At 37.8% G+C, this 270,466-nt stretch overlaps 9 protein-coding genes and 1 long non-coding RNA gene across 13 annotated transcripts; 4 read left to right on the top strand and 6 right to left on the bottom strand.

Moving 5' to 3' along the window:
- Positions 1-14,851: 14,851 nt before the first annotated feature.
- On the bottom strand, positions 14,852-34,379 carry LOC133533892 (zinc finger protein 433-like). The gene is made up of 13 exons (XM_061872972.1): positions 33,959-34,379; positions 32,800-32,934; positions 30,379-30,732; positions 29,359-29,580; positions 28,589-28,726; positions 27,996-28,123; positions 25,386-25,460; positions 23,829-23,961; positions 22,869-23,002; positions 20,065-20,203; positions 16,994-17,113; positions 15,785-15,982; positions 14,852-15,022 (listed from the first exon to the last, which is right to left on the bottom strand). The coding sequence occupies exons 1-13, from the start codon at positions 34,064-34,066 to the stop codon at positions 14,867-14,869; spliced, it is 2,040 nt and encodes a 679-aa protein (XP_061728956.1). The 5' UTR covers positions 34,067-34,379; the 3' UTR covers positions 14,852-14,866.
- A 346-nt stretch (positions 34,380-34,725) lies between these two features.
- LOC133533898 (survival motor neuron protein-like) lies at positions 34,726-45,787 on the top strand. Its single transcript, XM_061872982.1, has 7 exons — positions 34,726-34,886; positions 34,977-35,127; positions 36,144-36,323; positions 37,223-37,462; positions 38,601-38,731; positions 42,901-43,046; positions 45,617-45,787. Exons 1-7 carry the CDS (start codon positions 34,842-34,844, stop codon positions 45,642-45,644), a joined length of 921 nt encoding a protein of 306 aa, XP_061728966.1. The 5' UTR covers positions 34,726-34,841; the 3' UTR covers positions 45,645-45,787.
- Positions 45,788-51,131: 5,344 nt separating this feature from the next.
- LOC133533897 (uncharacterized) lies at positions 51,132-124,951 on the bottom strand. Its single transcript, XM_061872981.1, has 5 exons — positions 124,296-124,951; positions 56,586-56,671; positions 54,641-54,786; positions 53,487-53,647; positions 51,132-52,899 (listed from the first exon to the last, which is right to left on the bottom strand). Exons 1-5 carry the CDS (start codon positions 124,835-124,837, stop codon positions 52,794-52,796), a joined length of 1,041 nt encoding a protein of 346 aa, XP_061728965.1. The 5' UTR covers positions 124,838-124,951; the 3' UTR covers positions 51,132-52,793.
- LOC133533896 (spermine oxidase-like) lies at positions 108,625-150,745 on the top strand. 3 transcript variants are annotated; one of them, XM_061872980.1, is made up of 7 exons: positions 108,625-108,722; positions 139,585-139,755; positions 141,162-141,374; positions 142,069-142,276; positions 143,097-143,287; positions 144,041-144,412; positions 150,493-150,745. In XM_061872980.1, the coding sequence occupies exons 2-7, from the start codon at positions 139,592-139,594 to the stop codon at positions 150,728-150,730; spliced, it is 1,386 nt and encodes a 461-aa protein (XP_061728964.1). In that variant the 5' UTR covers positions 108,625-108,722; positions 139,585-139,591; the 3' UTR covers positions 150,731-150,745. The 3 variants fall into 3 exon arrangements, with proteins under 3 accessions (XP_061728964.1, XP_061728962.1, XP_061728963.1); XM_061872978.1 differs by lacking the exon at positions 108,625-108,722 and adding an exon at positions 136,809-136,873; XM_061872979.1 differs by lacking the exon at positions 108,625-108,722 and adding an exon at positions 138,074-138,221.
- Positions 150,736-168,882, bottom strand: LOC133533895 (histone H4 transcription factor-like). Of its 2 annotated transcripts, XM_061872976.1 has the most exons (9): positions 168,443-168,882; positions 167,195-167,339; positions 164,634-164,875; positions 162,767-162,890; positions 160,896-160,975; positions 159,543-159,760; positions 156,036-156,225; positions 155,592-155,632; positions 150,736-154,000 (listed from the first exon to the last, which is right to left on the bottom strand). In XM_061872976.1, exons 1-9 carry the CDS (start codon positions 168,692-168,694, stop codon positions 153,673-153,675), a joined length of 1,620 nt encoding a protein of 539 aa, XP_061728960.1. In that variant the 5' UTR covers positions 168,695-168,882; the 3' UTR covers positions 150,736-153,672. The 2 variants fall into 2 exon arrangements, with proteins under 2 accessions (XP_061728960.1, XP_061728959.1); XM_061872975.1 differs by lacking the exon at positions 155,592-155,632 and having other exon boundaries at positions 155,995-156,225.
- A 611-nt stretch (positions 168,883-169,493) lies between these two features.
- LOC133533890 (ribose-phosphate pyrophosphokinase 2) lies at positions 169,494-171,733 on the top strand. Its single transcript, XM_061872970.1, has one exon. The coding sequence runs from the start codon at positions 169,699-169,701 to the stop codon at positions 170,725-170,727; it is 1,029 nt and encodes a 342-aa protein (XP_061728954.1). The 5' UTR covers positions 169,494-169,698; the 3' UTR covers positions 170,728-171,733.
- A 6,826-nt stretch (positions 171,734-178,559) lies between these two features.
- Positions 178,560-188,946, bottom strand: LOC133533899 (mitochondrial DNA helicase-like). The gene is made up of 9 exons (XM_061872983.1): positions 188,562-188,946; positions 187,933-188,433; positions 187,531-187,678; positions 186,352-186,508; positions 185,762-185,911; positions 185,493-185,681; positions 181,733-181,924; positions 180,627-180,713; positions 178,560-179,318 (listed from the first exon to the last, which is right to left on the bottom strand). Exons 1-9 carry the CDS (start codon positions 188,821-188,823, stop codon positions 179,073-179,075), a joined length of 1,932 nt encoding a protein of 643 aa, XP_061728967.1. The 5' UTR covers positions 188,824-188,946; the 3' UTR covers positions 178,560-179,072.
- A 1,318-nt stretch (positions 188,947-190,264) lies between these two features.
- On the bottom strand, positions 190,265-194,787 carry LOC133533894 (large ribosomal subunit protein eL36-like). Its single transcript, XM_061872974.1, has 4 exons — positions 194,665-194,787; positions 194,384-194,507; positions 193,461-193,553; positions 190,265-190,426 (listed from the first exon to the last, which is right to left on the bottom strand). The coding sequence occupies exons 2-4, from the start codon at positions 194,504-194,506 to the stop codon at positions 190,286-190,288; spliced, it is 357 nt and encodes a 118-aa protein (XP_061728958.1). The 5' UTR covers position 194,507; positions 194,665-194,787; the 3' UTR covers positions 190,265-190,285.
- An 8,571-nt stretch (positions 194,788-203,358) lies between these two features.
- Positions 203,359-204,503, bottom strand: LOC133533902 (uncharacterized). The gene is made up of 2 exons (XR_009801939.1): positions 204,013-204,503; positions 203,359-203,618 (listed from the first exon to the last, which is right to left on the bottom strand). It is a non-coding gene; the product is annotated as an uncharacterized LOC133533902 (long non-coding RNA).
- Positions 204,504-204,511: 8 nt separating this feature from the next.
- Positions 204,512-209,584, top strand: LOC133533900 (serum response factor-binding protein 1-like). Its single transcript, XM_061872984.1, has 4 exons — positions 204,512-204,802; positions 205,066-205,227; positions 206,911-207,160; positions 208,448-209,584. The coding sequence occupies exons 1-4, from the start codon at positions 204,764-204,766 to the stop codon at positions 209,554-209,556; spliced, it is 1,560 nt and encodes a 519-aa protein (XP_061728968.1). The 5' UTR covers positions 204,512-204,763; the 3' UTR covers positions 209,557-209,584.
- Positions 209,585-270,466: the final 60,882 nt, after the last annotated feature.

The following is a 270,466-nucleotide window of genomic DNA, read 5'->3' as shown; positions in this document are numbered from 1 at the left end:
AAATCTTTCATAATGTCTGACGATGTCTCTTAAAGGTGTTCCGTTTTTAGCCAAGCCCGGTCCGAGGCTGTTGAGGCCTTTTGGTAAGATGCCAGTGCAACTAGTTTTTATTATTCGGACTATTAGAGGGACACCGTGGAATTTTTGGCCATTTAACATGGACACAGCCTGAAACCAAAAATATAATCTGTTGAAATATAGTAAATATTGTTATTTAAGAGTAGGACAGTGAAACATATAATATAAAACTTTTTAACAAAAAATAAAACCGACTTCAAATATTACCAAAAGCGCCATACATGTACCTATAACATTTGAAGAGTTCCCTCGATTTCTCCAAGATCCCATCATCAGACCCCGACTTGGTGCCAACGGGACCATCTCGGGGTTATACACGTTCAATTAAAAAAAAAATTGAAAATCGGTTCACGATTCTCGGAGATATCGAGTAACATACATACAAAAAAAAAATTCAGTCGAATTGAGAACCTCGTCCTTTTTGAAGTCGGTTAAAAATACACATGAACTGTTAGAGAATGCCATTTGGCATTAAATCTGCCATTTGTGTATTGTTCTATATATTTTGTGCAATTAACTTGAACTAAATATTATGTCCACATCTTTGCATCCAAAGCAGATATTATGTTCTAATTCAGCACCCCTGAAAACTTCGAACCTTAACTGAACCTTAACGAAGAAGAAGAACCTTAACGAATTACAAAAAAAGCGCACGAAAACCTCAAAGTCGACAACCTTGCACTTTCCTGTCTTTCCTAGCTAAGTGCATGTCCGCCATCTTGAATTATCAAGATTTATGGTGAGATTAATTTCGAACGATTCCAAGGTCTGTTAATTTTCGTCACTCAATTTATGCTAACACTTATTTCATGGCCGTATGCTTGTTTGATACCTTAGTAAGTAATAATAAAAAATACCTGTAAGGCTTCGAGCGGATGCCTGTACATGACTCGAGCGTAAGAATTGGGGCTAGCGAAAGTAACCACACACACTACTACTTCGCCCGCCAGGGTCAATACCTCCTTCAGGTCTTCTTTGGAGCACCGGAACTGAAGCAAAGGAAATTTATACACATTAATATGAAAACAAAATTTCTTTGCCAAACACTTACTCACTTACTTATATGAGTCTTGTCCTCCAACACAAGAGCACGCCATTTTATCCGGTCCTGTGCGGATTCACGCCAGTTTTCACTGACGCCGAGCTCACAGAAATCTACCTCCATTCTATCCGCCCACCGATACTTAAATAAATAAATATTATAAGACATTATTATACAAATTGACTAAGTCCCACAGTTAGCTCAATAAGGCTTGTGTTGAGGGTACTTATACAACGATATATATAATATATAAATATTAATAAATACTTAAATTCATAGAAAACACCCATGACTCAGGAACAAATATCCATGCTCATCACACGAACAAATGCCCTTTTCCAGGATTTGAACCCGGGACCATCAGCTTCGTAGGCAGGGTCACTACCCACTAGGCCAAACCGGTCGACCTTAGGATGACCTTCAGGACGGCGTCCAGTCGGTCGACCCAAATATGCCATCTTTACAGCACGATCTTCTACCATTCTTTCGAGGTGGCGACGAGCGGTAAAACAAGGCAGTTGATGCATTTGGCTTGTGTCCAGCGGCGGCTTGTTTTAAAAAATATTGTGGAAATGGGTAGATACATTTTTTTGGTGTTGTTATTCTGGCCCGTGGTTAAAAGGAGAATTATTGTCTGAATTATAATCCAGCACATAACTACCACACAAATGCAAAATAAAAAACACACAATGTATATTGACATGCGGATAATGCCCAAAATAACTAACCATGGTACTTACGTTTTTTACCAAGACCCAATTTTGAAGCGAGCCTTCGATACCTAAAGAAACTAAGTACTGGGGTCTGACCCCATAATAGCCTTTGGGGTCCGGCCTCCACACATCCATATCAAGACCCCATGGTTTTTCGTCTCCTTCCTTTTTCCTGTACATTTAATTTATTTATACATATTGAAAAATTACAATCAAAATATCAGACTCCAGAATGGAACACGTAATATATGGTTTAAGAAATTTATTCTCAAAAATATAAGAAAATTTATAAATGTAAAACTGTGGAAACAATGATTGAGAATATTTTAAACTTTTACCTCTATGCTTAGAAATACCAGGTGTCTGTCATTAGCAGATTGAGATCAGTGCCTAACCCAAAATTAATTCTAGGTCAATGCGGCTAATTTAACCGAGTGCTTGTTTTCAAACAATAATAGAAGATTGTGAAGTGAAGCAGGAACTGCTTTGTTGATGACGTTTCAACAGTCAAAAGTAAGTATGCTCTATTAGCTACAGTAAAAAAAAAATGCTTTGCCTTTTTTTATGCTACACTGACCTTAGTTTTAGCTAAGGAGAGGCATCTGTTATTAATCATAGAGGTAAAAGTTCCCTCTTTTTGAAAGCTGGTAAAAAAAACTAACCTTTTAGCTTGTGGTTCCTCATTTTCTTCCAGGTCTGATTCATACTCTAAATTATAAATAAAAATTATTAGCACATCAATATAAATGAGAATATGTGAACTTGTAAAAAAAATCCAAGTTGGCTAAAACAATAGAGAACTAGATTATGCAAGTATGAATTAAAAAATCAAAGTGTTCTGCATTGAATTTTAAAAATCACTCATATCTAATAAACCTGAAGTACTTTATATTTTGGCAACACTTAGTATATTATATATAAATAAATAAATAAATAATAAATAAATAAATATTATAGGACATTATTACACAAATTGACTATGTCCCACAGTAAATAAAAAATAAAAATAAATAAATTGATTTTATTTCAGGCAAAGCACCCATATAAAATAACGTGATACTCAGAATTTACAATTTAAAATGGCACAAAAGTGTAAAAAGTAAAGTAACCGTATAACAATTTCTTTTTTTTTAATTACTATTTAGAATAAAATAAAATAAAATAACTACTTTCGGTTCGCATCTTGATGCAGAGACAGCCAAAACCTACAGATTGGACTGTGCAAATCCTAACTAATCGTGGCTAGGATACAGTTCTCAGAGCTGCGCAGCCTACTCCAAAAGGACGCCGCTCTAGACCGAATTACGGCAAAGAAATCGGGGACACGAGCCTCCGCAAACATACTCGACGCACTACACCACCTTGGCAACTTCATCAGGATTCTGAAGGCGTCGTTATATTGAACCCTTAGGGTGTTAATTGCTTTCCTGGTGAAGTTGGTCCAAAGTTGCCCTGTGTAGAAGCTTTGACAGTATGCTCTAAAAAGCGTCACTTTGACCTCGTCAGAGCATCTGCCAAACCTGCGCGCGAGCATGTTGCACCTTACTGATAAGGCTCTTCTCTCTCGCTCGATGTCTTTGTCGTCCTTCAGTAAGCTCAATAAGGCTTGTATTGAGGGTACTTAGACAACGATATATATAATATATAAACATGTATAAATACTTAAATACATAGAAAACACCCATGACTCAGGAACAAATATCAATGCTCATCACACGAATAAATGCCCTTACCAGGATTTGAACCCGCGACCATCAGCTTCGTAGGCAGGGACCCACTAGGCCAAACCAGTCATCAAAATACTTAAATATATGGAAAACATCCATGACTCAAGAACAAATATCTGTGCCCATCACACAATGCCCTTACTGAGAATCGAACTCAGGACCATAGGCTTGATAGGCAGGATCACTACCCACTAGGCCAGACCGGTTGTTGTTTACTTATGCTACTTGTGGACTTATGCTATTGAAAGTACTGCAAAACTTACCAAAGTATCTTGCTCAATGTTGCTATACCAGAAAATGCTTCTAGTCGAGAAGATATTTTTTATTTTAAAAATGATCCCATTACAAAGTTATCCCTATTCCTTTTATAATATGAATATTTTTAGCAAATCACGACCTTACCTTGTGCTACTGGTGATTCCACCCTTATTAGGACTTTATCAATAGACTGTGAACCCAGGATTTTCTTAGCTTTCTCTCTTAGAGCTGTGCTTCCAAAAATAGCCTCAACTACCTTCTTGTCTCCATTCTCGGATAAGCTGACTTCACATGGCCCGCACTGTTCAAGAAGTTACAAAAAAATACATTCTTACAACAATTGGTTAAAGAGATTGTAAGGTCAATATGGATAAGTCTGGCTGCAGGGTATGTATGGCTGGCTTTAGCTTTTGGCCTATTTACATATTGACTAGTGTTTATTGTGAGTTGATTCATAGCTACATCTATTTAGTAGCTGTGACGTCTTGGCTCCGTTGTATGACAAGGTGGTAAATAAAACACAAATTATGATTGTATGCTTTGTGACCCAGCTGCTCGTTCGGCATTTGACAACGGAGTGTTGACTTGAAGGTAGTTTTGCAAAAACCTTTATTGTGTAAACGCCACAATAGCAGCAGCAGCAGCTTTAGCAGTAACTTTTTCAAGTGTTTCTCAGTAAAAAGACATGTTTAAATCGCTTACTAATGCTAAAACACGAACTACACACTTTCCCGTGATAACCTTACCAAAGATGTGTCAGTAAATATTAACGTAGTAAGCAATGGCTCTGACAATTTGGATGAACATATAGAACAGGAGTCATCAATTAGTTTCTTCAGGGGTCCAGTAAAATAAAATGACCACAGCTGTTCATTTCTACTATGAAATAAGTAAAAAAATATACAGATTTTCGGTTAAGATCCAAACCATGGTCCGCCATTTGTGACCCCTAGTATAGAAGTTTGATATAAAACAATATTTACAGGTGTATATGTCGAAATTATGTTCTAAAGGCGAATTTAGGTTACATATTTTTGTCAACCCTATTTTCAATGAACTGTAACAATGATAATGGAATTTGATTGTAACTAAAATTACCTTTTTCACCAAGAAATCTGTCATCTTTACCAAACCATAGTTTTCTGGGAAGTTTGATACTAACAGAGGAAGAATCTCGAGCTTTCTCTTTCCCGAATTTAATTTTTCCACCTCTTGATCTTCTGAATCTAAATTGGAGCCATCTGAAGAGTTAATATTCTGTTTTTTCTCGGTTTTAACCTTTTTATCACCTTTGGTACTGGCATTTTGACCATTGTTTTTACTCATGTTTCACAAGTTAATTCTTAGTAAACAGACTTAAGCTTTATAGATTATCAAGAAAGTAAGATGTAGATTTACAAAAAAATAGGATTTCACGGATTTCACTAATTAAAATTGATTAAATTCTTAATTCAACGCCGGCATTATTCTATCCTTTACACGCTACGCCGCCGTTTGACGTTGAAGTTTTTTTTTTTAAATTTTAACAATGCTTGAAGTTTCTGATTCAGAGGAGTATTTTATCGCACAACGGGACATATATTATACGGGACAATGAAATTTCCAACTATAAATTAAGTTAGTTTGGAAGCATACTGGGATAGACGATCCAATCCTTGTTTTTTTAATGGCCTAGCAGATTTCAATGTCTGAGAATTATTTTCCAAAAAACACAATAAAATTGTCAATTTATAATAATCAGATTAAGCGAAATACTTTTCCTGTCTGGATTGGCCTTTAACTTTCATACGGTTTCCAGTTGTGGTGCCAGTGTGGCACTTGTGTAATGGCTCCGCTACACGATGGCCCAGCGTAGGCCAGTCCTAGGGACGCATTTATGCGTTAGAGGGAGCAAGTAATATTTTACTTTTGTTTTGATTTTATATTTGTAGAGCCTAGCAAAGCACAGAAATTTGTTAACCTGCGACCGACCGATCTCAAGGGTCCAGTCTGAAAACCAGCGCTAGGCCCTCTGCTTGGCATATGCTGAGATTGGAGCCCATTGCCCAATCATCAGGTATTAAATGTCGAAGTACCTATCTTTCTAATTAATTTGTATTTAGTATTTAAGGTTATTATATTGTACTTTGTTGATAAGGTTTTTTTTTTTGTGGCAATAAATATTTTCTTCTTCTTCTTCTTCTCATAATTTCACAGACGTTTAAATTAACACTTGCACTGGCGGGGTTTAGGCTGGGCTATCAAAATCGCTGCCAACTTATCTTGGTCCGACCCTAACTCCAACCTCAATAATGCAAAGTCTTAGTTAACACGAAATATAAATACTAGATTCAGACCAAGATAAGTTGGTAGAGATTTTGATAGCCCCAGTCGGTGCAAGTGTTAAGTAAACGTCATAATTTCATAGAATTTTGACGTTTAAAATAACTGCCTACAAATCGCGTGCGTCTGGGCTAACAAAATCGCTGCCAAAGAGTAAAGTAAGAGATGCACTTTCCAATGAAACCTTACAGCATTTAACAAATTGGACACGCCTTGTCTGTTATTTTCTGTACACAAAACATTTTTTTTTATACAGGAGGCAAACGAGCAGACGGATCGCCTGATGGTAAGCGATTACCGCAGCCCATGGACAACTGCAACACCAGAGGGGTTGTAAGTGCGTTGCCGGTTTAAGATGGGAGTACGCTCTACTCATGCCGATTTTTCACAGGTTATAGAACAAATGCCGCAGATTCTTAAGATGAAATTCTATGGGATTAATGAGATAAGTCTGCAGCGCTTCACACACCTTTACTTAATTCAGTCGTCCTTAACTGCTGGCATCCTTACTAGGCTCCTAAAACATTGTTCCTAGTTAGTGCAGTCACTCTTACTAAGCGCGGTTGCACCTTTACGATTTAAGTTTAAAAATTCTGAATTAAATAAGTGCTTAAACTTATGAAGTGCTTAAGACAAAAAGTCAACAATGTTAACTTTTTGGCATTTCCCTTATGATTCGTGTTATCGAGGTTTCACTTTGTCTTATTTTTCTTGCAAATCACTTAAGCACTTTGTTACACGAAAAATTTGACATAAATCGTTACTCAATTTATCTCGATCGTGATGAGGAGGGAATTGGAGAATTAATTGTCTGTTTCGGTATTCAACTACAAATAAGTTTCTACTGTGGTTTCGAACATCGTCTACAGCTATAGTAGAACCTCGATTATCCGAATTACATACCCAACCGAGACTCAAGACCGAGGTTCAAGTTATGATTTCGATGTTTGTTTTTATCAATGTAATACGTGTGTGGTGAAAAATCGCTGGTTCAAGCCTCAACCTCTAATTACGTAGAAAAAAAATAGCCTCGAAAAATATATAAAAACATGACTCCAAATTTGGTCAGGCCTTGCATACGTTTGGCATACGCCGCATACGTATAGACCACAGACTACAAAGAGATGTATAGACAAGAACTTTGGAACAAACTAGATTTTCGAATTAGTTTTATTAACTTCTTCTTCTTTGGCGAATCCTCATCATGGCCGAGGGACGTGAGGACTGTGGACACTCTTCACCAGTGCTCTCCAAGCTATTTTGGGCCCGGTGTATGCTAGCCTTTAATGTGGCTTTTGTCTCTGACGTTAATCTGTCCGCCTAACGCGGGACCATGCATATGTCTATCCCTGCGCTTCCTTGCCGTGCCGCCAGTGACCCTTCTCCAGACTATCTGGGCCTGTCCTGCTCAGATGGCCGAAGAAACCAAGTACATGTTGGGTGCAAACAGTGGAGAGCCTCGTTTTAATGTTGAGTTCGTCGACAATAGATGCATTTGTACGGCGTTCAGACCATGAGATCCGGGGCAGTCTTCACAAGCACCACATCTCAAACGCATCTATCCTAAGGCTTTCGTTTCTAAGAATAAGAATAATAAGAATAATAATTATTTATTGTCACAAACATACAAGAATACAAAGACGTTAAAAGAAAAACAAACAAGTAGAATCTAATGGTCCAGGTTTCGGATGCGAATAAAAAGATCGAGAAAACAATGGTTCAAGGGTTTTTTACTATCGCAAGTTATATTACAAAACTTTTGTATCTTTACTATTAAATAAATAAATAAATATTATAGGACATTATTACACAAATTGACTAAGTCCCACAGTAAGCTCAATAAGGCTTGTGTTGAGGGTACTTAGACAACGATATATAAAATACATAAATATTTATAAATACTTAAATATGTACATAGAAAACATCCATGACTCAGGAACAAATATCCATGCTCATCACACGAATAAATGCCCTTACCAAGATTTGATCCCAGGACCATCAGCTTCGTAGGCAGGGTCACTACCCACTAGGCCAAACCGGTCGTCAAAACCCTGGTAACTATTACCCTGTGACCCGCTATAAAAACTCTATTCAGCCAAAATGCAATATCGAACCATTTCAAGTCGATAAAACAGTTAGCAAACAACAGAATAAGGCTTACTTTTATGAGCTAACATTATTACTTTATTTTTTCCGTCGAACATTTAGCAAGCCATCTTGGAAACATATTCAGGGCATCAGTTAATGGTCTCAGAGGCAGTAAAACGTAATGAGATCTTTATTACGAACGTGTGGTAGCACATTCATACTGGATAACACAGGGTTGTGCACAGTTTATTTTATATAACCCATTATAACCGGTAACAGACTAATGGAAAAAACCGACAAGTGCGAGTCGGACTCGCCCACCGAGGGTTCCGTACTTTTTAATATTTGTTGTTATAGCGGTAACAGAAATAAATCATCTGTGAAAATTTCAACTGTCTAGCTATCACGGTTCATGAGAGACAGACGGACCGACAGAGGAGTCTTAGTAATAGGGTCCCGTTTTACCCTTTGGGTGCGGAACCCTAAAAATAGCCTTTTGTGACCGTACACTGAGCATGGCTCCATATGCTCTTAGCTGTTTTTTAATTCAAAAAATATAATTGCCTAGGTGCGATGTTACGATGATGGTTGAAACTTAAATTTTATTACGATAGAACCACTGCCTTACTAGTCTTCTAGTCCATTAAATACGGACGGATATGCTCAATAAATAATTAGCAGTCCTGCAGTTAATGTTAGGGTCAGACAGGCAGTTAGATAGGCTCCATTAGAAATCTGGGTAGTCATTAGGCTCATTGCTTAGATCTAATGATTGGGATCTAAGTGAAACCACTTTGGACCGGACTGTGAATAATTGTAAGCGATCATCGAAGATAATATGCTTATCTCAGACGGCTAATAAAAAATATTGATGGTTGTATGATGTGGTGGAAAGTTTGTTCCAGAAAACGAAGAACGGCGGAACGGTGTCATCGAAGATAATATGCTTATCTCAGACGGCTGATAAAAAAATATTTATGGTTGACTGATGTGGTGGCAAGATTGTTCCAGAAAATTTAAAACGATTTTACGATAGGTAAGTCACATCACATCGCATTTCGTCGGATCGCAGTTGACGACTAGTCATTTTTGAGCTGTTCCGTGTGAGAAAGGCATATAAATACGTCCTTACACGCCTGGAAATAAAGTTCGTATTTTTATACTTTTATTTATAGCCCTGACTGCATTGCATTGTACCGACCCACACTTAGGGTATGTACGCACTGTGCGGCTGCCCGCACTGCGGATGACCGCTCGGCTAACCGGAACCTCAAAATTGTATGTAAACCGTATTACCTATACGCACTGCAATCCAGCTGCCGCCCATCCGCTCCGGTCGCTCGGAGCGCTGCGGCCCGACTGGCGGACAGCCGGACGGTAGCTGTGCGCACTACGCGGATCCACTGCGGTTGCCAGTTTGCGGCTGCTCGCGCGCACGTGTACATAAATTTTGGAAATGGCTCAACCGCGCGGTCGCTGTACGCATTATGCGGCTGGCCGCGCTACGGCTGGCCGTCCGGTTGGCCGCAACTGCATCCGCAACCCGCGGTCAGCAGGACGGCCAGCCGCATTACGGCCAACCGCTAAGTGCGTATGTAGCCTTACCGTCGCCATCAGATTATATTGGAGCTTGGAGCGGCCGAGTTGCTCGTCGGCTTAACAATTAGGCTAGGTACGCACTTAGCGGCTGGCCGTCTGGCTGGCCGCGGGTTGCGGTTGCACTTGCGGCCAACCGAACGGCCAGCCGCAGCACGGCCTGCCGGATAGTGCGTACAGCGACCGCGCGGTCGAGTCTAGTTGATCATTTCCAAGGTGAACGTCGAAGAGGCTGTCGGTGTTTATTATATTTACGCGCGTTACATAAAGAAAAAGAAACGAAGACACAGATTCTGGGTGCATCCATTTCTTTTTACACGAGATGAATCCAAACATTTCGAAATTTTCTTCGAAGAGCTCAAAAAGTACGACGATAAGTTCTTCAAATTCACAAGGATGAGTCAAAAATCTTTTGAAGAACTTTTAAGCATTTTGAAAACTAGTATCCAGTTTGAAAACAACAGCGTGAACGCCGTGGACGCGTGTGCTTTCAATGCCGACCGCGTAGTGCGTACAGCGACCGTCCGGCTACCCGCCCAAGGGGCCGCAGCGCTGCGAGCGACCGGAGCGGTTGGACGGCAGCCGCAATTTAGCCCAAATTTTAGGCTTCCGGCTAGCGGTGCGGGCAGCCGCTTAGTGCGTGCATAGCCTTAGAGGTGTCCAGATATTTATGGGCGACTGTACCTTAGTCCCATTTTTGTTCCCGTTGCGTTACCATTACCAGCCGGCCTAGCCAAGGTGACAATCGCTATCGCTACAACAACGAAACTCTTTGTCACACTCTTCTATATTAGTGCGACAGTAACAGTTGAATTTCGATTGCTACGGAGCGTAAGTGATTTGGAACCTCGTAATTTTATTTCCTTGAAAACAACGCAAAACGCACTTTTAATATGCACCCTACCCCACCATCTTAACGAGCTTTTCCGTTAAGTACTAATAATAAGTTATTAAACGAAACTCTGAACTCAAAATTCATTAATTAAAAAGTTCAATCTAAAGATTTAACTCATTATTAGGATTTTAGAAGTTACTTTACCAATTTCAGAATTATTTTGAAGTTAAGAAGTGTAATTTATAATTAATTCCGCGTTGCTCGTATAAAAAGATCGTATAAGTCATTTGACTACCTATATCGTTGCAAAAAAAATCTTATTACACAGATTGCCCTAGAACTAAACTAAGCAAAGCTTGTACTATGAGTACTAGGCGACAAAATGCATACTTACAAAGGTAAATACATACTATTATACATAGAAAACAGGAAAACACCCATGACTCATGAACAATCTGTGTTCATCACATAAATAAATGCCCTTACTGGAATTCGAACCCGGGACCATCGGCTTCATAAGCAGGGTCACTACTCACTACCCACTAGGCCAGACCGATCGTCACTAACTCTTAATAAAACAGAAAAAGTTCATTTTTAATAACTTTATAATTTTCTTTTCAGGATACTTACCGAAAAGGACAGACATGACAACATAATGTCGGCTGTACACATTCGTAGTGACATCATGAGTCCCTCCATCGAAGATGCGCGATACGAAATGGGAAGGTCTCTCAACAAGTATTCACAGCTGACATAATGATACCAATATCAATCTTATAATAGTATTTTATACAATCGTGATATAATATAGAGCTTTTCAGTCGAGTACCGTGTTTAGGCAACGAAGCTTGCTGAGTTGCCTAAGTGAGGTACGAGATTGAAAAGCTTGATTATATCACTATTACAATACTTTTTCTACGAGTCGAGAGTAAAAATACCGTCAGCCGTTTGTATCGCGGTGGAAAGACCGTCAGCTGTAAAATGAACATGTAAAAAATGCGCGCCTTACCACTTTATGTCCGCAAAGTATGCGTAATGTGTAAATTGCGTAATCCGTTCAAGGCGTTTCACCTAATGAAATGCTACATGAAAAGTTCCATATATTATTTGTTATTGCTATAATAAAAAGGTAAAGAGCTTATTTTTTTACATGTTCATGCGACCTGCTGACGTTCTTACCACCGCGATATAACCGTCTGACGATTTTTTAAAGTAACTATAGCATCTGAACTATCATCTGACAAAGTATCAAACAGGAGTCGTTGACAAAATATTTTTTTCCTTACGTGTTTCGGTGACTGCCATTCCTCAACCCACCAACGGAGCGGCAGCTAACGTCCACGAGGGTTCATGATACATAGCCGTTAACCACTATACGAGTTTTCGCCCAGGAGGCGATTGGTCATGGAAATCTGTTCCTGGCTCGCGGTCTATAACTTTTTTCCGACGTGATTACGCGTCCGCAATTTTCTAGGGGTTAATACAATTTACAAGGAGTGGAACTCTCTGTGATATAATAAAATACATTATATCAAATGTATTTTTTTATTTAAATACCTAAATTATTGCTATATTTACAGATATTGTCTTATTTCATAAAATATGTGGTGTAAATAAATAAATCTAAAGAATAATACTACCTTGTAGATCTACTAAAATACTGATCAGCATTATTATTTTTTTATTATTTATTTAAATATGAAATTATGATTGTGATACTTTCCCTATCACAGATATTTATTATGTTTCAGAAAAAAATATCATGCAGTTCAATACAATATATTATTCTTAATTTATTTAAGAGTGATTTATATGAAAAATAATACTAATTCAAACATGATTTTGCGTCTCCCAGAAGGTTCTATAGGGACCGTGCGCGTTGGAGGGTCTGCCATCTTGTGGCCTGAATCGGAACCATAAACATGCACATGTACACGTCACGTGTTTTCTTGTGCATAGTAGGTTCTGCCATCTTGTGGGCTACATCGGAACAATAAACATCACATTTACGCCTCGCGCCAAAAATCTGACGGCTCCTGTGCTGCCTCCTACAGTTCATGCACGCTCCCTATTATATTTCTTGAAAAATAATAAATAATAATAATAATAATTCGGCCTATATACGTCCCACTGCTGGGCACAGGCCTCCTCTCATGTGTGAAAGAATATAGTAGTAATTATGACATAAGATTCAGAGATCGTTCAGATTCCAATCGGCTTATAGATAATTTTCCTTATGGTCCCAACATTCATAATGCTAGTTATAAGGTGGGCACCGGCATAGTTTTTTTTTTTTTTTTTTTTTTTTTTTTTTCATTTATTTACGAATAAAGAGGAGAGGTATTCACGAGCACCGGCATAGTTTGACAATATTTATTTAAGCCCCCTTTTATCTTTGAAATACCAGGCCACATTTCGGCTACTCTGCGAAAATGCTTTAGATGTTTCAGTTAGATTTATGTTCGTAACAGTTATGTCTTATTATAAAATTTTCATTTCACTGTATAGTACCTATGTTCGAAATATATTTATAACACGACAGACAACGTAATCATGCACATTTCACACGAGTATAGTTGTCACGTGAGTTTCATCAAAAAGAATTTGAAATAGAGGCGTATTGTCAAAGAAAACTTTGTACAGTCAGCGTCAAATACTTTGTAGCAACCAAAGTAGCCAAATAGTTCGGTACACCATATATTTAGTATGGTGTACCGAACTATTTGACCACTTTGACTGCTACGAAGTATTTGACGCTGACTGTAGTTACATAAATGTAAAGCCATCTTTCGACACATGATAAAAAATTTCAAAACGCTATTTGACTTTGGTCCTTATTCTTTGACTGATATGTGTTAAATTTGATAAATATCAAAAAGCGGCGCCATCTAATAGATCGAACGCCAAAGTTATGACAGCATCGTTTCGAGCGATGGCGCCATAACCTTTAAGTTGTGCCCGGTAAAATGGCGCCACTTTTTGATATTTAACAAATTGAACACATTTCAGTGAAAGAGTAAGGATCAAAGTCAAATGGCGTTCTAAAAGTTTTAATCATGTGTCGAAAGATGGCAGTAAATTTATGTGACTACAAAATTTTCTTTGACAATACACCTCTATTTCTAATTCTCTTTGATTGCATAGAGTGGGTGTCTCGAGCGTTTCCTCCCTCGGCTCACGTCCAGCGCGTAAGTGCAGCTTATACACCGTGTGTTTTTTTGATTTGCGTTAATTTCGAGGGTGCATTCCTGAGCTTAAATTAAGTAACTTTCTCAAAGACACCGATATTCTAATTAACTCCATTTCGGTGATAATCAATCATATTTTTTTATATTACAAGACGAGCGTGTACACTTGCCTTAGGGCCTGTTTACTTATTGATTAGTGTTTAGTGTGAGTTCATACATTTGCTACTAACGTACGTACTATCTCGGACGATCGATGTTAGAAATGACATTGATATATCACAGTTTTCAATTGTTTGGTTGAGTTAAATGTAATGCCCGTGTTACAACAACGCTATATGCAACATTTAGTTACTTTTTATAAAAATAAAAATAGCAAAAAAATTTTTTTTTGAAAATTAACTATGCCATTTAGTTTCCTTAAACGTACTTACCGAGACCGGAGTTAACGAAATTCAATAAAGACACGGTGTATATTGGACTGCCCGAACGCATTTCGCACGAGAAAGGTTTTCATATTCCTAGACGCAAAACGCGGGTGTGGCACAATCCCCAACACATATCGCACCCGTATGGTTGTCACGTTAGTCGGCGGGCGGCGGCGCGCGGCGCCGGGCGCGGCTGACGTAGGGCGCGGGCTGGCGCAGGTGCACGGTGCGCACGTGCAGCTTGCGGCTGTTGGACTGCCCGAACGCCTTGCCGCATACTTCGCACGAGTATGGTTGCCACGTTAGTCGGCGGGCGGCGGCGCGCGGCGCCGGGCGCGGCTGACGTAGGGCGCGGGCTGGCGCAGGTGCACGGTGCGCACGTGCAGCTTGCGGCTGTTGGACTGCCCGAACGCCTTGCCGCATACTTCGCACGAGTATGGTTGCCACGTTAGTCGGCGGGCGGCGGCGCGCGGCGCCGGGCGCGGCTGACGTAGGGCGCGGGCTGGCGCAGGTGCACGGTGCGCACGTGCAGCTTGCGGCTGTTGGACTGCCCGAACGCCTTGCCGCATACTTCGCACGAGTATGGTTGCCACGTTAGTCGGCGGGCGGCGGCGCGCGGCGCCGGGCGCGGCTGACGTAGGGCGCGGGCTGGCGCAGGTGCACGGTGCGCACGTGCAGCTTGCGGCTGTTGGACTGCCCGAACGCCTTGCCGCATACTTCGCACGAGTATGGTTTTACGCCAGTGTGGCTCTGAAATTTTTTTTTTTAAATTGGAAACCACATACCGAGCTTTACATCTCAAAGTACTTTGAAATGGCAGAAACCTTTCCGACGTTTTTTTAAATGTATTATATGTATTTTTCTATGTATTTAAGTATTTATAAATATTTATATATAATATATATCGTTGACTAAGTACCCTGAACACGAGCCTTATTGAGCTTACTGTGGGACTTAGTCAATTTGTGTAATAAATGTCCTATAATAATATTTATTTATTTATTTAATATCTAGTATGGAAGGTGGAGGTAAGGAATGGAATCTCCATGTACCGAAAAGTGTCATAAAAAACCTTAAATAGGTGGCGCTACAATACCTAGAATACTTGAACAAAAAATCAAATCATAGACAGCGCACTTCACTCCATCAATAACACCCAGGTTCTAAGCTACTCCAGGCTACTTTGGAGAGATTTGAAACGATTGTTTATAGCTGATAGCTGGACACTTTTGTAACAGTTCTACCATAAAAGATTTCACTCCTTTAAATTCCACACTCCATAATATCTAGGCTAGAAGTCTACAAAAAAAACCATACTCTGAAATGTCTGTCGAGTGCCCCCTTACACTTGAAAGCCTTTAAGCAGACAGAGCACGGGTAGGGCGCGTCTGCAGGTTGGTTCGATTGTGGAACGCTTTGGGGCAGATGGCACACTTGTACGCTCGCTCTTCACCTACAACTTTCTTCAAACTCTGTCCAATATACATATAAATAAATACAGATTAGACATACCCTAAAGTGTCTGTCGAGTGCCCCCTTACACTTGAATGCCTTAAAGCAGACAGAGCACGGGTAGGGCCGCGCGTCTGAGTGAGTCTTCTCGTGCATCTGCAGGTTGGTTCGGTTGTGGAACGCTTTGGGGCAGACGGCACATTTGTAGGCGCGCTCTTCGAAATGGGTCCGTTTGTGGTAGACCAGGAAGGCGTTGCCCTGTGTAATGATACATGAGTCAAACCGTGACACTAACGTGAACGTGAGTTAAACCGCAAAATTGGTTAAATGTTAACCTTTTGAACGCTACGCCTATCGTACGCGGCGTGAACCTTGTCGGTATGCATAAAGGTTGATATTGGGCTGTCGCCGCGCGCGTCATATGACGTCTTTGGCGGTCAAAAGTTTAAAATGATTCAGGCTTAGTCGCGATGTCGGGAACTTACTTTTAAAAACAATAAAACTACACGATGGTTACGCACGACGCACATTTTCGCGTACGCACTTTTTTGTGTACCTAAGTATAAGTACAATTTAATTTAATAAGCTTTAATATTGCTAGTAGAAAGTATATTTTCATATAGTTTTCAATTTTGTGGACATGAAAACAGGACGTCTTTTAACATATTTCGAGACTATTCACGAGCTCTTGACCACAGTTTTATTTAAATAATTGAACTCAATTCAAATTTCGTCATATTAAGTCTCCCATGTGATTCCATCCCGTCAAAATATTACGGAATGAGCTGTTAAGAATCCGGGTGATTAATTAAAAACACCTCTGAAAACAGTAACAGATCAGTTGGAAAAAAAATAGACATTAAGATACATTAACAGCTCGATCCCAGCGCACCCTCGCTAACGCCAATAGGGTGAATCGCCGGAGTGGGTTTAGTGGGTAGGGTAGTGGCAAGATAGGGTAGTGGGCAAGGTAGGGTTAGTGGGCAAGGTAGGGTTAGTGGGCAAGGTAGGGTAGTGGGCTAGGTATTAGGGTAGTGGGCAAAGTAGGGTAATGGGCAAGGTAGGGTAGTGGGCAAGGTAGGGTAGCGGCAAGCTCTCTCAAGCTCCCCAGGAGAAGGGCGAGCGGCGAGTCCCCGTCCCCCCCCCCCCCCCATGAAAGGCCTCGCGGCCGGGGGGACGGTGCGTAAGGGCATTCCCACTTTGTAAAAAAAAACACATTAAAGGACATCATCGTGTACATAAACTGTTGACCGGTTGTGTACCACTCACCCTAAAACTTTTGCCACAAATATCGCAGATGTAGTTCTTCTGTATGGGGTACGGTTTGTCCGGGTGCGCGCGACGGAAGTGAGTCCAGTATTCACGGGCGTTCGGGATCTCTTCCGAACACTGAGGAAATGATAAATAAATTAAGACAAGGCCGAATAATTAAGGCCGAGCATATCAAGGGTCAATAATGTACACTTAATGATATCTAATGTACCATATGTTCTTGGGAATAAACTTTCATTCATTCAAGATGCGAGTACGGGAGAATTAACTACTATTTACGAGTCAATGATTGAAATTTAAAAACTTTGGTCATTTTAAATGAATTATTAATTGTCACATGTTTTTCCTATGTATATAAAGTAAGACAAACCGACAATCACAATATAAATTCCTAAGAATTTACCACGCGTAGTTTTAAGTGAAATTGTATATTGTGAGATAAATAAATCATATATCATATCATATCAATGATATAAGTAAAATTAGCAAGCTAGTGCTTGTCCATGCATAGGTGTTAGTACTAATACATGCGGATTTTCATCGAATTTATATTGAATTTTATAAAATTTAGGTTTGAGTAATAGAGAAGTCTGCGTAAGAAAGAGTAATAGAGAAGTCTGCGTAAGAAAGAGTAATAGAGAAGTCTGCTTAAGAAGAAAACTCTGCGTAGAGAGCGCCACGAGCACAATTTGAGGGCCTACCGCGAAACACGAAAATCCTTTATCTATCGATTATGAGAGCTCTGTAAACAAACCGCCTTGTTGCGTCAATGTCAACTAGTTTGTGGTGCAGGCGCAGCTCCTCGGCCGTCGCGAACACCTGGCGCACCTGTTCCTGCACATACTAACATGCTCGCAGCGCGCGGGCCAGGCCTGCTCCCGCTTCTTGCCGTAGTTCTTGGGGCGGCGGCTCCTCGGCCGTCGCGAACACCTGGCGCACCTGTTCCTGCACATACTAACATGCTCGCAGCGCGCGGGCCAGGCCTGCTCCCGCTTCTTGCCGTAGTTCTTGGGGCGGCGGCTCCTCGGCCGTCGCGAACACCTGGCGCACCTGTTCCTGCACATACTAACATGCTCGCAGCGCGCGGGCCAGGCCTGCTCCCGCTTCTTGCCGTAGTTCTTGGGGCTGCGGCTCCTCGGCCGTCGCGAACACCTGGCGCACCTGTTCCTGCACATACTAACATGCTCGCAGCGCGCGGGCCAGGCCTGCTCCCGCTTCTTGCCGTAGTTCTTGGGGCTGCGGCTCCTCGGCCGTCGCGAACACCTGGCGCACCTGTTCCTGCACATACTAACATGCTCGCAGCGCGCGGGCCAGGCCTGCTCCCGCTTCTTGCCGTAGTTCTTGGGGCTGCGGCTCCTCGGCCGTCGCGAACACCTGGCGCACCTGTTCCTGCACATACTAACATGCTCGCAGCGCGCGGGCCAGGCCTGCTCCCGCTTCTTGCCGTAGTTCTTGGGGCTGCGGCTCCTCGGCCGTCGCGAACACCTGGCGCACCTGTTCCTGCACATACTAACATGCTCGCAGCGCGCGGGCCAGGCCTGCTCCCGCTTCTTGCCGTAGTTCTTGGGGCTGCGGCTCCTCGGCCGTCGCGAACACCTGGCGCACCTGTTCCTGCACATACTAACATGCTCGCAGCGCGCGGGCCAGGCCTGCTCCCGCTTCTTGCCGTAGTTCTTGGGGCTGCGGCTCCTCGGCCGTCGCGAACACCTGGCGCACCTGTTCCTGCACATACTAACATGCTCGCAGCGCGCGGGCCAGGCCTGCTCCCGCTTCTTGCCGTAGTTCTTGGGGCTGCGGCTCCTCGGCCGTCGCGAACACCTGGCGCACCTGTTCCTGCACATACTAACATGCTCGCAGCGCGCGGGCCAGGCCTGCTCCCGCTTCTTGCCGTAGTTCTTGGGGCTGCGGCTCCTCGGCCGTCGCGAACACCTGGCGCACCTGTTCCTGCACATACTAACATGCTCGCAGCGCGCGGGCCAGGCCTGCTCCCGCTTCTTGCCGTAGTTCTTGGGGCTGCGGCTCCTCGGCCGTCGCGAACACCTGGCGCACCTGTTCCTGCACATACTAACATGCTCGCAGCGCGCGGGCCAGGCCTGCTCCCGCTTCTTGCCGTAGTTCTTGGGGCTGCGGCTCCTCGGCCGTCGCGAACACCTGGCGCACCTGTTCCTGCACATACTAACATGCTCGCAGCGCGCGGGCCAGGCCTGCTCCCGCTTCTTGCCGTAGTTCTTGGGGCTGCGGCTCCTCGGCCGTCGCGAAGACCTGGCGCACCTGTTCCTGCACATACTAACATGCTCGCAGCGCGCGGGCCAGGCCTGCTCCCGCTTCTTGCCGTAGTTCTTGGGGCTGCGGCTCCTCGGCCGTCGCGAACACCTGGCGCACCTGTTCCTGCACATACTAACATGCTCGCAGCGCGCGGGCCAGGCCTGCTCCCGCTTCTTGCCGTAGTTCTTGGGGCTGCGGCTCCTCGGCCGTCGCGAACACCTGGCGCACCTGTTCCTGCACATACTAACATGCTCGCAGCGCGCGGGCCAGGCCTGCTCCCGCTTCTTGCCGTAGTTCTTGGGGCTGCGGCTCCTCGGCCGTCGCGAACACCTGGCGCACCTGTTCCTGCACATACTAACATGCTCGCAGCGCGCGGGCCAGGCCTGCTCCCGCTTCTTGCCGTAGTTCTTGGGGCTGCGGCTCCTCGGCCGTCGCGAACACCTGGCGCACCTGTTCCTGCACATACTAACATGCTCGCAGCGCGCGGGCCAGGCCTGCTCCCGCTTCTTGCCGTAGTTCTTGGGGCTGCGGCTCCTCGGCCGTCGCGAACACCTGGCGCACCTGTTCCTGCACATACTAACATGCTCGCAGCGCGCGGGCCAGGCCTGCTCCCGGTTCTTGCCGTAGTTCTTGGGGCTGCGGCTCCTCGGCCGTCGCGAACACCTGGCGCACCTGTTCCTGCACATACTAACATGCTCGCAGCGCGCGGGCCAGGCCTGCTCCCGCTTCTTGCCGTAGTTCTTGGGGCTGCGGCTCCTCGGCCGTCGCGAACACCTGGCGCACCTGTTCCTGCACATACTAACATGCTCGCAGCGCGCGGGCCAGGCCTGCTCCCGCTTCTTGCCGTAGTTCTTGGGGCGGCGGCGCGCGTGCGCGGCGCGGTGGTGCAGGCGCAGCTCCTCGCCCGTCGCGAACACGCTGCCGCACGCGCGGCACCCGTTCCTGCACATACAGGATATTTATAATATAGGGGAGAGCGGGGGCATTGGGAACGGCGGGTAATTAGAAATAGTGATATACATAGTACTTCTAATTGCACAAAAAAGCATGAGTATGTTTTACACAAACATAAAATGGCCTCCATGTGCCTAGTGACTGTAAGATTGGGAAGCTACGCACATGTGGTCACAATTAATTGAACAAAATATTCTTTACTTTTGTTATAATTTTTGTCATACATCATGATGTATGACAAAAATTGCAATGAATGATGACTACTTTTAATCGTCGTATAATTTTCATCATTCCATATAAGCATGGAATTTGTGTAGTTGAAGATCCCAAATTTTGTTATTATCTTGTATTTGGTATCTGCTTTCAAACCCCTGGTGGTTTCAAGTTCACCAAAAATACTATCATAAGTGATGCTCATTTTGATTGATAATTCATTACTTGGGGTAATTAGGAACTAAGGAATTAAGAACGTTCCCAATTATTCCCTGTATTATTAATTATTCCTACTACATATTAATTGAAAGTCCAATATTTTCTTATCTGCAAATTGTTATAATAAGAAACTCGAAAAGTGATACTACATTAAAAATCTTCATTGTTTCAATTTCCTTCGCGGACTGTTTCCAATTACCCCATACACTTTTGGGTAAATAGGAACGGCAATGATTTTGATTTCTTCCAAATTTATTATGATAACGTTTATTTAAAATTATTATTTTATTAAAATCACATAGACAGATAACCAAACTAATGGTTAGTGTAAAAACAGATTCGGTTTCTGACATTTTAATATCCTTTTAAAGCATTTGAAGTTAAGTGTTCCCAATTCCCCCACTCTCCCCTACGCATTATTTCAGCACTTAACCCTTACTTGCATAAAGTATCAATACTCATACTTCCGAACTCACTTTAAATTAAGATTTAACGAGGAGAGGTAAATTAAGTGATTCTATTGATTCTAAACCCTTTATAAGACAAGGGTGTCAGGGATTATGCAAAATTGAACCCTATCTAGTTTCAAATAACGTTCAAGATCAGATGGGAAATATTATATTCCCTCAGCCTTATAAAGGCTTAACAAACACATCCCTCGTTACGCATCCCCGCTCATCTCTGATGGAACCGCAGCCTAATAAAGTGATTTTATAGTTACCTCGATTATCGATCACAAAGATAAATAAGTTTTTGGCAACAATTTCATTTTTGGTACAAGCTTTTATCGCCGACTGTACTTTTCTTTCCACAGGCAACTATATTCATCGAGCCAATTCTAAAAACCCCAAACACAATTAGTTTGCGTTGTTTTATCACAGAGTTCCTATGTCCACCTCTTGTCTCCATCATCAGATCAGCTCGATGATTAATATTGCATGTCACCCGACTTACATATGTATGCAAATTTTCAGCTCAATCGGAAACCGGGAAGTGGATCAAATTTAACTTGCAAGATTTGATTACAGACAACGGGACAGGTGAAACTAAATAAAAGCTTGTAAAAATACGTCTCAGCGTCTCACTTTCACCATACAACCGCACCTGTCCATCTTATATATACCGCTGGCACGAAATCTCCCTATCATTGTAAGTACCACACTAAGCAAGCGGTGTCCTTATCATCAGTTTTTTTTTTTATTAAAAAACTGATCGGCGATTGGCTCTAGTCACACCTGATGGAAAGTGAAGACAGGGCCTAAGATGGAGTTCACCGGTTCAGTAGTAGCCTATTCACTCTTGCTTTAAAGAGACCGAGGTCATATTTATCAGGGAATACAGATGGCGGGAGCGCATTCCATGCTTTAGCCGTCCGTACCAAAAAAGAGGAGGCAAACCGCTTCGTGCGAACAAATGGAACGTTTACTACGAACGGGTGCATTCGCTCCCCACGCTTGGATGTCCGATGGTGGAAAGGGGAAGGTGGGATCAGGTCGTGCAGTTCCTGTGCGGACTCCCCGAAATGTATCAATGTGCTCGTTGACTTCTGTAATGCCTTTGACTATGTAGACATAAATCTATTGCTGCCTAACTTAAGTATAGTTTCTCCCACAAAGCACGAAAATGGTTTGATAGTTACCTCTATTATTATACATATTTTACAATTGAATCGATCGATAAAACACAATCATTGTTCTCAGTGTTACAAGAAAAGGTTGAGCTAACTACAGGGATACCACAAGGATTCATTTTTGGTCCGAACATTTTACCTGACATAAAATCCCATATCACTACTTTTAAATACTTGTTTCAAGTATTTTTGTCTGCTTCCTGTTCAGTCTTCAGCTGCAGTTTAAGTGCTTGGTAACACTATCCTTATTAACAATGTGCTCCTTGACTTCTCTCGGGCTTTTGAATATCTAAACAAAGTCTATTACTGTCTAAATTAAGTATGGTTTTGACCACAAAGCAAAAAATGGTTTGACAGTTATCTCTATTAAACGAAATCAAATCGAAAAGACACAAGCCTAGTTGTTAGTCTTTTCGAAATTACCTTAAGTAAAAGTTAAGATAACTAAAGGAGTTCCACAAGGATCTGTTTTTGGTCCACTCCTGTTCAGCCTACATTCCGCTAACATAAAATTTCATATCATTTTAATCATCACATCTACGCAAAGCATTATGTATCTTAAGTCTTTGTAATAAGGTGTACTATACTAACTTGAAGTCGTTGGACGGCGCGTGCTTGGCGGAGGTGACCATGTGCCGCTTCCACGCCTCCTCCGTCACGAACTGTACGTCGCACTCCTGGCAATACGGACCTGGTTCCGCGTCTGCGTCCGGTTCAGTCTTTTCCTGTGATAAAAAACAACAAACAAAAACTTTCTTAGTAAACATTCTGTAAAGATAATGATGATGATGTACGGATCTATATGATCTCAGATTAAACTGAAAAGAGCACACGTTGTTCCACTACCAGAATGTACTTTACCCAAAATGTATATTTTCTAAGTGGTTCTGACATTGTACGGTTTCAACTGTTCTTACTCAGAGAGTACGTCTGAACATCTGTCAAGTTAAACCAGTTTGATAGCACTGGCTTCCCTCGAACGCAACGACCCGTCTACGTCTTACTTTTATGTTGTGAAATCCAGAAATCAGTCATTTTAATTGTTATATACACCTTGGGCTCATATAACCCAACAGATTTTAAAGGTGTATTCTTGACCGCATTTAGAGACTAAAATGCCATACAAAGTTTTCTGAAATCGGTCTTGTTTTAGAGATAATGACAATTTTTGTTTTGGTGATCTCAAGAATGCGTGGTTAAACTGGACCCACTGTATATATATATATAGTAGTTATCATGGTGTATTATCTAGGCCTTATAAAGTTTTATCTACCATTTCCAACATGCCTTCTATTCGATTACTGATATTTATCATTACAAAATATTTTAATTGAAGCAAATTGTAAATAGATTTTTAATATTATTAAGCGTATTTACTTCGTATAGTAAATTCATAGTGTATAATATTGTGAAGTACTGACTTACCATGTAATGATCATGTTACATTATGGTTAATAAATATACAGGTAGCTAAAATAATACGGAGTTCCCCGCAGACGGATTAGGCCACATTGACCAAAGTTAGTTTAGTTATCTAAATAAAGTACTTACAACATAATCCTTATGCATCATGGTCTTATGCATGGCCAGCCCGAGTTTGCTGACGTAAGAGTATCCACACACTCCGCATATGAATTCCGAGGGGTGCTTGATTCGCACGTGGCTTAGGTATGACGTCCATTTACTGGAAATAAACATAACTTTAATATCAAAAGACTTCTGCCTATATGCATTGCTTCTACCTTTATTTTATTAAATAACTTGATGCCAATAATGATCGTTTAATTTACCTCAACTTTTGTTTATTCTTTATAAATAAAAATAAATAAAATCGTTTATTGCAAGCTTTCGCTCATATCACACTTAAATATTTACAGTATAAATTTGGACATAATGATTTAAAATTATTAATAGAATTAAATTAAAAAGAATTATAAGATTAAGAGACAATTAAAATAGACATTAAAAAAAAACAGGTCTCATTAAATGTCATTTATCATAACTTACTAATGAAGCATGCGACTTTGCCCAGTGGCCAACTATGGGGCTGGCATTAGCCTCCACTATCGTCCTTATATTATACTCACTCGATACTAGTCAAAAGTATTATGTTGCATGATATTCTATGTTCTGAATGCTGCAAGGGTTATCGCTTTACTATTGTTATATAGTCTGTCAAGCAAAGTATGTCAGTAGCAATGTACAGCAAAGTGAAGTAGTGCAACACTCAAAAAGCAGTATTGCGTTGGTATTGCGCTAAGAAAAGCAGCAATGTACATTGAATCATAACATTTAATTAACATAACCTCAAATTTTACAAATGTTTACGATCAACGAGCGTCATTGTATATTGTAGGCACCATGATTTTGTTTAAGTTTATGCACAAGTTTATTTAATATACTGGTATTTAATGGTGACAGCAGACATTTCTCTTGAAATAGCAACGATTCAGAATGTAAACAAACATGATGGCTGTCATTCACTATCCACATCCCACAGATAAAACACAGATGACATACGATTTTGGAATTATTCGAAAACAGTAAGTAAGTAAATATTCTTTATTGCACGACAAAGAAAACAAATTTACAATGTAAAGAAAGGTAGCAACATGCGATCTTATCGCTGTAAGCGATCTCTTCCAGACAACCTTAGAGTGCAGGATATAAAGAACACTAAGTTTTTAGAGCAGGTAGTGCACGAATTAATTAGAGGAATAGGAAAATTACACATACATTAAGCAGACAGGACATTTACAATTTAAATAAACATATAAATATAACAATACATACATATATTAAAATAAATAAATATTAGATACATATCTAAGTATACATACATACATAATATAACATAGCGGCACATTACACAGTGTTGCTAACCCGCGATTTTTCAAATTTGCCGCCTTTCGCTACTGACAAGATTTGCTTGACCAAGTATAGTTACAAATTATTTCTGTTAAACTCAAACTCAACCCACTATACCACCATATAAATGACATGTTATACCTTTGTACACAGTTTTTGACATTAAAATTATCTCTATCTTTGGAAACGCGCATGTAACACCCTTGGTGTTGCCAGCAACCTCAGGCTACATAGACTTACGTTGATATCTCGTCGCAGTACTGGCATTTGTATGTAACCCCTTTATGCCATCTTTGATGTTGCTTCGCTTGCGTTCTGTAACACACAAACTTGGTATAAAGCTTATAAAGCTTTGTGACATCGAAAATTATGACTAAATAATAAACAAGTTCTTGTAAACTGTAGGTACTTGTTTTTAGACAGTCAATCAGTTACCTATAGCTGACTGTCCTCGACTGTGTGTACGAGTATATTTGAAGAATCACGTTTTAGAAGTAAAATGCAAAAACTCATGGAAATTGTATTGTATAACATCAAACGATTGGACCTGGTCGCGCTCACGACCTGCGGCCCTCTGATCAAAATATATAAAATTTATGAAATTATAGAAAAGGTATACATTTCTTTGATATTAGTATGACTTGCCCGCATCCAATCTTTGATGTGAATCTTAAATTAAGTGTTCAGTCAGCTGAACCCATCCCATGAATCTCAACCCCGCAACGGAGCTGGCAAAACCGTGGCATTATGGCAATGACAGGTTTATGTCAGGGTTGGCGTTTACGATGTAACATTTTGCTTAAACTTAATTATACGTGAGATAAATAAAATTAAATGAGAACACAATTGACCCTCTTCACATATAACCCGGTTTTAGTTTGCTATCAAAGATAAAACTTTTTAACAAAAAATAAATCCGACTTCAAATATTATCAAAAGCGCCATACATGTACCTATAACATTTGAAGAGTTCCCTCGATTTCTCCAAGATCCCATCATCAGACCCCGACTTGGTACCAACGGGACCATCGCAGGGATATACCCGTTCGATTAAAAAAAAAATGAAAATAAGTTCACGATTCTCGGAGATATCGAGTAACATACATACAAAAAAAAATCAGTCGAATTGAGAACCTCCTCCTTTTTTGAAGTCAGTTAAAAATAAGGTTGCCAGAGCTCAACGAGGGTGTGGAGTGTTAGGGTCGGCAACGCGCATGTTATTCCTCCGGAGATGCAGGCGTCTATGGAGGTCGTCGTAGTCGTCGGCTACGGAGACTGTTTACCATCAGGCGGGCCGTATGCTTGTTTGCCACCGACGTAGTATTTAAAAAAACAGGCAATACGGTCGCACGCACGGCGGTCAGCATCTGCATTACAAGGACGTGTTCAAACGACACCTGAATGCTTGCAACATCAACCCTGCGCGCTGGGAGGAGCTTACTGCAGACCGATCATCTTGCCGGTCCACCATTTTTAAACATCAAATCGTTTGAGGAAAACCGCCTCAATGCCTTAGATACCAAACGCCAACAACGTAAAGAGAGACCGAAGCCCTCTTACACGTATACAAACAACGCGTCTGGTCAACTATATTGTAACACCTGCAAAAGAGTCTCTAAGACCAAATTCGGCCTGGCCAGCCACATCAGGAGCGACAGGCGTATTTATTCTCATGGTTGGCGGCGTGCATCTGCCGCTTCACCTGGCTCTGTATATGATAAGATACGCACGTAGTCTTCGAGACGTAAGGACAGGAGCGACAGGCGTATTTCTTCTCGCTTCTCGTGGTTGACGGTGTGCTTCTGCAGCTTTACCTGACTCCGTATAAGATAAGATACGCACGTAGTCTTCGAGACGTAAGGACAGGAGCGACAGGCGTATTTCTTCTCGCTTCTCGTGGTTGACGGTGTGCTTCTGCAGCTTCACCTGGCTCTGTATATGATAAGATACGCACGTAGTCTTCGAGACGTAAGGACAGGAGCGACAGGCGTATTTCTTCTCGCTTCTCGTGGTTGACGGTGTGCTTCTGCAGCTTCACCTAGCCCTGTATAAGATAAAATACGCACGGAGTCTTCGAGACGTTAGGGCAGGAGCGACAGGCGTATTTGTTCTCGCTTCTCGTGGTTGACGGTGTGCTTCTGCAGCTTCATCTGGCTCTGTATAAGATAAGATACGCACGTAGTCTTCGAGACGTAAGGACAGGAGCGACAGGCGTATTTCTTCTCGCTTCTCGTGGTTGACGGTGTGCTGCTGCAGCTTCACCTGGCTCTGTATAAGATAAGATACGCACGTAGTCTTCGAGACGTAAGGACAGGAGCGACAGGCGTATTTCTTCTCGCTTCTCGTGGTTGACGGTGTGCTTCTGCAGCTTCATCTGGCTCTGTATAAGATAAGATACGCACGTAGTCTTCGAGACGTAAGGACAGGAGCGACAGGCGTATTTCTTCTCGCTTCTCGTGGTTGACGGTGTGCTTCTGCAGCTTCATCTGGCTCTGTATAAGATAAGATACGCACGTAGTCTTCGAGACGTAAGGACAGGAGCGACAGGCGTATTTCTTCTCGCTTCTCGTGGTTGACGGTGTGCTGCTGCAGCTTCACCTGGCTCTGTATAAGATAAGATACGCACGTAGTCTTCGAGACGTAAGGACAGGAGCGACAGGCGTATTTCTTCTCGCTTCTCGTGGTTGACGGTGTGCTTCTGCAGCTTTACCTGACTCCGTATAAGATAAGATACGCACGTAGTCTTCGAGACGTAAGGACAGGAGCGACAGGCGTATTTCTTCTCGCTTCTCGTGGTTGACGGTGTGCTTCTGCAGCTTCACCTGGCTCTGTATAAGATAAGATACGCACGTAGTCTTCGAGACGTAAGGACAGGAGCGACAGGCGTATTTCTTCTCGTGGTTGGCGGCATGCTTTTGCAGTGCGCGCCTGGAGCGGAAGCGGAACTTGCAGATGTTGCACTCCACTTCGCCTGCGCTCTGTAAGGGAAACACAAGTTCTTTTAACGAACTGCAAGTTATTGATTGTAGAGGTGACGGTGACCTGTCTGGCATGGCAGAAGCAACTTTCTTACGTACATATTTTCCTAGGAAAAAGTAAAAACAACTGAAAGGAATTGCTATGCCGCCTATTTCTTGTATTAAAAATAAAATGAAGTGTGTTTTTCTGCCGAAAATACGCCAACCTATTTGAGAGCGGTAGTCGCGCGGTACCAAATATAATAATAAGTACTGATCATCTGTTTGACTGTTTAATAGACCTCAATGAAGGCATTCATTTGATAGGGCCATTTCAACTTTTTTTTTTAAGTTTGGAACTCGACAAATAATGTACAGTCCTGAAATCGAGACTACAATATTTTAACCTGACTTCACGACCTATTTTTTAACCGGCAAAGCTTTGCATTCCATTTTTGAGAATTATTTTTAGTTTATAAGACTTACCGGATCATGTTTGCCAACATGATGTTTCCAAGCTAGCGCGTCTATGAAGCCTTTATAGCAAAGATTGCACTGGAACGGAGCGTTCAGGTAGTTTGAGGACTGCTGGCGTTTGGTTATCTCGGCTAGCTGCTCTTCGGGCTGACAACAAAGTAAATGTCAATGAAACAAGGGCTGAAAAGACAACCCTGTTTGAAAATGCCATGATTCATGTTCAAAGACCATAGTTTGAATGAAGACTGTAGTCTAAGACTAAACTATAATCGCATTTCTCTATGGAGCTCTCGACTCAACTGTAATGAGTTAATTATACAACATTTTAATGGATTATTATGAATTTGACCAGTAATGTGTCGCCGCAGGCATACCACAAAACCAATCAATAGAACAAAAGACATCAACAAGCGTTTAGTTCAATAGGCCTGCACTTCGTATGTATATATGTATATAGGTAGGTATATACTTAATTGTACAAAGAAATAAAAAATAAAAAACACAGTTACAAAGTGAATTAAATACAACAGAACGGACCTTATCCCTGTATGGGATCTCCTCCAGTTAACCTTTGAGGAAATCAGTAGAACAGAAGTAACGATTAATGAATGACAAACAAAAACAAAAGTGTACAACCACTGAAATTAATACAATGCAAATTTTGAATACACATTGATACACAATATACATAAATATACACTTCGTTTCGGCGGAACGTAGATTTTGTATAGCCTTGTTATATTATTTAAATAAACAAATGGAAATAACAAAATACTTACAGTCAACTTAACAACCGTAACATACTCCTCAAGATCTATATCATCCACGCCCACGCCCCCAGTATTGCGAGTCCGTCGGGACTTAGGCTTCGCTTCTTTCTTGGCCTCCGACAGCCGCGGCCGGCCTCGCTTCTTTTTCGGGGCCTCTGGGAGCTCTGAGACCTCTTGGGCTTCTGAGGCTTCTAGGGCTTCGGATTCCAGAGCCATCGGTATGTCGGTGGCCTGTAATAGATATTATTTTTATAATGGCATATTATTTCTGGTTTCTTATACAACTAACAGTATGGATCAAAACTTGAAATCTGTAAAATCAATATATTGTTATTATGAGTGATTTTTTTCTATGTTTCTTAAACAATACGGTCAGGAGCAAAGATTCATTGATTGTTTAAGATGTGTAAAGTCTAACGTTGCGCTTTAGGTACAGCTCTGTACATTATGGAGTAACTCGGGTAGTCCAAATTTCACGTTTAACAAATTAGTTACCACAAAACAAAGTCCGCGATACAGCGCTATTTTCTTCAGCAATCAAATTTAGGGGACGATTTTTTCTTAACCTTTTGAACGCCAAGAACACCTTAAGGCGTCGTTACTAGTCGTGCCCACAGCGCCAAGGACACTTATAAGTGTTATGGCGGACGCTGTCAAAGTAACCGTCACACTTTCAAGTAAAGTTTACATTAGCTCCCTTGGCAGATAGATAGGTAGATTAATTTATTTCTCATTGAAAATTACATGATATTTAACAATGTCACAATGTTTCTAAATAACATGCAATCGAATGAAAAAAAAAAAAAGAAACGAAAACAATAATCATACCTAAATACAAAATATAAACAATGTCAAAAAATCACACCCGGGAGCTTGGTGTTTGAGTGATATTTGTGTTTATGATATAAAGCGTTCAAAGGCTTAAACTTTACACATTTTACACGGTAACACGATGAATCTTTACTACCCAGTTTGAGATATCCTGTATACAAAAAATATTTACAAATAATAAGAACTAAACAGTATTACCTCAATACCCCGTAACTCTCCATTACATTCTAAACCAACTTCTTTTTCTTTTTTCTTCCGTCCCCTCTTTTCTTTTTTCTTAACAGACTTCTTCTTTTCTTTTATACTCTTTTGTAATGAAAGAGGCTCGTCATCACTTGACATATTAGTCATTATGAAGTCATCGTAGTCTTCTTGCTTAATAGTATCAATTTCAATGAGAAAATCAGCGTTGGCGGGTTTAGGGGACTCTATTTTAACTTCAACATTATCGTCATATTCATAGGATATTATATTATTGTCATGGCTTATGGATAAATTAGAGATTAATTTGAGTTGCCGGCGGTCTATACTGTTTAACGCATCCGCTGTAATCTGAAAGCAAAATAATTTATTTATAAAATAATCATTTTACACGTCAACAATTACAATTATTATTTACATACAAAACAATAGTTAATAATTAGCCGGGTCCACACAGAGCGAGCATACGCGCGAGGCAATTCCTCACGCACAATACGGCCAGTGTAGACGTGCCTCGGCCGAGCTCAGGCGAGGAAAACACGAAAATTGCCTCACGCGTATGCTCGCTTTGTGTGGACCCGGCTATTAGTATTCATAGGTATACCATATGCATATTTTTGTTGAATTTGAGTCCGAGTATGAATCCCCGCGTTTTCCATCGATATTTATAACAATTTTTAAGTCGTTACTCCCTACATTTGCACTACAGATATAAATTATAAGACAAACGGCTATCGTTTCTTCAATCTTTTATCTACATTCTGGTCTGCTGGATTTTGAAAGAAATGAATAAGTACTTCGTTTTTATGATTTTCTTTAAACATTGTCTAAAAAACCATTTTTTTCCGTTACTCAATTGCTGTGAAGGATCTTACATATACGAAATCTACATATTTGGGTTCCTCTTTGACGTCTCTTAAAACTGGTCATAGATTTTAATTTTAAACTAACACAAAAGTTATGGCCAGTCAATTATAAATTTGTTCAACTTTGATGCCAAATATCCCGAAGAAAATGAACTTTGAAGTAAATATAGGATAGTATATTGCTTAAAACAGTTGCTGTTAATATGATAAGCTACAAAAAACATTAGAAAACTAAGGGATTCAAATCGAAGGTCATTGGCGCTAGGGAGTCCCTTACCTACATATCTTTTACTTAATAAATCATGCAACAAATAGTAGGCAGCAGAGCCTAAGTAAGATTTCAGTTTTGATACGAAAAAGTTATTATTTCTAGCAGTCTTTATGCCATCGGGTACTTGATTGTAAATTTTAGGAATTTTAGTTGAGACACTGCCTTTGCCAACCGCGTTCGAGGAGCATGGAGCTCCTGACCGCGCCTGAGGTGATACTTGGGTTCACCAGCGTTTGAATGGAACTGTTCTGTTACACCTCACCTGCTTAGCCACCTCCAGGATGTAAAGGGCAGGTAGAGTTAAGACAAAAGTATACAAGATATTTTTGCATGTTGTGAATGTGTCTAATTAACACCACCGTTGCGGCAATTAGTGTCTGTCCACCCCCTATCGCAATGAATGTGTTAAAGGAACAAGGGAGAGGTCTTAGTGGAATTGTCACAAAATACCTCTTTATGAAGGGTATTTATTAAAGTTAAGGCCTTCACAAACCGGTAGAGCGCAGTTCAGATTATCAAAGAGGATTTCTTACGCTCAGTGCACATTTCCGAGGAAAAATCCCCCGCGATATCGCGAGCACAGCGCCGGCAGTCGGCGTACGACGGAGCACTCCGTCACATTCCGCGGTGTGAACCTACCGCCGCGGTATCCTCTGTCAAAATGATTTAGTAGCTAGTGTGCGCGCGAGTTGCGTCAAGCCTTGCCCTCCCGCGTCCTCACTTCCGCGGCGCACTCGGAGACCCCGGCGCATACCGGCGCCTACCGCCTCGGTATCATCTAACGTGCTCCTCAATGCAACTAAAAATCCTCCGAGGCTGGTCTCAAAGCATTCAAATTTATACCTTATTGTAATTGAAATAGAAAAGAATATACAGTGAAAAAATTTATGTGACCCTGTGCTCTGCTGGTGTGCGCCGGCATATATACTTATATATACAATGAAAATTTAAAATTTCATTATCTGCCCTATTGCGCTTGTAAATAAGAATCATACACAAGAAGATTAAAATAATAATTCATGTACAGTCAGCATCAATAGTAACGGATGAAACAACGCGCCAAAAGTATCTGATATTCCGGATAACTTTTCTAAATATAGATAAATCATTAAAATTCACGTTCCTAAGTATATCTTTTACAGGCTTAATTGTTCTACATATAGAATCATCACTTTTTGTTAAGCTGTTACAGAATGGTAGATACTTTTGACACCTTGTTTGATCCGTTACTTTTGATGCTGACTGTACTAGACACTTGAAAGGATTTTTAAGGCGAAATACCTTTCCGGTTGCCTGCAACACAGCATACAGCTCTGCCTGGCCAAGGAGACAACGCTCCTTAAAGTTATAGAGCTTCTTCATCAGCGCAGTGCATTCATAACATCCATATGGAGGGAGCTCCATCATGCTTAGTGGCTGGAAAAGTATTTAGAAATATTTTTATTAGTAAACACAAACAACTCAAGCCGTGGCTCCGGGAGTCCTGTACACTCTTGGCAACGGTCCGTCCTAAGAGAGCTATGAGCGGTCGGCTTGTGCTGGAGCGAGGCCAGAAGACGAGCTGAAGATAGGAAGGCGTGGCGCGAGCTTGTGAAGGCCCTTTGCACCTCTGGGGAGCTTTAAGACAACAACAACAAATATATAAATTCGTACTCGCTCATACGGGCCTCATCAGATAAAAATAAATTATTGATTATGTATGAAATGGAGTTAATAAGAATACCATTGTCTTTGAGGAAGTAACTTAATTGAATGCACCTTTTATATCAACGGAAATGAAAAAAACATGAGCATAAGAAAAACCTAAAAAGAATAAAGTGCCACAATATGGTCTCATCTCAGCAAGTTGGTGGCGACTTAAAGATCTGAATTTCCGAGGAGACCATGTTTTATTATCTAATTTGACACAACTTAGGCTACAAGGCAGGTAGCTGGTAGCCCTAGGCAGGTAGCCCAGTGGAGAAGACAGGCTCTAGACAGAGATATGTGGAGGAATATGGGAGAGGCCTATACCAGACAAAATGTCTGCGGAGAAAGGCTAGCAGTAAGTAAGCTACAATGTGCTTGCTTTCTTTTTCGCTGTATTAGAGTCATAATCTAGCAAAGTAATTACGTTAATATCTTTGTACTCATCACTCAAATTTAGTCAAGTTCATTTCATTATTTAATCCATTCATAATAACTTTTAAATTGTATAATATTAAAAAAAATACAGATCTGGAATATTAAACCTACAGTTGATTTATTTGATTTACTTAATACAAAAAAAATTATAAAAAAAACATATAAATACTTTAAAAAATTATATTAAATAAAATTAAATGTGTTGAGTCATAATTAGAAATTATTGTTAAATATAGATTTTGATCTAAGATATCAATTGAGATTCCTAAATCAATTTTATGATAATAATATTTTACTGTGTAAAACTTGTACTTACATTGATCCCAATAAGTGATTCAAAGTAACCATACAATGGGTATGTATGCAAGTTGTACATCTTTACTCCCATAACAAGGCATATTCGGCAAACTTTCACGTCTTCCATCGCGGTGGATAAAATATTTTATTCATAAAATAATCAAAACATCATTTACAAATACTTTGTAGTTCGCGGTCCGATAGAGTTATAAAATATTAGAACTCTCTCAAGACAAAACATGATTGAGAACTAAAATACTAGAGTAGAGTTCTTTGTCATGATGAAAACTTGATACATTATTACAATGTAATGTGTAATAAAGGTAAATAAAGCTACAAATATGGATTTTGTCTTATTATCAATAGAAATAACAGAATGGAAGAATGTCTAATTTTACACAAGACGCCAAGTCGCTGCCATTTTCGTTGTTGACAATGTTGACGTATGTTGTGTGCGTTTCGTTCTTTGACGAATAAAATATGAAAATAACATGAAAATAAATATGAATAAGTTTAAAATTGCAAAAAAGTAATAATTAACCAAATAAGAGTGTCGCTACATTTATTTACACAGTCAGTCGAATTTAAATAAAGACTGCACAACATGCTTGGCCTTATTTGTCTAAATTGAGTCTAAACATTTATCTTGCATCTCGTTCTTAATATTACGAAAGAATGAAACACAGTATTTATTTCCCAAATACAAGAGCGGAATCTGAATAGCATAGCCAAATTTAACTTGAACAGATTTGAACGTCTAGAAACGCCTTAACCCAGCTGTCATGCTGTCAGTCAAAACAAAAAAAAATAACCGCTTCTTATTGAGCGTGTTGAAAATATTATAAAAAAAAAAACATATTTTAATAAAACTGTAGAAATAATTCTTTTTAAATCGTAGTGATATGTCTGCAAACAAAATTCTATTTGAGAGAAGTACACGTAATGCTGTGAGTCTCTAAACCATTTCTCTTAAAATGTCCATTTGATCGCTTTTCTTAAGTTACTTACCTTACTTTTCACTTAAATTTACTTTTCAGTCGCAATCCCAACAATATGAAGGGGTGGAAGCGAACGACTGGGACGACACCTCACTTAATACCGCGTACGACACAGCGATGAAAATAGCTAAGGCTGAGGTCGCGAAACGAGTGGCTATGTCTACAAACACGCAACCAGAGAACCGTGATGGTAAGATTTAACGTCAGATCATTTCACTACTAGCTAAACCAAAGTTAACTTAAAGTTACCACACATTGGCGATCCCATAATATTCTTTTTATAGCACAAATGTGAATCTTTTGCATACTTATACAGAATCGACTCATACAATTATACTGACAAATATTCCAGGGCTTCCTAATTTTGTTTAGTACACTGTGCACTTGCAAGTTTAATATTTTATCTCAGCACCCTAACCTAGCGAGCTATATTTGAAATAGATTGGTAACATGATGAGGAGGACTGCCTCACGGCCTCTTTACTGTCTACGCTCCAGGGCGTTGTGGGGCACACTTGGAACCCCTGTGCTAGGGGTAACAATGCTTTAAGACATCTTTCATTGACATTAGGCCTGCAAATTTATGTAAAGTTCGAAACTGTGTAATGATAATTATTTATTTAAATTCTTAACAACTTTGATTTGAGTTGCATGAAAGATAAGCTACCCACTTCTTTCTAATTTACTAGTGTGCAAATAAGATGGAAGATGGTTTCTCACACAATGCACAACTGGCAAATTGACACACAGTACAGCTCAGTAAGTCATAGTTATGGTTAAATAACTTCTGTTCTGATACTTTTCGTACCATATGTCTGGTCAATGTTAGTAATTCACAATAAGTATAATATTTCTGTTACATTTTCACATAAATTAACACATTCACTGCCAGGAACCCACCTGGTGGGCGCTCGTGAACTTTATTCAGATGCCGGACATCCCGCAGGGCGGGTTGTTTTGTACGCAGCTATAGACCACCGGTTTCTGTAGTGCGCCGTTTTTTGTCTGGCATTGAATGTGTTAAATAATTTACATGTTGCTGTTGCGCTTCTGCCAAATTTTGTGAAAAGAAAACCTTATGAGTCACATCTCAAGCACATCTCAAAATTTACAAACACAGGGACAATTTATGTGTGTTGTGTTTTGTGTCATTGTTGTTCAAATTATTATAAAATATATATTTTATATATTTCCTGCTTTGTTTTAGACCAAAAACAATCCAAAAAGGCTACAAAACCTAAACAACCAGTGGCCAGCTCATCAAAGATGAAGAAGGAATGGAAAGCAGGCATGGCATGCAGAGCAGTGTACGAAGATGACGGGCTTGAGTATGAGGCGTTTGTGCTTCGAATTGTTGATGATCAGCATTGTGTAGTTAGATTCTTAGGTAAGAAATATATTACGAGTATTTTTTTCTAGAATTTAAAGCTTTGGAAATTATAAATAGGGTATTTCGTAATCTGTTCTATAAAAACACCTTTTTCGTACATTACCCACATTTTATCAACCTTTTAATTATTTTATTGAGTATTGTGTCACATAAATTGTAACAGAAAAATAAACTCTTGTGCCTCCCAATATTCAGAATTCGCGTTTGTACGGTAAACAGTTTCTTGGAATGCTTCTAATGGATTCCTCAAATGATTAGCCCTTTTAATTTAACCTAATTTGAAGGCTGTAAACACGCCCATGACAGTTTTAAAGGTCAATAAATAGTAAAATTTATTTTTAAAACTAAAAGGAATCTTGAAAACTAGAATGAATCCAGTGAACTTGATGTGATTCCATGGGGCGTGAGGGACCGCAATTAACCTATAATTCGATTAACCTGCACCCACCCAGGCCTACGTTTGTATACCTATGCCACTAAAATTATACTGTTAAAAGCCTTTGGGTTCCTCGACACCAGGTATCCATGTTTTGTTTACAACATTATGTTAGTAACAATGAGATATAAATGTATACCTATGTACCTTAGAACCCTGTAGAAGGGAGAATCAACTTTTTAGTGTCACTCGTTGCCATGGTTACGATTAGTTGTCCAGGGGACAAAAGTTCATTGAAATACTGATTGTATGGTACTTAAATGTATTAAACTTGCGTTTTTGTGGTCGTTATAACCAATGTCCATAATGGGCCCCCTACTAAGCATGTTAATAGAATGGCATACAACGTCTCTTCATACAAACTGTGCTACTGTTGTCCCTTGGACAACGGGACAGGATAACAAACCAAAAAAAGTTGATTCACCCAGAAATATCAGTATAGAAATCTCGTACATTACAGGATATGAAAACTGCGAAATGGTGCCAATAGAGAGCCTAACGCCTAGCCTTGGCAAGAACGAGCGTCAAAAGCAAATAGAACAGGCGGCGCTTGAGATGGAAGATTATCCCAATGTAGAATGGAGGGAGTGCGAAAGTGACAGAGCAATGGGCAAGAAGCAAAAGGAACAGGCATCTGATCAGACAAACTTGGAGTGGAGGGAATGTGAGAGTGATAGAGGGATGAGCCCTGGAAGTACAGGTAATGTAATAGTACATTACGATACAAGTGCGAAAAATAGGAAATTCGAAAAGAGTGGCCATAAATTAAAACACGAGTTGTGTTTTAATTCTATTCGCACGTGTATCGTACGTTTTATTTCAATTAGGTAATGTTCTAAAGAAGTATGTAAGTTAAAGGAAAACATTTTTCATCACACTTGCTCGAAAAAGACCTTATTTCATGTAGGTGTGCTGAAGGACAAAGACCTATTTTGTTCCCGCGGGAGTTATAGATTGTAAAAAAACGCTATAACTCCCTAGGGAGCTGTAGCTTTTTTTTGATTACTGTGTTTTTATGTTTTCTTGGATATTTGTGCCACCTAATTCTAGTTTTAGTTCTAGTTTTAATTTTAGTTTTACCTGGCTTCACTGAAAATCACTTCAAAATTCAATTCAAAATTCAAAAATTTATTCTGCAAGTAGGCCTCAAAGGCTCTTTTACAAGTCAATACAACATTTATAGTAACATCATATAGTGACATGAAAAATACATAACAACATTTATAAATACTACGACAATACAATAGAGATGTATAGTCTCTATGGTTAAAAACATGTCAGAGTACTAATACTAATAAAATTTGGAGGTGTAAAGTCTCTCCAAGTGTCTCCAGTTGTCTTGCTTGGTGGCATCAAGCTGAGTGTAGACCTTTTAGCACAATTTTCTGTTCGTTTGTATATTAGTGTTAGTTAGTTAGTGCTTCTGGGCATTTTCCGCAAATCGACAACCATTGTGCAGTCAGCGTCAAATACTTTGTAGCAGTCAAAGTGGCCAAATAGTTCGGTACACCACACTAAATATATGGTGTACCGAACTATTTGGTCACTTTGGTTGCTACAAAGTATTTGACGCTGACTGTGCCTATTTTTCGTGAAACGAGGTAGCGCTACTCTAACCACCCCAGCTCCTCCACGAAGCCTAGCAAAGTTTTCAGGTTGCTAATTGCCTCTCCTAGTGTGCACGGAGTCCCTAGGTATTTGTTCCTGTATACTTCTACCTGTTTGCAGTCTAGGAGAATATGTCTTGTTGTTTCTTATTATATTTATGTTTTTTTTGTGCTAATACATTCTTCTTATCTTATCTTATAATGTTTAAAAGTATTTTTTTTTTGTTTCAGAATATTCATATGGAAGAAAACAGAAGTCGCCCAAAAAGAAGAAGAATCAGAAAGCAAATTTCGAGCTGCCTGACATGCCGTTCTCAATGCCCAGTATGCCGAGTATGCAGATGCGAAACATGATGGCAAATGTGAGTTAATAAATTATGAGTTAATATATATATATATATAAAAGCCATATATTTCTTTAAAAAAAATACACATATTTAACTAAACTTATTTCTACAAAACAATCCTAAATTCTAACATTGCTTTAAAATTATATATCTACAATGTGTTTGTCTATGTATAGTGGAGCCGTTAACCACGTATAGTACGATGAAAAGTACAGTACTAAAAAAAGTATGCAAAAAAAAATAGGGTCATAAAAGTGCCATTTTGATCCCTCCTAGTAGAGAAGAAAAGTGAAATTTTTACCCCTACTAGCAGGGAAGAAAAAACCCCTTTGTGAATAGGTGATCTGAAAATAACTATTGATGCAAAATAAACATGTTTTTATTGCCTGTTTTTACTTAGTTCTATTTTCATTTAAAAGGGTCTAGCCGCAATCCTATAGTGAAACTGCCCCTGGCTGAAATGTATACCTTTCTTAGAAGCGTTAATGGGTCTTATTATAAGATATCATTTTACAATATTTCAAGCCTGGAATCCCCTTGGTTTGGATAAAAAAAATATATACATAAAATCTTTTTTAATTTTTCTAAGCTAAACTAATGGTTAGATTTCTTTGAAATTCGGATTATACATAGCACTAACAGCAATCAACAGTCAGTTAAAATTTAAGGAACGTAAGGATATTGTATCCATGTCTGTTGAACGGACTATAGAACTAAGTGCAGTAGAATTGGAGCAATTTATTGTTGTCTGTGTGTATAGGCCGCCATTAAGTAATTTTGAAATATTTGAAAGTGTAATGGATTCTGTGCTACTTAAAATATCATCTTCTAGTAAGAAATTATTTATATGCGGCGACTTTAATGTAAATATTTTGGAAAATTCAACAATGTCTTGTAGATTGTTGAATCTATTCAAATCTGGTAATCTCAACCACATGTTTATGGAGCCTACTAGAGTGACTGCTACTAGTGCAACCTGTATAGATAATATTTTCACTGATATTGTTCCTATTACTAAAAAAGTTATCAGTAATTTAGAATCAGACCACTTAGGTCAATTAATGGTATTTGAGACATTAAGGAAAAATACTTTGAGAAAACAAATAACTTTTGTACCAGTAACCTCGGACCCTTTTTGTCTTCCGATATGGGTCCAAATAGTATGTATAATTCATTCTTTCACACTTTTATGGATCATTATAATGCGATATTTACTTCAAAATCGGTCGTAGTTAGTGGTGCATCAGTTTTTAGTGAGTGGGCTACTGCGGACTTACATCAACGAAGACGTGCACTGTATGCCTTGTATGAGGAACGGCGGTTTAACACGAGTGATGAATTTAAAGAACATGTCAAGCAATATTCGAAAAAGTTTAAAATAGATTGTCATATAGCTAAGCGAAATTATCTAAGTCAGAGAATAAAAAATAGTCCCAACATTATTAAAGCAACCTGGAAAGTAATCAATGTGGAGACTGGTCGCTCGAAACACAGAGTGAATGATTTTAAACTAAATATTGATAACAAAATTATAGATTCCAATTTAGAAGTAGCTACAGAATTTGAAATTTTTTTCACTGATGTACCAGTTTTCACAACTAAGGATTTAAATTCATCACCCTCATCCGCTGTTACTCTATTAAAAGATAACGCTCCAGAGTGTTGTGGAGATTTTCATTTTGAACGTGTTTGTACCTCCGATGTAGTAAAGGCGTTTAATTCGGTTAATGTCAAAAAAACGAATGACCTCTGGGGAGTCTCTGTCCATGCTGTCAAATCCTTAGTAGAAATTATAGCGCCTGACTTAGTAATTATATTTAACAACAGTGTTGATTGCGGCGAGTTTCCTGATTTAATGAAACATAGTAAAATAACTCATTTATTTAAATCGGGTAGCAACTCTGACCCCACTAACTTTAGACCGATATCTGTGCTACCAACGTTCAGTAAGATTTTTGAAAAATTAATTCTTTCTCAATTAGTACGACATTTTAACGTCAATAATTTAATGCATAATAAGCAGTTTGGTTTTACACGGGGTCGCTCGACAACCGATGCTGGTGTTGAGCTAATTAAGCATATCTTCGATGCCTGGGAGGAGTCACGAGATGCTATAGGTATCTTCTGTGATTTGTCTAAGGCCTTCGACTGCGTTTGTCATGAAACATTAATCAGGAAACTACACTATTATGGAGTTAGAGGAGCGGCACTGGATTTACTTAAGTCCTACTTAAATGGTAGAATACAAAGGGTCGATGTGAATGGACAGCGATCACCGGGGTCATTGGTCTCTATGGGTGTACCACAGGGGTCAATATTGGGACCTTTCCTGTTCCTTATCTACATAAATGACATGCCATTCCTTGTAAAGACCCACCATGATATAGTATTGTTTGCAGACGACACTTCACTTATTTTCAAAGTCAAACGACAGCAACAAGCTTACAATGATGTAAACGATGCTATTTCAAAAGTAGTAAATTGGTTCAATGTTAATAATTTATTGTTAAATGAGAATAAGACTAAATGTATTAAGTTTGTCACTAGTAATGTAAGGCATGTAAAAACAAGTGTCATTGTGAAGGATGAGGAATTGGAATTAGTTGATAGTACAGTTTTTCTTGGTATAACTTTAGATTCTAAACTCCAGTGGGGTCCCCATATTGCTACTCTTTCGAATAGACTGAGTTCTGCAGCTTTTGCAGTAAGCAAAATCCGTCAGTTAACTGATGTAAAAACAGCTCGATTAGTATATTTTAGTTACTTCCATAGCATTATGTCATATGGTATTTTACTGTGGGGTGGTGCTTCAGATATAAATACCATTTTTGTTCTGCAGAAGAGGGCTATTCGAGCAATATATAAAATGAACCATAGAGACTCACTGAGAGATAAATTTAAGGAAATTGACATCATGACACTGCACTGTCAATACATTTATGAGAATATTCTGTATGTGCATAAAAATATTGCCGATTTTAAGAAAAATTGTGACATTCATAATATTAATACTAGAAATAAACATAAGTTCGCCGTGCCCTTCACTCGGCTCCATAAAATTAAAAAATCATTCATGGGTAATTGTGTGAGATTTTATAATAAACTTCCAAACCATATTACTGAGTTACCAATTAATAAATTTAAGAATCATGTAAAGCGTAAACTTATTTCTAAAGCTTATTATACCACACAAGACTACATGAATGATAAAACAACGTGGGATTAATTGTGATTCGAAATGATTAATTATTTATTATATTTGAATAATGATGATGAAATGGATATTCCAATGCATGTATTTCCTTTGTTGTTTTTATTATATTTGTTTGACATTTAGAATTTATTCTAGAAACAATCTAGACTAGTATTTTTTATACATTTTTTTTTGTTGACTATATTTTGTGAAAGTTTTAGTATTAAATTTGATCTATGAATTATATTCATTAGTATTATATATGGAATAATATTTACAACATCAATAAATTGCTCTGATAATTAGATTAAGATAATTATATGTAATACTGTCTTACTATTCATAAGTGCTTGTTGCTAGGCCTACATGAATAAAGTATTTTTGAATTGAATTGAATTGCAATACATTTAAAAAAAAATCAAGGTTGTAACTTATTTACAAAGGCCTAAAAAAATATTTTTTTTTGTTTAAATTTTTTTATTATTATTTACAAGAGGGCGACAACCTCAATTTTTAGGTATTTAATGCACAATACAATATTGTATGAAATATATTTTTTTTATAAAAATCCATTTGTGGCAACAAGGTAAAAATGTCTTACTAATGCAGGCTGAATACATCTAGGTACTTACCAAGTTTGAACGGTATAGCTCTTATAGTTTCGGAAAAAAGTGGCTGTGACGTAATCGGACAGACAGACGGACATGACGAATCTATAAAGGTTCCGTTTTTTGCCATTTGGCTACGGAACCCTAAAAATGTGGACATAAACGCGCGACTATTGCCCCGCGACTGTTTAAGTCTTTTCTGTGGGAGCGCGGCGGCACGTGATTGGGCAATTTTTGTTTATAGTTTACTACAGCGTATCGAAATGAATCTTATAGTTGACTGGGACTCCATACATGAAAAGTACGCAATTATAATTAGGTATACGAAATCTTAATTCAACCATTACAGTCGACAAGTAGAATATTTGGTTACTTCCTCGCAGCTCGGTTCCCTGGACATGCCGCTGCCGCCGCCGCCCGCCGCGCTCCCGGCCGAGCGCGCCGACCCGGAGGAGCAGGCCGTGTCCTCCATGCTGATGAGCTGGTACATGAGCGGCTACTACACGGGGCTGTACCAGGGCATGAAACGGTAAGGTGTAGCTGCCAGCCTTATTACCTACGCAATAGAGTCCTACTTTTACAGCTCGCTTCTGTAGGTCTCGAGTCCGACGGAGCGCGCCGACCCCGAAGAACAGACGATATTATTCAAGACTGGGTCATCTCTTGAATCTTCTTGGGTCAGAGGTGTAAGGTTAGAGCTGGCGTAGCCCTTATTTGAGGTTCATAAGCGCCTTGTAATATGCCTACTTGGAAAGTAAACCAGGGAATGAAACGGTAAGCTCTCTGTCACTGTTTGTGCTCGTCTGTCTGTATGTCTCTCTCTCCCTGGATGCACCGCCGTTGGTTGGTCGGTTGGATCCAGATCTAACCGGAGTGCCCCGACCCTGAAGAGCAAGTCAGATCCTCCATGCTGATGAGCTGGTACATGAGCGGGTATTATACGTAAATAAAATGGTAAGCTTGAAAAAGAGGCAAATATGGCCGCTAGGACAACACCCCGATTTCCTAGTTTCGACATGGCATTCCCAGCCGCCATTAGATATATCGGAGCGGCCGAGTGCTCAAAAATATCTGAACACCCACTCTAACACCTTGACAATAGAGTCCACTCCGATATATCTGATGACGACTGTACAACTCGTGTGTCTGTCTATAAGTGTGTGCGTGCGAAAAGAGCTTGGAAGTAACTCACATTTTGTCTAAAGCGACCTTACCTCCTTCGAATTACGTACCTAAATAAAATGTTGCCTCCAGAATCAAGCGAAGTCAATGTTCACAAATGATACCACAGTTTGGCCAGTGCTGTCCATTTATTTATTTTCAAAAAAGTTTGAATTAGAAAATATCGCGAGAATTAACCGCTACAAACAATGTTTAGTTTTACAATTGGGTCAGTATTTAAATATGCATCAATATCATTTACCGGTCACATGTATAAAATTAAATCACCAATTTTACATTTATGGCGAGCTCTCGATATAAACAACCCAGAGCCCAACTGGGGAAGTACCTCCACCTTACAGAAAATCGCAGCCAAATAACACTAGACCCTACTCATAGTGTTGTGTTCCTGCCGGTGAGTAATGTTGCCAGAGCTCAACGAGGGACGGCAGGGGGTAAGGGTCGGCAACGCGCATGATGTAACTCCTCTGGAGTTGCAGGCGTACATAGGCTACGAATACAGCTTACCATCAGGCGGGCCGTATGCTTTTTTGCCACCGACGTAGTATAAAAAAAACAACCTGTAATGATAGATTTAAGTTTTATTAAAAAAAAAAAAAAACTTGTATACTAACATCAAAATTTGGCATTTTCGCGTTCGCACCCCCTGATTTGACCAGGAACATCACAATATTACAGTAAAATCAACCACTTTTCTCGTGCCATTCATGAATCGAAATCGTTTGTAACCCCTTCATAACACTAGTTTACAAAGTTTTTGTCCTTTGAATGAAACGTTTTTTTTCTTAACAATCGAGGTGCACCGAGTATCAGAAAAATTATAAAAAAAATCTAACACGTCATGTTTCCAAGATATTTATTATTTTTGATATTTTTTTACAAAAAAGAATGCTTACAAAAATATCAAACAAAAAATTTAAAGTGAATTATCTTAGCTTTTTTCTTATATTTATTCGTGTCTGTATCTCTAATAACAGACAAGCAATAATCAGCTAACATGGCCTGGTCCCAGTATCCTTGATAATTTTGCTCAAAAAATTTCAAATCCTGATGAAAACGCTCTCCATGTTCATCGCTGACTTGTCCGAGGTTTGCAGGGAAGAAATCGAGGTGCGAGTGAAGGAAATGAATTTTTAGAGACATGCTGACACCGATTTATTGAAAATTATGTAATAAATCAGCAACTAACTGTTGGTAATTTTCATTTTTTTTATTGCCTAAAAATTCTTGAATAACAAGTCGTAGTGATTTCCAAGCAGATCTCTCAATATCAGAAAGGCTGTTTTCAAATACCCCATCTTTTAAGAGTTTGTTGATTTGCGGTCCGATAAAAACACCTTCTTTCAGTTTAGCCTGAGAAAGATTGGGAAAAATAGAGCATAAATGCCTAAAAGCTACACTAGTTTTATCTAGTTTGATTCCGTTATGGGATATCCTTTTTTATTAGATATTATAAATTCACCACTAACATAAAAAAACGATCAGAATGTACTTTACACAACCTTTTTGACATTTTTAAAACAAGTATTTATTTAACTGAACACTGCACAGCATCAAAATTTTAAAATAAAATCGAAACCAACTTATGAGTAGTTTGAAAATAAGATGTTATAAGAACTTGATTTATAGACGTGATAGAAATAAAACAAATATATGTTTGCGTTTAGTTATTATTACTAAATACATTGATATGGAATTCATTGAAAGGACATAACTTTTATTTTAATTTGTAAACTAGTGTAATTATCACGTGGGTAATAATTGCAATATCTTACTTATCTATATCGTTTTATCGGCATATACTCGTATTTTTTTTTTCATTGCTATCTCTGGTATAATTTTATCTGTCAATCTCATTTTAATTTAGTTCGCCTGGTTCTGGAGGACAGGACCTAACTGTCATTTATTTTGTTTCAGAGCAAAGCAAGGCCGCAAGCGAGTATGATTTTCAATCAATCTAGAAGAGCGACTGAAGGAATGTTTTCAATTTTTATAAATAATGTAATTTTTGTTTCATATAATATTCATTTGAAATGAAAATTACGAATTCAGTTCATTTAAATTTAAATATTAAAGAATGCCTACAGATTCAAGGAGTTTTATGTACAAATTATACTATTTCTATAACTCAATTAATTTTGTTTACTTTAGTGTTGATACAATATTCTATAAGAATGTCCCAAAGCTTTAAAAAATTGAATTAAGTAAACGTGGCCATTTTTGAGCTTCATAATTAACGTCCACAAACGGCCGGTGAATGTACATACCAGAATGTACAATGGTGATTTCAGGAAATAATCTCCAACCAAAGCAAGTATATAATTTACGCAATCACACATTATTTTTCACCACACCAACTGGTAAAGGCTCTCTTGACTGGTCAAAAACTGATGAAAAAGTTGCATTTTATCCACACGTGGGGCAAAGTAAACTAATACAAATTTTGAGTTGTCAATCCTTATGTTGGCTGGTAGAACTTTTAAATAATGACTTTGGATGGTTAATATTTAATTCATTTGGATTTGATATGAATTGATTGTGTTCGTTCGGGTTGTCAATGTTTTCTTCGGGTTGGTATGGTGAAAAAAAATTTTTTTTTTTTTTATACTACGTCGGTGGCAAACAAGCATACGGCCCGCCTGATGGTAAGCTGCCTCCGTAGCCTATGTACGCCTGCAACTCCAGAGGAGTTACATGCGCGTTGCCGACCCTAAACCCGCCCCCCCTCATTGAGTGCAAGTGCTGGAAAGCCTATCATCCATCATCTCACAGAACCTCGGACACTCCTGGCTATCTAAATAACTATTATATACTGAATCAAGGATTGCAGTGATACTTAATATCATTCCGATTTTCGTCGCACTTTCGATATTTGACAGACAATCTGTACATTAATCAGTCGAACAAATCATTTATTTGTTAGAATACAGTCAAGTGGATGTTATCAAATACATTTCAAAGAACGGTGTTTAACATTGTAGTGTAGATCTGTGCTATTACCTGAGGGTCTGCCGCCTTGTGGCCTAAATCGAAAACCTACACTTGACATTGATACTTTACGTCAATAACAAGGTGCTGCCCTCTACAATCCACTCGCGCGCCCTTGTGCGTAGTATAGAATCTGTCATCTTGTGACCCGAATCGAAAACTTTAACCCGACATTGTCTAAAATAGCTCTTGAGCAGTCACCAGATCATGCACGTTTTCCCCCTTTTGTCTGTGTTTGATATGTCGCATTTACATTCAGACGAAGTGAGCAGGAAAATCGGCAGAACGAGTGTGTAAACACGAAAACGAAAATACGATAGTTCTCATTGCCACTCGCGCTGCCCAGCGCTCCCCAAAAGAGCGGATTTTTGTGCGGAATGCGAAGGACCGGTAGCGCGAGCAGAGTGTGTTTACATTCTTCTCCGTGGCTCAGCACTCGCCGAGCGTCTGGAGGAGAAAGACGTCTGCCATTGCCGAAACTCGACTAGTGGTGGTCGTTGATTCAACGAACTAGTTGATAAAACGTTCTTCGTTCGTCAACGAACGAAACTTTCTGTGTAACAGACTCAACTAGTTGACGACTTTAACGTACAGACGTAATCGAAATGGAACGCTAAGCTAATGGCATGGCAGTATAGTTGAGATCAACATTTCTTTCATTCATTGATTCAACTCAACCCGATTCCTTTGACGCCAGTGCGAGCGCGAAGGAACGACGCAACAGCAAAGGCTCGAAAACGAGATGGAGTTAGTCAACGTTCATTGAAAGATACTTTCGTTGATCGACAATTCAACTGACTTCATTCCGTTGACGCGAATGCCTTTTCTCTTCAGTTAAAGCAAAAACCTAGTTGACGAAATCAACTAGTTTTTCAACTAGTTGACGTTTTCTAAGTTAACGTTTCGTTTCGTTGAAGCCAAAACCGTCAACGACCCACCACTAAACTCGACAGCGAAATGAGTGGTGGAGCAGTATGTAAACCTACACTCGAGCTCGATCATGCTGCAGCCAATGATTTATTATAACTCAAGATAGATTGTACAATTTGTCACAAAGTAAGCGCTTCAAAGCCTATAAGTTTCTTTTAGTCGCATCTGGGCAAGCGACAGATGTGCACGTGCTAACGAGCTCCCGCACACCGAAAGAGAAAGAGACCAGCCTGTTTAACAACGAGTATGACAAAGATGGATGGAAAGCGAAAATTTATCAAAAATAGCAGATTTCTTCGTAGGTATAGAAATAAATATGTAATGGAAGTATTTTGTTCCGTATGTATGAGTATAACCAAAGAGAATTTGAAATAGAGGTGGAGTGAGCTACTGTTTAATATTTAACACATAGGTATAAGTGAAAGAATAAGGATCAAAGTCAAATGGCGTTCTAAAAGTTTTAATCATGTGTCGAAAGATGGCAGTAAATTTACTGTGGCTACCGTGTTGTTACCGTGACTACAAAGTTTTGCTTTGAGAATCCACCTCTATTTCAAATTCTCTTTGGTATAACCTATCTATAGTTACATAATATCATTGCCTGCAGCAGTATTTAAGGAATTATTACCGGCAGGGCGAGGGACAGCGGCAAGGGCTGAATGTAGATGTAGTAAAAAGGATTCTGACCGATTTTTTTACATTATTTTCTGCTCTAGCACAAACCAGGTTCAGGCAAATAATTTTTGACCACTACACCCATAAGAAAGGTTTTAAATCCTTTTTATCGACGAAAAAATACTGGCCGAAACATACACTACAAATAATGACAACGAAATAAAAATGCCATTATCAATCTAGCGTTTTTGAGAATCATACAGAATTTCGATAACTAACATTTTTTACGCGCAATGGAAGCTGAAATCGAGAACCAAGAAATAAACGTGACATACAGTCAATCGAATTTCGACCAGATTTCTACAGCAGACAGTGCAGACCAGCGCGAGGATAGCCAACGAGATAGCAATGCGGGATCCAGTGTACCAAAAAATACAATTAGTAAAACTAGATCACGTAAATACCTCGATTTACCTAAGCGTACTTATCTTACGAGGAAAGCTAAAAATCACGCGAAGCGAGTAATAGCCATGATTTGTGATACGAAGGTAGTGAAGATACTATATATACGTCCTAAAGGTAGGAAGATTGAGAAGGCAAAAAGGTCGAAAAGGACCAATGTTGGACGGAGGAGTAAAGTTAGAGCAAGATTACCAAGGAGTTTGGATGGTTCCAGTTGTTCGTGTAGCTGTGGAAGTCATTCTTCGTGATTTTTTTGCGAATGAGTTCTCAAAGGGAATCTTAATAACAATATGGCAGGCGCACATAGTATTTATCAATAAATCTACTGACAAATTGAACTAAAAGTAGTGTTGGTAGAAAACTAAGTCTTTTCAGTCTAAATTTGAAGAATTCGAAGTCCTTTATTGAGTTAAGCAACCGAATCCTTCGGACGGAGAACGGAGTCTAACAATTTTATAGGTTTTATCTCAATAGTCAATAATACTTCGTCTTCAACCTAGCGTTTTCCCGGACTAGCACCAGGGTCCGCTTTCCTACTTAATCTTCTCCACTTTGCCCGGTCTTCGGCATCCTCAGGTGTAAGATTGTTCTCTCCCGTGTACGCTGTCACCAGAGGCGGCATTAGGCGTAGGCGACGTGGGCCACAGCCTACGGCCTCGCGGTCCGAGGGGCCTCGCGCCTCAAATAAGGACCTATATTTCGGACACACCGTAAAAATGTTCGTTATTTCTTGCGCCACCAGAGGGCCTCGCTAAGCGTACCTTGCCCACATAAAATGTTGGTCTTGCCCCGCCACTGGCTGTCACGACGTTGATATCTTACGCAACAATTTTACACGAAGTCAATTGCATTTTTTGTACCTAAATATTAAGATTTCAAAAGGGCTCAAGTCTCTAAAAAGACACGGGTCTCTAACAAGTTAAAAAGGACTCGTCACTCGAGCTTCGACTTCATTACCTATAAGAATCTGTAAAAGTGAGTGGAGTTCTAAATGCAGAGGACTCAGGAGCCGAGGCTTAACCAACACTTAACTAAAGGGTCATTAATTTATTTTATGTTGGATTGTTTTGTGTACCTGCCACATTATCTTTGTTTTATAACGATTCAGCTTTTTAATAGATATTTAATAAAAGTAAAATTAATTGTTGTATTTGAATTACTGTCCTTGGCCACGTTATCGTAGGCAGAAACCCACTGAGACATACTTCTCACATCTCATGCAATTTAAGGCCAGAGCACACCGGCTACGACGTGTGCGTGTGCTAAAATGTTGGATCTGTATCTTACAACGCGCACCTGCACGTCTATGCACACGCATCCAGTGTGTACAGGCATTTAAATAGGAAATGTAGAAAGGATGTACCAGTAGCTTTTTTTCAAGAATGTCTTCTTTAATAGTTTGGAAGAATATAATTAACCCACGATTAACACGTTAACAGTCCCCATACTACATGTATGCAGGTTTCCTCGTACGTCCACATATATGCTCCACATATGGGTCACTAAGGAAATAACAAGCACGAACTTGAATTATAACTCACTTTCTGTATGCTGCTGTAAAACTAGCCAAAAATATTATTATATAAGACTATCGGGATACTCGGTGTCGACATTACGAACGAAGTCCAGTTTCGGGATCATTTGGAACTCAAAGCCAAACTGGCCTCTAAGAAGCTCGGGGTGCTCAATAGACCAAAAATTTACTTTACACCAGATCACCGGCTTTCGTTATACAAAGCGCAAGTTCGATCACATATGGAGTACTGTTCTCACCTATGGTCAAGAGCACCGAAATACCAACTTCCACTTGACTCCATCCAACGTCGGGCAGTTCGTATTGTTGGTGACCCCGATCTCACAGTCGGTTTTGGAACCTCTCAGTCTTCGAAGAGACGTTGGCCCTCTGTGCCTGTTCTACCGTCTGTACAATGGGGAATGTTCTGAAGAACTTCTTGAATTGGTGCCACCATCGCGTTTTTATCACAGCACCTCGCGCCAAAAGTTCATCCTCACTTTCTCGACACGTGGAAAACCAAGACCAAGCGGGCATCTCGCTCGTTTTTGCCCAGAACGTGCAAGTTGTGGAATGAGCTACCTTCTGAGGTGTTTCCCTTGCGCTATGACATGGGGTTCTTCCAGAAGCAAGGTTGGCAACGCATAAGTGGCTCCTCCGATGTTGCTTATGTCCATGGGCGGCGATGACTGCTTCCCATCAGGCGGCTCGTCTGCTCGTTTGCTGCCTATTACATAAAAAAAAGAATTATCCCTATATTATCATGCAGTACGAAGTTATACTGATCTAAGTGCGTACCTGGTCGTATCTTTGTGACCCATATGTGGAGCACGGACGTGTGAAGATAGTTCATCGTGACACATATATGGGGCACTGGACTGTGAACGTGTTAAAAATATGATGGATTGAAATAATACACAGAAATTATCTTAACATTAATTTAATATATTATTAATAATCTCAATCCTAACACACAAAATTTCAATTATCATCTCAGTCATTCAAAGCAAACAATAGTTGAAAGCTCAAAACATGGCAAATCACATAATATTGTGATGAAATATATTTACAACTACCATAAAATATACAGATTATTATTATGTTTTCTCGTCCAAATAGAACCTTGGTCGAGTAGCTAAGTAGGGGCCTATGAGTGAGGTTCATGTCTTGGTGTGGCCTGTGTAGACGCTCGAAGCGGAGCGTTCGGCGGGGCGTGCAGCGTGGCGTCGGGCTCACAAGCGACGTGAGCAGCGTGCACTGCGGCCGCTCCTATACGTCTGCATTTGTTTAACATGCACGCTGCACGCCCCACCCCGCTGCACGCCCAACTCGAGCGTCCACTCAGGCCTTACACTTTAGAGTGTAAATATATGTAAAGGTAGTAAATACTACATAGGAGCTACCGAAATAATTAGTTACTTAATTGTCAAAGAGGCTCCTTTCCTGGATTTCTATTTGGCAAGTGTATACGCTTAAGGAAGGTATTATACGCAATTCGTAGGTATTAATATTTGTTATTGCGTAAAAAATTCGCATGGCCTTGGTTCTAATTTAATCAGAGTATACATTGCACTTTCTCAAACAGGTGATACGGTTACACTTTTGCAACTTATTCCATTATAATAAGGTGAAAAGTATAAACATATTTCGAAGTAGTCTGTACAGTTAGTATAAGATTATAACACTTAAGCGTGTTCAGTAGGGCTAAGATGGTCGGCTTTTTATCATTTGTCACCATGGCTGTCACGTTCTAACAAGTATGTAAGCGCGAAAGTGACGGGTATAGTGACAAGTGATAAAAATGGAATCATGCTGCCACCGCAGATCCGATATGTGATACGTTCTTCACTTTTGACGCTGACTGTCTACTAGACTAAATAGGGTAAGACAGATCTTATTGAGTCCTTTTACCTAGTTTACAATTTGCCGTTGAGGGACATTGAACAAGGGACATAGTATTAACTTGCTCATGCGCTTGACACTATCCGCTGCTTCTGTCAAATGAGATTTGGTTAGTTCTTCTCTTATGTGGTAGAGGTCGATCATTACGGCTTAGACGTAGGGTATCGCTGCGTATTGCCTTATGATCTCAAACTACTTGAGACTTCACTAGTTCCTGTCTTGTCGGGGCAAACGCACGAAGTCTTGACGCTGTGCCTTCGCCTACGTCGTCGATAGTGAAGTCCAAACGCTGCGTCCAGAAGGTTCTCAGTCTAGATGAGTCACTAGACTGTTCGTTTCTGTCGTGTCGGGGCAAGGATTGTTCGATCTTGACGCTGTGCCTTCGTCTTACGTCGTCGGTAGTTAAGCTCAAGCGCTGAGTCCAAAAGTCTCTCAGTCGAGTCTCCACTACTGTTCATTTCTGTCGTATCAGGGGTTAGATCGCACGAGGTTTTCGTATGTCGTCGGTAAATGTCACTGATGTTAGCTTCAGCCTATATACTCTCATAAGGCTCAGATGATAGTGCTAAGTTCGTGTGAATCGTATTAGCTGGTAGGAAAACATTAACGTTTCTAAATCCTAACTCTGAACGCTCTGCCTTCGTCTTATGCCGGTCAGTACTTGTAAGCGTTATCCAGAAGGCTTCAGACAAGAGTGCTGAGTTCGTGTGCGTCATGGCTGAGGTCGATGGTGGCGGTCGGCACGCCGGGCGTCGCCGCGCCTTCGCCCGGCGGCGTGCTCGTCGGTGGTCTGTAAAAAGATGAATAGGTTGTCAAACTTTGTGATTTTAAACCATCTCTGTGTGCGTCCTGTCAACCCCAATGGCGCAGGTCTTACAGGTCGATTCACGAAAGCTGGCACGACTGAAGTTGAATGAGTGAATGAAAATATCTATGGGTATATCACATTAACCAATAAAATGGTGGCTCTGCCTGTAAACCGATATAGATGAAGGTCAGATGGCAATAGCTTTCGTAAAAGTAGTGCCTACGCCAATTTTTGGGATTAGTTGTCAAGCGGACCCCAGGCTCCCATGGGCCGTGGCAAAATGCCGGGACAACGCGAGGTGATGTCGCGATGATGATGATTTACTAAATGCAGTGCTTGAGACTGTATGGGGAATGCGTATAAAAAGGAGGCAAAAAGCTCTTGTCTTGGCCCAATTATTTGTGATAACTTACCTTATGATATACCTAAGGTCCCTGCTGCACCAGCGTGAGGGGGTGCGAATAAGGCGCCTGCCGGTGGAAGCTAAGGTTGCCAGCGCCGCTGTTGTTCAGGTGCCTCATCACGATCCCGTTGGACGTCTGTTAAGGTGTGTTCCTGTAATAACTCACCTAATAATATAAGGTCCCTGCTGCAGCAGGGTGATGGGGTGCGAATAAGGCGCCTGCCGGTGGAAGCTAAGGTTGCCAGCGCCGCTGTTGTTGAGGTGCCCGTTCATCACGATACCATTGGACGTCTGATTCTGAGACGTGTTTATGTCTGAACGAAACGCCTGAAAACAATGTTGTACTTTAATTAAAAACTGATCAATTAAACACTTAAGCGCTCGTATACCGGATCTGAGTACGCGGAAAGTATTTGAAAAAAGAATCACGGTACGAGAGGTTAGTGGAGCGTATAAGCCTAGTCGCGCTCACTACACATTGGTACTCCCGTTACTAGTAAAATTAAGATATTTACAGTTTGAACAAGAATTTGAAAGGAATCGCAGGTAAACTCCCGAAGACTTAACTTAGGCTGGATGTCCTTATACCTAAGTAACTTGTTCAGCAGTAAACCTTATTAGTAGCAACATAGCTGCTAAAAAATACAACGTTTAAGTGTTAATTTCATGAGAATCATTCTGCAGAAAAGTGGCAATGACATCAGTCAGGGTCATATTTTGTGCATCAACAAAATTACTTAGGAAGGATATCCAACCAATGTTAAGTCTTAGGGAGTATTACTGCAATGTTTTGCCGCCAGGGTGCAGCAATAGCACCTTTCGTAAACCATAAACTATCTTATACATACTGCCTTAAACTGTTTTTGACAAGTTTTCACAGATAATAAAATATGACATTGATGCATGAAGGCGGTTTGTTTAAAAAGGGCCTACCGGGAAACGCGAAAATTAGTTATCTGCCTCTTCATCGCTCGAATATGCAAGAGTGATAGGAGAGGTTAAATAACGTAATTTCCATTTTCTAGTTTCGCGGTAGACCCTCAGATTGTGATGGATTGTGGTAGTGTAGAGTAGAGGGTAGAGTTTCGCCTAATATTCCCTATAGCGTCTAAAATGCTACCCAGAATGCTGTTTCATTGTGTACGGCTAACCCTGAAGGCTCTTGGAGCAACTATTGCTAATGTAGTTGAAGAACTACACTACTTTGAGACTTACTACTACTTACTACGAAGGTATAGTATAGCCCCATTTGCCCCTGATGGGTGATCCCCACGCCTGGTATGAGGCAGCAAATCCCGGAGAGACAGAGACAGTTCATACCTTGACTAGGTTAGTCTTCTCCTTCTGCCACACGAAGACGTTGTGTACCATCGCGCAGCCGCAAAATATGATGCCGACTCCGATGAACACTGACGTTACTATTGCAGGCGTGGAGTGGAACTGGATGAATGTGTACAGGATAATCCCTGGAGGAAAATTAGGTAAGGTCAATATGAGGTAGAAATATAAATAGAAATCATTTAGCACAAACACAGAATAGAAAATGGGGTGTGTTTATACATTGATTAGTTTTTAATGCGTGTTTCATTTGCTACGTTTTGCGTATGAATCGTATGAACTTGCAATACACTAATCAATGTTTAAACAGCAAGGCTCGGAAAAACACCCATGGTTTTGAAAACTATAACCCTGTTCCGTACTACAGAGTCCGTTTTGTTCACCAGGATCCCCTATCCTGATGCCTTGGAAGATTTTGGTGAAATAGGAACTGGGGGATAAAGCTAAGGGATCCTGGTGGACTGTTTGACAGTCTTACTTATACCAATGTCAACGATAATGCCCCATAGGGAGCGTGCATGAACTATAGGAGGCAGCACAGGAGCCGTCAGATTTTTGACGCGAGGCGTAAATGTGATGTTTTTTGTTCCGATGTAGCCCACAAGATGGCAGAACCTACTATGCACAAGAAAACACTTGACGTGTAAATGTGCCCGTTTTTGGTTCCGATTCAGACCACAAGATGGCAGACCCTCCAACGCGCACGATCCCTATTGACGTCCGTATTAGACTGTGAACGAACATTTTCGACTCATTAACACTTCATCATTCATTCATTTTCATTCTTCATTCATTTGGGGACTTTTAATTCAATTATTTATTTAATTCTGATCTTGGGATATCCATATAGTGGTATTAAAGATAGAGTCTGTGCGGAAAGAGAAGAATCGTGGAATGTGGGGCCCAATACATTCCACGACTCTTCTCTTTCCTAACAGACTCTAATTTGAAATAGAGGTGGATTGTCAAAGAAAACTTTGTAGCCACAGTAAATTTACTGCCATCTTTCGACACATAATTAAAACTTTTAGAATGCCATTTGACTTTGATCCCTCTTCTTTCACTGATATGTGTTAAATTTGTTAAATATCAAAAAGTGGCGCCATTTAATATAGCATAGGCCAAAGGTGCGCTCGAAACGATGCCGCCATACCTTTGGCATATGATCTATTAGATTATAGGCCAATTAATATAGATAAAGATCAATTACAAAGTTTTCTTTGACAATACACCTATATTTCAAATTCTTTTTGATGGTATATACCTGTGGCCCTAGTGAAAAAGGGTACAAGTCTCTGGCAGCGCAGGTGTAAAGGGGTGTAAGTTCCACGTAATACTTATGCCCTTATACACCTAAACTGCCAGAGACTTGTACCCTTTTTCACTAGGGCCACAATACTTTATCGCATTATTTGTATAAACGGCCTGTAACTAAAAAGTCTAGTCTATGGCGAGATGATGATAAGGAACGTGTATGAACTTTGGGGGTCAGCACAGGAGTCCCCCGTTTAAGTTTCCATTATAGCCCACAAGATGGCAGAACCTACAATGCACATGAAAACGCACGTGAACTGTAGATGGCAGCATTTGCTTTGGCGTGAAGTGTCAATGTACAGTGTACATTTCCGATTCAGGCCGCAAGATGCCAGGCCCTCCAACGCACATGGTCCCCATAGTCTATGACAGATGCCGCTATGCGCCTCCCTTCGTAAGTAAAGGTGGCCATACACACTAGAGTATGCCTGCGCAGTGTTGCCTGTACAGTTCAACGGCACAGGTAAAGCTGTATAGGAAACTGCACTGTCGAATGCCACACACGCTCCGTTTTACCTGCAGGTGCAGTTGGCAAAACTGCGCAGGCATACCCTAGTGTGGCCAGCTTAAGTAAACTACTTAGTAAACAAAAGTAAAATAAAATTATACTAACCTGTTAAAAACACAGGTATTGATATGAAGAATCCCCCTACAGCGCATACTCTAGTTATCGCCGACTTCTGCAGATATTTGTTCGACCTGAAAAAGAAGAAAACGAAATATTAATAAAATCTGATAAAGAGCCTCTTACATATTGCAATATCAATAGGTCGTCCGCCATTTGCAAATAATGTAGATAGCGTGTAGCATACAGTCTATACTTAGTAGCTTCATGTTGCTAACTAAGAATGTTATTTCATAGAAATATATAGACCAAGATAAGTCTGCAACGATTCGGTAGCATACGCAGTGCAAGTGTTATTTTAATGTGTAAATTTCATAGAAGTTTACGGGTGCTATCAAAATCGTTGCAGAATTATTTTGGTCTAACTCTAGAAAGCAGAGATGTCGCAGCAACATGTCGTCAGCTGCTGCTGTCTGCGGTCGGGTTCCAACTTGTACCTTTAGCATTCGGCGGCAATGCCGGGATTTAGAGGTCTTGAGGCCTCGGGCAATAAAGACGTGGAGGCCCCCTGGCCCCAATTTATTTTCCAAATAAAATGGTAAATTTTCCGAAGTCTCTATTGTGGGGGCCCCTCTTTTGTGGAGGCCCCGGGGCTGTAGCCCCGGCTGCCCTCCCCTAAATCCGGCCCTGTTCGGCGGGGACCAAATTGTGGTGCACCATTAAGCCATTACAATGAAAATGGTCCTTCGAGCCGGATTTTCTAATGTAGGTATATTACTTATTGAAAAAATGAAAATTAAAAAATGAAAAATGATTTATTGGTACACAACAGGTTTTAACTAGAACCAAAACAAGAGCCTTCTTTTAAGTAAAACAAATACTCGCTCAAAGAATTAGTCTTGCAATACAGCGAGGAAATGCTGCCAGTATCTATATATTATATATATATTATTGAATTATTTAAAAAAAAAAAATATTGTGCCAGAAGGCTCCGCTCTTCCATTGATGACAAGGTATACCATAATTATCTTAAATTTTAAGCTTATACTTAATATAAGGTAAGATAGGTACATTACATTTTAAACAAAATGAATACATAGTGCAGCAAAAGTTTACTTATACCGCCGTTTACTTGTATAAGTAAACGGTTCAAAATTTAGGTATCATTCGCCAACGTGTCAACCATCATCGTCCATAATATTCGCCACATTAATACATTTTTTCCTTCCAGTTAAATTTTCAGCTGTATTCCTTTTTTTTTACCTTTCATTTTTACCCCCTCCCTATGCGGAAGGCAGACATATAGTTTAAACGATCAAAATAGTGATTTTGATGAACTTTGTAAAAATTAAATTTTATACAGGATGTGACACTAAATTATTATTTTTTTGATAAATAGGGATAAATACGGTGTCTGCAAAATATCTCGTTTTACTGCAATAGGTATTACCATGCAATTTGACAATATTCAATTTAACATGCGAGTGTGTATGTGTTGTGAAATGAAAATACAACTTATTGTAATGTTGTTACTTAATGTTTACCTACGTGTTTTAGTAAATATTTAGTTTACACAATAAGGTCCAATACAAACCCAATGTCGTCGAAGTTTGGCAACGACAGGTTGTTTACATATATAAGTGAAATCTCCTCTCAAATTAGTAAGTCTGCGATTGGCAAATAGCATAAGCAAATACAGATTTCTTTCAAACATGTCTTCGTAATAAATATTAGTGTTGCTAATAATGTTATCTTGTTTAAATTTAGAGCTAAGTGCGATACGTAAGGTAGAAGTACTAGTGCTCCACGCTGCACTAGTCACCGACATGGGCACTTTATTTCATGGAAATATAGGTTAAATTTGAACAACGAAGATTTTTCTGTATTCGAACTTCATCCTTGTCACTTTGACATAAAGTGCCCATGTCGAGTACTAGTGCAGCGTCGAGCACTAGTACTTTTACCTTATGTTGGGAAAAAAATATTTTGACAAAAAAGTAGACGAGCCCAATTCCAAATATAGCGCCTTGTTTGTTACGGTTTTGATCTTATTTTATACGGCCTTGAAGATCACTCACGCTGATTAGTGCATGCGAAATTAATACATAGCCGTGCGTGTCATGCACGCCATCACCAAGACGATCGACAAGGTCGTGTCAAAACCAGTTCGAAGCCATAACAAATTGTTAAATTAGAATTGACCTCCAGTTAGCAATGTTTTAAATGTATAATTAAATAAGTATACATTAAAAATAAAAATAAAAAATAAAATTCGTTTATTTCAGACAGAATCCATAGAGTGAGTATTAATAATAATTACATAACACTTAAGCTACGAGTATGTTAGTATTGTGTACATGCCAAAAAAAGTAATAAATAACAATAATAATAATTTAGTTTAAGTATCTGCCCCCCCTGGAACACCCGGCACTTGCGCATGCGTTCGAACCCAGTGTCCCAGAATGGGGCAGTCCGTTTTCTCACTTATGACCCTCAGGATGGTGTTGTGGCTCCCGCGCACCCTGCGCATGAGTGATGCGATACGTTTACGAATCACCGCGCCAAACCCCTCCGTGTGCGCGTACGCAAACATTGCTGAGGCGCTGCAGTAGCGTAAATATATCCATACGTCTTTATTTTTACCCTTGGAGGATTTAACAACTGAAGACGTCTTAAACTGAAATAAATGTCATATACTAAGAAAAAGTGACCAAGGCCTCCAGTGCCCCAGGCTGGAATCGAACCAGCGTCCTCTGCTATCGCGGCAGGTGCCTGAGCCACTCGGCCACCGGAGTCACGGGGGGTTTTTCTTAGTATATGACATTTATTTCCATTTATAATTTATATAGTAGTGTTTCTACTTGAAATAAAAACAAATTAAAATATTTTCTAAACATAATTTAATTTGTTCTAATACTTCTAATAGTATTGAAGACGTCTTGTCTGTAATGTTCTGTACAAAACAGTCTGCCGAGTTTTGCAGGGGAGGGGCACGCCAAATGTATGGCTATTTGTACGTAACGTACATCCATACAATACATATGACCATTGGCCGAGGTTTTCGACAGGGTAAGCTCTTCAATCAATCAATCAATCATTTATTTCTGAGAATATGGTACAATGTTGGTGAGTAGAGGGTGTTAGGTCAGCATATTCTGCCGGCATGCATCGGCGTAGAAATATTCAGGTACCTACAATAGTCTATACAAATATACAATATAATAATAAAATTTAAAAATTCAGAAACTAAATAATAAATAAATAATCTTAATGGCGTCTCCGGTTGTTAAATCCAAATTTTTACCTATCCGTGTGAGGCCAATTATTCATTCATCATTCGTTCCATTCGCTCTCAAAATTGCACCATGCACATAATTTAATAAGTCGGCAATTTCAACCGGTCATCAGCCCAATATACCCTACGTTTAGCGTGAGAAATCTAATCTCAGACTAAAACAAGCGTTTCTTACAATTTTATCTCAATTTTCTACACGCATCTGTTAGAATTAAGGGAAAATTAAACCGAAATCGTTCGCTTCTATTTTTTTAGGTATTTGTTTTCTTTACCTGCCTCTAATTATGATATGTTTGTTACTGGTACATAATGAAAGGCATTAAAATACGAGTGTGAGTTTATGGAACAAACTGAAAGCGAGTTTTACGTGTGGCCGTAATTTTCGGTTTTTGAACATATCATAGAGGGTTTATGATACGTGTGTAGATAAATATCTTTTAATTTATTGAATTACATATGTGACATATCTATGAAAAGGGACCTTATTGTCGATGGCGCTTACGCCGCACTACGTAGCGCGGCGTTGTTTATAATATGGGAGCATCGTTGATAATGGCGTAAGCCCTTTTCATAGATAATGTCACATATAAGTAGTCAATTAATGAACTTATAGACTTACTAAATGTAGTCAAAAAACTAATGCAGAGTAGGATTTTTTTTTTGTAACAAACTCTTGCGGGCTTAAAGTTGACCCCAAAACGCATACAATGTCAACTTAATAAATAAACAACTTAAAAAAAAAGACGACCAGTTTGGCCTAGTGGGTAGTGACCCCGCCTACGAAGCCGATGGTCCCGGGTTCAAATCCTGGTAAGGGCATTTATTCGTGTGATGAGCATGGATATTTGTTCCTGAGTCATGGGTGTTTTCTATGTATTTAAGTATTTATTAATATTTATATATTATATATATCGTTGTCTAAGTACCCTCAACACAAGCCTTATTGAGCTTACTGTGGGACTTAGTCAATTTGTGTAATAATGTCCTATAATAAAAGAAAATAAAAAAAAGAAAAAAAAATGAATTATAAATTATACAAATACCTAAGTAAATATTAGATTACAATGAAATTAAATTATGTCAAGTTACAGGTAAATAACAATTTAGTTAAAATAAATGTTACTTTATAATTATGTATGAGCGGGCTAGATAGTTTACAAAGGAAATAAGGGTTCCGTTTTTTGCCATTTGGCTACGGAACCCTAAAAATGTAGTAGTAGTAGCAAACTCTTTATTGTAAAAAAACACATAATAAAAGGAACTTACAATTAGGAAAAGCTAAGTACAAAGGCGAACTTATCTCTTCAAGGGATCTCTTCCAAGTTCTTCAACAACTTCCAAAAGTGTCATGTTGTCGGCAAATACGTCAGCGTTCTGGATCTAATCCATAGGTTAAGTAAAATAATAATTATAATATATTATACTTATATGTATTTAAACATAATGTTCATAAATGCCCTTTTCAGGGTGCCATGTGTTTCTATAATTTAAATGTAATAACTATGTACCATGGCTCGCAATAAATGATTTCTGATTTCTGATCTGTGATATAAACTCGTAACATATTTTTTGCAATAATCGCGGAAGATATGGTACCATTTATATTCGTATAAAAGTAGATACCGCAGATCTTTGGATTTTTGGACCCGGGTATGTCCTTAAACTACGTCCAAAAGAGAGGTATGGGCAATGTGAATGTCATCTCGCCTTGTGTGGTAGGGCACAGCACAGCAGATGTCATTCCAGATCTAGAGCAGAGCCCAACTGGGGAAGTACCTCCACCTTACAGAAAACCGCAGCCAAATAACACTTGACCCTACTCATAGTGTTGTGTTCCTGTCGGTGAGTAAGGTTGCCAGAGCTCAACGAGGGGGGTGGGGTTAGGGTCGGCAACGCGCATGTAACTCCTCTGGAGTTGCAGGTGTACATAGGCTACGGACACTGCTTACCATCAGGCAGGCCGTATGCTTGTTTGCCACCGACGTAGTATAAAAAAAAAAAAAAATCTTAAAGACGAAACGGACGCGACCATCCAACAAGATACGGCTTTATTGATAAAGTATAGATTACAAGGTATGTATACGTAATCCAGTTAGAATTACGACGGGAAGTCCGCCCGGAGAAGTAACGGTGCACGGGTGTTATTGTACGTTGGTATGTTTGCCTATTATGGAAGCTTAGTAGAGCGTTAGGAACATAACTTAGCTATGTGAAGAAAAAATAAGCTTAAAAAAATAACCGACTTCAAGAAGAATAAATAAAAAATATATTTTTTACGCTTTTATACGCGCTAGCAACTGACATCTTGATATCATGATGTGCTTACAGTCGGTACCAAGCCAAATCTTAAAAGCATCAACACACAGTCGAGCCGAATGCCAACTCTGATGCGGTTTGAGAAGAAAGAAAGCTGTCCATTACTTGCTTGGGGGTATGACCAGTATTGTAACTCGTAACTATACTTCGGCGCCGACAGATGTAGCGTAGATAGGCTACGTTTGTGATGCTACTTCTCGCTTGGTTACCCTAACTATTACTAATACAACAATGGAGGTACTTGCAGGTACCCTGATCTGACCGATCCTTCACGATGTGACTTTCGTTCTTTGACTACCTCGACTCAAGTGAACGAGTATGTCCAACTTGCTCAGTGTCCTCACTACCTACCGTGTTGCAAGTAGTAGGTATAATGTTATTTTACAGTACATATGGGGCTACTTTATAGCACTAGTGCGAGAAGTAGCATATTATGTTACTGTGTCGAACATTTAAAGGGCCATATGTACTGTAAAACGTTGTACGATACATGTGCGAATAGGTAATTCGCAACTCGTGTCGATTTAAAACACTCCCTTCGGTCGTGTTTTAATTTATCGCCACTCGTTTCGAATTTCCTATTTTTCGCACTTGTATCGTAATGTACTATTCCCAACTACCCCTGTATTAATCGGGGTAACGCAATGATGTTGCCACATTAAAATTATTTTTCTCAAACATCCAATGAAATATTGATGTTATGTTCCTTATAATAGGCCGCAAAGTATGACGTTTCAGGTGCGGCTAGGGCAAGAGGTCGTTAATGGAATATCATAAAAATCTTGCAGGCCGAGGCCGGAAAAGTCCTCTTTTATATATATATATATATATATTGTGTTTAATTATTGTTATTTCAGGGTTTTGTTCCCCTGTAGGAAACCCCAAAGTAATAATAAAAAAACTCAAAAGAAAAAAAATAAGAAAAAGCGTAATGGCTTGCGTCGTAGCGCCAAAATAATCAAATTTTTTGTTCCCCTTCAAGACCCCACGCACTGAACAACGTATCCCTTTAGGACATGAAACAATTATCAGCATCATCCTATTTTTATTATTATTTCATTGCATGTTTGAGAAAAGCACTATAGATACCTCGGCGGGAAATATGGGGTTCCCTTTCCCTTTGCCCTAATCCCTTTCGTCCCGGCCTCTGTACTAATGTACTATTTCAACTGCTATATTTAATGTAAACATAAATAAACCATAACACGTTCAAAAACCTAGATATGATAACCATTTACAAGAATATCGTCTCATTGTGTTTGTATGTCAAATAGTAAGGTTCAGTAGCACATGCCGTAGGCAGCGACGCGAGACGGGCCGTTGCAGGACCGTTGGGTCGCAGCTGGTGTGACTCAAACTGCACTTTATTATTTACGTAATTTCTTATTATACTTCGTCCGGGTGTCAACGACTTCAAAGATATCACTTTTGCACTTCATGATTTGTAAACTAACTACCTACTTAAGTATATGACGAAAATGTGAACATACATTTTCAACTCCTTAAGGGATCATTTCAAAAAATCAAAATGGTATGAGGTATTAGTTGGTTATGAGTTTACAAAGGTCTTAGGTAATGACAGGTTCATGATCGCCATATTGTGCCTTACAAAGGCGTACAATATTTGGCTATATGTATTATAACTAATTTACTATCTACTTTCTATACACAATATATGTATGTTGTATGTATGTATATACTTTAGTGTACATAGAAATAAAAACACGAAAAACACAGTTACAGAGTAACTTAAATACTACAAAGGCGAACTTATCCCTGTATGGGATCTCTTGCAGTTAACCTTTGAGGAAATTAGTAAAACAGAAGTAACGGTGAATGAATGACAAACACAAAGAAAAGTGTACAATCACTGAAATTAATGAAATGCACGTTTTGAATACACATTGATACAAATATACATAGATAGAAAAATAACCATAAAATAATGCATACATATATATATAACATAAATAAATATTCAATATATAATATAAATAGATATGAATTCGAACCAGAAAAGTAAAGGAAATTAAAAAAGTAGAAGTACTCAATGGAACTAGGAAGTCGTAACCAAAGTATCGGAAAGCCACAATTTTTTTAAGCTTCTCCTTGAGTGATGCTACAGATTGGGATTACCTCACGGACACCGGAATCTCGTTCCATAACTTAACGGCATGGACAGTGAAAGATTTCTTGTATGTGCGCGTCGTATTGGATAATAAATATTACTTACCATTATAAGTACTATCCTAGATCCTTTCCTGGGACTCAAACTACCTCCATACCAACCGCATTTCATCTAAATCGGTTCATCAGTTGTGAAGCGTGAAGAGAGTTAATTTTACATTAGCCTCTTTATAGAGCGCTTACCAATAGGCTGTGTAGCATTTTTTCGATAATAGTGATTTAATAGTACATTACGATACAAGTGCAAAAAATTAAAACACGACTGAAGGGAGTGTTTTAAATCGACATGTATCATACAACGTTTTACAGTACACATGGGCGTTTAAATTGTCGACATAGTTACGTAATGTGCTAATTATCGCACTTCACTAAAAATGATAAAGTTTAAAAGTAGTAGTCCCCCTATTGCCTATTTAACATATATCAGGAAACAGATACCTATTCATTATAAAACGATACGATTGCTTTTATTTATCTCACACATTGCGACATTTGCCATGAGAATATGCTAATCTAGTAGTTCTCTAGGTCACCACCGAATTTAGAAGCCAAACTTACATAAAACATATAGATACCTACCTAATTAGATTTTTTAGGGTTCCATACCAAAAAGCAAGGCTTGGAACCGGTTTATAAAATACCGGTTTATATCGGTTTTTTTTCAAACTTTTATAATGAACACGAACATTTTAAGAACTTTATTGAAACTTTAAAAAAACGGTTTATCCAACGAGTGATGAAACGGTCGGCCGGCCTGGTGATGTGACATGTAAACATAGACACCGACAAAGGAAGAAACCGGTTTTTATAGCTCAAACCGGTTAATTTGACGAGAACTGTTCTCATAAAAACCGATTTAAAAATAACGGTTATTCGAGCGAAACCGAAATTAAAAGGTAAAAGGTACATGATAACGGTTTGGAAATTTAACCGGTTTCCAAGCCTTGCCAAAAAGGTACAAAAGGAACCCTTATGGTGCGACTCTGTCCGTCCGTCTGTCTGTTACATTGCTCAATATCTCGAGAACTACTTGAGCTATCGATTTGAAATTTGGAATAGTTATAATATGAACAACGTTAATCCAGACACGTTGGAAGTGTATTTTTTATTAATTATGGAAAATGCCCAATATAAAGAGGGGGCAAAATTTCAAAGTCTAATTACTAGGTCAGTCAGATATCATTTGAAAGAGCTTAAATTGAACATTACAAAACTTTTTTTTCATAGCGAATAAAATTTTACTTATGAGGGAAAATGTGAAATAAATACCATTCACATTCCAAAGTATGGAATTTTTACATTAACATGATCATAAATACCATTACAGAAAAAAATTAATCACAGCTCTATCTTGACAACTATTTTTTAATCATCAAAAAACACGCGGGTGTATTTTTAAGATGTCCGGAATATAAGGAAGAGCTCTTAAGTAACATTCATTTACATTATTCATTCTTATTTCTGTTACATTATTTGCAACTCCACATTTTTTAGGGTTCCGTAGTCAACTAGGAACCCTTATAGTTTCGCCATGTCCGTCTGTCTGTCTGTCTGTCTGTCTGTCTGTCTGAGGCTTTGCTCCGTGGTCGTTATTGCTAGAAAGCTGAAATTTGGCATGGATATATAAATCAATAAAGCCGACAAAGTCGTACAATAAAATCTAAAAATTTAATTTTTTTTAGGGTACCTCCCCTACACGGAAAGTGGGGGTGAACATTTTTTTTTGCTTTAACCCTACAGTGTGGGATATCGTTGGAAAGGTCTTTCAAAACTAATAGGGGTCTTTAACAAACATTTCTTGATAAAGTGAATATATTCGGAGATAATTGCTCCGAAAGAAAAAAATGTGTCCCCCCCCCCCTCTAACTTCTGAATCATAGGTCCAAAAAATATGAAAAAAAATCTTAGAAGTAGAGCTTAAGAAAGACATTAAATGAAAACTATAGCGGATATGATCAGTTTATCTGTTTTTGAGTTATCGCAAAAAGTTTCCCCTTCATAGTAAAAAGACGTACACCCACAGTTCATCCCTTGGTTAACAATCTACCATACTTTAAGCTCCAGTTTAGCTTATTGTGACGGAAGAGTAACTACGGAACCCTACTCTGAGCATGGCCCGACATGCTCTTGGCCGGTTTTTTATTTTTATATTCGTTGATATTATAAAGAGTAGTTGATTTTACTCTTTACGAAACTTAAAACATATTAAAGGCTCACTTTAAAACAACATAGGTACCTACTTGGTGATTATATTAATTAACAAGCATTATTTTCCATTAGTTGTATTTATGTGTTACAAGGTTCAGTAATTAATCTTCAATTAAAATACGCATTAAAAACTTATTATGATATAATTATAATAATTAAAACTTTGAGTTACCTAATTATATCATAATCAAGTTAAAAGCGAAAGTATATTTATTTCCAAAGAACTTCATAAATAACTGATTTCTGAGTAAACAGGCATCAAGTAGCCAAATATAATATGTACAGTCAACTGCATAGAGAGGTGACCCCTCCCCCCTGCATACAATCAGTCTATGCAGGGTGGTCACATACATACCTATAACAACACAGCTTGGTTACCATAGGAATAAGGAACCCACCAAAAATATTTTAAGGTGGTTCGCATACCATACAAAAAACGATTGCGTTTTATGAAGTCATTACACACTATTACTACATAAATATGTGCGCATCTATCTACTTTCGACTATTAGTTTGCGCTAAATTGATAGAAAAACTATGTTTCATACAAAAACCACGCAAAAAACGTTATTTTGGTGTTACTTTGTTGGAAAAATTTAACGTTTTTTGCGTGATTTCTGTATGAAACATAGTTTTTCTATCAATTTAGCGCAAACTAATAGTCGAAAGTAGATTCTATGGAAATCGAACCTCCTTGTAAAATAACTAACTGTCTATAATTTTGTTTAATCCAAACCCAAGTTATGAAGCTTACAGGTTAACAAAACATTATATGTGCGCTTGACCAATGTCTAGAGACGTATTGGTCAAGGTTACCGCTTTAGACTTAAAAAAATGGTACCTAACTCCTAATTTTATAAAATATTCCTCTGATAATTATGTTGCTAAATAGCAACATTTTACAAGACATCTGGCAATACCGTTATAAATATCAAAGTAAATATTAAATAGTGTCTGATAAGATTACGTTATCAGTATCAACTGTCCCCAGCTGTAGTGTTAACCGGTTTTAGACAACAGGTACGTTCGTAATACTTAGTAATAACCTAAAGTGAAACTGGCCATTGTAGAATTTCACATTAAAAATGGAATTTTGTGGCCGTTTAGAAGTTACGAAACACTTAAGTAAGATAGAAGTTGCTAAGCGACAAGTCTGAATAACAAATAAGAAAACCACTCCGGGAGTGCCGGCAGAAGTGATAACTTGAATATTAACGTTGTGCATTTTTGATATTTTGGAATGGTTAGGGAATAATTTTGCACGAATTGCTTTAATTATCAGTATTAAAGTACTATCATTTATGTGGTAACATAAAATATTCATTTATTGCGCTATCGTACACAAACATGACAATTTATATTACATTAAAAATGTAACACTTCAGAACTTCAAAAAATGATGGTAACATTCGCGTCTGAAGTCTCGGTTTTCCGCTCAGCTGATAGGTAGGCTGGTACCCCGGTGTCGCGAATTCACGTCTCACCCAAGGTATATACCTATTAATTTATTTTATTTTAAACAATCGTGTTTTAGCTAAGCAAACGACTCAACGAAAAGAAAGAAATATCGAGATGACTGACAGGTGCAACAAAAAATTATGTGACTGTTTCTATACATTATTTTAAGTCTTCATTGGCGTTTTCTGTCAACAATTGTCATTTTGGCCAGGCCCCCTCATAGAAATAGGATAGTATAGAACGACTGTCAAACTTCAAAAGTGTGACCAAAAATGAAATGCAAGTGTGTGCGTAAATTGTCTATGTGCGAACAAAAATAGTGATGTCATGTTACAACATATTAATAATCTATCGATGTTTACCTGCTTTATCGACTACTTTTTCAAATGTGTTTGAAAAAGTTGAAAATGATAAAGTTGAAGTTGTTTGAAAATGTGTTCGCAAAGAGTTGACTACCCAAAAAAAATTATTTTATTTCGCGCCTTTTCCTGCTGACAAGTTGGGTTGAGTGTGTATACGCTGTCTTGTGTTTCCTTGTGTTGGCAGCAAAGCCGTGGAAAAGTGGTTAAAATGTAAATACTGTGTTGGAAAGTGAAGTTTATCGCTAAACATGTGCACCTTCAAAAAAGGTATTATAACAATCGTTATTATTTTAAGTCGGTTATAAAGGTAATATCTTAATGATGTCTTGTGAAAAACTAATTCCATACCTACTAATATACCGACAAGTTATCGATACAGTCATATGAACATTTTGTCAAGCCCTAGCATAAAGTAACAGTTTAGGTTTTTACACAAAATGTTCTAAATTATTGATTAATATGATGAAATATTTACACACAATTGAAGAAAAACTTATAATGAACTGTATAAATTGGTTTTTTACACTTTTATGCTGTTAATTTGATAAAATATCGTTACGAAAATTTCGCCAGGAATATCATAATTACCTGTGAAATGAGTATTTTCCTGGGTTTTTTGGCCCTGAAACACTACAACCCGGCACACAACATGAAACCATCGTCACTAAATTACGTTACCAATTACCATGGCAACACATTTATAATATTAGACTAATACCGTTCGAGAAATGGGCCCCTGTTGAACGGTATAGCAAAATCGAATTACTATGATAACCTATTCAAATCGCTACGAACGTTATCTGTGACCTAATATCAACGATACGATAAGAACCGCATATAAACAAATACTGCATGGCATTATGCAGCCAAGCGCAGCGAAATGAAAATTGTCCAATATCTCAGTAAGAGTTACCTATAGCTAACAGAAGAAGGCAAATGACAAAATAACGGCTTTCTATCAAACTTTGATTAGGTAAAGCATCTTACCAATAAGATTGTAAGCGACATACACTCCAATTTTTCATAAATTGACCGTGATTACCGTGGAACACGATTTTTCCCTAGTACATACGAAGCCCGGGTTAGGTACCTCTATCACTCGAATATACAAGAACAAGATCGAGAGGTAGTCGAAAAAAAACGCTCTAAGATAAACGTAATTTCGGTTTTCGCGGTAGGCCCTCAGAGTTATCGCATTATGTGCGAAGCCTGTACGGCAGTCTACATTGGCTGTCAAATTCGAAGCATGAATTAATCATAGATGTTATAATTTTACACAATATATCTTGTATCATGACATACCTAATACCTATATGTATAGGTACCTAATACCTGTATTAAAAAAAAAAGTAAGATGAACATGATGATGTTGTTTATAAAATGAACTTTTCTCTAGTAGTGCACAATAAAGAATTTTATTATTATTATTATTGTGTAGCTTCAGCAATGCACATAGTTAGTAAAACTGGAGTCAGTAGGTTACCATGTTTCACAAAAAACTTACAAAATGCCAAGTCGGGTACACGTTATTGGGTACTTAATGCCTTTTTCTTTTACACAGTTTCTTATACCTGCGTGAGTCAAGGTCGCAAGGTGCAACCATCCGTTGTTTAGTCGGCTAAGGGAAATTAGACTCTATATGTATATGAAGAAGAATGATGATAACTAGGTATGAATAATATATAATAATGAATGACAGTAGTAGTTTCGGAGGCTCAAACGAAAGTGATTGTTAAGTCACTCAAGAATTTTGTTATCAACGCGGCAGGAGGTGATTTCGACTCGTTTTAAAATAGCTTGTGACATAGGTCATACTTAAACTTTTTGGAATAGGACGAAGAAGAAGAAGGATCATGCAGTACTTAAATATAAATCTCTTTATTCTAAAATTATTAATACATTCCAAATTCAAACTGATTTTACAAAAACTGTTATGGCTCTGATGCGAGGCAAGGGTGACACATTGGAGCGCAATAAAATTATTTAAAAACCTTTGGCCCAACTTACGGCTCGATTCGAAGAATGATTAAGACACGTTTAAGATCTTTAAAAGACCGATAACTAAACGACATGTCAAAATTGACGTTTATTTCGATTCCGCTGTGATCCCAACAAAATCTATCTACGATATTTCTAACGTCAAAGTGACATTGGGTGCCCGAATCGAGCTGCTTCTGTCAATTATACGACATACAAATGATATCTAAATGAGAACTTATCTAAACCAGAAGTTATCGTTATCGTATCTCAATCTTCGAATCGGGCCGTTTATCTTGTTTTCATAATAATATCATCCGAGACACTGAAAGGACAATTCAATTAGCATTTACCCCATTTTGACGAACTGATATATGCAATTTTAGTGAAAAAAATCTACAAAAACAGGACGATCGGGCAATATCTAAGTATTTTTTATGGTATAGGAGGCAAATGAGCCGTCGAATCGCCTGATGGTAAGCGATTACTGATGCCCATTGGCCCATGGACACCCGGAATACCAGACGGGTTGTAACTGCGTTACCGGAATTTCAGATGAGAGTATAACGCTCTTTTCTTGAAGGTTTGATTTGAAGGTTGTGTCGGTCCGAAGGGACAGTTGTGGAATTGTCGAGGAATGCCAACCATGAAAATTGAAATATTGTCGCGTAGAGCGTTGGCAGAAAGTGGTGTTAGAGATTATAATCCGAATAATTCCTTATTAATTGTACGAGTACTAACTAGTACTATAGTAGCCTAAGCATGGTTCTATTTTTATCACTTGTCACTATGCCCGTCACTTTCGCACTTAGATACTCGTTAGAATGTGACAGGCATGGTGACAAATGATAAAGAGCCGACCATCTTAGCCCTACTGGTCACGAGTACGGAGTACGTCTCCGTAACAAGCTTAAGCGTAAGGCTTCCAAGGCGCGATTTATTCTGACTTCAGACAAGGTGAATGGAGAAATGTGTCGAGCTCAATGCTTCTTTGAAATTAGATTTACTTACAAACGGCTCATGTGTTCTTTTAGAAGCTTTTATTTAAATTGCAATGTTTGTATGTATGTTCAAGTTAAATCTTGCAAGATAAATTAGGTCTACTTCTCAATAAAAGGTCCCTTTTTTAGTTTTTCATAAATAACTCGTAAACGACAATAGCAAAAAAAATTCTGTAACGCAAATAATCTATATAAAATTGCCAATAAGAAAGATTCAGTACACTTTTTGAAAGGATCAATATTTATAAAAATATTTAAGAGGGAAGGGAATTCTATGGTTTCTTTGCTTTCATTTTTCGTAAATAATTGGAAAAATATGACCCGTAGCAAAAAAATGTCTTATACATAAATTATTACAATAATATTTTCTACAAGAATAACACAGAACACTTTTCACTAGGATCAACATTTAAAAAGATACTAAAATGGGAATATTAATCAATTTGAAAGTCGCTTCCTAGTTTTTTGTAAATAACTCGTAAATGGCAGCTCATAACAAAAACAGGTTCTTTTACATAAATAATTAACAGAAAATATTCTTGTGTCTATAAAAAACATTTCAAGCACTTTTCTCTAAGATCAATATTTAAAACTATATTAAAGGGGGAAATTTAAAAGTCCCTATTTTTTAGTTTTTTGTAAATAACTCTTAAATGGTGGCTCATTGTAAAAATAATGTTATACATAAATAATAAAAATTAAATTTTCTACAAAAAAGATATTAACGGGGGAATGCTAATTATAATCAATTCCCAGGCCCTTTTTTTAGTGTTTCGTAAATAATTTGTAAAGTATGAGCTATAGCAAAAAAATGTATACCTATATAAACAATAAAAATGAAATTTTCTACAAAAGACATGCGGAACACTTTTCACTAGGATAAATATTTATTAGCTTTTAAAGCGAGAAACACAAATAATGTGTAGAATTGATTAAAATTCACTTTCGCCGTTTAATATCTCAATAATATTGATCCTAACGAAAAAGTGTAAGAAATACTTTTTGGAGAAAATTTTATGTTAAGTATTTATGTATAACATTTTTTTTTTCACTGGAGCACCGTTTACGAGTTATTTACGAGCAACTAAAAAAAGTACCTATGAATTGATTGTAATTAACTTACCCACTATAATACCTTCTTAAATATTGATCGTAGAGAAAAATGTTCAGAATGTTTTGTGTAGAAAATATTATGTGCATTATTTATGTATCAGAACGTGTTTTATCACGGGTTACCGTTTACGAGTTACTTTCGAAAAACTAAAAAGGGACTTTAAAATTGATTATTATTAACATTCCCGCTTTAGTATCTTTTTAAACATTGATCATAGCTAAAAGTGTTCTATATGTTTTTTATAGAAAATTTTATGGTTATTATTTATGTACCAGACATTTTTTTGCTATGGGTCATACTTTACTAATTATTTACGAAAAACAAAGAAGAGGAGCCTTTGAATTGATTTTAATTAACTTTCCCTATTTAATATATTTTTAAATATTGATCCTAGCGAGAAAGTGTGCTGTATATTTCTTGTAAGCAATTTTATGTAGATTATTTGTGTGACAGAAGATTTTTTGCTATGGGCCATTGTTTACGAGTTATTGAAGAAAAACTAAAAAAGGGACCTTTAACTCTTCATCCATTCTCTCAAGATGGCCCAACCAACGGAGAAAGGAACGGACTGAAAGGTTTTGATATCAATAATACAAAAAAAATTGAGTATGCCAGAGAGAGTGCAGTGGAACACCTTATAGAAATAAATTAAACAGCAATCGAATTTTGTAACAAGTCAATAACCCAGCCAATGACTCAAAAACGGCCCCATTCGAACTTCAAGATACGTCAAATATTAGGTCTACATAGGTTTTTGAGAAACGTCACTTTTGACACTGAACCTACTAAGTTAGTAGTTAGTAGTAGATACTAAGTTCCGGTGAAAATTATGTGAATGTTTTTACTCTGTTAACGAATTCTTGAACATAAATGAAATTGCCCGTAGCTATAAAGTACTTATGTAAGTAATTCGTAATAGTTTAGAATAAGCTTGGGTTTGGAATGACATCCGCTGTGCTGTGCCCTACCACACTAAGCGAGATGACAATCACCATGCCCATACCTCTCTTTTGGACGTAGTTTAAGGAAGATGGCTATTTCTACAAAGCAACCTCAAAAGTGTCATAATGAATTAATCTCCATAAAGATAGCTGACTTAGTTCATTAGTTAAGGTAACCGATACTCTATAAGTTCCTTAAAGTATCATCAACTCTTTGTTAAGGAAATAAGACTCATATTTCTCTGAATCAGTCTTATTCAGCTAAATAGCTAAAGCAAGTCAAGTAAGAAATCGTATAAATGAGTTTGTCTTTGAAAATTAATAAGCGTGCTTAAATATGACGACATGTATGCGTTAAAATAAAATACCTAGTACATTTTATGGCTCGTCTACTCGATGGCCCAGCGCAGGCCAGTCGAAGGGACGCATTTATGCGTTGGAGGGAGTAAGTGATTTTGCTATCTCATTCCACCGCATAGCTGCGTCCCGTAGACTGGCCTACGCTGGGCCATCGTGTAGAGGAGCCCTTACGCTCACGTCTTTAAATATACATACCTACGGACGATAAAGTACCAAAAATATGTGTACACCTTAATATATGGGCAATAAGGTCGTGTATACATATTTTTGGGACTTTGTTCGTATCGATATTTTCAGACGTGACTACGTTAAGGTGCTAGTTATGTATATTGTAATTTTCAAACGGCGAGAGAGATTTTCTTTCAAATAGTCTGAGTAGTTTAGACGCAGGCACAAATATGCGGTGGCAGCATGGTTCATTTTTATCACTTGTCACTATGCCCATCACTTTCGCGCTTAAATATATATAACTATAATACTTGTTAGAACGTGACAGACATGGTGAACATAAAGACCCGACTATCTTAGCCCTAGGAATGATCCAGTTAAGTATCATGGTGATAAAAAAAACTCAGCAAAATATATTTCCAGAGCTTAAATTCCTAACTAAATGTTTTTTAATCTCATCAAGCAATAGAGGCTCTCAAATCTTATCGAAATAAAGTTACGTTCTAAACCCGATTTAGAAATAGTGATGTCAAATATCGATTAAACCTAATACTTAAGGCATAGTTTATTTTTTCGTCAAGTGGTACAATGACCATCAGATATATCGGAGCGGCCAAGGTGCTCACAAATATCTGAACACGCACTCTAGCGCCTTGACAATAGAGGCGTGTTCAGATATTTTTGAGCACTTCGGCCGCTCCGATATACATCCGATATAGCATGACGACTGTATAAATATAAACCGCAAACCGAAAGGCTAGCAAATTCCGATTTGCCTTTTTACAATAACATTCCATGGGGCGTTTTTTGTCCTCTTTCTGATCGAGTATTCGCTAGTCAGGTATTGGAAAAAATGTATATTCACACGCATATTCTCCATCCTGCTCTGGTATAATGTAAGGGTAAAGGACGGGATATAATCGAGCAGTTAACTTCATATTATATCCGATTCTGACGTTATAATTATGTAGTTATATAGTACCTGGGACCCTTAGTTATATAGTACAGTAGTCTTATATTATTAGTATGTTGCCATGGTAACTTGACAGTCCGTGGACTAATAATATTAGTCTAATACCGTTAGAGAAATGGGCCCCTGGTGTGAACCATTCAGGGGCCCATTTCTCGAACGGTTTTAGTCTAATATTATTAATGTGTTGCCATGGTAACCCATACGACTTGACAGTTCGGGGACTAATATTATTCTATAGTCTAATACCGTTCGAGAAATAGGCCCCAGTTAAGAGTTTTTATGGCCTCTTGAGAAAGTATGAAATGCGATGTTCAGTTAAATATTTGTTTAAAGGTTAGGCGTGTGTTAAACTTCAAATTTGGGTAATTATTTTAGCTTGAAAGTTATTTTGAAACCGAGGTGTATTCTGATAGTAATTTCTTGTTATCAAACGGTTATAAATATTATCTGTCAGCGCTAAGGATGTCACCCTAGAACGCTAGAATAAAAATAACTCTAAAGAAGTACGTAACCATTAACCCCCTTATTCATAAACGCGTACTAAAGTTACGATGCCGCAGATCATCGTTTGTCCCTTTCCGACGTATCGGTATGATGGAAAGGGACAAACGATGATTAGCGGCATTGTAACTTTAGTACGCGTTTATGAATAAGGGGGTAAGTTTTTATCTAGCTTTTCAATTGTTAATGGAATTATCTACTTAATGTAGTATGGTAAATACTCATCATTTACTTCAAAAATTTACCGCCAAAAGTACCCGATTTGGAACCTCATGCTTACTTATGTGAAGTTCTTTCTAATCCTAAAAAACGTAGTGTAAACAGTAACATTTACCTATTTTTGCGCTTTGAAACTAGGCGTATGAATTATGCTATTATATTATTATGGTATAGGTTATATCAAGTTGACGACCGGTTTGGCCTAGTGGGTAGTGACCCTGCCTACGAAGCTGATGGTACCGGGTTCAAATCCTGGTAAGGGCATTTATTCGTGTGATTAGCATGGATATTTGTTCCTGAGTCATGGGTGTTTTCTATATATTTAGTTATTTATAAATATTTATATATTGTATATAATCGTTGTCTAAGTACCCTCAACACAAGCCTTATTGAGCTTACTTTGGGACTTAGTCAATTTGTGTAATAATGTCCTAAGTATATATTTTTAAGTTATTTTAACCAAGCAACTATTGTACAATGAAAATGCTTCAAAAAACTTTATTAGTAAAATATGATTTCATCATCTATGGTCAATGAACACAGCCGTCACGTCGCCGCAGTGACATACAGGTTTGCGTGGGCGGCGGGGTCAACCGAGCCCACGCGAGCCATTTACCATACATGGTTAAACGCTAAAGCTTATTGGGTGATAACCAGCAGTGACACAGTGATTATACATCATCATCATCTCGTATAGCCGTTTTCGGCCACAGCGACTGCGTTCTACCGCCGAGAGCGTCGGTAGTGTGCTCTATGACTTTTTTTTTATACTACGTCGGTGGCAAACAAGCATACGGTCCGCCTGATGGTAAGCAGTATCCGTAGCCTATGTACGCCTGCAACTCCAGAAGAGTTACATGCGCGTTGCCGACCCTATCCCGTCCCGCCCCTCGTTGAGCTCTGGCAACCTTACTCATCGGCAGGAACACAACACTATGAGTAGGGTCTAGTGTTATTTGGCTGCGATTTTCTGTAAGGTGGAGATACTTCCCCAGTTGGGCTCTGCTCTAGATCTGGAATGACATCCGCTGTAATGTGCCCTACCACACAGAGCGAGATGTCTACCGCGAAAATTCGCCAATTGCGGTGATCTTATCTTTCTCTTTTACTCTCACTAAGACGTGACAGAGAAAAATGCCCGCAATTGACGAACTTCGATTTTCGCGGTAAGCCCCCTGATATAGCCAATTTTGCCAGCGAATGTGCGCTCACGCGCTGCGGGTCAGATCAGAACATTTCTGTGATTTTTAAGCAGGATTTTTCTAGCAGTTGTCCTTATCGCACTAATTTTAGAAGCCGTCAGTGCGACGGAGATATTTACAAAAATTCTCAAATCTAAGAAGGGGCTCAGCTGGGTGGGAGGTACTTACCTACCTACCTGAACTAAAACTAGATGTTACCTATATATTTTATAAATATAAGAGCCTCGGAAGAGCTATTTTGTACCATTTGGCGTTGAAACTCTAGGTCCATGGGGTCCCAGCGTGCACAAGTTGTTTTCAGAAATTGCGAAATCTAACTGGTGACCGAAGATCTGGCGGCCTCCTCGCACAACGTATCCGCCCGCGTAGCCAACGTGCCTATCGTTCACGCTCCGAGGCCAACGAAACTCAGTCACAGTCGCACTAATTTGGATGAGTGATAGAGAGAGATGACTACGCTACGCTACGGAGCGTTAACGTTGGCTACGCGGCCAGTATACGATACGACGAGGAATGCCGCCAGCATCCATGGTACGGTCGAGGAAATTGATTCTTTAGCAGTTTACGGTTCACTTTACATTGGACAGTTCTCAGCATAAGTACGTACAACCAAATTTACTTGAACCGCAAATTGCTAAAGAATCAATTTCCTCGACCGTACAATGCCTCAAGGGCCTATAGGGACCGTGCGCGTTGGAGGGTCTGCCATCTTGTGGTCTGAATCGGAACAATAAACAGGCACATTTACACGTCAAGTGTTTTCTTGTGCATAGTAGGTTCTGCCATCTTGTGGGCTACATCGGAACAAAAAACATCACATTTACGCCTCGCGCCAAAAATCTGACGGCTCCTGTGCTGCCTCCTATAGTTCATGCACGCTCCCTATTTTAGATTTAAGCAAGTTATTGTAATCCTCTGTATACACCGTGTTTTTTTTGATTTGCGTTAATTTCGAGGGTGCATTCCTGAGCTTAAATTAAGTAACTTTCTCAAAGACACCGATATTCTAATTAACTCCATTTCGGAGATAATCACCCAACTAGCAAAGTAGTCATATAAGATTGAGCTTATTCAGCTAATAAATCATATAAAAGTCATGTAGACGTGAATTATACAGCACATGTCGTATAAAGCCAGCTTATGCAGCTTTTTAGTTACTCAGCATATCAGTCATGTAAGCAAGTCGAGTAAACGTTTACTCGACTTGATTATATGACTAATAAGTCATATAAGAAATGCTGAATAAGTCACTTTTTTACGTGGCTTATATGACTATTTAGTCGAGTAACAGTGACTTATATATCTGACTTACGACATGTCAAGTGCAGTCGAGTAAAAGCAATGTAGTTTGCTATTATATGACATCATGTAACTTATACAACACAATAGCTATATATGTTACATGCTGTCATATAAACGCGAATTATAGAACATGTTATATATGAGTATCTTATTCAGCGATTTAGATATTGCTGAATAACTTACCTCTACCTGATGCTCATGTGACTATTTGGTCGAGTAATGACATTTTATATGCCTTTATTGGAGCAGAATTAAACGTAGTCGAGTAAATGATACAACTTTGCTATTATACCACTATTTAGTATAAATGCTACCTTTTTATGACTGTTATAGCTCTTAAACATCATTTAAAGACATCCGACACGTTGTTTGGATATAAACATTTAGTATATGAAAATGGATTGGATTAAATGGAAAAACATGAAAAAGACCGGTGGATACAAGAGGAAAATGAAAAAGAAGCGGCAATCTATTATCACCAATTTAAAAACTACTCTTACGCAAGGAATTTCGGTAAACCGAAGTGAAGTGACAAGTGCTAATTTTTCAAGTGGTTCCGTAGAAATAACAAATGTGACCGAAAAAAAAACTAGTACTGCAGAGTCGGAAAACATGCACGTTGATGTTGGTGGCGTTGTAGAAGATAGCTCCGTACAGGAAATGGAACTCCAATTCAATGCTGATGAGAGCAGTGGATCCGAAGATTTGGATGATTTGGGGATGATTGTCAGTATTGTCAGTATTCACACAAAACTCACATTCCTCTAATGGATAGTGATCATATATAGCGTACTCTGAACAGTTTGGGCACCAGAAAAAAATGGTGTCGTGTAGATTTTTTATATTATTGTCCGATATAATAAAATGTGTGGGATCAATTGTCAACGGGGACGTCGAGTATCCGCATCCAATACACATCGAAGACAAAATGAAATGAGTCTCGCTCCAAGGCCACTGTACATCAGTATCACTCCACAATTGATCTTCTTTTCTTAAAAAACAGTCCACATCAGCTACAATGACCATATTTCACGGTGCTACTTGTCTCTAGAAATAAAATACTAAAATCTGTAAAAAGGTTTTTTCAGAAACTCTAACGAACCCTAAAATATGTCCGACAAAATATGTATAATGGCGCTTTGACCGCTAAACTTGCTATATAAGATGCGATTATATAGCTTATAACTGGATAAATGCCGTATAACCGCGGCGTTCAAGAAAATCATCAATATTAATTAAATTTATATTTAATTAACTAAGAATTATAGTGGGGCATTAAATATTTACTATTAAACATAGTTTACTTCATCAATAAACTTACCTTCGCAATACATTTCTACCATACGCCGACGTTATGAGCATTCTTAATAAAAACATGTAACATCATGGCTGACTAATAAAGAAAATACTTACCGTCAAGACTTATTAAGACGAATTCCTTTTTTAATTAACAAACACTCAACTCGCGCGTGTAGTATCGAGTTATATTCTATTGTTTAGTAGCCTAGGATGCGATTACTCCACAAATATGTCATATAAATGGAAGTTACAGATCAGTTCAGTCATATTTAAGTCATGTAATTTGCTAATTTACAGCTAAATTGTCATAAGATAGTCACGTCGGTGGTTATTATAAGATCTATAAGTGGCGGTGGTTGCAGTTAAACAACTTTTATATGACTGAAATGCTGAATAAAATGGGCCCAAATCGCGTCATATAAACGTAATGATTTCGTAATGATGACTAATAGTAAGAGCTAAAAGGATACCGCAGAAACGTTGCCGCAACCATTATATGACGAAATTTTGCTAGTTGGGCAATCATTAATTTTTATCTTATAAGGCCCTTACGACCGTGTACCTACACTTGCCTTAGGGCCTGTTTACTTATTGATTAGTGTTTAGTGCGAGTTCATACATTTGCTACTTAACGTAAGTACTATCTCGGACGATCGACGTTCGAAATGACATTGATATGTCACAGGTTTCAATTTTTTGGTTGAGTTAAATGTAATGCCCGTGTTACAACAACGCTATATGCAACATTTAGTTACTTTTTATAAAAATAAAAATAGTAAAAAAAAAACAAATAAAAAAATTTTTTTTTGAACTTTAACTATGCCATTTAGTTTCTGTAAACGTACTTACCGATACTCCGAAGTTAACGAAATTCAATAACACGGTGTATATCCATTACCCATATTAGTTTACAGAAGTCACAGGGAATGAACTAACAGGTCACCTCACCTGAATATCTTATGTCCCTCTGTAGGTAATCAGACCGTAAACCCACAACATGCTAAGCTAATATGAACCTTTTCGTCTTCTACAGACATTAAATATCAGGTATTTTTGGCTTGAATGCAGAGAAATCACGGCCCTAAACGTCAAACGGGTATTTCGTATACGACTCGAGTTTTGTTTGCAATTTACAACCAATGCATAAATAGCCTAAGTTTATTAGAAAACAGGAGGATATAAGACCTTTTTGTGCGGAGAACGAATTTCACTTGTTATTATAACGGTTACGTTCGAAGTTTTTCGAATTCTTGACCCGTCAAGGTCGATTGTGTTTGTGAAGAATTCGTTTTTTTTTATGGAATTTAAATTTGTAACACTTTGGGGTATCCACCCAGTGTTATAAACAGCTGAGTAGCATATTATATAGGTACTTTATAGGTTAGAAAATGGTATGTTTGTTTTGGTAAGATTTGGTAGTTGAAATGTCTTCGACACGGATGTCATAGTGGGTCAGTCAAGAACTGAGACCTGTAGTGATATTTTCAACTTTACCTATACGCTTTTAGCTATATTGAGTGGACAAAACTTACCGGAGCGGTAGGTCAGTCTGTGCGTTCACTCCGTTGCATTTTGCGCATCCATGTCGTGTTCCTGCGTTGTGCTAGGACACAGGCACTTTGTTTTCGTTGAGGTATATCCATTTCACAATTGAAATACATTTTAAAACATAGAAATACCACGTATTAACAGTATGATTTCGATAAAACCGAGCAGTTGTTTATTTCAGCGGTAGACACTGACGGCTGTCAATGTCATTTGGTTTTTTTTTGTCCATGGTTCCGTAACAGACGGTCGGTCACACTTGTTGTACGACAATAAACATATACTTGTGGTTCTTTTATCTTTTTATAATTTCCAATTATTAATATAGTCCGTATTATTTGCTTCCTAAAATGAGTAACTCTTTTTATTGTTGATATTTCGAATTATTCCGAGAGTCAAACCGGTCAGTTGTGGTATCCATTGAATGGGAAGGTTTTCATTCATGAGTTTGTCTGTGGTTTCTCGGATTGGAATTTTGATAAATCATTGTTCGATCGATCTTCAAGATGTGAAGTATATTAGAAAATCTTTCGGCAATCAATCTTAGGGCTCGTCCCAAAATGTGCATAATTTAGCGTCTTAGAGCCTACCTAAAATGGCGGCTGCTAATCTTTTTCCTTCAATTTAACATAACTTGCAAAACCTAATGTAACGTCAACCACCTCTTCGTCTTGCCACGCGGTCTGCAGGCGCCGTCGTTGGTATAGGAAATAATGGACCCGGCATAAACCCCGGGTTTTTTCCTGGACCCTGGTTTTTTCCTGGACCCTGGTTTTTTCTGGACCCTGGTTCTCTAAGGCTGTGCCATCCGGTGGCAGCGTTCTTCTTGGCAGTGTCCGTGAAGTTAAGACTTTTATGATATACCTTTAGTTAAATATGGATCCTTTATGCTGAACAGGTAACCTGTAATCCCTGTGAGCAATTGCTTACTGCTAAACATCCCCGGAGGTTGGGGCATAACTTTTACTTTAGACAGTGTTATGTTAGGAAGACAAATTTTGATATTGTTGTCCGTAGACACAGAGATGTCTATGATGTATTTAGTGTAAATTTCAAGAAATAGTGGTGTCACTAAGAAGTATTTAGTATTACTTATTTACTAATAAATAACTCGTGTTGACCGTAGCGGGTCATATATATTTAAGGAATAAAGGTGTGTATTAAATAAATTTGGGATTTTCATTTGGATATGTCATGCGCTTGATGAGGATAGTATCCTGGCGTCCTACCTTAAATTTTTGGATACCTATTCTCACTCCATAGTGGCCTGAACCGCGACCCTATCTATGATTGTAGTTAGCCGAAGGTATTTGTGAACTTTTCAGTAGTGAAGTTTGGTGAGTTCTGGATCACTCCATAGAAACACGTTTCCTTCTATGGAAACGGTCTTTAACAATAATAGAATCGGATCTTCTCCATATCCAGAGCTCACCCACACCTATTACAGTGGTATGCCCAACGTATGGCCTATGGAGTATGACATGTCCAAGTGAAACATTTTTGCATTATTTTAGTATTAAGGTTATTTTATGTAAAAGGGATTGCAAGTTATTGTTTTAAATTGTTGCTTGAGTTGGAGGTTAAACTTATAAATTTAACCAACTTATAAATAAAACTATACTACGCTAAATAATTAGCCTTACATAAGAGAAATTTTCTCACTATTTTAAAATACTTTAAAAGGGTTAAAATCTAATAAAGTTTTAACTTACTTTAAAATATTACAATTCAAAACTTGACACTGACTTACTTCTGATATTAAATATCAATCTTAAAAAATGGATTTCCTAAATGCGGGATGTAAAATCATACATTTACATAAAGACGAAATGGCACATGAACTGGCGATTCGCAGACTTCCGGTTAATCCTGTATCGCGTCGGTCCAGCTTATGTCATGCGTTAAAACAGACTGCAGATTTAGCCAAAAAGGGTAGTTTGAAGTGCCAGGACTTGTTAATAAGTAACGAAGTTGCCGAATTGGAGCTCTGCCAACGTAAGGTAGAGGAAATAGATTTAGAAGCGAAAGGAGACTTGACGGCGTCGGCGATTGATAGACTATCCTCGCGATGCAAATATCTTTTGTGTCGTGTTTCACGGTTACCTCAGGAGACCGAAGCGGTACTTCTGTTGAAAACATTAATTACTTCTTTATTAGATCGGTTGAATGAGCAAGGCTCTTCTGCGTCGTCTGGGTCAGATGATGATTTTCAATCTCCTAACGAATCTCGTATTGTTAGGGAAATTATTTATAAATCGGACAAGACTTTCAACATAAATTCCTTGAATTTGAAATTCAAAGGTGACACCTGCGTTCGTACGTTTCTGTCTCGCCTTGAGGAGTTGCGAGATGCCAGAGGAATCTCAGAGAGTCGTATATATAGGGGATTTCCTGAAGTTCTTGAGGGTCCGGCGTTGTCGTGGTTCCGGTCGCAACGTACGAAACTTACTACATATAAGGAGGTCACCGCGGCTCTACAAGAGGAGTTTGACATACCTGATTTGGATCACCAATTGTTGCAGGAAATACGGGCTAGGACTCAAGCCAAGTCCGAAACAATTGTCTTTTTCGTTTCAACCGTGTTAGGGATGTATGAGCGTCTGACGAAGGAGGTTCCTGAGCAAGAGAAGCTGGATACTATGATGCGGAATATTCGCCCAGAGTATTCCAAGGATTTAGCCTTACACGACATAGAATCGATAGAGCAATTGAAGTCTTTGTGTAAGCGCATTGAATTGGCGCAAGTCAAGGCGAAGCAGTTTCGCGAACCGAGTCTCTCAAACAAGACTAATGATTCTTCCTCTGACCATCCGTCGAAGAATGTAGAACCTCGTAATAAGTCGTTTCAGTCTCGTTTCCCTAATTCTTCCAGAAACTTTGTTGCTTCTGTGGCACAAAGCTCTTCTCACACGAAATGTTTTCGATGTGGTAGGTCCAATCATAACACTAAAGAGTGTAAGAGCTCTCGAGAGATCGTTTGCTTTAAATGCGGAGAAAAAGGGGTGAAAACTCCAGAATGTGTTAAATGTAACTCCAAGACAAAAAACTAAATAGGGTCTTTTCTGCTAATAACAATTCTAGATCTTCTGCTCCCTGTCGTGCAGAAAAGACAATCTTCTTTAATCCTCCGAAGGGAGATGACAGGGTATATGCTCTCTTAAATATACTTAACTTGAATTTCAAGGCGTTATTAGATTGTGGAGCCAGTGTTAGTTTCCTGGGCCACAACAGCCATTTAGTATTCGCCACCGGTGGGATACCTATTCAAAAACATACTAAACCGGTTATGGTGAGTGTAGCTGACGATCATCGAATCGTAGCCACTGAATATATGATTATACCAGTAAATTATAAAGGTCAAGTTAAACTTATACATTTTAATATTCAACCGGAGATTGCTACTCCAATGGTACTTGGTTTAAACTTTTGGAGAGCCTATGGATTAGCTCCTGGCCTCATTACTGATATAGAAAAGACTGATTCTCATTATATTGCTAGTCTTGATGTTTTACCGTCAGAGACAGGACTTACTACATATGATTCTTTATCTTCTGAACAAAAATCTCAACTTGAGACTACTAAATCTCTTTATGATCAAATTGATACGGATAAGGTTGGTCTGGGAAAGACTCACTTAATTGAACATGTTATAAATACTGGGGATACTCCTCCGATAAAACAAAAATATTATCGACTCAGTCCTTTTAAACAAGCTGCTTTAGCGAAAGAAGTTGATCGTATGCTGAGGGAAGGAATTGTCGAACCTTCGCATTCTCCATGGAATTCTCCTGTCGTTATGGTGGAAAAACCTAACGGAGATTTAAGACTTTGTTTAGATAGTAGAAAAGTAAATGCAGTTTCAAAATCTGATGCGTATCCCGTACCACACGTTCAATATATACTGGACAACTTACGCGATGCGAAATTCCTTACATCTCTTGATTTAAGTGCGGCATATCATCAGATCCCTCTTAGTGAAGACTCCAAGGAGAAAACTAGTTTTACTGTACCAGGGAAGGGATTATTCCATTATAAGAGAATGTGTTTTGGTTTAGTAGGTGCCTCTGCTACTATGCAACGTCTCATGGACAATCTCTTTACTTCTCATTTTGATCACAAGGTTTTCTGTTATATTGATGACATAATTATTTGTACTTCCGATTTTGATGAACATATAAGGTTGCTCAATGCCGTTTTTGAAAAACTAAAATCGGCAAACTTAACTATTAATATGAAAAAATCATCCTTCTGTAGGAGTGAACTTAAATATCTTGGGTATTTAGTTGATCGATACGGTCTGCGAACCGATCCGTCTAAAATTGATGTAATTTTAAATTTTCCTACTCCCAAAGATGCTAAGGATATTAAACGTTTTCTGGGAATGTGCGGTTGGTACCGACGTTTCATTAATAATTTCGCAAAAATAGCTCGTCCCTTATCTCGCTTAACGAGTAAGAAAGTAAAATTTGAATGGACAGATGAAGTCAACGATTCTTTTAACATACTTAAATCTGCCTTAGTGTCTTCTCCTATTCTTAAATGTCCCGACTTTAATGAATGCTTCTATATCCATACGGATGCATCTTCCTACGCCGTAGGCGCTGTTCTGATTCAACCTTTTAATGGAGTCGATCATCCTATTGCCTACTGCAGCCGTACACTTAACCAACCAGAGACGAACTATTCAGCTACTGAGCGCGAACTCTTAGCTGTGATTTATGGTCTTGAGCAATTTCGTGCATATGTAGAAGGGAGAAAATGTTATATTGTAACAGATCATGCATCTTTAAAATGGTTTCAAAACTTAAAAAACCCTACAGGACGATTAAATAGATGGGCGTGTAGATTGAGTCAATTTAATTTTGAAATAATTCACCGGAAGGGCAAAGAACATGTCATACCTGACTGTCTTTCTCGTATTCACGTTAGTTCTTTAAATTCTGCTACTATTCAAGATCCTTGGTATCTTGATCTATATAGAAAGGTGTCTGAAAAACCTACTCTCTTTCCCAACTTTAAAATTGAAAATGATAAACTCTTCCGTTACTCTAAGAATAAGTATCGTCTGACAGCTCAATTTGACTGGAAGCTGGTACTTCCTTATGAGCATCGTAATGAAGTCCTAAATAAGTGTCATGATGATCCTACAGCAGGTCATTTTGGCGTGGGTAAAACTCATTCCAAAATAGCCGACATATATTATTGGCCTACTTTATTTCAGGACGTCAAGGAATACGTCGACTCTTGTGAAATTTGTAAAACTTATAAACCTGTTAACTTAGCTCGTCCTGGTTTGATGGGTAATCCACGACGCATATCGTCGCCAGGCGAAGTAATATCTTGTGATATTCTTGGTCCCTTTCCTCCATCTTATCTGAGAAATCAGTATCTCTTCGTATGTGCTGATTATTTCAGTAAGTATGTGACTTTGTTTCCACTACGCAACATAACTGCTAAAGCTATCGTTAAGTGTATGGAAAAAGGGATATTCCTTATACATGGGGTTCCTAAATATATATTCTGCGACAATGGTGTTCAATTTACTTCCAAAGACTTTCGAGAATTAATGTCCAAATATGATGTCCCTCATATTTTCTATAACCCTAGGTATCATCCTCAGACGAATCAAACGGAACGAGTGAACCGTGAACTAGTAAGAACCATTGCCTCATACGTGCGTTCTGATCACCGTAACTGGGATAAGAACGTATCGGAAATACAATGTGCATTGAATACAGCTCGTCACGAAGTAACTAAAAATACACCGTATTTCTTAACACATGGTCGTCAAATGATTCTAGATGGTTCCCTTTATAATAGCGAAGGTCCCATAGATCAAAACGCGCTCGAATTAGATACCAGTGGTGCTTTTTCTGAAAGACTTAAAGAGCTCAAAACTGTATTTCAAAAAGTGCGTTACTCGTTGATTGCCTCCCATGAACGTAACGCTAGGTATTATAACATGAGGAAGCGTCACGTAGAACTGGAAGAAGGACAAATCGTTTATAAAAGATGTTTCCCATTGTCAAATGCAGCAAAACATTTTTCTGCTAAATTAGCGCCCCGTTATGACAAATGTGTCATTCATAAAAAATTGAGTCCTCTTGTATACTCTTTAAAATCCTTAGAAGGAAAACTTCTAGGTAACTTCCATATAAAAGACATTGTACGTCCTGGTGAAGCCGAGCCGTCTTGTTAGCGGTACTCGTCTTAACACCAATTGGATACTTACACTTGTAAATATCCTATGTGATACTAAATATTGAACGTACCTACTAAACTGAATGCAGCCTGGCACAAGCTGGTTTTCATCAGACTGGGTATTTGTTCCATGTTTTTGTTTTTATTGGTACCGGGTGCACACGGACCAACATTAATCTTTCATGTGTCCTTATAAAGACATAAAACTTTAAATAATCTGAATAAACTGCAGAAACTTACTTTACTTATAAACCCTAAACGGGCCTATTACATGAAATATTATTAATTATTGAAAAAGGGACTACGTTCTCGCTAAACTTTGTACTGTAACTGAACTTTTGTTTGTAATTTTAGGAATTGTGTAATAGCTAGAGAATGCAGCTTGTTACATATTTCCACTACTGTCGGTGATAGGCAATTTCTTTAATAAAGGGAAGGTTGTTAACGTTGCCGTCTTTGACGTTTTCTTTTAGGTTTAGGAAAGCGCGCACTAGGAATAAGAAGGTTCGAACCAAAATTAGTCATTAGATTTCCTTGGTCGAACTGATCATTCACCAAGTCATAGGTATAACTTTGGTTGTAAGACTTGTTTTTCTTTATAGATTATCTATGGTTTCTTATTTACGTTTCGTAGGTTAAGGTGTTCACTTCCTATTGGGCGTATAGCATTAAAAAAAATTTTTTTTTTCAAAAATTTTTTTTAACCCAACTAAAGATGAACTGTAACACTTTGGGGTATCCACCCAGTGTTATAAACAGCTGAGTAGCATATTATATAGGTACTTTATAGGTTAGAAAATGGTATGTTTGTTTTGGTAAGATTTGGTAGTTGAAATGTCTTCGACACGGATGTCATAGTGGGTCAGTCAAGAACTGAGACCTGTAGTGATATTTTCAACTTTACCTATACGCTTTTAGCTATATTGAGTGGACAAAACTTACCGGAGCGGTAGGTCAGTCTGTGCGTTCACTCCGTTGCATTTTGCGCATCCATGTCGTGTTCCTGCGTTGTGCTAGGACACAGGCACTTTGTTTTCGTTGAGGTATATCCATTTCACAATTGAAATACATTTTAAAACATAGAAATACCACGTATTAACAGTATGATTTCGATAAAACCGAGCAGTTGTTTATTTCAGCGGTAGACACTGACGGCTGTCAATGTCATTTGGTTTTTTTTTGTCCATGGTTCCGTAACAGACGGTCGGTCACACTTGTTGTACGACAATAAACATATACTTGTGGTTCTTTTATCTTTTTATAATTTCCAATTATTAATATAGTCCGTATTATTTGCTTCCTAAAATGAGTAACTCTTTTTATTGTTGATATTTCGAATTATTCCGAGAGTCAAACCGGTCAGTTGTGGTATCCATTGAATGGGAAGGTTTTCATTCATGAGTTTGTCTGTGGTTTCTCGGATTGGAATTTTGATAAATCATTGTTCGATCGATCTTCAAGATGTGAAGTATATTAGAAAATCTTTCGGCAATCAATCTTAGGGCTCGTCCCAAAATGTGCATAATTTAGCGTCTTAGAGCCTACCTAAAATGGCGGCTGCTAATCTTTTTCCTTCAATTTAACATAACTTGCAAAACCTAATGTAACGTCAACCACCTCTTCGTCTTGCCACGCGGTCTGCAGGCGCCGTCGTTGGTATAGGAAATAATGGACCCGGCATAAACCCCGGGTTTTTTCCTGGACCCTGGTTTTTTCCTGGACCCTGGTTTTTTCTGGACCCTGGTTTTTTCTGGACCCTGGTTCTCTAAGGCTGTGCCATCCGGTGGCAGCGTTCTTCTTGGCAGTGTCCGTGAAGTTAAGACTTTTATGATATACCTTTAGTTAAATATGGATCCTTTATGCTGAACAGGTAACCTGTAATCCCTGTGAGCAATTGCTTACTGCTAAACATCCCCGGAGGTTGGGGCATAACTTTTACTTTAGACAGTGTTATGTTAGGAAGACAAATTTTGATATTGTTGTCCGTAGACACAGAGATGTCTATGATGTATTTAGTGTAAATTTCAAGAAATAGTGGTGTCACTAAGAAGTATTTAGTATTACTTATTTACTAATAAATAACTCGTGTTGACCGTAGCGGGTCATATATATTTAAGGAATAAAGGTGTGTATTAAATAAATTTGGGATTTTCATTTGGATATGTCATGCGCTTGATGAGGATAGTATCCTGGCGTCCTACCTTAAATTTTTGGATACCTATTCTCACTCCATAGTGGCCTGAACCGCGACCCTATCTATGATTGTAGTTAGCCGAAGGTATTTGTGAACTTTTCAGTAGTGAAGTTTGGTGAGTTCTGGATCACTCCATAGAAACACGTTTCCTTCTATGGAAACGGTCTTTAACAATAATAGAATCGGATCTTCTCCATATCCAGAGCTCACCCACACCTATTACAAATTGATGCATTTTGATTTAGATTCGGACCATGCTAACTCTACAGTGAATCCAATACGGGCAATTAATTAAACCCGATATAAAATTTATTCGTATTGTTTAAGTTAGTACACTTAATTATGCCCCATAAAGAATTTTCGAAAATTTACCGAGCAGCAATGTACCGTCACGTCTGAAAATATCGATACGATCAAAGTAGCAAAATTATGTAAACACTACCTTAATATATTGGCAATAAGGTCGTGTATACATATTTTTGGCACTGTGTTCGTATCGATTTTATTAGACGTGACTGTACCTACTGCAAACATTACGAGACAACATGACATGACGTTACGAGATACGAGCTTTTAGCAATAAGCGTTGACAGTTACCTACTTTAAAAAGCTCGTAACTTGTAACTTCTAAATCTTGTAACTTGTGTGTTGTTTTACATTGCGGGTCGAATTATTATGTATATGACATCTATTTCAGTTTATAATTTGTATCTAGTAGTGTGTCTACTTAAAAAACTAATCAAATAATATTTCATAAAATAATTTAAGTTTGATTATTATAGGTACATGTTAAAACACTATTTGAATAATTTAGAAACATCAGATTTATAAAACGTTCTCCATTCTACTGTAAAAAAAATACAGTCACGTCTGAAAACATCGACACGATCAAAGTGCCAAAAATATGTATACCTACACGACTTTATGGCATATAATAGGGTAGTGTATACAGATTTATGGCACTTTGTCCGTATCGATATTTTCAGACGTGACCGTACTCCGATTTTATGTTACCATTTTTTAAATACTTGGTAGAAAATATTTAAAACTGACGAACGCCTCAAGTCGTGTTCGCTCCAGGCGTCATTCACACCTATCCCATTCAAAATTAGACTCTACACCTCTACAATAAGACACATTATCCCATTAACACATTTTTATAGGAAAGTATCTACCGGAAATAATCGAGATTCATTCAAAGCGGCCTTGTTCAAGGATCTTCGCCTTTGTGAGAGTCCTCTCAATTTGTCATTCTAATTTGAACTTTAACGCCCTAATATAGTGTTCAAAATTATTTTAGTCTAGTCATGTGATGCAGAAAGCAGTGGTTCATATAATAGCACTGGATTTCAGTGTTGCCAACTTGGCATAATATATGCCAGATCTGGCATATTTTCAGTCGCTTTGGCATCAAAATTTTCCATTTAGCATCTGGCATATTTTTTAGCATATTTTGTCTAAGCCATGTTTGCACCCACTTTGTACCAACAATATGCGCCATCGCCTTATGTGGTTCATATTTTCCTTATCCACCATTTTTTATTCTGCCACTCTAGCAGTTCACATCGTTCTTTAGGTTTGCGTAGTGTGCAATATAACATTTCATTCATTTGTATTTTTGAATACATGTACCTATTTTTTATTTTTTTTAAGAGCCTATAAAGTGTCCCACTGCTGGGCATAGGCCTCCCCCCTAGACTTCGAATCTTCCCGATGAACTGCAGCATCCGTCCAGTTGTTGATAAATGCGTCCAGGTCATCCCGCCATCTCCTCTTAAGCCGACCAAGCCGGCGTTTACGTTGTGGCACCCACTCCATGGCTAGTTTAGCCCACCTGTGTGGGTGCATACGTCGTACATGGCCTGCCCAGTCCCACTTTAGCCTGGCAGTTTTGACCCCAACGTCGACGATGCCTGTTTTGGTGCGCAACGTAGTGTTTCCTAGAAACCTAGAAAACCTAGAAATTCATGTGATGTAATTAATGAATGACCCCACTCGTACATAATTAAAACACCAGTTTTAGATTTATGGTGACATTCGAGCGCTAGAAATTAAAAATAAATGCCCCAAAGGCACATACTGCACATTTGATTGGTCAAAATCTTAAAATCTTATCAAGTGTGACGGCGAGCCAATTTTATTTTTGCGTCCTATCATGAACGTCAGTAATCGAAAATTTCGAGCAACTACCTCTTTTACTGCACTTAAGGTGTAATTAGAGTTACAGAGGTAGTTGCTGGAATTTATCAATTTTCGATGTTCGCGGTTATACGCCTGAAACGGAGATGCTTTGCTCGCGTTTTACGCACACTTGGTCAATAATAAACCATGACATAAAATTCTATCAAATATTTTTCCATACAACAGCAAACTCGTAACAGTCGTAACAAAATAACAAACAGCGGTGCATTTTACTGCGTATTTTTAGACACCATATTATTTTTAAATGCCTTTTTTCAAGAGACATTTTAGCATTTTTTTATAGCACATTTCAAAAAACTTTAGCATATTTTTGGCATATTTTAGACATGAGTCTAGCATATTTTCAAAATCCGAGTTGGCAACACTGCTGGATTTGACTGGATGAATCAGAAATGTACCTATTTATAACGGCGTTTTAAAATTTTCAGCGGCTCTGTGGGTGGTCTAATTATTTATACAGGGTGAAATGTAAGTCGTGCCCCGAAAAATACCTGTAGTTGACTCTGTTCACCCAGCTTAGATCACCCGGGTCAAAATATTACTTAATGACTTTTAATTTATTTCCAAAACAATGTTTTCCCACATACAGTATTGGACTTTTTTTGGAATAATATGTAATATATACATATTAGTATATCAACGAATTATATTGCGTATAATGAATTTAAATACATTCCGTAATTTCGAATACTTTACAGTGTACTTTTTCAATGGGAGACTAAGAAAATTTAACTTTTTTGTAACTTTATTAGAATATTTAATTCCAATGAACCGCAAACTATAGCAATAGCACGGCATGAACTACATATACTAACAAACTATAACATGGACGATCAGCCAATAATAGGTGTTATTTTATTAACCATTAAAGTGATTTTTGCTTGTACGCTAAATCTCGTCTCGTGTCTTATTAGCGTGAGAATATGAGAACAGTACCCCTAGTGTAAATTTTATCGACATCATAACGTGACGAACGCGTTTGCGTTAAGTCTCATTTTGTATAGGATTTTGAGTTTCCAAAACGTCCCGCTTGGCGCGCTCTTTCTAAATCCAATACAAAATGAGACTAAACGCCAACGCGTACGTCACGTTTCAAATCGAATTTAGTTACACTAGGGGTACAGAAGGGCTATTCGAATTTTACAAACACAGTGCTATTCGTTTTAATATGGTGAGAGAGAGAGAGAGTAATATTACAATTAGAAAGATAGTAATGTCAGATAAATATCAAAACAAGGCCCGATTGTAAAGGGTTTAATGCAGCTCCTTTGCGCAGAGAGGCAGATGGACACAGTGTCGCGAGGCGCAGTAATTTAAGTACCCAGTCGAATACAGAGATTATAACGAAAATGAATTTTCGATTGCACTCACTTCAAACTAACAAATTCTTGGGATAAGTTGCCCAGCGGACCGCAGGTATGAGTTGTGGTAATAATCCAGGACAAATGCTAGAAAAAAGAAAAAACTCACTTGAAAGTGACATCTAATTAATAAATTACTTACTAAAGTAGAACCATTTAGGTAGTAAAATGAAATCGGACCCATTTCTTACAGAATCTTCTAATATATAATTATATTTTTTTTAATGACTACGCCATCTGAATCATAAAGAAAAATCTATGACTATGACACCTCATTTATCAAAATCGGTTTAGTTGTTTTGACACTTAACTGCGGTTAATACGAAACAAACATACCACAACCACATACATAAATAAATGCACACTTACAACAGTATTTAGTTAAATGCTAAAATCATAACTTGTCGGCTAAAAATTTAAGAATTAAAATTATATAATTTTTTTTTTAATAATTAATGAGTTTTTTGACCGCCACAAGCATCTCCCGACAATCTCGAATCTCGATAGTGTGCGTATGTTTACTGTGCCGTAGCCGTACACTAGAGAACCGGTCTGAAATATTTGCGGCGACCTCGTGCGGCCCATTCAGACACACCCGACTACGAGTTAGTATTTCTGAATACCTTTTGTTTTGATGACAGGTAGTTTAAATACTCACCGTTGGTACTCGTAATACTCCAGTCTAATACTAGAGTTTGTAGTCTTTATGTGAATCAAACAACATCGAAAACAATTAAAACTTATCGATATTGACAATCTGACGGATGGCTACGAGTACAAGTTAGTAGTTGTTATAAGAATTCCTTATGTTTCGATGATGACAGCACATTTGGCAACAAACAGTTACTTTAGGGATCAACCTTTGGTCTCTATCTGAGTCTAATACGAGATTATGTAGTATTTATTACCTATCAATCAAACAAACATCGAAATAACTGAAAAATAATCGACTATCGGATGACTATAAGTAGTATTTGTGTTTCGGAATAGCTTTTATTTTTGACAGCACATTTGACAGGTTTAGAGACTAACCTTTGGTCTCCATCTGAGTCTAATAATAGATTTTGTAGTATTTATTAACAATAAACAAACATGAAAAAAACTGAAAAATAATCGAATTTGTTGGATGACTACAAGTTAGTGTTTGTTATCTGAATACTTTTTGTTTTGATCAGTACCCCTAGTGTAAATAAATTTTACAAAAAACAGGTTACTAGTATTAACGTCGTATTGAAACTGTCGTATAATTAAAAAACCGGCCAAGAGCATGTCGGGCCACGCTCAGTGTAGGGTTCCGTAGTTACTCTTCCGTCACAATAAGCTAAACTGGAGCTTAAAGTATAGTAAATTGTTAACCAAGGGATGAAACGGTACCTATCACCCGAGTTAAACAAATAGGCAAATTTGCATAATCAGTACCTAATTAAAAAAGTCTTTTTACTATGAAGGGGAAACTTTTTGCGATAACTCAAAAACAGCTAAACTGATCATGTCCGCTATAGTTTTCATTTAATGTCTTTCTTAAGCTCTACTTCCACGATTTTTTTCATATTTTTTGGACCTATGGTTCAAAAGTTAGAGGGGGGGGGGACATTTATTTATTTTTTCTTTCGGAGCGATTATCTCCGAATATATTCACTTTATCAAAAAATGTTTCTTGAAAACCCCTATTAGTTTTGAAAGACCCTTCCAACGATACCCCACACTCTAGGGTTGAAGCGAAAAAAAAAATTCACCCCCACTTTACGTGTAGGGGAGGTACCCTAAAAAAAATTAAATTTTTAGATTTTAGTGTACGGCTTTGGCGGCTTTATTGATTTATATATCCATGCCAAATTTCAGCTTTCTAGCACTAACGACCACGGAGCAAAGCCTCGGACAGACAGACAGACAGACAGACAGACAGACAGACAGACAGACAGACAGACAGATAGACAGACAGACAGACAGACAGACGGACATGGCGAAACTATAAGGGTTCCTAGTTGACTAAAAAAGGGTGCAAGTGGTGAAAAAACTGTTGGTTGTCTTGTCTCAAGAAAACATTGACATTTGACCAGCCGAAATGTATGTAACCGTTATTTAATCCAATCGTAAAAGTTGTTAAGTTTGTGATCTTTTTTCCCGAATATGACGAGGATTTCGAAAATAACCTGTATAAGTGTGGGCCATCTGTACCCCTAGTGTAAATAAATTCGATTGCGAAACGTGACGTACGCGTTTGCGTTTAGTCTCATTTTGTATTGGATTTCGAAAGAGCGCGCCAAGCGGGACGTTTTGGAACCTCAAAATCCTATACAAAATGAGACTTAACGCAAACGCGTTCGTCACGTTATGATGTCGATCAAAGTTACACTAGGGGTACTGATCATATTTGATTTAACAGGTAGTCTAGAAAATAGAATAACTGAGCAAATGAAGTTGGAAACGATTAAAACTCTGAACAATAATTGATTTGGTAAGGCTCTCATACTGCTTTGATACCAGGAGGCCTACCGCGAAAATCGAAGTTCGTCAATTGCGGGCATTTTTCTCAGTCACTCTAATTACGTCTTAGTGAGAGTAAAAGAGAAAGATCCCCGCAATTTGCGAATTTCGATTTTCCCGGTAGGCCCCCAGTACTCGTAAAAAATTACCTATTCAGCTTAACGTCAAATAACATAACAAAATATTTCATATTAAGAAATATAAGTCTGGCCAAGGATTTTGTTTAAATACCTTTATTGAGAACATGATAGTTCTCTTAAGTGACAGTTGGCGTCATATTTGACGTTATATACCTTATTATATACGGATAAACGGGTGTCTTTTGTTATTTATTTAGTTTATTATATTTTAGTATTTTGTATTATGATACTTTGTTTTTATTTTTGGTCTTCATACTCGTACTTTTTATAAATTGTACAGTGCATAAGGATTTACTATAACGCTGTGTTATTTTTGGAACAAAAAAAAAACTGTTGTGTGTAAGTGAACGAATGAAGCTTGTTTACCGTCTTAAATGGAAGCAGCTACAAAAGTCTTATCGTGTTTAACTAACCTACATTACTTTGTGTACGAGTTCGCAGCATAATAATAATAATAATAATAAAATGCTTTATTGCACACTACAAAAAAAAAAAATGGTACAAAATATGTAAAGGTATAAATATGTAGGTAACAACAGGCGGACTTATCGCTAAACAGCGATCTCTTCCAGACAACCTTCAGATAGAGAAATGGCGAACATAATCAAGGTAACGGGTGGTGCAAAAATAAAATAAAATACATATACTACAAATATTTAATATATATAGGTATACTACATTTATTACTATATATAAACAATATATAAATAACAAATAAATATATAAATAAATGACAAAGGAAAAGCCATACAAATAACGAAGAATTTCAAAATAAACAACTACATTTATGAAAGAGACAAGTAATGTTCTTTTAATCGGTTTTTAAAAATAGAGAGCGATTTAGCACGTTTGATGTCAACGGGCAGAGCATTCCACAGCCGGACAGCGCGAAAACTGAAAGAGTTAATGTAAAATTTCGAAGAGGAAGGAGGGGGAACTAGTAACAGATTTTGAGAGCATCTGATAGAGGAAAGAAATTTAAACCGAGTTTTAAGATAACAAGGAGTATTGGGGTGAAACAGAGTGGCATACAGGAGGGAGAGAATATGTGCGTTGCGACGGAAACGAATAGGTAGCCACTTAAGCTTTGAACGAAAGCTTGAAATATGATCAAATTTGCGCAATCCAAAAATAAATCTAATGCAAACATTTTGAAGTCGATCGAGTTTGTTCAATTGCTCTTCAGTAAGGTCTAAATAGCAGATATCTGCATAATCTAAAATAGGCAGAAGGAGAGACTGAGCAAGCGCAATTTTAGTGGCGAGAGGCAAGAAGTTACGAAGGCGACGTAGGGAACCAACTGTAGCAAAGATCTTCCTGCTCACCTCGCTGATCTGCGGAGACCAAGAAAGAGTTCGATCTATTATCACGCCAAGATTTTTAACCTGGTTAGAAAAGGGAATGAGTACCCCATCGAATAAAACACCAGGTAAACTTTCGAAATCGACTCTTGCTATGCTTCTCGGGCTGCCAATGATAATAACTTGAGTTTTGGACGGATTAACATTTAAACCATAGCAAGAGCTCCATTCAGAAATGCGTTCTAAGTCGGTGTTAATGGAATGAACAACAAGGGGTAAATCGTCAAGCAGGCCTTGGGAGTAGATTTGGAGGTCGTCGGCATAGAGATGATAAGAAGAAAGGAGATTAGAAGTAATAGAATTTATGAAAATTGAAAAGAGTAAAGGGGACAGCACGCCACCCTGCGGAACGCCTGCCACCGTACTGCACCAAGATGAAAATAAAGAGTTATCAGCTTTAACCCGTTGCCGGCGACCATCCAAGTAGCTGTGAAACCACTTAACTGCTGCAGGAGAAACATTGAGAGAACGCAATACCCCCAACAAGATGTCAAAGTCAACGGTATTGAATGCGTTGCTAAAATCTAACAACGTCAATACCGTTAGCTTCCGGTTATCCATGCCAGAACGGATATCATCGGAAATCTTTACTAGTGCGGTGACCGTGCTGTGACCGGAACGAAACCCTGACTGGAAAGGATTAAACAATGAGTTTTTATTTAGAAAAGAAGTTAATTGCGACTGTACAAGCCGCTCTAAAACCTTTGAGAGGAATGGAAGAATGGATATAGGTCTAAAATCAGAGAAGGAAGAAGGGTTGGACTTTTTTGGAAGGGGAATAATGTCAGCGTCTTTCCAGGAGTTCGGAAAGCTACATAGAGAAATTGAATTATTAAAGATATTGGTGATAATGGGAAGAAGAAGGTCTAGTAAAGGGAGTATCATATCTATATAATATCATATCTATATAATAGCATATCTAATTCTGTAAGCTCTATTACTTAACCGTTATTCTTAACATAACATTCGTAACGTTAACTTCCTCACAGTTGTATTCAGATTAATTATCTGGCTGCCCATACTAAACTAAAGATATAGCACGAATAAACATAGTAAATGGAACTCACTACTACCATATAAAATTCGTAGAGCCATCTTACATTCATACATTTTGTACGCGATTTGAGCCCTCTTTGACAATCGGTTCCAGTCTTTTACATTTTGTAATTACTAAAATCCATATGTCACTAGGTAAGGTACTTACGTACTGTACCTATCTGTATACCTATTATATATGTATTTATCTTTATATTTATGAAAAACAGGCAGTTTACAATACAACGCATGTTTGTATGCCAAAAAATTTATAACCATGTACAACAGTTTATCGTAGTCAAAATTGGAAACCACTTTCAAAACAAAAAAGGTTTATACGTAACCGCATTCTTTGAAGAAATAAGTAGGTGAATTGGGCCATACACGGTAAATACATTTTTTAAACATAAAAAACATCGTAAAATCGGAACAAAATGTGATATCAGCTCTGTAGAAATTTGAACGTGCATTTTGCGGTGGACCAGAAGATATAAAAGGACGAATTTTTTTTAAATAAATAATAAGTTAATATTAATTTATTTACAATAACAATATACATTATGGATATATACAGATGAATAAAATTGTTAATTAATTAATTAATATTAATATTTGGGGACAATCTTAATCTTCTTGTACTATGGGTACTAGGCAACGGTTTAGATAGAAAACACCCATGACTGAGGAACAAAATAATATCTGTGTTCATCACACAAATAAATGACCTTACCGTGGTTCGAACCCGGAATCATTCGGCTTCATAGCACTAACCACTAGGCCAGACCAATCCTCAAAAAATAGGAGGTTCGTTTCGAAAATTAGTAATAAATATTTGAATGCGTAATCATCGCTTCGATGAGACATCTTTTGTAACCGCTAAAAACTCACCCTGTATATCACCAATAAGATCGAGACTAGAGATGCAACGAATATTCGGCCATTATTCGGTATTCGGCCTATTCGGCCACAATATTTCACTATTCGGACGAATACCGAATAGTGGCATAGTATTCGGCCGAATACCGAATAGTATCGAAAAATAATACAAAATATTTTTTTTACACACACGACGAAAACTAATCCGCAATGTCCGCAATTCAATACGCACTGCGTGCAGAATAAGCGCAATTTCTATCAAAGACTGCCTACAGCGAGAAACAAGTTGCATTGCAACTTACTATACTTATGCACACGCGCATTCGAATTTACTTCATTTTACACTGAAAAAAATAAATAGCCGAACTGGTTTTGTAACTTTACTAAATAACTAAACTACGGTTATAAGAAAATAAACTTTGCATAAATTTACAAAACTTATTTTGTAGTGTATACCCAGCCACTGAACACTGATAGCCAAACACGGTTTTGTAACATATAACACATAGTTCGCAAGTCCCAATTTTTGTGTAAACAGTAACCAAAATGTTTGTTACAGTTATGCAAACATTTCTTTCAGTGTAGGTAAAACTTCTACCCGAATATTTGGCGGCCGAATATTCGGCTATTCGGCCGATGGCTCCTCCGAATACTTGGTCTTCTTTATTCGGCCAAGCCACTATTCGTTGCATCTCTAATTGAGACCATAAAACACGAATCTTCAATCACAGAAGGCAATCCTAAGGCACCGTTTTTTTAATACTTTTTATAAATAATACAAGTAAAAACGCCTAAGAAAGACTTTCTCACGGTCAGAGAATGAAGTGAGGGACAAAAGATGAGTTATCAAAGAAGCTGGCGGGAAGTATTTACCAATTTTATTTAGATTAAGGGTGACGATAAAATAAGTGCACGTCTTTATTACGAGGAATATATTTATTGATGAAAAAGTAGAATGTTAACATTTGAAATTCGAAACTGACCCAATTATTGTAGTTTTTATTTTATTTTATTTATTTTATTGGAGAAACAACAACAAGACCTGTTAGAAGGGGTATTCTCTTTATAATTGGTTCCTTTTTTTTTGGTTTGTTTTTGTTTGAGTGGTAAGTATATTTTATAGTAGATAATTTTATTTTATTTCTAGGTTTAATTTTATATTAATATTTAATTTCCCTAAAACAGTTTCATTTGCTGTATGTGTAATGCCGTTAACTATTGGCAGTTTTAGACTGGATGAGTTAAAAATTAAAAAGTAAGAGGCAAAAAAAAAAGTACAATAATAGTATAAATGATAAGTTATGAGAGGAAAGTATACATAATAAACTCACACTCTCACTAAGAACTATACATAATAAAGATAATGAGAAGAAAGTTTACATAATAAACTCTCACTATGAACTATACATAATTATATAATAATAAATAAATAAATATTATAGGACACTATTACACAAATTGACTAAATCCCACAGTAAGCACAATAAGGCTTGTGTTGAGGGTACTTAGACAACGATATATATATAATATATAAATATTAATAAATACTTAAATACATAGAAAACACCCATGACTCAGGAACAAATATCCATGCTCATCACACGAACAAATGCCCTTACCAGAATTTGAACCCGGGACCATCAGCTTCGTAGGCAGGGTCACTACCCACTAGGCCAAACTGGACGTCAAATATATATATATATACATAATAAAGATAATGAGAAGAAAGTATACATAATAAACTCACACTCTGACTAAGAACTATACATAATAAAGATAAAAGAAGAAGGTAATGCTACAAGTTGGTTATAAAGTAAGTTGTATTTTGTTAAACACGTGACGTATTAGTACCGTAAAATGGGGTGAGTAGGGATCGCGGGGAGGGTTGGGTTATGAATGGGGAGAGGGAACGACAGGGGGGTAGGTTGGGAATTTAAAGCTACTGCTACCTAAATAATGTATTCCAATTTAAAATATATCTATAGTAATATTCATGATAAAAAAAACCGATCCAACAATCTTACAAAATCACCTTTGTGTGAAAACCCATCTCACCCCAACTACGAGGGACTACGGGGTGAGGTGGGATTTCGTGTTTATCGTTAAAGTTATGAAATGGAACTATCCAAAATGATAAAAAATCGAAAATACAAACGTCCGGAACACTTATTATACATATAAGTACATCATTCGGTTTGCATATGTAAAAATAAAATGTTATCGAGGTTTGAACTTCGATTTCGTCCCTACTGACCCCATTTTAACATTACGATACATTTGCGAAAAATAGGAACGTGTTTTGGCACTTGTATTGTATAACGTTTTACAGTACACATGCTCTTTAAATTTTCGATATACGCACATATAGTGTGAGTTACCGCACAAGGGCGGTAAAGTAGCACCATATGTACCTACTGTATAGGTATTTCATTTTGATAAAAGAGGAGACAAAGCTTACTAACAACTTTTGGATTAGCCCTCGTATAATTGAGACTAACTTACTAAAAATTATAATTGAAGGCAAGTAAACTAATTAAAAAAAAAGATTTTGGCAAAAATTTCATTTTTAGTACAAGCTTTTATCGCTGACTGTACCTTTCTTTCCACAGGCAACTAAAACTCATCGAGACAATTCTAAAAACCCCAAAAACAATTAGGCAGCGTTGTTTTATCACAGAATTCCTATGGCTACCTCCTGCCTCCATCATCAGATCAGCTCGATGGTACCATAATATTGCATTGTCACCCGACTTACATATGTATGCAAATTTTCAGCTTCATTGGAAACCGGGAAGTGGGTCAAATTTAACTTGCAAGATTTGATTACAGACAACGGGACAGGTGAAACTAAATAAAAGCTTGTAAAATAAATACAGTATTCTAATCTAATTATATCATCATCGCAGGCCTTTGCGTCTATTGCAGACGATTTAAGCATTGCTGTTTAGACAGCGGGTTTGGTGACTGTGGAGGCCGATGCGTGAGCGGCACGACCTCCCACATTTTTGGCAGAAAAAGCTCATGCCACCTGAGGTTCCAGTCCCGATTTGCTTTCTGCGACACCTTCTGCTATCTAACGAAGTAAACCAGGCTTGGTCGCATAGCTTTCTCCCCTCCACAACACGCTTGCGCCATCTAATTATATACACCTATACAATATATTTGACCACCGTGTCAGATTCGATATGTCTAATGGTGACTATACCTACTCGTACGTACCTAGTATCAGTAGTATACATAATTAATTAAACATGACTCTCTTTTATGCAAAATTAACAACTTACTATAATGATCTACATTTACATTACCTATAATTAAATACCGATCAAATAACAGACTGAAGTTCCCACGCGCATGCGGCGAGGAATTGCTCAATTTCTTTACATTTGAGATCGACTGCACACTGCAATTAAATCTGAGATATCTATTTCTTAATTAAAGTAATAACAAGGCTGAGGCATATCGGATTTTTTGAACGGATTAACATAAAAATCACCCGAACTTAAAATAACCAAAGATACTGGCGGCATTATCCGGCTGTTGGCAAAAAAAAAAAACATAAAATAATGTACTAGTTAGTTACTTATACTAGTTTTTTTTGTTTCTTGTGAATAGAAGAACTTTTGGATTTGATCTCAACAAGACGTTAATTAACAGAAAGAAATCACTTAATTCAAAAACATAGGCATTCAAAGCTTGTGGGCACTAGATAATCTAGACAAATAAAATAGGAAATTTAATGAGAAATGGGAAAGGAGTGATAACTAATTAATTATTCTATTTTCTAATAACATGTTACGAGATCTATGAAAAATATTATAAAATTGAATTGAGGGTTTCCTACCCAAAAATCATGGAATCTAGACACTCCAGATTTTTCATTTGATTGTAAAACTATTCTAAATGCAAGGTACAGTGGCGTTGATCCATTTATGGTTTACTTTACATTGGACATTTCATACCGTAGTATTGACAGCCAAATTAGCTTGAATCCTAAATGAATCAACAATGAATGTTCCTGACCGTACCTATCTATAATCTGTCAATCAATCTGTCTATTTGTTCCATTTGTAAAGTACATATAAATAACAACTAGATACCATTCTCTACTGAATGAGAATAATTGAAGCTATCGTCCAGTACTTACAGTCAAAAGATTTAATTAGTGACCCAGTTCGTACCTTGTTACGGTGACATGACAAACAACATAAAGATTGCTTGAGACCTCATACTACATATTGTCACTGTGACAACTTGACAAGGTACGAAATGGGTCACAAATAACAAATGGGGTTGGCCGGTCGAAGTATTAAACAGATGGCGCCATCATAGCTTGCCCTGTCAATCCCTATAATTGTGTCAAATTCTTGTTTTTTTTTTTGGAATTTTGTGACCTGGATTCCAGTACTTTAAGCCAAATCTCATAGAACAAAACTAGAGACAGGGGCAAGCTATGATGGCGCCATCTATGCAAACCTTTGACAGTTGCCAACCCCATTAAATCTTTTGACGTATTACGTTGCGTTTTATAAACATTCCGTTACTTTTCGAATTAAAAACGACCGGTTTATGATGCGAATATTTTTAGCAAGTATTGATTATGAGATGAGGTGAAAAAGAAATGGGAACGGACAGATGAATTTATTTTGTTAAAATTAGAATAATAACGGATAGGAGTGAACGAACGGCACCTTGCATTTAATGAGCATTTGTGGATTTATAATATTTACTTATATTAGACCAGGCTGCTCAAAACAGAGGAAGTTACTTGGAACACAATTTGGTACACGTGGGCCAGTAAAACCCGACAGATTTTAACCACGCATTCCTGAGTACATAAGGAGCAAAACATGTTATGTGTTGGTCAAATACACGAAACGTTACCTATTTTTATACCTTGGTGAAAAAAAAACATTTTATTTCTAGGTAAAAATTGCGAGTTTACTTTAAAACTTCAATGTCTCTCATTAGATATATCTAACTAAATAAACCAAGTCACTCAGTGGCAGAGTCACAGCTAAAAACACTTTTTCACTAAGTTGTAACAAAAACATCACAAACAATTTCATTATCTCTAAAATAAGACCGATTTCAGAAAACTTTGTATGTCATTTTAGTTTATTTTTGTATGTATTTTATGCAGTCATATACACCTTTATCGTCTTTCGGGTTTAATTGTCAAAAATGCCAAGAAAAGACCTCATCTCAGCATGTTGATGGCGACTTCCAGCGCTGATCTTCCGACGAACGCCTAATATCGCCTATATCTACTGATAAAAATGACGACCGGTCTGGCGTAGTGGATACTGCCTATGAGGGTAAGTAATGAAACGTATACGTACTTATGGTATATTCCATAGAACATATAAACTCTAATAGTATAATATTTAAAAGTATAACATTCACTAAGAATAACGATTATAACGAATAACAACGAAAAATATAATTTCATAATTAATAACACCCTTTAAGTATACTATCATTTATAATAAAATTCATGTAATATAATGTTGAATTAATATAACTTTAAAAATATATAACAAACATTACCAATAATAATATAAAAAAGTAACATACTAATAAACGCCAAACTTTCTCTCTTTTCTGTCTATTATTTCTCTCCATTAGGTACCCATGTTTCTCTCTATTCCCCGACAAACTTTGTCTCTAAAGTCTGTAGGGTTATGAGTAGAAACTAAAATAGTAACAGAGTTTTATACGACAATCAATTTAAAAAAAAATAAGTCAGTTCAATTAGCTCGCAGTTCACCTAACACGCTCCTCCTCGCTTCGCTCGTCGTCGCACCTATCTATACTCTGTCAAACAATATTCTTCCGTGACAGTATCTACACGCTCTGCTGCTTTATATTCAAATATTATTTAAAATGTTATTCGACATTTTGATATATATACTAAATCTAGATTATTTCAAACGGAATTATTTCTTATGCTCGTTAGGCGAAACAATGATATATTTTATGTATGTTATATCATTATGAGCTTATACTATTTTGAAAATAGATAATTCGTACATTATACTTAACGTTATTATACGTTATGCACGTTTGTAAAGTAAAATTATACCAAAAGTGCGTATACGTTTCATGACGCACCCTGCCTATGAAGCCGATGGTCCTGGGTTCGAATCCCGGTAAGGGCATTTATTTGTGTGATGAGGATGAGCACAGATATTTGTTCTTGAGTCATGGATGTTTTCTATGTAAGTATTACAATATTTGTATATTATAATATATCGTTGTCTAAGTACCCACAACACAAGCCTTCTTGAGCTTACCGTGGAACTTAGTCAAATTGTGTAAGAATGACCCTATTATGTTTAATATTTATTATAAAAATGATATGTGACTGTAAAATTTTATATAATGTAAGGTTTTATATAATTAAGATCTAAAAATACTATCTAAAACGCGAACAAAAAGTTTTAATACCTTTACAGTACATATGGGGCTACTTTATAGCACTAGTGCGAGAAGTAGCATATTACGTTACTGTGTCGAACATTTAAAGGGCCATATGTACTGTAAAACGTTGTACGATACATGTGCGAATAGGTAATTCGCAACTCGTGTCGATTTAAAACACTCCCTTCGGTCGTGTTTTAATTTATCGCCACTCGTTTCGAATTTCCTATTTTTCGCACTTGTATCGTAATGTACTATTTTATCTCGTCGTATAAAAATGGTCCTTCGATCCAGACTTTGGATTCTTGTGCTATAATTGAACATTATCTCGCTAGGCTTAGATGAAATGCCTGGAAACCTGTTCGCTAGTCCACACAAGTTATGGAAGGCGACGCCAGGTGCCCAGAAAAACTAGTCGACTTGGACACTGGTTTGTTAAAGTCTAGATTTAGTCTGGATAGCATTAGCAGATGTGTAGACACATTTTTATGTAAGAGTAAGATGCAAAGTATCTTATATTTACTTTAGGTATCTTTGTGGTGAGTTCTATTAAACAATATTATATATTATAATATTATATTAAAGTATAGTCAATAATCAGGGAGGGCTGTTTTATTACGAGTTCCTTGCCGGTCCCATGTTGGGATACCCTCCTCCAATTTCGGAGGGATTGAAATCTTCTAAGGCAGAGGTGTAGGGTTTATCGTGCATCTCACTCGTACATGTATTGGCGCACAATAACTAAATAGGTAACATCATTCTGATATCATTTTGATGTCAGTGTATATACGTTCGAATTAACCTGCGAGTCACTCGCTAGATTAAATGTTACACTGTACTGTGCATTTGTTTATATTTATATATATGAATAATGTTTTTTTCATACGTTAATACGTACATATATTAATAGCATTATGATTGAATCGCATAATAATGCTTCCGGCCAGCTTGTTAATATTTGTAGTGACTAAATGTTTTTGTGTTTGTTTTTGATCGACGCCGGCGCATGTTGGACTAAGTTATTGCATGATTATGACAAAATAATATACTTATCCATCTCCTTCTACTAAGCGTTGTCAAAAAGTAACGATTGCTTATGGTATCATGTCAAATGTACCTAACAGTGTAAATTACATAGGAATTATTTTACACACAGCCTTACATTCTTAATTGAAAAAATCCTTATAAAATAACAAACACTTATAATTATTTATCTATTTTTATACATGTTTTTTTTTAAATATTTACATTAAATTTATATACCGAACCCTAAGAGCCGGTCATCTGTGGGAAAAAACTGGCTCTGCAGAACAGTTGCATAAGGCAAGGTTACTGACACCCGTCCGGGCAAAGCATCAAATACTTTACTTCACATACAAGTACGTGATGTGCATTGAATAGTGCTCAAATTGTTTCCAAGAAATTAATGCATTGGGGAGTGTCGGAGTATTGAAAACAGAGACGCATTTTAGTACCTTGATAAAGTACTAGTATAGTATTTTCCTACTCCTCTACTGTTATCTGCCATTTATACATTCATTAACACGAATATAAGAACATCTTTATAGTCTATTCCTCATAACAGCACTTGTGCTTTAAAATCGCTATAACGTTACTGCGATTAATGGCTACCAACCTAACAAAATCAAAACTAATGCAGTTTCAAACTAAGTGCATTGCTGCCAACTTACAAAATATTCATTTGGTTGCAACAATTGCTTCATAAGTCAGAAACACGCATGTGACATCCGTAATATAGCAACACCCATAGACTACGAAGATTGCTTAGCGTTGCTTGTTAGTCTCCATAGACTACTGTGGCCAAAATCGAGAAGAAAACTGTCCAAAAATTTAATTTAGCCAAGAGCAAGTACCAGGGCCTCATGAGTTACGAGAAAGTGTTGCTGACCGGCCGGGCGCGTAACATTAAGGTATGCTCGGTTATCTTAGCTATAGACTTTCGCTTTGTTTACCTAAATTAAGATTTATTTTTGTTGACTCGTAGGAAAAGTATTGTATGCAACGTTGTATAAGTAGGACAAAAAATGCTCGTTTCGTATTCTTTTACAATGTTAGCCTACGCCTTCGGCTCCGGCTCACATTGTAACTCACGCCACTCGCCTTTTTTGACCCTTCTTATACAACTGTTGCATAAAATACTATTATACAACAGTCACATAAGGATTATTATGTGACGTTGTATACAATTCTTTTTCTACGACAACAGAATAACCTTATTTATAAAATGTTCGCCGTTTCTATGTTCCTCTTATATATATAAAAAAACACTGTAATGAGTATTCTTCTATGTGTAACATTAGAAAAAAAGTTTTACACAGAAGCGTCTTTTTTGAACACTGTTGTTAGTTATTTAGAGCGGTTTCAGTTCAGATTAGCGCATACGAGCATGTTGTAAGCATAGACTAAATCACACCAAATGTAATGAAAAGTACTGCGCGCGTATAAGGCTATAAGCTTGTAAAAACCCAATGTAGGGAAATATGACGCGCGAATAAGCTCGTATAAATCCGCCGAATCGACCGTATACGCGCGTAAAAATAAGCTAGTCTGAAACCGCCCTTAGTTGACAAATTGAAATGCTGAAGTAGATAAATATAAGATAAGGTTTGGTGGTTGAGACATTGAATGAATATGATGTCTGTTTACGGTTATTTATTTATACAAGCGTAATCCTTTTTTTTTCTCCCTAGGGATGTTAACACATTGACAATATAGGGAACTGTTTGTATTAGATATTTGACTTGTATTTATCGTGGCTGTCATCAGTATATCCGAGTTTCTTGCCGGTCCCATATTGGGATACCCTCCTACAATTTAGGAGGGTTTTAAATCTCGGGTCTGACGTAGGGTTAGAGCCGGCGTAGCTTTATTTGGCGTTTATAAGCGCATTGTAATATACCTACTTGAAAATAAACTATCTTTATCTTTTATTTCCTGTGTTTGCTTGCTTTTTACCTGTTTCTAGCATACTTAATACAAATCGTTAATACGCTTATTAAAATAACAAGTTACGACTTACATAATAATAGCAAACGGCGTGTTAAAAACGACACTGACATAACCTTTCAAATTATCTGGTTTGAAATTTGCATAAGCTCTTTATTTCAAGGTCTATTACTCACTTGTACGCGGAAGAAATTAAATCATTTAATGAATCATTAAATATAACTTATTACGTATCTTGACGATACGTTCATTCTCCTTATACTAAGGGTATGGCCGGGTAAACATGGCCAAACTGTCCTTAGCGAAAAAAATAATTTCCTTTTGTATACAAGTTATCTACAAGTTGTCTACTAAACATTACTATTTCTATATATAATAGCGATAAATGTTTAATTTGTTTATTTTCATTATTACAGGGAGAAAAGGACAGCGGCAAAATATTGCGGCTCCATATTGTTGTGCGAAAAGAGAAAGGCGGACGACACAGACATCAACAAAGACTTGAAAAAGGTAAGTTTTATAATTATTACGTTACAAGTTTTTCTATGCTATGCTAAAAAGTCAAGAATATACATAAAAAAAATCTGAAGATCCACTTAAGACTAAAATTGATGAATCCAGTGTTGATTCTATCGGATTTTGGGTTTGTCGTGTATTCTGAAATCCGTACTTAATGAGAAAATCTTAAGAAGATTACCGTACCTATCATAAAATAATGCGCTAAAGTGCGGGAAAAATGTATGAGATAGACCGAATGTACTATCCTGGATTATTAACCTATAATATATGTAGTGCTTTCACCAAAAATTAAGCCTCAAATACTTCAGGTTTAAAAAAATATGAACAAAGAAAAAATATTTTTATTTTATTACAGCCAAAGTACTAATCCGACGTCTTTGTAATTTGGATATGTTGTATATAAATTAAGGTCGTTTTCTGAAGAAAATTGAATCATCTCTTGAAAAAATAGTAAAAATTGAGTTGAAAATGTTCAGAAATTCATTCATCAAATTTACATATTTCATGTAGAATGTAATAATGTTAAGCATTTTTTTTTCAAAAATTAAAATCGAGATTAAAACTATCAAAAGTGTGAATTTTTTCGCTAAGGCCGTTAGGCCATGCTTACCCGGCTGTATCCTTTGTTTTGAAATGAAAATCACTCAGATTATGTTCAGATTCAAGGATTTTATTATGATCATGATCACATAAAAGAAATTTGAACTTATCCCCTTATTCATAAACGTCTACTAAAGTTCACAAGCCGCTAATAATCGTTTGTCCCTTTCCATCATATATTATATATTTATTTATTTATATGTAAAAAAAATGGGTATAAATAAAGGATCTTATTCTGTAGACAGTTTCACCATTTTCAGCCTATTACAGACATACAAATTAAATAACCTTACAACTATATTTACAGAACTTACTCATCTATATTATTTACATTGCTTCGTTACGAAATGGCAGTCTTCCAAGTTATTGTAATACATTTTTTCTAAACACCACCTAAATAGTTTTGCTTTAAATTGGGGTAAGTCCAATTCCTTCAGCCTTCAGTTCCTAAGGGAGATAGTTATAAATTTTTGTGCACACATAAGTACCAAAACGTCGGAAAGGGACAAACTATTATTTTATTATTCAAGTAGGCATATTATAATGCTACGTCAAATAAAGCTACACCATCCACCATTTCATCTATATTCATTAATTTTGTACTTTTTTTAATGCATGTTGGTTATAAGGTGTAATGTTTTGAAAAGGTGTGTCTCGCCGAGTTTCATGCCGGTCCCATATTGGGATACCCTCCTACAATTTAGGAGGGATTTACATCTTCTCGGGTTAGAGCCGGCGTAAGATAAATATAGTTTAAGTGTTTAAATAAAACTTTATTTGACGTTCATAAGCGCATTGTAATCTGCTTACTTGAAAAATAATAGTACATTACGATACAAGTGCGAAAAATAGGAAATTCGAAACGAGTGGCGATAAATTAAAACAAGACCGAAGGGAGTGTTTTAAATCGACACGAGTTGCGAATTACCTATTCGCACATGTATCGTACAACGTTTTACAGTACATATGGCCCTTTAAATGTTCGACACAGTAACGTAATATGCTACTTTTCGCACTAGTGCTATAAAGTAGCCCCATATGTACTGTAATAGTACATTACGATACAAGTGCGAAAAATAGGAAATTCGAAACGAGTGGCGATAAATTAAAACAAGACCGAAGGGAGTGTTTTAAATCGACACGAGTTGCGAATTACCTATTCGCACATGTATTGTACAACGTTTTACAGTACATATGGCCCTTTAAATGTTCGACACAGTAACGTAATATGCTACTTTTCGCACTAGTGCTATAAAGTAGCCCCATATGTACTGTAATAGTACATTACGATACAAGTGCGAAAAATAGGAAATTCGAAACGAGTGGCGATAAATTAAAACAAGACCGAAGGGAGTGTTTTAAATCGACACGAGTTGCGAATTACCTATTCGCACATGTATCGTACAACGTTTTACAGTACATATGGCCCTTTAAATGTTCGACACAGTAACGTAATATGCTACTGTTCGCACTAGTGCTATAAAGTAGCCCCATATGTACTGTAAACTATATTTTTCTTTGTCGTTTTCTTTAATGCACTGCACACCCCATGAATATATCTATATGGAAATAATGCATCATATCCGGTTCATACATCGCAACCCCTTTATATACAAAGGGACGTTAACATTGTCATGTTGTTTAGCAGTGGCGGATTAACCGAACAGCAGAAAAAGCATATGCTAAGGGCCCCGCGCCTAGGGGGGCCCCGCGCTCCGACTCTGACCATGCGATTTCGGCACGCGGAACCGGCCAAGTTCAAGTAGAAATCGCACTCCGCGGATCCTGTACTATCACATTTTATTTACAATGTATTTTTTTTCGTAAGTCAGTAACAATATTGATCAATTATTATTATTTTATTATCCTGTCTATTTTTCTTTATGACGATACCAAATTTAAAGAATTTTTAGGCTTACGCAAAGACCAAGAGCAGAGTTTAGCTGAAAACCGAAGGTGCAGTGTCTCAAAAAACTTTTGTGCATGGCTAAGCTGCAGGAAATAGAGCTCGGAAACGAACAAAAGAAGATACTGTGTTTAAAAACATATTAGTGAAAAGCAATGAAGGATGATTTATTTATTACTTATTATTTCAAATAACAAATTACACCTTACAGTTAATGCCTAATTATGATCAGCTTTGAGCCCGCAGTAGGCCAAAAGACGCGCTCTTCTACGGCTGGCCGGGCGCCCAAAATATGCCGAGTTGCTGCAAAGCCGTGGTACATATGATCTAATTGTCAAAATGTTATAAAAATAAAACAGCATGCAAATAAAAATGCATTCACATATGCCGGATGTAAAGCCCTACATAGGGCCCGATACCCAAAGCATACCAGCAAGTCGCACCTTCGAGCAAGAATTAAGGCCGAGCAGCAGGCGAGCCGAGATCACTTTGGTTCAATTCCAAATTCTGTTCTCCTACAGTTCAGCCTTTGCATGGTGGCACGCCGCGATAGAATGCTCCGGGCCTCCGCCCTTATACAGAGCTCGGCCTACGGCCTCGTTCATACTATGGCATTGGTTTCATTCTAGGCTCTGCTTTCCTGCAGCTTGGCCTTCAGCTTCGCACAGGAACGCTACAAAATCGGGTGGTCCGGATATTCAGCTCGTGGAGCTCAGCCTTTGGCCTTGTTTTTTGGCTCACTTAGCCATTAGTTCCCACTTCTTAGGTCCGACTCACTTTTCACCTATTTTTACAAGCTTTTGTTAAACCTAATAATATTGATGTTGTTAAACAGTATCCCTACATGCTTTTATTTAACTTGCAATACTCGTAAGTTGTTTTCAAAATCTGCAAACCATCCGCAAACTAGTTTTTTGACCGTTTGTCAAAATTTGGCAAAATCGACCTGATCTGATGATGAAAACCGAAGGTAAGGAAGAAACCTATATAGAAGAAAGGAACTGTGACAACTTCATTAAGATTCGGCTATTTTAAAATGGCTAAATAAAAAAATAAAAAAAACCGGAATTCCTTAAAATAAATTAATAAGGAAAATACTTCGGATTTTAAATGACGTCATATACCTATAGTTTGTGTCATCCACGAAGACGTGCCCCGCTCTTCTTCCTAATCGCTTATAGTACAAATCTGCAAGTTTTTGGCAATGTAGTAGTTATGTCCTTATGTCTACCGATTAATGTGTATAGACAGAACTACTATACTAGTAAAAGGTTGCAATACCACACTTGTAGGTACTATAGGCAATTGGGAGGAGGAGTGGGGCGCGGCTTTCTGGATGATACGAACTACAGACACAAAAAAAAACATTTCTTGTGTAGGGGCTCCGTTAATTTTTTTTTCTTTCGGAGCGATTATTTCCGAAAATAATAACTTAAAAAAAGTGTTTTTGGAGACCGTTATTCGTTTCGAAAGACCTTATCCATCCATACGCCACACTATCATCAAAGCAAAAAATATCAAAGTAAAAAACATTTTGTATCCCATACCCTACACCTAATTTTTTTTAATAGTTTTTATTTTACACGTTCTGTCGCAATGCATGATTTATGTATCCATGGCAAATTACAGCGATCTAGCACTAAAAATAACGGAGCAAACCCTCGGACAAAGGGACAGACGGACATGGCGAAACTACTTATATAAGAGTTTCTAGGTGACTACGAAACCCTAAAAAATACACTGCATAACATGTTAAAAACGAATCGAGAACGAGTTGAAAAAAATTAAGACATCGTAAAAACTTTGTGATGGTACTGAATCCTCGGGGTGCGAGTCCGACTCCGACTTTTTTTTTTCAAACCAGGGGGCCCCGCGATCTATTGTGCTAAGGGCCCCGCGCCTTCTTAATCCGCCCCTGTTGTTTAGTCGAAATTGCTAGTTGCCGAGTAACCGTTTTGATTTGACTCATTAATGATATGAATATGAATCGTTTGGGAGAGCAGTAGGGCTAAGAAAGTCAGCTCTTTATCATTTGTCACCATGCCTGTCACGTTCTAAGAAGTATGTAAGCGCAAAAGTGACGGGCATATTGACAAGTGACAAAAATGGAACCATGCTGCCACCGCTGGATAGATATTAGACCAAATAACCTAATTTCCCAATGAACCTAATTTCATAACTAGGTAATAAAAAAAATAATAATAAATATTGTAATAGCTCTAAACAGCTTTCCCATCGATGTAATTGAAATAATAAATAATAAAAGCTATTGTTAAAAAAAACTGATAGATATAAATGTAAAAGACTCAGTTGCATATTAAAATATTTAATTGTAACTCAATAATTTAAACATGGGATGCATCCCCATATCCTTGCCTTAGTCGCAATATTCTTAAAAATATACCGAGAGTTCGATTAACCTATACTCCTCAAACTGACCAACAATTGCTCAACAACTTTTAAAAATAACTTATGTTTTGATTTTTATTACACATTGAAGTTAATTCTAAGATGTATGAAAAAGTTAAAATCTAAAGATTTCATAATTTTTAAAAGTTGTTAATCAAAAGTTAAATCGTTTTAGGAGTACAATATATGGTTTAATTACGTGCTCGTGTTACAGGAAACACCCAGTATATATTAGTTATATTCTAATTCAGCGTAATATTTAATCGTTTTTATAATAAATAACAAGAAACAATTTAATTTTAATAAAATGCAGGTGCCGATTTGCGGACGCAACAATATCCACTTGTGACATAGTATTCGCGTTTGGGGGCATTTTTTTTATTTATAGCGCTCAAATATCACCATAAAACTAAAATTGGTTATTGACGCCAATTTATTTTCTGATCAAATCGGTCGATTTGATGATCCTGTCTCTGGACTCCACTATAACCTTTCTCTTCTGCCCAACTTCAAACTTTTAACTTATGTAGCTTCTAGTGTTTACTAAGGTTTCTAAAAATCCCTGACACTTTCCAAGTTCCATCACAATCATGACACATATGTCATTGTTCCTTACCAAAAATCCTGACATGTCAGGGGAAATAGGTACATGACTTACGGCTACCCTATCCAAAGATGCCTATTGTATTGTTATTTTGTCGTCTTTTTATTTACCCCCGATTTTGAATACAATAGCTAACAAAAGCTTTTGATTGACAGCAATGTAACAGTTTGACTAGTAAAAGTAAAGTATACTTATATATTACCTATTTATTACCTATTCATTAATATAGAAGATAAGTAGGTCAAATTATTTTCGTTGTCTTGTTTTTTTTTCAAAACATGTGACGAAGTGGAGCTTTTTGTGTGATATGAAATTTGGTTTTTAATTTTACTCATGTTAAACATAATGTAAAGCTAGAAAGACGTTTTTTATTCATTTATTTTGATAGAAAACTCGAATGCAAGCGTGACAGAGTGGTCAGAAACGAACGAGATACGAAAAGAATTTTGACCCAGATATAGGCGCCTGCATGTGCTATTGTGCACTTCTATGTGAGGATGCATATACTGAACTCAATTACTAAGTCTACATTCATGATCTTAACAACTGCGCTTTATGTATCTTCAATTATGCTTGGTCAAGCAAATCTTGTCAGTAGCAAAAGGCAAATTTTGAAAATCGAGGGTTAGCAACACTTTTCCAACTCACTGTTCCAAAATCGCGTGACATCTCTGTTTTATCTGTGGAATGTGGATACTGGATAGTGAATGACAGTCAAAGGGAAATGGCTTGCAAAAATAGTCCCGGCACCCAGCTCCAAGTCGTGGTTTGAATACCAAAGAAAATATGTAGAATATGTGTATGGATACTGGTTTGCAAGTTCTGCCAAATTCGGTACAGGGCCTTTTGAAATATCCACAATTATATCCTGTAATCTATCAATTTGTTACTCATACTATAGGCAGTTTGTAAATATCTCATGTAACTATTAGATTCGTGTCTCATTGTTATGTGTATTAGTTATAAGCAATGTACTTATTTTACTTTTGTATTTCATGTTTGAGCTGATGGCCTAGTTACCAATGCTCGTAATAAATTTAAAAAAAAATAGTGAATGACAGCCATCATGTTTGTTTACATTCTGAATCGTTGCTATTTCAAGAGAAACTGCTGCCACCATTCAATACCAATATATTAAATAAGTTTGAGCATAAACTTAAGCAAAGTTAAGGTGCCTACAACATACAATCACGCTCGTTTGATCGTAAATATTTGTAAAAATTGAGGGTATGATAATTACATGTTTTGGTTCGATATACATTGCTGCTTTTCTTAGCGCAATACCAACGCAATACATTTGCAATACATGCATTTTGAGTGTTGCCTAGTAGTTAAGTACACTTTGCTGTACATTGCTACTAACATACTTTGCTTGACAGACTATAGTAACCTAGACCTAGATGCAAAAATGTATACCCACTTAATGAACTGAATTCATTCATCAAGTGGATATGTATATGTTAAGAACATACAATCGTTCAAACATATCAACTTTATTATTATATATTTAAGTTTTAGTAAATAAATTCATACATTTCTTCTTTGTAAAAATATAATCTTTCACACCATAAGAAAATTAATTGGCATATATATCGTCAATGTCAAAAAACAGAATTCAAAATGAATACGGCGATCAGCGGCCAGCAACGCATAAAGGTAGCACCAAGGAGGCGCTAACATACTCCCCCCCCTCGAGGAGGTAGAGCCTCGAGGACGGAGAAAGCTTCTTCCAGTTTGGGTAGTGGACATAGACGATGAACTGCTCTTCGTATTATGCCACGTGCCGTGCCAACATCCGCCACTCTGGATACGTTGTCTTGTCCGGGGAACAATTTAACTATTCGGCACGTTCTCCATTTCATTGGAGGGACGTTTGTCTATCTAACGACAACCACGTCGTTAACTTGAAGTTGTTGTGTATTGACCTTCCACTTAATCCGTTCCTGTAATTCGGCCAGAAACTCCTTGTGCCAGAGATTCCAAAATTGCTGCCGCATTTGCTCGATGTGCTCATATCTGCTTAGCCGATTTGGGTTGATGACCAACAGGTTCGGAGAAGGTAAAGACATCAATGACTGTCCGATCAGAAAATGACCTGGCGTTAATGGGTCCAGGTCGTTGGGATCGGTCGATAAATAGGTCAGCGGTCGAGAATTCAACATGGCTTCAATTTGATTGAAAAGCGTGGTCAATTCTTCAAAGTCATCTGAGTATTGCCTAGGACTCGTGCCATATGGAATTTAGCTGACTTGACTCCGGCTTCCCATATCCCTCCGAAATGTGGAGAAAAAGCCGGCGAGAACACGAACTTTATACCCTCATTAGCCCCCCACGAAGCTACAGAATTATTGCTAGACTTCAGAAAGGAAGCAAGTTCGTTACTCGCACCCACAAAATTTGAACCGTTATCGCAATGAATCTCGCATGGATAACCACGACGAGATATAAACCGTCGGAGACATTGAATAAAAGCATCAGTAGAAAGACTACTGGTGAGTTCTAAATGTAAAGCCCTTGTCGAAAAACAAACGAAAAGAGCTAAGTAAGCCTTGGTTATCTTACAGCCTCGTCCTATACGATCTGTAATCAAAAGGGGTCCCGCAAAGTCAACTCCACAAACCTTAAATGGCAGACTCGGTGTGACTCTGGTTTCAGGTAAGTTCCCCATTATAGGATTTACAGTTTCTGCTTTCATAATCCAACACTTTTTACATTTATTAACCGTACTCCTAGCTAAATCTATCCCGCGTATAGGCCAAAATGGATTGCGTAGATTAATTAGTATTAGTTTAACAGGTCCATGCAAAGTTTTATTATATTCACGCTAAAAAAACAGCTTCGTAAATGTGTGTTTAGCATCTAATAATGCGGAGTGCTTTTGCGTGTAACTGCCTGAAGAATTCTGAATACGACCACCGACACGTAGTAGTCTGTCCTCATCTATAAATGGTAGAAGTTTGAGTATTCGAGACTTTAAAGGTAAAGGTTTATCTTTTTGCAGTAAGCAAAGATCATCCCTGAAAGACTCTAGTTGAGATTGCTTTATCAGATTTCTTCAATTGTATATAAATCTTTGTACATATGCAAAGACTCTTTGCAAAGTCGTACACTTCGAATATCTTTCAAAGTCTACGACACAGTAGTTTTTATCTACTGTATTATCAATAAGAGTAAACGTTTTCATTTCGGGTATGCAACTAGTATCGCTGAGGTGCTGATTCAGTTATGGCCAATTTGACATACGGTCAGTAAGAAAAGAGGGACCCTGAAACCAAATATCGGCGGTACATACATTTTGACTTGATGCCAAATCAACAGGGTTCATCTCTTCTGGCACGTGTCTCCATGAAGTATGATAAGACAATTCTTGAATCTCACCAACCCGATTTGCGACGAACGTTTTTAAACTCCGAGGTTCCGCTTGAACCTAACTTAAAATAGTATAATCTGAGGATACTACAGATTTCAAACTAGGTAACTCTTCCAGTTCCCAAAATTTTGACAACTGGTTTTTAATTTCTTGTGAAAAGTTACAGCGGATAGTATGAGAACTCGTAGAGTCCCTGGGCCTCCTCCCCGTAGGGCCAGCCACTATCCAACCTAGCTCGGTTTCTACTAAATATGGTCGTCTTATACCTAGCTTAATTTTTCTTTGCCCAATCAAGTCCCAGTATATATCAGAACCAAGCAAGAGATCGACTTCTGCCGGCGACTGGAACTTAGGATCAGCTAGGGTAATATTGTTAGGAATATCTACTTTTGTTCCTATCTTGACTGCAGGAAGCTCATCCGTAATCTTAGCTATGATATAGCACCGCACTTCAGCTATAAATGACGTGTGGAGTGAATGTAAATTAATGTCACAATATTCATTTATAAATAAAGGGATTTTGTTAAGACACGAAATGGAGCGATTTACAATAATTGTACTGCAACCAATCTTTTGTTTAGCCTTTTCAGTCATAAATGAAGACTGACTACCATTGTCTAGCAACGCGCGCAAAACAAACTTGTTTCCGTTAATAGTCACCTCAACTAGAGCTGTAGCCAACATAATATGACGGCGGTCTACCGCTGTTAACGTGACAGTCGTGTCAGTCGAGTTTGTCAGGATAGCCGAATCAGAAGTCTCATCATAGCTCGCGTCGCCGCTAGCGTCTTTATACATAAAGCGTGACTTGACCCACGAATCGGCGCGCGACAATGCTAGTCATGCTTGGGGCTTAGCTTCTTGACTTACGCTTGAAGGTGAAGAAGATACTGACATTTGAGGACGTGAAATATTATTAGGTCCGGCAGCTGCTTCCTCTTCACCTTGCTGCTGATTAATCACTTCTCTATGCAATATGGTATTGTGCCTTTTTTTGCAAACCCTACACGCAATACTGGTGCGACACTGATAAGCAGTGTGGCCAGGGTGTAAACAGTTTTTGCACAACTTCCATTGAATCACCTGTAGGAAGCGGTCATCAACCGATAAGGAATTAAATTTGGGACAATCGCTTAGCCTATGATCCTGCTTACAGTAATGACACTCATTTACCACCACGCTAGTCGGAGATCTCGGTGACAGGCCAGATGAAACAAAGCATTTAGTTCGAGTAACATTTTGACGTTTATCGTTTCTATTTAAATCCGTCTGAATTAGACGTTTGTCGTTCCTCGAGCTAGATACCGTTTCTAAAACGTCAGCTCTGTTACGAAGGAATTTATAAAACTCCTGTAATGACGGAGAAGTTATGTCACTACGAAACTCTTCCCATTTTCGCGCGGTACTGACGTCAAGTTTCGACGAGGCCATATAGATAACCAAGGTATCCCACTTATCGGTCTCCTCACCAAGAGACTTGAGTGCTTGTACATTTTTTGACAAATTGTCAATTAATTTGCGTAAACTCTCATCACTTTCCTTCGACAAAGGCTCTATGTTAACAAACCCTTTAAATGCTGATTGATTAACAAACGTTTATTATCATATCGCTCGCGTAAAAGAGACCAAGCGATAGGATAGTTCTCAGCTGAGACGGACACATAATTAATAACTAAGCTTGCGTCGCCTTGAAGGTATGACTTGAGATAGTAAAATTTACAAACGTCATCAATGTTCTCATTGTCATGTATTAAAGACAGGTAAAGGTCTCTAAATTCTAGCCACTTATCTGTCTTTCCATCAAAGGGAGGAAGTCTTAGCTGCGGGAGTTTCACATTTTTTGCTCCTTCCCGCTGACGGCTGCTCTGGCTGAAGAACTCGTCCCCTTGATGGTCCTTTTCCTTAAAGGCGGCGATTACCTCTTGGGCCTGAGCCATTACACAATAAAACTCATTTTCTGTGGCCTCTCGAGCATCCAGCTCACTCTGAGAATCATCCTGTAATTCAATATTAGTTTGAATTTCATCGAAAAGATTAAATGCCTCCTGTAGTTTAGACAACCTAAGAGTGCATTCATTCACAAGAACTTGAGTTAGATTCTTTTTATCTAACAACGGCGTGAGGAATTTTTTGAATAGGGTTAAAGCTCTTCGAACTTTTCCTCTTTGACGTTTGAGTTCCTCCATTTTGCGGGTGCGAGATTATTTTAAACTGGTAAATTATACTTGCATACGCATTAAAGCAAATTTAGGTACATAGAGGTACTTACAGTAATAATCTCGCGCTTCGTAGAATTACCCATTAATTACTTACGATAAAATAGCGATTGATAGTTGATGGGTACCAGCAATAGCCATCCGTGCTCTCACCGGCTTAAACTCACAACTCATCTGGTTATCGTTATTGGATAAACTGGGATATTCTCCGAAGGATAATCTTCATTTCAACTCAGCGCAATCTTCATACAAATATTGCGTATTTGATCAAATAACGTCACGTCGATCACGTCGGGGTCACCAAAATATGTTAAGAACATACAATCGTTCAAACATATCAACTTTATTATTATATATTTAAGTTTTAGTAAATAAATTCATACATTTCTTCTTTGTAAAAATATAATCTTTCACACCATAAGAAAATTAATTGGCATATATATCGTCAATGTCAAAAAACAGAATTCAAAATGAATACGGCGATCAGCGGCCAGCAACGCATAAAGGTAGCACCAAGGAGGCGCTAACAGTATATTTGCAGCACGTAGGTACACGGATTAAGTGCTCAAGTACGTCTATATAACTCTTAATTTCCTAAGTTTGAATACAAACAAACACATGTTGTCATCAGTCGCTACAATAGAGTGTAAATCTAAATATATCCAGCCATTTCAATAGGTATATCTATTATACCTAGTGCTCAACGCGTTCCAGTGATCTTTAGAGTATGCGGTCACAGACAAACATACATACACAATGTACATCACAGCAATGCGGAAGTCTGTCGTCTTACTCCCTTTACAAGAGAATTGTTCTTACTATAACTAACTAACTAACTGCTTTGGCTCAGCGATCCAAAAAGAATCTTGGCCTCCGAAACGAGAGAACGCCACCTTACTATAACGAGTAGATTAAATTCCGCGGGGAATTTTGCGATTTTGAAGACATTTTACAATCTTTTATTTAACATGCAATGTGTGTATATTTATGATGATCTAACTTTGTATGGAGAAAAAAACGGAATAGAACGGATAGTAATCTATGTGCTGTGATTTTGTGATTTGCAATATCCTCATACAAATAAAAAAGAAAAACCGGGTAAGTGCGAGTCGGACTCGCGCACGAAAGGTTCCGTACCATTATTTATAAAAACGGCAATAAAAATATGTTTTATGTATGGGAGCCCCCCTTAAGTATTTATTTTATTCTGTTTTTAGTATTTGTTGTTATAGTGGCAACAGAAATACATCATCTGTGACAATTTCAGCTGTCTAACTATCACGGTTCATGAGATACAGCCTGGTGACAGACGGACGGACGGACAGCGAAGTCTCAGTAATAGGGTCCCGTTTGACCCTTTGGGACGGAACCCTAAAAATGCAAAGTAATTGATAAAAACGACCGCCATATTTTTAACATACTTATTACTAATAGATAAAACGTATAAAAGCCCTTAAAGACATTTCCAAAGCAGAATGTAGATGCAATGTTATGGCAAGGTTCGAGAAAGGTGGTGGCAAAGCTCTAACGGCCACACTTTTCATGTCATTTGCAACTTGCCATACACGTGTATGTATGTATGTATGATCATATCTTGTCAGCTAAATTAGACCCTCTCCCATTATTCGGTCGAGTTGAAACTTCACATAAATAATGTAAAATCGGTGACAATGAAATAATTATGGTACCATCGATCGATGTAACGCCTCTGGAGTTGCAGGCATCCATAGGCTATGGAGACTGCTTACCATCAGGCGGGCCGTATGTTTACCACCGACGTAATATTAAAAAAATTGGAAGTGGCCATAGGAACTATTATGAAATAAAATAACACAACCTATAAATTGCATTCGAGTTTATTAGAATTGTCTCGATGAGGTATTAGTTGACTGTTGAAAAAAAAATAGTCAGCGACAAAAGCTTCTATGAAACCACTTAAATGCAAAATAGTTATTTACGATATATACAAGTGCAGAAAAATAGGAAATTCGCAACGAGTGGTGATAAATCGATACAACGTTTTACAGTTCATATGGCTCTTTAAAGTTTCGACCTGTGCACGGAAAGTGCACCATATGTACAGTCAGCATCAATAGTAGCGGACGAAACAACGCGCCAAAAGTATCAGACAGTGACATCCCGGATAACTTATCCAAATATAGATACATTTCTAAAATTCACGTTCAAAAGTACCTACCTATATCTTTTACGGTCTTAGTTGTTCTATATTAAAGACATCACTTTTTGTTAAGCCGTTACAGAATGGTAGATATTTATGAAGCGTTATTTGATCCGCTACTTTTGATGCTGACTGTACTGTAAACAAATATTCATTAGATTTTGTAATCAAATCCTTATATCTTCCATGCCCTCCCCATAAACATAGTTTTTCGAAATGGGGTCATACACATTTTTTAGCAAATTCGTTCGCGTCTTTCTTGTAGACATCGCAAATTTACGGGAATCTAAAGCAAATTTTTACGCGGCAACTTTATAGGCGGATAAAATTTTTATCAGTACTTGAGACTCAAACAAGAAAAACGGGATATCTATGTACATACCAGAGTTGTTAACTTTATTGTGTTGTCCAGGGAAGTGACCTTTTTTACAAGGTGTTCGGAGTCGTTGGCGTCTTTCCTGTAGATATCACAAATTTACGGGAATCTAAAGCTAATTTTTACGCGGCACCTTTACAGACGGGATAATTTTTTTCAGTACTTGATACTCAAATAAGAAAAATGGTATATCTATGTACAACCAGAGTCGTTAACTTTGATCGTATTGGCCAAAAAAGTGACCTTTTTCTAAAACGTATTTGACCCCATGATACATTTGTTAACGCACTTCACTAACCTATTGAGTGACATATTAAAACAGACCATTAAACTCCTGCTTACGGCGTAATTATCACATACCTACCTACTAGATTAGTTAGTTACAAATGAGTTCAGTAATGGAAAAGCTTTCAATTATTACATTCCTTAGCAATGGCGCTTAAACGAGCGGTTGTTGGCTTCAAATAGGAAGATGTTTCAACAGGTTCATAGCGTGGGACCAAGCTCACTCTACGCAGACTTTGCAATAACAAAGTGTGGAAGTCCCACCATAAACAGCGAATCTGTATGAAAATATGACGTTTATATTAGCACCACTTACACTTTGTCGCTCCAAAGATGCAGAGTTAGTTTAGACGGATTCTACCTAGTAAGACGTTTGGTTTGTTTTGTTTGTGGGTTCTTAATAGTCTAGTTGGCTTATCTGATTAGTATTTACGCCAATCTGATTCAATTGTCTGATCAAATCAGGTGGTGTGGACGCAAACGCCAATTTGGCTCGCCGATTTCGACCGCCAATTATTACCGATTAAATGGAGGTGCGGTCGCAAGAATACCAATTTGTGACGCTAGTATTCGCGTTTGGGGGGATTATTTTAATTTAGAGCACTCAAATATCACCATAAATCTAAAATTGGTGATTAACTTGGAGATTGACGCTAATTTCTTTCGGTCGGTCGGTTTGATCATCCCGTCTGGACTGTCCTTAAGCCAACTTTGCACCAATTTAAATATAACAAAGTGAGGGAGGTTCATTATAAACGTCATCTTTACATAGAAATTTGACATTAATAATGACACGGCCCCACTTTGTCACTGCAAATGCCATACAGAAGGCTTGGTCCGACATGCCAAATTAGTGATAATAGACAATAACCAAAACACACAGATAAAGATAATCAGATAAGTCTGTGAGTGTGATGATTCTTAAATACTATGTATTGATAAGGACAAACCAAATTATATAAAGCATACCAAGCTATGACTGATTTACAAATTAAGAGTTGTAATTGTTTAAGATACCTTATAAGCAGACTTAGAAAAAGTATTTATATTTTCATTAGCTTCGACTGTTATCACTAGAATCTCCGCAATTTTTGTAGTAAGTACTTATTGTTTATGTAAAACTATGAGCTGACTGCGATGTAAACATTATGATACATAATAAAGTATTTGAAGCTTGTTCTCTCGTGCGATTTACCGCGTACACGACCGTTTGATCCCGCAGTTTTTTGCGTATCCATTCAATAACCGTCATGAGCAACCGTTAAACACCTGCCCGCGACCAGCGGAGGGAAACACCGATAACCCCAAGCGTACAGATAAAATTATAACATAATATGCCAAAAAAACTGTGTAAGAATCCGACTACAGTTACGTTTAACGAACTTTAAATTAATTATACAAAATCCATAAAGCCGAAACCACGTTTATTTCGTACAGTTAGCCGTTGTGCAAGATAACCAGAATCGAGATAAGACTGTTTGCTTTTGGACGTCCCGTGGCAAGTCTGAACGTAATCTTTATACGCGTTAAAGTGCTGAACGTGAATATAACCAGTTTCGAAGCGTTCTTAACGGTTAAGGCGCCGCCGCTTGACGGATGATTGAATTTTGTGAACTCACCTTCCGTTTGGGGCCGATGGGGAATGCACCAGCTTCACTGCGAACAGGAACTGAATAGCACACACGAGAAGACAGCACAGGTTCAGAGAGAGCGTCAACGCACACAGAGCTAACGTCACTTCGTACACTACGGCGAACTCTTCAGGAGCACTTGTGGCCGGCGCAGATATCTTCAGAAGGAACAGCAGCGCCAGTAGAGCTAGCAGGAGACTGACGAGGCAGAGAAGTGCCAAGGAAGTGAGCGCTTCCTCGGTCGCCGCTCTGATGCTCCTCGATTTCCCAATTGTTGTAGTCCTTGCTCCATTCACGTTTCCATTGGCTATCTTTGGTGGAGACGCGACGGGAACGGGAGACAGGACGGGCACGCTCGGATTCGGCTGCCCGCCCGGGCTGACGCTCGCCGAGGTGCCTCCGACGGAATGCTTGGAGGAATCCAAGGTGGAGACGTTGAGGGGTAAATGATGGTGCGGCCGCCGAGGCATGTTCTGATAGCGTTGGTCGGCATCGTTCGCCGCCGGCGGCCGCTGAGCATGCTTCAACATGTCGCGGTTAGGCCGCTGGCCATACCGCGGACCTGTTCGCGGGCATAGCGACCGGCTTTAAATGGCGGCGGGCGTGCGTCTCGCCGGCAGTCGCGAGCTTACTGAGCGGAGCGCGGAGCCCCTCTTACCTGCGCGTAATTATGTCAGTTATAGTGCAGGCGCAGGGTGCATTCGGTTCCTCAGGCGCGGTTACAATGGCCAAAACAAATAACTATTCAAATTGTTTACAACAAGTAACTGTTAATTGTTTTCAATTTGAGGATTGTTTCGAGATGTTTATAATAATGGAATTCGTAAATATTGTAAAAAGACGGTTGAATATGAATGGTGTTTATATTTTTTTACATGCCAATGTCTTTAGTCTTAATGAGTATTAGCACTCTACTTATTCCTTGCCTTGATAGCGTACGAGTAGGTATATTAGCCTGTTCGATACTTGTGTCTGAAATATGTAATTGGAATTCAGTAAACTTATTATTTTCATGACTTAAAGCAACTTTCATTTACAAGGTTTCATACATGTGTCGACACTATCAACCAATACGGTTCGCAGGACCTCATTGTTGGAAATTCGTTGCTAAGTTACCAATTTTTACAATATAATTATAATATTACATGTTTCTTTAATGTGTTTTTTTCATAGGTACCTACTGCTCAAAAGATCGGGAAGCTAACCAAAAAATATACCTATTAATATAAGCTTTAAATCATAAATAACATAATAGAGTCAAAGATAGGTAACATTATAAACAAACAAAACAATATCAATGTTTTATGATTATAGGTACCTACAACTAGGCCCCCTGAAGAAAATAACAATCGTACAACGACAAACAAATAGAAAATGTAACGAGATACAGATGCCACGAAAAGTCACGAGACCATAATGAATTGTTTCAGTTTCAATTGGCATTTTCTATAAACGATTTTCATTTTGCACCTGCACCTTTTAGTAAAGCGTTTCTTTAAAAAAATGCTTCTTTCATTAATTTTGTTTTTTATTTTATTTAAATTTGTGTTTCTTTTGCTCATAATCACGAGCTCTTTCGATCCTAATGGTGTAAAAAAATGTCCCACATTTTTTTTCCTATTGTGTTACCATTTCCCCATATACTTTGTATGGCGGTAACAAAAAGGAAACTTTGAATTATGTATGGACATTTTGGGACACTATATCTCCTAAAAGAATTAAAAGTGGCCAAGTGCGAGTTGGACTCGCTCACGAAGGGTTCCGTACCATTTATGACGTATTAAAAAAAAACTAATACTTACTAGATCTCGTTCAAACCAATTTTGGGTGGAAGTTTGCAATGGTAATGCCCATTATATATTTTTTTTAGTTTTATCATTCTGTTATTTTAGAAGTTACAGGGCGGGGGGGACACAATTTACCACTTTGGAAATGTCTCTCGCGCAAACTATTCAGTTTAGAAAAAAATTATATTAGAAACCTCAATATCATTTTTGAAGATGAAAAAAAAAATTAAAATTAACAATTTAAAAACATAAATCATAGCGTCGTAAATAACTTAAAAAATTGCCCTGTTTCCTGTTAGCATGTATGTTAGTTACTGTGGGTCAAATATTGGAAGTTAAATTTGACCCACTTCCTGATCGAACTGAAATTTAAATACGTACATATATAAGTCGGAAGACAATGCAATATTATGATAACATGAAGCTTGATCTGATGGTGGAGACAGGAGGTGGCATGGCAATGGGAACTCTGTGATAAAACAAACTAGTTACGTACAGTCAGCGATAAAAGCTTGTACCAAAAATGAAATATTTGCCAAAACCTTTTTTAAATTTTTGTATTTTTTGTATTTTATTTATTTGCATAATCAGGTACATTACAATACACAGGTGTTATTTGTAAAGTAGGAGGTACAAGATACCGTGTCAGGGCATTGCAAAATTCTTAAATAATAATTAATAATAATAATAATTAAGCCATTTATTTCCAATAGATTACATTCCACGGTTCGATATATTAATTACATTATTATTATTTTGATTATTTGTATAATTATATAGTTAGCAATATAAATAGCAGTAGCATAAGACATTAATTTATATATATATTAGATGATAAATTAGTTTATATTAATTAGTAGTATTATAGTATCTAATTATTATCTATTGGGCTGTCCATTTACGGACATAGGCCTCCTCCCTCCTGTTCCACTCGTTCCTATCAGCGGCTACTCGGGTCCAGGTGATGCCCATGCAAAATTCTTAAATACTAAGTTTTAACTCGCTTATAACTATTATTATAATTTATTATTATAATATCATGCATGAAGGGATTTTTTTCTAAACAATCTTATTGTTATATAAGGCCATATCATTTTGAAAATTATGTCAAATTGATAGATGTTAGGACGCAAAATCAGAAGTAAAAAATAATTTTAACCATATTCAACCATATAGGTAAGTCATACGAAAGTTTTAACATCGACATCGAAATGTTTTAACAAGGACAACGCGCGATAAAAATTGGTTACTCCATAGACACCAGAACCACCTCCACCCATTTTCGTCGATGAGCCAAAATGTATGAAATAGCATTTTTTTAGCCGAACGCTCCGGCTGTGGAATGAGCGGCCGAGGTTCTCTCGATGGGTTACAGTATGGGGTTCTTCAAAAAAGGAATGTAAAGGTTTTTAAATCGTCAGGAACGCGCATGTATCAAAGATAAAGATTTTTAGTTTATTTTCCAAGTAGGCGTATTACAATGCGCTTATGAACGTCAAATAACGCTGCGCCGGCTCTAACCCTTCACCTCTGCCCCAAGATCTAAATCCCTCCTTAATTTTAGGAGGATATCCCAAAATGGACCGGCAAAAATTCGGCGACACATCTTTTCAAAACATTACATCTTATAACTAACATGCATTAAATAAAAAAATACAATTTAAATTTATATGGAATTTACATTTATATGGAATTTAAATTTATATATACTCTCCCGGCCGGTTTCGACCACGACGACTGTTTTAGCTCCGTCGAATACGTTCGTGTGCTCGCAAGTGGCTTAAATTTATATGGAATTTAAATTTATATGGAATTTAAATTGTATTTTTTTATTTAATGCATGTTAGTTATAATATGTAATGTGTTATCTGGAGTTATAGACGTCCAAAGGCTACGCTGACCGCTTACCATCAGGCGGTATACTTGGTTGCCATCTGGTATTTCAAAAAACCTGTAGGTATTAATAGAAACCAGGCTATAGCACCATTAGACAGGATGCTTGACACCGGCTGCCTCGGCCCGTGCCACCTGCTACAGGTGTTCTACTCGTATAAAAAATGTAACACATGGACAATGCACAATTTGTATGCTTCTTTTTTGCCTGGTGCTTATGACCGCATGTTTACTTTAGGAATGAATTGGAAGATAAATTTGATTAGCGCGAATAAGACTTTTAAACAGAGGAATGTCTTGTTAGGTGATCAAAATAATTTCTTCGATCGATATTAATATGACACATCTCATTTGAAGATATAATACATTCACCAATCTGAAATGATTATTGATGAGTACAATTTTTTTACTATTTGTTAAGTACCGTCCAGTTTTTGTAATTTTGTATTAATCGTTAAAAAGAATTTCATGAGAGACGATCAATTAAGGTTGGTTCATATTACAATTTTCGTTCGGAATTCAGACCGTGTCGTGTATTGGGTCGGTCGCCAACCAGCCAAACCCCTAAGGTAACGCTTCGGGCTTTCGGCCCTACGCGGAGCTCAGCCTTCGGCCTTCGCAAATCGCAAGCCTCACTCATTTCAGCCGGCCTTAAATATAGAGACCCCTATATCGTTATTTTAACGAAACAGTGTGAACTGTCTGAATGTGGTAACGGCACCAATGATGAGACATTTAATAGAAGAATAAGAAAATTTAGAATCGTTTTGATATTTCAAACGTCAGTCAGACGTAAGGAGCTCTATGAATGACTCTTGATTACAGTAAAATGTTGCCAGTGTAGAAACCTGATGTTAAATACTTGTTTAACAGGGTTTAAGTCTCATTATTGGCCATACATTAGACGTGCCCCTCCCCCGTCAAAATCGGTAGACTGTTTTGTACAGAAAATTAGACAAGGCGTCTATTTAGTTTGTTGTCTTTATTTCCTGATAGATGGCGCTGTTCCAGACGCAAACTAGCTAACGCTAGTTTATAATTAGTTTATTTCAAATTAAACAACGTCTCCCATTGATCATTATAGGAGTGTCTAAACGCACTATATGAGTGATAATTTCAAGGAATAGTATAAAGTTCTTGACCCACGTGTGGTCTGGATATTCAATTCAATTCAATTCAATTCAATTCGTTTATTTGCCTCATAATACGTCTTACAAGATGTTACAGTAATTTGTAGTTATTGTACCAGTATCAGTCAAATTTTCGACATGCAAATATTAAACTATACACATTTTTACATTATATTAATATTACATTACGAGTTATGTCAACATACAATATTACATCAAAAACTGAAATAATTACAATGTCATAGTCATAGAAAGAAATATAATAACAATTGATGTTTTGTTTAATAAGTTACATGTCAAACGTAGTAGAATTCAAGTATTCGTTTACAGTGTAAAAACAGTAAGTCAATAGCCATTTTTTTAAGGAAGTTTTGAATAGCCTGCCTTGGAGACTTTTCAGTCTATCAGGTAATTTGTTGTAGACTCGGATACACATATTATAAACATTCCTTTTGTAAATATCGGATTGACAACGCGGCTGATTGAGAAGATTTTTATAATAGATCCTTTGGGTTCTTAGCCAAACATCGGCACGTAATTCAAATTGCTCAGGGTGTGCTTTGACAAATAAGCAGAGCTTCAAGATGTACATACAGGCCAGCGGCAAAATGTTTAATGTTTTAAAGATCGGTTCACAGTGAGCCAGGTACCAAGAGCCTGAGATTGCACGGACACATTGTTTTTGTACTTTAAAAGCTCTTTCCACATCCACAGAATTTCCCCATAGTATAATACCATAATTTAAAATTGAAGCAACATATCCGTAATAAGCTGAAAGTGCAGCTTCGGTAGAGACAGTTTTTCTAATTTTTCTTAAGGCAAATACATAGCGGTCTAATCTGGAACATACTGAATTAACATGTTCCTTCCAATTCAAGAACTTATCTAAATGCAACCCTAAGAATTTTATGCTATCCCTTTCCTCTAATGTGATATTATGAAACCCAATATTTAACGGGGCAAGATTGGCTTTATGAGACTGAAACTGCATATAACAGGTTTTACTAAGGTTAATATGAAGGCTGTTGTTAACTGTCCAGTCACCGATATCCAATAAAGCTTTATTGATATCGGATTCGTATTCACATTTACTCTGATCATTCTTTTTTATTAACATTGTAGTATCATCTGCAAAGAGAATACATTTATGATTTGAAGCCTTGTGGAGGTCATTAACATACAGTAAGAACAATAAGGGACCCAGATTGCTACCTTGAGGCACTCCTGACACAATGTTACGAAATGTTGATCTATACGATTTTTTAACCCGAAGTGTGCCTGTTTCAACCACTTTCTTTACTTCTGTACATTGTTTCCTATCAGACAAATAATTTCGACGAGGTTGTTGGTTGTCTTTAAGCAACGGAAGGAAGCCCCGTAGTCTTTCTCAGTCAAGTTACAAGGATATCCAGCCACGTTCGATACCGCATAATTTGAGAAGGCATTTAGAATCTAAATTCGACTTTGTATTCTGGCAACTCCTGATATATAGGTACCAAAATTCAAAACTGGGCTGTACCTGCTCTATCACAACGGAGTCGTTAATCGTAAACCGACTACATCAACAATGTTTGTATGAAAATGTTAGCGACATGACAGACCTTCTGAGGTAAGGACGTTGTCCGACGTGATTGAAAAACTTGCATCTTTTGTAGTGTGACCATGTTTTCATGCAAATAGAAATACTCTGTTTTTAACAAATTAATTTTAACCATAAGTACAAAAGACTAGGCCTAAATGAATGCAAACACAGGCGATCTAATTAAAAAGCGATTTATATAATATATCTAAAAGCGATAGTTTCAAGATTATTGTTTTTGTTGTTGTCCTAAAGCACCCCAGAGGTGCAATGGGCCTTCACAAGCTCGCGCCACGCCTTCCTATCTTCAGCTCGTCTTCTGGCCTCGCTCCAGTTCAACCTAAGAAACCAACTTCAAGATTATTAGCTAAATAAATTATGCCAACGTTGAAACTTCAATTGTTATACTTGACGCGCCGAATGATGATACCTATCTATGACAGTTAATTTTTATATGAAGTAACTGACAATGTCAAATATATTTAGACTTTTTGGTACTTTAACACATTTTATTTTATTTAGAAATATATCAATTAAGTAATAAAAATACGATAAAACCTATTTCTTCAATCTGGGCACGGTTTCAATTTATTCGAAAACAATTTTCTTCAATTATTTTTAAAATTAGGTCTATCCAAGAGTTATTTGGAGCAACTGTCATACGGATCATCATTCGCCGCGTCAGGTATAATTTCTACAGTGGGCCCAAGCTAACTCTAAATGTTAAATTTCTATGAAAATGACGTTTATAAGAACAACGCATTTCGTGCAATGTTACGGCTACCGTGGCGGTGTAGTGCGTCTGGTATGTTCGCCGAGAACAGAGTAGATGACTTTTACGCTATAATGCGTAAAAGGCACTGGTCGTTTGTCGGGAGAGTGAGCGAAACGGCGAACAGTATTGTTAAAGTAGTGTATACAACCTGCTACTGTATGAGCAAGGTTTCCCCGCTGCACCTATATAATTAGCTTTAATATTAGTCTAGAGAAATTTAATTGTATATTTAATTTAATTGTATATTTGCGTTATTGTAATTTAATGGGTTGATACCTGAATAAATTTTTTTTTTTTTCTTTTTATAATGATATCAGAATAAAGTCTTTGTTCTATTCAAGTCGGTTCAGAGTTACCTTAGAATTTAGATGGATTCTAAATACTTTTATCACTCAGAAAGGCGAAAATAACGAACAAAACCGACCTGCTCAGTGTAGGGTTCCGTAGTTACCCGTCCGTCAAAATAGACATACCGAATTTCAGCTTTCTATAGCACTAACCATCACGGATTGACACACAGACAGACGGCCATGGCGAAACTAGTCTTATAGTTGACTACGGAACCCTAAAAAACAAACGGATCTGCTGTTTTATTTACAAATATAATAATGATTGTCATCAAGGTTTCTTTGTGTGGTACGTAACGTCCGTGACCAATATCCGATTGAATATATTACAATAGTAAACATAAACAACTAATGTTTAATTTCATTGCCACTGTTTAAACCAAGGCCCTCCCCGTTGTCTGTTCTCAGTACAAAATTTGATACTCAAGCCGTAGCCACTTAGATGGGCAAGCTGTGTATGTGTGCGTTTTAGGGATGTGGACTTGTCGATTTTAATCATGTTATATATCGATAATCTCTACACAGCGGAACGGAATAGTGATTTATTGAAGCTTCGATATCTTCATTAAAAATTAACATCATGGAAATGTTAATGGATAATAATTACTATATTCCCCCCCCCCCCCCCGGTCCTCTCGCCCGCCCCCTAAGATCTGAGTTACGATGGCGAGCTGCGTTTAACCGCCCGTAGTCGTACAATTAAAATTTTACGATTTTAATTTTACTTGAAAGGAATTAAACTACCTATAATGAACAGATAACCATTATAACACAACTTCAAATATTCTTATCAACCAGTTATGTTTTTGTGAGTTCGTTATTACAATAATCAACGGCGGAAATCCATGGTACACTGGTCAAAACCAAAAATATGTTTTCCGCAATAATTGAATTATTTTATTACCTATATTACAAATTATTCATTAGCATTTCTCTGATGTTTATTGTTAGTGAAGATATCGAAGTTTCAATTAATCGCTATTCCGCCCGCTGTGTAGAGAATATCCATATATAACATGATTAAATTAAAACCGACAAGTCCACATCCCTAAAAACTTGCCAAAAACCTACACGCACACTTTTTTTTTATACGCACACATGTTAGGTACACAGCTTGACAACCATCAAAATGGCTACGGCTCGTTGGGGCCTCGAATAGAAGCGTATCATTTTAAGATCTGTGGCATAAAAAATATATTGTTAGTTTCCGTATTCAAATTACGAATCTGTTCGAAATCCAGTAATATCCGGAATTTTCTTTAATGGGTCTTGTTTGTGGTCACCCCGCAGGCGGCCCGTTGTGCGCAAGAATGTTGCGAATCTAGTCGGCGGCTACACAAAGTATAGACTTGGGATGCTTTTTTGGTTCATCATCACGCAGAACAGTGAAAAGAAAGAAAGTTTTCTGAAAGCTAAGTACCCTGTAGTATGATTGTGTATAATATATACAAAAGGATTTGCTTCTTATAGTCAGTATCACAACAAATAATACGTCCAATATAGCCTACCCATGTTAAATGTGGCATTATTTATGAAAAGGGCCCTTATTGTCGATGGCGCTTACGCCGCACTGCGTCGCGCAGCGTTGTATTTATATTGGAGCACCGTTAATAACGGCGGAAGCGCCATCAAAAATAAGGTCCCTTTTCATAGATAACGTCACAGATAGGTTTAGACGCATAAATATCGCGTTATTCATATACGCGCCACAAGACTCGATTAGCTATTAATCATTCGTCTTAATCTGTCATATTGACTTATGTGTTTTGTTTATCTATTTAAATTTTATTGCACGATATAATATTGTACAAATGGCGGACTAAATGCCTTAAAGCATTCTCTATCAGTCTATATATTTCATGTCATACTGTAAAGTATAGATAAGTAGTAGTCGCCTTTATTTCTCACACTTCACACATGTATAATATTTCACACATATGGAAGCGCTGGTGGCCTAGCGGTAAGAGCGTGCGACTTGCAATACAGAGGTCGCGGGTTGAAACCCGGCTCGAACCAATGAGTTTTTCGGAACTTATGTATGAAATATCATTTAATATTTACCAGTCACTTTTCGGTGAAGGAAAACATCGTGAGGAAACCGGACTAATCCCAAACAGGTCTAGTTTACCCTCTGTGTTGGAAAATCAGATGGCAGTCGCTTTCGTAAAAACTAGTGCCTACGTCAAATCTTGGGATTTGTTGTCAAGCGGACCCCAGGCTCCCATGAGCCGTGGCAAAATGCCGGGACAACGCGAGGAAGAAGAAAGAGTGTTTTTCACATAGCTTGGATATAGTCACCTCAATAGCGTTTGTTTGCGTTTTAAGATTGAAATTAAAATTAAGGTTAAATATAAGCGGTGGTAGCCGAGTGGATATGACGTCCGACTTTCAATCCGGAGGTCGTGGGTTCAAATCCTGGCTCATACCAATGAGTTTTTCGGAACTTATGTACGAAATGTCATTTGATATTTACCACTAGCTTTTCGAAAGGTGAAGGAAAACATCGTGAGGAAACCTGCACACATCTGCGAAGAAATTCAAAGGTGTATGTGAAGTCCCCAATCCGCATTGGGCTAGCGTGGGGACTATAGCCCGAGCCCTCTTGCACATGAGAGGAGGCCTGTGCCCAGCAGTGGGACGTATATAGGCTGAATTATTATTATTAAGGTTATAATTATAACTTGTGTGGAGTTAACAACTATATGAAAAATAAATACTATAATATTTTAAAGCTCAAGTCCGCAGTTTTCGCAGTCATTTCGTAGTAGAGGTTAACCGCACGTTCTTAGTAGAGGATACTTACTTTTATTTTAAATATCGCGTAACATAACCTTTTGAGGGCAAGTTTAAGGTTTCAGCTACCACTTTTGTCTTTCTTATAGAAGACAAGTGGTTATGTCTGAGAGGGAGATAAAAGTAGAGGTCTATATTGGGAACTAGACCAGAATTCAGACCCGCACCGGTCTTGATAGATCAAGAAAATTAATAAAACCAGGAGGTTTTTGTAATCTGAATGAAATGCTTAATGTAATTAACGTATTTAAGTAATTTGATCATTATTAATACCTACTGTATGTATGTATGTGTTTGTTTTTTGTTTGACCTACCAAATATTATGAAATCTTTTTGTAGAAGATAAGAATGGATATAGTAAGTTTTCATTAAAGGTATATACTCGTACACCATCGCGGACTTTTTTGTAGACCAATAAAAGAGAGACAATTCCACCATATACCCCATACCTACAGTGCACAGTGTGGGGTTTTTCTCAAACGGATGATGATATATATATTTTTCTGATTTCATCAGCAGATATCGTCATATTTCAACCAGTTTACACAAAAACCTTAACAAATTATAAGCTTTAACCTTCCTCAAGAATCACTATATTCATAGGTATAAACCGCATTAAAATCCGTTCAGTAGTTTTCACTGAAATTATTACGATTTACTTCTCGCTTAATAGTTGTGACAAAATACGGCCTATAGTTGCAAGTTGCAACCGCTGTGTGGCGTTGTCGTCGTGCACGGTCCCAATGAATCCGGTATGGTCCCGGGTTCGAAATTCGAATCCTATTTACTACATGAATGATGAAACACCGTGGGATTAAGTGTGATTGTACTAATGAATTATTTATTGTTATGTTAATAATGATGAAATTGATAATTCAATGTATATATACCGTATTTTTTGACATTTAGATTTTATTCTAGAAAGTTTCTAGACTAGTATTTTTATACAAATTTGGTGTTTGAAGATCCTTTTGTGAAATTCTTATTATTAAGTTTACCATATCTATAATAATTCAATGTTTTTTTAGAACAATAATAACTGCATTAATAAATTGCTCTGATATTTAGATTAAGATGATATTTGTAAAATTTGACGGTTTAAAAGTGCTTGTTGCTAGGCCTATTTGAATAAAGAATATATTGACTTGACTTGACTAGGGCATTATTTTTGTGATGAACACAGATATAATGTTCCTGAGTCATGGGTGTTTTCATGTATATGAGTATGTATTTATCTATATACGTACTCGTATGTATATCGTATCGTCGTATAGTATAGTATCTTTGCTTAATTTGGGGCTAGGTCGGCCTGTGTACGAATGTCCCCATTTTATTCATGAAAGATGTTAAATTATGGTATGTATATATGCTACTATATGGTACAGTCAAGGTATTAAATATCGACACGGACGAAGTGTCAAAAATATGTATACACGACCTTACTGCCTATACTTTAAGGTAGTGTATACATATTTTTGACACTTTGTACGTGGATATATTTAATACCTTGAGTGTACCTAGGATTAAGTTTTAAATAAATTGATATTGTTTTTTGTATTCAATAAATAAATGTACTTATATGCTGGCACGCATGAATCTACAGCGTACAGTCACGTCTGAAAATATCAGTACGAAAAATGTGCCAAAAATATGTATACACTACTTTTTTTTATACTACATCGGTGGCAAACTAGCATACGGCCCGCCTGATGGTAAGCCGTCTCCGTAGCCTATGTACACCTGCAACTCCAGAGGAGTTACATGCGCGTTGCCGACCCAAACCCCCCTCCCCCTCGTTGAGCTCTGGCAACCTTACTCACCGACAGGAACACAACACTATGAGTAGGGTCTAGTGTTATTTGACTGCGGTTTTCTGTAAGGTAAGGAGGTACTTCCCCAGTTGGCCTCCGCTCTAGATCTGGAATAACATCCGCTGTGCTGTGCCCTACCACACAAAGCGAGATGTTATTCACAATGCCCATACCTCTCTTTTGGACGTAATTTAAGGACGTACCCGGTCCAAACTACCTTAATATATGGGCAATAAAGTCGTGTATACATATTTCAGCACGTTTTTCGTACCTATCGATATTTTCAGACGTGACCGTACTACATAAGAATTCATATCTACACGATATCACATTATTCTCCAATTGTGATAACTTTCGATCACTTTAGGTATTGACCCCGGGTCAATCGAGATAAACCTTGAGTCAGTTGTGTTGTGTCGTCGCTATAAGTGCACGGTTCGAGAATTATGTCGTAAGTTTTTTTAATAATAAGTTTAGTAGTCTCGACCAACACCTTGAGAGACTCTCGCTAGGAGTTGGATCAAGGGTCAGATGCAGAAGGCGGTGATCTTGGACACGGCGCGGATAGTCCGGCGGTTACTCTCTCTGCGGCCCTGACCACCGGCAGCTTGGGCCTTGCCCCGCTGCTGGCGGCACCCTAGGTTAGGTTTTTTATAATGTGTTTATATCTTTTGTATTGTTTTGTAAGTGTTTTTATATTTTACTTTTATATACATATTGTAAAAATCCTAACGTAAGAGAAAAAATTAAATAAAGGGGAGTTTAGTAGGTGCATAATTATTCCTTACTTATATTTTTCTTATTGACCCGAGCGCAGCTGGTCGCGGTCTCCGCTTTATGTTGAGTAAAAATGATTTCTTCTCACAGCTCTTATTACTCGATTTTCGTGAAACTTTGTGAGCAGGTTCGATTTTTTTTAATTCAATATTTTTTTTTTCTAAAATGGCAGACCCGGGGGTTTTAGCTAGGTCACGGAGCCACTAGTAATCAGGGACCGTTACCGGTATACCTAAAAATAAAAATATCACATAGCATTCGCATTATTACCGATTAATTCGTGCACTACCTGTTATAAAAACTTACTGTTCTTTATATCCTGCTTTCTCCTGTTGTCTGGAAGAGATCGCTTACAACGATAAGTCTACCTGTTGCTACCTTTATTTACATTGTAAATCTGTTTTTTAATTTGTTTATCTTTGTTGTGCAATATAGGATATTAAAATATTTCTTTGATATTCAAGAAAATTTAGGTACGGATAATGTTCATGATTCATCAGATTAGCTAAATTAAATGCAAAAATATAAATACCTTTAATAGGCATAATAGCCATCTTTATTTTGTGTGACTTTCAGCCACATAATCTAGATTTATATTTGTATGCTTAATTAAGTAGAGTAGTGGACTTGATAATTAAAATTGTAACAACTTATTGTAACCCATATACCGCAAATAAACAATAATTCATTCATCCATTCATTCATAAACAACCGAGATACCCAAATTGAATACCGTTTAATTAGTATGAAAAAAAATATACCCGTAGGTATTTTTGTCTCTGGTATAGATATTTAGGTGGCTAATTAGCACTTATCTGTGGTATAGCCTTGACTTTGCTTTCCAAGTCGTTCTCGTAAATCTACTAATCGTATGTTCGCGATATATTTTTAGGTTGGTTTTGTTATTTGGAAATGAAGTCGTATTTTTGTTTCCGTACGTCAACTGTTTTCATTCAGTGTTTAAACTTTCTAGGTTACTGTTTTTTTGTTAGTTATACTTGGCTATACTACATTAGTTAACTGTGAGTAAATACATAGATATTTTATTTTTAGGTACTAAGTAGGTATACGATAAGATAGTATAAATAGTGTTGGTAAATATTTATCTTATATTATAACAATCAGTTGCTTGATATAGTAAGCGGTATTGGCGTAATAAGTTAAGATCCTATTAAACCAGGGCCGGATTTAGGGGAGGGCAACCGGGGCTACAGCCCCGGGGCCTCCACAAAAGGGGGGGCCCCATAATAGAGACTTCGGAAAATTTACCATTTTATTTGGAAAATAATTTGGGGCCAGGGGGCCTCCACTACTTTATTGCCCGAGGCCTCCAGACCTTTAAATCCGGCATTGTATTAAACAATTTTTTCCAAATTTTGTAAGTAAGCAACTTTTGAAATCAGACTTGTAGGCAACCCGGAGAAAATAAATTCTGCTATTGTGTGTAATTTAGAAATATTGAGTGAAATAATCGCTCCAAAATCAAGCAAGCCGGCGGGGATCAAATACATTTTGTAGGTACAACCGGATACTGTAGGTGCAATCGTTATTAAATAGATAAACATATTCCTAAGAATAAATAATAAATAAATAAATAATAAATAATAAATAAATATTATAGCACATTATTACACAAATTGACTAAGTCCCACAGTAAGCTCAATAAGGCTTGTGTTGAGGGTACTTAGACAACGATATATATAATATATAAATATTTATAAATACTTAAATACATAGAAAACACCCATGACTCAGGAACAAATATCCATGCTCATCACACGAATAAATGCCCTTACCAGGATTTGAACCCGGGACCATCGGCTTCATATTCATAGAATAATTATGCACTTGGATAATTTAACTATTATACCTACGAGTAAATTATTTGAAGTCCCACCATACAAAGGGTAAAATCACTGGAATAATATTACATACTTATGCAAAGCATCTATGCACTAGAGAAAAATTCCCAGCCGACTAGAACTCGTAACCCCAGGATGCCAGTCCGCCGCTCGCTTTACGAACGGAGCTAAGCATAAAAAAAAAGATACAACGGATAGTTGAGTAGCCGGATATCGAATATTCGGCGTGACCATCGGCCGAATATTCGGTATCCGGCCGCCAAATAATCGGCCGGCAGTACTATACGTCTACATATTGACTTGGCGTGATTATGACCGTGACTGTTATTGGATTTAATTTGTTTACCCCAAAACCAAGTTACTGTCCGGTATCCGTCCGGACAGTAGGTGACTATCCGGTATCCGGCCGGATAGTAGGTAACTATCCGGTGTCCGGCCGAATAATATGTGACTATTCGGTATCTGTACTGATCGGATAGTAACCGAATATCCGGTGCATCTCTGAAAAAACGTGTTTTTACAGACAACTCATGGACGTAGTAGTGATAGGCTGCGGAGCGTCAGGGATAGCCGCCATACGGCGTCTCCACGATGCCGGGCTGAAAGTTCTGGGGCTAGAAGCCGCTGACCGGATCGGGGGCAGGATCAACTCTGTACAGTTCGGAGAGGGGAAACTGGACCTAGGCGCTGCTTGGTAAGTGTCCGACTTGGAATGCTATAACCGCGAAAATCGAAGTTCGCCAATTGCGGGTATTTTTCTGTCACTCTAATTACGTCTTAGTGAGAGTAAAAGAGAAAGATCCCCGCAATTTAAGAATTTCCGTTTTCGCGGTAGGCCCCCTGCAACAAAAGAACCTGCAGAAGGTTCATACTGTCGCAATCTGAGTAGTGTTAGCAGTTCAGAGATCAGCCGTTGCAGTCCCAAACAATGGCGTCAGACCACTCATACGTAGTTATAGAAGGAACAAAAGTGGTCGCTATTACGGCATCTCCATGACGCTAGGCTGAAGGTGTTATCTGCTCATAAAATCGGGGGCAGGATAAAAAACTGTCCAGTTCGGAGGGGAAGGTGGACCTAGGCGCTGCGTGGTGTTTCGTTGCATGCTCAGGTCTTGTGCTCTAAATGTTGGTCTGGAGACGGTCTTCTTGCGGTAATTACGCCAGCTCTACACACAATACCAAATGATCATATGGAACGCTTCTTATTCGTATTCGTTTATTTGTATTTATGTACTATTGGCTTTGACCTGAGCGCCACGAAACGTATTTCTGTCATCAATGTATGGCGGTCAGCATCGAGCACGCACGGTCGGAGCGTTCTTTTCATAGCCGAGGGGTTTGTTTAGTTCGTAGATTTAAAAAAAATTTCACCACACTAACTGGTAAGGGCCCTCTTGATTGTTCAAAAACTAATGAAAAAGTTGCATTTTATCCACATGTGGGGCAAAGTAATCAGATGCAAATTTTGAGTTGTTTCCTTATGTTAGCTGGTACAGTCAGCATCAAAAGTAGCGGATCAAATAACGCTTCATAAGTATGTCATTCTGTAACAGCTTAACAAAAAGTCATGTCTTAAATATAGAACAACTAAGACCGTAAAAGATATACTTTTGAATGTGAATTTTAGAAATTTATCAATATTTGGAAAAGTTATCTGGGATGTCAGAGATTTTTGGCGCGTTGTTTTATCCGCTACTATTGAAGCTGACTGTACATGATGATTTTGAATGATTTTTTTATTACCTTCATTTGGATTTGATTTAGTTTTTGGTATTTCATAGTTAGTATTTTCCTCGCGTTGGTGTAGTAAAAAAAATTGTGTTTCACTGGGAGGCAAAGTTTGTTTAAGCCTAAGCTTGAAGCCCTCGCAACGCTCAATATTCCACATCTCGAACCACTCGCTACGCTCAATGGTGGTTCAATTTTGGAATATTTCGCTTACTTGGCTAATTTTGCTAATTAGCACGAGCTGTAAAACAACAACTTTATCGCCTTGTAATAAAAATAACTATTACCATGTTTTCTGCCAAGAAAACATCCTTAAGACATTGTTACATGAAATCCTACAACCCCAATGACCGTCCAAAATTTTTATTCCAGGTGCCACGGTGAAAAAGACAACTTAGTGTTCGAGCTAGCCAACCCATTAGGTCTACTGGGCAGGCCGGAGCCAGATAACAAATGGTTCCTACTGTCAAACGGGGATCTGGTGCCAAATGATAAGGCGGAGGGTATCGTCGACGCTTTTAACGAAGAAGTGGCGAAGGCGGATAAAAACAGCAAAAAGGGAATTTCTGAATGTGTGCGGAATGCGTAAGTTGAATTTTTAGCTTGATCAGGGCCGGATTTAGGGGAGGGCAACCGGGGCTACTGCCCCGGGCCTCCACAAAGAGGGGCCCCCCCACAATAGAGAATTCGGTAAATTTACCATTTTATATGGAATAAATTTGGGGCCAGGGGGCCTCCACTCCTTTATTGCCCGAGGCCTCCAGACCTCTAAATCCGGCATTGAGCTTGATAGTACAAAATATGGAAAAATTATCCGCTTCGGGCGAACTCGTTGCTCTAGGTTACCAGTCTGCCACGAAAATGCCGGAGCGAATATTATTTTTTTTGCAGACAGCTCCGCGCAGTGGCTTCTTATTGTAGAACCTAATCATAGCTGTGAAAAGATTAGATCTTATTAAATGATATATGATGACATGTTTCAGGTAGAACTGACAGATTTTCATGACCATCAGAACTAAGTTTATCACAGAGATGGACATTACAGGCTCTGTACTCAAATAATTTCGTAATATCTGTTATTATTATATATCGTATGGATTTTCCTGAATGAAGATTTACAAAAAAAAAAGAAATATACATATAATTATAGTTTTAAATCTAAATTGAGCAGCCAATCCCTTGCATCTGCTGTGAGGGCAATCAGGTCTTGCATGTGTAATATCTGTGATAATTCTACTATAATCTTTCACACGCTTATAACTATATGTTTCTTTAACAGTGCTAAATCAAACACAACCCTAAAAAAAGACCCCAAACTGACTAACATGTTCCTGGAGTGGTATGAAAGGAATAGTCACCTCGGAGGACAGAAGGACCCCAAGCAAGGGAAGTCATTGAAGGGATTGGAGGAGTTTTGGAACTCTGAAGGGGAGTTCATGCTCCATTGGAAGGGAAAGGGGTACGCTACTATATTGGATGTGCTTTTGGTAAGTATTTCCATGGAGAAAATGTACTAGGGCAACAAATCACAAATTATAATTATATAGGTGGTACCTAATTTGTTACAACCAGGGACTGATTTCGGTTACGGTATAACGGTATGGTAGCGGCGGTATAAAATTACAATACCGCGCGGCTCGGATATAAAGGTATCACTACCGTTTTATAATAACGGTACCGGTATTTTTTCGATACCGAAAAATTGTGTCTCAAGCGGGTTGACCTCGCCCCTCGTCCGCCGCACTCGCCGATTCGTTGCGTTGCGACAGCTAAGCTGATAGGGTACCTTTATGAAAGCGGTTAAGGTACCCGAAAAACTAACGGTACCATTATTTTTCGGTAGCGATATAAATTTATTCGGCTAAAGTGTAGCAAAATATTGTACCCACAGTTATTAGGGTTCTGTAGTCAACTAGGAACCCTTATAGTTTCGCCATGTCCGTCCAAGGCTTTGCTCCGTGATCGTTATTATAACAGAAGCCGATAGCGCTGCACGACGCCATGGCGTTTTGTGGTTAGTTTTTATACCACCATCATCGATGGCCACTGCATCCCTGACGGATGACTGTTGCAACGCTGTGTCAAGAGCGGTTGAGACTTGAGACGGCCACTGCAACCGTATAGTATTCCAGGCCGTACAGCGCCTACTTCAATTGTCAAAATTTCCACTACAATGTTCAAAGCTGTATTTGCGCAAATTAGGCGAAGGGAATTTGTGTCATTTTCCTACAATATTTTGTCAAATCGAAAGAAACTCAAGAAAAAAAATTGTCTCGTAAAATTGCTACAATTTATTCATATTTACAGAACAAATACCCAGACCCATCTAAGGCAATTCCCGTCAACATCCTGCTGAACAAAGAAGTGGAGAGCATCAAGTGGAGCAGCAGTCAAGGGGACTCTGGGAGCCCTCTGGTGCACGTCAAGTGTAAAGATGGCAGCTTATACGCTGCCAAGAGTGTTATCGTCACTATTTCCATTGGAGTGCTGAAAGAAAGGTATGTAGAATACATTTTTAAAAGTCTTTACTTTTACGACAAGGAAAAATGCTCTGCTTCGGGCGAGGGTCGACTAGCGATTACGAGGTACCACAGAGACTAGACGTTATCTATATAAAGGCCTGGAAGCTGTGAATGCTATAATCAACCCTCAAGAAATAGAGATACCAGGTTACAGTTACTTTATAAAATGCCATCCAGCTCGTCCTTCTACTAAGCAACCGGGACATATCCATCTGTGGCGAATATTTCCTTTCCACCATCATTATTCAACGCCTTAGAGGCAAAAGTATATGTATAATAAAGCGGTGGAGAGCATCATGTGGATCAGTAGCCAAACCAGGGAACCCTGGCAGCCCTCTGGTCCACATGAAGTGGAAGCCTGTACGCTGCGAAGAGCGTTATCATCATTTTTTTATGTTGTGTGTTTAGTATAAAAGCGTCAGCATACAACCCCATACATTTCGATCCCCAGATGTGTCGTGACGATAATCTCGTGTCCAGTGTCGTGTCGTGTGTCGTAGTGATACAGTAAGAAAACTATGAAAGCGCTGTCAAAGCTCCAAATTGGGGCAATGGGATGGGATTGTATGCTCACTTAACAGAACACACTACTATGATTTTTATATAACTGCTATAGCTGTTAAGCTGTTGGCCCCTCCATAGTGAAGCAGAAAGGAACAAGGCAATAGAAGTCTTACTACGAAGGAGCAAATAACTATAGCCGTCACTCTACTTAGGTATGTTTTTCAGGCACTCTCAACTCTTCAACCCAGCGCTACCGGCCGAAAAAGTGAACACCATAAACAACCTACAATTCTGCGCGCTCGGCAAAATCTACATCGAGTTCGAGAAGCCTTGGTGGCCGAAATCACCTGCCAATTTCACTCTCCTCTGGCAAGAGGAAGATAAGAAGATATTCTCTAAAGAAGACCAGTGGATCACGGAGATTTTTGGCCTCATAACAGTGGAGGAACAGCCTAATGTATTGCTGGCGTGGATATATGGAGAGGGCGCGGAGGAAATGGAGAAGGTCAGCTTGGAAGGGGTGAAGGTTGGAGTAGAGAAGTTGCTGGATATCGTGAGGAGGCAGTTTGAAGTGACACCGGTGAAGAATGTTATAAGGTAAGATTTAAACGTAAGTAAATGCTCTTATTTGAATGAGGTAAGTATTTATTTTTCGCGAAACTTTGACCAACCGCGAAATTAGCAAAAAAAAAAATATTGTACATAATTTGAGCATTTTGAGCCGAAATGTATCAACATGAACACCCCTTTTACACGTATTTCGTGTATCACGTATTTAGTTCAATACTTAGTAGAAGTGAAAGCTGTTTACTATGACTATGTATGATTATCCTAGTGGTTGAAAATCGCTCTTCAAGATATCTCTACCACGCATAACATTGGAAAACTCAAAGTTTTGATTTTACCATATTCTGAGGCATAAATACGAAATTTAAAATGTTCACTACTCCCTGACAGTCAGTCACTGAATCAATGAGTCGCTGTAAATGGGCGTATAGGCGGGCATTTCAAATCACCGTGTAATCGCCGACTGTGTACAGTCAGCGTCAACTACTTTGTAGCAACCAAAGTAGCCAAATAGTTCGGTACACCATATATTTAGTATGGTGTACCGAACTATTTGGCCACTTTAACTGCTACAAATTATTTGACGCTGACTGTACCATTAAGGGCCTACTAAAGCCGTGAATACCGGTTCGTAAGCCACGCCCGCTAGCTTCCTCACTCCCCGCTAGCACGCACACATGGAAGCGCTCCGCGGAGTCCGCGGCGCACGTGAAGGTGAAAGCTCCATCTAGCGTTACAAAAGTTAACTACGATTATACGCGGTCGGCCAGAAACTTAATTCTTAGAAAATAAAAAAGATGGCGTTATTACTTGCTACTAGAAAATAAAAAAATATATTGTTGTAAATTGTAATAAATCTGAGACTACAATATAGCCAATTTTTATTGTTGATTTTTGGAAGATGTTAATAGTATAGTTAATTGTAAGTATAACACTACCTATCTTTTTAAATTCGGTGTGATAACTAACAATGTAAGATTACATTGTTAGTTATCATATTTTATTTAGTAATATATTGTTGAGGCAGGAAATACAGGGTGCCGTTTTCCGACGACCAATTTTTCGGATGATAGTGAATCACAGTTGTCAGTGGTAACTACCTACATATAAAAAAGAAAAAAGTAAGTAATATGGTAACAACGAAAACTACCAAAAAAAGTGAAGTAAGTATTTTTATTACGCTGAAATATGTAATATTCAACTAATAACTTTTAAACAGTTACTCAAACAATCAGGGTGATTCTTAAATTGTGTCCAGAAAAATATTTTTTCATAAAAGATTTTTATTTTTCACATATTGTTACGTATAAAAAGCATTTTTTGATGCATAATGGTCAAGCTTAATACCCTCAGGAAAGGTAAATAAAATGAGTACATAATCACGGTTGTCACAAAGTGTCCCTCAGTCGTGACGTTTCGGCATTTTGGCGGCCAACTCCGCTATTTTGAATTATACAATATTTTTAATATAGCCTAAGTTACTCCCATGACTACGACTCATCGAATGACAGCTCATACGTTGAAATTCGTCAAACTAGCGCTGTAGAGCGTGACAAAGAATCGGATACACATCATACATCCACATACACGCGGAAACCATTTTTCTGCTTTGGCAGTTGGGCAATAATAACAAATGAACGTAGCTAATAAAATCCATTTCTAAAGAGTGAATATGCCTCTAAATTAATCAAACGAATTGAGAATGTCACGACCACGTGTCTATATTACACGAACGTGGATTCAATAGTCCGTGGCGGGGACAGAATTTTGAGGCCACTGTCGTGACAATTTGAAACATGTTCGGTATTACCTAAAAATTACCTTTGACTTTGCAAATATTAAATAATTAGCTCAATCTCGAATGTATTAGGTATATCTTATGTTACAAACAATAACGTGAAATGAGTACTGACTTTTAAAACTCAAACACGGCGGTGACGCGTTAAGGTTGACCTTTTTTTTAATTAACACAAATAAATAATTTTCGGTAAAACTTCTCCCTTCAGCCATTTGCAAATCTGACAACAACACAGTATTGCTGTTCTAAAAAAAAAGCGTTAAAAAGGCTGCCAGACGTAAAGGTAACTTTCTACCGAGTACTGCATGTTTATATTACCACGCGCGTCGGTGACACGAAAACTGATCACAAGATGTATGTTATTAAAATTGTTATAAAGTCGTTATATATCCATACAATTTTTAAACCGTATTGTGGAATAGGTGTAAGTGTTAACATTTGATATAAAATTCTTCCAAAAACACTTTCAAAGAAAAATAAAATATCATAAAATCCGAGGAAGTCACACTACACGTTCCGTGACATTTAGAACTTCTTAATATGTTTCTAATAAATGCTCTTAGGATATTAGGTTGACATAAAACTAGAGGTAAATTACTAAGTATATTGATATTTAGTTTACTTATTTTCTTAAAAATATATGCTATTCTTACAGGTAACACAAAATTGACGTATGTATTTATGATTGTTATTTTGACTGTTTTTAATTTAAGTTAATTTGTATTGTATTTTCGATTGTTTGTGATGTAATTATGGGTCTTTCACCTGAAATAAACGATTTCATAATATCGTTCCCCTGGCTTTGGTTCACTGTGATTTTCATTCCCGTGTGTTTTGATATAAAATGTATTCTTCATGGGCATGTACAATGTTAAATCATATGTCAAGTAAATGATTATTTACTTTCATGGATTAAGTAAAAATTATCGTAATCATAACAGTTGATCAAAGACATACTTATTTCTTTTCCCCTGGTTCTCATTCCATGCCTTTGGACTGGGGTTTCAACTAAAATCAACGTTTGGTACTTCGTTCTATAGATCTTAAAAATAACATTAAGTTGCTAAGGGCGTTCTATGATTCAGTGTATTATTTTGGAACTAATTGTTCCGAAATTCATTGTCATTATGTTATTCCTTGTCATTCCCTTATCGGTTTTTTTCATTTCCTCGTCGCTTTTACATTCTTTTTATCGATTTTATTATTCCCCTGATAGGTAATAAATTGACCAAAATGTATGCCTATTCGATTGATGGGCTTATATTGAAATTATATTTAATAATCTGATTTCAAAGAACGACCCTTCAATGCCCGCCATAAGCTAATTGGTTGGCTAATGGTTTCAAGAGCATGGACAAATAAAGTATAGACTAACATTATCAACACAGAATCGCGTTCCTCTCAAATGAAAAGTTTGATCGGGATATCCATAATTGCACAACGCCGTCTATTAGGAACTACTTTAATTATCAGACAGTTAGACAAGAGGTTGAAGCACCGAACCAAGTGTAATGAACTGTTACTGCTGTTAAATGGCTATAGCAGTTGCCTAAACTTACAGGAAAGCGATTTTGTAAAGACATTGTTAGTAAGCGATTTTGCTAAGTATAAAACTTTAATCGTCTTTGTCAAGACTAAGATATATTATTAAGGTATAAAAGTAGAGCTGTATAATTTTAAAATCTGAAAAAAAAAAAGAAATTAAAAACAGTTTTAGTTCTAAGATGTACATTATCAAAAACCATCCTGTATATGTTACCATTTTATAGTATTTTTCAAACTCGATGGGTAGGGTGACAGGTGTTATCTCTATATAATTTTTAACCTGAAAAAGGCCAAATATCGCAAAATCGTATTGAAACGACAGCTGTTAGCGTACCCATATAAAAAAACTATAGATAGCACCACACACGAGCTGAAGAGTTACATGCGCGTTGCCGACCCTAAACTTCCCCCCCCCCCCCCCCCCCCCCCCTCGTTGAGCTCTGGCAACCTTACTCACCGGCAGGAACACAATACTATGATTAGGGTCTAGTGTCTCTTTGAATGGCAATTTTAAGAAAGGGACGATTCGGTACGTTTTTCTTATTGCTCCTTGTCAAGTAAAATCAAACTGAAAAGCATACTTACTTTACTCTTTGCTGAAAAGTCATATTAGTCATTGACGTTTTGACAGTATCCTGTTAAATAAATTATGTGAATTGTTCTTAAGGCATGCGGATTACAAATCAGAGGTCGCTGGTTCAAACCCCGGCCCGTGCAAACGAGTTTTTTTTTCTAATAAACGTGTTGAATTTTTTAGTTTTTTTTTTTATATAATAAGTATATTTGTTTTACGTAAAGATTACCTAGGCTATACAAAAATTGGTATGAATAAAATAAAACTATTCGTGTCATTAAAATATGCTTTTAATACACATATTTAAAAGAATAACTTTATTTCTGTATAAGACAGACAAGATTTACTTTTACAATAAAATAGAAAATAAGCAATATAGATATTATATAGGAACAAAAAAGAAAACAAAAAGTTACGATTAGATTCGATGGGTCTATAGATGTCTCGCATTTTTTCTTTGGTGTCTACACGACCACACAGCTACCGATACATTACTGAAGCTGTCGAAATTTCCTTACCCGTTGTAATTGTTCAAAGAGTATTAGACTTTGACGTAGCTAAGCAAACACGCACACATGCGTAACGTATAGGCCTGTAAAGAGAGCTCCATTCGTAGTAGACCTCCGATTCCGTTACTAGTTAATAGAGCTACGACTCAACGTTTATTGGATATGTCGATTTTACGTAATTTGGAGCGCTGCGCGATTTGACATAGGTCTTACCTCTTTGAGGCACCACGGCCATCTAACATTACTGGCATAAAGGACGCATTTATGACTTTGACGCATGACAGAAAGAGAAACCGAACTGCGTAAAATGGGCGTTTTCTGTTGAATTCATAAAATCAAAAACGAGAATAAATCCGTTTGTATAAGATAATAAGTTAATATTTAGTTGAATGATGTTTAAGACGAGATGAAAACCTTTACTTTAAAGTGGATTATGCTGGATGAAGATGTGTTTTCTAGTTGCACTGAGGTAAACACTAAACATGTAGATGTAACTTTGGATTTATATTCTATCGAGAAAATTTTAAGCCTTTTTGTTTCGACTAGTATCATACCTCTTATCATATAGTCAAGATACATATATCCGAAAATCACGCCAGTTTGTTTCCGGGGCTAGCCCCTGCCACGCTTCAAAGATCCCGTTATTTTTCGATGCAGGGCCTTAACGGCTGGTTAAAAATCGTCACAAAACAAACGATCAAAGTAAATCCCATACTATTTGTCGGGGCCGCGATGGTTAGACGTTACTGAAACACGATTTAAGTCTCGCTTTAAAGTACAAGTTAAAATTAAAATGCCCAGGCCTATAACCGCGAAAATCGAAGTTCGTCAACGCGGGCATTTTTCTCTATCACTTTAATTCAAAGTCAAATCTTTATTGCATATCACAAATCACATAAGATGGAACAGATGGTGTAGAAGTATATGTGACGCCCTGCAAGGGCACAGCAATTTAAGAGGACTAAATCTATTTTAAACAATGACAAAACCAATAATCTAAACTATGGAGTGTGGAATTAAGAGGAGTGACATCTCTTATGGCAGAACTGTTGCAAAAGTGTCCAGCTGTCAGCTATAAATAATAGTTCCAAATCTCTCCACAGTAGCGCTAGAGTGGCTAAGAACCTAGGCGCTATTGACGGAGTGAAGTGCGCTGTCTATGATTTGATTTTTTTGTTCAAGTATTCTAGGTATTGTATCTATTTATGGTTTTATGATGACACTTTTTGGTACATGGAGATTTATTTCCTTACCTCCACCTTCCGTAATCTAAACATTGCAATGGGGTTGGCAACTGTCAAAGGTTTGCATAGATGGCGCCATCATAGCTTGCCCCTGTCTCTAGTTTTGTTCTATGAGATTTGGCTTAAAGTACTGGAATCCAGGTCACAAAATTCCAAAAAATAAAACAAGAATTTGACACAATTCTAGGGATTGACAGGGCAAGCTATGATGGCGCCATCTGTTTAATACTTCGACCGGCCAACCCCATTAAATACATGAGTTCTTGCATAAACCATTAGTATTACCATCAATCATTAGTATCCTCTTCAAAGTATTCACTTAGGGAATAATAGCATTTATTTATTAGAAATATTTAATTTTTTACCTCTTCATTATTTAATTACCTCTTACTTCTTAGTCCCCAGGTACTCTGTTTTTAAGAACTCTTCTTTTATTTCAGGACGCAATGGGCTTCAAATCCTCTCGCCAGAGGCGCGTACGCCTACCGCAGTGTTGCCAACGAACAAAATGGCGGCAGCGCCATAACGTTGAGCGAACCCCTTTACCACAGCAACAACTTCCCTATTGTATGCTTCGCGGGTGAAGCTACGTCGCACCATAGACACAGCGCGGTCCATGGCGCCATAGAGGCGGGGTTCAGAGAGGCTGACAGGTTGATACAGAGTTTGAAGAAATAAAAATATTGTCTATGATTTGTTATTTTATTTAAACTTAGAAATATTCATGGTAACGTAGGTAATTAAATTTTGACAAATCGACACATCGCATTAAGTGCGTAATACGTAGGTCACTAGATAAGTTTTGCAATAGACAAATATGAAACAATGACGTGGCCTATCACATATAGATAGATAGATAGAATACTCTTTATTGGCACACCTCAGTAAAAATATACAAGAAAAATAAACCATTGATTAAATTTAGAGGCAGACAACAGGCGGTCTCATATATATTTTTAAAATCTATATTTCTATAAAAACATTTACTTTATTTTTAAATTTACTTATTTAAGAATAGATTTAAACTTTGAAAACGTCGGCGTGTGCTAAAGTTGATTTACGCATATATTTTATACAACATTTTAATTTCATACAGAGTTAAGATTTTTTAAATAAGTAAATTTAAATAGAAAGTAAATGTTTTCCAGCCAATCATTCGCTATGGAAAAGTAGTTTTAAAAAATATATGATATAGGCCACCTGTTTACTTCATATTTGTCTATTGCAAAACTTATCTAGTGACCTATGTACTAACCATGAACGAAAATAACCGCGAATTAACTAATATAACCGCGGTAACCATACAGTAACCTTCCGTTGGAGAATCTACCACTTTGGTGACCCTGAAAACATCAATCCTTTAGAAGATAATAACCACGTGATCGTTCATAGCAAGCGAGTATTCAAATGGTATTTCATAGAAAGATTACCGTTATTTCGCTAGGATCCCAAAGCTATTCTTCCCTCTTGAAGCTAAAAATCAACGCTCTTTATACAAAATTAAATACACAACGTCATATAAATAATATAAGTACACATGCTTTTTGTGACCACAATTTTATATCAACAAATCCACCTTAACAAAGAATAGAAAATAAATAAGGAAAAAACATGTTGCTAGGTTCAGTTAAAGAAGTTAATTTCAGCGCCATTTCGTACCTTAAGACAGTGATAAGTGATATAAATTAAATTCCTTCACTGTACCAAATACAATTTAAAACAAATATCACATTGCTTACAAGCTAGTATACCTAAGAACGAATATCACTCGCTCATCTCGATTATAACCAGAGATCGGACAAATTAGCGTCATTGCTCGCAATAATGTGGATATGACTCAAAAGTGATTAAAAAATTAATCATTTAATTATCAGAAAAATTAGAAAAATTACTGATTATTTTCTTTTATAAATCTACATTATAAGAAATCTTTGTATTATTTATTGACTAGAAAAGAAAGAATCAAAATTAAATCTTAGGTAAGAAATTAAATAAACGCTGCCAGCCTTCTGGGTACCATAATGCATGAAGGTGACCTGGGGAGCATTTTTTATTTATAAGTTTATTTTAAGTTCTATTATATTTTAGTTTTAATATTGATAATTAGTTTATTTATTTTGTTCGTTTTTTTATTTATATACTATGTTACTTGATTAATAAATACATCCATTAATTGTACAGAAATAAACATAAAACAGTTCGAATTGAAAAAAAAAAGATTATTTTTTTAATCAATTTTGGAGTTATGTCCACATTATTGCGAACAATGACGCTAATTTGTCCGATCTCTGATTATAACAAATCTTATTTTCTAACAGCAAAAATAATCAATTCCTTTCCTTGCATTCCTTGAAATCGCTTTACCAATTAAGATATTAGTCAAGTAATAGACAACATTTTCAATATGTTCGGTCCTTACAGAAGTGGGGCGCAGACTATGTAGGGTAGAGGTAAGGAGAATCTCTAGATGTCCGGCTGGCAGCTGTACATAATCTCTCTCCGGTGGTGCTACTACGGAAGGTGGAGGCAAGGAAATAAATCTCCATGTACCAAAAAGTGTCATCATAAAACCATAAATAGATGGCGCTACAATACCTAGAATACTTGAACAAAAAAATCAAATCATAGACAGCGCACTCCACTCCGTCAATAGCGCCTAGGTTCTGCCACTCTAGCGCTACTCTGGAGAGATTTGGAACTATTATTTATAGCTGACAGCTGGACACTTTTGCAACAGTTCTACCATAAGAAAAAAAAAATGTCCTATGATAAAATAAAATAAAAATAATAAATAAGAGATGTCACTCCTCTTAACTCCACACTCCATAGGTGCTACGGTAGCACAAGGACATGACATGAACTTAGACGTTATTGACGGGGTGAAGTGCGCTGTCGGTGTTTTTTTTTTTTATCAAAGTTAAAAAAATTGTTCGCTATGTATTGTGGCGCCACCTATTTAAAGTTTTTTGGTGGACACTTTTCATACACAAAAAAATGTACCAATTAACATTAATCTATAAATTTTACAAGAACATGTACTTATTATGTATAAATACACACAAAATGTAAAAAAAAAAAAAAAATTTTTTTTTTGACGGAATTGAGTAAAATTTGTATAAAACCATTTCCTGCTTATGAATACGTGGTTAATTTTTTCCGTTTCCTCGAATATTACGAGATAAACAGTAATATATCATTATTGTGTATATATTCCGCAAACAATAAGGTAGGTTATCATTAGTACCTCGTTTTATATCTACGAAATGTAATCTACGCACCAAAGATGGCGTACCACCGCGAGTATTTAAAGTGACGTTTCAAAATAATCTAAATAAGCTTTAAATAAGTGTTTTTTCGCAGTGGATTGTTATTATATTGCTTTTATTGTTTCTTGATATTATTAGAATATATTTTCATAACACACAAAGGCATTTTTAGTTTTATTTTTATTTTTAATTTTCGTTACTTGACATCTCGCCAGTAGTCGGAGACGTACTAAACGCAATGAAGTGCCGGCACTTCATTGAGGTGCGGAAACATTTTACGATCAAACACTTAATAGACAAGCTTGATCGTCGGTGCCTCGCATTGATCTCAATCGATTTCACAGCATCAGATTATCATATTTTAATATCACTCAACAACACATCAGACTTAATAACCTCAGAGCAAATAATATTACCCTCCTCATCGACATCGCACATTGTAATTTCGACCGTATTCTCATCGCTTTTAACTTCATTTTTCATATCATCATTCTTAAGCGTGATTTCGTAGCAAGTTGGTGTTGTTAGTGTAGGTTGAGCCTTTTGTTCTAGATTGAATTCGAAGGTGTTCGAGAGGGAGTCTTTGGGGCCGCTGTAGCCGTCCACGATCTGTCTGGAGACCTCGAGGATCTCGTAGCGGGTCGTTGTTAGGCGGTACATGCCGTCTTCGCTTATTTGGTATCTGTAAAGGAAACATACAGTTTTAGAAAAGCTAGGTAGGGCATATTTCAATAGTAGTAAATATAAAACACAAATTGACTAAGTCCCACGGTAAGCTCAATAAGGCTTGTGTTGAGGGTACATAGACAACGATATATATAATATATAAATATTTATAAATACTTAAATACATAGAAAACACCCATGACTCAGGAACAAATATCCATGCTCATCACACGAATACATGCCCTTACCAGGATTTGAACCCGGGACCATCAGCTTCGTAGGCAGGGTCACTAGCCACTAGGCCAGACCGGTCGTCATAAAGTAGTAGTAAAGCTCGATATTTAAAAAAACACGAAAACATATCATTTTCATTTATTTTCAGTTGTGTTCATTTCACCTTGCATTCCACAGCAGTATAATGTTAGTATGAAATAGCTAGGGCCATATTATAGTATTTTATGCAACAGTTGTATACGAAGGGTCAAAAAAGGCGAGTGGCGTGAGTTACAATGTGAGCCGGAGCCGAAAGCGTAGGCGAACATTGTAAAGGAATACGCCACTCGCCTTTTTTGACCCTTCTTATACAACGTTGCATACAATATTTTTCCTACGAGTCAACAAAAATAAATCTTAATTTAGGTAAACAAATTACAGCAAAAGTATATAGCCAAGACGCGCGAGCATACCTTGTTACGCGCCCGGCCCGCCCCGGGCCGCGGCCGGCCGGTCAGCGACACCTGCTCGTAACTCATGAGGCCCTGGTACTTGCTACTTGCTAAATTAATTTTCTGGACAGTTTTTTCTCAATTTTGGCCACCGTAGCTTACGGAGACTAACAAGCAACGCTAAGCGGTCTTCGTAGTCTATGGGTATTGCTATATTACGGGTGTCACATGCGTGTTTCTGACTTATGAAGTAATTATTTTTACTATGCAACCAAATGAATATTTTGTAAGTTGGCAGCAATGCACTTAGTTCAAAACTGTATTCGTGTTGGTTTTGTTAGGTTGGTAGCCATTAATCGCAGTAACGTTATAGCTTATAAAAGCACAAGAGCTTTTATGAGGAATAGACAATATAGACTTTTCTTGAAATCTTTTATGTATGTTCTTATATTCGTGTTAATGAATGCATAAATGACAGATAACAGTAGAGGAGTAGGAAAAAATAAATATTGCCGAGGGATTAGTAAAATTTTAAACAGAATTATACTTTCAGAGTAATTGAAATAAAAGGGGAAAAGACTCGCGACATATCATTCGTCGCAAGTTTCACGCAATATCTTCCCTTCCTCTCGCACATGCGGTAAACGCTATTTTCCTCTCATTCGGACACTTACCTGAACCTGCTATGTCCGAACGGCCACTGCACACCATGCACGTTCACAAGATGAGTCGTCAATCTACTCCCTCTTGAGAACACCTTGCCGTTCTTCTCGCACATATGCCCAAAGCTATTTCCGTCTCACTCACCTTAACCTGCTATGTCCGAACGGCCATTGCGCGCCTTCACCAGATGCATCATCAACATTACGGACCACTATCCAATATCTTCCCTTCCTCTCGCACACGAGGTAAATGCTATTATCCTCTCACTCAGACACTTACCTGAACCTGCTATGTCCGAACGGCCACTGCACACCATGCACCTTCACAAGATGAGTCGTCAATCTACTCCCTCTTGAGTATATATAACACTTTGCCGTCCTTATCGCACATATGACCCGCACTATTTCCGTCTCACTCACCTTAACCGCTATGTCCGACCTAACCATTATCTTCCCTTGCCCTTGCGCACGAGGTAAATGCTATTTTCTTCTCACTCAGACACTTGATGAGTCGTCAATCTACTCCCTCTTGAGTATATATAACACTTTGCCGTCCTTATCGCACATATGACCCGCACTATTTCCGTCTCACTCACCTTAACCGCTATGTCCGACCTAACCATTATCTTCCCTTGCCCTCGCGCACGAGGTAAATGCTATTTTCTTCTCACTCAGACACTTACCTGAACCTACTGTGTCCGAACGGCCACTGCACACCATGCACCTTCACAAGATGAACCGTTAATCGACTCCCTCTTGAGAACACCTTGCCGTTCTTCTCGCACATATGGCACGCGTATTTCTTTCTCTTCTTCTTTCCTCGTTCCTCGTCGGAAATGTCGCTGTCTTCTTTCTTGCGTTTCTTCTTCGTGTGCGTTTCTATGTGTTTGCGGAGATCGGATTTTGTTATTGCCCTGGAATAAAGTTAATAATGAAATGTTAGACGTTGTTTTTTAACTATTTATGAATTATCATAATCATTTACACGCTACACAGAGTTGGATCTAACAGAGTTGCCCCACAGTACTAAGCGGTACTCAAAAACAGATATAAGGAGCCGAAGTAAGCGGTTAGTGCAAGTTCTTTGGAGAATGGATATAGTTAATTAAAGATTTAATCATAATATATGGGTTAAATAATAATATAGTCTGTCAAGCAAAGTATGTCAGTAGCAATGTACAGCAAAGTGAAGTAGAGCAACACTAAAAAAGCAGTATTGCGCTAAGAAAAGCAGCAATGTACATCGAGCCAATAAATGTAATTTTCATAACCTCAAATTTTACAAATATTTACGATCAACGAGCGTGATTGTATATTGTAGGCACATAGACTTTGCTTAAGTTCATGCACAAGCTTATTTAATATATTGGTATTTAATGGTGACAGCAGAAATTTCTCTTGAAATAGCAACGATTCAGAATGTAAACAAACATGATGGCTGTCATTCACTATCCACATTCCACAGATAAAACACAGATGACACGCGATTTTGGAATTATTCGAAAACAGTGTTGCTAACCCGCGATTTTTCAAATTTGCCGCCTTTTGCTACTGACAAGATTTGCTTGACCAAGTATATATTAATTCATTTATGAGGGACATTGAACTTACTTTTAACCTGAATATGACATTGGATATTCCTGAAGTTAGTTGATATTTTAATAATATTTTAATTTTTACGTTTCAAAGCTATGATGAGCCATGTTGCTTGAAATAAATGCAATACAATACAATTATAGAAGACATGTTAAGTCTACGAAAAATCAGAGACATTTGTTCGGTGGTGATGTGCATGTAGACATCAGTGTGTGTGAATGACTTGTGTGTGCCGTAGGGTTTCTGCTCGAGAATTCTCGAGGCGAGAAATCTCGAGAAATTTGTCCTGTGTCGAGACGGGAAAAGAACTCAATGCCTGGAGAATTCTCGAGAAATAAATCACTTGCGATAAGTAATATAAAAACATGCTAGTAACGCGTGATGTGGCTAGCTTCATTTGTCCGTCCGTTTGTCTGTCAAAACCCTTTATCTCGGGAACGCGTGGAGGTATTGAGTTAAAATTAAAACGATGTACTTGGATCTACAGTTCCTTGAAGCTCTAAAAAAAATCAAACTACTAAGTTAAAAAAAAGATACGGACGTTTATACTACGAAAACATATATTTTGAGACTCTCAAGGGAATCAAAATGTATAGGGTACGAGCAGGTTACGTACTTGTGTGCGCAGTGCGGGCAGGCGTGCTGCCGGAGTAGATACTCTGTGCTGTAAGAGAACGTTACGTACTTGTGTGCGCAGTGCGGGCAGGCGTACTGCCGGAGCAGGTACTCCGTGGCGTACGAGCAGGTTACGTACTTGTGTGCGCAGTGCGGGCAGGTTACGTACTTGTGTGCGCAGTGCGGGCAGGTTACGTACTTGTGTGCGCAGTGCGGGCAGGTTACGTACTTGTGTGCGCAGTGCGGGCAGGTTACGTACTTGTGTGCGCAGTGCGGGCAGGTTACGTACTTGTGTGCGCAGTGCGGGCAGGCGTACTGCCGGAGCAGGTACTCCGTGGCGTACGAGCAGGTTACGTACTTGTGTGCGCAGTGCGGGCAGGCGTGCTGCCGGAGTAGATACTCTGTGCTGTAAGAGAACGTTACGTACTTGTGTGCGCAGTGCGGGCAGGCGTACTGCCGGAGCAGGTACTCCGTGGCGTACGAGCAGGTTACGTACTTGTGTGCGCAGTGCGGGCAGGTTACGTACTTGTGTGCGCAGTGCGGGCAGGTTACGTACTTGTGTGCGCAGTGCGGGCAGGTTACGTACTTGTGTGCGCAGTGCGGGCAGGCGTACTGCCGGAGCAGGTACTCCGTGGCGTACGAGCAGGTTACGTACTTGTGTGCGCAGTGCGGGCAGGTTACGTACTTGTGTGCGCAGTGCGGGCAGGCGTACTGCCGGAGCAGGTACTCCGTGGCGTACGAGCAGGTTACGTACTTGTGTGCGCAGTGCGGGCAGGTTACGTACTTGTGTGCGCAGTGCGGGCAGGCGTACTGCCGGAGCAGGTACTCCGTGGCGTACGAGCAGGTTACGTACTTGTGTGCGCAGTGCGGGCAGGTTACGTACTTGTGTGCGCAGTGCGGGCAGGTTACGTACTTGTGTGCGCAGTGCGGGCAGGCGTACTGCCGGAGCAGGTACTCCGTGGCGTACGAGCAGGTTACGTACTTGTGTGCGCAGTGCGGGCAGGTTACGTACTTGTGTGCGCAGTGCGGGCAGGTTACGTACTTGTGTGCGCAGTGCGGGCAGGTTACGTACTTGTGTGCGCAGTGCGGGCAGGTTACGTACTTGTGTGCGCAGTGCGGGCAGGTTACGTACTTGTGTGCGCAGTGCGGGCAGGTTACGTACTTGTGTGCGCAGTGCGGGCAGGTTACGTACTTGTGTGCGCAGTGCGGGCAGGTTACGTACTTGTGTGCGCAGTGCGGGCAGGTTACGTACTTGTGTGCGCAGTGCGGGCAGGTTACGTACTTGTGTGCGCAGTGCGGGCAGGCGTACTGCCGGAGCAGGTACTCCGTGGCGTACGAGCAGGTTACGTACTTGTGTGCGCAGTGCGGGCAGGTTACGTACTTGTGTGCGCAGTGCGGGCAGGTTACGTACTTGTGTGCGCAGTGCGGGCAGGTTACGTACTTGTGTGCGCAGTGCGGGCAGGTTACGTACTTGTGTGCGCAGTGCGGGCAGGTTACGTACTTGTGTGCGCAGTGCGGGCAGGTTACGTACTTGTGTGCGCAGTGCGGGCAGGTTACGTACTTGTGTGCGCAGTGCGGGCAGGTTACGTACTTGTGTGCGCAGTGCGGGCAGGTTACGTACTTGTGTGCGCAGTGCGGGCAGGTTACGTACTTGTGTGCGCAGTGCGGGCAGGTTACGTACTTGTGTGCGCAGTGCGGGCAGGCGTACTGCCGGAGCAGGTACTCCGTGGCGTACGAGCAGGTTACGTACTTGTGTGCGCAGTGCGGGCAGGTTACGTACTTGTGTGCGCAGTGCGGGCAGGTTACGTACTTGTGTGCGCAGTGCGGGCAGGTTACGTACTTGTGTGCGCAGTGCGGGCAGGTTACGTACTTGTGTGCGCAGTGCGGGCAGGTTACGTACTTGTGTGCGCAGTGCGGGCAGGTTACGTACTTGTGTGCGCAGTGCGGGCAGGTTACGTACTTGTGTGCGCAGTGCGGGCAGGTTACGTACTTGTGTGCGCAGTGCGGGCAGGTTACGTACTTGTGTGCGCAGTGCGGGCAGGCGTGCGCGCGGCAGTGGCCGGGCAGGTGGCGGTAGCGCACGTGCTGCGCGAGCGTGGCCAGCGTCGGCGCCGACATGTCGCACAGCGTGCAGGCGTGCTGCGACACGTGCTGCCGGGCGTGCTGCCGGAGCAGGTACTCCGAGGCGTACGAGAAGCTGCACACGTTGCACGTGTACTCGCTTGAGGGGTGGACGTTCTGAAGCAATCAATATAGAAATATGTTTTTTTATCTCCACAAAATGAGTTAATTGCGGTGCAAATGTACCTTTATAAAAAAAAAATGATAACCAATTCTCGAGTTTGTTACACTGAGAATTGTTTAAGAGTACCTCTACTATTATATTTATGTTATTCTGTATATTAGACCCCGTCTTCTGCTCTCCTTCTTCGAGCAGGGGCTAGGGTTTCTGGTTTCTCGACCTTTTTTATTTCTCGAGGCACGGGAATTCTCGACCAGAATTTCTCGACTTTCTCGAGTATCTCGAGAAATTTTGTAAGATTCAAAAAACACCATGTTATTTTTTTCTTTTTGCTTTATTAAAAGTCAGAATCATAGGAGTCGTAGGTTAGATCAATAATCAAACATATGGTATTTTTTTAGTTACCATAAATTGCACTTAATAATCAAAAATTCAACATCAAACAAAATAAAACTATAAGTGTAGGCGTGCGCGCCTGCGATGTGATATGCTATAGTGTATGAAATGTAAACAAACCACAATAAGGTATTTTATTAGGCAAGAATATTCAAGTCAATCAATTTAACTCGATGTGACAAACTTACAGAAGTTTTACTACGTAATGTTAATACTTACACAACACAACAATGAGCCTTAATAGCTATTTTGTTAATAGGAATATATCGGGAATTCGGAATGTTTTTTTTAATGTAATAGGCCACAAACGAGCAGACGAGCCGTCTGATGGGAAGCAGTCATCGCCGCCCATGGACATAAGCAACATCGGAGGAGCCACTTATGCGTTGCCAACCTTTGAGGACCCTAAATACCTGCTTCTTGAAGAACCCCATGTCATAGCGCAAGGGAAACACCTCAGAAGGTAGCTCATTCCACAACTTGCACGTTCTGGGCAAAAACGAGCGAGATGCCCGCTTGTTCTTGGTTTGCCACGTGTCGAGAAAGTGAGGATGAACTTTGTTTCTTTGGCGGGAGGTGCACCAAAGAAACAAAGTTCATCCTCACTTTGATTTGATTTATCAATAGTCATTTGGTTTTATAAGATGGACCTATAATTCGTGTTTTTAGCATTAGATTTGGGGCGCACGTGTAATGTAGAAAGTGAATGACACGATATCTGTAGCGATAACCGACCTGCCTCGTGCGATGGTCCACGATCTTTCTGTTGGTCGCGAAGTGCCGCCCGCAGTGGTAGCAGGCCAGCAGGCGCTCGCCTGTGTAACGATATTGTTTCATTAATATACATCTTTTATTATACCTAAATAAGGTAGAGGGTAATAAGGCCTACTTTAAATCGCATTTTTACTACAATTAAAAGATAAATCGCGTACCAAGGTACCATAAGGGCCTCCGCTAGCTGACGCGGATTATCCGGTACGGACCCCTCGTCTAATAAGAAACTGTATGAACAGCGCTAACTGGCGCGGGTGCGTGCGACGGATTTGGCGGGAGCAGGGCGGCTACCGGGAAAATCGAAATTCGTCAATTGCGGGCATTTTTCTCTGTCACTCTAATTACGTGTTAGTGAGAGTAAAAGAGAAAGATCCCCGCAATTTGCGAATTTCAGTTTTCGCGGTAGGCCCCCGGGACCCGCGAGCGTGCGCACGTGGCGGGCGTCCGCGTCAGCTAGCGGAGGCCCTAATAAGGCCTGGTAGTTGTTAATAACATTGGAAGAACGAATAAGTAAAGTTTTTTTATTAACAGATAAATTTTGCGAGTTTCCTTTAAAACTTTAACGTCTGTCAGTAATACTGTCAGTAGAAACGTCTAAACCATGTCACATAGTGGCAGCGTCGCACCCAAAAAACCGTTTTTAGGGTTCCGTACCCAAAAGGTAAAACGGGACCCTATTACTAAGACTCCGCTGTCCATCCGTCCGTCCGTCCGTCTGTCCGTCCGTCCGTTTGTCACCAGGCTGTATCTCATAAACCGTGATAGCTAGACAGTTGAAATTCTCACAGATGATGTATTTCTGTTGCCGCTATAACAACAAATACTAAAAAGTACGGAACCCTCGGCGGGCGAGTCCGACTCGCACTTGTCCGGTTCTTTCACTGAGTTATTACAGAAACAACTACTATTCTAAATGTTGAATTACACAAAAAAAACTACGATAAAAATTCAAACAACAAATACTAAAATTCTTCAGAGATGTAAATAGGTCTCCAAGACTTCAATTCTTATATAAATCTTTAATATTGTTATACAAAGAAAATAGAGCGAGGAACTACGTAAGGCAATTTTTTAAATTATAGAAACGTTTATGTAATTTTAAAATGTGTAATATTCATTAGAAGTATTAGAACAAATTAAATTATTTTTAGAAAATATTTTAATTTGTTTTTTATTTCAAGTAGAAACACTACTATATAAATGCCTACTATACTATATAGGTGCCTCTCGCGATAGCAGAGGACGCCGGTTCGATTCCAGCCTGGGGCACTGGAGGCCTTGGTCACTTTTTAGGGTTCCGTAGCCAAATGGCAGAAAACGGAACCCTTATAGATTCGTCATGTCCGTCTGTCTGTCCGATTATGTCACAGCCACTTTTTTTAATACGTCATAAATGGTACGGAACCCTTCATGAGCGAGTCCGACTCGCACTTGGCCGCTTTTTTCTTAGTATATGACATTTATTTCAGTTTATTTCAGTGTAATATTCAGTTTTAGCGGTAAGAGCGTGCGACTTGCAATCCGGAGGTCGCGGGTTCAAACCCCGGCTCGTACCAATGAGTTTTTCGGAACTTATGTACGAAATATCATTCGATATTTACCAGTCGCTTTTCGGTGAAGGAAAACATCGTGAGGAAACCGGACTGATCCCAACAAGGCCTAGTTTACCCTCCGGGTTGGAAGGTCAGATGGCAGTCGCTTTCGTAAAAACTAGTGCCTACGCCAAATCTTGGGATTAGTTGTCAAGCGGACCCCAGGCTCCCATGAGCCGTGGCAAAATGCCGGGACAACGCGAGGAAGAAGATTCAGTTTAAATCAGTGTGAGGCTTCACCTGTATGGGAGCGGACGTGCGTGGCGAGCAGCGCGGCGCGCGGGAAGCCGGCGCCGCAGCCCGCCCACGAGCACGTGTGGCGCGCCGCGTAGTGCGCGTGCAGCGACACGTGGTCGAGGAACGCCTGACGGAGTTTGGGTCGGATCAATTATAGGACTTTTTTTTTAATAAATAGTACCTGGGCGACCAAGCTTTGCTCGGTTATAACTATTTATTGTAATATGGTGGTGTATAGGTGACAATCTTAACTACATTTTTTTACTAAATTAAACTTGTCTAAAACAAAAAAATTAAAAATATATATATAAACTTGAACATATAAAAAAAACAAAAGTTAGTCACCGGGCGAGATTCGAACCCGTATCACTCGTTTCTAGCCGTCCGCGTCTTAACCCGCTGGACCAGACGGACAGTGGCAACACGAAATTAGCAACCATATTCTGCGTCGAAAGAAAAACGCATGAAAACTCGAAAAATACGCGTTTTCCCAAACATAAGACTAATCTAGATCGATTGTATACCCCCAAAAACCCCCATATACCAAATTTCAGCGAAATCGTTAGAGCCGTTTCCGAGATCACAGAAATATATATATATATATATATATACAAGAATTGCTCGTTTAAAGGTATAAGATTATAGGACATTATTACACAAATTGACTAAGCCCCACAGTAAGCTCAATAAGGCTTGTGTTGTAGGTACCTAGACAACGATATATATAATATATTATAATAATAAATACTTAAATACATATAAACACCCATGACTCAAAAACAAATATCCGTGTTCATCACACAAATATATGCTCTTACCAGGATTTGAACCCGGGACATTCAGCTTCATAGGCGGTCGTCAATGTGGGGTAGACCGGCCTATCAATGTTTATGTTGGATACTTCGCTCAGACATAGTCAAAGACATGACGACCGGTCTGGCCTAGTAGGTAGTGGCCCTGCCTATGAAGCCTATGGTCCCGGGTTCAAATCCTGGTAAGGGCATTTATTCGTGTGATGAAAATGGATATTTGTTCCTGAGTCATGGGTGTTTTCTATGTATTTAAGTATTTATAAATATTTATATATTATATTTTTATATCGTTGTCTAAGTACCCTCACCACAAGCCTTATTAAGCTTACTGTGGGACTTAGTCAATTTGTGTACAATGTCCTATAATATTTATAAAATAAAAAAAAGCGACGAAAGAGGTTGCAGACGTGTTAGGTACCTGACTTATGTATTGTCATGCATTTTTAACGTTACTATTGTTGAAGTTACTATTTTATGAGACCAACTAATAGGTTACTATACTGCTGATACGCTAATAGGTTAATTTTATTATGTTACCTTAATTATATGTAGACTAGCATCAATAGACTAGAACTGAACTATTGTGTGCCCTTACAGGGTGTCATGAACTGAATATATGAAATGTAAACCCTTATTATGTACATGAGAATGCAATATTGAATAAATGACTGATAGAAGGTCTTCAGCACTTTAAACCTTATATGTGAAATTAAAAAGTAAAAGATGTGGTAACCGAGTGGATCTGATGTCCAACTTTTAATCCCGAGGTCCGGGTTAAAATTAGCGATGCCCTGAATAGTGGTTTTGGCAGCATAACGATCATTTGGTCCTTTTCTCGACCGTAACGCGTAATATTCGGCATAACATGCGAACATTTTGAGTCATTCGGGACCGATCGATTGGTCTAGGCAGGAACTATCGACCGAAGTTCCATTCTACCATCGATCAATGCTATCGATTGAGTAACGAGCGATTGGTGTGATAACGCCTTAAGAGGAGGGCTGTTACCAACAGTGAGACGTATATGGGCTGAATTATTATGTTATCATAAACCTCACCTGCATAGCCTTAAACTTGTCCCCACACCCGACCCACAGACAGCAAAAATCCTCCTTCAACAACGGCAGCTTGTTTCTCAAGCTGGAATCCTTCTTGCAGCAAGTCAGCTTCAGCGTGGCTTGGGCGTTGAAGCCGATACCGAGAAGGCGGGCGTGGTAGGCGTGGTAGTTCATGTGGCGACACAGCTCGTCGAAGTCGGAGTTGCTGTGCTTGCAGGAGTCCCATAGGCAGGTGTAGATTACTGAAATAGTAAGGGTTATTGAAACCCCGTTTTCATAACAGTTTTAAATTATTCACGGTAGTTTCACTAGACTTAAATTGACCCATCCAAACAATAATAAAAACAAAAAACAATGTAAAAAGTAATCACAGTTTATATCCCGGTCAATTTAACTCCCGTTTTCATAAATAATAATGTGTTAACTATTTAATTTTTATCGAATAAATTTGTTGCAAGACAATTTGTGACCAATGAAGTATATAAGTCAATTTTGGTAAGTGGTAGGTCTGACTTATTTAGGTTTCTTAGGTCTTTCTTCTTCCTAACTTATATTATTTACAAATCACTGAAATTCTAAATTTATGTAGGGTAATTAAAAACATATTTCAAAATTTGTAGTGTGGGTGCGGTTTCTTAACGTGAATGCGGCAGCAGAGTAAAGATAGAATTAGACATCTTGCGTAAAAATTGAATTAAATAAAACAACACTGAGACACAATTAGAAGAACTAGAGTTAAATACCGATTTGCAAAATTGACCCAATTGGGTACAGTCAAGTGTAAAAATATGGATGTACACATCTTACTCAAAAATATGTCCCATAGCATCTTAGTCCAGTGTAATAAGAGCGTAGTATATACCATATTTATGAGACAGCTATTTCGATACATATTTTTGCACTTGACTGTACTTGACACATGTTGAATTTATAACAAAATTTAGCTAAATAATAGAAAATGAGCCATCAATTATAAAAAAAAGTAGAATTAAAAAAACATTGAGATTATAAAAAAATACAAGGCTCCTAGGTCACAAAAAAAATCATTTTTTTAACTTTCAAAAAGAGAAAAGAGAATGGTACCATTCGATTCCTTACATTTTAATGAAAAATAAATTGTATGATATACGTAAACGCAATATTCCAGCAATAGCAATTTTCTTGATCTTCCATACATTTAGGTCGGACTAATGTAATGTGACGTCACATTACAATATCATTTTGTTAGAGGCGTTTCAATCGTCGAGTGCGAGCGTCAGACTTTAACTCTCATTTCTGACCTTAGTGTTGCTTAGATGCCATGAGTCCTATCCTCAGGAAAATCAAGATCGATTGACATTATTTACAATAAAACTGTCAAGTAGCCAATAGTAAGTAGCATGTTAGTAGAATATGGAGATGTTTGATGTCAATCAAAGATAAAAAGTACACAAGCATGTACTTAATGCATAAACATACACCTTGATAATTGCGGAAAATTCCGTTTGATAAATGATGTACTTTAGTAATTTAGGATCAAAAATTATTTTAATGATTATTAATTAGTTTCCTCAATCTATAAAATGAGGTATCAACTGTTTGAATCAGGAATATAGTTTTGTAGTTAGTACAGACTAACAGTCCACTGTAACATTGAACTAACAACCACTTTGTATGTGTACTAAGATGCTACTATTGGACCTGTTTTGCACCTAACTGTATTTTGTTCCCTTAAGCTGAGCGTAAGGTGTTAAGAAAGATTCTGGGACACGTTAAAAGTGACGATAGCAGTTGGAGGATTCGGAAAAATGCCGAAATTGAATAACTCATAGCCGAGTCAAATATAATTGGTGAGACCAAAGCACATCTTGGACCCGGGTATGTCCTTAAACTACGTCCACAAGAGAGGTATGGGCATTGTGAATGTCATCTCGCTCTGTGTGGTAGGGCACAGCACAGCGGATGTCATTCCAGATCTAGAGCAGAGCCCAACTGGGGAAGTACCTCCACCTTACAGAAAATCGCAGCCAAATAACACTAGTGTTCTGTTCCTGCCGGTGAGTAAGGTTGCCAGAGCTCAACGAGGGTGGGAGGGGGTTAGGGTCGGCAACGTGCTTGTAACTCCTCTGGAGTTGCAGGCGTACATAGGCTACGGATACTGCTTACCATCAGGCAGGCCGTATGCTTGTTTGCCACCGACGTAGTATAAAAAAAAAAAAAAACATCATCTCTGCTGGCTTGGCTACCTCGAAATGATGGGAGAAGAATGCAAAGAGAGTATATTTGGGTAGGAGACCTTTGCCGACAGGCACACTGAACTAAGAGACTTCATATGATAATTCAAGACTATCAAAAAGAACAATCATGTTCAGAACAAAGGGCTATATAATAATATTTGGGTTTACCAACTGGATTCCGTCATCCTAAGTTCTCTGTGGGCGTCATTCAAAGCTAGCATGAATTCGCGCAGGACCAAGTAAAATGGCGTACTCTTGTGTCGGAGGCCAAGACTCATTTTGGGTCATCACGCCAACCAAGTAAGTAAATAAGCTAATTGTATATTCACCCTTAAAATAACATACTTTTACCATCCTCCTCAGTAACTTGCAAGTCTGAGATGTGGTTGCGGCAATGGTCTTGGAAGTCCCGGTAGTCTTCAGTCACATGGTTGCAAGACAACCATCCACATTCCATGCGCACATCTTTGGTTCTCAGTTTTTGTAATTTCTGAAAGAATATGAGAAAATTAAAGCTTTAAACGTACTTAGTACTTATAAAGTCCACAATAGTGTGGGGTTAATTCAACACTGTGCTAGTATGCTTATCTTCAAGTGGCATATGTTGTTTTTCAGTGGACTTTTATTTCGATTAATCAAATTTGAAATTTAAATGACATAATCAGCTAGGAGTCGGGCATACTACTCCAAGGCATAAGACTTTATCAGAGTACGCCCACCATATGAGTGACACCATTTGTAGTCAAATATGAATCAATGGTCTTAGAAAATAGAATTGAATTAATGATTAGAATTTCATTGGAGGTCATGTGCACCAGTAATGGACCACCATACTGGTTGTTATACAATGTTATATAACATCATATGATAGGTAAAACTTGATAGTATTGGTAGTGGTTTTTATATGTTATATAACATTTTATAACAGCTAGTGTGTGACCACCATAAATACCATCATGGTGTAATCAGGACAATGAACAAAAAGGTTTTGGCATTTTTACTCTGAAAAATAGAGTAAGGTCCAGTCCAGTTTCAACCTTCTTTTGTCCTGCCTGAATGTAGATAAAAACTTAGCTTTTGTATGAAGGAAAGAAATCAACCCGAGATAAATGATGATAAAGTAATCTAGACTGTCTTAACCTCCTTAGACACACACGCAATTTTTTATTGAATTTGGAACCTTTTGTTAAAAAATTAAAGTTCAGAATAGATTGTCAAAAATAACACAAAAGTTTGTACTGGGAATTCTTGGTTAATATACTAAATTCTAAAAAAACCCTAGGTACTACTGGTTTAATCCTAAAGATTTCCCAAAAAGGAGACACACACATTGGGGCAGGCAGTGGCGGGGCAAGACCAAAATTTTATGTGGGCAAGGTACTCTTAGCGAGGCCCTCTGGTGGTGCAAGAAATAACGAACATTTTTGCATTGTGTCCGAGATATATGTACTTATTTGAGGCGCGAGGCCCCTCGAACCGCGAGGCCGTAGGCGGTGGCCCACATCGCCCACGCCTAACGCCGCCTCTCGGGGCAGGTATAAGAGTAGAGACAAAATTTGTAGATACATTTTGAAATCTGAAGAATACTCATACCACAGCCTTTGGTTCCACTGAAGATTCCCCTACGCCGTTTGGCACAGTCGCCTCATCCTCAGCGGCGGACAGCAGAAACTTCTTCCTATCGGCATTGTTCTGAATAATAAACTGAATATCATTCTTATTTTGTTGCGACTTTTTCGCGCCTCCACTATTTTGCTTCTCGAGCCAGTCCTTGCAGAAATTGTACCGCACGTCTGTGATAGAGTCGTCTGTAGCTTTACTGGCTTGATCGCTCTGCCTGCTCATTTTTGTACTGTTAAAATAAGATACTACATAAAAAATTAAGCTTAAAGAACGTGTTTAGCTTTATTCATTTATTTTCCAGTATTCGGAACTGGGAATACTAGTATGTACTCCATCTGTGATGGGAAATACTGAAATTATCTAAGAAGAACGCAATAAATACAATCTTTTAGATTTTCTCAAGTAAACTTGGAACGAAGTAAATAAAATAACTATGCTATGCCACTGTCATATTGACAGTTCCACTGTCACTGTCAACTGTCACTTACAGCGCCTAAATACCATAGATGGTAGGATCAACTAGATGTGCTATACGCATGTGCCCGTAAGGGACAGAACATACGCAATGCCCCAATTTAAAAACACGTTTTACCATTCCAGACAAAATACCAAAAACCACCTACGTCATTTGGTCGGGTTATTTGTTGCCGACCATAAGCCATACAAAATTTACGGTGGGGGATAAAAACAAAACAAAACAAAACAAACCATCACAGCGCTTTCGCGTGAACCCGCACATTTCTTTATTAGCACGTATATTCTGCGACGGTGGTTTTATGCGCTAAAGAAAGATATGCTCCGTGTGCAAAGCTCTGTCATTAAATCAATGTTATAACCGATAGGCAAGAAACTATTGGTTACAAGAGGATTTTAGACAATAGCTGCATCATGGAAACATCTCAATATATAAATAAAGTGCACAAAAAATAAATAATACAAAAAATTACGTAACTTAAAACACTATTTATTAAAAAATTACTAACTTCCGGAAAAACTTCTGGTCACACTACTTTTTGTCTGTCAAGTTAATAAAAAAACTTGTGAAGAAACGAGCTTGGCTAGCGCGGGTGCGTGCGGTGCGGTGTATTTACGGGACGGAGTGGCAAGTCCCCACGTTGCCACAAACTTCTCTTATCGTTAATTAGTCGGTCATATATACTTCGACTTGTTATTCGCATTACGCATATCGCGGGTGACGGTCGACGGGTCATTTCTGTCCCGAGCTGATGCCATCAACTGCATCGCCAGAACAATTAGTTAACAAGTTAGACAACCTTGTTTTGCCATTAACCACAAGAATGCCGAACATCAAAGTGTTCAGCGGGAGCTCCCACCCGGATTTGGCGCAGAAGATCGTCGATCGACTAGGAATCGACCTGGGAAAAGTGGTAACCAAAAAATTTAGCAACATGGAAACATGTGTGGAGATCGGAGAGTCGGTGCGAGGTGAAGATGTTTATATCGTGCAGAGTGGCAGCGGAGAGATCAATGACAATCTAATGGAACTCCTAATTATGATCAATGCATGCAAAATAGCTTCGGCGTCGCGCGTAACTGCAGTTATCCCGTGCTTCCCGTACGCGCGGCAGGACAAGAAAGACAAAAGCCGAGCGCCGATCACGGCCAAGCTCGTCGCCAACATCCTGTCCGTGTCCGGCGCCGACCATATTATTACCATGGATCTTCACGCATCTCAAATTCAGGGATTCTTCGACATACCTGTAGATAACCTCTTCGCTGAGCCTGCTGTGTTGAAGTGGATAAAAGAAAACATTCCTGACTGGAAGACCAGTATTGTGGTGTCACCTGATGCCGGTGGTGCCAAGAGGGTCACTTCGATTGCTGATCGCCTGAATGTAGAGTTCGCTTTGATCCATAAAGAGAGGAAGAAGGCCAATGAAGTGGCTTCCATGGTGCTCGTTGGTGATGTTAAGGACCGTACAGCCATCCTGGTCGATGACATGGCTGACACTTGTGGAACTGTCTGCCACGCTGCTGAGAAGCTGATAGAAGCAGGTGCAATCAAAGTTTATGCCATACTTACACATGGTATCTTCTCAGGCCCTGCTATATCAAGGATCAACAATGCCTGTTTAGAAGCCGTGGTTGTCACAAACACCATCCCCCAGGACCGGCATATGCAGGACTGTCCCAAGATCCAGTGCATTGATGTGTCCATGATGCTGGCTGAGGCGGTTCGGCGTACGCACAATGGGGAATCAGTGTCGTACCTATTCTCAAATGTTCCATATTAGGTTAATTTGCTTTTGTTTTAGTTTTAAGGACCTCCAATATGATTTGAAATATTATATGTAATGCTTTACATACATATTGTTTATCTCGTGCTGGTTAACCCTTTGATAGCCTCAGTTGGCAGCACATGTTCATGTTTTGGATACGGCTGATGTAAGATTTGTTTTCACAGTAAATGTTTCTCTAATATGGAGATGTGCAGTTGTCTTGCTAACTGCGGAGATCAAAGGTCAATGTTTGAGGTCATTTAATGTTTAGCTATAATCTCACTAAGTTTAAATAGGTCCTTCCAGTTTTGTTACTGTGGTATACTGCTTATTGTGAACTGGCTCAGTGATTTGTTTATATTCTTTTAAAATGTGTTTTTATTAAACTTGTTATGCATTTAAAAACATTCTGCAAAGTAGAACTTTGTGATTTTTGCTTAAACTTAAATATCAAACGTGGTAATATTTTTTTATTATACATTAAACGCCATCTATTTGGCTTAGTCATCATAGGTTTCAGCTTTCCGCACATGAGAGGCCTATATCTGCATTTACATTCATAAAAGTATTCAACATAACATAATTCATTGTTTTTATATTGGGTAGTTAATGTTTAAAGACAATTTAGTTAATAATAGTGTAGTTTTAACACATTTTGATAAGCTGTTTCATATAATTTTTCAGTCTTTTATCATTTGGTATCTTATATTTTGTCTAAAATGTTGTTAATATATTTCAAAGTCAAAATAGATTCATATGAATTTGCCTTAAAATTGTGATTTAGTTTCCTTCATAGGGATTTTTAAAATTGGATGTATATTCTTGTTATTTGTTAGAGTTCCGAAGCATAAAGTGGCATAACTAATTTAATCGGCTTTGAAATGGCAATAAATGTGTAGTGGGTATTAAATTGTGATGAGAGATTTTCTAAATTTATAGGATATGAATGTATATTTGAACTATATAACATCAAATCGCTAAGTAATTTTAAGATATTATAAAATAAAAATACTTTATCAAAGTCTGTGTTTTATTGTCATGGAGATAGAAGATTTATTAAAACAATGTTTATGTATTGATGTAACAAAATTATAACTTTCGAATATGGTATCATAACCAGTATAAATAAATACGTAACTAGCATTTGACATCATAATTTTTTTTTTACTCATTTGAACTAGGTATTAGAACTTCAATGATATTGAAACAAAAGAAGCTGCAATAATACCTAACGTTACTAAGACGGTATCATAGATGAAAATGTATCGTGATAGCAATATTGATACAGTTGATGACCTACATTTGCGTAGCGAACTCGATGATTAAATATTTTCTTTGTCGCCAGTCTTGTTAGAGTTGTTTCGAAGGGGCGAGCACCTTACTAGCTAGCTTGCCAAGAAGCTCCTCATCCCCGCTTTCCACATAGCAACCGTAAGTGACATTCGAAAACTCATTCATTCTTACGGTATTCCGGCGCAATAAAGTCCAATTTTATTTACCGTATGATATAAGGGAATGTAAATCATTTAGAATGTTTAAATGTAAATTGAAAACGTTTCTATTAAACAAAATTACAATTACCACCACAATAAGCTATAAGATGTACCGTACTTACGTATTAATTAACTAGGCAATAAGCTAACCCATCTGTATTTAAGGGAGTTCCCTCTGCCAACAAACTGTCTTGCAGTTTGGCAGAAGAAAACAAAATTGTAAAATCAGGGTTTTTTTACCAGAATAAATGATTATTTATTTTATTTTTTATTTAACTTTCCAACAGTTGTACACAAGTTTTCATTGGCGACGGCAAAAACCTAAGAAAGCTCCCTAAAAGCAGCACCCGAAGGCCTACCGCGAAAATCGAAATTTCGTTAAGCAATCACCGTAGCCCATGGACGCCTGTAACACCAGAGATATTACATACGCGTTGACAACCCTTTTTAAAAACCTGTACACTCCTTTTTTGATGAACCCCATAGTGCAACCCCTCGGCAGGGAGCTCATTCCACAGCCGAAGCGTCTCCCTGTCATTCTTGCATATTCGAACGATTAGAGATTAGAGGCAGATAACGAATTTTCGTTTTTCGGGGTATTTCGCTGGTCAAGATCCTACGAAATATTGGATGAGGGCAGCGCACGACAGTGTTGGCCGTCGGCCGAAACGTTATAGCAATTGACTATTATAAATTGAACCGTCCGTTACGGTTCAATTTGTAACAGTTAATGGTCAATTGCAATGAATGTTCGGCCGACAATGTCGCACGACTGGTCGTTGTGAACGAGAGGCGCTGTACGCGGCCGGAGTCACTGTACTTGGCTATTTTCTACCGAGCCACTATTCCCTCCTTAACCCTACAACAATAGAGTCAATAGATGTTTTTCGGCTGATATCATTTTAGTACTTAAGTATAAAATAGGAAAATTTTAATCAGAACTATAGATGCTTTCAGAGTTATTGAGATAAAACGTTAAAAGTCACGCAATCGCCAAATCTTCCGTCTCAAGTATCGCGCGGCGTGCCATACCTTTTGCTCCTTACTTACTTACTGCTGTGGCGCAGCGACCCGAAGTGGATCTTGGCCTCCGACACCAAAAACCGCCATGCTTCTCTGTCCAAAGCCGTTTCTGTCCAGTCGACGGCTCCGAGTTCGCTAAGGTCTCTTTGCACTTCATCTCTCCAGCGGTACCTAGGGCGGACGGTCTTCGGCCATTTGGAACTCCAGACCACGCCCTCCAGACTGCACGATCCTCACCCATCCGGACTACGTGCCCGAGTCATCGGAGTCTGGCGGCTTTCGTTTCTTCAATGATGTTCGGCTCGAACAACAGATCTTCCATCTCCTGGTTCCTGCGGAGTCTCCAGGTTCCATCGAATCCTCTCCACGTGTGGGTCCTAGGTCGTTTTGCTCCTTACTCCTTTCTAATAATTTCCTGGTCTAGCTTACGCCTTACGCCCCCTCTTAACTAAATATTACATTCCTTACTTTTTTTGATTGACTTGTAAGTCTTGTAACCTAGTATACCTTAATGTATACATTTTATTTTGACACTTGGATAGACTTTACACCTCCAAATTTTATTAGTATTAGTACTCTGACATTGGGGACCTTTTACATCTCCAGATTTAATGTGTTTTTAACCATAGAGACTATACATCTCTATTGTATTGTAGTAATTATTTATTTTAAGATTATTATAATGTAATGTTTACCCAGGTATTGGTTGTTGTATTTATAAATGTTGTTATGTATTTTTTCATGTCACTATATGATGTTACTATAAATGTTGTATTGACTTGTAAAAAAGCCCTTGAGGCCTACTTGCAGAATAAATTTTTGAATTTTGAATGCCCAAATTTTCCTCCGTCAGTGATCTATTAAAGCAACGTGTTACATCATGACCTCGACAATCGCTCAAACGATATCAATATGAAAACTTGGCCCGCGAGGGTCAAATGATGTAAATTGTTTGTCGCGCGTCCGTGCCTTGGCTTTTGCGTAAATAATAATAAACAAAACAATTTCTGACGTATACTTTTAAGTATTTATTATGTAAACTAAGTAAATAAACATCTCAAAAACAATGATGAAACGATTTAGATGACTTAATTTAATCTAGCTAATAGATATGATATGGATACGGGGGTAGAATAGAAAATTGGCCTCCACATTATTTTTGAAAAGTAAAATGTTTTTATGGTTTTCTTTCGTATTAAGATACTGTCAAGTGCAAAAATATGTATCGAAAGAATCGTCTCATAAATATGGTACTACGCTCTTATTACACTGGAATAAGATGCTGTGGGACATATTTTTGAGTAAGATGTGTACACCCATATTTTTACACTTGACTCCCCTTCTTTGTAAGACATCAAAATCGATTCAGTAGTTTTGACGATATAGTGGAACCTATATTGAGGTATATCCTTTGGTATATACTGTTACAGAATGGTATATATTATTGACTACGGCGATGGTCTCATCTCATCTCATTCACCGACTGATATAATGTATCAATTGTACCTATTTTAGTACCTGCATAATAGATTAGAGAAAGAAAGACGTGCTGCAAACGCATTCGGTATGGTCTGGCCTTTAATATGAACTATGGAAAAGTTAATATTGTTACTAACTTAGTAAGCGAAACAAGGTTCTTGACGTCCATAGATAACCTTTAAACCAGACCAGCCCCCTACTGCAATACGTCAAGCTAATTTACATAAACAACGCGGATATAATAAAGTTCCCAATTTAGAGAACCTTATAACAATAGTGTTAAGGTTCAAAATATCTTACATATATTGTAATTATAAGCAGGGAGGCGCTATTTCTAGAATGATAAAAGCCTCGTGTACAAGACCATCATAAGGCCGGTCCTCATTTATGGCAGCGAAATATGGCCAGTGACCTAGCGACATGTCGAAGCCGTCCATGTGGCAGAAATGAAGATGCTGAGGTTGTTAGCGTCTCCAGGATTGATAGGGTTCGAAACGAACACATCGTGGTAGCCTCGGAGTGAGAGACGTCGCCGATAAGCTCTAGAAAGTCGGCTGAGGTGGTTTGGGCATGTCAAAAGAAGGCCGCCTAAATACGCAGGCAACAACTAGAGCCATCGATTTACAATATGGACTGTATGGTGAGGGGTGAGGGGGCTGGGACGCAACAGCGGCAGGGTAAATCTGTTGGATCTGATTAGCTATGGAAGAGCAGTCCTTCCGCTCTCACGTGACGAAGCACGATTACTACACTCGGCTCCGCAGTTTCAGCTTGCTGGTATAGTATATTAAATCGATGGCTAGAGCCCTCCGCTTTGCCTTACCAGGAAAAACAGGAGGCCAACCAAGACAGCGGTGGCGCAGTGTCATCGCCAAAGATACGGCTGTAGGTTAGCGGAAAACGAGGTCCAGGATAGAGCAAAGTGGAAGGAGAAAAGTATAGGAAAGCGGACCCCGGCACAGTACGGGAAATACGCTAGGAGGATGATGACGAGAAGCAGTCATACATCATTACTGGATTAAAAAAAACAATGGGTATTTTTTTCGTATTATATTCAAGTCAAAGTCAAAGTCAAAATATTCTTTATTCAAATAGGTCTAGCAACAAGCACTTTTAAATCGTCAAATTTTACAAATATCATCTTAATCTAAATATCAGAGCAATTTAGTGATGCAGTTATTATTGTTCTAAAAAAAACATTGAATTATTATAGATATGGTAAACTTAATAATAAGAATTTCACAAAAGGATCGTCAAACATCATATTACAAGTTAATATGAAAGGCAGTTATAGAGCAAGATCCCAGAGCCGCCAGACCTTACTTATTTTCTCATGACTAAAATGTATGGGATAATAGGTATATATCATATAATTTATTCAGTAATAGTCATACATTGTCATTTATATATACAATTCACTTATAGTCAATGAGCGGAATTCTTCATAGCAAAAATCAAACTGTCAGAGGGATTGACCTAACTGTTTTATCGACTTATCGATGTTACGGAATAATATCGCATTAGGTATCCATAATCAACTTAAAAGATTATTCTGTAACATTTGACCTCTTTGATAAGCAACTTGCATCTCCGTATTAAAGTAAATCATGTCAGCGTCACATATGTCATTTATGTCACTTGAGTTTTCATGAGTGATTTCCGTGCCGTGTTACTAAAATGGTTAATCCTAAAAGAAAACAATAAAAAAATGGATACAGAAAGATTCTTATTTCAGTTTCAAAGAAGATTCTTCCACAATATATTGCTCTAAATGTTACGTTCATTTACATCATAAAAGTATTTTCTGTTTTATTCTTTACTATTATACCAAAATACAGTGGCGGTCAGCTAATTAGGGACACCTGTCTTTCGTTAAGTGACAAATATTTATCGATAAGTCGATAAAACAGTTAGGTCAATCCCTCTGACAGTTTGATTTTTGCTATGAAGAATTCCGCTCATTGCTTATAGTGTTAGTATAAACTTTTACCCCCTTATTCATAAACGAGTACGTCATTTATACATACATTGTCATTTATATATACAATTCACTTATAGTGTTAGTATAAACTATTACCCCCTTATTCATAAACGTCTACTAAAGTTACGATGCAGCTAATCATCGTTTGTCCCTTTCCGACGTATTGGTATGATGGGAAGAGACAAACGATGATTAGCGGCATCGTAACTTTAGTACACGTTTATGAATAAGGGGGGTAATGTCTGCAGACTTGCTTGCTATAATGGCCGACGGCCTTCCACGTCCTCAATTTCCATCTAGCACGGTCTTGCGCTACGTCTTTATTCAAATGAGCTTCTTTTAGGTATTTTTCAACCGTCGTCCACCAGGTGGTAGGTGGTCTGCCTGATGAGTTGCGTTTAGTGATTGGCAGTTTTAGGGCAAGCTTCACCATATGGTCCTCTGGACGCCTTTGGACGTGACCATACCATCTTAAGCGTATATCGCGTGTCTTATGTTTTAGAAAATATTGTTAAAATTTTATAATCAACATTGCCAGACCATCTCCACCGGCGCGATTACCAGACGAATTAAAACTTGTAAAAGATATTGTAACTTTACTTATATTCATACTCTTCATTTTTTTTTTCAATATTTTCTAAAACAAACATAAAAATCAGCCATGAGAATATTAAGAAAAGTTAGTAATATTTTTACCAACCTTTAACACCTTGTACCGGACAAATGGCCGTCGGGCCAATATAGCAAGACGTTATCTATGAAACCTGGATCTTTTGTCAAGGGCGCTTACGCCACACTGCGTAGCGCAGCGTTGTATTTGTATAGGAGAATTGTTGATAATGTCGTAAGCGCCATCGAAAATAAAGTCCCTTTCAATAATTAAGTCACAATTACACGAACGAACAAACAAATCAGTCAAAGACCGATTTTTTTATCACTTTTAAGACAATTTACTGAAACAGTAATCGACTTATAATGAAACGAATAACTAATTAACTTATAATTAATTCGACGATTAATTAATTATTGATAAAGGTACTCCATATTTATACTGTTTTTATTAGTATCTAATGCTAACCAAATTTTGGTGGGAACTACTGGGAAAAAATTTCCCACCTTTTACCAGTAAATTAAGTAAATTTAGTGGGTTTTTTTTTCCCAGTAGTTACCAGTGGTAAAAGGTGGGAAAAAATTCCCAGTAGTTACCACTGGTAACAACTTGGTGGTAACTAGGGAATAACCCTATTTGATTAATATTCTTATTAGTTTTGTCCTTTTCCTCGCAAGTGTGTTGAAAAACGTCATATGAAACGCGTGTGCATTGGTCATTACACACACCGGCTTTCTTACTGCGCGCTCGCCTCCAGCTCGCACAAACAATATCGCCTCGTGTGTAATGACCAACGTAGCGCGTTGGTGTAATAATGTACTATTATAATATAATAAATATAATAATTAAGAGGGAAGAATAGTTTTTCGAATCTAACGAAATAACGGATTTTTTTCTATGGAATTTCATTTCGGGATATAACGTTTTCCATTAACTAAATCTTAACAAATAGCCGGGTCCACACAGAGCGAACATACGCGCGAGGCAATTTCCTCACGCACAATACGGCCAGTGTAGGCGTGCCTCGGCCCAGGCGGCAAGCTCGGGCGAGGAAAACGCGCGTGCCGCCTCCGCCCTGTAATTACTTAAATTACGTAGGCGTATTTACCTACTACCATTTTATTAGCTATTACAATACAATACAATACAAATACTCTTTATTGCACACCTCAATACAGAAACAGTACAAATAATACAACACATAAAGAAGAGGTAAACAACAGCTATTAGTTAGTTATAGTTCAATATTTGGTAGGCGCCGATTGTTCTGATCGGCGCTGAGTTCAGCGCAGCTGCAAACTGCGTGGCGCTGAGTCGGGGAAAGCAAAACGGCAAGCAGCAAACCAACAAAAGTCACTCTGGACTTTGGAACGGTGGCTACATAAGAATAAAAATACATGGAATCATTTTACACCCTGCGCCATGAAAGCGCATCACATATATTGACGACCGGTCTGGCCTAGTGGGTAGCGACCCTGCCTACGAAGCTGATGGTCCCGGGTTCAAATCCTGGTAACGGCATGTATTTGTGTGATGAGCATGGATATTTGTTCCTGAGTCATGGGTGTTTTCTACGTATTTAAGTATTCATAAATATTTATATATTATATATATCGTTGTCTAAGTACCCTCAACACAAGCCTTATTGAGCTTACTGTGGGACTTAGTCAATTTGTGTAATAATGTCCTATAATATTTATTTATTTATATATATATCATTGCTTGATTTACCGCACAGCCAGATTCAGGAGAATTGCAGAAGCTTATCGGTGCGCTACCGCGTCCTATTGAGGTTAAGAAGGTCGCTCAAGTAGGAGTCGGCAGGCTGAGCCTGGGGCTCGTCGAAGCACTGCTGGGGCAGGGCGTCGGGCTCGTCAGACTTGGCCTTGCTCTTCTTCTTGGCCTGGTAGCTGAGCGCGTCCTTGTCGAACTCCAGCGGCACGATGCCGAGGTCGCCGCTGTACCGATTTTTTGCGACTTGAAGGTATTTTTTGCCCCGCACTGCTGTTAAACGTTTGTCCTGAAAAACACAGTGAATTCGGTATTCGGAACATAGACAAACGTTATCTCGTCTGGTCCCGAAAACTATATATTTGATCCTAATTTTGGCTGAGGCTTTTAGCCAAATACCGAAATTATGGTCATTTCGTTGACAAATTTTCTTAACTTTCGGGTACAGATAAAACAAATTAGAACCAAAACATATTAAATGTAAAATTTGGGATTGCATGTCCTTCGTGCGCCAGCTACATAGCCATTTTCCACCAACAGGGGTAACAGGTGTTATGCAGAGCCCGGTCTCTTGGGGTGCATACAGTGGAAGGAAATGGTGTGATGGTGAACATTGTACATTGTTGACCAAGAAATAAAGGCACCTTTCTAACGAAATACTTATAGAGAGTCAGATTGGGTGCTTTTCACCAGAATTAAACACTATACAAATAAAATATGACTAAGTATAGCATTTCTCGGGGGCACTTTCCGTTATCAATTTAGATAAAATGATTATTATTTATGGAGTCGGGAATTAAATATCAGAATGGAAATTATACAACAAATACATTTAGAACTAAATTTTCATTGCTAATCGTAAATAAAAACTAAAAAAAAGTTCTTAAAAAGAAAAACGCCCTAGGGCTTAAACATATCACTTTTAACACAATGATCCACTTTCAGAGCATAAGAAATGGAAATTGAATATGGTACAGTCAACCAATTTGAATCCTAGGCCCCTATAGAACCTTGTCGCTTTAACTACTCTATACATGACATGCATCACTCAAAGCACTGTCGTCATCAATTTTTTTTTGTTTTTTTATTTATTATTATAAAATATTAGCCACAGAAGATGGGATCGCCACCGAAGCCGATACCGATTGTGAAAGCGATTCTGATTTACCTTTAATAGAATGTATTAAGAAATGGAACCAAAACCCGTTCATAGATGATTAAATTTCTTGATTCCTTGAAACCACAGTTTAATGATTTATTAAAACAGACAGATTTTTGATTAAAAAGTATATACTACCACCTGTCTTTCTTTTCTGAATATTAACCTAAAGATTTTTACAAAGCACTTGTTACGTAACGGAATTGAAGGGGGGGGGGTCCCAGATAAGCGTGACGGTCCTGTTACATGAGGGGAGGGGGGGGTCAAAAAATTTGGAATTTTGCGTTACGTAATTTGTGGACGCCCCCTTATGAGATGGTTCTATAATGGCCTAGGTATCAAATTGACCGTACAACTTGTGCCCCTAGCGATGGCTGAAAACTTCCCTGCCCTGGGAATTTTTCCGTTTGAATTAGGACCACCGTGTCCTATACCTACCTGAATAATAAGAACATTGTCAGCCTCTTGGGACGCCTTGGCGCTACCAAATATTGAACTAGTAGAAAGATCTTCCGATTCCCGTTCCTGAAGGCAAGGTATATTAGAGGTATTATAAGTTACTTAATAACCGTTCGAATGTTGGCTTGGTACAGTATTGGCTAATACAGAAAAAAAAAACATTATTTTCAAAACTAATACTAAAATTTTTATGAATTTATATATTTCAATAAAATTAAGAATATGTTTTGTATGTACAAGTATTTATGTAAGCGTAGGAATATACTAGGCTTGTGTTTAGATCGAATGTATGTTACTTATTAACTAGTAACTACTTATATACCTTTGAAACCAATAAAACAGAGTAACTCTTTAATTTTTTGAAGGTTATTTTCTAAAAAAATATATAAAAGTCATCTCGTTGTGTTTCAAGAACTGCAAGTTTTTGTTGTACGTGTGTGTGTGTGTGTGCGCGCGCGTGTGTGTGTGTGTGTTTGTGTGTGTGCGCGCGCGCGCGTGTGTATGTGTGTGTGTGTGTGTGTGTGTGTGTGTGTGCGTGCGTGCGTGCGTGCGTGCGTGTGTGTGTGTGTGTGTGTGTGTGTGTGTGTGGGTGCGTGTGTGGGTGCGTGCGTGCGCGCGTGCGTGCGTTTGAGAGACTAACCGCGTTCATGGCACGTGTCACATTGCTAGCTCAATTAATTTTGTTAGAAAATAACAGTATAATACATTTCGATGAAAGTGTTTAAACTCATTCACCAATTCCGAGAAGTTTTTTATGAGCCGTAGGGGAATAAAAGACACGGGATAAGTAAGCAAGGATGCTTGCACACGTACATTGAACGACGTTTTTTTATTCATTTGCGAAAAAAAAAACACAATAAAACAAATATTGGTTACGTGAATGAGCGTGTAGGGGCGAAACAAAAAACGTATTAAGTTTTTGGACATCCAAACTCTTCGGTGTAGATGTATGGATTACGGTCAAAAATAAATTTTAAAAAGTAGGAAAAGTAAAAATCACTACTCTTAGCTCACAAAAACCAACTTTGCGAACGCTAAACAGCTAGTAGCACCTTTTGAGCGAGTGTATTAAAAAACGCGGCTACCTTTCTGGGATGCATGACGAGCGTGACGTGCGTGTGCCTGGCGGTGGCGAAGCAGCGGAACGCGGCCACCACGGCGTCCTGGCGCGCGTAGCGCTCGCCGTCCGCCGCGCCCCCGCCCAGGCCCAGCATGAACTGCACGTTGTCCACCACCACGTGGCTGATGTCGTGCATGTAGCGCGCGTGCTCCACCGCCTGGACAACGACACCGACACATGAGGTGAGATTCTAAATTAGTAAGGTTAGGCGGGGTAAGACAAACACTTGATTAAAGGTTTTAAAACAAAGACTCTAAAGCAAGGATCACTGAAAACAAGGTTTAGTGAATGGGCCACAGTGGGCATCCATAAGAGTAGGAATAGATTGTATGACCTGTATGAAATGAGGAGCATTAACCATGACGAGAATTTTGCAGAATATGTAAGAAAATATTCAAAAGTGTTTAAGAAAGTCTGCGCCGCGGCTAAGTCTGCCTTTATAGGTCAGAAAGTCAGGTCAGCTGACAATAAAGTAAAAGCTACTTGGACTGTAATAAACACTGAAACTGGAAAAAACGAAACCCCGTGATGGCCACTACAGACTGAAAGTTCAAGACCGAATATTGTCTGCAGACCTGGATGTTGCTGGCGCCTTTCAACACTTTTTCACCAACATAGCCACAGATGCTACACGGAACTTGAACTCCTCTGTAGCAAAGGCTGGTGTTTACTTAGATACAAACAATGACAAGAAATGCAGCATGGAATTATACTTCCAATATACTGACCCCCATGAAATCATTAAAACGTTCAAGTCCTTGAAATTAAAGAATACTGAGGACCTTTGGGGGATCTCTGTGAAAGTCATGCAATCTGTAATCGACGTAGTGGCACCGTATTTGGCCGATATATTTAATGCTTGTGTTAGAGAATGTGTATTTCCCGATCTGATGAAGTACAGTAAGGTCATTCCTCTATTTAAAGCGGGCAGCAAAGATGACCTTGGAAATTTTAGACCTATTTCAATACTTCCTGTTCTCAGTAAAGTGTTTGAAAAAATTGTATTAAACCAATTGCTTCGACATTTCAACTCGAATGAACTACTTCAAGATCAGCAATTTGGTTTTACAAGAGGTCGTTCGACGACTGATGCCGCCTCTGTACTAATCAAGCACATATACGACGCCTGGGAACACTCGCTAGATGCTATAGGTGTCTTCTGCGATCTGTCCAAAGCATTTGATTGCGTGGAGCATGACACACTTCTACACAAGCTGAAGCACTACGGTCTGTCAACGGAAGCTCTAAGCCTTGTTAAGTCTTACTTAAACCAAAGAACCCAGAAAGTGGTTGTAAATGGAACGGACTGTAAAGCTCGGAGTTCCACAGGGTTCAATTTTGGGTCCTTTTCTCTTCCTTGTATATATAAATGATCTGCCGAACCTTGTAAAACATAAATGTGAGATAGTCTTATTTGCTGATGACACCTCACTAATTTTCAAAGTTGACAGGAAACTGAGCGATTATAGCCAAGTCAATGAAACTTTGGAAAAGGTACTAGAATGGTTCACAGCAAATAACTTACTTCTTAATGCGAAAAAGACGAAATGTGTCAAATTTTCGCTGCCGAATGTAAGAAAATCTGAAACTATCATCACATTAAATGGCGAAACGCTGGACCTTGTCGAGAATACGGTTTTTCTGGGCCTTACTTTAGATAGTAAACTGCAATGGGCCCCTCACATATCTGCCCTGGCGAAAAGGTTGAGCTCTGCCGCGTATGCAGTAAGAAGAATCAGGCAGTTTACTGACGTGGAGACAGCTCGCCTAGTTTACTTCAGTTACTTTCACAGTATTATGTCTTATGGCATACTGGCGTGGGGCAAAGCAGCTGACATAGAAACCATCTTCGTTCTTCAGAAGAGGGCAATCAGATCTATTGATAACATGGCTTCTCGTGACTCACTGAGAGAACGATTCAAGGAAATAGATATTCTCACAGTAGCTTCACAATACATACTAGATGTGATAATGTATACGCATAAGAATATAAAGTCCTTTAAGAAACTGTCCGATATCCATAGTTATAATACGCGAAATAAACATAAGTTAGTAGTCTCCAAGTTTCGTCTACACAAAGTTAAAAAATCGTTCATGGGAAACTGTGTAACATTTTATAACAAAGTACCCTTAGAGGCATGGAACCTGCCCTATACTTCATTCAAGCAATACGTCAAAAATGCACTTCTCAAAAAGGGATACTATAAAATAGATGACTACTTGGGAGACACGGAATCATGGCCAAGTATCCAGTCTCAAAAGCTGTAATAGTTTTGCGTGCAGTGTCCCGGAGAGGCATATGGCGCTGTTGTTTCTAGCTGTTCAACCTTATGTATTAATGTTTGTTATGTTTTAGTTATTTTGATGATGACATTGACATATTAAATACATAGTAGTTATGTATTCTGTAGAACTAGTTTTAAGATTGTTAGCTTAACAGTCTCTTGACGTGAAATATGTATTTCATACAATTTTTTTTATTTTTTATTCTTTGACATTTGGAGAACCTTTACACCTCCAAATCTTATTATTGTGTATTATTATTTTTCTCAGACCGTGGGGACCTTATACATCTCCAAACTTAATGTATTAACCGTGGAGACTATACGTCTCTGTCATATTGTATAATATACTTGACTTGGTACATACTAGTTATGTACAGAATGTAGCATTAGTTTATGAGACTGCTAGTTTAACAGTCCAGACGCGGTTTATTTATTTAGTATAAATTTTATTTTGACACTTGGAGAGACTTTACACCTCCAAATTTTATTAGTATTAGTACTCTGACATTGGGGACCTTTTACATCTCCAGATTTAATGTGTTTTTAACCATAGAGACTATACATCTCTATTGTATTGTATTAATTATTTATTTTAAGATTATTATAATGTAATGTTTACCCAGGTATTGGCTGTTGTATTTATAAATGTTGTTATGTATTTTTCATGTCACTATATGATGTTACTATAAATGTTGTATTGACTTGTAAAAGAGCCCTTGAGGCCTACTTGCAGAATAAATTTTTGAATTTTGAATTTTAAACACTAAATTAAATTATTTAAAAATACTTAGATTGAAGGACTTTCCTCGTACAGTTTCTCTTGTCCTGAGCAAAATAAACTATGTTTCTCATGTCACCTGATCTTACTTCGTACTGTCAGGAACTAAATAAAAGTCTGTGGCGCGCTTATATGTTTCCTTGGATTTATTTATTTTTATTTTATTTTATTTTATTCGGAAAACCAACAGCTTAAGTAAACTAAAACTAGGTTAACATAAATATGTATCAGGGAAGCCAATTACAGGTTTCCACATTTGGCTTAGATATGCCTTTTTCTTCTAAGGGCCTCCGCTAGCTGGCGCGGGTGCACGGAGCGGATGAGCGGGTTAACGAAAAATAGTATGAGCGACGCTCACTGAAGCGGACGCGTGCGGCGGATTTCACCTAAAAATAGCACCCGTGTGCGTGCGCACGCGGCGGGCGTCCGCATCAGCTAGCGGAGGCCCTAAGACTTTTTGAAAGGATTGCAAACGCTTTGGATTTTGCGCATTTATTCTCATTCGCTCTGTCTAAGACTGACATGCCATAACAGAAAATATATTTAAAAAATACTGACTGTTTCAGGCACGAGACTGTGTCAAAACTGTTTTATCGGGTGATCTTTAGATTAATAAAATAAAATAATATTTTTTATTTGTACCATTGACACTAAGCACGTACCTCCATAACAACCTTGATGGGCTGCTGGCCGTGGAAAGCCAGGTAGTAGATGGGCAACTTCTGGAAGTCGTCAGCGAAGGCGGGGAAGCGGTCGAGGTTGTGCTCGAGCGGCACGCCCGCAAACTGCTGCAGCATGGTGCGCGCCAGACGCGAGTTGCGGATCTCGAAGCTGCCCCACAGCGTCGTCACCTGCAGGTCAGTCAGAGCGCGCGTGAGTTTATCGCAGAGCCCTGTAAAAGCTTTACGCGAATGATCGGTAGGGTAGTTACCCCCTGCTGCGCGAGGTCGAGCGACATCTCCGCGCAGAGCGTGGTCTTGCCGCAGCCCGTGGGGCCGGTGAGCACGGTGAGCTCGCCGCGCCGGTGCCCGCCCAGCAGGCGCGTCAGCGCCGGGAACCGCCGCCACTTAACGCCGCGCACCTGGGTAAACACAAATAAATAATAATAATAAATAAATAAATATTATACGACATTATTACACAAATTGACTAAGTCCCACAGTAAGCTCAATAAGGCTTGTGTTGAGGGTACTTAGACAACGATATATATAATATATAAATATTTATAAATACTTAAATACATAGAAAACACCCATGACTCAGGAACAAATATCCATGCTCATCACACGAATAAATGCCCTTACCAGGATTTGAACCCGGGACCATCAGCTTCGTAGGCAGGGTCACTACCCACTAGGCCAAACCGGTCATCAGGCACAAAAGTGAATGAAGTTATGAGATTGGATAGCAAGTATTGGATTATGCAAATTTTACATTATGGCGCTTGTCGAAAATAATGTTAAATTATATCTAAATAATACGACACAGTTTTTGTAAAAGAAATGGGATAAAAAAATGCACCTTGTCGATATTGGAGAGTTCGGCGTAGACATCGTTCCTGAGCGCAGCAAAGGTGGTGATGGCGCGATGCGCAGCGGGCTTGGCGTCGGCCACCAGCGCTCGCAGCGACAGTTGCGCTCGCGCCGCCTCCGTCGCTGTCACCAGCCCGTCCGTCGGCCTGGCTCAAACATACACTTATTGTGCACAATACAAGGTGCCCACGAGGAGTCTGAATGATTTTAACCACGCATTTGTGAGGCCAAAAGAAGGCAAAAATGTTATATGAGTTTAGATTACCTGCAGGCAAACTGTAAATACAGTTTTGCAGGGCCCTGTTTAGTTATAAGCTCTGACCTGTGTATTGATAATAATAAATCAAAATAAAAAAAACGGTCAAGTGCGAGTCGGACTCGCCCACCAAGGGTTCCGTACTTTTTAGTATTTGTTGTTATAGCAGCAACAGAAATACATCATCTGAGAAAATGTCAACTGTCTATCATGGTTCATGTGACACAGCCTGGTGACAGTCGGACAGATGGATGGACAGACAGTGCAGTAGGGTTTGGGGTCATCCATTAATTACATCACACGCTTAGGGGGAGGGAGGAGGTCAAGAAAATGTGACATGTTGTGACAAGGGGGAGGGGGGTCACAAAATTTGTGACGTCACTTTAACATCACCAGTAATCGATTTTAATTTTTTATTCGTTGTAAAGATAATAACAACGATGTTTTGGAACGATAATTCGTTATATTCGTTTCATTTTCGTTCCTAATCGGTTGTGTTATAAAATTACTTGTATATCTTGTATCAAAATTATTTTGATAAAATATTGATAATACCTAATTCGAAAAATGTGACGTCACATCAGGGGGGAGGGGTTTGCCAAATGTGACCAAGTGTGACAAGGAGGGGGGGAGAGGTCAAAAAACCTAGAAATCCGTGTGATGTAATTAATGGATGACCCCTTTTACCCTTTGGGTATGGAACCCTAAACAGGTCAATTTTCGCAAAAAAAAGTGTGTGCATTGTAAATAGGTAAAAATAATATAATACTAGATAAGTAACTACTAGATATGGTGACATTATCTAACCTTGAGTATTTCAAAAGTGCTCTGTCATTAACTAAAGCTAGCCCAATTTAAATATCTTTGAAAGAACTGGGGCATCACATTGTTAAAGATGAGGTTAATACTAACCTTACAAAACGGCACCTGTCTTCACCTAACTTGTTAGCAATGTCCCGCATATTCTCCCAATCTCCCCAAAGACACAGCTTTTGGTAGCCTTCAAGGGCTGGAAGCAAGGTTGGAGGCAGGCTACTGCTGTTCAACCATATATGTGTGCCTGAGTGTAAAAGAGTACATTAGAGTGCATCAAGGGAACAAATGGAAAAATTCTCACACATCTGGTAGGCCTCCGTGGCTCAGTTGGCAGAAGCAATTGGGCCAGTGTTCCAATGGTCACAGTTTCGAGGCCTACGGGAGGTGCAAACTTTTCCAACTTTCATTTAATTAAAAAAATTGTAAAAAGCATCACATACATACATTAGGCAGTTGACTTATCAGAGGTACATGCATATGCAATGCAGTTGTACTTGCCTGGCACCTTTTGAGCAGATAAATGTAAGATGTCATTAATGCTAGTAACTATTACTGCTTGATCACTGCAGCTCACTTTAGTAGGTCTGCACCAGAATAGGCCAGCAGAAGCTAAGCCATGAATTTCATCTTCCTCCTCCTTACCCGCCTGCATTTTACGATAACCCACAACATTGTCCATTGAGTTCTTTAAAGGAAAATATAGAGTAGTCCGGTCTTGGGACACTCTGACGTCTGACAATACCTTGCCGGCATTGCAGTTTGTTAAAGATGTAGTAAATTCAAACAAGTTGGACAAGTCTTCTAATTGTGGTACAGTCAGGTCGGCTAAAGATGTTGATTTGCTAACAAGTTGTAGCCAGTCCTCTTGGAAACGAGCATTCTGTTGCAGGCACCGGTCAATGTGCTCTCGCGTGGCCTGGTCCGTCTTAGACTTCCGCACGTGCTTCTCTAGCACGCTCCAGCTGCCGTGCACATTACATGCAGGGCATAAAAAATATCCTAAAAGGGAAACATTGATTTACGAATATGAAAAATCATAATTTAAGAAATGGGTAGGGTAGTTACACCCTGCTGCGCGAGGGCGAGCGACATCTTACATCCCAAAACCTTACTTGCTATACACATACCAGTGGTTTTGTTAATGTACACTTTGCTTTCACCACACGTACTCTGCCCGGCGCATACTGTACATTTCGTTGTAAGAGATGTAAAGCCATCTTGTACAGGAAACCCTTTTTGCCGCAATAACTTTCGGATATCCGTCACAGTTATCTTGGGAATATCATGTAACTCGACACTATGAAATGAACGCTTTCCATGAGAACTATTAATAGCATTTAATATTGATTTTGAATAACAGTAATTTATTATCCTACGAGAATTCAACATTTTTAGTAAAGGTTTACTTTGTAAAACGAACGTATTGCATGATCAAAACTTGAAAACATAACCTAACCAAACTTCTTTGTTTATATTTATATGGTGCTGTCATTTTCTTGTCAAAATCGAACACAGATAATGCAAGTAAAGCATTACTTGGCATTTACACATTGACCGATCCGACTACAAAGAAGATATTTAAAATTTATATAAATTGTATTATTTTTTGTTACTAGGACTACATAGAAAATATTAATATCGCGGTTTTTTCCACTGACAATCTTTATTGACCGGCTACAGTTTTATAATTTAAGATTGCATTGTTTCCTTTCCACATTGTGATTTATACAAACAGTATAGTAAGTATATTTGGCTTTTTATTTTCATACATTAATTCGAAACCAAAGGTGCCCGCGCGACAAGAACACAGTATAAGTTTACATAAACCTTCTATTAATTTGGCACTTTACTCGTATATTATGTGTATTCGTATTTATCATAGGTATTTTATTTATAATAAATTAACTGACATTTTTAAGAATAATAATTTGAACATAGATCTAAAAAAGTATGTTACAGATGATGTATTTTTTTATGTAGGCATAGCGCAGTCGAGTAAAATGTTAATATTGGGGTAGATCACGTACAAATGTATAGTAAAAAGTGGAATTCATATTCCTCTGAGTTTCCTATTAAGAGAATGTCCCCTGGAATTGTATAAGCGTTAAACTTAGATTCAGCAAGTATTTTCTATAACAAGATGTATTTTTTCCGCAAAGATATCCAGGACTTTTTTGTGTAGAATTTAATAAGCTTTAATGTCGCCTTACACTTTATTTTCATAAAGAATGTAAATTTAGAGTAAAACGCGAATTTCTCCTGGATGGTAAACATTTTCCAAGATGGCTGCGCGCTGCGATTCCTCGAGGTCCCCAAATGTCAAATGGTGTGGGCATGAAAAAGGAGACTAATTTATATTATACATAACAAATTTCATGACTGTTCTAGAGATTTCGAGGTTGGTCTTAATCCAATTGTGCTATTTTATTTGATGTCTATATTGGCACACTCACAATCTCGGGATACTAAAATGAATTTTTCCAGCAGACTTGTCATTTTTGTATAAAATAGCATCACGATTGGGTGGAAAGCTGGTCACCCGAATTTTCATTTTAGATCCACCAAAATGTTGGCTAAAATGACTTCTACCTGGCCAAAATCTTAAAAAGGTTTTTCCTTTCATTAACTATTATTACTACGTACTGTACGTATAGAACCGGCACAGAGAACCAGTATTTTGCGCCAGAGTTGTTTTAACAAACCATAGAAGCGGAGCGTGAATCTCGCGAACTAAACGCGTACACATTGCAATTGCGACAATTTCATTGTTTCGTATGTCTAATCTATAATAATAATAACTCAATGGGTGTATCAAATAAAACGCTGTAGCTACAGTATAATGTTTATTAGTTTAGTGGTGGTGGTGCGCCTGCGCGGCGGCCTTCCTCATCTGCGTGAGCACGTTGCTGAGCTCCTCGCGCTTCCTCTTGGCGCGGATGTGGGTGCCGAGGCGGCGCTTCAGGAACTTCAGCGCGCGCTTGTCCTTCGACACCTGGACAGATGGGGGTTACGTTTTAGCGCACACTACACTAACACTGTATCATAGAGGTACAATAATATAGATGAAATGGGAGAGGGGGAAATGACCGAACGAGATGCTCTTACGGAACTTTCAGTAGGAGTAACAGAGAAAGCGCTATTATTGCTTATCCTCGAGTCTCACTTGTCCTTTTTGCCTACGTAAAAATAAAATCCTAAGTGACATTGACGTTTTTTGTGGCCCACCGTTTTTATGGTGCGTAACAATGAACCCGACAAAATTACGTAGGTTGTTTTGATTAAACATTAAAGGTACTAAATCCTGGCGTAATAAAAATAATTGTACCTTAAAAATAATTGCGTTTTTTCTTAAAAATGAAATCGATAACTTGAAACATTATAACGCCTGCAAAATTGTAATAGCAAGCAAAATATAAAACGAGTAAAACTTGGAAACCACAAATAAAATGACTCTTATTATAATTGAATATGAAGGTACAAAAGAGGTACAAAAATTTGGCTTTTATAGAATTTATCAATAACATAGCGTAATAAAGTACACCCGCCATTCTGACTGTCAGGATGGCGGGTGTACTCTTTTTTGGTGATAACTTTAAGCACTGTGAAGTACAATTTTTTTTAAAGGAGGTACTAAATAGTACAAATTAGGTACAAATACAAACATATGGTATGGTTTTCATTTAATTTTATTTACGTACACCCGCCATTCTGACTCTTACTTTACTTTTAATTTCTTTTGTAATGTCTAACTATAATATAAGTAATATAACACAGATGTCTTTTTTGTTATTTTTGAAATCGAGCTGTAGGAAGCAACTTAAAATGCTTTTAAGAATACCATTAGGTAGTAAAACATACATACACAATCGTGAATGGACATGTCTAAATAATACATAAATTAATAGTACATTACTATAGAGGCCGGGAAACGTAGGGTTGCAGGCCAAGTAGATATAGACGGCTTAGCGTAGCGAAGCCGGATAGAGATACGCGGCCGGCAACCCCGTTTCTCGCCGAGATATGTAGTGCTTTTCTCAAACTTGCAGTTAAAACAAAAAATGCAGTTAATTTGTTTTGTGGCGACCTACTCGGCTCGCCACTGTACCAGCGGTGCCTTGCGCGCGTAAGTCCGCGCGCCTGCGCCATGCGCCGTCGCCGTTGCTTAGCAACGAATATGCACAACAATGGTGATTTGTTGTGCATATTCGTTGCTAAGCAACGGTAGCGTACCTATATTTGATGATGGTTGAATGCCAAGATCTTGTCACAATTTGACGTTAAAAAACAAAAGAAGGTTGCCTTACAGTCCTAGGTGTGTAAGGCAGTATGAAATTCCTTTACATATCATCTTTACTCATCGCACCTGATATGTAGTATTTCCGGACCTAATTTGACGTAAGTCATGTCATCATTTCATAGCAAGTTTGAGAAAAAGTTATTTGCTGGTGTCCACCCAGCTAGCAGTGGCATTATGCGCCCGCTAGGTGGGCCCTTTGGCGTAGCCTGTTGTTATCTATAGCTACTCGTACCTATAGCAACAAACCTTAGTGTTGTAGGGCACAGCAGATGTCATTCCAGATCTAGAGCCAAGCCCAACTGGGGAAGTACCTCCAACTTACAGAAAACTGAGATAACACTAGACCCTACTCATAGTGTTGTTTCTGCCAGTAAGCTTGCCTAAGAGCTCAACAACGGTGTGGAGTGTTAGGGTCGGCAACACACATGTAACACCTCTGGAGTTGCAGACGTCCATAGGCTACCAAGACTGCTTGTTTTCCATTGAGAGCCGTATGCTTGTTTGCCATTGACATAGTATAAAAAAAAAACGCAATGCAGTGGTTACTAAAGATGACTGGGCTCTGACTCACCTAACAAAAACTGCCAAATTCGGGACCCACCTCTTGGCCGTCTTAAAAAAGAGGCCATAAAATGGTATTGATAACGCGCAGATTCCCTAGAGTTTCAGGGCGCACTCATATTCGCTCGCGACCCATTGGTGGGTTACGAGCCGTACCAATTTCGGGAAATGTTGACCTGATGGGTTGTCTGGCATCTGAGCTAAAGTTACTAGTGCCCACATGTGAACATGTTAACTCAAGACCTTTAAAAAGCTGGGTGTGGAACTCATTACACCTTGATTTGACACCAAAAGGGAAAGTATTGAATTCAAACTTGATTCATTAAGGCTCAATAGCTATCTCTAGTTTGGGAAAAAAAAAAATGCAAAAAGAAGGTCAAAGGTATGTTGTCAACTAGATTAGAATATTAAATTTCTATTAATACTTGTAATAGAATACAGCCACTGAATAATCTTGAATATGCATTGTTTTTGTAGTTTATGTCATTTCTATAGACAGAAGAAGAATACTAGAATCACAATTCGATTAGCAACTTACAAGGCGGGTCCACACAGAGCGAACATACGCGCGCGCAAACCAAAACATTTTCCACGCCCGAGCGCGCCGCCTCGGCCAAGGCACATCTACACTGGCCGGTTTGTGCACTAGGAAATTGCCTCACGCGTATGCTCGCATGGACCCGCCTACTGCACAGTGCTCAATCATCCTGCTTTTGCACCGATTTCACACTAAAATGCCATCAGTTGGGACAAATGGCAAAAAAACTGTCAGTTTAGGATCTGGGGTAAGGTTTAGTTGCTAGACCAGGGGTCGGTTTTTAAGACATTCAATAAAATTGCGGCTCAAAATATTGATACCGAGTTCTTAGCTCAGACCACATTTCCCAAACTATTGAGTCTGCCCTGAAACTACTAGGAAATCTGAGCGTTACCAATAATATTTTTTGCCCCCTTTTTTAAGTTGTCCAAGAGTTGAGCCCCAAAAATTGCAGTTTATGTTAGGTGGGTTGGAGCACAGTTAACTTTGGGAACCACTGGCTTAGACAATTCAATTCAACAGTTGTAGCTCTCTGTGATTCCTAAACTTCATGATTTCTGCAGATGGCTCTTCTTTTCAAAAGTTTACTGCTCCTATACTAGCCAGACTAATATTTTATGAAATAATTACCTTCAGCAACTCCATAGCCCTCTTCTCATACTGCGCATGTCCAACAACCTCGCGGACCAAGTCACGCACAAACTTTGAATGCTTGGTCTGGAGCTGAAATCACAAACAAGCTAAAATTCAATAATTGCAATCATACATTGGCCTAGATTGTAATCAGAGATCGCGGGTTCAAGCCCCAGCTCGTACCAATGAGTTTTTCGGAACTTATGTATGTAATATCATTTTTGGATATTTACCAGTACTTTTCAGTGAAGGCAAACATCGTGAGGAAAACGGACTAATTCCAATAAGGCTAGTTTACCCTCTGGGTTGGAAGGTCAGATGGCAGTCACTTGTTTATAAAACTAGTGCCTACGCCAATTCTCGGGATTAGTTGACAAGCGGACTTTAGGCTCCCATGAGCCGTAGCAAAATGCCGGGGCAACGCAAGGAAGAGATAATTGCAACCATACAAATATGAAACTGCCAAATATGTAAATACGTAATGGTATAACTACAAGCAGTTTGAACAACAGTTTATAAATATAATACAAGTTAACAAATCACTATTGAATTCCTGGCTTTCATTGAAGATATATTTAGGCCACATTAAGGATGAAATGTTGCAAGTGTTGAAGTTTGAAATGATCCTGGTGTAGTTGATATTAGCAATTATCAAAATTACCACGTTTTCGAAGTTACCTTACACTCGGTCTATGAACTGGGGGCCTACCGCGAAAACCGAAAATCGCTAATTGCGGGGATCTTTCTCTTTTACTCTCTCTAAAACGTAATTAGAGTGAAAGAGAAAAATGGGCATTTGACGAACTTCGATTTTCGCGGTAGGCCCCCTGGAAAGAGAGGTCAATCTTTGCAAGTTTCCTATTTATGATGCACAAATTACAAACATAACCTTGAATGGATAAGTATTCTAAAAAACTTACCCCCTTTAGCCTAGCTGGGCGGATTTTGATGGCTTTGTCTGTAATGCCTTTCCTGCCGGCGGAGATTTTAGTGGTTTTGTGGCCTTTCCGCAGACCAACCGCGATTTCGAACCGGGGAGCCATGCTGAAAAATCAAGGAACGTGAACTGTAAGCACGAAAATATGAAATGAACTACGTCACTCCAATAAACAGTAAGTAAATTTTGATGCACAAAAAGAGAAATATCACAGGATTTAACGAATAGAATACAATTTAATTTCACAAAAAAATATTTACGTACATCACGGATTGACAGATCCGATGAAAGAATTTGTCAAATTTTAGTTCGTTCAGAAATTAGATCATTACAAACAGGTCACAGACAACGAACATTGTGCGATCGACCAAAGAGTAGTATTAATATGCGTTCAACCCTTCTTTTGTTGATTTATTTAAACAATAATGTTTCATATGAGATTTGTTATAAAGTTTTTAATTAATATATTTTTTGCAATATTTTAGGAATCATGCAGTCACGACTGCAAAATGACAATGATAAAAAATAAAACATGTTAAAGGTATCGATGTTTTCGAACGAAATTTTGGAAGTATTGATCGAGCCGTTCGAGCCATTTATACACAAGCATAAATTGAACTATTTTTAACAAAAGCTTAAACAAGTTTTTTGTACGTATACAGTATTGTATTAGGTTAACAAGTTGAAACTTTTTACTTTACAAAGAAACAATCAATAAAATTTCAAACTTCAATTCTTTGCTGTTAATATTAAAGATTTTACTTTACACACAGTATAACATTTTGCTGAAATAGCCAGAACTGTCATCGTCATCAATATGTCAATTGGAGATTCTTTGGCGGGAATTTAAAAAAAGTACACGGAAATTTTTCGCTCCAACTTTTAAAATTCTTATTTATTAGTGTAAACTAATTTAATTTGTATATATCTTATGTAAAAAACTGTAAATAATTATAGTTAGTGTTTAAACAATGCCAGGTAACGAGGGGGGCGGGGAAAACCCGCCCACCCTTAAGCGCTCCAAAAACGACATCCAAGGCAACACGGACGATGGCGGCGGGGGTGAGCAATTGAACAATGGATACTTACCGTATTTTAAACCGGACTATAAAAGACTATACCCTGAGAATTCAGGAAAAGTAGAATTTAAAGTGTTTGTTGAGCAAGTGGACCCAAAAGGCAAATTGGGAAACAAAAGCCCAATTTTCCTAAATCACATATTTACTACGGACATAAAAGGTGTAACGATTTGTTAGCCGTTCGCCTGGCTCGCATTTGGTCCAGGTCGCTGTTTGTCCAGTTAGCGTTTGGTCCAACACGCAATTTGCCCTAAAATCCGGACCAACAGCGAATTGACTTACGCAGCGTGAGTAGCAGTTGGTCCCAATCGTAGTTCGCCATAAATGCATTTTGACATACTCGCTGCTTGCCTCATAAGCGGTTCGCCCTATACGCAACTAACCCTTTTCCGTGAGGTTGAGATTTCTGGTTAACTACGGAACCCTAAAACATTGATTGCCTGTTCTTAACTTGACAGTTTTGAAATACAGCCGACTTTTATGTGCGAAGAGAAAAGTGTTTTGCTCCTGTATAACGGTCCAAAATAATCCAGAGAGAAGTTAAAATTAAGATAACGTGTTATTTTGTTCAGTAATCTATCAAACAATAATTATAAGGTTTAGCGAATCCACAAGTAGTAATAAATATATCAGTTTAATTTATTATATTTTATCGGTTAGATCGAAGAAGCACTTAGAACTCTTAGAAGGTTATCAATACATAGGTTATGTTAGATTTCAATATCATCCTGGCCGCTTATAAAATGACATGACGTATTGTCAAGTTTTCAATGACATATTCATCAGATTTTTTTAATATTAAACAATTCCAATTTTTGTTGAGGTTCTTGTTGAGATGGATATAACATTTATAACTAGTAAAAGGGGTCATCCCGTGTTACTGAGACAAGGATACCGGTACCACTTAAATACGAAAAATGATACTGGCAGTACTCTTTGGCGATGTCATAACAGAAGTGAGTGCAGTGCCTCTATAACCCTAAATCTTGACCGTGATTGTGTGATAAGACAAACTGAACATACTTGTGAGCCCGACCACGCCAAAAATATAATTGATATCACATTTGAAGAGTGTAAAAAGAAAGTGACTGTCGATTTTGGATCTGTCCAAGGAATATTTGAGGAATCATTTATACAGCTGGCAGAGAGCGGTTTAGTGGAACCGGAAGAAATTCCTTTATTTCATTCCAAGAGAGATACTCTATATCGACATAAAAAGAAAGAGTTAAATTTAAAGAGCTTATCATTCCGCTCTTTGAAAGATGTCACGATTCCAAAAGCCATTGCTGAAAACTTTTTAGTTATTGAAGAAGGAGATGATAATAAAATGTTGGTATTTTGTACCAACTTATCCAGGCAATTGATCCGGAAAAATTGACTTTGAAATTGCACAAATAAATGCTATAAGAACTGTTTATCCCGGTGCTAAAATTAGTGGCTGCTATTTCCACTACCAACAGGCGATAAGAAAAAAAATCAAGGAGTTGAATTTGAACAAGACGTCTGACGGCAGAAATATCAAAAGATACTGTTCGTATTTAACGTTGTTACCAACACGCTTTTTAGCGGATACTTGGCTGGAGATAATGGGGACTGCTGGCTCCATTCAGGACAGTAATGAGTTTATTGCTTTTCAGCAATACTTTTTAAAGCAATGGGTACCTTTGTTTCCCATTTTAAGTGTTGCTTATGAAAAACAAAGGACAACGAATCTGATCGAAGGGTGGCACAACAGGATTAACAAAAAGATACCAGTAAAGCCAAACTTACTGCTGTTAGTTCAACATTTAATAAAGGAAGGGCGGCATTTTGACGCTGCAATAAGAAGAAAAAGTTCAATTAGCCGAAAAAGAGATTTGTTAGCCGTTCGCCTGGCTCGCATTTGGTCCAGGTCGCTGTTTGTCCAGTTAGCGTTTGGTCCAACACGCAATTTGCCCTAAAATCCGGACCAACAGCGAATTGACTTACGCAGCGTGAGTAGCAGTTGGTCCCAATCGTAGTTCGCCATAAATGCATTTTGACATACTCGCTGCTTGCCTCATAAGCGGTTCGCCCTATACGCAACTAACCCTTTTCCGTGAGGTTGAGATTTCTGGTTAACTACGGAACCCTAAAACATTGATTGCCTGTTCTTAACTTGACAGTTTTGAAATACAGCCGACTTTTATGTGCGAAGAGAAAAGTGTTTTGCTCCTGTATAACGGTCCAAAATAATCCAGAGAGAAGTTAAAATTAAGATAACGTGTTATTTTGTTCAGTAATCTATCAAACAATAATTATAAGGTTTAGCGAATCCACAAGTAGTAATAAATATATCAGTTTAATTTATTATATTTTATCGGTTAGATCGAAGAAGCACTTAGAACTCTTAGAAGGTTATCAATACATAGGTTATGTTAGATTTCAATATCATCCTGGCCGCTTATAAAATGACATGACGTATTGTCAAGTTTTCAATGACATATTCATCAGATTTTTTTAATATTAAACAATTCCAATTTTTGTTGAGGTTCTTGTTGAGATGGATATAACATTTATAACTAGTAAAAGGGGTCATCCCGTGTTACTGAGACAAGGATACCGGTACCACTTAAATACGAAAAATGATACTGGCAGTACTCTTTGGCGATGTCATAACAGAAGTGAGTGCAGTGCCTCTATAACCCTAAATCTTGACCGTGATTGTGTGATAAGACAAACTGAACATACTTGTGAGCCCGACCACGCCAAAAATATAATTGATATCACATTTGAAGAGTGTAAAAAGAAAGTGACTGTCGATTTTGGATCTGTCCAAGGAATATTTGAGGAATCATTTATACAGCTGGCAGAGAGCGGTTTAGTGGAACCGGAAGAAATTCCTTTATTTCATTCCAAGAGAGATACTCTATATCGACATAAAAAGAAAGAGTTAAATTTAAAGAGCTTATCATTCCGCTCTTTGAAAGATGTCACGATTCCAAAAGCCATTGCTGAAAACTTTTTAGTTATTGAAGAAGGAGATGATAATAAAATGTTGGTATTTTGTACCAACTTATCCAGGCAATTGATCCGGAAAAATTGACTTTGAAATTGCACAAATAAATGCTATAAGAACTGTTTATCCCGGTGCTAAAATTAGTGGCTGCTATTTCCACTACCAACAGGCGATAAGAAAAAAAATCAAGGAGTTGAATTTGAACAAGACGTCTGACGGCAGAAATATCAAAAGATACTGTTCGTATTTAACGTTGTTACCAACACGCTTTTTAGCGGATACTTGGCTGGAGATAATGGGGACTGCTGGCTCCATTCAGGACAGTAATGAGTTTATTGCTTTTCAGCAATACTTTTTAAAGCAATGGGTACCTTTGTTTCCCATTTTAAGTGTTGCTTATGAAAAACAAAGGACAACGAATCTGATCGAAGGGTGGCACAACAGGATTAACAAAAAGATACCAGTAAAGCCAAACTTACTGCTGTTAGTTCAACATTTAATAAAGGAAGGGCGGCATTTTGACGCTGCAATAAGAAGAAAAAGTTCAATTAGCCGAAAAAGAAGGTTACAAGACTTAAAGTTCAACAAGATGCTAAAAAAAGCTTTAAGAAAGTTAGAGGGAAATGAGATCCAACCACGTCAATTCCTAAAAAAAATTATTCTGGCAAAAATGCTTTTTATTAAGAGACGGGCTTAACTTACTGTTAGGTATTTTTTGTTGATGTTAAGATAAGTTTTAAGTTGTTTCGTTAAATATATAAACTATTTTGCCAAAAAGAGAGTTTTCTTACAACAATACTGCTTTACGATTATATGTTATCTGATTCTAACCATTCATCTCAAAGCGTGCAAAAACTTTTTACTGGATACGAATAGGTAGCTAACCTGAGTTTGTTACAAGCATCCAATAATTATATCATAATGTGAAACGAGTATAAAGCAAATAAAAATCCCATCAAAAACATTGCATGTAAAAAGACCCAAGTCTCGCTATCGCTACACACTCTAGGCAGTTTGTATGACTACAAAAAAGTTTTGAGATGTAGGTAATATTTAAACAAGTCGATTATCTTACTTAGTGTCGATGGGTGTCCATAGAACTCGAGTATCACCGACTTGCCTATTTTCAAATCGTAGAGGGACATAGACTTCAAATGACGGACGAACTGCTTTTGAGGCAAGCTGCGAGTATGTCAAAATGCATTTATGGCGAACTACGATTGGGACCAACTGCTACAAAGTCAATTCGCTGTTGGTCCGGATTTTAGGGCAAATTGCGTGTTGGACCAAACGCTAACTGGACAAACAGCGACCTGGACCAAATGCGAGCCAGGCGAACGGCTAACAAATCGGTGTACGGCCATACAGCGTGTAAACGCTAACAAAATTGCAGTCGTTTTCAAGCAGTATAATACGGCTAATAACTTTTTAAACAACACTGCATTTTTGACAAAATATAACATGAAGGCGTACATACCGGCGACTCAAATCGAGAAAACTGGGATAATCAGATTTGTGCCAGCCAATATTTCAAACAAGGATTTATATACAAAGTTAAGCTCTATTTATGAGATCATAGCGGTACGACGCTTTACCAAAAAAGTTGGACAGGAACGTGTTCCTTTACAGACGGTGAGCATTACGTTCTTGTCGCATGTGCTACCGGACAATGTACAGTACGACTTATTCTCGTATAGAGTCTTCGAATATGTACCCCCCCTACTGCAATGTTTTAAATGTTTTAAATTTAACCATGCAGCTAAAGTATGTAACGGCAAACAGCGTTGCTCCATATGCTCGGGTGAACACTTTTATAAGGAGTGTGATAAGCCTAATGATTTATGTTGTGCCAATTGTAGTGGACCACATTTGGCAATTTCGAAACAATGTCCTATAAAACTTAAGAAAATAACAGAAAAGAAGACAAATATCACGTACGCCTCTAAAGCTGAAACTCGAAAAGTCGAGTTTCCGACATTACTTGACCAAACTGTAAGGCTTCCAGAAAAAGCAAGTAAATCTAAATCTCAACCGCAAAAAAATGTTCCTTCTACAGCTACACCAGCAGAGACACCGAAATTTGACATTAAAAAAGAATTACTACAGAATGCAGACTTAATGAATGCACTGGTTAGCACTCTCATAGAATTAGCAAACAAGACTGATTCTAATCCAATCACTAGCAGTTCTATTAAAGATATGCTTATTAAAAATATTAAATAATGGATTCTACACTTATTCGTATTGCTCAATTCAATATTCAATCAGTTACAAATAAAAAACCTTTGCTAATTAATTTTTTAAAAGTTCATAATATTGATGTTTGTCTTCTTAATGAAACCTGGTTAAAACCAACTACTGCTTTTAGGATACCTAGTTATAATATTTTCTGTAAATATGCTAACAATGGACATGGCGGAGTTGCTATACTCGTCAAAAATATATACAAACATACTTTTATACAGACTGACTTTTATGAAAGTATCCAAAATGTAGCTATCTCAATTGTGACTAACCGAGGGCCTTTATCAGTTTTATGTGTGTATTGTCCTCCAAACCGTCCACACATTAGACTAAATAGACTTAAAAATATAATTGAGAAATTACCAACACCTATAATAATATCAGGAGACTTTAATGCGCATCATACAGCATTTGGTTGCGCTACTAATCAATCCAGGGGTAACACCTTGTTTGATATTATAAGTGACTTAGACTTATGTATCTTAAATGACGGAAATCCAACTACAGTTACTTACCCGAATCGAAATCCTTCAGCGATCGATGTTAGCCTCTGTAGTGCAAGTATTGCCCCTCTGTGCGAGTGGCAAGTCCACGATGACCCTATGGGCAGCTATCACTACCCTACTATAGTGAGTATATTGACCTCTCTTGAAAAATATCAAATAAGTGATCCAGTAGATAAATTTATATATACTAAAGCTGACTGGAATAAATATAAAGAGCTTTCAGAAGAGATATTCTCGGATTTTCCTTTAAATGATAACGATCCTATACAATCATATGATAAATTTAGTGCTGAACTCAACCTATTAAAAATACAATGTATCCCAAAACTTACTAAAAATACAAACTTCGTTAGCAGACCTCCGGTTCCTTGGTGGAATAAAAAATGTGAAGATAGTGTCATTAAAGCCTATGAGGCATTAAAATATTACAGGGCCAATCCATCTTTAGAAAATTATATTACGTACAAGAAATTTGTTGCTCTTAAAAAACGAACAATAGCAGAGGAAAGAACTAGTAGTTGGCGTAGTTTTTGTGCTTCTTTAAATCGATGTACACCTATTGGGTTAATATGGAACAATATTAAACGTTTTAAAGGATTAATAAGTAAGCAAATAATTAAAAATGATGAATTTATAGATCCATTCATAACTAAACTAGCCCAAGGATGTATTAACGATTCTAGCTCTATTGAAAGTTTATTTGAAAATAACAATGATAATAATGAGTCTAAGCACCTTATTGGACCTTTTACTTGGGAGGAATTCAAAGTAAGTCTGCAATCTAGGAAAAATACTACCCCAGGATTAGATGATATACCATACTTACTTTTAAAGAAACTGCATGTTAATGGTCAAAAAGTTTTGCTCAGAATTATGAATTTACTTTGGTTACAGGGGAAAATACCTCTATCATGGAAAACACAATGTGTAATACCTATTTTAAAACCAGACAAACCTCCTAATGAGGCCAATTCTTATAGACCGATTTCTCTATCGTCATGTATTGGTAAAGTTTTTGAGAATATGATAAAGACTAGACTTGATTGGTATGTTGAGGCAAACAACATATTGCCTCCATTTCAAAATGGCTTTCGACGGGGTAGAAGCTGTTCTGACAGCTTCATATCTCTTATATCGGATTTAAAATTAGCTAACTATAACAAGTCACATGCTGTTTGTATATTTTTAGATGTACAAGGAGCATTTGACAATGTTGATCCCGCAATACTTGTAAAAATTCTATCTAATATTAATATACCTGGGAAACTATGCAAGTGGATATTTAATTTTTTGGACAATAGAGAGCTATATGTAAAATTTAATAACATACTTCATGGACCACGACAAGTTTTCAAAGGCACAATGCAAGGAGCAACGCTGTCTCCTCTTCTGTATAACTTTTATACTAGTGATATTAACTCATTTGTAAATAGTTCTAATGTTAATATACTGCAATTTGCAGATGATCTTGTAATATATTCTATTAATTCAAATTTAGATGTAGCTAAAGCACATATTAATAATGCACTAAATGAACTCTATGTCTATTACAATAATTACTTACACTTAAAGATAAATCCTGACAAAAGCAAGTTACTAATATTGAGCAAGGACACAACAAATGTACATATTGTATATAATAATGAGATTATTAGAGAAGTCCCTTCTCATAAGTTTCTAGGTGTAGTCATAGATAATCATTTAAATTTTGACCTACATGCTAAGCACATAATTTCAAATTCTGTTAGAGGTTTAAATGTTATGAGATGTCTTGCTGGTATATCTTGGGGTGCTGACCCTCAAGTACTGTCCTTACTGTATAAAACCCTTGTCAGAAGTCACTTTGACTATAGTTTTCTTGTACATATGAATACTGTTCACATACATAAATTAGAAATAATTCAAAATAAGGCTATGCGAATAATATCAGGGGCAATGTGTTCAACCCCAATAAGAGCAATGGAAGTAGAGACTAAAACAATGCCTTTACCTGTCAGATGGGTGTTGTTAGCTTATAGATATTTAATTAAGATATATGCTAAAAATAATCAAAGTGTAATTAGAAGAATAAAGGGTCATCCCAGAATCCCCAAGTTAACAGCACTACTCTTACAGGTGGAAGCTAAGATTTGTAATATATATAAAAATGAAATTTGGCCATGTTATGAAGATAGCTTTGATAGTAAACTTTTAAACATTACAGTATGCACAAAATCTATCAATAATAATACTGATTTTCTATGTTTCTTGTCACAAATTCCCGATTATTACAAATTATACACCGATGGTAGTAAAGCAGATTCCCATGTTCGAAGTGCAGTGTATGATCCTCAAACTAAATTTGTACAGAGCTTTAGGTTGCATGATGTATGTTCCATATTTACGGCTGAAGCATATGCTGTATTTGAAGCCCTGAAAGTTATAACCAGAGTGTCAGAATATAAACATTTCTTTATTTTCACTGATTCACTTAGCTTAATTTATGCATTACAGAATAATCAATTGCATTATAAAGATAATTTCATTTTGTACAAAATTAAAAATATCTTATCACTATTTAAAAATAATAATGTAAACATAAATTTTATGTGGATTCCATCCCATACTGGTATAACAGGGAATGAAGTTGCAGACAAAGCTGCTTATTTAGGTATTAACGAATTAGATGTAAGATGTAGTACTAGAATTCCACTAACTGATTGTCAAGCTTCTGTGAAAACTGATGTTGCTAAGATGTGGATAGATTTCTGGACCAAAGACAGAGAGATAAAAGGAAGATGGTACGCTAGTATTCAAACTGACTTACCTGGAAAGCCTTGGTATGAGAAGATTAAGACGGGAAGTCGTAGCTTTATTACCACCATCAATAGATTGCGGTTTGGTCACAACTGTGCACCAGCGCACTTAGCCAGATTTTCATTTATAGCCGATGGTACATGTCCTCACTGCCAGAATGGTAGCGTTGCAGATGTTGAACACCTTATATTTAAATGCCAAGTGTTTTCATTTGAAAGACTAATCCTTGCAAGTGAATTAAGTGAAGTGTTTAATAATAATGTCCCCCGCCGCCTCACCGACATTCTTAAAAACGTTGACAGTTACGTTCCGTTATACAAGTATATTAAAAACACAGTGTTGAAGATTTAAAGCAAATTTAAAGTGAAGTGTTTTAAGTTTTAACAAAAGTGCATTCTCTGACATACAACTCTTTAAATAATGTGTTTTGAACAAAACAAAGACTTGGCTTAAAGGACTCGCATCCAGGCCATAAATGTTAAAAAAAAAAAAAAAAAAAAAAAAAAATGTCAATTGTCAGCAATGGTCAATGTCATTGTCAGCACAGCATGCTGATTGTGGATATGTGGATAGTTTTTACGTGTTAATTGAGAATTAAATTATTCTGCAAGAAATATTACTAGATGTTCCTAATTCTTAAATGGCATTATACCAATAGTAAAATTCGTTTTTAGCTCACTTATCAATAATATCTACAGCCATTTTCAAACATATCGTAGCATAACCTCTCGCCTGTACTTTTTTTATATTTGTGAGCCAAAATGGAAGTCGGAGCTGTGAAACAAGCATTTAACAATGAGGTTAGTATTCTGTTTCTTAAATTAAGTGCCACCAACATCTCTAAGCATTGTATTTAAGACACATAAACTACAGTTAAGGCATGTCCAGCTAAGCCAGCTAAGGGCATATTACATACCTGTTATCAATGAAAAACCCAACGTGGTACTTTGTTTATTTCAATAAATGTTAATATTAAACAATTTTTAGATTATTATTGCCAACACTCACTCCAAGCATTTAATATACTATTTATTTACCTTAAATACTGTCATAATCATTGCAGGTTATACAGCTGAAGAAAAATTTAAATCAGGCCAAGATACAGATTATACACAAACTCACAAGGAAGGCGAAAAAGGAGGTTAAGAAAGAGGCCCCTGAAAAACTTAAAGAGAAGTTTAAAAGGCAAGCAGCTTCAGCTGTTAATGAGGTTCTCATCATAAAGGTAGGTAACCACTTATCACCTTAGCCACTGACTAGATGGATCATATGTAGACCTAGAACTTTTTCGAGCAAAAACAAGAGATTGAGAAAGTGAAATATCAATATAACTATTATTGATACCAAAGAGAATTTTTTTTTAAATACTACGTCGGTGGCAAACAAGCATACGGCCCGCCTGATGGTAAGCAGTATCCGTAGCCTATGTACGCCTGCAACTCCAGAGGAGTTACATGCACATTGCCGACCCTAACCCCCTCCCGCCCCTCGGTGAGCTCTGGCAACCTTACTCACCGGCAGGAACACAACACTATGAGTAGGGTCTAGTGTTATTTGGCTGCGATTTTCTGTAAGGTGGAGGTACTTCCCCAGTTGGGCTCTGCTCTAGCTCTGGAATGACATCCGCTGTGCTGTGCCCTACCACACAGAGCGAGATGACATTCACAATGCCCATACCTCTCTTGAATCTAGAATTGAGTGTAAGGAAGTAAAGTATTGGATAGCACAAATAAATTAACTGCCAGATAAAACTTACGCCATCTACTCAAGTATAGGCCAAAAGTATATCGCCATCTATTCCAGTATAAATAGCCGCCTACTGCCACTTAAATGCCGCTACACACCACACTTACGCTGCTCAACTCTGTGCTTAATGTAGCACTGCACATTGATGTGTTCGCATCCAAGTGTTCACAGCTTATAATAAAAAAAAAAAAAAAAAAAAAATTATAAAGTAATATATTAGTCATTTTTAATTACTTTAGGGTGCTCACTAGACAATAATATACAATAGTTTTCATTTTTAGAGTCGGGTATTATTATATATTATTATCTTGCAACATTTTGGTGAGTCCTATAATATAAGGAAAGGGGACGGTCGAGTCTCCAAACAAACAGTCCTCCTTTTCCTCCCTGGATATTGACATTATGGAAAATATTTTTACACAATTTTATGTATTTTAGTCATAGCTATGCCCAACTGCTTGATTTTTTAATTATTTTTAATTATTATAAAAATTAGGAGAGAAAAACAGGTTTCATAAAAAAAATTAAATGCTTCTAAATCTTATAATAATGGAAAAATCGAAAAAAATCAAATGGTCGAGTATAGTTATGAATAAAATACATCAAATTGTGTGAAAATATTTTCAATAATGTTATTAGCCAGAGAGGGAAATGGGGACTATGTATGGAAAGGCGGTTTTGGGGAGGTTTGTCCCCTTTCATTTAAATTAGCTTGTTAAGTGCTAACATTTAACTGACAATTCAGTTCCCACAAAACTTAACCCATTATGCTCAGTTCCTGATGCACATTTAATGATTTCTTTTTTTCTTGCTGTTGTTATCTGTACATGTTCGTACATGTTTTGTGATTGTCACAGTCGCGGACAGGGTAGATGGCGCTTTCTGGCAGTACTGGAGTAGCCTACATGCATAAGCATATATTTTATAACAGTCAATGTACAGTCGCCATCACTTATATCGGAGCGGTGAACATGCTCACAAATATCTAAACACACCTCTATTGCCAAGGCGCTAGAGTGAGTGTTCAGATATTTTTAAGCGCCTTGACTGCTCCGATATATATGATGGCGACTGTACATAACATAAGTAGATTATAAAATGGTTATTAACATAGGTTTAGTATATTAATAAGTTACGTTAAGTTTATCAAATGTATTTCCAGAAAATCAAACCCAGAGACATAGCCAGGTTTACCGTTACTCACGCTGGAGAGCTCCAACAGCATTTAAACAAGCCAACGGTAGACCAAGACAAGGCATGCGCCAGACTATTACTTCACAAAAGTCTGCAACAGAAATACAAACATATTAGAAACACCTTTTCTGGCATTCCCATCAAGGATCTACTGATGTCTCGGCAGGAGCGGTTGAAATTGAAAAGAGAGGCGAAGCTGGATAAGAAAATGAAGAGAGGTTTGTATTGTTTTTATATTTTTAAGGTGAATGTGAATGTGTGCAAAAAGCGCTGTTGGCCTAACGGTAAGAGCGTGCGACTTGCAATCCGGAGGTACCAATGAGTTTTTCGGAACTTATGTTCGAAATATAATTTTGTATTTACCAGTTGCTTTTCGGTGAAGGAAAACATCGTGAGGAAATCGGACTAATCCCAATAAAGCCTAGTTTTACCCTCTGGTCTGAAAGGTCAGATGGTAGTCGCTTTCGTAAAAACTAGTCCCTACGGCAATTCTTAGGTTTAGTTGCCAAACGGACCCCAGGCTCTCATGAGCGGTGGCAAAATGCCGGGACAACGCGAGGAAGAAGGGAGAGAGTTGTTAATGTGTGCATCTGCATAATCTTTATTAACGTAGTACCGCCAGTGACGGACAAGGAACCAGAGGGCTCTACCGCAAACCACATTCGACGTGTTTCCTCCCTGTCACAATTACGTACGAATTTACAAGTTATTTACACGAACCCACAATTTTTATTAAAGAAAATAAGGGTAGGGAATCGATTTCCTAATGCGGCAACACTGCAGCTACGGGGGGGCTACCGCAAAAACCGAAATTCGCAAATTGCGGGGATCTTTCTCTTTTACTTTTGCTAAGACTTAATTAGACCGACAGAGAAAAATGCCCGCAATTGACGAACTTCGATTATCGCGGTTATAGTCCTGGACAGAAGTACTTGAAGTGTCAGATAACTAGTTCCCTGTCGGCAAAAAGAATTTGAAATAGATGTAGATTGTAAAAGTAAACTTTGTGCCCTAGTACATTTACTGCCATCATTCGGTACACGATTAAAACTTTTAGAACGCCATTTGACTTTGATCCTTATTCTTTCATTGATATGTGTTAAATTTGTTAAATATCAAAAAGTGGCGCCATCTACTAGAGCGTGGGCCAAAGGTACGGCGGAAACTTTTTGAACTATGGCGCCACACCCTATGCCATAGTAGATGGCGCCACTTTGAGATATTTAACATATATTACACAGTCAAATGGTGTTCTAAAAGTTTTAATCATGTGTCGATGTGCCTCGCTAAATGTACCTTTGCCCACACCAAATTTTGGTTTTGCCCCGCCACTGCACTAGATGCGATTCGCACGTCGCATCGATATTTTAGCGAGACAAACCTATGCGTGCGAATCGCAGCCAGTCTGATAATCACTGAAGTGGCTTTGCTAGAGTATATTATGTATCTATTTTATTTCAAAATAATATAATACTTTCTAAAAGTTAGATTTTTATCTTTTCTAGATAAGAAACAAAAGGTCGTTAATGCAGAAGGAGAATGGGATGTTGAAGACATAAACACCCGTAAAGTTAAAGATGCCCCAAAGAGCACATCTAAAAACTTCAAAGAGAGTGATGATGAAATATCTGCGGATGATGAAGAAATGGAACTTGATGAAAATGCTAATTCTGATAAAGAAGTCCAATCAGATGATGAAGAAGATATTTCGCATGGCGAGGAAGCTAATTCAGATGATCAAGACGATAAAGAAGATGGTAATCAAGAAAATCAGTCTGATGAAAGTGAAGCAGAAAGTGAAACTAAAATGGAAGGAGGCCAAGAGTCAGATAGTACAGATAATGAACCACAGAGTAAAAAGAAAGAAGTTCTTGGCAAATTTATAAAACCCAGTCCAGTTAAAGTCAATATAAAGCAAAATGAGAGTAAAACGTCTGCCTTAACCTTTGAACAATTAGGAAAGAATAGAAGAAAACCAGAAATAAAAAAGCCTATAAAACCTAAAGATATGCATAAGAATAAAAATTTAAATGACAAGTTACAGTCAAGGAGGTTTAAGAAAGAGTCAAGTGAGTCTCAAGTGAAAGAGACAAAGATAGTTGATCCATTCTTTATCACATCTACAGGCGAGAACTACCTGTCAGTAGCAGAACCAAGACAGCCTGATGAAGTCAAAGAAATACATAAACAAGGTAATAGAAAAGAAAGAAGAGCAGCAATGTTTGGACATGTCCCTAAAGTCAAACCTAGAAAAGATTTCAGACAAAGTAATTCAGATAGAACAAATAACTTAAGAAATAAGCTAAATAAAGATGATAATTATAATCAAGGAAATGATGGGAAGAATAGAAATGAATCACGATTTAATGGTAAAGATCAATTTAGAAATCAAAATGACAAGCCATTTGGTAGAAATAATCATTTTAAAGGACGAAATGACAAACCAGGCGAAGATAGGAATGATTTTAAGAGCAGAAATGATAAGTTTAAGGGGCGAAATAATGATGCTGCAGAAACTAAAGTTGAGAAATTGCATCCATCGTGGGAGGCGAAAAAGAAACAATCAGGTATCTTACCGTTCCAGGGTAAAAAGATAGTGTTTGATGAAGGTTAATGTAATACATATATATTATTTTTGATAACTGGGTTTAATTTTAATCTTCAATTTTATACGACTACCTCTTATCTCAGACAGTTGATTGTCAAAACTTTATGATTGTCCATTGAGCGTTGAAACTTTAGTTCGATTTACAATCAATGGGTATAACCTACCTCTTTGGTTAGTAGCAGAAACGACAAATTGTTCCCAAGCACGTTAGAGGGAAGAATATCTTTGCGATCCTAACGAAATAACGGTCCTTTTTCTATGAAATTCCATTTCGGGAGAAAACTGTTTCCAGTAACGAAATTTGATGACGATCGCGTCAGCATAATATATTATAGATATTTTGAAAAAAAAAAATGTTTTGCAAATTAAAAAAAAACCTGTAAACCTAGTTTTTCATTTTGTCAATAAAATACTAAAAATCATAGAGAATGAAAAATATTTAGAAGTGGAAAAAAATGTGTCCCGCCGAGTTTCTTGCCGTTGCTATATTGGAATGCCCTCCTCCAATTGAGGGGGGATTTAAATCTTCTCGGGTCAGAGGTGTAGAGTTAGAGCCGGCGTAGCTTTATTTGACGTTATAGGCGCATTGTAATATGCCTACTTGAATAATACTACATGATATCTTATCTATGAGTATTGTAGAGGAAAACAGCCGGAGATACATCAGCATTTTTGACCAAGCTGACACCGCATCATCACAGTCTAAGAAATAATACAGTCGGTCGACGAAGGCATCTAGACAGGGCAATCCGTATGGAATTGATAGGTAGCCTAAAGATGACATGTGCTGGGACAGTGAAGAGCACTCAAACGCCTATCATTTAAAATATTAGGCGCTAAAACTGTATTTATGTAAGCTTTTTTCTGAAATTAATTATAATAAGATATTAAATAACATTCGGCGCGGTAATGCTGCCAGTGTGATGAACATTTGAGCCAGGTTATTTTCTTTAACTTAAATTTTATTGTTATTTCAAACTGACGAAGCTAGTTGCGGATACCATCATTGCTTTGTTTGGGACCATACATAGATGGTAGGATCAACTAGATGTGCTATACGCGTGCGCCCGTGAGGGACAGTGCATACGCAATGACCTGACAACATACCTATGTACCAAAAACAACCTACGTAATTTGAACGAGTTATTTGTTGTCCACCATAAGCCATACTAATATTTACGGTTGGGAATAAAAAAAAAATGAAGCTAGGACAAGGACAAACAAAAAGCGCTTTCTCTGCTACTCCTTCTGAAAGTTCCATAAGAGCATCTCGTTCGGTCATATTTCATCTCTAATACTTGTTGTACCTCTAATGTTGGACGAAGCATGTTGGTACTACCTGACGAAGCCTGCGTTGCGGATATCTTCATACCTTTAAACTGGATTATTTTTAAGGTTGTGTTTTGGTCATTTTATAAATTCAGATAGTGACACCAGTGACCGTCAGGGAACCAGTAACCCGACACTTCAATTGTTATCCAAAAAAACAAGAGCACCGTATAAGGAAGTTGTCTTTTTAGACGCGGCAGTCCAACATCAAGCGTTTTATAATTCTCGTACGAAATTCAAAATTTCGGACGACGGGCTGCACCAAGGCATTTCTTTTATTTTTAAAATTCTTGATTATTTTACTTCCGGTACAAACATAGATAGGTAAGTATTACATATGTATCCTTTGAAAATGAGACGAAGGTATGAATGAAGTCGAACGACGCATTAAATCAGCCTGCGGTGTTATCATGGTTCCATTTTTGTCGCCTGTCACTATGCCCGGCACTTTCGCACTTACATACTTGTTAGAACGTGACAAATGACAAAAAACCAACCATCTTAGCCCTACTGGGCTAATAAGAACTGGTCACTCGAAGTATTCAAATCAAACTTTTCTATAAAACTCAAAAAGAAGGCAATGGACACGGTGGTAAATACACTACTCTACTCTACGGATGTCAAACGGTCCCTGACAAAGGACATAATAGGTACACCAAATCCAAGTATTTCAGAGATCGGCAGAGAGAAGCATGCTAGGATTAAGATTCAAAGACCGAAAGTATGGAGTGTGGAATTAAGAGGAGTGGCATCTCTTATGGTAGAACTGTTGCAAAAGTGTCCAGCTGTCAGCTATAAATAATAGTTCCAAATCTCTCCAGAGTAGCGCTAGAGTAGCTAAGAACCTAGGCGTTATTGACGGAGTGAATTGCGCTGTCTATGATTTGATATTTTTGTTCAAGTACTCTAGGTATTGTAGCGCCACCTATTTAAAGTTTTTTGATGACACTTTTTGGTATATGGAGATTTCGTTCCTTATCTCCACCTTCCGTAACCGAAAGAGGAATAAATAAATCAGAGGACATGCAAAATTAATAGATGAGCTAGCGTGCAAACTGAAGTGGCGTTGGGCCGTGCACCTGGCGAGAACAACTGATGGGCGATGGAGTGAGAAAGTCCTTCACTGGCGGCCCATCGGCCGCTGGAGCGATGACATCGTAGAAGTTGCAGGCAATACATAGACGAGGACGGCTAAAGATCAGATAAGTTGGAAACCGTAAAATATTAGTTAACCGTACAATAAACCGTACAACGGCAACACTGTGCAGCTATGGACCAGTGTTGCCTTGCCACATTAAGAAATCGGCTTCCTACCCTTATTTTCTTGGATAAAAATTTAAGTGTCCGATTACTGGTTCCCTGTCGGTCACTGGTGTACTTATATAATTAACACATATTAATAATATTTATAAATATCTGAATGGTAGGTACCTGATTCCGGAACAGCCATGGGCATCTCACTCTAATTATAACGAATTTATAAAGATCAATTCATAACCAGTTATATTAAACATTATTCAAAATTCGCAGGCCCGCTGGATAAAGCGTCTTTGAATTCTGTACAAAATAGCGGCTTTTGTTACGGAGAAGCGAACCGAAAACCGTGACAAATTAATTTAATAAACGACTCGCCTTTGAGCTAGGCTCCGCCTTACTTGTAAGGTTATACAAAAATTCAATATTGAAACATCGCCGGCGTCATGATACTTTCCGGTTTTGTTATCACTAGTACCAAATAAATGTGGTTGGCTTTTAGAGTCGGATCCTGCTTAAGCGTTGATGCCAATTAAGTATGGAGCTTAAAGGGATATGTATGCGTTTTTTCTCAGAGTTGAATGATTTAATAATGTTTTTAATCGACTTCAAAATTTCGAACGACCAGGTTTTAAACCGAACGTTTTTTTTGGGTTCGTAGTTAACTAGGAACTCTTATAGTTTGACCATGTTCGTCGTCGTAAGAAATAAATAAAAATTGACTTCTGTTACCGTCAAGAGGGGTACAGTTTTTTATTATTTTTTCACAGCAGCAAAAAAATATGAAGGAAAATGTTAAAAAATACCATTCTCTCCCTTTATCTCCGAAGTTTACTAAAGAAAAATTATGTCATTTTTACGTAACATTTAAAATATCATAAATATTACAGGAAAAATATTATCACACTTCTATCTAGACTGCTTTTTAAAACATTTCCGCAAATTACTAACAACAATTTTTGATTGAAAATCAGAACCAGTCGGCCCAAAGTTTATACAAGTATATTTCCTTTAAGTTTCCATAGAGCTTGCTTACCTACCTAGACACCTACCCAATCTACCTATTGATATTGGACCTAAGCCAGCCACAAAATCTTTAGATTTATCTGTGCGATAAAACTGCATTCGGAGAGCTACCCAAACTGAAGGATAAAAGTGAAGATTTAGTGACAAAGAGAGGAAAATATATGTAAAGTCGCTCAAAAATACACAGACCGACACTGTGTCTAGGTTCAGTATTTTTCTTTATAACTGAACTTTCTTTATATTTGAACATTCGAAACAGCCTTAGGCTAGTTGGGAAAAGAGAATGTTAAAATAAGCCCTGGGAAAAACTCCTTGGAAATATTGAAAAATAAATTTAAATATGCTTACACTCGTCGAGTAGGCATCAAAGTTAACGGATCAGAGAAATCTTCAAAAGTATCTACCCTTCTCTAATAACCTAACATAAAGAGATAATAATTTAATAAAAAAAAACAAGCAGAAACGTCTGCGAACGATGCTATCCAGAGGCCATGAGTTCAAGTCTCACCCAAGACAGTAATTTTTCCACTTTTAAATTTATATATAATAATAAAATAATAATTCAGCCTATATACGTCCCACTGCTGGGCACAGGCCTCCTCTAATGTGCGAGAGGGCTCGGGCTATAGTCCCCACGCTAGCCCGATGCGGATTGGGGACTTCACATACACCTTTGAATAAATTAAAAATAATAAATAATTTAAATAATATATAATTTTAAATTTATAAAAAAATATAATAGATACTTTTGAACGTGAATTGTAGATATATTTCTAATAACATCTGATGAAAGCAGCACCTGTTACAAGTCATTTGCTTGAAAATCAATTCAGATAAAGATAGTTTATTATTCAAGTAGGCATATTACAATGCGCTTATGAACGTCAAATAAAGCTACACCGGCTCTAACCCTACACCTCTGACCCGAGAAGATTTAAATCCCCACTCAATTGGAGGAGAGTATCCCAATAAGGACCGGCAAGAAACTCGTCGGGACACATCTTTTCAAAACATTACATCTTATAATTAACATGCATTAAATACGAAAAAAATACAATTTAGATTACTATAGATATCATGCAATTACATACAGTAGCTATTCATTACTTATATTTTTTGCCTGTTCAAATTCCGAACTTAATAGTGCATAGTAACTCTACAGTGCTCACTGGAAACGGTAAACCTCTTGAGCGTTCGAAAACTTTCTTAAAGCACCCCCTTTAACGGGATTTTCAATCAAGTCTCCGCTCCTTCGCTTTATCAGTCACAGTCGACAAAAAATCTGCCTATGTACATTGTCTTTATCATGGATTACAAATTTAACCTTTATTGCAGCACGATAAAGTCGACTTTTTTGCAGACGGAAAAATTCTTGAAGGTGAAATCGGGAGCGCGCGCCGTAAAGGCAGTGACTCGAAGCGTTTCGTCAGTTTACAAGCCCCGTAATAAGATATCGAACGCTCTATCACGCTACGAAATGTCTTTATTACGTCCCTTGAAACAAAGCTGGCGCGTTGACGGAAACGTAAGACGAGGTCCATTTATAATGCTAGATTGCCAGATATTAAATACCGTATTTATCAAACGTGATTGCGGTTTGCCTTATAGTAGGGTTTATTTCAGTGTAATGGGAGCTGTGAATTAGAGCTGTTCTTGTTTTATAAATATTAAATAAACAAATGAATATTATGGGACAATATTACACAAAAAGCTTTATTGAGCAAGCCGCAAGCCGTTTCCGTCAGTAGAAAAAAGCTGCAGCTACTGACGAACTTGTTCGACCGGCTATGCTGACAAACTTGTTCTCGTATTTTTAATTTTTATTGACTATTTTTTTAATTACTATTCATGTTTTTTGTGCTTCTATTTGAGCTGCCGATTTATTTGAATTAGTTTTAATATTTATTTTTATGATGTTTATTTTTGATATATTTTTTGCCTAGATTTAAGATTGTTCAAATGTCCATACACAATGTAATATTGTTATTGAATAAAAATTATGATGATGATTATAATATAATATACACACAAACCGGGACTGGCTGATTATATGTTTTCTGTTACACAGTCGGTTGTAGGATATTCGAGTATTTTTTTTCCTTAATTGAGTTCAGTTATTTTTTTAATTATTATATGTGTCCGGCTAGTTATTTTTTACAGTTACAGCACTTTGTCCTAGAAAGTGGAGCTAAGCAGCAGCTGAGACTCATACTACTGCCATTGGTCTTTTTCACTCCAAAGCACATGTTCTCAAACTACAAGCAAACTAGTGCAAAGAACGCATGTATCGAAGATCTCAAACATAATAAATGCGGGATAAACCCACTCGCACCTAGTCCACCTTCACCGGCTTTTTAGAAAATAGCTTCTAAACCTTTGTTTGCATCGTGCCAAACGGCTCGGTGACGCCTTTTTCCACTAGTTCCGAACTCCGCAAGGGCGAGACGTGTTCGGGAGAAGGTAATTTGTCGCTAAAATCCTTATTTATTGCAACAGCGAAGTTGGATCGGCCTCGGGGGCGAATTCGGAAACTTTACTCCTTTAACTTTGCTTCAGTGAATACGGACACACTTGAGCACATATTGAGGTTGAATCCTATTCTTGTTCCCCTTGAATTATGGGGGAATAGTTTAATAGAATTCTGGTAAGAGTTGCGGAACTGGATGGGTCAGTGACTGCATTCTATACAACTAATTTAGTCTGAATTTAATATAAATTGTTCAAAAGTCGGGCCCTATTTGGAAATGAAGAATTCAATGCTAATATCATTTCAATTTAATATCAATATAAAACACACCGATAATGGAACAGGCACCCGTAATGGGATGGTATAGACAAATCCTGTAAAACAAGTATTTATCATCAGACAGAATCATTTAGGGTTAAAATGTTGCCAGCTATTAAAAATTGCTGGCAACATTTTAACCCTAAACAAGAGCTGCTTAAGTTCAATTTTTAATTGATATTTGTTACTTTGAAAATTAATGGCGCCATACATCCCATGACTGGAGCAAAAAAACATAGTTTTAATTGGTTAATAATATTGAAACCAATTGCAGTAGCTTTCATTAAATACATAAAAAACATAAAGGACGAATTGGACATTCATCTTTTAAAGCATAAAGCGGTAGACATTTTACAGATGTCGGTGAAATATTAAAAATACTCCAAATTATCTCTTAAATGTCTGATGATTGGTGCCGTTAACATATGAGTAAAACAAGCGAGTACCAGGAACATCGTTTTCATATTATTTCGATGTTTATAAACTTTGAAGCACATTTTTAATTGTCCGCCGTACCTTACCACTGATATTGGTGAAGATGTCGAAATCACCATCATTCATCAAGTAAGCATGAAACAATCTAATGATGGGCAAAGGACTGCCAGGTACGCGCCGCGTACATCTAACGGGTTTTTGTGATCTTGACCAAACCATCTGTCCGTGCACGCAATAAAGTTGAGGATGATTCAGGGTAGAAGGTCGGGTCCGGGTCAAGGCCTCCGATAGATACTTCATTTTTTCGGTGATCACGCAATGCTTTCTATACAAAACAAAGTGCCGGACGCCTCGGCCAGGATGCGGATCGTTCTCAGTCATCCTTTGCTCTTCTGCCCCAGCAGCCATCAGTTCTACGAGCATAGCTTCGACCACGTAAGTCTGTCAACTCTACGTACGGTCAATAATTTAATTTCAGTACCATTCATTTGAGGACATACCAGTGACAATAATTTGAGGTCCCTAGCGACTTCCATATTGATTGTCACTGTGACAAGATACGAAATGGTAGTGAAATTAAATTCTTTGACTGTATACCTGATGACCAGTAATATATGATCACGCGCCATATTGCGGAATATCATTGGAACTAAATTTTTCATACTAAACTGAGCTGTCACCTGAGGGCCTACCGCGAACCACGTTCGACGTGTTGCCTCCCTGTCACGCTTACGTACGAATTTACAAGTGCGACAGAGAGGCAACACGTCGAACGTGGTTCGCGGTAGGCCCTATGAGAATAAGACAAATCGAATTTCGCCTACCCCTGCAAAAGACAAATCGAATTTCGCCACTCTTCCTCACTGACTTATTCCCTATATAATCCCTATTTTTGATATATTTTTGCCTAGATTTAAGATTGTTCAAATGTTCATATCATACACAATGTAATATTGTTATTGAATAAAAATTATGATGATGATTATAATATAATATACACACAAACCGGGACTGGCAGATTATATGTTTTCTGTTACACAGTCGGTTGTAGGATATTCGAGTATTTTTTTTCCTTAATTGAGTTGAGTTAATTTTTTAATTATTATATGTGTCCGGCTAGTTATTTTTTACAGTAACAGCACTTTGTCCTAGAAAGTGGTTAGTGTCGTGCGTCCCTACGCACGGTACTAATAATCTTATAAACACTAAATTATAATACACGGTACTAATAATCCTCTCTTACCATATCGCCCTAAATGGAAATTGAAATATCTGGGAATTCCCTGCCAACATACTATGATTTACCAATGCTGGACTGAAGATATCTCCAAAGTTTCATGTTTGCTCGATTTTATGTAATAAAGTTAGCACAGTTCTCAGAATCTAGATTGTAGACCACGAGTGTGCCTGCGGTGAGCTGGGAAAGTGTATGAACTAGCCGAAATTGCGTTGTGAGCACTTTGAGGCCAGCAGTGAAGATTTGGATAGCGTTTTGTTTCCTTTATTCAAATTGTAAGAATTTCTCCATCATCTGTAGGTCTATTATACTGAAAGAAAATGTTTGCATTGTGGAGGGCCCTATAGAATTTGACATTAATTTAATGATGGCATTTCCACACTGTTTCATTGCTAATCCCTTACTGAGTTAGTTGGTCGGATTCTAGAAACTCTTAATTTATATCACCGCTTACAAAACAATACCTACTTAAATAATTTCGAGTTAGGAAGCATATAATCAGGTCTAATAAACGCCTGCTCCAGGTTGATTGCGTGCGCATAAAGGTGAAATGTCCAATTAAACTTGACGAAGGAGGACACGGTTTTATTGCGAACTTAATGGAGCAAGTGTAGAATATAAATCAGGAAGCTGTTAAAAATTGATTTCGCAGAACGGTTTACGTGAATCATTATTTAGCATGGGTGCGTAGGTTTTTTTTTACTATTTAAGACTTTATAATAATGTTTCGTTTTTCTTTTTTAGCCCATCTACGTCACAGCGTAGGTATTTAAAAATATAAAGCAATTGTAAGGTTTTTTGCAAAACACGGTATTGACCACGTACAGTCAGCATCAAAAGTAGCGGATCAAACAAGGTTTCAAAAGTATCTACCATTCTGTAACAGCTTAACTAAAGTTGATGGTTCTATATGTAGACCAATTTTTACCAATTTAGACTGTAAAAGATATAGTTTTGAAGGTGATTTTTAGAGAATTATCCATATTTGGAAAAGTTATCCGGAATATCAGATACTTTTGGCGCGTTGTTTCATCCGCTACTTTTGATGCTGACTGTACCTATAGTAAAAAGTCGTTAGAATTATCTTGAAAGTTTGGTAAGGATACACTATACCTACGTGAACAAAAACTCTTCTGTAAATGGATTCATTTTCTCAGTAAGTACGAGTTAGAAAAACGGGATATCTATGTAATGTACCTACCAGAGTCGTTAACTTTTATTGTATTGTCTATAGATTAGAAGTTACCTTTATCTAATAAGCGCATTAATATCTGAACACGCTCTCTAGCGCCTTGACAATAGAGGCGTGTTCAGATATTTGTGAGCACCTTCGCCTCTCCGATATATCTGATGGCGTGTACCATATTCCGGGGGTAGCTATCGGTCTACATAATATATTTTAATAATGTTATTCTGAAAACAGTCCGCTCAATTGCATTAATTAAGTTTCGTCACCCATATAAATCCAATTATGACACGTATATTATTAATCCCGGGTTTTGGTGATTTATTTTCATTACATTGTTTTCGTGTACGCAGCGTTACTTACATGGAATTAAATTCGGTTTTAAATATGAAGCATTTTCATTTATATCGTACATGATAATAAATTGGACATAAATCTAGGCTTATTTACTTTTAGAGTCATATTAATGATTATAGTTCATTTATTACTGTGTTACGCCTAGTTTTGAGCAACAGACATGTACAGTCAGCATTAAAAATAACGTAGACTATGCTTCAATAGTATCTAGAGTTAGACCAAGACAAGTCTGCAACGATTTTGATATCACACGAATTGCAATTGTTATTAAGGGGCTCCCCGTGGTTTTCATCGATTTTGGACAAGTTTTGAGTCGCTACTCCTACATTTGCACTATAGATAGAATTATAAGACAAACGGCTATTGGTTCTTCAATTTTTTATCTCCATTCTTGTCGTAAAATAAATAAATAATTAATTAGCAGTATTTTCATCTAAAAATTAGTTCTATCCTTCGAGCAACACTGTCGGAAGCCGGTGTTGCTCGATGGTTCTATCAAAATAATGTGAGAGTATCAAACTGTGAGTTTTTTTTTTGTATGAAATGAGTAGTTGTGATTAATTCTTGCAATGTAATTCATCGCTGAACGTAGTGTATAGTAATTAATAGAATCAGGCGTTACTTTGCGGAAATCCATGCTAATTAAAGCAAGAAATATTACTTTGCTAATCCGCGCGACAATAACGTGCTAGTCAATCAGTGTTAACCCGTTATACTTACTTGCGTATTTTTACATGCAATTAATATTCCCACCCTCCCACCGCGAAAATAAATACGCAAATAAATATAACAACCCACCACCAAAAGTACAAAACTCGACACCTGTTTCGCCTTTACTTGGCATCCTCAGGAGATGCTGGAGATGTTGACGGTCTGACACCCGACAACTAAAGTTCAGTTGTCGGGTGTCAGTTGGTGGGTAAGTAATATTTCTTGCTTTAAGTAGTGTATAGTGCTGAATTAATAATAGCATTCAAGTTCAAGTGAAAATTCGTAACTGTAAGGTTTGCATAACCAATATTTGCGTTATTGTGATTTTTTCGCAAATGTATTCATTATTTACTCATTATTTACTTGTCCCGTGTGTCCCATTATTTATTTCGGGACTCGAAAATAATGACATACTTTGCACACTTGCATTGAAATGTACTATTTTGCTAAAAACTTCTTATTAAGGTGACTTTTGTCAACTGAAGCTACATTACTAACGAACGTTCCCTTAACACATTTCACTGCCAGCGATACGCTAGGTAGGTTCTCTGTTCGTAGGCGCTTTACGCTACATGCGATTTTTCCGTGTTATAGGGAGCGTGCATGAACTGTAGGAGGCAGCACAGGAGCCGTCAGATTTTTGGCGCGAGGCGTAAATGTGATGTTTATTGTTCCGATGTAGCCCACAAGATGGCAGCACTTACTATGCACAAGAAAACACGTGACGTGTAAATGTACATGTCTATGGTTCCGATTCAGGTCACAAGATGGCAGCCCCCCAACGCGCACGGTCTCTATTGGCTACGCTCGTAGCGCGCGTTGCGCTGGCACTGAATGTGATAAAGTCAGACCAAGATAAGTTGGCAGCGATTTTGGCAACCCAGACAGTGCAAGTGTTATTTTAAACGTCAAACTTCTATGAAATTATGACGTGACCCTTGCACAGGATGGGCTATCAAAATCGCTGCTAACTTATCTTGGTCTGACTCTAAAACAATTTCCTTATGATGACGTGTCCGCCGAGTGATCTGACAGCTGTCAAAAATGACAATTTCAGTGGAAGAAATGACTTAGGGTAGTCTTGTAAAGTTAAAGTTACATTTTGTTTTTAATAAATTGAAATTGAATGAATTTGATCTGGATTCTTTTGGAATATATTCTCATATCCATAACCTAGACCTGGAAGAAAAAATAATAAGAGAAATACCTAGACGGCTAATAACATACAATTTCGGTCTTTATAAGAAAATTAAAATTAGCTTTTAAAAGAAAATTAAAAATCGAGATGTTGGAAACATACTTACCTAAAAAAGGTTAGTTAACGACAGATCCGAATAAAATAGCAATATAAATAGATACATACTTATATAAATTATAAAATCATTGTAACATAAATGCATGCTTTCTTTTTTGTCTACTAACAATATAATAGATAAGCAAGTCACGAATGTTAACATTTATCTTAATATTAAGTGAGATTTGACCGCGGCGCGCCATAAAACTGGACAGTTTGGCGCATTTCTTGAACTGTGCAAATGTTTTACATGAATAAATGAATTAATAATAATTAAATCCAGATCAAATTCATTTTTTTCAAGTCATTACATTTCTTAAAATAATAACAATAATAAATATACAGGGTGATTCATGAGACGGGAGCAGGACCAAGCCTAAACAACCAGTAAATGTTAATGAATCGTTCACCGTCATATTTAAGTAAAACAATCACGCTTTTTTCTGTTATCTAACTTTTTTTAAGGACAAATTTGATTATCTACAATCATGGACAGAACACTTATAATTAAGTGTTGTAGGGTGAACAAAGATAAAACCTCTTTAACCGTTATGACAGCAGTTTGATTAGGTATGAAGAAAATAAAATGTTACACTAGAGTGAGATACGATTTTGCAAAAGTAACCAGACTACGATGAAATTCAATTTGTCATTTGTTATGGATGAAACAAAGAGGGTGACCATAAATGTCGTACTTAAAAAAAAATTAAAACAGTACAAATTAAATTAATGTTAATCTCACAAATACTGGTACGAAACAGTTGCTTATATAACTTACAGAATACGCAGGCTTGATCCTGCTCACGTCTACTGAATCATCCTGTATAGAATAACTACATAAATAAATAAATATTATAGGACATTATTACACAAATTGACTAAGTCCCACAGTAAGCTCAATAAGGCTTGTGTTGAGGGTACTTAGACAACGATATATATAATATATAAATATTTATAAATACTTAAATACATAGAAAACGCCCATGACTCAGGAACAAATATCCATGCTCAACACACGAATAAATGCCCTTACCAGGATTTGAACCCGGGACCATCAGCTTCGTAGACAGGGTCACTACCCACTAGGCCACACCGGTCGTCATAAAGATCATGTCATAAAATACACATTCATCACCTGTTATTACAATCAGATGCCCTGAGGCTGCTTACATCTAGTCCCCTATGGTCTGCGTGCCACAAATCACCACGACAACGCATTGTCTGTACTGCGATTGTCTAACCGCCTAATTAGGCATAATTACTGGGGCGATTATTTGCGCGACGCTCGCTGCGGCTCTAGACGAGTTTGATAATAGAGACTACCAATCTGGGTCGTACAGTCAGCGTCAAATACTCCGTAGCAGTCAACGTGGCCAAATAGTTCGGTACACCATACTAAATATATGGTGTACCGAACTATTTGGCTACTTTGGTTGTTACTAAGTATTTGACGCCGACTGTACATAGATTTTAGTTCTCACTTGTTTATGATATAGAAGGCAAACGATCAGACGGATTATCTGATGGTAAGCGATTACCGCTACCCATGGACACCGGCAATACCGGGGTTGTAAGTACGTTGCCGGAATTTATGAAATACGCTCTTCTCTTGAAGGTTGTATCGGTCCGGAAACAACGCAGGTGCAGTTCATTTCACAGTTTAGGTGTGCGAGGCAGAAAGTTTCGAGAGAAACGCACAGTTGAGGACTGCTAATTATCTAAGTGAACTATATATACCTACGCACACAACAGCGAATATTTCCACCATATCCTTCATTTCGTGTAAGAGCATTGGGTACACTGCTTTCGAGAACATTCTCCGTTTACTATGGGGAATGTTCTCGCGCGAGAACGTTCCCCATACAAAATGGAGAACATTCTCGAGAACGGCACAACTATAGGTTTCGTAAACGGCTACCGGAGTTCCAAGTTATATGGAAATTCACCAGATGCGAGTGAGTTTTTCGACTTTTACCCGTCGCCTCACGGGACGACGCTGTGTGGCATCATAATTTTTATGACGGTGCCTATAGGAGGTCACTGCGTCTCGTCGCTGGGCCATGGGCACCGAGCGGAATGTCATGAAGCTTGAGTTATCCAAAATAATTATAACGATGTCAAATTTCTCGATCTTTTTAAACTTACTTTGCAAACGTGTTGTTCGGCTGAGTTACAAAAGCGTACTGAGGAGAAAGCAGCTGAGCGCTAGGTACCGGGCTACATTAGTACTGAAGAGGCGCGATAGATGGCGCTACTGGTAGATAAATTCACTTAATCAGGGCTGAGTTACAAGGGTGTTATCTCATAGGGGTTCAAACGGAGGTAAGGACACCTAAATATGTTATTTTGCTCCCATGTGACACAAACTGCTTTTTACCTATGAGGAAATTATTATGTTCCGAAATATTATTTAAGCTAAAAAATTGTACCCAAAAAAGAAATAAAATCCTAGTCCGCAACATAAAAATTGTCACTATGATCCCTCCTAGTAAGGAAAAAAGCCCTTTTTCGAATGGGTGATGTGAAAAATTATTTGTTTAAATTTCAACTTTAATAGCTGTCAACAGAGTTGCATTTTATAACTGCCATATATATGGCTTCGTACGAGTATGAACGTTAAGTTTATATTACGGAATGAACACCGCTGTCTAGTGGCTTGCCTATCAATTTTCTGCTGGTAGATAAGCGGGGTATTTGGCTTATATTATCTATTCATCGGATATCGAGATATTTATTTGCACGAAGCAATATGCAATTCCTGAACCAGTAAATTTCATGAATGACTCCTTCTCCGTATTCCATCAGGATGATACGTTTTCCATCTGTACAATTAAATATTGTGACAAAAGTGTGAAGTTCTTATTATTAACTCGTCTTTACTGCGGCCATGTTAATTATCGAAGTGCGACGTGTGCATACATAGCCTCATTATCCCGTCCGATCGATGTTTGATTTCTGATTACATAAAGCATAGTTCATATAGAATTGGCACATAATTAGCAATGTTTAAAAAATAATAATTCCATGGCGGGAAAAAAATTGACAATTACAGTTCAATCACCAACCTTCAAAGTATTAATTGTCAAAATATTTTTTTCCTAGCTTTTTGCATTTTAAAGTTTACGACCTTGAAAATTGAGAACAGGAGATTGATTGTGCACAAATACTTCGAAAATTCTTATCGATCCCGGACAAAGACAGCTAAGTCGCTTAAGATGTTAAAAGCTAGTATTTGTGGGGTCATAAAACGTTACAAGGAGACTCTATCAGCTGACAGGAAAACACAAACTATTCGGAGGTCTGGGACAAATAACAAGATTTTGGGAAAAAAGACCTAAGGTCACTCAAACAAAATTCAGAACGGTCTAATTACGATTTATCCCAAAAAATCAAAGAAACTTCTAGAAAGATAAAGATGATTCACCTCAGAGGTGGCTATAAGAGCTATCGAGCAATAAAACAGCCAAATCGGACTGTTAAACAGATCCGACAAGCTAAAACACTAGCTCGACTATTGTACGACCCAGTATTGACAGAATTCGAAGGTTGCTTGTAGTTGGACGACAAGACGTATGTAAAACTCGATTTTAATCAACTACTCGGTTCGAAGTTTTATATGGCCAATAATAGAGGTCATTTACCCGAAAAATATAAGTTCGTGAAACTTGACAAGTTCGCAAAAAAACATATGATATGGCAAGGAATTTATAATTGCGGCTGTAAGACGAAAAGTTTTATAACATAGTCAACAATGAAGTCGGACCTTTATATTAAAGAGTGCTTAGAGAAATGAGTATTGGCATTTATTAGAACCCATAACGGTCCTGTGAAATGTTGGCCAGATTTAGCCAGCTGCCACTACTCAAAAAAAGTTTTGGCATGGTATGCTAATAATCAGGCCAAATACATACCCCGCGAGATGAATCCTTCGAATTGTCCCCAATTTCAATCTATCAAATACTATTGGGCAATCATGAAATAAAATTAAATAAGACTAGTCAAATTGTCCAGGGTATCAATTCATTGCGATCTACAAGAAATCAACACGCCAAAAATGTCGACAAAAGTGTTGTGCAGAAAATTACGGGGGTCCATTATGAAAACAGTTCGTAATTATTAACATAACGGAGTTTTTTTTTTTAATTTATATATATTTGAAAGCTAAATACATTACTATATTTAAAATTCACCATTCATAACTTTCTTATTTTATTAACTTAAAAAAATAACAAATTTCTAGTGCGTACCAATTCTATATGAACTATGCTTTAAATCAATTTATTTACCAATTATAATCATGTATCTTTTGATTGAAACATTTAAGTTAATAATAAATGCAAGTAATTCATTCCTCATTTAAAAGTAAAAGTATTTTGCATGGTATTTTGTATGGTGGTGCCTCTTGATTGTTCATAAACGAATAAGAAAGTTGCATTTTATCCGTAAAGTAAATGGATGCAAGTTTGAGTTGTTTCCTAATGTGAGCTGGTAGAATTGACTTTTAAATGATGATTTTGAATGATGAGCGGACGTAAAAAGAGTGCTTATAGCCTTAAACATATTCGAATATCTATGAATGTATATATTTTGATGGCTGTAAGTACTATACTATTCCTATCCCTATGATATCTAATGTACCATATGTTCTTGTGAATAAACTTTCATTCATTCATTCATTCATTCATTCATTCATTCATTCATTATGGACATGAATATTTTTAGGGCTGTATGCACTATTTTATGTCCGCTTAACAAGTTTTGTTAAAGTTTTACTCCCATAGTTCCGATCACTGCAAATGATAGACAGCCGTCCATCTTAGCCCTGCTGACCATCTAAAGTGCGACGATCACGAGTTAATTGCCTTACGTGCTCCAATCATTTTGCGGTTTAGGCAATATCGGCTTAGGGTTTCCCTGCAAACACTGACCCAGCTATCCAGTATGGGAATCTAATGCGACTGAATATTCCTCTAGCTTTGTACAGTTCGTGCATATTCCTATCTCTACTAATATTATAAATTCGAAAGTGAGTCAATAGTTATTCGTTTTACAAGGGGGCAAAATTGTCGTTTAACCGCTTGGGCCAATATCGATACCCGAACAAGCGAAAGATTCCAAATTTGAACCATGAGCGTAGCGAGTAGTACGAAAAGTGGCATCTTGAGCGTTATGAAGGTTTCAAGGTACGATAGTTAAACAAATTTTGCCACCGAGTAAAGCAAACATTTTTCACCACACCAACACGAGCAAAATTCTAACTGTGAAATATTAAACAAAATCATACCAAATCAAATCCAAATGAACGTTATTAAATATTATCATTTTAAAGTCGATTCTACTAGCTCACATACGGAAATAACTCAAAATATGCATCACGTTGCTTTGCCACACATGTAGATAAAATGCAACTTTCTCATCAGTTTTTGAACAATCAAGAGGGCCTTTACATTTACGTTGTCTTTTTTTCTGACCACTCTGTCACGCGCGTATTTCCGTCTTCTATAAAATAAATAACAAAGTCGAGTTCTATGGCATGTTTTTCTAGCTGTAGATTATAATTTACATGAGAAAAATTAAAAACTAAATTTCATCTCATACAAAAAGCTACACTCCGTCACATTTTTGGGTCAAAAAACAAGACAATTAAAAGAATTTTGACCCAAGTAACCCTGCCTGTTTCTCTATCCGTATCTCAGACGAAAACACGGGAAGAAGCTAGTTTATAAATAACTAGCTGCTTCCTGTGTTTTCGTCTGAGTGGAACATTGATAAAAACTCGCATCTCTAAGCCAAATTTTATTTAAATCAGCTCAATGGTTTAACCGTGAAGAGGTAACAGGCAGACAAACACACGGAGTTACTTTCGCATTTATACTATTAGTAGAGATTCAATTAGATGTACCTACTGAACAGGGTTGGGAAAATTGCTGGCTTCATCGTATTTCAAATACATATTACAAAAACGCAAACTCTTTATTTACAATAACAATATACATAATGGATATATACAGATGATTACTATAACTAGCTTATATCTAAAATAGGCCCTTGAGGCTTTGTACCAAGGATATTGGCGGCATTTCCTCGTTGTATCGCAATACTGATACGTTGTGCGAGGAAGCCGCCAGCTCTTCGGTCGCCAGTTACGTCAACCAGACGTTTCGCGATTTCTCCAAAAAACCTAGTGCGCGCTGGGACCCCAAGGATCTAGAGTTTCAACGCCAAATAAAAAAAAACAAAATACGTTTAAAATTGTCTTAGATATATAAAATACTAATTACTTTGGTGACAGGTATTTGAAATACAAAATACAAATATACTTTGTTCAAAATAATGTATATTAAATAAAAAAATACTAAATACATTTTATGACTTTTCTAAAACTTATCTGACAATACTTGTTACAGGTTTTTATTAATTGACGGAGGAATTTCCTTCCATAAAACTTATTTCTAATAAGTATGTATTAGCCACGAATATAATATAAGTATAATAGTTATTTTTTTAATAAATATTACACATTTTTATTAGACCTTATGTTACAAAAAGATACAACATATGTAGGAAGAACTTGAACGTATTTCTTTACGACGTAAATTATCAAACAACCTATAAGTATTTTATATGAATCTTTCCATGCGTTTTGGCGTAAACGTGCTGCTTGCGACGTCACAAGCCACGGGCACGGTTTAAATCGTGGAGCACGCGCCTCAATTATATTCGCAATTTTGAAGTTTTTGGAAAACGTATGCATGCACGTAGCTAATTGTAAGGCAAGTTTAGTCTTGTTTGGTGAATGAACATATCCAGTCAATGGAAACATTATCTCGACTGGGAGGAGTTCAGGCTGGTATAAATTTATATGAATGGAGAGTATTCATTAGTATCATAATAACGTCCAAGGACACTTAGCTCTTTTTTAACTTGCGTCCTAGATGATGATGGCCTGCCATGTGTCACGCAAAAACGATGAAGCAATCGTCATTATTCTTGCTCGATTCTTAGAGGTTCTAAATAAGTAACTTTTGCCAATCCTCAAGGGAGCAGCATTCTGGTAGCCATCGCATTTTATACCTATAAACACACGCTCACTCACTTAGCCTAGCCTTATGTAGCTATATTTAAAAATATTCCATAATACGATTTTATAATTTTATAATAAAATATATTATAAAACTTGATATATGTGGAACACAAAATACTAAATACATGTGAGTATAGTATTTTTTAAATACAAAATAGTTCTGCAAGTAGTATTTGAAATACATATTGAAATACTGCTCAACCCTGCTACTGAATCTCCTATATTTTTTATTCTAGCACCACGTGTTATTTACTCGTTATTTACTTGGCTAAGAAGTCCTATCAACTCTCATTTTCATGATATGATTACAAATAAATATTATGTGCAGTCGTTTCCCTCACATAAGTATCCACTTTTCTATACAACTTAGTATGGCTACTAAGTTACTTCAGTTGGGGAACCGACCGTACCTAAGTAAATATGTCATATCTATCAAATTATAATATGTAATTTTAAAAACTGTTCATTCAACAATGCTATTGGAGTTTGTTTAAGATTTTTCTTAATATAACATACATATCTCGTCTTCACAGCAATGTCACAACTCTAACAATAGAATTAAAGTTCCCTGGACAAAGGCATCTGCTTTGTACTATTTGACGTTCAAAGTTTTCGAAACATTTTTGAATATTTCGCGTCGCAAAAGTTGTTGGGATCTGGGATTAGTGTGGCAACCCTGAGAAATGGGAGGTTGGAATTGGAAAAGTTGAGGTTAGAGGGTAGGGGATTTGGGAGGGGGAGGGATTACTCGGGAAACAGATGCTGGTGTAACGAAATAGGCTTATGAATATACGGTTTGGGAGCTACTAAGGATCTTTGGATTGTGAGAGATTCGGCACAATGCGAGCTACAAATTGATTTTCGAAAAGGTGTAAGTGAGATTTTGTTTTTGTTTTTAAGTGAGCAGGCGTAACTTTTATGAAAGCAATTAAATACGGGATGTTGAAATGAAACCCGATTAATTATGTTTATGAAATTAAATTTTCATGCAATATTCATAGTAAATACAGGTACAGAAAATGCTCTTACCGTAAAATTGAATAAAAATTCTTTATAATTTTTAGGGTTACAATAACTTTGTTGGCTTTGCCTATATCTAAGTATAAAATATTTAGGGAAGACTAATCCTTTCAGGGAATACGTGGATATGAAGTTCGGAATTTGAAGCCGACTTAAAGAGAGGCCATATATTTTGAACATAGAAAGTGCTATCTTTGGTGACTATTTACACGAAATAAACAAAAATTAATAAGTACAAAAAGTAAACGTGTCGTATTAGCAAGTTGTATTTGCCTGTAACTGGGTGAATACTCCGTTATGATTTTTGTGGTTATTATTTACGTCCCTTTGTATTTGTATTACACCTTTATACTTACTTACTGCTGTGACGCAGCGACCCGAAGTGGATCTTGGCCTCCGACACCAAAGACCGCCATGCTTCTCTGTCTAAAGCCGTTTCTGTCCAGTCGACAGTTCGCTGAGGTCTTTTTGCACTTCATCTCTCCAGCGGTACCTAGGGCGTCCAGACGAACCACCTTAATAAATAAATAAAATAAATGATATGCAACGATTAATTTAAACAAATGATAAGATTGAATTCTTCATTAGCTTCTACCCGCGACTTCGTATGTGTAGAATAATGATGGTGACTGATAAAAACTATCCTATGTTCAACTATCAACATACCATATTTCATCCAAATCGGCTTAGCAGTTTAAACGTGAAGAGGTAACAGACCGACAGGCAGATGAATCCGGTTCGTTACAGCCAAATATCATAATGCCCTTTTACATATTTTACTTAATCTCAAATTGTCTTAGTTCCAAACTTCCAAAATAGCTAAATTCCCAAATTTACTTATTTTCAGTACAATAAAATGTCATAATAACATCCGATATCCAAATTGTATAGTTGGTAAAATGAACAATAACTTCAAATACCGAATTATTATTAAGACTGAAAGTGAAAATGTATTAGTTTCATAATTTCCAAAATTCGTGAATGCCTTTAGTTGACAGGCCCAAAGATCAAATAGTATATTATGATACAAGTGTGCTAAGTTGGTCACAACACACGAGGCGATATTGTGAAAGAAAAGCCGATAAGAAATTTAGGTCAACCAGACGCTTCGAGATTTATGCAAAAAACTGCATTTATAATATTAATAGTAGCGATTAGGTTACCATGTACATAAACACTTGTGGTCTATAAGAACGGAGATTCATGAAAATGCCCATACGTGCAGCGATAGAGGTAAGTAGTTTATGTATTTTTATTGCCGATAGTATTGTTCACCGCCCCGTTTTAACTCACCCATGTAAAAGTGTAAAGCTTTTCGGTGAAGGAAAACATCGTGAGGAAACCTGCATACATCTGCGAAGAAATTCAAAGGTGTATGTGAAGTCCCCAATCCGCATTGGGCTAGCGTGGGGACTATAGACCGAGCCCTCTCGCACATGAGAGGAGGCCTGTGCCCAGCAGTGGGACGTATATAGGCTGAATTATTATTTTATTATTATTTATGTAAAAGTGCGACGAAATAGTAATCCAACTACAATGCTAACAATAAACTATTCCTTTTCCAGTAAGTAAACAAGTCCGTATAAAAGTTCCAGCTTCAACGAAACTAACGGCGAACTAACTACCCAACAATACAGATACCTTCAACTTTCAGCGCCTGTAATAAGTAAACTTACAAGTCTTACAACATAAGTTGTAATAATGCCCTATAATCTAACTTCTAATACAATCTTACGAAACGTCGGAAGCTCCTTTATCTCCCTGGCGAATAATGTCCGCAATTCATCTTGCTTGCTATAGCCTCATAATTCCAAGAAATAGAATTCATCTTCATCTATCAGTGGCATTAGAAAAATATAGATAAGGAAATATTTTGTTCAGAAAATTCTTGATTAAATCCTTAGGCACCTGAGGTTCGGCGAAATCTGCTTACAGTAACATAATGAATGTTTCAAGTATATCTTCAGATTGTATTGAAGTCAGTTTGATATCTTATATATAAAAGGAGAAACTGACTGACTGACTGACTGACTGTAAGTGTAGGAGATGAAAATAGGGTTCCGGTCCGTGTTGTCACATATATAGAACAGGGTGCGAAAATAGGTAGAAATGGGTGGCGTTTAAAATGAAAAATAGGTAGATCTATCACTCAATAGAAGTACATTTTTATGATAAAAAAAGTGTTTAAAATGTTTTGAATTATTTATAAGTTTTTAATATTGTGACGTTAGTGTTTATTGAAGAAATTGAAACAAAAGTTAGGATTTCCATTGTTTGTAGGTAATAAAATAAACCTGATTGTATAATCTGTTTCTTTGGCAAGCTTTCATTAAATCGAATTGAAATTCGGTAGAAATTAAGTAATGTTCCGTCACATGTATTGAGAATTGCTTACAATTGTACTATTTTGAAAAATAGGTAGATTTCAGGCTGAGGGAGGTAGATAGGTAGAACGCAGGCAAAATAGGTAGATCTACCGAAAATTTGGTAGATGTGACAACACTGGTTCCGGTTACTCTGGTTAATATTAGCGGAAAATCGTTGAGCATTAGACTTTTTGTTTGCCGCGATATCTATTGTACTGAGAGTTCCGCTACTCAATGCTAGATGTCGACTGCGTATATAATAATCATTTTGGTACCAAAACTGATGTATGGAGTGAGCACTCTATTACTTCTTATTTCTCTATGGTATTATGTTGTTTTAATTAAAAGTACACAAAAATTAAGTTAGTTAAGTTTGTGTGATGAGCACAGTTTTGTTCCTGAGTCAATGTATTTTCTATGTATTTAAGTATTTATATATATATATATATATATATATATATATATAGGTATATGTACCGTTGTCTGAGTACTTGAGCTTGAGCTTTCTGAGGCAGTTAACTTAGTCAATTTGTGTAAAAATGTCCAATAATTATTGATTTATTACTAAACGTATACGTCTAAATTACGATGAGTATTAAGTACCTAATGTCTTTGTAAAAACTTTTTTAAGAACACAGTATTTTATGCATAAAATGAAGAAAATACCTATTTAATAAACATTTACGGCAGATTATTAAGTAAGTAAGTAAGTAAGTAAATATTCTTTATTGTGCACCATACATTTAGAAATAGACAGAAAATGAAAAAACACGTAAAAGTTAGGTAACAACAGGCGGTCTTATCGCTAAGAAGCGATCTGATTATTATACCTATCCTATATTCATTTACAAATCCTATTTTACTCACAGCCTATTCCAAACTGTGCGTAGTTCACTTCTAGCAACCTGGATTGATACAATTTTCAAGAAAAATAACAAATAGACGATTATTCTTAAGAAACCTGAACGTCAAGGTCACGCCGGCTTCACGCCGAAAACACGCCGCCGCCGTCGATTTTTTTGCAAACGCCGCCGCCGATATTTTTTCAATCGGCGCACACGTCTAGTACCATATTTATGAGACGATTCTTTCGATACATATCTTTTCGATACATACACGGTGTTTTTTTACATCCGCCGTCAAAGATCAAGTAGCAAGGTGTAAAAGTGTAAACATATGTTTGACGTCGACTGTACTGTACCAAGTTAGACCTGTGTCAAAGCAAGCTACCGTGTCTCCATGATCCAATAATCAAGAGGAAATGCTCTTCAGTATCGAGTGCCCTTGACATCGATATTAGACATGATATTTGCCTTAGCCGACGGGAAGTCCTTCTCTTATTGGCCACTTGACAATGGAGAAAGTATATTTACTTGTGTCATGTTAAATTAATCACGTGGCCATGTATTGGTACATACGAGTATTTGCAGTAATATTAGGTGCCCAATGTAAATATTATGCTACTAAATACATTAAAAATACCTAAAAGTTTTTAGCTAAATCAGACAATTCTGTGATTTTTTTTTAATACTACGTCGGTGGCAAACAAGCATACGGCCCGCCTGATGGTAAGCAGTCTCCGTAGCCTATGTACGCCTGCAACTCCAGAGGAGTTACATGCGCGTTGCCGACCCTATACCCGACCCCCCCTCGTTGAGCTCTGGCAACCTTACTCAACGGCAGGAACACAACACTATGAGTAGGGTCTAGTGTTATTTGGCTGCTGTTTTCTGTAAGATGGAGGTACTTCCCCAGTTGGGCTCTGCTCTAGATCTGGAATGACATCCACCGGCTGTGCCCTACTACACAAAGGGAGATGACATTCACAATGCCCATACCTCTCTTTTGGACGTAGTTTAAGGACGCCCGGGTACGTCCTGACATTCCCGATTGACACTATAATAAATTCTTTCCAGTAGGGCTAAGATGGTCGGTTTTTTATTATCTGTCACCATGCCTGTCACGTTCTAACAAGTATGTAAGTGCGAAAGTGACGCATAACATGACAAGTGATAAAAATGGAATCAAGTTGCAACCGCAGTAGGGCTAAGATGGTCGGCTCTTTATCAATTGTCACCATGCCTGTCACGTTCTAACAAGTATGTAAGTGACAGGCATAGTGACAAGTGATAAAAATTGAACCATGCTGCAACCGCAGGTTTTTAACACGGTCGAATTTTTATCGCCTGTCACCATGCCTGTCACGTTCTAACAAGTACGTAAGTGTGAAAGTGACGCATGACGTGACAGGTGATAAAAACCGACCACGCTAAAAACGTTTTGTGATAAGTAGTTATTGATGTTAAATCTTAAGATTTTCATGTTTCATTATGTATTTTGTCAAACCCGTCATCCGAAATCCGAAGCCGTCATCTAACCCTTCGTCACAGGGGAGATAAGCCTCTAAGCATTGAGTTGCAACTTATCTAGGAGAAGGAAAACTCCAAAATCAAACCCGGGACGGAGTCCCCGTTAGGCGTGAGTAGGGTCTGTAGTATACGTGCGAAAGAGAAGCGTATATCTGTCGTCTCCTGCGCACGAACACGGACGCTAGGCGCGCGCATGCGCGCAGTCTCATGTTGGATGCCGAAGCGAAGTTACGTGTTACGTTGTGGCAAGGTAAGGAGCCGATATTCATTGTTGTGTTGTGAAACTTGTGAATCCATCAATACTGTGTAATCTGAGGCAACTACTACATTTTGGCGACGGGCTGAATCGGTAAGTCATTTTATAATTGACATTTCAAAATAACTTATAGGTACGGAATTACGGAGGAATACCTTGTTTCAAATAAAAGTGTAACAAACATCATTTGTGTTTAAGGAACGTAAATCAATACATGTTTTTCATTTACGCCGTTATTTACCCAAAGGTTCAACATGGATAAGGACACTTCATTTGAACAGTGGCATAAACAGTCAATCACGAACTATACGTGCAAACCTACGTAAGTACGTAGTAATGCTCAATTTTACGAAAAGGTTACAAATATTAGAGGTAAAAATAAGTATAGGTATATTATTAAAATAATTATACAACGCAAGCGTAGCTAACTAATTAATCTACGGCAGAATCAAATGACTAAAGCCGTGCAGTAGGTATGTAAACCCGCGCGAGCCGCGAACGGCGCGCCCGGCGTCGCGTCGGCGAGCGCGCGGCGTTGCTTTGTAATTCGAGACAGCGGCATGCGAATTTGAACCTTGTGCTGCTCACAAGGACAAAGATATTGTTTTGTTGGATTTGTTTAGGTTAAAATATTTATAATGATTTGAAATTACTTATCCTAACTGAAAAATCAAATTGACAGGTGAAAGCCTAAGTTTGAATCACTCGTTATGTTATTGCGTAAATAAATTATTACTTAAATGCATCTTAAATGAATCAGAGTTAACCTTAAACATGCCGGAAACATTTAACGTTTTGTTTCGGAATGCATGCGTTTACGTTTGTTTTTTGGTTTCAACATGGAGTCGTAAGGTTAACAGACGGCTTGAGCTGAGCTATTAGGCATTCATTCATACTACCTATCCAAATCTAAAACTAAGGTGCCTGTGAGTGGAAGCGTAGCTTACGTTACAAATTTGTACCGGTGGCAAATTAAAAAGACATAAACGCCAATAGCGGTAATGGTACTTATGACTTTGCTATTATTTTTACTCAACATATGGTGATACATATATCGTATTTCTGAAATGTCTTCATTGTGACATTGTTTAAGTTTGTTTTCTTGAGGTATTCGATAGAAATGTTGACCTTATAGACCATCGAAATAAGATAGCCCAGTCGAAATATGATAGTCCGGTCACATAAGGGGAAAATACAATAAATTTCTGGCGTTGACATAATAGTAATATTTAGTCATTGTGTAATTTCAAATAAAGGAAGAGAATACATAGATTTTTGTTTTATACTGTATGACTTCTAGAAAAGAAAATTATATGGCAGGTTTTAATAGTCCAGTCAATGGTGAGTAGTTCAGTCAATGAGATTAAAATATAAAAGTATGCGAAAATATGTCAAAATTTACTAGCAAGATGCTGTTGAGCGTCATGGCTGTACCGACTTAGATGTAGGTATGCAGATGATGACTGTAATACCTAGAAAAAATATACATATGGAAACTTGGAGGTAATGATGCGGACTGAGAAGGATTAAACGGATGACGTCTGTTTAGTGCCTACTACAGTTCATAAATAATTATATTGTAAAAAAGAAAACATGGAAGCTAGATGGAAGGATGAGGACTGAGAAGGATTAAACGGATGACGTCTGTTTAGTGCCTACTACAGTTCATAAATAATTATATTGTAAAAAAGAAAATATGGAAGCTAGATGGAAGGATGAGGACTGAGAAGTATTAAACGGATGACGTCTGTTTAATGGCTACTACAGTCCATAGATAAATACATATAGGTATATAAAAAAAATGCATATGGAAACTTGGATGGAAGGATGTAGACTGAGCAGGATTAAACGGAAGACGTCTGATTAGGCCTGCTACAGTCAATATTTTGTTTGTCAACAGGAAGCCATATCAAGCCAACAATGACAACACCATCGCTGGCGCTTGAAAAGTTTGACTGCGAAGGTAATAGCAATTCTGTATGTACACGATGGGAACGTTGGAAGAGGAGTTTGCACATTTACCTGGAAGCGGCAGGTGTTAAGACTGCTGCTAATAAACGAGCAAGTTTGTTACATTGGGGGGGAACTGAACTACAGGAAATATTTTTCAACATACCAGGGGCAGATGTAACATCAGAGGCATCCGGGGAGGAGGATGTATTCCAGGTGGCAATTGGAAAATTAGACAGTTACTTCGCACCAAAGCAAAATAAACGATTTGAACGGCATACCTTTAGGCAAATTCAGCAAGAAAATAATGAAAAATTTGAGAAGTTTTTGGTACGCCTTAGACAACAAGCAACAAAGTGCCAATTTGATAATGTAGAAGATCATTTGATTGATCAAATCATAGAGAGATGTTCATCAGAAGAATTGAGGAAAAAAATACTTAAGGCAGGAGATAGCATGACAATAGAAAATATTATCTCAGAGGCGAACGCCCTGGAAGCTATTAATAGGTAATTAGAGGACTACAAAAACAACAAGGAAAAGAATGTGGCGATAGAAATTAACAAAGTGGAAGAGAAGACAGACAGAAAAGGGAAAGAATGTTATAGATGCGGGAGCTGGGGGCATTTGTCCAATAATGAAAACTGCCCTGCTAGGGGAAAGAAGTGCTTGAAGTGTGGCAAAATTGGACATTTTAAGTTGCAATGCAAAAGCCAGATCCTGAAAAGAAAACATGAGGACATAAGACCTGATGGAACTCGACAGAAAAGGTTTTCAAAGAAATTTAAAAAATCTCCTAAAGCTCATGAGGTAAGAAATATAGAGGAAGAGGAGAACTCTGAACCCGAAGAAGTCGAGTATCTATTTAACATAAACGGATAAGACATGGAAAAAAATGAAGGATATGGGAGTAAGGGTAGATGACGAAATAAAAGAACCAAAGAAAAACTTCTTCGCCTAAGGATCTGAAACACCTTTACGACTGCTGGGATCTTTCCGCTCTGACATTAAATTAGCCGGCAGAAAAGAAAACGCAATCTTCTATGTGGTAGATAACGGTACACAAAATTTACTGGGGAGGAGAACAGCAACTAAGTTGGGGGTTTTAAGAATTGGGTTGGAAGTAAACCAGATTGGACTCGAGCCTTTCCCTAAACTTAGAAATGTTAATACAAATACCCATTGACGACAAGGTCAAGCCAATCGCGCAGCCTTACAGAAGAATTCCAATTCCTTTGGAAACAAAGGTTGAGGAGAAAATTACAGAGTTACTTGAAAAGGATATAATTGAAGAAGTCCAGGGCCCCTCAAATTGGATATCTCCCATAGTTCCTATAATCAAAGAAAACGGTGACATTCGACTCTGCGTTGACATAAGACGGGCAAATAAAGCAATTAAAAGGGAAAATCATCCATTACCGACTATGGACCAGCTACTACCAAAGTTTAGGAATGCTACAGTGTTCAGTAAATTGGATATCAAAGATGCATTCCATCAACTAGAAATCCATCCAAAGTCACGGGATATAACGACGTTCATATCTGGAAAAGGTGTCTATAGATACAAAAGATTAATGTTCGGCATTACATGCGCTCCTGAAATATTTCAAAAAACTCTTGAACGCATATTAATTGGATGTGAGGGAGTTGTAAACTTAATTGACGACATATTAGTTTTTGGCGAGGATCAAAAGGAGCATGATGCCAGACTTGAGAATGTGCTGAAGATACTTAAAGAGCATGATATCGTTCTAAAAGAAGATAAATGTATCTACAACGTTAATAAAATCCAATTTTTAGGACATGAACTAAGTAATAAAGGAATTCGACCACTAGATAAATATGTATCGGCTATTATGGACTTCAGAGCACCCCGAACAATCTCGGAATTGCAAAGTTTTTTAGAACTCGTCAACTATGTAGGGAAGTGGATACCAAATATGGCCACAATTACTGAACCCCTGAAGGAACTTTTAAGGCACAAGACAGGCAGGAATGCGGACATAAAAGAGCTCTGGAAGGAAAATCAAGAAACAGCATTTAACAAATTGAAAACAGCCTTGTCTAAAATGCCTAATTTAGGATACTATAATGTTAAAAATACAATGGTATTCGCAGATGCTAGTCCTGTGGGGCTCGGCGCGATCTTGGTACAAACAAATGAAGCTGGTCCACGCATAATAGCTTACGGCAACAGAACCTTAACGGAGTGCTCGTATCGAACGATGGGTATTACGTCTACAGTCATACGACTTCATAGTTATATATCGTCCGGGAAAAAACCAACATTGCTGACTCCCTTTCCAGACTATGTAACCTCGACGAACGGAATAACAACACTAATGGAAAAGATTTTGTACAAAACATAGTAGAACAGATAAGACCAGTAGCAATATCGCTGCAAGAAATCGAGAGCAGTTCTAAAGAGGACTCAGATATACAAAAAGTAAAGACAGGCCTGTATGACTCCAAATGGGACCAACAAATAAAGAGTTACAAAATCTTAGAAAACGAGTTGTGTTTTTGTGGCGATATTCTTTTAAGGGGTAATAAAATTGTAATACCAAAAATACTGCGAGGAAACGTTTTAGAAGCCGCCCACGAAGGACATCCTGGAATCGTTGGTATGAAAGCTAGACTTAGAGCTAAAGTATGGTGGACCAGGTACAATAAGGACGTTGAGAGACTGGTTAAGTCGTGTAAAGGGTGCACCCTTGTTTCAGCGCCAAATCCCCCAAATCGGATCAAGAGAAGGGAATTGCCAACACACCCCTGGGTTGATATTGCAATTGATCTCTTGGGTCCCTTGCCGTCCGGAGATTACCTTCTGGTAGTAATCGACTACTATTCGCGGTATAAAGAAATAAAGGCATGCCGCGATATATCAAGCAAGGCTATGATAGCCATATTGAAGGAAATGTTTAGTCGACTAGGATGTCCAATCACGATTACGGCAGACAACGGTAAACAGTTCGTTACTCAGGAATTTAGAGAATTTTGCCAACTAAATGACATTCATTTGTTCAACACTATCCCTTACTGGCCCCAGCAAAATGGAGAGGTGGAGCGCCAGAACAGGGACATTATTAAACGTTTGAAGATAAGTCAAATTGACAAAAAGAACTGGAAAGATTCACTCTTGGAATATCTGACTATGTATAATAGTACTCCCCATACGACAACGGGAAAGACGCCAGCAGATTTATTTTTCCAACGGAAATTTAGAGACAAGATACCAATGATAGATACGCTTGAATATATTCATAAAGACCAAGATATGGACTTCAGAGACAGGGACAGAGAACAAAAAGAAAGGAAAAGAGTACGCAAACAGGAAAAGGAGAGTTGAGGATGGAAACATAAAAGTAGGGGACGAGGTTTATGTGAAAAATATGAACAAAACAAACAAGTTAGCTCCAAATTATGAGCCAACCCCACACACTGTAGTATCTTATAAAGGTGGAGATGTAAACATTGAAAATAATGAAACTGTACAAAGACTGAGAAGAAACATGATGCATTTAAAAAAGGTCGAAGGACAATGGAAAATCTTGGATGAAGAAACGACAGAGACGAATGATTGCGAGTCAGATAATTAAATATATATCTTAAGTTTAATAAGGGATAAGAGGAAGACGTGAAGTAAAGCTAATGCATGAAGCGCAAAACTATTGCTAAAAATATAATTAGGAAGTTGAAGTATAAAAAGTACTAAGGAAGCCAAGGAAGTTAATGACGAAGTAAAATAGCACTTGTGTTAAAGTGTTGATTAACTTGACAGTTAAAAATAAAAAATAAAGATGATTATTGAAATTACTGTTTTATTTAATTATCCTAAAATAATAATAATAATAATAGAACAAACTTAACAATAAGGAAGGGATGTAGTATACGTGCGAAAGAGAAGCGTATATCTGTCGTCTCCTGCGCACGAACACGGACGCTAGGCGCGCGCATGCGCGCAGTCTCATGTTGGATGCCGAAGCGAAGTTACGTGTTACGTTGTGGCAAGGTAAGGAGCCGATATTCATTGTTGTGTTGTGAAACTTGTGAATCCATCAATACTGTGTAATCTGAGGCAACTACTACAGGGTCCAACCTGAAATCTGCGGTAGACTCCTGCAGCCAACCTGGCTTCACACGTATTGCGTATTGCCTTGCCTTTCCTGTGGGTCCGGCCAGTGAGGTCGAGAAGGTGGCGCAGGTGCTGGGCATCCCTGCGTTTTCCTTAACTCCGTCCCGGGCGGTGTAATGTCTTAGACATTGCACCATAGATCGTCTGAAATAGACGCTAAGGCCAGTAGTAGTATGTATTTTGTCTAACGGCGGCCAAAATTAGGATAATTTTATCACGTGAGAAGTCGTCTGTTTTTAGGGATCCGTACCTCAAATAGAAAAAACCGGCCAAGTATCTATAAAAACGGCAAAAAAATCATGTCATGTTGTATGGGAGCCCCCTTAAATATTTATTTTATTCTGTTATTTAGTATTTGCTGTTATAGCGGCAACAGAAATACATCATCTGTGAAAATTTCAACTGTCTAACTATCACGGTTCATGAGATACAGCCTTGTGACAGACGGACGGACAGCGGAGTCTTAATAATAGGGTCCCTTTGGGTACGGAACTCTAAAAAAAGAACCCTTACAATATCACTTTGTTGTCCATCCGTCCGTCTGTCTGTCAAGACCCTTTATCTCGTAAACGCGTAGAGGTATCGAGTTGAAATTAAAATCATATACTCAAGTGTATAGTCCCTTGAAACCGTAAAAAAATTAAATTTCTAAGTTAAGGTAAAAAAAATATACGGCCAATGCCGCAAAAAACGTATTCGACACTCTCAAGGGAAGCAAAATTTATAGTACTTCCCATTGACCTAGAAATTTGGCAAGTAATATCGCTTCACACTACAAGTACGGAAACTTTAAAAAAACTAAAAATTTGTAAAAATTAATTAAAAAAATAAGTTAAATTGGTACGGAACCCTTGGCGGGCGAGTCCGACTCGCACTTAGCTGGTTTTTTTAACAATAGCAAAAAGGGAGAAACGAGGTAGCTCTTTGTCACACTGTTTAGGGCATTTTGCACTTCCCTCTACACTTGCAATTTGTGGGCGCAGTATACGCAACGGGCATACGGGGCCCTTAGGGTCCAGTACAACAATGCGTTCCGGGTGCTGATGGGGCTGCCCCGTTTCTGTAGCGCATCGGGTATGTTCGTGACGGCGCGCATGTTTTTATACTACCATGCGTTCACGCGCAGCATCCCTGGTGCGCCGGGTGCGTGCCGTCCCAACAGCATCCTACGAATGATAGCGGATAGGGTTGACTGTCCCTACTTGTCGCACTGTGAGGGATTGCATTCCCCCATCAGTGTTGTTTTATTTTAAATTAGTTTGCTGTACCTACTAACGCCTTAGTTTGTAAGTTCTACTAATAAAAATATGTGTCCATGTGTTACATGTAATAAAAATATTCATTAATTCATTCATTCATTTGTTATGCGACGAACGCGACCTCAATCTCACATGTGGCTTGATGTCTCCACGACGTATTGATCTTATTATTATCTTCCCTTAACACAATTAATTAAAGTCATTGAACTAATCAAGTTAAAGGCAGGGACAAATTGAGCCCACTTACGCAACGTATCTAACACGTTATGACTTACACATATGGCCCGATTCGAAGAATGATTAAGACACGTTTTTGATCTTGGAAACATCTTCAAAAGAACGACACTACGAACTAAACGACATGTCAAAATTGATGTTTATTTCGATTCCGCTGTGATCCCAAAAATATCTATTTACGATATTTCTAACGTCAAAGTACCCGAATCGAGCTGCTTCTGTCAATTATAAGACATAAAAACGATATCTAAATGATAACTTAATATCTAAACCAGAACTTATCGTTATCATATGATAGGATCCTGCCTTAAGAGGGGAGAATAGCTTTACGATCCTAACCGAACGTAGTACGTACGTTTTTGATGAAATTACCATATCGGGAGAAAACGGTTTTCACTAACTAAATATTAACAAATCACTTTAGGTTTGTAGGTTTCGCTTAAAAAAAACCATAGTTTTTACAAAACAAACAGTTTAATTCGACCAAGTTTTAATAATACTTTATACGTTGTTTTATAAAAACTATGAAATATTTTTAAAAGCGAAACCTATAGACCTAGAATATACTATACTGAAGTGATCGACATCGAAATCTAAGTGATTTGTTAAATTTGGTTAGTGAAAACCGTTTTCACCCGAAATGGAAATTTCATCAAAAATGCACGTACGTTCAGTTGGGATCGCAAAGCCTCAAAACCAAAGATTCTTCCCTCATAATCAAAGTTCAATATTCACCATTAGATACATCACTTTTAAATTGTAAATATATCCGTATATGCAAATTTAAACAAACACGATTCGCCTACAAGCTCTTTACTGCGGACTTTTACGACCACCATTACCGTACCTCCGTAAATTAAACGGAATCGCCTTACATTCGAATACGCCGTACCTTGTTGACATTTGAAAGTAAGCATATAAAGACTCGATATCGAAACCCGCGAATAAATGGAACATAATGAAAATATATTACAGCCCTGCCCTCGTAAACGGCGCATATTATTCAAATAAACATTGCCATCGAGTTGAAGAAATCGTAAAATTTATAACTATGTAAAATTATGCCCGTATGAGGGAAAGGTCAGTCGAGATCGAGTTGGAAAGCACTAGAAAGTAATGAAAGCGTTGAGGGTCGTTCAACGGATCGTTTTGTCCTTTCAAATGGTACGTTCTCTTTGAATTTCTATTGACGTTAAGTTAATGAGAGGTTGTGACTTTGTTTCATACCGATTTAGATAGATTCATAAATTTCATAATACCTACGTTTGAAGCGTTTAGGGTTTATAAGGTTATGGATGTAAGATTTTGTATTATACAGAGTTGATATTTCAATAAAATTGTTTAGTAATGAGGAAATCTACAAAATGAGACACAGACTATTGGTATTTCTAATTGTTTAAATGGTTAAAAAAAAATTGTTCAAATATTTTCGGAAAACTACTGTACGGAGTGTAGGGACTAGGGAACTAACAACTGTAGGTATTATAGAAAAAACGCGACGCAATTTGATCACTTAGAAATGAAAATAATTCACGCTATTTCATTTATGCTTATTTTTTCCCATATCGACATTTTTCATCTAGCCCTATTAAGTCCAAGGTTTACTTGGGATGTTTTCCTATAGATATATTTGCCGTATTTGAGATATTTTACTTAAAGTTGTACACTTTGTTTTTTTTTGAGATTTTTTAAGTGGTTTCTATTCAGAACGAGCGCTTTCGGTCTTAATAGGAAAAAGTTTTTGGGAAAATTTTCAATTTTGGTACTACTTTTCTTACCGCAGGACAGGCAAACTACGACTAATAAATAATAATACTCGTCGACATATTTCTAAATAATCGCACAGACAGACGGACATGACGAATCTATAAGGGTTCCGTTTTTTGCCATTTGGCTACGGAACCCTAAAAACCCAAACAGAATAATATTGCGTTGTTTTATCCCAGAGTTTCTATGGCCACCTCCTGTCTCCCTCATCAGATCAGCTCAATGGAAGTTCTCAAGGCCCATTATTATATACCTTAGGTACAGTCACTAATACTATATTTTTTTTTTTATTATGTCATATTTGCTTAGCACCTCTTCATACAAACTTGTATGTACTTTTCTGTGCACAAGACAGACGAAAAATCTTCAAACCGCTGTACTCAAATTCTTCTTTACTCACAAAATAAAAAAATAAAAAATCGACAACTGATTTCATAAAAGATCATAAGGAACATCGTAATTTGTAAGGATTATAGTGCTATAAACCAATTTATTTCTCACACTAAGCATAAAGCATAGGCATGACAATGTTATAATATAATACCAAGACAGAACGGGATAACGAGATAGTCTTCTTGAATTTTCAATAGGTGTAATAGAGATAGTGTCATTTCCTTTTTTTTTGTATAATTCTAATTTTTGCTGCCTGCTATCGAGGAATACTAAATAAAACGTGAAAACCGTAGGCATCCTGCCATTAGCCTACACATTTTAGGGGAATAACCATTTACTTACACCATAATGTCAGAAATATAAACGTGTTTTAAATCAGCCACATTGCGTGTGTTTTATCCCCCGTGGACACGTGAAATATCTACAAGTTTGATTGTCGAACTTCAGATGTCGGGAATCGTGGGCGCATCATACTAGCTACAGCACATCAGAACCTTCAATAGTGGATGACGACGGCTTTCAATGAAATACGATGTTCAACTTACAATCTTCACCGGGCAAGACTGATTACAAATCATAGCACACGTTACACTTCTTATCTTAAGCAAGCCAGTGCGTTAGATCTAGGAACCGTCACCGACGTCATCTTCTCCCGTTTCCGTCTGCAGAATGCTTGACAGCATAACTTCAATTGTTCTCGATTTCAATTGTTTTAACAGCGCACTCTATGACGCCTTGGAGGAACTGCGTCAAACGCCACTAAGGTGTAACGTAACACTCTAGCTTGCTCTATTTGTCAAATATGGCGTGATGAATAGCCTCTTTAAGGCAATAGATGGCACATTCTGTCGTTCTCCGACATATATTTATCTATTAATAAATCGCTATTCCCCACAAGACTTATTCAGCCTTATTCTGCGGGACTAGTACAAATCCAACATTGTACTTGCCTGACTTAGTCTCAGTCACAAACATAAAAAGTATAATAATAAAAATATACTAATTCATATTTTTATTTAGTGGTACCTTTAGTGAACTCTCTCATTAGGTATTTGTACGTTTCCCTTCAAGGCTACCTAGAACAAATTTAACCTCCGTAACTCGAAAAATTAAATTGGACCTCTATAACTCAAAAAGATAGACGTAGTCTTATATCACCTCTATATCTCGAAATTATTTATCAGCAAAACTCTGTAACTCGAAGAAAATAAAGTCTGTACTTTATGCGTATGTATTTACCTCGCTAATACGAACTTTTCATTAATTTTACCTCTGTACCTCGTAACCTCTTTAAGACAAATAAAAACTTATAAGAACCTCTCTATGTCCATACCCTCTATAAGACGAAAACTTGTTAACAGGAACTTTTTGGCATTTCACTTCAGATTCGTGCTATCGAGATTCCACTATAGGGACCGTGCGCGTTGGAGGGTCTGCCATCTTGTGGCCTGAATCGGAACCATAAACATGCACATGTACACGTCACGTGTTGTCTTGTGCATAGTAGGTTCTGCCATCTTGTGGGCTACATCGGAACAATAAACATCACATTTACGCCTCGCGCCAAAAATCGGCTCCTGTGCTGCCTCCTGCAGTTCATGCACGCTCCCTATTATTATTATCAGGGGGAGGAAACTAGAGCTTTCGGGCTTTCTCGGTTCCGTTCGGCACAGCATTGCTCCGAGCTATTATTAGGGTTGATAAGTTAATTACATGAATTTTAACAACCCTCAATAGCCGAAAGGGATAGTTCCATACATAAGAAAGTGACAGGATTTGGCCTTTGGAACTTCGGCTTTGTAGGAAGTTTCCTTTCTGTACTTATTCTGTGGTATAATTCCTTTCGAAGCGAGAACATAGAGCCAAGCGCGTTATGAGCCACGTTTATTAGTTAATGCTTGTTAATACATAGTTAATATTAACACTACCATTAAGAGCAGGTGATTATCGCTTGTACGGCCAAGTCGCAAACTAATCCGAATGATTGATCAAGAGTGCCAGTGATCCATCAACCACAACGCGTCTATGTCTACCGATTAATAAGGATTCTACATATATAGCTACGACGCTGAAAGAGAGGCTAGTAAACATAGACTGACAACCGTGTCCAGAACGCCTTATCATTGTTGTAGGTGGCGCTGTTTACTACTTTTAATTTTGAACGGGTGCCTAAGAACGGGTACCTAGAAGAGATCCCTTAAAGGGATAAGTTCGTCTTTGTACTAATGATGAGTGTTTTATTTCCTGTTTTGTTTTCATTTCTGTACAATAAAGAGTTTTACTACTGCTAATACTAAGTCAGTAGTGAATACGAAGCTAGTGGTCTTGAGTACGAACGCCGGCATTTGTGTGTTTAAGATAATACTTGTTACCAAATGATGGATGTTTTCTATGTTGGTATAGCAGTATTATTATAGATAAATAAGTAAACTTGGAGTGCTCACTTCGTACATATATAGATAAAAACTCATTTGTAATAAGGTTTTAGCGAGCTTCACGTAAACTTATTTGTAATATTAAATTATATAATTATAAGTATCAAGTTTGAAACGTGTTTAACTTCCTATAAAACTTATTATTTATTAAGTAATAAGCTCTCTAAGCTTACTTGTTTTTCTACGGTATTTTATATGAATATATCGATATTCCTCAGAAGCCATATTGAGCCTTATTCTGTGGGAATAGGCACATGGTTCTACACCTAGAGGTTTTACAGGCTACAAAACATAACAATGTACTTGCCTGACTTAAGTCTCAGTCACAAAAAAAAAAACTAATTCATATTTTTATTTTTATTTAGTGATGCCAATTAGTGAACTCTCTCAGGTATTTGTAAGCTTAAAGTTTTTATTATGTAAAAGTTTTATGGTAAAGTTAAGGACGCTAAGCACTAAAAACGTACATTGATCCGCCTCTTTCGCCATTATGTCGCTGTTTTGCCCGCACAGTGTCAATAACAGCCGGCATCATGGCCTGCCTAAAAGTATACGCAAAATATTTAGCAGTAATGTGACAATTTTCATGACGCACAAAACTAGCGCCCCCTGCAACAATGAGGCACGAGGGGCATGCAATGTTATGTTGTATGCTGGTTGTCAGTCGGATATTATCTGGCCCCTGATATATAGCAACATCGCTGAGCCGCACTTAATTAATTTATGGATATACCTACTCGGTGTAATTGGAACGTGCGGATCGATAGATGTCAGCGTCATTCTGTCTTTAAAAGTTTCATCTTGATTAGACATTAATTTAAAAGGCGTCTCACTTGCCCCAATACAGTGTTGTCTGTCATACTCTGACAGGTTACGAGTATTAACGTCGTATTGAAACTGTCGTATAATTAAAAAACCGGCCAAGAGCATGTCGGGCCACGCTCAGTGTAGGGTTCCGTAGTTACTCTTCCGTCACAATAAGCTAAACTGGAGCTTAAAGTATAGTAAATTGTTAACTAAGGGATGAAACGGTACCTTTCACCCGAGTTAAACAAATAGGCAAATTTGCATAATCAGTACCTAATTAAAAAAGTCTTTTTACTATGAAGGGAAAACTTTTTGCGATAACTCAAAAACAGCTAAACTGATCATGTCCGCTATAGTTTTCATTTAATGTCTTTCTTAAGCTCTACTTCCACGATTTTTTTCATATATTTTGGACCTATGGTTCAAAAGTTAGAGGGGGGGACACATTTATTTTTTCTTTCGGAGCGATTATCTCCGAATATATTCACTTTATATTATATTATTATATATTATAGGACATTATTACACAAATTGACTAAGTCCCACAGTAAGCTCAATAAGGCTTGTATTGAGGGTACTTAGACAACGATATATATAATATATAAATATTTATAAATACTTAAATACATAGAAAACACCCATGACTCAGGAACAAATATCCATGCTCATCACACGAATAAATGCCCTTACCAGGATTTGAACCCGGGACCATCAGCTTCGTAGGCAGGGTCACTATCCACTAGGCCAAACCGGTCGTCAAACTTTATCAAAAAATGTTTCTTGAAAACCCTTGAATTAGTTTTGAAAGACCTTTCCAACGATACCCCACACTCTAGGGTTGAAGCGAAAAAAAAATTTCACCCCCACTTTACGTGTAGGGGAGGTACCCTAAAAAGAAATTAAATTTTTAGATTTTAGTGTACGACTTTGTCGGCTTTATTGATTTATATATCCATGCCAAATTTCAGCTTTCTAGCACTAACGACCACGGAGCAAAGCCTCGGACAGACAGACAGACAGACAGACAGACGGACATGGCGAAACTATAAGGGTTCCTAGTTGACTACGAAACCCTAAAAAAGGGTGCAAGTGGTGAAAAAACTGTTGGTTGTCTTGTCTCAAGAAAACATTGACATGTAACCAGCCGAAATGTATGTAACCGTTATTTAATCCAATCGTAAAAGTTGTTAAGTTTGTGATCTTTTTTCCTTCGGGAAAAAAGATCACAAACTTGACAACTATGACGAGGATTTGGAAAATAACCTGTATAAGTGTGGGCCATCTGGCCTACCGCGAAAATTTAAATTACGTTCGATCACGTAACGACATTTAGATTAGTTATCTGATACTTTTCCACTGGGCAACGCTAATCAAACCATAAATAATGTATGATAAAGGTCCGACCACACCGGTGTGGTCGGACTTTATGACGTGAATTCTTGTCGCAACACTAAATCCGAATTTCGAGTACGAGTATGTCTAAGTGCGTATGGTCCAAGGTCAATATCAAGTTAAGAGGATATTTTCAAATTTCGAGTGCCATATGTCTCATTGCGAAGTTATTAGTTTGCAACTTGATTGAACATTTGTCTGGTTCAGTTGGTACTCTGATTTGCATGCTTCGTTATTAGGAGTTGCTATTCTGTTTTAGTAATCGCTGGTGTGTAAATGTATATGAAAATTTGCGGATCCCTTTGTTTGACATAATTGTTGAAAGTCATACATAATGTAATGATTGTCAGATTATCATTAATCATAATTTTGAAACCGTTAACTTTTCATGATATTCGTAAGGTTATCCTATACATAGATAAGGTTAGGTATGTTTCATGCCAATCCTGAAATATTACGCGTTTCTGAGAAAAACCAAATTATGACTTAGGCAGTGTCTTAAGAGGCTGTCAACACCCAATGTCCTTGAAATTGATGTTACTTAAACAGTTTTTTAAGAAAGACTATTTGTTTTAGTCAAGTAAGAAAAATATATGTTCATATTAATTATATTTCAAAGACCGTGGTTGTACTCGAAACATGATTGAACGAAATCGGCTCAAATAGAAAATAATTGCAAAGATTGGTCTTAAAATCACAATTAAACGGTTCTATGTCTTTATTGTTTTGACTTATGGGTCTGCAATTAAAACCACAATTTCAATTTTTTTTTATCTAAACCGCTATTGAGTAAAATATTACACTAATAATCCACTTTTTTTTATTTAAATATTTTTCTTATTATTCCCTTGCCCAGGCCCAGTAACATGCGACAGTGCTATCTCATTTACTCCGATACAAATAGACAGTGTGCGCGCTTTAGGTATTGACAGCCTCTTAACTGAGCGAATAACTCGCGAACGCGAAGCGGCGCGGCGCGGGTGAATTCAATCCTTTGAAACCTATGGAAGTGTCCTACGTGGGCGATCTCCGCATGCCGTTGGGCCGCCGCGCCGCGCCGCGCCGGTCGCATTCGCGAGTCATCGCCCACGTAAGCAGCGCTGTAACGAAAATTCGGACAAACAATATATAATAACTTAAAACTTTATAGGAAACAATAGAGACCCGAAAATTTCATTTAGGCGCCGTGAGTTCAGGGCTGTAACCGCGAAAATCGAAAGAATCAGTAGAATATATGGAATTTGATATTTGTTTGATTATTTATTTGATGATATGGCCACACTTTGTTATTGTTAATGCCATGTACATTTCAGAGGAAATATTAGTGGTTAATTTTCCATACAATTGTTCTTGACATTATCCTTTCAGGATCTTGGCCCTGGATGATGTTTTATTTATATGAGTTCAATATCACCAATATCTGTCGGTACGTTTTGCTTTTTTTTATAAGAATTTGGTTTTAGTTGATATATTTCGATTTAATGTTAATAATAATGTAATATAACTAACTTGCCTGCCTCGATAACTAGTGGAAACATTGTTATGGCAGGTGTCCGGACGTCTTTGCAATAACCCAGTCTCGTTGTCCTCCCAAACTTCAATCCATAGACCGTTATACTGTTCACTTTACTACAATAGTCCCAATGCCTGTTGCGACCGGTTCATGGGTGTCTATTGTTGCGCCCGTGAACGGGTTCCAGCAGGCGTTCTACATGACATTAAAGCTCTCCAAGAGGCCTCTACGTGTTGGATCTATATCCCCACGCAAGCCTATCAAAATACCGGGATTTATAGGCCCGTGAAATTCAAGGAGTAATATAAACTAACTAAATTAAACCTAATAAAATAACATAAACATAAGAATATAAAAAGAATATGAAAAGTCCCCCAGGTCTGTCCCCTGCGGAAGGGTCCCCATAAGGCTGGCTACTTTCCCTCGTTGAATGGCAATGCCTATTCTTTGGCCTAGGAATGAGCCAGCCCTAGGGTCACCCGTGGTCTCAAGCAGTTTTTTTTAATTCTTGTAAAGAATATCGGACGACCGGTCTGGCCTAGTGGGTAGTGACCCTGCCTATGAAGCCGATGGTCCCGGGTTCAAATCCTGGTAAGGGCATTTATTCGTGTGATGAGCAATGGATATTTGTTCCTGAGTCATGGATGTTTTCTATGTATTTAAGTATTTATAAATATTTATATATTATATATATCGTTGTCTAAGTACCCTCAACACAAGCCTTATTGAGCTTACTGTGGGTCTTAGTCAATGTGTGTAATAATGTCCTATAATATTTATTTATTTAATATGGGCGTCGTTGCTCCACGGCCCCAAGGTCGAAGAATTAGGTTATTTCAAAAGGGCGCTAAAAACGGCCCAAGAAACAGAAGCAGACGCTGATTTTGTATGCTAGACAATAACAGTAACATTCAAAACGGTCAGACACAGACAATTTCTGTCTCGTTCCGTTACCAAAATATCATGACGATTGGTTAAGTTTTGGAGGAGGAAAATGTTAAAAACAGTTAGGGTTCCGTACCCAAAGGGTCAAACGGGACCCTATTACTGAGACTCCGTTCTCCGTCCGTCTGTCACCAGGCTGTATCTCATGAACCGTGATAGTCAGTCAGTTGAAATTTCTACAGATTATGTATTTCTGTTGCCACTATCACAACAAATACTAAAAACAGAATAAAATAAATATTTATTTCCAATCTCGAGGTTCTCATCCAATCACCAAAGTTAAGCAACATCGGGCGGGGTCAGTACTTGGATGGGTGACCGTTTTCATAGATAATGGTACGGAATCCTTCCTGTGCGAGTCCGACTCGCATTTGGCCGGTTTTTTGAGATTTTTATGCAGGATTTTTCGTCTATGCTGCAGTTGTTAGAACACTCTGCACCCTCGTTGAGCTCTGGCAACCTTACTCACCAGCAGGAACACAACACTATGAATAGGGTCTAGTGTTATTTGGCTGCGGTTTTCTGTAAGGTGAAGGTACTTCCCCAGTTGGGCTCTGCTCTAGATCTGGAATGACATTCGCTATGCTGTATATATTTACCTAAAATTTATAAAAAAATAACAAATCTGAGAAAGGGCTAAGCTGGCTTTTTCTCTTAATTTCTCCGCCATTATGACCTGTACCAAAACTGTATGCTAGCTTTTATGTCTATTCAGAATACCTACCAAATTGAGTCGTTTAAAGCCTCTTTGTTGACAAATTCAATTTGACACTAACACATTTCAATTACGTGTCTACTCGTAACAGATGTCATTTAATTGCGCCATTTCGTTTTGCTTCACCCAAATGAATGGAGTAATTAATTCGCTTAACGAACTACAAATGGACTTTTCGCATGACTGTTTGTTTTAGACCGTTATATTATAAAATATAAATTATAGTTCTTACTCAATTTGATCCTTGTAGAGCAATTATTGAGCTAAAAAAAATGTTTTTCATATTTTTCTTTTGTATTTATTTTTACCAACTGTAAGGTCCAGTAGGTTCAGAAAACGGATGCTTTTTAGGGTTTTCTAACACTGCACCCTAATCATTAATTAAGTTATTAATAAGAAGCGAAAAAGATTCATGACTGAATCCAGGATAATCATTAAAGATTCACACGGATTTCTCCTAGAAAATTAGGACTTTCATCTATGAAAATTAATTTATGAAAGTATGCTATTTATATAGTGTTTTCTCATCAAACCCATACGTGTGGGGATAGATACCCCACAGGTATGGGTTTGATGAAAAAAGATAGGATAGGTCTTTAAAAATGATATTGAGGTTTCTAATATCATTTTTTTCTAAACTGAATAGGAACCCCCGTAACTTCTAAGAATGAAAAATCTAATAAAAATATATGATATACATTGCCATGCAAACTTCCACCGAAAATTGGTTTGAACGAGATCGAGTAAGTAGTTTTTTTTAATACGTCATAAAATTAAAAAAAAAAATTTGGGGTATCTATGGATAGGTCTTTAAAAATGATATTTAGGTTTCTAATATCATTTTTTTCTAAACTGAACAGTTTGCGCGAGAGACGCTTCCAAAGTCAAAAAATGTGTGTCCCCCCCCCCTGTAACTTCTAAAATAAAAGAATGAAAAATCAAAAAAAAAATATATGATATACATTTCCATGCAAACTTCCACCGAAAATTGGTTTGAACGAGATCTAGTAAGTAGTTTTTTTAATAAGTCATAAAATAAAAATATTTTTTTTTTTCATTAAACCCATACGTGTGGGGTATCTACGGATAGGTCTTCAAAAATGATATTGAGGTTTCTAATATCATTTTTTTCTAAACTGAATAGTTTGCGCGAGAGACACTTCCAAAGTGGTAAAATGTGTGTCCAAAGTGGTAAAATGTTCAACGAGATCTAGTAAGTAGATTTTGTTTTAATACGTCATAAATGGTACGGAACCCTTCATGCGCGAGTCCGACTCGCACTTGGCCGCTTTTTTATTTTTTATTTCCACACTTACAACTATCTTTACAGGTACTAGACCTAAGACAATAGTGTAACTATTTTGGTCCACCTGTCCTTGTTCATACGGGTAGTATGACTGGCCCACTTCTATTTTAATGTTTTCAGGATCTAGTAATAAGGATAGCAAAAAGCAAATTATAGAGTTTCGTTCTTATTATCGTGTAAGGTCAATACGGTTATGTGTGGCTGCACTATACCCATAGTGTTGTGTTGCTTCACATTGGGGCCTGTTTACACATTGATTAGTGTTCTGAGGATGTTAGTAGAGCGACTTGACTGTCCTCTCACTCGCTGCTGGGTTGAAGTGACTGTTGGCCAAGTCCAAGTAGTGCAGGCTGTTTGCCGTGCGTGCCCCTATCAATATAGCTATCCATACTGAATTTGTATTGTACTAGTAGTTCGCCCCAAACTGAGAACTCGCGGTTGGCCGAAAAGATAAATCAATTGAATGTCTGAACTTAGTCGGTAAAGGATCGAGCTCTTAACTGAACTCTAGAGATTAAAATAAATTGTATCTGTGGAAAGCCGTAATCTTTCTTGTCAAATATCAAATAGCTACATTATTAAAAGCCCGACCAGAAATATAATGATCATTGTCAAGAGGGCGCTGTTATTTTCATGTATAGGGTGACAATTCAGTTTAGTATGAAAAATTTAGTTCCAATGAAATTTCGCAATATTATACTGGTCAGGCTTTATATTATATTTCATTTTTATCTTGCTAATTATTTTAAAATCATAAATAAAAAAAAATAAAAAAACAATATTACTATATTATAAATGTGTAAAACCGAGCAGTTTCATTTAATACCAAACTCGACCATACTTTCTGGCAAATAAATTGACCAGATTAGTGGTCTTCCACTCACAAATAGCTTTTTGGCCTTCTAGGCTTTTCTATGTACCTCCATAACCCCTTGATCTATCCTGCTCATAATTTAATGACTAAAATGTAATGCCTTTAACTACACGTATACCTAATTTCATTTAAATTAAAACAAATTTACTTAAGTTATTGTTTATCAAACTATCCACTGATAGTTCAGGTTAAAAACATCGAAATGCCGGGACGTGCCCCTAGCCAGCCGTGTGTTCCAAGTTGAATGTAAGAACTTTGCTTCCCTTCGCTCGCTCGTTTAATTACGTTTTTTTTATTTGTATTGTGCCACTAACATAGTTATTAAGACGAAAGCAGACGACCGCCCCGAAACCGCCTTTCCATACAAATAGTCCCCATTTTCCTCTCTGGATATTAACATTATTGAAAGTTTTTTTTTTACACAATTTAATGTATTTTAATCATAGCAGTCGGGACTGTTTGATTTTTCTCGATTTTTTAATTATTAAGATTTAAGAGCATTTATATGACACCTGCTTTTGACTAACTTTTATAATAATTAAAAAAAAAAACTAAAAAAAAAACGGTCGGGCATAGCAACTTGGTCCGAAATAAATGATTTAATTCACTTTAATTGTGAATTCATACATTTGCCACTAAACACTAACTAGCAAAAAACACTAATCAATGTGTAAATAGGCCCCAATATGAAGGCCAACCACATTCACTAGGATGCCATACTTATCCTACCATTTTCCGAGGCTATCTCATCTAAATATCGGCTAGTTATGCCAGTCACGTCACGTGGCACTCCTGAACACGTGCCGCGAAAGGGTGGAATATAATTTGGTCCTGTAACGATAGTGAGGTGTGTGTAGTAGTATAAGATATAGATATAAGTTGACGATGTACGTTGAGTTAGTTACAATACAGATGCTCGCGAGTAAGCACGTGTGTTTCATTATACCTCTCAGTCCCATACATGCCACAGTCCTGTCACGGTCGCCATGTGTAGCGGTCGTCAGCAGACCGTCAAGACCTTGATCGCATCATTATGATCCACGCTGTGTCCTAATACGTGTATTAGGACACAGCGAGGATGTGTATACGTAATTGGTTATTATTATTATAGTATTCTTGCATATTATCTATAATTACCTCGTTGGAAAGAAATAAGTTTTTGGCAAAAAATATTTTTATAGTAAGTACAAGCTTTTATCGCTAACTGTACTTTTTTTCCACAGGCAACTAATACTTATTGAATCGTTTCTAACAACCATACATACAATTATATTTGCGTTCTTTTAGCATAGAGATCCCATGGCCATCTCTTGTCTCCATCATCAGATCACCTCGATAGTCTCATAATATTGCATGGGTGACAATGGCTTACATTTGTATGCAAATTTTCAGCTTCATTGAAAGTCGGGAAGTGGGTCAAATTTAATTTGCAAGATTTGACATGTACAAACATAGTTAGATACCATACTTACATTCCAAGATAAATAAAAGCTTGTAACGAAAAAAATCTGGCTGTTAACATTAATTTTTAGCGCAACCATATCTTTACTGCTATCTGTCTAAGTATACGAGTCACGTGGCGCTCGCTGAACACGTTCGCGAAAGGGTGGAAGATAATTTGGTCCCGTAACCGTCGTCAGCGATCATCAAGTCCTGTAACCGTCGTCAGCGATCGTCAAGTCCTGTAACCGTCGTCAGCAATCGTCAAAGCCTTGATCACGTCATTATGATCCTCGTTCGGTTATGATACGTTTGGTTATTATTATCGTATTATTGCATCATCATCATCATTCGCTTGCCCTTATCTCATTCATTTGGGGTCGGCGCAGCATGTCTTTTTCTTCCATATCTTTCTGTCACCCTTCATCTCATCGTTCACTCGCGTTCGTTTCATGACATCTCTCACACAATCCATCCTTTTCCTAGGTTTTCCTCTCCCGTTCCTTTCCTCCACATTCATTCGTAATACCTTTCTCGTCACATGGCTTTCATCCCTCCGCATCACATGCCCATACCACGTTAGGCGATTCGCTCTTACTTTTTCTATTATGGGTGCAACGTTCAGAGGGCCTACGTCGAACGTGGTTCGCGGGAGGCCCTCAGGCTTCCTCTTATATACTCATTATTATTGCATATTATCTATAAATATCTCAATAGAAAGATATGAAAAAAAGGGTGCCCGCCTACATGCCATTTAGCGTAGTCATCTCTCTCTATTACTCTAACATATTAGTGCGACAATGACAGTTGCGTTTCGTTCGCCACGGAGCGTTAACGATTGGCACTTTGGCTAAAATAAGTTTAGTAGAAATAAGTAAAGTTAGTCATAAAATGGCCTGTCGTAATATTTTATTTACGGAGAAACTATAAGTCACAGGAAAAAGTAAAACGTTAGAAATGTTGTACACAAAACGTGAATTAATATACATTTTTTTCACATTTTTTTGTTGAACCGTTAAGAATATATAGACTCTAAGAAAGTACGAGTTTACGACCAAAAACGGCCAATCGCCTTAAGCTTTACCTAGTATAAGTACAGTAGTAGTTCCTCAAATCTTTAGATCGTAATGTTAACGAGTAAACTTCATCGACGAACTCATTATTTGCAATCCGTCCGAAACAAATATAAACAATCATAACATTAGAGTGCCCTCGCCATCTTAAGTGCCCTTCATATGTTGCTACCGAGAGCAAAATAAGTTGATGAGGCCACTTAACTCACTTCGGTAAGGTCAATATGATTAAGGTGTAATGAGGTTATTCCAGAAACCGAATAATACGAGAGTAAAATCTCTATTGAGTGAAGGCAATATTTTAAGTAGTATAATCTTGGAGGATTTAAGAACTGGAGTCGCCTTTAAGAGCTTTCCTTTGTCGAAAACCTCAGTCAATGGTCATTTGTATTGTATGGACTGACGTTTATCTGACATGGCTATTTGTACGTTACAGACTGTTTTGTACAGAAAATTACAGACAAGGCGTCTGCAAAGTATACACTCTGTTTATCGTACCTCTCGCAGCCATTCGCTCCAGTTACTAGTGAATTGTGGTCAAATTTCAGAGTCTAATGCTCTTTAGGTTAGGTTATACCTAAGGTACCCCGGGCATATATTAAACTGGGCTAAACTGTGTAATGAACCATCGCCTGCGGTATTTCCGGTCCGATACGACCTTCAAACCTTCAAGAAAAGAGCGTACTCCCATCTTAAAGGCCGGCAACGCACTTACAACCTTGGTGTTGGCGGATGGGCGACGGTGATCGCTTACCATCAGGTGATCCGTCTGCTCGTTTGCCTCCTCTATCATAATATATATATGTATATGATAAATTGATGATCGATTCTTATGAAGTAAACTCCAATAACCTCCAACATTTTAAATAAAACCATGTTCAAGAACAAAGTTCGGCAAATTTTGTTTTCTAGAAATTGATAAATTGGTTTCAGTCATATTTTTCATGGCTTTGTTACTTGCGTGTAGTACACAACTAAACCGGTAATTTATAATTGCGTAATTTATAGTTTTCTTAGTAACGTAGGAAGCTTTAGGCCTATTTTTAGTTCATTTATTTAAGACATATTTGTAAAAGGCTATTTGTTTTCTAAAAAAAAAAAAAAAATATTTATTTCCATTTTACGTTGCAGCCACAGGATATTCTTTTTACAGTAAACGTTAACGATGGTCTCCACACTAGGTAAACCTGTATCGTGGTTACCAGTGTAAAGATATACTTAAATATAACAATTTCGTCAAATTCATTTGTAGTTTTACATGTATGTAAAATGTATAATTGTTGGTGCAATAAAGAATATTTACTTACTTACTTACTTGTCACCAAACATTTTTTTTTACATGCATTTTTTTTAGATATATATATATATATATACTATGTATCCATTTAAATTGCTTGAGCATAAGGTGCACAAGTAAGTAAGTAAGTAAATATTCTTTATTGCACCACAAAGAAAACAAATTTAAAAAACAGATTTACAATGTAAAGAAAGGTAGCAACAGGCGGTCTTATCGCTGTAAGCGATCTCTTCCAGACAACCTTAGGGTAGCAGGATATAAAGAACAGTAAGTTTTTAGAACAGGTAGTGCACGAATGAATTAGAGGAATAGGAAAATTACACATCAAGCAGACAGTACATACAGTACATTTACAATTTAAATAAACATAATAAATATAACAATACATACTTATATTAAAATAAATAAATATTAGATACATATCTAAATATACATACATACATAATATAACACAGTCGCACAAATTAATAAAAAAAACTTTCGAGTCTATACCACTAACTTTGCGTCATTAGAAATTCGCTCAAAATATCAGAATAACCCCGATACTCCTTTCCTTATAACGCTTCGCTTGTATCCCTAGAATAATCGTATTACGCACATCCATAATACATGCCTAGTCGAAGATCTATTGGAGAAAAAGGAAAATTCAAGTACAATTGAAAGGGAATATAATATTACTCGAGTGAGAGCTTGCGAATACAATTTCTTATGCAGACGTCGAAGAAAAATAAGTTTTCGGGATACTTAATTAGGTATTTTATAAATATGGTACCTCGATCGTTCAATGAGAATAAGTAGGTAGTTGCGAATATACTTTCGTACGTTTATACAATTATGCAATTTTATTTAATTATAATGTAATTGTATTGTAATTAATGTAATGTAATGTAATTTTATTTAATTTTAATGTGCCTCCCAACACAGGCAATTCTTTGATTACCGGGCGGCTCCATCCCCTAAATCATGGCCATGTGTTTTTTAAGGAAATAAAGAATTTTGTATTTGTATTTTATTAATACAGCAGCGTGTCTCCCACCATGGGGCTTTAAATACATTGTTTGATAAAAATAACTTGAATCATTCGAAACTTATAACCAGGGGTCGGACAAAAAGTGCGGATGACGTAAAAATGACGTAATCTTGCACACAGGATGATGTTTGAGTTTGTATTTAAACTTCCGTGTGACATGTAGTAACAAAGTAGTATTAATGAAGTAACAAAATAATCGTAAATAAATCCATGGAATTAATAATACAGGTGGTAGGGTGATGTAGTGAATAAAATAAATTTCACGAAACTTGTTACCATAAGGTATAATTATTTGAAATTAGTTAGAACAAGTCTGTGGGATCCTCAGATAAATAGGTTTAATAGTCAAAAGTGGGAACAGTAGGTAAGATTAGTAAAAATAAAAAAGATAATTTGATGTTATTATACTTATTATTTAATGAAATTATGCATAGACGACTATTTTTCTAACAAGTCTATTATTGTTCTCACCGACTTAAAATATGCTACAATGCTACAATAACGAAGGCAATTTATTGTTCATCTGATTGACAATGTGTCAGTCAAAAACGTACTTACTCATTTCAAGTGGCGATATCGTTTAATAAAGAGGTTGATAAATGATAAGTGATAATTGTTTATGAAAATCAAAAATACTATTTGAAATCATCCTATAAGTGGTTTGACGTCATCCGCACTTTTTGTACGACCCCTGCTTATAACGCACTTGGAAAAAGATAGATCTCTTTTATAAATAAAGTCATATGTGCCGCTTTCAACCAAAGGGGTACTTATCGTTGGTTGTCAATAAGACGCTATTTCCATAAAGCTTCAATTTGAAATCAACCTTACCGACAACCAACAATGTGGTACCTTTTAGTTTAAAACAGAATTGATTGTAATAGAGTATAAGTCTAAGAAAAAAGCGTGCCCCTTAGTTTGACATCCAAAACAGATGGCGCTGTACTGCACCGTTTTGGAGTCAATGAATTGTCAAACGTCAACTTTTGACAATCAGAGGGCCTACCGCGAACCACGTTCCACGTGTTGCCTCTCTGTCGCACTTTTAAATCCGTACGTAAGTGTGACAGGGAGGAAACACGTCGAACGTGGTTCGCGGTAGGCCCTCTGAGTTACCACAAAATGTAGTTCTGTCCTGTCAAATTCGAAGCACGAAATTGACTTAGATTTTACGCATCTTACTCAATCAATGTATGTTTGGTATTGCTACCTTATACTAGAGTAAAACGATTTCCTATAAACGAGCATGCATACTCGTGTCAGTATTCAAACGACCCATATGATGCAAATTAAGCTCACTATTGAACCACAAGTCTTGAGCATACATTCAATACTTGCAGTCACTGAACAAGCATAGCAAAACCAACTTACTATCTTGCTCATAAGGTTCAAAGTTCTTTAAGCGGACTTCTGACCTCGGGGGTAGTTACAGTTGCTCGTGCCAACCGTTGCTTAGTACCACCATAGACTAATAATACATAGACCGTCCATCCACTTGACATGCTTGTTACCAAAATAGTCCTTATTTTCGTAGTCAATATCTAGCGTTAAGTAGCGGATTTCTCAGTACCGCTGATACTTGATGTCACTAGTGTCGCGACAAACAAAAAATGTATTGCTCAACAATTTACAACTAATATTACATTGTAATATTAGTACAGTGTTGGAAACGCCAGAAAACCGCTCAAAGATGGACGAGTGAGTTTGACCCTTACATAATACAAGTCCATCTTTAGCGTTTCCGGCCGAGGCATTACATAGTGCTTTTCACGACTTCTGCGTGGAAATAAAAAAAAAACATTTACATAACTATAAGTACTTCAATAGAAATTAATATTTATATTGGCGTGAGGACAATCGTTGAAAGAACGCAATGTATTTTTGCCAGGAACATTTATATTTTCTTCACTAGAAGAATTCATTTTTATAGCGCAGATACGTGTGTCTTGTATTTTTTAGTCAAACACAATTTACACTATTTTTTCGATCCCGCCTTTTGTACTTTTTTTTTCACATATAAGAGGCGTTCTTCTGTTGTTTGCTTCAAACCGACTCTAAAAAACCACAAACAGCTAGAAAAGTAAAACTGAATGGTTTTGACGTTTCTTTTTTTTAAACAATTAAGTAATTGGTCCTATAAATGAGCTAATTTTATTTTTGAAGGAAAAAGTAGCGCCAAAAAAAAGGCCTTTTATCATCACCAATGACAAATGATGAAAACAATGATCACCAATAACAGATGATGATAACAATGAAACCTTGTAGTAGTGGTGGTTCAGGTGCTACAGCTATTGCCTACTTTTCTGCTTGGTTTTAGACCATCTTTTGCCGCATTTCGGAACAGTGGCGTGAAAAATATATTAAAACACATATAAGCATTGACTAATATTATAAAATTAAAAAATAACGACTTCACTTAGGAAAAAAGTGTGTGTGTCAACTCCGACGTACAACTGGAGTTTACTTCTTCCGTATGAACTATTATAATCGAAAACTCCTAAAATGAAATATTAGAAGGAAGGAGTTGAAAATAGAGTTCCAGTTATAATATTATCTGAAATTTTTTCAGTATTAGACTTTTTTTTATACTACGTCGGTGGCAAACAAGCATACGGCTCGCCTGATTGTAAGCAGTCTCCGTAGCCTATGTACACCTGCAACTCCATAGGAGGACTTTTCGTTTATCAAGTAGTTAGTTATGTATATAATGTTATGTATGTATGCTTATTAGTAGATAGTTTAAGTTATGCGCTTAATTTGTATGTCATGTTATTTTTCGTAATGCTAAGCAATAAATAATATTTGTATTGTATTGTAGTGGTACTGATAAATCAGTTTCTTGACGCTAGATGCCGTCTACGAAAATAAGTAGTATTTTGGCCCATCGGCTGTCTACGTATTATTAGTCTATTAGTCTATGGCTAAAGTGGCTATATTAATTTGTGAATGTGGAAATCGGAACAAGCATTATGCACACGTGATAGAGTTTAATTATATTTTGGAAATTACATTTTAGTTTACTGAAAATTATTGGATAAGTGAGTTAATTTGACGCCTAAATTGCTGGCCTTAGGAGTAAAGCAGTGTCTTACGTGAGCGAATAACTCGCGAACGCGAAGCGGCGCGGCGCGGGTGAATTCAATCCTTTGATACCTATGGAAGTGTCCTACGTGGGCGATCTCCGAATGCCGTTGGGCCGCCGCGCCGCGCCGCGCCGCGCCGCGTCGCATTCGCTAGTCATCGCTCACGTAAGCCGCTGCGTTATTTAACAATTGATACGAATGGTGTAAAAAAGGACAAGTGCGAGTCCGACTCGCCCACCGAGGGTTCCGTACTTTTTAGTATTTGTTGTTATAGCGGCAACAGAAATACATCATCTGTGAAAATTTCAACTGTCTAGCTATCACGGTTCATGAGATACAGCCTGGTGACAGACGGACGGATGGACGCACAGCGGAGTCTTAGTAATAGGGTCCCGTTTTACCCTTTGGGTACGGATCCCTAAAAATGAGTTTAACGACTCCTAAAAGTGACATTTGGTTGTCAAATACTCAAATGCAGCTGCATTACTGCATTACTGGGTCAAAAACAAAACACAGGAGAGAAAACTGTACAGGCCGCGTAGATAAGATGCCAGTCGTTATCGCTCCGTAGCAGCGGAAATACGCTACGGCGTAGCGTACAAAACGCAACTGTCTGTGTCGCACTAAGGGCTCATCTACATGATGGCCCATCGTAGGCCAGCCTAAGGGACGCAGCGGCGGAATGAGATAGCAATATCACTTGCTTCCTCTAACGCATAAATGCGTCCCTTGGGCTGGTCTACGCTGGGCCATCGTGTAGAGGAGCCATAATATGGAAGAGTGATACAGAGAGATGACTACGCTACGCTACGGAGCGTGAACGATTGGCATCTTGTCTACGCAGCCAGGTCGGACAAACACCCAAGTTTTCTCTCATTGACTCAGGGGTCGTACAAAAAGTGCGGATGACGTCAAACCACTTATAGGATGATTTCAAATAGTATTTTTGATTTTCATAAACAATTATCACTTATCATTTATCAACCTCTTTATTAAACGATATAGCCACTTGAAATGAGTAAGTACGTTTTTGACTGACACATTGTCAATCAGATGAACAATAAATTGACTTCGTTATTGTTTAGCTATTGTATCTTCACGATTATATTTAGCTAAAATTTATATTTACTAATGTATAAGAAAACGCTCTAAAATGTCATCTTTACTCGAATATTGTGGCAATTTTCCGTTTTTGGAGGTACGTGACAAACACGTATACTGCTCTTGCTGTAATCAAGATATACCAACGAAGGTAAGCAATATTAAAAGACATTTTGGAGACAACCAAACATGTCGGAAACGTAGAAAAAAAAGGGCAAAGTTAATTTAATATGAACCTTACAAATTTTATGATAGCAGCAAACATACCCTGGGTGCAACTACAAAATGAAAACTTCCGTAATTTCATAAAAAAATGCATAAATGTATTATTAATTCCATGGATTTATTTACGATTATTTTGTTACTTCATTAATATTACTTTGTTACTACATGTCACACGGAAGTTTAAATACAAACTCAAACATCATCATGTGTGCAAGATTACGTCATTTTTACGTCATCCGCACTTTTTGTCCGACCCCTGCTCATTGTTCTTCCTCGCGTTGTCTCGGCATTTTTGTCACGGTTCATAGGAGACTGGGGTCCGCCTGTCAACGAATCCCTAGTATTGGCGTAGGCTCTAGGTTTTACGAAAGCGACTTCCATCTGACCTTCCAACTAGACCATATTGGGGTTAGTCCGGTTTCCTCGCCATATTTTCCTTCTCCGAAAAGCGACTGTTAAATATCAAAAGATATTTCGTACATACATCGCGTAAAACTCATTGGTATGAGCCGGGGTTTGAACCTACGACCTCCGGACTTGAAAGTCGCACGCTCTTACCGCTAAGCCACCTGCGTTTGCTTTGCAAGTTCTCTTCTCCTGAGGGCAATAATTAACAGCTTGTGGGCATGTAGGTAATGATTTTATCATACTTATTCAAATAAAAGGAGTACCTTCACAAGTTACACTTACAAGTTTGGGGTGGTTAGAGTAGCGCTAACTCGTTTTATGCAAAATAGGCAATGGTTGTCGATTTGCGGAAAATGCCCAGAAGAACTAAGTTTTGAATGATTCACGGTTAGTTAACAAGTGTGAAGGCGACCAGTATTAGTAACGTTGAAAGATAACTACGCTACGCTACAGCCAGTTCGGACGAACACACAAGTTTTCTCTCATTGTTCTTCCTCGATGTCTCGCCATTTTCGTCACGGTTCATGGGAGCCTGAGTTTTTTTCGAACGCAGCCGACGCGCACGAATGAGGGGCCGAGCGCGGTCTACACAACTTTGCCGCCCACCCGCTATCTCCAGTGTCCCGTGAACAAGATGCATGTAACTGCGTTGAAATATCGGGAGCCCGAAAACTATACAAAACGTAATCACGGTCCATATCCCGGTCGATTTAAGTCTAAGTGTTAGTCTTGCCCCGGTGATAGTCTTACCCTACCTTACCTTACACTTGTGTTCGTTTGCATAGTTTACTTACTGTTTACTTGTTAGAGACGAGCAATCGTAAGCTTAAAGTATTTGCTGCGAGCCCTTCCAGAGGGCCTACTGCAAAACACGAAAATCTAAATAACCTTATCGGCATCTCTATCGCGAATACGAACGAGTGACAGAGAGACAGATAACGAAATTTCTAACTTCGTGTGTCGCGGTAGGCCCTCAGATCTAGACGTCACTTGCGCAAATATTAGCTCTACGGCGTCCAAGCAGTACATATAAAGGAATGGCTTTATCCAACTGATAAAATAAGCGTCACGTTCTAACAGCGTGCGATTGAAAGGGACAGACATGGCATTATCACGCTGTCACGTAGATAAGTGCGACCATCATAACCGTTAAGAGGATTGTGGCGGGGCAGACCAAAACATTGCAGCTTAATCGGACGGAAAGTGGTTAAGAAATAAAATGGCAAACAGTGAACGGAAATTTTATAGTATCTATGTTAGTGCAATTTCTATCTACATATGCGTAAGAAGGTTTCCGAAAATCTGAATTTTAAAATTATTATGTTCTGGTAGGTATGTTGATATATACGCTGAAAAAAATAGATCATCACTACTATCATGTTATAATTATATCAGGTTAAATGCGATATAGTTTACATATATTAAAAAAAAATTGCACATTTTCCTTCAAAAATTTTTTTCACTATGAAAAATAATACAAAATTATTTTGGATTGTCCAATTTAAGCTTTTTCAAATAATACCCCACTTGACCTAGTCACTTGATTTTAAAAATTTGCCCCCTCTTCAAATTGGGCATTTTCCATAGTAATTAAAAATAAAATAAAAAAATAATACTTTCAATGTGTTTGGGTTAGCGTTGTGCATAACTATTCCAAATTTTAGCGCGATAGCTTAAGTGGTGCTTGAGATATTTAGCGATGTGACAGACAGACAGACAGACGGACGGACGGACAGACAGAGTCTCACCGTAAGGGTTTCTTTTGCACCTTTTTGGTACAGAACTCTAAAAACTTCAAATATGTTATTAAATTAAAGAAACGTGGCTTAATCGCGTATTGAGTTTTAAATTTACCTCCGACCTTTCGAGGACGGCGTTTGTACCCGTGGTATACGTCAAATATGGTAGATAAGTTATGGATCGGATAAAGCATAGTTCATATAGAATTGGTACGTACTAGAATGAAAATGAAAATTAAAAATGTTTTATTTGTTAATAATACAGGGTTCAATTGTAACCCCGCTCTTCCATAACAACACTAGAAGATTGTAATATTTTAAATAAAATAAAATAAGAAAGTTATGAATGGTGAATTTTAAATAGTAATGTATTTAGCTTTCAAATACATATACATTAAAAAAAAGACCGTTATGGGTTCTAATAAATGGCATTGTTGACTATGTTATAAAACTTTTCGTCTTACAGCCGCAATTATAAATTCCTTGCCATATCATATGTTTTTTGCGAACTTTTCAAGTTTCATGAACTCATATTTTTCGAGTACATTACCTCTATTATTGGCCATATAAAACTTCGAACCGAGTAGTTGATTAAAATCTAGTTTTACATACGTCTTGTCGTCCAACAACAAGCAACCTTCGAATTTTGTCAATACTAGGTCGTACAATAGTCGAGCTAGTGTTTTAGCTTGTCGGAGTCCAATTTGGCTGTTTTATTGCTCGATAGCTCTTATAGCCACCTCTGAGGTGAATCATCTTTATCTTTCTAGAAGTTTCTTTGAATTTTTGGGTAAAATCGCAATTAGATCGTCCTGAATTTTGTTTGAGTGACTTTGGGACTTTTTTCCCAAAATCTTGTTATTTGTCCTAGACCTCCGATTACTTTGTATTTTCCTGTCAGCTGATAGAGTCTCCTTGTAACATTTTATGACCCTACAAATACTAGCTTTTAGCATCTTAAGCGACCTAGCTGTCTTCGTCCGGGATCGATAAAAAATTTCGCAGTATTTGTGCACGATCAATCGCCTTTTCTCAATTTTCATGGTCGAAAACTTTAAAATGCATAAAGCTAGCAAAATAATATTTTCACCATATACTTTGAAGGTTGGTGATTGAACTGAAACTGTAAATTTTTTTTCCTCCATGGAATTATTATTTTTTAAACATTGCTAATTATGTGCCAATTCTATATGAACTAAGCTTTAATATCCGATCCATACACCTGACATTATGTCAGTGTCAAAAGTGACGCTTTTTGATGATCCGATCCATATCGTATCTATATGACCTAATATTTGACGTATCTTAAAGTTTGAATCGGCCCGATAGAATATAAGATACGAAGAAAAGCCTCAGCCTCTTATTAGTTATTGTGCTGTTCAATCTAATAGGGATAAAGCTACGGACTTTTGAATCAAAATGCTCTCGTTTAAGGATTTTCTTTGTGATACGTGTTCGGAAAGCATAAAGTTAGGACATTAAGGAGCTTGGTATGCTGGACATCGATTGGACACCATTGAATTCTTTGTGCATTGATATTACAAATTATAATAATATAGCCTCACATATCATCGTTTATTCCGTTTTTCTGCTGGAAAGAATAGTTTAAATACAAGTAAAGGGCGTATCCACTACTTAATTGTTATTTTGGAGGTTGGGTTTATTGTTAATTGGGTGTATCAAATATTTTATTGTTATTTTGGTGGGTGGGTTTATTGTTAAATGGGTGTATCAACTATTTTATTGTTATTTTGGTGGGTGGGTTTATTGTTAAATGGGTGTATCAACTATTTTAATGTTATTTTGGTGGGTAGCTTTATTGTTAAATGGGTGTATCAAATATTTTATTCTTATTTTATCCTGTTCCCTCAGCCAGGCGACAATATAGTAACAGTTTTTTTAGAAGAAATGTTATACTACGAGTACATTATACTAATATGCTAAGTAACTAGAGTTTAAATAAGGGAAACTTTCCTAGTTAGGTCGATCGAACGTATGTAGACTGTACAGCAGTTTATTCCTAACATAAGATATTCGACCATAACACGATACAGACTCATGTTAGAACAGCTTGTCTCTTAAACCCAACAAACCGAAAATTGATATAGTGTTCGTGGAATGAGACATTACCTATATACTCAGGGTTGCGCAAATGCTAAATTGCAGTTTTTATTCTGAATTTTTATACATTTTAATCAAATGCAAATATGTTGAAAATATAGGGGAAACTGGACTATGACCTAGCGCAGCTGGGTCAAAATTCGGACGTCGAGTCGCTAGCCTATCGGTGTTCTTATCGGATACATTTCGGGGAGTGCGCACAGGAACTGCACGATCTGATCCCAACTTTACCTTTCCATCATCGGACATCCAGGCGTGGGGAGCGTATGCACCCGTTCGTGGTAAACATTCCATTTGTTCGCACTAAACGGTTTGCCTCCTCTTTTTTGGTACGGACGGCTATAGAATGGAATGCGCTCCCGCCATCTGTATTCCCTGATAAATATGACCTTGGTCTCTATAAAGCAAGAGTGAATAGGCTACTACTGAACCAGTGAGCTCCATCTTAGGCCCTGTCTTCACTTTCCATCAGGTGTAACTAGAGCCGATCGCCGATCGGTTTTTATTAAAAAAAAAAATTAAAAAGTAAATTTCATCTCATACAGAAAGCTACATTCCGTCACAATTTTTGGGGACAAAACCACACAAAAGAAGCCCAGCTATCTCTAACTAAAAGGTTAAAGTTAGCTAAAAAAGATAAGAATACGTAAACATGTCTAAATTTCATTTATTTTCAATTATATTCTAATTTCTTGGCCTCACATTTCCACTTAATAAGCACAGCTTAGTGACGTCCCAATTACGGCCCAACCACTGTGGCCCAACTATCCACTTCAGGGCCTCATTTCAATGGGCCTCATTAAAATATTCATCAGCAGTTCAGACAAAAAGTTAGCGTAGATTTTGACCCAGATCTTTGTTGCCGCGGGCGCCCGGTTTTATTTGAGTTTTTACCGGCCATAATTCCCTATGTAAATGGATACTTCCGGGGCTCCGTTAGAGATAAGGAAACTGAAATGTTTACAATTATTGAGCAGGTACTTAATTAAGGAAACAGTTTCTTAATACCTACTGTTTAACATGTTTGTTTCAGCGATGTAACGAAACTTGCAACGATGAAAACGAAAATAACCAGAACTGTTGCAAAAGTGTTCAGCTGACAATTATATTTATTTATTTATTTATTTAATCCTTATTGCACATAAGAAAACACACTGTATAATAGGCGAACTTAATGCCGTAAGGCATTCTCTACCAGTCAACCTTTAATTATATTTTATTATAAATAATATTTAGTTCCAAAACTCCTCAGAGTAGCACTAGAGTAGCTAAGAATCTAGGCGTTATTGACGGAATGAAGTGCGCTGTCTATTATTTGATTTTTTTCAAATATTCTAGGTATTGTAGCGCCACCTATTTAAGGTATTTTGACGGATACTTTTTGGTACATGGAGATTGTATTCCTTACCTCTACCTTCCATAGTACAAAAACGCCCAATCTTTCTAATATGGAGTGTGGAATTAAGAGGAGTGGCATCTCTTATGGTAGAACTGTTGCAAGTGTCCAGCTGTTAGCTATAAATAATAGTTCCAAATCTCTCCAGAGCAGCGCTAGAGTAGCTAAGAACCTAGGCGCTATTGACGGAGTGAAGTGCGCTGTCTATGATTTGATTTTTTTGTTCAAGTATTCTAGGTATTGTAGCGCCACCTATTTAAGGTTTTTTGATGACACTTTTTGGTACATGGAGATTTATTTCCTTACCTCCACCTTCCGTACTTTCTAAGAGAACTCGAGACATTGGGGCGGGTAGCCTAGAAGTCTAGGGCTCTAGCCACGTAAGTTGAAGACGCCGTTTGGAATCCGGCTTCCGCCATTTGTGACAGTTGTGACACTTGTGACATCGCGCCATTTCGAATAAAAACAAAGTGATAATTACCTACATTGCGCGCTGAATTATTTGATTAGGAAAAATAAAAGTAATACTTTTAGAGTAAAATATATGAAAGTTAATCCATTTAAGCCTTATAATCGCCAAAACATTAGAAATGATATATAATTACTTATTAGGACTTAGGCTGCGCTGGCATCCAAAAAACTCCGTGTGCTCAATAAAGCGAGGCGATACTTTACTCCGGGGCAAAGACTGCTGCTATATAAATCGCAAGTCAGACCCCATATGGAGTATTGCTGTCACCTTTGGGCAGGTGCACCTGCATGCCAGCTTGGACCCTTTGATTCAGTCCAAAGGCGCGCTGTGCAAATCGTTGACGATCCCAAACTCACAAGCGGTATTGAACCTTTAAGTCTAAGGACTCTAAGGAGAAACTGTGCCTTCTTGTGTGTGTTTTACCGCTTGTACAATGGGCTGTGCTCTGAGGAAAACAATTCCACATGATGACATGATGCCAACGGCCACTTTCTATCACCGCACCGCTCGCTGTCGGCAGGGTGTTCATCCTCACACCTTAGAACCTAATTGGTCGCGTACTGTGCGGTTCAAGAGGAATTTCCTCCCGCGGACGCTCCGGCTGTGGAATGAGCTCATTTCACAGCCTGGGTTTTCCCGAGGGTTCTTCAAAAAAGGAGTGTACATGTTTTTAAAGGGTCGGCAACGCGCATGTAACACCTCTGGAGTTGCAGGCGTCCATAGGCTGCGGTGACTGCTTACCATCAGGCGGGCCGTATGCTTGTTTTGCCACCGTCGTGCTATATAAACAATACTTATTATTACAAACGATACTCAAAGCAGCATAGTCCTTTCAACGGTTCTTATATTTGTATAATTTCTGCAAGTATAATAATGTCCTAAATTCCTATTCCTTAAGGACGCAATACCTAATTTGTCACATCATTAGTTCGTCGCGCCGTATCTTAGCAACACAGTTCCAAAATTGGCTGAGATCGTACTTATGATGAATACTTGACATTACTTCGTCCTTAGTTTATATTACGTCGAACTTTCTACGTTCGCTTTATAGGAACAAGCAGGGATCGGAAACCGGTATTTTTTGTATGGGAACG

This window comes from Cydia pomonella, unplaced genomic scaffold (assembly GCF_033807575.1).
Source record: "Cydia pomonella isolate Wapato2018A unplaced genomic scaffold, ilCydPomo1 PGA_scaffold_210, whole genome shotgun sequence".
NCBI lineage: Eukaryota > Metazoa > Arthropoda > Insecta > Lepidoptera > Tortricidae > Cydia > Cydia pomonella.
The sequence above is the reverse complement of the archived record's forward strand: the minus strand, read 5'-3'. Positions and strand labels throughout refer to the sequence as shown.

Bases quoted from the DNA above. Each gene is read 5' to 3' on its own strand.
- LOC133533894 (XM_061872974.1), bottom strand. From the start codon at position 194,506: ATGGCTCCCCGGTTCGAAATCGCGGTTGGTCTGCGGAAAGGCCACAAA. The intron at 193,554-194,383 runs GTAAGTTTTTTA...TTGTGATTTCAG, and splicing joins GCCCAGCTAGGCTAAAGGGG to CTCCAGACCAAGCATTCAAA. The intron at 190,427-193,460 runs GTAATTATTTCA...CCATCTGTCCAG, and splicing joins GGGCTATGGAGTTGCTGAAG to GTGTCGAAGGACAAGCGCGC.
- LOC133533899 (XM_061872983.1), bottom strand. From the start codon at position 188,823: ATGTTGAATTCTCGTAGGATAATAAATTACTGTTATTCAAAATCAATA. The intron at 185,682-185,761 runs GTAACTACCCTA...ACTGACCTGCAG, and splicing joins TCGACCTCGCGCAGCAGGGG to GTGACGACGCTGTGGGGCAG. The intron at 181,925-185,492 runs GTACGTGCTTAG...GTCGTTGTCCAG, and splicing joins CCATCAAGGTTGTTATGGAG to GCGGTGGAGCACGCGCGCTA.
- LOC133533898 (XM_061872982.1), top strand. From the start codon at position 34,842: ATGTCTGCAAACAAAATTCTATTTGAGAGAAGTACACGTAATGCT. The intron at 37,463-38,600 runs GTAATGTAATAG...TTTTTGTTTCAG, and splicing joins GATGAGCCCTGGAAGTACAG to AATATTCATATGGAAGAAAA. The intron at 38,732-42,900 runs GTGAGTTAATAA...ACTTCCTCGCAG, and splicing joins TGCGAAACATGATGGCAAAT to CTCGGTTCCCTGGACATGCC.
- LOC133533900 (XM_061872984.1), top strand. From the start codon at position 204,764: ATGGAAGTCGGAGCTGTGAAACAAGCATTTAACAATGAG. The intron at 204,803-205,065 runs GTTAGTATTCTG...TAATCATTGCAG, and splicing joins AACAAGCATTTAACAATGAG to GTTATACAGCTGAAGAAAAA. The intron at 205,228-206,910 runs GTAGGTAACCAC...ATGTATTTCCAG, and splicing joins ATGAGGTTCTCATCATAAAG to AAAATCAAACCCAGAGACAT.
- LOC133533896 (XM_061872978.1), top strand. The intron at 139,756-141,161 runs GTAAGTGTCCGA...TTTTTATTCCAG, and splicing joins CTGGACCTAGGCGCTGCTTG to GTGCCACGGTGAAAAAGACA. The intron at 142,277-143,096 runs GTAAGTATTTCC...TCATATTTACAG, and splicing joins CTATATTGGATGTGCTTTTG to AACAAATACCCAGACCCATC.
- LOC133533895 (XM_061872975.1), bottom strand. From the start codon at position 168,694: ATGAGCAGGCAGAGCGATCAAGCCAGTAAAGCTACAGACGACTCTATC. The intron at 159,761-160,895 runs GTCGGTTATCGC...TGATTGCTTCAG, and splicing joins TGGACCATCGCACGAGGCAG to AACGTCCACCCCTCAAGCGA. The intron at 156,226-159,542 runs GTACGTAACCTG...ACTTTATTCCAG, and splicing joins TGCCCGCACTGCGCACACAA to GGCAATAACAAAATCCGATC.
- LOC133533897 (XM_061872981.1), bottom strand. From the start codon at position 124,837: ATGTTGAAGCATGCTCAGCGGCCGCCGGCGGCGAACGATGCCGACCAA. The intron at 56,672-124,295 runs GTGAGTTCACAA...CTTCTTTTTCAG, and splicing joins CCATCGGCCCCAAACGGAAG to GTCGAACAAATATCTGCAGA. The intron at 54,787-56,585 runs GTTAGTATAATT...ATTTTCCTCCAG, and splicing joins AATACCTGTGTTTTTAACAG to GGATTATCCTGTACACATTC.
- LOC133533892 (XM_061872972.1), bottom strand. From the start codon at position 34,066: ATGGAAGACGTGAAAGTTTGCCGAATATGCCTTGTTATGGGAGTAAAG. The intron at 28,124-28,588 runs GTAAGTCTTATA...TTTCCCTTACAG, and splicing joins ATGTTGGCAAACATGATCCG to AGCGCAGGCGAAGTGGAGTG. The intron at 15,023-15,784 runs GTATGTCTAATC...AAAAAATTTCAG, and splicing joins CACTCGACAGACACTTTAGG to AGCCACACTGGCGTAAAACC.
- LOC133533890 (XM_061872970.1), top strand. From the start codon at position 169,699: ATGCCATCAACTGCATCGCCAGAACAATTAGTTAACAAGTTAGACAAC.